This window comes from Limanda limanda, chromosome 1, assembly GCF_963576545.1.
Source record: "Limanda limanda chromosome 1, fLimLim1.1, whole genome shotgun sequence".
Lineage (NCBI taxonomy): Eukaryota > Metazoa > Chordata > Actinopteri > Pleuronectiformes > Pleuronectidae > Limanda > Limanda limanda.
Genome location: NC_083636.1, coordinates 27,047,267 through 27,330,351, shown reverse-complemented (window position 1 = coordinate 27,330,351; position 283,085 = coordinate 27,047,267). Strand labels below are relative to the sequence as shown.

General features: G+C 40.7%; 2 protein-coding genes across 2 annotated transcripts; both read right to left on the bottom strand.

Annotated features, from left to right (window-relative positions):
* Positions 1–5,563: 5,563 nt before the first annotated feature.
* On the bottom strand, positions 5,564–29,165 carry tnfrsfa (tumor necrosis factor receptor superfamily, member a). The gene is made up of 10 exons (XM_061085425.1): positions 28,885–29,165; positions 17,362–17,533; positions 15,666–15,797; positions 10,417–10,528; positions 9,975–10,108; positions 9,775–9,879; positions 9,646–9,692; positions 8,891–9,169; positions 8,744–8,780; positions 5,564–7,950 (listed from the first exon to the last, which is right to left on the bottom strand). Exons 1-10 carry the CDS (start codon positions 28,915–28,917, stop codon positions 7,649–7,651), a joined length of 1,353 nt encoding a protein of 450 aa, XP_060941408.1. The 5' UTR covers positions 28,918–29,165; the 3' UTR covers positions 5,564–7,648.
* Positions 29,166–45,227: 16,062 nt separating this feature from the next.
* On the bottom strand, positions 45,228–224,636 carry LOC133006326 (netrin receptor UNC5D-like). The gene is made up of 18 exons (XM_061075657.1): positions 224,549–224,636; positions 120,327–120,533; positions 91,677–91,820; positions 91,349–91,452; positions 77,138–77,312; positions 75,938–76,105; positions 71,101–71,265; positions 70,741–70,773; positions 68,042–68,227; positions 65,106–65,255; positions 63,862–64,080; positions 62,996–63,080; positions 56,324–56,495; positions 53,852–54,082; positions 50,509–50,658; positions 48,928–49,092; positions 48,476–48,654; positions 45,228–45,426 (listed from the first exon to the last, which is right to left on the bottom strand). Exons 1-18 carry the CDS (start codon positions 224,634–224,636, stop codon positions 45,228–45,230), a joined length of 2,820 nt encoding a protein of 939 aa, XP_060931640.1.
* Between the last annotated feature and the right edge of the window lie 58,449 nt (positions 224,637–283,085).

The following is a 283,085-nucleotide window of genomic DNA, read 5'->3' as shown; positions in this document are numbered from 1 at the left end:
AGGATGTGGCTGCTGCTGCTGTCCCTGCTTGTCTCTGACCTGTCCCCTAGCAGAGATGGGGACAAGGTCACGGATTATTACAGAAAACTGCTCCTCAATGGACGGCTGACTTCTGGAGGACCAAGGACCCGACCTGAGCGTCGCTGCGTGTGCGTCCATAGAAGCCGTGTGTATGTTCGTGTGCAGCCCAAGCAAAGAGCCGTCCCTTTTTACTTGGCATACGCAGCACATGATGATCACAGGCATAGTTTGACTCATTGGCATTTGACAGAGATAATCCATTGGAGTCATCTTCCAGCGCTGGTATGTCTATTCCTGTCAATATTGGTGTGTAAACGTTTTATTAATGAATCCACTAAATGGCTTTTTGTGTCTACTCATTTGTTGGTCTCCCTTGCCACTGTAATCAATACCCACCACGAGCTGTGACCTATCAACACATCGCTATTTCCATCTTATGACATGCGTCCGTGTAGCTGCTCTGATGCTGGTGTGAATTATCAGCTCACCAGGTGGGACTGCTGCAGTTTGCATGTGTCTCACAAATTCCCTGAGCATGAAGCTGATGATACAAACAGTAACAAGCAGGTTCATTTTCACTACTAATTTCACACTGGTGATAATAACAACATCTGACATGCAGCATATTGTTGCACCTGTTTGGAAGTCAAATTCATTTTCAAGCCGTTTGCAGTCACAGTGACGCTTTCGGCTCGAGCAAAACTTTACTGTGTAACTCCCGCTCCTGTCAGGACCTGTCATGGCAGAATACACACAAAAATGAAACGCAGTGTAATGTTTCTTCATGCTTAAACTGACATGCCGAAATGGAGTTGAGTGCAACCATTGTGGAATGTGAATTAATCCCTTTGAGAAACTGATCTCCTCTCTATTTGCACAGATAGCAATGCTCTGGGTCAACAGTGTGTGTGGAGTGTGTTCATATGCTCAGAGAACTGTGCCCTAATTGTTAAGTCAACTGAGTATGGAGAGAATAAATTATTAAAAAATCTCACTTCCTGCTGTAACAATCTAAAGTCTACAGCCACAAAGCTAAATGCTAACATCGCTTATAATGACAAACAATTCAAACATACAAACATAGAGATGTTAAGCAAGTACCGTGTGTAGTGCTGCCACTGTCGTAGTGTTTTGCATGTTATCATAAGGAGCACTGCACACACAGCACAGCTGATGCTAGTGGAAATGTTATTAGTTTCAATGTTAGCCATTGACCTGATAGTTAAAAGTTGAAGAGATCAGTTCACGCTTAGGAGGAGACAGTTCTTGGCAGAGATGTTTCACTTAAAAAAGAAATGTCAACCTCACGGTGGTATAAGGAGAAAAGCTAATTGAGGGATTCCCAACGCGTAGTAGTCTGCATTTCAGTACTTTATTTAGACAAATATGAAAACACCAACAAAGAGCTGAGTGCACTGCAATAATTAAGAATTGAGCTTGTGAACGATTCCCCTGATCACGTTTCCCTGCAGCCGTTCACCTGTGAATCTCAAATATAGACTGTGTGGCTATATTGAATACCACCTCTACCATGAAGTGTGCAACTGATGTAACAGCCGCAGCATTAACGTAACATACCACCAACATGAATATAACATAAAGCCAATGTCAGAATTGGTTACAACAGTTGTTTTAATACTCATGTATTCGCCTATGGGAGAATAATTTTTCTCTGGTCTTGTCACCTCAGGTCGTTCTCTTCTTCTTGAAGAGGGAAGAAGCGTTCCAGCGATGTTCATTAAAAGCAAAGGCATTCCGACTGTTGGTGATATTTCCATGGATGTAATTAAAGATCGCCCTAATCCGGGGCCAACGTGGCTCCTGTATCATTGCACAGCAGCCTCAGGCCACAATTTACAGTCTTTCTCAAAGGAGAAACCCAAGAGCTGGGCTACGTCTGAGCTTATTTCCTGTTATCCAAAAGACGGTGAAACAAGACCAGCAATGAAAATAAGAAAAATGTCCCGACCCATCGCAGAACCACAAATGAGACACAAAGAGGGCGCACGGCAGCCGACGGACTTTCGAGTTTTAAGGCAGAATGACAGACAACAGTCTTTAAAAGCTTCAGTCGGTCAACATGACATTTTCCAAACTGCCTCTCTGCACTCTGGCAGCTCTTCAGTGAAAAATTCAGATATATCACAGTTAGAGATACAGAGAAGCATGAAGGAGTACAAACACTTCAACTTGGACAAAAGTCTTCAGAAACTACTTTCTTTAAAAGCTGCTGCCGATGATGACGGATTCACCGTTAAGAGGCAGCTCTTGTCAGTCTCCAGCGAGAATAAAGAGTCCAGAAATAGACCGTGGTTTGAGCTCAGGGCCACTCAGGATGATAATGGGGGAGATTTCAATGGGAAAATAATCAAAAAACAAGCGGCAGAGCTTCGCGCTCAGAGGGAGAAAGTAAAGTCGAACGATCGCACACAAATACGGTTGAAAATGAGAACCGGGAGAGATTAGCATACACCTCACAAACAGACTCCACATATAAAATGGGTGATAATGATGTCGATCACAAACCTGTGCCTACTGAGCTTAGAGAAGACGCCTTAATCATGTGGCTCCTTCCAGTCGCTGAGACGCAAACAGAAACAAAAGTCACTCTGAAAGCAGACATTGGATGGAAATCGGTAAATATGCCAATGAAGGAGCCGGCTGACCCCCCGGCCAAGGAAAACTTTAGAACAGAAGGAGATGAATCAACGTGTCAATGCTTGGAAGAAGCTGTTTTGTCATTAGGCATCTATGCAATACATAGAGGAGAGAGAATAGATATGAAACCTGCAGAAAAGGTGTCTGGATATAAAGTCAACCACAGGACAGAAGCCGTCGTACCGTCACCTCCCTCACAAAAAGTGATGGAAACAGAAAAGACAATAACAGAGCACACAGCACAGACAACAACAATAAACACGGAGATGAAACAGACCACTGCAAGGCCAGAAGTCTTCGATCAGAATAGCACAAAGACAACCGATGGGCTGCCGAGTACAGAGGAGACCCCGACGTCTGCGCCAGGTCCAGGGCCCACGCCCAGATTGATCGAATGTAAAACAACCAATGCCGAATCCACGCCTGGAAAGTTATTCCTTGGCCTCAGGATGAGAGAAGACGTTCGAGCAGCGGAGAAAAAAGGAGATATGGTAAACGAGCCAGAAACTGGAAGCGAGGAAAATTATCAAGGAGGAACCTCGTTTTCAAAAACTTTCAAAACAATCTTCAAGCACACGACAAATCTCCCAAAAGTAAGTGAAGTTGTGTTATCAATCTTACAAGATCCTGGTGTAACACAAGTTTACTGTGTCCTCTACAGATAGTCTGGAAACTGCTCAAAACCAGACAATATGCTGAAACCACAACAAGATGCACCATGTTATTTAAACTGCTTTTGGACATGCACTCAACATGTGCATGTCCGAACACATGTTGAGTGCATGTTTTTCTCAAAGATAGAGATTTAAAAAACTTCTGTATCCAGCAATGGGAGAATACAAAAGGAGGTAAAACTGCCAGTGCTGCAAGTAGGATAGCAATTAAGAGAACAACCAGTAGTACAGATTCCTTGAAAGTAAAAATTATGAATTTCCTCTAAATATAAAATGGTGAAGCTTGAAATCTGATGAGAGTTTTCTTCCACAGTCGACAGACAACCCGGTGCCACTCTGCAGAGGTTTAATCCATCGCACCGAGGCCGGGTGGAAACACTGCATGGAGAGATTTACAGCAACGGGATCAAAGACAATTTCCTCAGCGGAACCTACAGCTGAGTTCAGGGGAACAGGAGAACCGGAGATGGAACGTGCATCTGTCAGAGACCAAGATGGTAACTGGATTTATGATGATGAATTTGATCATTTCTATTACTTCGATGGAGTCTTCAGAAGAGTTAAAAATACTCCCCACACCCACCACAAGAGTCAAAGAAGAAGAAAAAGGAGCCATGACAACTCAGAGAATAGAGTCAATCCCTCTGTTAGAGGAAAAAGTGAAAATCTCCTTAGATATATCCAAGGTCTCACTCTGAGGAACAGGCTGAACCACATCCAATGATCAGGCACTGACCATGATGTGCAGAGAGGAACAGACTAAATCCTGAAATCAAAGAGTGAGTAAAGGATTTGAACCTTGTAAAAAATACATCATCAGTTGATCATTGACAGTGCTGATGGAGACTGTAGGTGATCTTTAAGATAACTGCAGGGGAAATCAAAGGCACATGCTGTACGTCCACCAAGGCCAATCCTATAAGTATGTCTAGCTCCTAAATGTTTTTTCTCAACACTTGTTTTTACACCAATATCCACAAATTATTTCCTGAGAAATTGAGATGGAATAGTTTCCCTGGGCCATAACCTTTTGGTACAAATCAGTTCAGCTCTTTGTTGCGTAATCCAAACAAACAAACACAACCTCCTTGACCTTGGCAGAGAGAATGGCACTTAGAGCGCATAGCAGCATCACGACTCAACAGTCCTTTTATAAAACCACATTTCAATCGACTACATCCAGACTTTTATCTGAATCTGCACCAAATAATTGTTTTAATAGATATTAGTTTATGAAAAATGCCTGATTGTATTAAGCTCATTAAATCATTGTCTAAGTCTTAATTGACATTTTTGTTGATTTCTTAGACTCTAAGAAATCAAATAAAAATCATTTTTTTACCCGCAATGTTAAATAAAGTGATACAAAAAAATCCTGAATCTGTCCAATGTAGTATGTTCTTTCTCCACTCATGCCCCCATCCCTCCACAACATTTCGTAGAAATCTGATCAGTAAGCTTTGCTTAAACCAAAAAATTTAAATTAAAAAATAAAACAGACAGGGGTCAAAACATAACCTCTTTGGTTGAGGTAGTAATTGTTCACTAACAATAGCATCACCTACTGGCCAGTATATGAAATACAATGACCTGTTAGACGGTTGAGTCAGCCATGTCACATTATTATCAACTCAACACTAACAGATGAATAACTGGTGAACAAGCTGAGGAAATACAGCTTGTATACAACACAACAGCCCTTTGAGCGCCGCTCTACGACAAAACACAAAATACAAGAAATATTTTTAAGCATCCCTTTGGTTTCACAGAAGAATTCATTCAGTACAAATGAAATGAAGTTATGGATACACAATTAAGTATTTTCTCTATGAAGATATCAATGGGCTTCTGGAAAGCTACTTATGTAGCATTATGTAAAATTAACCTCAAACAGTTTAGGTACCATGATTATTCTTCTAACCCTTTCATAATCGGCAGCTACCATGATTAGACTTGGGTTTTTTTTATTAACTATAGGCTAATTAAATGTAACATATGTATAAAGATCTCCTCATCTCAGATATTTATGTCAATACTAAGTTCAAGAAGTCAAAAAATGTATATAATTTGTGATCCACTTATTTAAAATAATTAAATAGTTTAAGAATTTCAAAATCTGGCTTTTCAAATTAAACAAACTTAATTAATTCTTGATACTTTAAATTTTCTCCAGTGTACAATAACAATGAAAATATAATTTCACACAAAAGTATCTGTACAAAACATTTATTTGAAATTGACATAAAAACAGCTTTTCGTCATATTTGCATAATGTAAATCTGAAATCCATGACAAGCAAACAATAACTAAGGGTGAGGAAATGATTTTAAATGGCTGGACAGAAATGTATTACATGAGGGATGTTGATTGAGCAACTCAGGACTTGCAATGAAATATGTAAAAAACACAGAGTATATATGTAAAAAAAGAGACATACACTCACTGGAACATGCGCTGAAGCCTATTCACTGCCATGCTACTTCCAAAAGGCTGAGAGGAATTTTAAAGAGGAAAAAGGGAGGAGTTAAAAAAGAAGCTTGAAGTGAGAATGTTAGGTGAGGAAGCAGCGTGTGTAGGGTCCCTAAAGATATTGATGCAGGCTGTATTTTCATTGTCTGTCAATAGATGGCAGTGCCAGCACTGTAGAATCACTCTGCAGCAACAATATATAACTCTGTAACTCTTTATACACGAGACGGCAGAAAAGACTGGTTCCAGCTGTCACAACCTGAACTGCACCCACTCTGGTTGGCATTTCTTCAATTACTTCATATCTCACTATATTAATTTTGGTTGATAGAGCCTGTGCATATGTAAATCAATGTGTACATATGCTTTCAGTGAGGATTCAACGCTCTTCAGACATTCTTATGTACACTGGACAGAACCGGGGGAAACACATTTGAGCTTCTTATTGAATCCAGAAAAGTTTTCCTTCATCTTCCACCGAGTCTAAACAATCCGTACCTGCACCTCGAGTCACCGCTGACGTGTGGTCGGACTATTCGGTCAGACGGTTAACTATCGACAGCTGGACTCAACCCGGCGTCATTTCAACCCTTCAAATTTGACACGTTCTACTCTTCAGCATTAAGTAAGATTCCACACTGTTGTGCACGTGCTGTGAACGGAAAGTCATTCGTGAGGGTATGGCACACGCGATATTGACAAATCAACGAGAAACGGCAGTTTGAACAAAATATCAGTCACATCTCGAAAAATGTGATGTCAGTCATTTTTGCCCTGTAGTTAGACATCATTACAACATAAACAGACAGTGTGCTTGTTTTCCAGGGTCGCTTTTGGCAATGGTATAAATAATAAAAGATAGTTATTATTCAATACAATAAATATATCAATAAATAAAAACGACCTCTGAAGTTTTGTAACTTACTTGAAAATATCACTATTGAAAGTTTTTCTAACAGAAACAGCCTTTGTGAAATTCCTTCTCCAACGTTATGTATGAGTAGTAACACTGAACATGTGAAAGGCCGGATGAAGAGATTTCTACTATGTGCCGTGGTTGTACGAAGATTTCTGAATCACTATGCTCTATGAATGAATCATAATTATAGAAAAATGTAACCTAAGTATATTTAGATCATCAAAAGGCATTGAAGAGGTAAGTCTGATGATTAGCAAGACTGCATGTTAACTGTTGGCAGAATAAACGGACAAAATGCTTGTAGTCACAACAAACAAAAAAAAAACATAGCATTATTGTAGTTTTTTTATCCTACATGTGCCAGAGGTCAGTGCATCAGTGAGGCACAGTATAAGTGACATAGTTAATGCCACTTCTACAAACCAGTGTATATGCTTGTCTCCAGGTCGTGTGCTGTGATCTGGGGGGGGGGACCAGAAGAGCGACACACACACACAAACACCCAGAGACTTTCAGTATTTGGCTGCGTGTTGCATTCGCAACAGTCTGGAAACACGCAGCGGTTGGAAATTGACGACTTCAGGATTTTTTTCCTGCTCTTTTTCTGTTTGGGTTGCTGGGTTAGCTATTAGCACAAACCTCCTTCTTCACGGTGTTCATGATAACACGTCGGTGTTTGGCAGATCGTCGACAACCTCGGAGCGCTCATCAGTATGACTCGACCTTCCCCTTTTTGTGTTTTTTTCTTTTCTTTTTAAAACTACTGGCTTCTGAATACATGGCCGGGCCGCCACAAAGAGGTAAGCCTGTTCGTGAGACACAACGTCCGACGACAGCGTCTGTGTGCTTTTTATTTTGTCTTGTATTAAGTCTCTTCTTGACTCGATGTCCGCTGTTGCGTCGGCCTTCAGGGCGTGTCTGCGTGCTTATAGTAGCCTCTCTGCAGCGCCATGGAGGCGATGCTCTCTGCCGAGCGCCGCTGGCCCATGGTCAGCAGAGCGTCTAGCAGGTCGTTGATGTCGGCTTTGAGTCCCTGCCTCTGCATCCAGATCTTCAGTAGTTCATAAACTTTGTCAACAGGGGGGCCGTTTTCCGCGATCCGGATGCTGTTGTCGCTGACTCCGATCGATCGGAAGAACTTGTTGTGGATCCCCACGTCCAGGTGCTCGTCAAACAAATCAAAGCTCTTCTTCAGGGATTTTTCTGACCCTTTAAAAAGAGAGATAAACAGAGAAAGTTAATTGTGAGAATAATAATATAAGTAAACTTTATTCATATAGCATGGTACAAAGATCCTAACAAAAAGTAAAACCAAAAAAAAAATGTAACCAGCCAAGGCAGTTGACTAAAAGGACATTGGCCAAATAAGAGCCAAAGACTAAAGTAAAAATGAATAAAAAATAAATAAATTTTAAATCAAAAGTTTTAATAATAATAATAATAATAATTGCCATGGATTTTAAAAGAAAGACATTTTGAAATGTATTCCATATGCATTTTCTTACAATGGACCTATAGTGGATTGTTAAACTTATAAAAATGAATGTGGCAACAGAGAGCACATTGTCTCTACATACGAATTTGGAAACAATCGGTACATTTCAGTACATTTCCCTTCCGGGGATGTGTAAAAAAATTTTTTTCAAAAGGATCAAACAAATCTGTTAAGCCATGTCTTGTCTAATTTAGCATGAGAAAAAAACAACGGCAAAAAACACTGCATGCTCCAAACCCCTGAAGGATATGGCCTGACCGTCATGAGATTATTAATCTATCAAGCAGCTAATGTGAGATCTTGAGGAGATACTGTTTATTTGACTTCCCTGTGGACTGACATGAACTGCAATAAACTGTGTGGTTTTCTGTGAACAGTGAGCCGCCTTTTTGGGCAAATCAAGTACCACGAAAAATAGCTTCATGAGATGAGCAAAGAACAACCAAATAAATAAGAAATGTCTCTGGAAGTGGAATTGCCCCCCCCCTCGACCAGCAGGAATCTTACCTTGTACTGGCACTAGCTGATGTCGCAGAGGATCGTCCTATAACGAAAAAAATCCAAATATAAATTGGGGAACATGTGAAAATGAAATATGAGACTGGTGCAGAAAGGAACTAAATCTTTCCGGTGCTTCTTATCTTCTCCCCTCACCATGTCTGCAGGGAGCAGTCTGAAGGCAATGGGGCTCTGGTGTGGAGTGCTGCCAGAGGAAGCCGCTGTGGGCAGGGCTGACAGGCTGGTTTGAGACGAGCTGGTTGTGTTAGGGAGGCTGTCCCCTAGTCCCCGGTCCTCGTCCTCCGGCGGAGGGGACTTGGTTATCCCGACCTGGGTCTCCTGCAGCAGGGGCCGAGACTCCGGACGGGACTCCTCACCCTCCAGACCTGCATTCTGATTATTCTGCCTCTCCTCTGCTGTGGCTCCACTCTCGTCCTGCATGGTGGAAAGAGGATGAACATACAGTATCTAGATTATGTCAAATAACAATAATGATGACCTTACAGATCGGCAAAAATGTATCAGGACATCAAAAAAATGTATAAAAAAAACTTAACTTCGTACAGGGCATGATCACACACATTAAATAAGTCTAAAAAGGTGCGTTTCGAGGCAGGAGGTAGGTGGGGAAAGAAAATGTCATGTATATCTAGTGGGAGACTAAGGGCTACACAGATGAAGACTCTATAGAGGATAAACAGACAGGAGAAGGATGGAGGAGGAAGAAGAGAGCTGCAATGATCAATACGGAAGGTGACCAGGGCATTTTCTTGACTTTAGGCTTAGCTTAGAGCTGGGCGTCGTTAGCATAAAAAAAAAAGGAAATGAACAGCAACTTCCCAGATAGTGACTGCTGGCACAAGAACAACAACAATCATTAAGAGGTAAACATGTGAAGTAAGTTATCTTACAATGGGAATCTTCACAATTTCACTGGAATCACACTGGCTCTTTGTGCCTGTTTGACAAAAGAAACATCGCATTAGAGATTCATCCTTATTAAGAGAAACTGCACCACAAAGTACATGTTGTCAACTCACATGGTATTTCACATGAATGTTGCTTGATCACGAACCACCACACAGCCAGTCCGATCAACAATATCAGGATGATGGCCAAGAAAATGTAAGCTATTAAAGGAACCACTGAAAAAAAATAAAAAAAATTAATCAGCACAATTCAAGAAACACCAATCTACAATTTTTAGCAGGAGAAGAGCAGCATGTAACTGTGAAGTCACCTGTGTCGGCTGCGGTGGAAGGGGTCGGAGAGGGAAGGGCTGTGGAGGTTTTGGTCGGGGACGGATCCCGTTTTCGACACAATGAGTTCGAAAAGGGGGTGCACTTCCTCGTCTCCTCCTCCCCTGGTTTACACCTGCAATTTTGTACAAGAATTACTACTTTTAAAGTGATAGTTAAAACATACAAAATGCAGCACGACCTTTGGTGATTCTGATTTCAATTCTGTTGGGATACAAGCTAGTACTTTCAGCCCAAACCAGCATTTATCAATTTATCAAACTTCCAGCTCCCTCTGTAGCTACAAGAGGTTTTTATCATCTCTTTCACACATGCATTAGTAACTCCCAAGACCTGCAAACAAAGTTTGTTGTGCAAAAAATCAGTTCCCCTTTAAGTAAATACTCAAAACAAGTGTCTTAAAGAGAAGTAAACCAGACGTACTTGACACAACGTTTGCAGACTTCACAGGCCTGCTCTGGCACACAGAAGGTCCCCTGTTTGCACTGGCACTTGGTGTCTGCTGTGGTAGTGCACGACGCCGTTACAGTCTGATCTGTGAATAGAGTTGAGAAAGTTGTGAGAGAATGTTGTGAAAGAGCAGACATGTCGTAAATAAGTATAAGAGGGAGGGCCCGGGATGTAAATCTAATCAGATTTAAATAGATCTCCACAAAGACAAACAAAAGGCCACTCTAGAAATGTTTTGAAAGCAAAAAATAAATAAACAATACACAGAAAGATATGGAGCCATGTGATTTGATGAAATTATCTTAAGGGACTGATACATAGATACACAGAGGGCATTATGTGCTTTAAGGAGCATTAACACTGACAGAGAGCCGACTCTCAACCACAACATACCAGCCCCTGCAATTCCTCCTACACAGTAAAATGTAAAGCAGGGTTACACACACATCTGTTATCACACCCAGTTCTATGAGAAGAGTTCAAGAGACGTACAAGTTAACTGGCCAACCTAGAGTGAGTGAGGAGTTCACAACTTCATCTCACTTTATAGAAGCGAGGATGGTGTTTAATAATCACATTCATTAAACTCAAGACCAATCACATAGTGTTGAATAGAACATGGCGGACTTTAAGCTCATTTGGAGGCAGTTTGCCATTAAGAGGTATCGTTTGAAGAAAAACAAAAGGACAAAAAATCCAATTCTGTGTTCCTGAATCTGTCCTCATTTTAATAGCATAATGAGTGAGGGGTATCTGGCACGGTTCATTTATTAAATTGAGAACTCAAAGAAAGTAGCCAGACACAATCAAAATTAATCACAAGCCAATACTCCACCTCCACAGGTCGACCTTTTATAGAGACCTGAGGTTTATGCTCGCCAATTAAGTGATTCCAGCATTAGGTCCATTTCGTAGCAAAACATGAGCACTCTCAGTGACAAAGTTTATAGTAAGTAAAAAGCTCTGCCAAGAAGCTTTTCAGATATTGATTACTAATGAAAATATATGACGAAAAAAGTGTTGTGTTAACTTTTCTACATGCTGAGAATAACTTTGCCAAAGATACAAAGTTCACACTCAGTATTCTGTCCGTAAACACTGTATTTCCGTCATCTGGGAATTAATGAAGAGTTGTAAAGCATTCTGTTAAATGGAAAATATGTGTGTATTTAATGGAGAGACAGTCATTTTGTATCTCTGTGTACATCTGAGGTTGAATATTTTCTTAAGATAAATGATCTCAATAACCACAAAGAGTTTCAATTAAAGTATTGTGTCTCTCCGAAGTGATTTTCTTGTGTCTATATCATAGCTGAAACGCCCTTTGCCACAGGCTTGGTTTTAATGAGTTATTTGATGCAATTAAAGATAGTGTAAAGAATCAGGTTGATAGACAGCTGAGAACAACTGGTGATTGGTCAAGCATGTGTATCGGGAACTCCACACCACAGTCTTAAATACACAGACTCTCTACATCGTCTCACTGTATCTGGAATGTTTTAACTTGACTTTGGTACAATGGGAGGAAGTAGAGCTGCGTCATCCATATTTGTTTGCAATTTGTGGGATTTACACGAAAAAACTAAAGTTTGTCCGACTGACGACGCCATTATTCATCGTTCACCAAATCAGCTCACAGTATTCAGGTCTTGTGATGCATCATGGCTATGAATGTGTTCAGATGAGATGTGCCGTCTGAAAGGGGAATTTCAGCGCTACTCTGTCAAGATGGATGATTGTCACAAACCAGAAGAGTTATGACGTTAAAACCTTCAGGCCGAGCACATGCCCATGGTTGGCTTTAATGAGGTAATACAAATATTGGGCTGGTAGGGAGCGTTCTTATATACACAACTAAGCTTATAGTGTGTTCTATAGGTAATAAATGATTGTCTCAAATGAATTTCATTTTCAATAAATCAGCTAATTATGTTTTTGTTTTTAAGCTACAGTAACGACTATTGCAGACTTTAGAAAGGCAGTTAACAATTGTTATCATGCCAACGGGGACAATGGGTTTGGTTGTTATTATATTAATGACATAATAATCCCAATCAAATTACTAAAACATAAAACCATTTACCGTGGGGCTTGTTTTATTTATTCCAAAAGATAGGGGGCAAAGACTCTGGTGGGACAATTACATTTCTTACATAACAGTTGGCAGTTAGATAAGCACTCAGCCTGCAGCACGACCAGCATCTCAGATATATCACCCAAATATTGGACCATGACAAATAACTACTGATTAAAAGTGAAAATATCAGATGTAAAAATTTGAAAAATGCTCATCGATCGAGTTTCTGAAAATATCTTACAATGATGCTATTGATTTCTGAAACAAATGGTCCCTGTAAGAAAAAATGTCTTAGAAGAGAATTTGCACACAGAGGCAAATTAAAAGTAGTTAAACAAAGCTGATCATGTTAATCAGTCTGTTAATTCAGTCGACTAGAAATCAAGTTGTTGTTTTTCACCCCAGTGGAGCCATTTTACACACTGTTGACCCCGCAGCACTCTCTGCTCCCTTCACGCTGCGCTACAGAAGCTCATTTCAATCTGAGATATGCCGTGTTGGACACACACTGTGACTGGTGCCTGAGGAAAGTGCTATTGTAGGTCAGTTACATATTCATGCTCGGCATTGACTGCAATGTAACACACGGAAGTGAGCAACAAAGCCTTAAAAAGGATGTGAGTCAGGGTAAAAGCAAACCTCCATTTAAAATAACAAACCAGTTGGCAACAAGTCGATATTGAGCTACCAGGACGAAGCTGGTGTCTGAAGACAACACTATACTTTCTTGATTCTGTTATTTTATCACATTGGTAGGTGCGTTGTACAAGTCTGGATGTTATGGGCAGAGACGATGAGGCAGTGAAGCGTCTGTTTAGTCCAAATTGAACATTAACACATTTTTCTGTGTACTTCCTGTCTAATCTAAGCCGTTAATACAGCCCGATTAATCAAAGCTAAAGTCAATAATAGAATGTTCTGATGGAAAACCGCATCACTAATACAATAGTTTCCACAACATTAACTTTAGAGAATGTCCGCACGATCAGGTCCAGACACTTCCCGGAGTTAGGTTTTACGTATGAATAACAGAGCAGAGTTTCTGAATCAGATGCGTTTGGACAAAGATCTCGTTGGAAGTAGGGATCCTGAGTATCTCGAGAGTAGCATAGTAGCATAAAATTCTATTTCAACTTTAGATTGATAGTTGTAAAATGTTGTTGGCCATTCAAATTAATACAGAAATCACAAATAATTGACCATTGACAACAGTGTCAGCCCTTATCCCGAAAAGGTTTCGAAACTCATTGTCTTTCCAAGTTGACATCTTCTGTGTCTTCTGCATGTTTGCCTCCTCCTTTTCATCCAGTGATATTTGAATTACTTTAGTATTTTTCAGTTTTGTGTCTTTCATGTGTTAGAAAACTCATTAACTTGCCCCCTTGCGGAATTCTCTGGTTATAATCCTGCTGTGTTCTCACATGAACTTCCCTGCAGTTCATATGAGGGAGCGGGAAGGAAAACTTCTGGAGACTGTCCGCAACAACTGACTCGGACATTTGTGTTCTCAAATTCAGCTGCTCTGGATAATTTCAGGAGAACATCTGGAGTTCAGAGCATGTCTGAAAGCAGCTCCAGGCAATGCTTTAAAGAGACCGTAAACCGGCTGCATCTGACACCAGACAAGATTCATCCAATCAACAGTAGCCTCGTCAATGTAAGATATTTCATAAAAGGAAATTCACAGGTAACAGCCAATCTGTTTCAAATCTAAGTTTCCTTTGGCATGATCCCTTTAATTTTAACCTATTTCTATGTTGCAAATAAGTTTAAATTAGAGCAAAAACACACAAAGCTCTATTTTTAAAAGTGCAATGAATGAGCACAAAACACACCCTATGTAACACTAGTCTCTTTTCTGTAGCTGCAGCCTTTCATTGGACACAAAGACGCCCAGTGTGGGAGACAATGGGACACAGCCACACCCAGTTCACCCAGGTAGGGCAGACACACACACACACACAAGCAAGTCTCCCGAGACAGGTAACATGCTCACATTCAGTGTATGGAACAAAACAACAAAGGCACGCCCTACTACTCCCTGTAACATCAGAAAATCACATTTTCATAAGTGCCTGTGAAAGACAGGGGGCGCAGACAGTTAGGGGATAACTTTCCAAAACAATATCTTATCTTTGACAAGCTGGATTACAGGAAATTACTTTTATGATTAGTTTTTTAAATTTAGTTTTCCACATTGCTGAAAATGTTAAAGGTTCAGTGTGTAGAATTTAGTGACATCTAGTGGTGAAGTTGAATGTTTAAGCTCCTGCACCTCACCCTCCCCTTCCCAACATGAAAGAGAACCTGTGATAGCCTCCAGTTGTCATAAAAACTTAAAAAGGCGTCTAGTTTGTCCAGACTGAGCTACTGAAAAAAAAACCGGAGAGGACCCGCTCCAGATGTAAATATAAAGTATTGAAGTATAAAGGGCCCATTCTAGGGTAAAGAAAACAACAATTCGTACAATTTAGATAAAACACACTAGTGAAAACATCACTGGGGTTATTTTATCTAAAATTTCTGCCATTAGACCCCTTTCAAAGTCTCGCATACGATACGCGTTGCTGTTTGACTTGTGGGAATGCGTTAAATATTAAATTGATGACATGTTACTATAACTCACATGACAGTACTAGAAATAGCTTCTTCTTAACCGCTCTGAAAAATATGTACTTGCCAGTGGCTGTTCAGCGCAACTGCTGTATTAGAGCAGTGAAGAAGAAGTGATTCCTGAGGACATTTTTAGTTTGTTTTATCTGAATGTGGTATCTGATTGGTACATGTATTTGTGTTCTGCAGATGCCTGACCCAGCACCTTTTGCAGTATCGGAGGCATTTCCAATAATAGTTTCAGGATAAGAAGATCTCTAATTTAGGGTTAAAAAAATAAGGTATATTTAGGGGAGTGTGTGTTATCTGGTGCAAATCAAAATCAAAATCCAGATCTAGGAGATTTAAATGTGGTTTCTCAGGGGATTAGACTTTTTAATCAACTTATTGGAGCACAATGGAGATTTACTATAAGAAAAAAATGAAAAAAGACCAGGTTGTAAAAAACAAACTAGATAGTATATTAACTCTCAATCAAACTTTTTTTTTTCATTTGATCATATGAAAAAAAACAGTCAAAATGAAGAGTTACCTAAACGGCAGTGGGTGCACGGCAGACAGCGGTTCATCCCGTTGGAGTGCTCAGTGTAAGTCTGTCCGTGCTCACAGGGAAGACACATCCCTTGCTCATGGTCTCTCTCACAGGCCTTCTGCACATAGGTTCCTGCAAACAAAACAAGAGATCACTCAGACAACAACTCAAGTGATTAATGGTTACACTGATTTGTACGGCCACATCCTGACGTCACTAATATGATGCATTTCCTGCTAAAACAGGATGTTGAGGCAGGACATGCAGCTTGACATTTACGAGAGTAAAGTGTTATCTTTGCTTAAATTTATTAACAGTTTGACATGAGATTTTCCAGGAAGACGTCCTCATTTCTTGGTGACTGGAGGTATGGAAACGGATTTACTGAGCAACACAGCAATTTGACCTCCTCCAATGGTTGATTCTCCTTCTTTTAATTTCTATACTGAGGTCATGCATGCTGGAAATAAAACAAATTGATTATCATGTGTTTTCAGGAATTATCTGATGCACACATGAAAAATAACAACAACAACAGATTGGCTGCAAAGACGTCTTAGGTTGAGCACAGTGAATATTCTGAAAAGCTTGAAAGGCCCAGAAATGTTGGTATTGGGTACAATTGTTTGGTTCAGGGCTAAAAACTGATTTTCAAAGTTTATCCAGGCCAAAAACATTAGGCATGATTAAATAAAAGATCATACTGATGAACAGAAGGAAACACATTTAATTCCATTAAGTTGTCGCAGTGGTTTTTAAATATGTGTCAAATGTGACCAACTGGCAAGAATGCAGGAAAACAGAATACCAATGTCTCACACACACACTGCTGTTTTTTATGCTCATATTCATTAATTCTAATAATAATAACTTTTAATTGTCTCAATATTATTTTGTACTTTTGTTTCTATGGACATTGACAAGGCCTTAGCTTTTCACTATAAGAAATTAAGTTGATTAAAGTACTTACACTTTCACCAAATCTGTTAAGTCAAAGAGACACAAAACTATGTGATGAAAGTAAACACAAGGTTTTAAACTCCTAATGAATGTGTTCATGCAGAAATTATTCGATAAAGGAGCATGTGTTTTAGAAAAGACATATTAGTTAATAACATTTGGGATTTACGACTGCTGAATGTGTCTGTATGAAGTTTTATTTATAAGGAAAAAAACTGAAAAACAAACCGTGAGTTGATTCAATAAAAAACAGGATTTCTCAGTATTCATAATGGTAAATGTATAATTGCATTAGCCTAGCAGCATCATGCAGTAATTGCATCTTGACTGAATAGGTTAATGGCTTTACCAAATTATTTACATACTAAATAAAGGGTTAGGGTCAATTTTTTCCTTATCTTGGTGCTTCACTCTGCTTTAATGAGTTGGAGATGGAGCAGCTCCTGGACATCGCACATTCTTTACACAATTGCTACAAAACTGGTGTATGATACAGTGTAGGTTATGGGTTTGCTTTGGTTATTGTCAGCTCTTTTAATGCATTGCAACACTAACATCAAACTTTCCAGAAGTGGATTCGAGATCTGAAGGCTGAGTTTGAAGGTGGGTGTGGTTCATTCCGTGTGGACTGAGCGCTCATGTAATAATGTAATAATCCAAGTTGTCATGGGTTCGACCGGCGAGATCCCATCACAGCTGAAGGGGGATTGTACATTGTTCACGTGTTCCTCCTCACCTGCATGGCAGTTGAGGCAGCAGAGTGTCTGGTGGTGGTACTGCTCGTTCTCCACGCAGGTCCTGTGTTGTCGCAGAGTGAGGTTTCTGTATTCTTCGCCGGACCGCTGCGATGCCGGAAGGTCCGCTGAGTGACACACCAGCCCAGCACTGAGGAGTGCTGCCACCAACACCTGAATCATCAAGGTCATGGAGGTGGACAAGAAAAGAAGGGAAGGGGGAAAAAAGACAAAAACTTAGCTTTATCATGTGTATCCACATTATACAGACTCACCCACCCAGACTCATTAGATAAAGGACAGTAAAGAGGAGAATCTATCTTCATAGGAAACCTTGTGTGAGCAATCTACGGCTTAATGTGAACCATCTGATCTGAACATCTGCCGTGGGAAAGCAATTACGGGAGACATGCAGCTGGTCAGAACTGGAGGCAAAACAATCCTGTGTGTGCACGACCAAGAGCTACACAGCAGCTACCTGCAGTGCAACAGGCAGCCTAACTTAATTATTTCATGATCTAGTTTTCTTAAAAGTAAAAGAGTCTGCTTCCTCCATTGTGGGTGTACCATAAAAGGTTTTTGATAAGGTATCTCAGCTAACACCAGCACGGTGCCCATATCAAATGTGATTCCAGAAGCCCCATTCATGTAGCGGATAATAACAGGCCTGTGTAGGTGGGGTACTGAGAAGAATATGGCCGAACACTTTAGTGTGGCCCCCGGGCGCTGGTGTTTATTCACACGCTTTTCACCATGTCAATGTGAGAAGGCCCCATTCATTGGCAAACAACACACTTTAGTGCCTCTACTTCAAATGACCCACATTCTTAAACCCCGGCTCTTTGAATGCCGCGACATGAGACACCGCTACGAAGCGCCTCAAACGCAACGCGACACCTCCTGGGTAAATGAGAGGCCTAGATTTGGAGGTTTTGTCTCTCTCTCTCTCCCCCCTCTCCCCACCTCTAGCAGACCAGGAGAGAAAGAAACAGGTTAGGGTGGAGCGGGCCAGGTTGAGAGGGAGAAAGAGACGGAGGAGGGTCAATAAAAAAGTGAGACAATGTAGACAACGGGCTGAAGATGGGATGTTCTAGTGGGAATACAGAGTCTTAAAAAGACCGTGTGGGAGAATGAGGGAAAGAAAGGCTGGAGAGCACAGAGGCAGACGTAGAGAAAAGAGGGACAGGCCGGGGCCGAGACGAGCTCCTGACGTTAGACTTGGCTCTCTGGAGGGCCGCCATGCCTTGTTGCTCAAAGGAACTTTCCCCTCTCTCGCTCTCTCACTCTCGCTCTCTGCCTTTTCCCTTCACTCTGCTCACGTCAGACTTTCCAAAGACGCTGAAAGGCAGACGTGGAGGGGCAGACAACCGGCAGAGCAGTCACAATCACACCATTTAGATCTATCCAAACATTCTGGGGAGTGGGGAGGCAGAAGAGAGACGGAAAGGGGGAGGGAGATAAAATGAGAGAGGATGGGAGAGGAGAGGACGGTGGGGGGATAACAGCTTGCATGACACAGGGTGAGTCTTTAGACTTGAATACACTGTGTGTGTGACTGCTGGTGGGGTGGGGGGAGTAGAGGGACATGGAACTGGGGAAGGAGTAAGTGGAAGGCCGTGTGAAAAGGCAAAGAGAGAAAAATGTGTACATAAGCACATGTAGCAGTGGAAAGAGAGATGGGGGGAAAAAAGACAAGTGGGAAAGAATGAGCTGCTGCGTTGAAGGTAATCCTACACCTCCACAGAGCAGAAGGAGAAAGTTAGATTTTAATCAGTGCCCCCAAAAAATATTTTTATCCAGGTGTGAGAAGCTAATAAATAACTACAGTCAATCAGAAGTCAAAACTCAAGGGTCTCTTTGACAGTGAACATGCACAGACGGCACGGGGATTACATCATTTCACATCTTTGTTCGTTTCGGCGCCCGTTATTTAAAACATTCCCAGGTGTATCCAATCCCGGTAGCTAACCTGCTATGCTCCGCAATTCAAGGGTGGTGCACAGACGACACAGTTGTGTTTTTAAAAAGGGAAATACAGCTGAAGCTGTGGATTGTCTTATTACATGTTCATCTGACAATCAATTCCCAGATGAAGCTATTTGCTGTTTGGTCTTTAAACTGTAAGAAAATGTTGAATCGTGTTCATCACCTGTCCGAGACGTTGCAATCAAATGTCCAGCCGACAGTCCAAAAACCCAAACATATTCCGTTTACATTGATGTAAAACAGGGACGAGCAGTAATGGTTGGATCTTATACAAATTATTTAAAGGATAGTCAACAGATAGTCAAAATAATTAATGATTGATTTTCTTACTTTTCTATTGACCAACACAAGGCCCTGAAGTGCACTCATGAAACCACATTTCAATTCACCTGTTCCAGATTTTAATTTGGATCTGAACCAAATTGCCCCGGATTTATATATTATAAATATCCCTTAATCTATATACATACATTAATTGTTCTCTGAGAAAACAACAAAAATTGGGGAAAATGCCTTTTCTCGTAGCTTTGATGAAAACAAAATTGCTCGATCCGCACAGATTCCTCCTTGGGATTCCCCAGCGTAGTGAGTAGTTTTTGCATATTCCTGCAAACCAACCAATCAACAAAACTTACAGATGCAGAAAAAACATATCGTCCTTTAAAGAAGGTTTAGATTGAAAAGTAAAAAATACATTTAGTGATGCTGATGGTTTAGGAAATGTTTTATGTGACAGCAGAGATTCTATTCTCTATGTGCTAATATGACAATCCAAAACAAGCTTCCAGTTTTTATTTTGTAATAAACATTGTTAACTTTGTCAGTGGGAATCCTGTTTGTGGTATTTTTTCAGACACAGACTGTTTGGACTCACGGAAAACAAACAAGGCCTTCAACATGTGTTAACACTAATATCCTACGGCTTCTAGACTACATGGGCACAAGTGCTCTGTATACATAAACGCTATGGGCAGCCACAATGTGGCTTAGTTTTACCTCTATAACCGAGCGCGGAGTAAGACTGAGTGACCATAACCTCAGTGTAGAAAGCCCTCCAAACCCACAATTCCTGGAAACCGTCCAAACCTCGGCTGAAGTGGTTCCACTTCACAGCCTTTCTCCATCCTCTGTACAATGAGTGGGCCGGACTGCAGATCATTTGGAGGAACAGTGTCCTATTGTGACGCTTCCAGCCTGCATGTATGATGGGTTAGTGCTGTGCTTGTGTGGATGCAAGTTAAACTAATAAGTCACAATAAAATAATGAGAGACCTCCTGTTTTTCTGACAACAGAAGCTTCCCTCCACTTCCTCCATAAACACCCCACGTTCTTCCAACTGGACGAACGGCCTTGGCACAGAATGCCGTGTATACTGAGAATGCATTTGTGACTAAATGACAGGACATCCTCTCAGTTGACCCAGGTTATCAGTGGGCCATTTAAGGGGGCTGTGATCACTCCATATTCCAGAGGAAATTACACTGACCTCCATTATAGAGAAGTTTTATAAAAAGGGCAGAAACAGAAAATGCAATGAACTCTCACACACAACACAAGACACAGACACGCAAGTGAACCAAGGGAGATTCTTCATTTCATACTGGACAGATGATTTCAATCATAGCCGACTGATAAGGACAGACATGATGTACCACATTATGCTCCTGTATCCGGAGTGGGACCTGAATTTGTATCATGCTTTTCTTATTAGCTGATCTTTTTCTTCCATCAACGGTTGTTGACTAGTGACAGTTACGATATTATACAGCCACACGGAGAGAGAAGAAAACAGCAAGAAAAGAGCTATTGAGAATTTTTTATTCAGAATATCAAAAGACCTGTTTTGACATTCACATATGACTTTTCTCAACTCACTCATGCAGACTACAAAACCAGCTAAAAAGCTGAAACTGCCACTTTGTAGTTTATGCAATTTATCTAATCCAGTTTTTTAATTTAACCTCAAGTGCCCAGTGATATAACAACTTAATCAGTCTATCGGATTAAAGACGGTCAGCAGCTGTAGTGTCTGAGTCCACAAACACGTTAACCAACACTGATAAGTGACCGTTACTATTTTCATTTTCAGGATTCACTAAAGAATTTAGCTATTTTCCCCTGATGATATATCAGCACTGTAGTTCAGAACATGTTTCACTGCAGCTGCTGATTTGCAACGCATCATAAACGACTTTAACATGAAACGTTCACTTCAGCTCAAATGCCAGCAACATGTGCTTTCCTCTGACCTCACCCCAAGTCACGTCTTTATCAAATACCATGGCCTCCCGCAGCCACAAAAGAGAGAGAGAGAGAAACCCTCCTCCACCTCAAAAGTAGAGACAGTACAGCGTTTGTATTACAGCTGCAGAGACTGAGAAGTTCATTTAAAGTCGGAGTTTGTGGAAAAATCTCACAAATCAAGTCCTCTCGGTGTTGAACAATTTTCCAATATTTTCCCTCGCTTAATTTTTTTGTTGCGATTAATTCTCTAATTGTCTTATCTAACTGCATAAATACTATCTAATGTCATGTGTTGTGCTCGAGGCACATGCACAGCTGCAGCTTCCACAACTTACTGGAGCCATCACAAGTTTTCCAAAACCCCTAATTATTCTGTTAACAATATTATTTGGAGCAGGACCAGATTAATCTGCTTCATCTGCTGAAATAATTAGTTATTGTTTTGATCAACTAATCCAATGATTGAGTAACCAACTAATAATTTAAATCAATTTCAACTAGAAGCTTTGTATCTTGTCGATATTTTATATTATTTACCATGAACTACTTTAAACTTCTCAATGGTGGTTTACAGCGCGATACCAAATGGAACAGAAATGCAATACAACAACAGTTGTCCTCTATAATTAGTTTAACAGTGAAGAGACGGATCAGTCAAGATGACGGATAAAGTACAATTTGTCCTAGACGACACTAAATCCAATAAGCAGTGGCATTATTCTGATTCTCTGCGCTGACCTTGACAGGACAGAGAGGACAGTGAACGCACCGCGGGCTCTGCTTTGCAGATAAATCCTGGCCTTCGCTGAGAGCACGGGGAGGTGCCCAGGCGTGACTCTTTAGTGATAAATGAGGCTGACATTTTGTGTTAGATAATGAAGACAAGTACAACCCAGCTCATGTCAAGTGAGACAAGTCTGACACTTCCTACAAGGAAAATCCAGAATTCAGCCAAGTTTGGGTACATTCATCATTATAAAGCTGGATGAAACAAAATGAAGAGAATAACACCCAGTGCCATCTTGAAACAGTCAGACAAGAAAGTACTAACAGTGTGAAATCCGTACTGGTTACACACACACACATACAATAGAGTAGACAATCACACATACAGTGTATGTGTGGGAGCGTGTGAAAAGCGGCAGCCCCCTCCTCTCAGGGAGAACAGGAAGCTTGAGACAATACAGAGGCTTCATGCAGGGTTCAGCTCCAAACTGTTCCCTCCACAGCAGCCGGCCTCAGAGCAGGCCCAGCAACCGATTAGACCCACAACATATCCGCTAGGCTGGATATTTATAACTCGAGGAAGCAGCCGCTCCACGACACAAATTCTTGAGTTTCCTCGGGACGTATGCTTCGCCGATGAGAAGAGCGTGACGCTGTGTCACAAGCAGGTTAGGTAACATTCACCTTCATACCAGAGCAAAGAGTGAAACAACAAAAACAATCTGCAGTGACGACAGTTTCAATGAATTTCCAACTTGTGGGTGACAGGGGGTCAACCACAAGTTGGTGAAATGATTGATTCCATTGCTTTGGTTTGTTCTTTTGATGAGTGAAAGAGAGAGGCCTGCTGAAAGTGTGAAAGCTTGAAGAGTTGTAAACAGGTGCAGCATGACGCACACTGTGAAGTCGAGGTGGTCTCTGTGGTTTCTAAGGGTCGCTCGCTCACGCCTCTACACAACACAATTGTGACGCACATGGTATGCTATTGAGGGATAAGCAAGGACATTGAATTTGAAAGATAGCAACATTCAAAGATTGAATTTCGAGATTTGCGTGCAGGGAGGCTTTTAACTTAGGCTTTTCAAATTCTGATTAGGCCCTTCACGGAGAGGCAGAGTGGCGACTCACAAGACAACTCCAGGAGGGAGAGAATGAAAAGAGCAAGAAAGGGTGACTAATAGATTCAAGTATGTGCAGGAATCCATCCGCTCACTCTAGAGACAATCACATTAGCTCCATTAAAGCTTGTCTTTGTAGAAAGAGTGGAAAAATGTATGTGAAGCGCCGGCAGTTCATAGGCTTCTTTATAAACACATCCCAAGAAAAATGTGGAATATGTGAATGTTGAAGCAGGTCAACAAGGACCATCAATAGCTGGAATTTAAGTTGGATTTATGTCTTTCTAAACAGATGTCCATTCTCTGGACAAAGGTTGAGATTGTTTCTGAGCCTCACCACTGCTGTTATATTCTGGTCATTTATCCAGGAGAGCAGGAAGTCAAAGGAAAGAACGCTGATCCAAACCTTATGTCTTAGACCTTATGTCTGGTCTTTTGTTTATAATTATGAGGTGATCCTAAATGTCAGAGCATCCTACACAGCCATTTTTACATTTTTAAGATACTTAGACTTGCCAAGTCGGAAAGGAGGTCGGTAACTAAGAAAGTTCTTCATTATCAACTGGAATGGCAGTCAGTGGAGTCCATACTTCCACCAAGGCCCAACAGTCCCCTAATGACACCATATTTAAATTAAATAGATCCGACAATTTACAATTGGATGCGCACCAAATTGCACATGATCATAGATAATGTAATAATAAAACATGCCTGATTTGTTTCCATCAAGATCCATGAATCCTTCTAAGAAAATCAATGAAAATGTTGAAAATGTCTTGTCACACAATGTTAAAGGGGACAATATTTATGAAACAGACCCCTGATCTGGATCCGCATCAGCATTTAATTGGTTCCTCCCTGACACATCACATCCTTCCACCAAGTTTCATGGTGATAGTTCCAGTTGCTTTTGTGTGAACTGGCCTACAATCAAACCAACCAACAAACAAACAGGACAGGGGTGAAATCATAACCTCCTTGGCAGAGGTAATTAATCCACTGAATAGTTTAAGATTCAAGAAAATTCATGGAGATGCCATAAAAAAGTTATTTAGTTTGGGATAACATAACATTAGAAAAAAAGTAGTGAATCCTGACTATTGAAAAGCGTCAACAAGACAAATTGATTTTTTCTGATTGAAAAATAATTGAATACATGAATTGATTTTTAAAGTTATTGGTAATTTTGATAATTGACTAATCAATTTCTGAAATCCCCACATTTGGCCGCATGATGGGATTTAAATACTAACTTTTCTACTTATTAGTTTCCCCCTGATTTAGTCTTGTATAGCAGACCTAATTCTACAATGCTGTGGCCGGAGAAAAGCACTCGGTTTATTGTCTCTTTGACCAATCACAATCAATTCTGGCAGCATGGACCCCAGGAAGCAGCGCCGATTCAAAGCAGGATCAGAGAGGAACTTGTTTTGCTGGAACAACTTCATGTAGGTAGGTTTACTGTCATTATTTGGCGAATTTGAATGAAAATGTCTCAATAAAACACTAAAAATGTCAGCTGCGTCCACCTAAATCTTTGCCAAAACTTGCCACAATCATGGATTTAGACTACTTCTCATCATATACAGCACTAAAAGCCCACTTTCCAAAGACATTAAATTCCAGTTTTGTGAGGGAGAAAAAAGCAAGAAAATCATTATGTTGGGATCATAGAATAATTACAAGAAGTATTTTGGTATTTAAATGAAATTATAAATTGATAATCAAAGTCTATTAACAACAATGAATGCCATACATTGGAGTTAAATAGCCAACCCTGGCTTTATTCTCATATCTGCAAATCACTCTCTAACACATTCCTCCCAGTAAGCATTACGCCTGCGTCTTAAACATTGTAAAGAGGTAGAGTCAAAACAGAAATGAGTTCAAGAGAAATAAAAAAACAAAGTTGAGAGTAGTTTTGTACCCTTAGGCAACCAGTGTCTAGCTCTGGTGTAATGTCATCAAAGAGAACTGTATACCTGTGACTCATGTGATCTGACCTATCACATGATTCTGAACACATGGCAGAGTTGCGCGTGTGTGATACAGTTGTTTGCAAATTCCTGATGACATGAGTTAAGTGAGTTCAACTTGATTTGTCCCACGAGAGGAACAGCTACAGTAAGAATTACAAAATATGTGAACATTACATTGAGTTAAACCCTCTCTGCTCACATGTCTGACAATAGGAAGGAGTAGCTCCTCACAAAAATCTCTGCCAGGGTCACCGTCTGACTTGCAGTAAATCCCTACTTATCTCTAGATGGACCTTTCACGTGAGCTCTGACTTGCCTCCACTGGTATGCATTATATGAGCTCACAGCACCTGACCAGGTGGCACTCCCTGAATGAGTCAGTAGGCCTTTGATAACTGCAGACTTATTCACCTTGACGACGTCAAAAGCTGCAACAGGTTACGCAATAACCCTCACCATCAGTAATACAGTATCTCTGCCCTCATGGTTTCCTGTAAAAACTTGAGTGGAAACTTTAACCCGTTTTGGTAAAAAAAAATTAATAAACACTCACTTACATCTAGCTTTTGTCTGAAATGGTAACAGACTCACTCCCGGGTCAAATGACTCTGCAGCGGACACAGGCTTTTATCGGCTCTGGCTCCAATCGACTTTGATGGAAACGTGACACCTGGGTGAACAGGCTCATTTCTTCTTCTTTATATTGTCACTCTAGACACTAATCATGCCCTTTCTCTGTGCAACGTTGCGATGCTATTTGAGCTTCCAGGAGTTGGCGCCTGGAAGCGTGTACTTATTGATTTTTTTAACATATTGGGAACAACGTGCAACAGTGATTTTGTTCCTCTACGATTCATGCAAAACCCAACTCTGGCAAGGTGAAGTGAGAGAGCTTCTCAGTTTTAGGCACGTTTGTGGCCAATCTGGTGGAAACCACAGAAAAAGCTTACTCTTCCACTGGTAGTGGGAAAGAGGTCAGTCACCTTTATTTTGTGGGTTTACCCGCGTTTTAAAAAACTGTTATTTTGTTCATCCTGTAAAGGAGGAAAGGGTCATGCAAATAAAAAAAAAGGCAAACAAGCACCTGGTGTCTGACAGTGAGTGAGTTGCACTGCATTGCATCACTCAGTTTACTGTAGCTTCTCTAAGCCACAGGCTCGGCTGTAAACCGTTCACATGGTCAGAGCAGCGGTCACAGTTTCAGGGAAAGCTACAGAGAGTGGCCCATTTGTTGACAACTACTGTCACAGTGTCCCCAGCGACACAGCTTGGCCTCAGCTTGTCCCAGATGTCAGTCCTGCCCTCGTCTGTGTTGTCCACAGAGAGAGGGGGGAATATTTCCTGTGTGAACCCACACCCAGACCCACAGTAAACTGCAATCACAGATAGTGATCTAGTGTACATTTGCATGGGCATGACAATTCTAAGAAGTAAACTGATGCCATTAATATCGGCATATCTGTGTACTCTAGACAGGAAGTTTACTGGACGGCCAGGCACGTACACTCAAGGCAATTTGAGGGGGGCTGGGGGATTAGAGAGAGGGGCAAAGGGGGAGAGGGCTGGCGGTGGGGGGGGGTGAAGTTTTCCTGGTAGTCCCTTAGCAACAGGGCCTGCTGGCGAGGCCTCCAGAATGTACTGTGGTTTACAGAGGAGATAAACATTGACTTTGCCACCCGGAGAAGTAAATCTGATTTCAGTAACGGAACACTGCACGACTTAAAACACAGTTCCGACAAAGCAGAAAGCAAACAGTAATGCTCCAGGGCACCCCGGCAGAATTTAAATCTACTTTGACTGCAGCATTTACAGTGAGCAGAGCTACAGTATTAACTGTAAGGTATTTCATCACACAAGACATGTGATGAAATACCATGTTAGTTTGAGGACTCCGCTGACCATCTACGAAAAAAGCAAAACTTCCTTCCTTTTGTTGCATCATTAAGAACCCTGATTCTTTTTCTGTGTTTTTTCTCAAACTATGTCAACCATTAAAGGGAAGTGAGAGTCTATCCTAAATTTTTTTATTAGTCCAGAAGAGTATTAATAAATAGTCACACTTCGAGCCCTTACAGTGAGCTTACAGTGTTCCTGGTGTCAGGCTTTGGTGCTGCGCAGCTGGAAAAAACAACAGCAGAGGAATGAAAAGACGTCTCTGTGAAGGCTCCGGAGTGGAATAATGTTGCATGGAAAAACTTTTGCGAGACGGTGGCTTTAATTGACAAACTGGCAAGTAGATTTCTGGGCTTTTCAGGGGTCAAACTGATTACGGCCTCAGACATGTTGCAGAACCCCGTGGTTCTCACACTGCGCGCACAGTGGGATTTAAGTCTTTTTCGGAGCAGAAGTGCCCTCCACATGCAGGCCGGAGCTGCGCCGCACTATTAATAGTGCCTATAAGGGCCCGGCTACAACCGCTGTGACAGACCGAGAGCCATCATACGCTCAATGTCTGCACATTATGACCACATGATGTCCAACACAGATGGTGGCATTAATGGTGGGGTGGGGGGAGGAGGCGGAGGCTGAGTGAATGATACAGCACATGTACTGTACTGAGCACAAGAGAGCAGGGGCAGGAGCCAATGTAGTTCAGGTGAGCGCCGCGTCTGGACCGAAATAACCATCTTCAGTCAACAACATTCAAAGCAACAACAAACACAGTGTTGTCTTCCTGTGTGCGTGTGTGTGTGTGTGTGTGTCTTCCACTGGGGACAATGAACAGGCTTGTTTCATCTACTTGCTAAAGTTCACAGGCCTGGTCGTGATTTCAGCTCCCGTGTCACAGCACAGCGTGCCCACAAATCAGTCCAAGTGTGTGTGTGTGTGTGTTTGGTCAAAGTATTAAATATGCTGTAGGGACCTAAACACAGGCACATTATGAAAACTTGTCTTCCTTAAGGAGACAAAAGGCAAGTCCCCATAATGTGAATCATTACATTAGAGTCAAGACATGTTTTAAAGGTAAAGTTTAGGTTAAGTTTAGGCTTAGGCAAATAGTAAGTATGGTTAAGGTTTGGTATAGGGTTAGGGTTGGTCAAGTAGAAACTCTGGGTAAGGTTAGGCAAGTATAAACTGTAATTAAGGTTAGGTTTGGTTTAGGGTTAGGCAGGTAATACTTATGTTTAAGGTTAGTTTTGGTATTACTTAGGCAAGTAGAAACTCTGGTTAGGGTGAGAATAAGTCGTCAGGAAATCACTGAAAGTCAATGTTATGTCCTCAGAAGTCACGGAGACACGGCTGTGTGTGTGTGTGTGTGTGTGTGTGTGTGTGTGCCTCCATGTTTCCACAGCCTTATCACGACCGTGGTGTGTGTGTGACTTGAAAATCACTGATAGACTAATAAGTGAACGGGACCCGCGGAGCTTCCAGCATAGTTTGACCATTAATGGAGATTCACTAGGTGACACAGACTCATGGACATTCAACAGAGTCCAGGACAGCAAAGAGCCGCTCGTCGTGTTTACTTACAGAAAGTTTCCCGAGCACCGGATCCAAGTTCATCTTTGGAAGCTTCGAGATGAACTCTCGATCCCGCGGAGGTCGCGTTGAAAAGCCGCCACAACCTGAGCGAGTCTGGGAAAAGCAAAAAAAGGAAAAAGAAGCGCTACAGCGAAGTGGAAGGCAGCCGAGCGAGTCCCGCTTTCAACCCGTCCTTCATCCGGAATCCTCCGTGAGTTCCTCTGTTCTCACACCGAACTTTCCCTGCGCTGTCCCGGGAGAAGCTTCGACACAGTCCCACACACAAGTGAACGTTTCTCCACCTCCAGCGCCGCTGACGTCAGAGCGGCCCGCAGCCAATCAACGGGCTCCTTTTGGAACCAAGAAATAAGCAGCGTCCTACAGCGCTAAGATGCAATATTTTAAATAGTTTTAAAATAGTTTTAAAATACTTTCCAGGTATTCTTTTATTACCTAACTACAATTATTCTGAGAGCTTTTTCTTGTTCGATGAGGGTAGCCTCTTCCATAATGCTGTGGACGACTACATCAACTATACCTACTGTATGTTTTGTTTAATAATACACACTCTGACATATAAATAAAGAATGCTGCAGGTCATGCTACTGATAAACACTTGAATGAAAAAGTATCCAAACTAACTTTACAACAAACTTATGTTCAAATGACTTTGGCCAATAAAAAAATAAACAAGGACTTATCCCATAATTAAAATCAGAACCAAACCAATATAGTCTTTCATAAACATATTGGTATCAAAACATATGTTTGCCCATCTCTGCAGATATGAAAACTTATTTAACAGAATAAACAATGAAAAATGTATTCATATTCTTTCACGATGAAAATATGTTTCTTTACTTAAAGACGTATAAATCTTTAACTTATATGTATTTGTTCATATTTTTATTTAATCTATGTAGTTATAGTTGTTTTTTTATATTTTATGTTAAACTGTCAAATATCAAGCCTCAATGTGGTGGTGTCAAGCTCTAATCAAAACATGACATCCAATGCAAACAAGCAAATAGCCACGATTAAATACTACACCTTAAAAACAGCCGCAAACAAACATTTAGTTAATTGTTACACTAAATTACCAGATTTTATATTAAAGAGCATATGAACACATAATTAAATACTTAACTTAAATATTACAAAAATGTAAAATTATCTGTTTGAATATTTGATGAAAGAGCGTGGAGTTTCTGGATTATTATTAATAATAATAATAATACGCCTATAAATAAGATTTGTTATTTGCCTTTCAGAGCACTCAAAGTCCCCTTACATGGCAGCGATAAAAACACAACAAGAATAAACAACGTATCAAAACATCAATAAAATACATAAAATAAACAAAAAGGTAAATGGAAGACAATCCAACTGAATGTGCTGTTTAAAAAGACGAGTTTTTAGATTGGTGTTCACACTGGTAAACGAAATGCTCTGGTTGATGAGCATCAATGGCCCTTACTTGAATTTTGAAGTTTATTACACCATAGATATATACTGAGAAGATTCTTGGTCCAACATCAAATAGTCAAACTAAAAAACTTGAAATACATTGGAAACATTTCTGTCTTATGCCATATAGGAGGGAGCGGATAACAACTCAGGATCACAAGAAGTCATGTTGTGATTGTTATTATTTTCTCAAGGTTGGAGACTGTCATCTTATTCCAGTTTCAGAGACAGGATGGCAAATAGCTGAAAACATAAAACACCCTGACTGAATGAATCTTAATTCTTTAGGTTTCTCATAATATTTAAGGTATCAAAAGATGAATATGTCAGAAGATAAAACAGTGCTTTGTGACCTGTGAACCCAGAATCTGATTCAAATTTAAATCAAATCATATTTTCTTTGTTCGGCCAATATAAAAAAATCACAGTTTGTCTCATTGGGCTTAACAATCTGTACAGGTGGGAAAGACCTAGCTTCACTGTATACAAAGTCCAAAGCCTCAATGTATATATTGTTCTAATAACTAGCTTCACTGTATATAAAGTCCTAAGAACAAGCTCTAATAGATATGAAGCACTAAGAACTAGCTTCACTGTATATACAATATATATATACATATATAGCCTCACTTAAACCAATGCAGTGGTTGTCCTCTAACTGAAGGTATTAATATGTTCAGGGCTCTGAATTCAAGCCTTTATTTAACTACAACTGGTACTTTAATGTCTTCTTCTTTAACCAATGAGGTTTTATGATTCAACTTCATGCTTTGATCACTCATGGCTTACTAACACCATTCACATTAACCAGACTATGGAATGTGTAACTAACTAGTAATAACATACCAGACTAAAGTGCCACAAGTTGAAGTGCCAGTAAATGAATGATCCAGTGGAACTGTTGGACATGAATACCAGCCAACACAGACACTGAGGAGTACTCTCATTTTCGCTGGTGTTTCTCTTTCTGGATTTTAACCCATTGAGAGTGTTTCCACACACAAGTTTTTGCACTTTAAGAACTCATCTGTATATAAAGGGAAGCCAACTCCTCTTTGACAACTATTTGCACTAAGCTACATCAAACAAACATCCTCTCAAATGTGGTTCCTGCTGACAAAATCTTATCTTAAGTGGCTCTGTGGTCTGTCTGTCCGGGGAGGGAAAGGCGGAAGATACTTGGGCGGGACTCCACTAAGACCACGCCAGGGTAATTTACAAAATAAACAAGTAAATAAACATACATGGCAAAACAACCGGTGTAAATAAATCACAGGGCGGCTACTCGGCAGCGGCGTCAACGCAACTGGATTGAGGGACTTCTAGTAACATTTACCATCAATGCTGCCTTGCACATCTCTCATTCCCCATTCCCCTTTCCACTGAAGACACCGTGTTTTGAAACATTACGATGATCAGCTAAATATCTTGTGACCTAAGGCATGATAGTGTTATTACAGAGGGGTAGGGGATGCGAGGGGAGGTTACATTATGATGATTAATGTGTCACTTAGAGTCAAATTGCGTGGGTGAGCTCAACCCTGATGAAAACTGTGTGATCTGATCAAATTGGAGATGCCACTTATTATACAGCGTCTGAAAATAAGAGACGACCTCTGTAGCCTGGCGAAACATCTGAGAAAACAAATTCTGACAGTTCTACCACGGCTCTGCTGTTTGCTCGCAGTCCTCTGCTGAATGTGAGCGGGGCAATCAAACTGGAGTAGAGAGAAAGAGAGAGAGAGAGAGAGTCAGAAAAGCTGTGAGGGTGTTTAAGAGCTGTTTAAGTGATAAATTAAATATATATTAAAGAAATGATTAGACTTAACACCCATCATTTCATCTGGAACAAGAAACTCTCCAGTTGCACAGCAGATGCCTCCCATCCTCTCCTCCTGCCAAAGTCAAACGTGTTTCAATTAAACTATCTAGGAAATCTCTATCTGTATGTTCCACTTGGAACTTGGAACACATCCTGTGCTCCTCCTCCTGAGGTCACTGACTACGTGCTGAAAAACAGGAAGTGTAAGATTGAGTTATTTGCAGGCCTATCCTGAACGAGACTGTATTTATGGCCGCTGGGTTGATGAGTTCAAATAGAAGACTATTAAAACAGATATTGCAGAAAATTCAGCTATTCATCATTTGTACTGAGGGAGAACGTTTGACTTTTCCAGTCAAGGAAGTTTGCTGCTAAATGTTGTGTAGCGCGGGAGGAATTTACATATCCTGTGTGGGAGCAGTGTGAGGGGCCTATGAGTGTGTTTGTATATTTGTGTATGAAGGCGTGTGTCCGCAGCAGATGGCGGTGTGTTGAAGGGCTTTTTTTCACAGAAGTGACCTGCGGAGGAAAAGGGAGAAAAAATTGAAGGAAGGGAAACCTTCCTGAGCGTCGGTGACTTATCGTGTGACGCCTGCTGCATATTGTTTCACTTGCAGTTTAGGAAGAGTGAAAAAAAAACAGACAAGGAGCTTAAAGGGACTCTTACCTTTGTTGCATTTTTACACTTTTTTTGGATAAGGTTAAATTGGTATTAATAAGGTAATGACACTCTAAAATGCAAGACAGACCCACCAGGAGTAAAAACAAACAATTATTTCACTCTCATAATATTTAGTGAAAACTTCAACCAATAAAATTCTTCGGACCGAAGGACCTTATTGGCCGACAGACCTGTCTGTTTGCTGCATGGACATGCAGGTTATCCGTCTGCTTCTTGTGGCGCAAATAAATGGTGCAAATAACCATTGAACTGAAAAATATATATGTGAATGTAAATGTATAGAACTTACCGGTGCTTCTGAATCCGAATCCATTGCTTTGGTAAACAAAAACTCACGTGCGTGCGCGGAGGCAGTAGGTTGTAAGTCTGCTTGTAAATAAAGTTTCTTCAAAAAAACACCGCGGATGGGAACGAGGGGGTGGGGCTTTGGAGGAAGGCGGGATGATTTGAATGTGCTGTAATTCTCAAATGCAACAAAGGTAAGAGTCCCTTTAAAAAGTGTTTGAAATAAGACACAACATGATTTCTTGTTGTTTGGATACACTGCAACACCAAAAAAAGTCCCCCAATCTTGTATTGTTTCACTGCAGCAACTGTTGTGTACTTCCTGTAATTGAGTTTGATTCAATTTTGTTATAGAATTAAAAGAAAATTGCACACCGCTGACTTTATGCCTGTATTCTCAGCAGGAAACAGGACAGATCATTGTTTGAGAAATGGATTCACATTCTAACAGCTGGGATGTGACAAGACGGTGGCCTTGCATCACCTCGACCTTTTCATTTAATGGGCCTGTGCATCAAACTTAGTTTTGAGCTCAACTCATGTAAATCGGTTATCTGTCCTCCAAACAACTGCCTTATCAATTGAATAATGATAATTGCTTATATTTGCTAATGGGGTTAAATATGAACACAGCCTCTCTGGAGACCAGTTTCTGTGAGAACGCAGGATAATAACAAGAACCACAACGTCATCGCAGCCTGTTTACAGCCTGAGGAGAAAGGCCAGTGTAAATGTTGTGCTCAGATGAGAGGCCATAGCCTGACACAGTAGTTGATGATGTTGTTTATGTTTCTTCCGTCTGTGAGGAGGAGCGACATTCATCCAGTGCACCCCTCCTCCTCGCTCTCAAGCATACAGAGTGGAGGGAAATCACAACAACATGATGTGTGTTATAAATCACAAAAACTCCAACAAATAAAGTGAGTTTAAAGCAGCACTAATCAATATTCTTTATCTTAACAAAGGATCACAAACAGTGTGGATTGTAGTAACAAATGCATAGAAAGCTAAAAGGGCACTGAATAGAGCACATACCATTGCTAAGGCCCAACAGTCCCCTTGTGAAACCTTATCTGAATTCACCAGATCCAGATTCTTGTTTGAATCTGCATAAAATTGCGCACATATCAGTCTCCTAAATGTTGCAGATTTCCCATCAAAAGCCATGAATTATTCTCTGAGAAATCAACTTTTTATTTGCTAGGTGTATTGACTTTTTTCCTATCTCACAATATATTCTATTTAAAAAATGTTTTTGTCCTGAAACCGCCCCCTGATCCAGATTCCTCAATACAATTGAATAGGTTCCTTCCTGACCCATAACACATCCCTCCACCGAGTTTGGGGGAAATCCGTTCAGTAGTTAAAGTGTAATCTTCATAATGAGTAATCAAACCAACAAACAAACAAAACCTGAAAGAAAAAAGAACCTCCTTTGCACACAACTCTCGAGTTCTCCCCACACAGCATTCTAGATTCCGTAACTATCTGCTTGGTTCTTCAGCCCACAGTGTTAGGTTTGGATTTGGGTGAGGACCCAAATGCAAGCAAGCAAGGAATCCAGAAAATCTAAAAGAAAAGGCGAGGACAAAATAAACAAACCCTGAACAATAACTAACAATAACTCATCAGAAAACTTTGGAATTCAGATTAGGGAACCCAACAAGACAAACTAGTGAGGAACACAAGATAACACAGGGTTGAGATACAAGTGGACGAGACAAATTAGGGCGAGGTATGTAATCAGGCAGACGTCGAGACACAGATGCGGTGTCAGAGGTAACCAAGAGGAAGTGGACAATAGTAAGACACAGGTGAATCAAGAAGTGAAGGTCAACAGCAGAAAAAGAGACAACATGAGGGATAACAAAAGGTAAATCTACAGAGTCTGGTAACAAGCAGAGATGCAACGTGGAGCGTGATTGTGACATCTGGGTCACTCTAATCTACAAGCAGCTGTTTTTACTGATAATAAAAGAAGAGAGTCTTCGGCCATGCTACTAATTAGGACTTGGGAACAAGGAGGCTTTGAACCAACGTCAGCCTGCCAACAACTACTGACATGATATAATGTATTTCATGTTCACCATCTTAGTTTTGCATGTTATCATGCTAGCACATAATCAGCCCTACTACCTAATTAGCTAGTTCTCGAGAGCCAAATGACAAACAGACAAAATGTATCAGTTTAAGAGCCAGATGTTTCCTTCTGAAGACGATAGAGATCAGAAACAGAGATCAAAGGCAGATGGCCAACACGATCCCGAACGAATGAAACAAGTTTGTCTCTTACTGATTAAATGTTCGCTGACCCCAAGTGGCCTTAAATCATCTACTATCACTGTTTTAACTCAAGACAGATGTATTGTAAAACACAGCAGGGCCCAAATGTCTAAGACCAGTTTCCCATTCACTGTAAATGACAAGAGCTAACTGCCACGCTAGCAGCTCTACGTGTGCTTTGAGATAAATGTGAACATCAACATGCTAGCGGGCTCCTGCTAACGGTCTTGGCTGAAAACAGAGAGAAAAAAACTCTACAAAAACCAGTACAGTTTAAGCAAATCATGTGAGGGTTCAATTAGGTTTGTTTGTCAAGTTAGAATTAATTCCATGAGTTTGTTGACAAAAGTCTTCTGCATCAACTTTAAAATGTAATCCAATTACCAGAAATCCTTTAAACGAATGATTTTTCAAAATAAATCAGAATAGACCTCTTGAAGAGCACCTTTGACAATGACTTCTTAGTACCAATGGTTCCCTGAAGTTGACAAAAGCAGAAGACTGATAGTGTGGCGGCTCCTGGCAAAACATACTGGAAATAGTTTGTCAAGAGTCTCATTGTCAGACCAGGTAAAGCTTCCCTACGCACACAGTCAGAGGAACTGTGTGAAGGACCTGAAGGTGTTTGCTTGTGAGGTGAAAAAAAGGGTTGAACGTGAGGTTGATGAAAGAGAGCGAGCGGCGAGATAAAGGCGTCTTGACTGGTTTGGTCTGGTTGAGGCCAGGCTGCATATTAACACGTTGGACTGCGATCGAGCGAGGAATGCCTGTCTTTGTTGAGACCTTTGCGGTGATGTCATCAGTACTTTCCCTGGCACCACCTGGGCAGGAGTCATGGGAGGAGCCAGGCCGGCTTTTTAAAGCCGGGATCAATGTTGCAATGTGGCCTGATTAGTCACCTGACGCTTGTTTTCTTAAAAGAGTCTTTCCACAAAAGACAGGCCTCAGTCAGCAGTGCCGTGCAGATTAGCTGTCCGGTGAACTGTGTAAACACGGGCAAATCTGTGTGTTTGTGTGAGCAGTGCACAGGAATGTGTGTGGGTGTCGGTGTCAGTGTGCCGTTGTATATACTGTGTGATTTAGGAGAGAAGATGAATAATGAATATATAATAAGACTCACACGCTTAGTTGAAATAAGTAAAAGAAGAGACAGGGAATTATTTGTGTGTTGTTTTCTGTGTGTGTGTGTGTGTAGATAAAGTGAGAAACAGTGTTGAAAGAAGTTGAAGAGGAAGAAAAGTGTGTTGGGGAAAAAGACAGCGAGTGGGAATTAAAGGAGGTCTCGTGGCAGAACCCACAGTGCTGATGTTAGCTGTCTGATCCACTGAGAGACAGTTGGCAGCACACTGTCTACCAGCTCCAAATGTACAGTAATTCAAAGCATGCGACGTGACGCCGTTCCCCCCCGAGCTGGGGCTGCAGTCACAACCCCCTCACCACTCACCCACCCGCCCACGCAGGCACACACACACACACACACACACACACACACACACACACACACACACACACACACACACACACACACACACACACACACACACACACACACACACACACACACACATGCACTGGGGCAATATTCCCTGTAAAAGTAACAAATGCACTCAGCGCTCCATTCCACGTGACACAATCATCCACAGTTCCATAGCAAATTTGAGCTGAAGCTAATCTCACAGCTAAATGGCATGGCGCCTCTTGCAAGAACCAAATCTTCCAAACAACTGAGAGGAATTCAGCGGGCTGGTGTCAGGGGCTTGGCTCCACTGCTGCCAAAGTTTACGAGAAAAAAAAAGAGGTCAACACAGTTAGTTTGCAATTATCGTAATGCACTTACAGTCGGTGGTGTGCAAATAGGATTTATTACCTCAATCAATTAGCGCTTGGCTGCGACATAACTGAGCCTCTGCACAGAGGTGCATTTTGTTCTCAGTATCTTGGAGGATTTTCAAATAAAGTAAAATGCTAAGTTGCCACGGTAACAGCAAAGAAATATATTAAAGATTAAGAGTTTAAAGGTCGAGAGATGAGACAAAAGGAAAACAGTAAACAATCAGTGAAAGGAAAACAAGTTCACAGCTTTTTAGTTCTCATGAGCTTCACATGACTTGCGTTTAGCCCTTCTTTCACCCCCCCTACTCCTCTACCCCCCCATTCCCCCCTTTCTCCCTCTATGCCGAGCAGCCATCCCCCCCACTTCTCTCCTCCCCCACCGTCCTCTCCTTTCCTCTGCCACTTCCCACCCCTCTCTCTCTCTCTCTCTCTCTCTCTCTCTCTCTCTCTCTCTCTCTCTCTCTCTTTCTCTCTCTCTCTCGCTCTCTCTCTCTCTCTCTCTCTCTCTCTCTCTCTCTCTTTCCGCCCCCCTCCTCTCCGTGCAGCACATAGACTTCCTGTGTGTCCTGGCCTGAATGGTATGTGCATGGAGTGGGTGTCTGGGAGGCCTTTCATCCGGCATGGAAAGAAAAGGAGAAGTCAAGAGCGAGGTTGAAAAAAAACTGAAAACACGAGAGTGAGAGAAGAGAGTCATCTTTAATCCATTTGAGTCAGAGCAGTTGTCCAGAGGCAAGCGCAGGGTGGGGCGTGTGGGACTGGGTGAGAGGGCTCTGGTTGTGCCAGGGATGTGTGTGCAGCGTCTAGAGGGGAAGAGAGAGAGAGAGAGAGAGAGAGAGAGAGAGAAAGATAGGGAGGGAGGGGGGTCTACTGAAAGAGCCTGTAACTTACCATGTTTGCCTTTCTGGGAGAGATGACATCCGGCCGGGGCAGGGTTTGCAAGGATGAGTGACCATACTAATCTAGAGCAGGTACAATAGCTAAACATTAACTAAACTATTCATGCTCTACCTTGGGAAAGGTGCTCGGTATAAACTCAGTTTATTATATTTGTCATTTGTTGAATTTTCTGTAACAAAACCTCACTTGTGTTGCACACTGCAGAAGAGCTGGAATCAGAGTCTTGCATTTGGCGGTGTCAGACGAGACGGGGTGGAGCTGGGTTGCTGAGTGCCAGGCCTGACTGGACCCTACCCAAACTGTGAAGGGGCACACATGCAAGTCTGAGTGACTACCTCATGCCATGGAAACAACCCACAGTTGCAGCCCACAGTTGCACAAATGTTCACACACACACACACACACACACACACACACACACACACACACACACACACACACACACACACACACACACACACACACACACACACACACACACACACACACACACACACACACACACACACACACACACACACACACACACACACACACACACACACACACAGAATGTCTAGACATGCCTATAAGATAACCTTCACCCAGAAGAGAGCACACAGTGCCATCTGCTGTTTGAGGTTTAATTGTTGCTAATGTCTTGATAATATCAACCAGTTATTTATGAGGCTGGTGGATTTTTGATCATACATACAATTAAAGGGATAGTTCACCAAAGAATGGAAATGCACTCCCTATCTACTCCCCACTAGGCCGATGGAGGGGTGGGTGAAGTGAATTACCCTGCGTGTGCCCTTGGGCGAGAGTGTGTGGGTTTTTTCCTGTGTGTCCATGAGAAAGTGAACGCGCCTCCGAGGAAGATATCAGAGGACAATAAGTCTTAAGACATGGTGTCAATGAAGCAGTTTGGAGTTGAATATGAACGTCGGAGCTTATGGACACTTGGATGACTCCACAGGAGCAGTATGGAGGCATGTTATGTTTTATTACGTCTGAAGAAGGTTCTGTTAACTTCAATTGTTTTGGATTTGGCTGCAACGCTGTTGTTTTGTGACCTCACACACTTCACCCAACCCTCCATCGGCATAGTGGGGAGTTGATAAGGAGTGCATTTCCAGTTTTCTGTGAACTATCCCTTTAAGTCATGCACAACCAGCACATGGAAGTCTTCTTCATCTCATGTGATGCTGAGACTCAGCTGCATCCATGCATCACACTTAGCACAGTGACACATCTCGTCTTCCTCATTGCGGCACCTTCCTGTTGGATCCTCTCAGCTACATCAGCTTGGCTGGGAAGCCACTGATCTTCTGAGGAGGTTTAAGGCTCGACCTCGGGCCAGTCAAGCACAGTCACGGGATTGTCTTCAGCGTCGTTTTGGTTGTAACCTCAGGGTGTTTATTGTGCTGAGGGTTGAACAGTCGCCCCCGGTCTCAGGTCACACTCTTGAGCAGGTTTAATTCAAGGACCTCTCTGTATTTGGCTGCATTCATCCTTCCCTCTGCTTATATCTGCCTATGTGAAGCATCACAATAGTCACCACCATGCTTCACTGTGGGAAGGCATTCCTCAGGTGCCGAGCGTTGTATGTTGTTCATAAGATATACAGTGTTTGGACGGATTCCCAAAGGATAAAGCTTTTGCCTCATTCACCCAAATAATCTTTTCCCTCACGTTCTCAGTGTCCTTTAAATATAGGAATGTATTGTCGTAGGATAAACTTCTTGAGATGTATTATCTCGTTTTCGAGGGTCCAAAACACAAATGGGGAAACAGGCCAGAAAACTCGATTTTGGCAGCATATCTCCTTTCCGTCCAATCCTTGAGCCAAAAAGTGCATTTCAGGGCCTTAAAAACATACAAATAAATCTACATTTAATTGTCAACTCTATAATCCGGTCCATGAAGTCTTTACAAGGCGGCATAAGTCAAAACGGTTTAGTTCCTTCCTTCACGGCTTTGTTTATGAACACAGACTTGTGCCTTTTTTTAACTAGTGGGTCACAGCCTGCATCCTTCATCGGCTGCGTAGCGCCGCATCAGCAAAACCAAAATGAGACAGTCTGGTCTTCTTATTGCTTCACCAGCTTGTCCCCGCCTCTACAACCATTGCCTAGCAACAGAGCTAAAGTTCTTCGGATGAACAACAAAAACAAAAATGTTGACATGAATAAAGTGTGATTTGATTTGAAGCCACTGTACAAACTCAACTTAAACACATGCAGCATATTTATTTAAATGGGTCCTTGGGTCAAACTCAACCTGTTATTGATGCTGTAGACTTATCATTGACATAAACATTATATTTGATTTATTTCGCTTCGTGTTTGACACTTTTATCAAGCACGACCATGAGTGTAGGGATGTTCCACATGGGAATGGGACCCTTGTGTGCTTATGTTGTTCCATTTGTCCTATTTTAAAGCATCAAATTGCGACCTCGACATGTCCAGGGTACACCTTGCCTCTCGCCCAATGCCAGCCCCCCCGCGACCGTTGAAGGATAAGCGTTGCACATGATAAATTGATGGATGCATGGATACACAGTTTTTTGTACTGCTGGTATCACTGTAGCTTACAGAGCCACGACTGCATGGCTGCAGACTCCTGTTATTTCATGATAAATGCCTCAAGTATTACATTAAAAAAATCTTCAAAATGGAGATTTATGAAAGTGTGAGTCCACACATTACACGTTGGAGACGAGAAGAGGAGTTTATTCAGCAGTTGGCTAGAAGTAGTGAAAGACAATCCTGGTTACACCCACTCACTGCAGAGCACTACGTAAAAAAAGACTAAATATAATCTGGATGGAAAGTGCGACGTATAAACCACAGCGAAAGTGTAAATCATTTGTTTTCACTGCATATTTATTTCAGCACAATACAGTTTGTACAGTTTCAAAATAGCAAACCTTTGAAAAAGAAGAAGAAGTTGACCGTATAAGCGAACGTCACCAGTGATGAGCAGTCACGTTTCACCTTCTTTACACAAACATTCATTTAACACTTCAATCAAATGTTGAGCACAGACAATGTATACGGATGTTTCAAATCAAACATACATCAAAGTGTCTCACAGTATACGCAATTATCTAAAGAATAAAATCATTCTCAACATTTACAGCTGTTTTTTGTATTTCAGTCACACGAGAGAAAGATTAAAAATACAAGTCAATTGCTTCCTGTAAAGAAAAACACCAGAAGTAAAAAAAAGCAACTAAAAATATAGGTTAAAAAATAAAACTTGTGAAATTCGTACTTAAGTGAGCATTGTTTTCTATTTCCTCTAAAGCAATGCAGATCTTCAGATATTAGCGTCAGGAAAAAATAAACATTACGTCACACATCTGAAGAAGCTCAAATAGTAGCACTACTGTAGGCTGGATTTTTCCAAGGACATGTGATAGGGCTGTTGAAAAGTTAAACAACTTTCCTTCTTGTTCTCACTCACACACGCACGTTCACAAGCACACGCACACACACACACACACACACTGAGTAAAGGACGCAGACGGACAGACTGTGCATCCTCAGGTCACAGATGGTCACATCACTTTGAGTCAGATCATTTTCGCTGTATTTCCTGGCATCGGAGACAACAGGTTTAAATGCTTCAGATTTGTTAGGAAACACGTGTGCAGTGAACACAATGTGGGCCCCGTGCACGGCGATGAACTCGACAGCTTGCATATAGCATGTTAATCCAAAAAACATTCTGGCCAGACTTTCTGATGACACAAAACCCCCAGAGGCACAATTAGTTAGAAAACTGTGATTTTTGAGATTCAGAACCCAATAAATCAGTTTCTTCTAAAATCTTGCTTGTATATGTGTGTCTGTGTATCTATATATATGAGTGTGAATGAGATGGCAGGGAATTGACAGATCAGTGAAAATCTGATTTACAAAAGAATAATGTTCAATAAATGCCTGAAAACAACCAGTGTTCAAGGCATTTTAACTGGACGTGTTGGGAACAGAAAACTAAATTTTGGCAGCATATCTAATTTCTGTCCAAGCCTTGAGCCAAAAAGTCCATTTCAGGGCCTTAAAATGAAAATAAAATAATCTACATTTAATTGTCAACTCTATAACCAGGTCCATGAAGTCTTTACGAGGTGGCATAAATCAAAACATCATAAGTGTTTGTTTTATATCTGCATAGCAAAGGTGTGGTTCCTCCCCTGAATGGAAATCACTGTAAATTAGAGAACGGGGTGTAACACCGGTCATATGTGCAGCAGTACGTTATATTTACTATTATGTGGAAAAGATGGCTGCTGTCCACTGGCGCGGAGGTGGTCTGGAGTGATGTGGTGCCACAAAGCCTCGGCTACGCCCGCTCTCTACAGGACGAAATTTCCACCCTGTCTCAGAGTCCACCTCTTTATATGTTAAATGCTAATTTGGTTTCTCAGTAGACCATCAGCTTTCAAACATCTCCCGTAGCATTCTGATCCTCGCTGAGACGCTCAACACGGTGGTTGTCGGGATGAATTTTCCTTTTTCTGAGTTCTCTGTCGACTAGAATAACTTCTAAGTTGTTGAAAGGGGTTTTGATATTTTCCTGCACCGTGCGTGAAGGAGTGAACAGCACTCGTCTGAGTGCTCGCTCCAAGGAGAGTCCCATCCCTGGCTCTCCTTCTGATTAATTCAGTATGTTCACTTTTGTGTTACTCCCACTGCCTGCCTCTAGAAGGTCGGTGCACACAGCTGGAATGAAGTGTTACCTCCCTTTTCTTATGATACTAGGAAACCTGACTGATCCCGTCCAAAGCTCAGACAAATCTGTAAACACATCGAAAAGCATGGAAAAAATGTGATGATACCAGAGATGATTTACCACACAGGGTGATATTGAGGATGCAGGACATAGTCTGTGATGAACGATGATACAGCACAGCAAATCTGGGATTTTACAGAATCGGGGGGGGCATAAAGGGGCCACAATTTACACAGAGGGGCCAATTATATGCCCAGTACCTGATTCATGCAGTGACATTTAAGTCATTCCTTGTTTACTGTTAGCTCAATAGCTTTGAGCAAAGCCACACATGTTTGAATATATTTTTTCATTATTAAATTGTTCCTTGTTTAAGGTCATTGTGAACTTCAAAAATGTGTTGAATTAACAAATGGCCATATTTATTGTTAGTATTGTTAGTAAGTGATTACTGACAAGACAGGGGAACTTCAGTGGTCAATCAGATTCCAGCTGAGTAGGTGAGACTGCTCTTATAGGTTTTATAGATTTAATCAAATTTCAAGGGTTGACACCAACAGACTCTGAGGCACAATGGAAAGAAGCCTCATCAACTCGGTCCATTGGCAGAGCCATCTTAGACTTGAACAGCACGGTTACATCTTTCTGAAAATTGGACTTTGCATGGGTCTCTGTTTCATCTCTTTGCTGAATACAGTTTTTGCTGTAGCTGATTATGGGATGTCGGGCCTTTCAAGTCTTGAATTCATTATGTAGATGAAAAGAGAGAGCCAACACAGAGTTCAACACAAAGTCACTTTATTAAGATTAGGGCGCAGGCTCCTCCTGTATTTTAAGATTTCTTCACCTCTCCCTCCCTCTCCTCTGTCGTCTAACAGCCTCTGCTTGTGAAGTGTCTTCAAACATTATGTCTGAGTATTTGTTCCAAGCTGCGATCCACAATTGGCAGCTCAAGTGAAGCCACACAAAAATTTCACGTCAAGATTTTGATTAAAATATAAAGGGAAACCAATTATCATCTTATTTCCTCCAAAAGAACCTGAAGTTGCCTGTATTTGCCAAATGCAGAACAGAAATGAACAGAACTGAACAGTCAAAGCCATTTAATAGACATGAACTCTGTACGATGTGCAGAGAACTGGGTCCGGACTTTCTCCGGAGTTTGTCTTTCACACATGAACAACACAGCAGGAGATTCTCTGCTCAGACTTGTACACAACACACAGACATCGGTGTTTTTGGTGGTGCAGCAGGCAGAGCAGGATGTAAAATATAAATTCCGCTGTGGAAATCACACGTTTTTATTTCGAGCACTTATCACCAAAACCTCCTCTCGTGTTTATTCATCCTGATATATTTCTTTTCTTTTGTGTTTTTGTTTTGTGTCTGTTACGTGTCAGAAACATCATCAACACCCCCCTCCCCCCTGCTCATGGTGAATCCTGCGGAGGATCTCCTGCATCGGGTCTTTCAAACATACGCAGTTTTTACCAGGGGGCTGGCTGGAGAAACTTGGACATATGCCTTCACACATACAGCTCCTCTAGAGAAGGTCCGGAGATTATCTGGAGTTCAGCGCATGTCTGAAAGCAGCTTGACTTGACTTTGTTGATATGTTATCTGTGTGATCCATGTCAATGTGGGAAACTTTCTAAGGTAATTTCTTATACACATTGTGCCTGTTTATTGTTTGGACAGCATCAGATCCTTTTAAATCCTGACCAGTGGGCACCATCACTATCAGCGTCTCTGACCCTATAGTTTTGATACGATTTAGTTCTTTTTCACCTAACTCCAGCAGTAACAGCGGAGACACAGCGCAGAAAAGAAAACGAAGCAAGAGGAGATCTAGAAAATGAATGACAACATAACGACGTTACACTTAACATTTTGACAGCCCAGAAGACTGCTTGATGGCAGGTGTCAACACATCCGCTCCTGGGAAGGTCATAACACCAGCCTGATTGGCAGTCTGTCTACAACACGCTCCATCCCACAAGGAGAGGTCTCCTCGCACAGATACCCATAATCCTTGAATAGAGGTTATTGAACGAAGTGTCGAGGAGCTGACAGTTTTCAATCACGGACGGGTGTGGGATACTTCCATCCCAATCCAGAAAGTTTTTGTTGGTGCCTCTCTGTAACTCAAACTCTCCCTAACAGTTGATCCACGTTTCCTGTGTGTCTGTGTGTGCCATTTGGTTTAGCAGAAATGTCCATTTAGTAACAGTCCAAAAAACTGAGTTTCCCTGCTTGTCCTCCTTCCTCCTCCACACCTCCGTGTGTGAGCTAACACACCCGATCATCACTGTTCATGCAGTTCAGGTTCATCAGGATCCAACCTGCCGTAGACCTGCCCTACCCAAGTTTCGTGAATCCAGAGTCCCGCTCTTCTCTGCTGCAGCCAAGTGTGGCGGACGTGGGGGACTGGACCTTGCCAATTTCCTCTAGGGCGCTGGCCAGAGAGTCCAGATCCCCCGAGTCCTGGTGCTGAGCTTCCCAGAGACTCAGGATCACAGATGATGGGCTCTCCTGACAAGCAAAGTAGCACAGGTTCCTACACGACAGGATAAAAAAAAAGAACATTAGAGTCGATGACATGGAGAAAATGATGAGAACAAAAGACATGGTACAGTTATTTCACTATAATTCAGTTTCTCTATGTCATGTTCATTCACAATTCTCTATAACTCGCGCTGCCTTTACTAATCAGCTGACAGTTGGGTGTAATCCAATCAGATTTTGCCATGATGTCAATCCGCCAATCATATCATTGCCGCCAAACTTTCAATCTGTTCTCGTCTCTCTCACTGTCAGCTGTCGTCTGAGTGACTCGCCCCCCCCGCGCCGGTCACCCCCAGCCTCCATTCATCTCATTCAGATCCTCAACATTCTCTAGAGCCCATCAGTGTCCTGACCCCAGGGGGTTTCCTATATCATGCAGCCACGCCACTTACAACCGTGATGACATCATAAGGGGTCTTGGTGCCAAATAGACACTCATTTATATTACATCACATTCATCTCTTACTGTATATGACAATACATTTCCAGGTTACTTGTCTTCATCGGCAATATTAATAAATCAAATAAAGCTATCTAATATGATGGGTAAATGTTTGGCTTTCCTTAAATAACGTTTGTTATGATACGCCATTTCAATAGGGAATAGCCAATTCAAATTTATGAAAATTGAATATGCAAAATATGTTTCACTGTTGGACAAAAGATGCTCCTGACTTCACGGACACCTCTGTCCCTCTGGGAACCAGGAAGGTTGTTTCGTGTACGTACACAGCTTGAGGTTCGAACAGACAAACATTCAACAAACACATTCTGCACAGTGAAGGTTAAAAATATAAGTGAAGGATGAATAAGAAATGAATGGAAGAAGTCTTTGATTAAATGTTTTATATCGTGCTTTACCATGCAGAAGTTATATGAAAGAAGGAGCAATAGTTGTTTATTCACCGAAAAATTTGTGTTTAAAAAATATAAATAATATATCGATCAGTTAACCTACTGAGACTTTTGTTTGGTATGTATTTTGAGTTTATCGTAGCTATCTGGGTTTAGTAGGACATGATGAGTATAATAACTAAGCATTGTCTTTGTCTTTTGACACCTGAATATTGCTGTACAGGAACAGATTTGTACATATGGATTTTCCTTGCTCCATAGTGGAAATGTTTGTCACACATACTGGCCTGTGTGAAAGATGAAAATACAAAACTGCGACACGTAAAGATTTGAGTCTAAAACTGTTAATTTTAATTCCTGAACACTGCTGTGCAAAAATGAAATTTCCAACAATGCAACATATTTGATTGTTTTGTAACTGGAACTAAGAAAAGATAAGATTCATCGATCCCACATCAGGGAAATGTATTTGTCACAGCAGCAAAGTTAAAAACAAACAGACAAGAGAGCGAGAAAGTACAAAAGATGCAATAATAAAATATTAACTACAAGGAAATGTCTGATGGTTGACAGTAATGGTCCAATCACATTTAGTAACAGTATTTGGTGAGACCTTTCTGTGCTGTTGTTACTAGTCCTAACCAACAGGGTGCAGTGTTTCCTTACAATGGGCATTTCCTTTCTGGCCCTCCGCTCACTTTTTCTGTTTGGTCCCTCTGTCCCTCCTCAGTGTCCCCACACATTCATAATTACACAAATCAGCTCAAATAGGTAAAAACACATTTTTCCAGGTGTGTTTTCTATTAGGCTGAAAAATATCGAAAAATCCTCTCCCACTCCTCAGTCACCAGTTGTTTGTCTGATTTATCACAGTTTCTTGGTAAACGATTCCCTGGTAAGGCAGAGAGAAGACGCACTGCTTTAAGCACTTGATTATTGACTTCTCCCATCAAGCTCAAATAGAGATCACGCCATCACCAAACAACTAAACTCCTCCGGCAGCCTACGCAAACACTGACCTGGCTCAACCTCTGCAGGGTTTAGTCAGAGGATGGAGCACATGCAGATCTAATGAGGAGCGCAAACATGAATACATTTTCTCGCCAGGGGCCGGCCTGTCAGCGGTCTGAGACCATCCATTTTAGCAAAAACACAGCATCTTCTCCGCAGTTAGCCTGTCTCCCCCCCCCCCCTTCTCTGTGCATGTGTAGATCTATAATGAAATCAGCAATGTGGCGGGTTACTGAAGGCTGCTTGCTGATGGGAGATTAGCGCCGACACGGCCCCGAAATTCCAGATTAAAAATAGTATTCAGAGCGGGAACAGTGTTTAAACAGCGGCGGGAGAGCGGAGAGTGCAGCATTTATTCTTTCCAGTCATTCACTGATTCTGCATCAACACCTGAATAAAACACACGAGCCAAACCAATGTGCACTGCATTCATGACTCAGCAGTAAGCACACACCAACCAGGGTGGGGTAATGTTAGTTTTTTTCCGATTCTGGTGCTAAATCGATACTTTAAAAACAGTTCCTGTGCATAAATGGGGCCAAAAACGATAAATGAAAACAAATGATGGTCAACGATAAGATCAACTTTTATAGTATATGAGTTAAATGTATAAATAAGTACGAAACTCTTAACACATTTACATGACATCACAAAATGAATAAACACATCTACAGTTATTGAACCCTAAATAACAGTGTCGGAGGTTGATACAGTAAAATACTGGTCATTAATCATCTCGCTGCTTTCACATGCACCCGTGTGTCACCAGGTGCTTCATTATGTTTGCAGTGTTCGTCTCTTCCTTCTTCTTTCTCTCAGTTCACTGGCGGATCGTAAACAATGAGGTGCACACGGCTACCAACTCTACCAGCTTTTGGTCCCTCGGCTCTCGGCCATTGCACCGACATTTAGTGCACGTCCAGCTGCCAAAATCATTTTGTTGTCCTGTGGCCCCAAGTTTGAGGAAGCTGCAAGCTAACTGTAGACTGATGTAACGTGCTGCCACCAGACTGCACATTAACTAGGCACGTGATATTTGCATGTTAGCAGGGCAACAACTTCCTTACATAGACACCAGAATCTGTGTGTAGGCACCAACTAGTAGGAACCTTGGAAATTACAGAATGAGAAAGTGATCAATAAGTATGGAGGTCTCACAGTGCTGCTACTCATACCTGTCTATGTGGAGCTTTTGAGCCAAGAGCCGCCAGTCCTTCCCCTTGGCATTAGCGGTGTCAAAGGTGGCACTGATCCGCTGACGGATGGACAGGGGGATTTTAAAGGCCCTTGACCCTGTCTGAGAGGTGATGGTGCAGTCGGACTGAGTGAAGAAGGGAACCACTCCCTTCTCATTCTGGTGGCAAAGACAGAAAGGAAGAACGAGGCGTCAGGGTGATACTGATACTGCAGCTCAAATTCCCTGCACCTCGATATGAAGACAAGGACAAGGACTTATCATGACAATTTGAAATCTATACATGAAAAGTTCCCTGAAAGGCTCATTAAGCAGCTCCTTAAATCAAATCAAGAGTTATTCAGTCCAATAAAATAACCTATTAACAAGCCGCACGACTGCTCGCGCACCGAGAACTATCACAGGCCGTCTCCACGAGTGCTGCACACTCACCTCCACCACAGACGTGTAGACCTGGAGGATCTGCTCCTCGCCTTTCACCTGTCGCACGCTGATCTTGCAGGAGAGCTGAGACGTGGAGTGGCTGTATCGCTCCAAAGAGAAGGCACACTGCAGGGGACGCTGGTTACTGGCCCACACCTGAGAAAAGGAGAACTCCTGCAGGGCGACGAGAGAAAGAAAGAGAGAGAGAGAGAGAGGGGGGGGGACGAACAGGGAGAGGGATGAAAGCATTAGACGGAGGAGACAACAAGCTCATTAAATCCCTGCTAAAGACGTTCGTTATTTGAATCCTGCTTCGCCGCCCACTTTGCTGTGTACATGATTAATTAAGAGCGAATGAGTGGCCTCTTTAGCCAATCAATGATCTCGCCTAATCAAGCGGTTTCCGCGTCGGAGGGAACACCAGCAGCCGTTAGAGCCCTTTGGGACGGAAACATATCGTGTTCTGGAAGAAGTCATTTGTGCATAAATTTAATGAATTTCATGTTATTTTAGCCGCTGCTGCTCTGGAAAATGAGTGTGGTTCATTTTACATGCAATCCTTACATCTATATATATATATATAACAGACCCACATTATTAGCTACAATAGGCTGTGCACTGATATAAATAATCTGAGGATTATTTTTGGTGTAAGTAAAACCCACAGATTTAAAGTCAAACTCTCCAAGGCATATTTTCCACATAGCTTGTTATGTCTTTTTTCCATATTCTGATAACATAGGAGCTTGGAAATGCCAATCTGTTGGATCAGGAGCTGTAATGTGATTATGGAACTGGGGCAGAGCTGACTTCAGTTACCCAGTTTGCACTCCATCTCCAGATTTCCAAATGTGACAACTGAGAAACTCCAAAAAAGTAACAGAGCCTCGGAACGAGCGGAATCGGAAAGGGGACAATTTGGACTTCCATTTACTAACTACTGCGTGACCCGCACTCTGCCGCAGCGAGCGTGGGTCAAAAACACTGTTTTACAGCTGAATCCCCCCCTCTTCTCATCCATCAGGCAGGAGGACGGTGGCATTGAAAGAGGCTCCTTCCAGCGAGAGCAGTGTTTGAAAGAAAGCCTATAGTCATCCTCCCTGTAGGACCCTCGCACCGTGGCTCTCCCCCTCCAGAAGAAAACCTTGTTGGTATTCGGTAAGGCATACGGTGGGTTAATTCTCCTAATAGGATGCCACTGGGGGGATAAACATCACAGGGCAGAACATGCAGCATGTAGACCCCTAGTAAGATAACTAGAAGATGTGCATGTGTGTGCTTGCCTGGCAGTCATAATTAAATTTGTATGGGCGTGTGTGGGGGTGAGATAGCTAGTCTTAGTGATATCATGCTGTGTCCTTGCTGCTGTCCTCTGGCTTTGATACGACCAAGTCAGAGACGGGGAAACTGGTGGAGGAGACAGGATGTAAAAGAGGAGGCAGAGAAGATGAAGGTGCACCGCTGTGTGATCCCCGACCAAGCGGTGCTCGGTTTAAATGAGAACGGAGATGCGCGTGCAGTCAACCCGCGTGCTGCTTTCTGTTGCTTTACTCAAAACGACAAAAAAACTCACAGCAAGGAGTCGCCTACCTGGCAGGTGGTGAAAGGTTTGATGCTCCAGAGTAACTGTGGGACGTCCTGGATGGAAACCTGGAGGCTGAAAGAGTTCCCCCTGAACAGCATAATTTTCGGCTCCTCCAGCAGTCGCCCGCCCCTGCTGCGCTCACCCACCGCCACCTCCTGAGAGAGAAAGGTGTCCGTGGATTTTTTGGTAGGACCCGGGAGGGGTAAGGGAAGCAGAGAAAAAGGGGAGATGGTAAATGTTATACGGATGATATAGACTCATTGTACCAGGCTGGAACTACAACAAACAAGCAGTTCATGTAGAACAAACTGTTTCTATTGATTCATTCACCATCAACCACAGACGACAGAAGAGCTGAACAGGCTTTAAATTAAATAAAGAATATAAAAAATATGTAAAAAATAAAAAAGCAATAAAGTATTGGACAGAAATCAATGTCTCAAGTAATTTGAGCCTAGATCCCCAACATCTAGAAGCATCAGATTGATCTACCTCAGAGCTTAAAATGCAGCAATTCCATTAGATAACGTGCTGACAGCCCATTGAAAATCTTGAAAACAAACAATAAAATCTTAATGCAGCTAATATCCTTTAATCATTGAAAGTTCTCTTCTCTTTGTCTTCTGTGATAGAATCTCCGTGTATGGGTCCGACTGATGGTGTGGACTAAATTAGCATTTACTGAAGAAGATGCATCCCAGGCTGAAGGAGTTTGTGATGTGACTACCAGAGGCTGGATGTAACAAAGTACATTTACTTTGTAAAAGTACTTAAGTACATTTTTCATGCATCTGTACTTTACATAAGTAGATGATCAGAGCAGGAAGGTAACATTAGACCCCGCCTCCTTTAATATATGTTCTTTAATGTAAGTAAAAATGTTAAGTGCTTCTGCCACCACTGATTTGATTTTATCAAAAGAATAATTGGCAGATACATTGATAAAGAAAATTGTTTTTAGTTGAGCTGTATTTATTGAGAATGCATAGGCTTAAAAAAGTACATTTTCCTAAAACGAATGTCAGGATTGTCCTCGTATTCCCTCGATTTTTTATCCTGTGAACATGATGTAAAAAAATAAAAGCTGTGTGGTACGCTGCATCTTTAAGGTTTCAAAAAGCGATTGTGATTGGGCCCTAAAAGTTGAGTCATCCCTGTACAGAGTCTCTGCTGCTCACAACAGGAAACCAGCCACACATCAAAAGAGACGGCATGAGCGACAAGCCGACACAGCCAGAGCCTCAAAATAAGATGGGGAGAGCAAATATTGGTTCTACACCAACCCCACACAAGGCATAAACAAAGAAAATCTATCCTTGCTCTGTAGTTTTTGTCTTCCAGCCTCGGGTGTAAATGTTACAGATCTTTGGAGGAGAATAACACAAGCATGTATGTATGTACACGTCAGTATGTACGTGCACAATCGTGTTGGGATCTTCTGTATCTTGGGGATACAGGATCGGGGGCTGTGGGTGTGAGTCCTGAGTGAGTGGTGCTTATCGGTCACACAGCACACAGAGGGGGGAATGCAAAGCTTACAGGCTGGCTCCAGCCTGATCGATTCCTGCTTCAAGCTCACAGGGGAAATTAATTGTCGTATGAAGCACAAACAAAAGCCAACAAAAAAAAGAACAAATGAACAAATAACCACAACTGACTGATGGAGAGCTGAAGTGAATTGGCTCTTGGCAGCTCCATCCAATTTCTCTTTGTTCACTTGCAACTCTACATCTTGACTGAAGGCACAAGTGGAGCAGGACTGTGTTTTTGTGGGAAAACTATCAGCACCACCACTACTAAAAGTGTTTAATTAAGAAAGGAAAAAAAATACTCTTGCAAAAAGTTTCTCCTTTTTTGGCTCCAGAGCGTTTGAACAAAAAGATGCGTGTGTATTAGTGTGTGTGTGTGTGTGTGTGTGTGTGTGTGTGTGTGTGAGTCCACACTATAAGCAGAAGGGCAAACTATTCATCAAACACTGCAGTGGCGCACGGAGATGAAGTGAAACTGCAGCTGAGAATGTTTCTCAGTTATATGTCCTCACATACTTGTCACATGGAAATCAACGCGGAAACACGTTTAATTAGCAGAGAGCAAATTAAATCACACAAAGAAAGGGCAGAGGAGCAACCTCGGAGCATCTGTTGTCTTTGTAATTAAAAGTCCCTGATTGTCTCCAAGTCATCAAGCATCTCCCAATGGCGATGTTAGTGAACAGGCAAATCTTCAGTGGAGCACGAAAACACTCAGGCAGCAGCAGCTCTTCACCAGCAACGCTGACCAATCACTTTGTGTTCCTACATATATAGAACTCCGTTGGGAAAATGTACATTTTCGCCTCATTAGTGGTTGTTTCTCTCATATTCTGCAGGGATCTGACTACAGAGCTGCCGGATCCAGGCGACAACTCTTATTTATTATTATTTTTATTAAATTAACTGCTGCTGCTATCATTAATAACAGCTTTACATCTATAATTATCACTCTTACCATTTTCATTATAAAACCAGTGAGACAGAGCTTAATTATGATGGTTATACAACTGTTCCTGGTCTCTCTCCTCTCAGTTTGGCTATGTGGTTGATAAAACTGGTGTGCTGTTTTGACCAGCATGTTGGCCCAGACTGAAATATCTCAAAAACTGTTTCATGAATTTACAATTATTTTCATACAGACATTCATTGTTCCAAGATGATACATCCTACTGATTTTACCTTTAAGTTATGTTTTGGTTTAAATGTTTTATTTGATGCTATGAAAACAGGCTGGAACCTCATGATTGACAGCTGAGACTGACTCACGCTTGGTCAAGATTGTGTCTCAGCTGGACGTCAATACCGCAGCTCCACTACAAAAGATGTTGCTCGTAGTTTCATTCGTACAACAGGAAGAAGTGCAGTTGTCTCTGCTACAACCTCACAGATGTGCTAACATGGCTTTAGACCCTTAGGTGTTTTTTTTTACTGTGGAACTTACTAGGTGTGGCTTTATGGGTATGGTGAATAAAGTGGGAATAGAGTTTATTTTTACCCCTCATTGCATATCACTTATGGGACAGTAAGTTTAATTGGATCGAACCTGCGGCTGCTGCAAGGGGACTCAAGCCTCAATATTCAGGGTGCCAGTGCTGCCAGGGGGATTGTATTTCTAAGAATTAAAAAACTTATTTTTGTGCTTTTTATCCTTTTGCATAGATAAGTATGTTCCCCCAAGTGTTAAAAGGTTCAAAGAAAACAAAATCAATGCTTCTGACGATTTAACAAGACGAAACTAAGCAACTAAGTAACATTTTCTTCAAGTGATTCCTGGTTATTTGCCATTACTTTCTACTTTTCCCCTCTTCGCTCGTACCTGAAAAGCATGGGGCGTGTCGTCCACACAGTAAACCCTGAGGGTGAAGCCCAGACTGCTGCTCGTATCCAGACTGCCGAACACAGCCAGCCTCAGCCGCTTGGACACCTCCTGGTTCAGCGGCTCCCCCACCAGGGCGTAGCGGCCTGGATGCTCCAGCAGCACGTGGCACCTCTGGGCCTCCAGCAGACAGTAGCAGGATGTGCTCTCCTCATCCACAGACATCACTTCCTTTGGAGGAAGGGACACAACCGGGGAGACCAGAGTTATTACCAATAGTAGTTGATTTAAGGGTTGAGTGTGAGAGCAGTTCAATAGTAGAACACTGTGTTGCTTATGATCGTTGATTCATGATATTCACAGTTCAATTGGAGTCAAGACTCTGCATGGAAGGACAAACAGGGTTAAATATAAAGCCTATTCAGCCTGTGATATGTGAATATGGCTTCTCTTTCCAAATATGATTACTCCCACAACACACATTTTAATTATATCTATTATAAAATGTGGTAAAACAGAAAAACATACAAATCTAAATGGCTACAGTTAGTAACAAGCCATGAAAGCCTATGGATCCAGGATTTGAAATCTTAAGTGACTAATTTTCTTCGGGATGCTGTGAAGACACTTCATAGTTCTTCATAGGGAAGTTTCTGCAGACCCAGAGCGGATCATGCACAGAACTGAATAGAACGAGGGCCCAATGAATCACCACTGAACAGATGGTGATACAGTTAGACTGACAAAATGAATTAGCAGAGTGCAGTTGGGTCCAGTGGCCAATTGCTCGTCTGCTCGTGCTCCCTAAATCACCATTGAAACAAAACTGTGACCCACAGGTCCCCGCTGCATACGGCCTGGTTGAATGAATATAAAGCAACGCAGTTTAATTTAGTGGCCCACAGCTTCGTAAACCTGCCCCATTAGTGCAGCAGCAGACAGGAAGGATCTCCATGACATAGCTCATCCCCGCCAGGCAGCCACGCTGAAATGATGGAGTCGAACTCTCGCAGTACAAAAGTGCAAGCTTTAATGGAAATGGCACGGAGAGGCAGACGGAGCAAGAGAAGAGGGGAGAGAGTAGGGAAGAGGGGAGGGCAGAGAGGGAGAGAGACCTCCATCTTCCGCTAAATCACTAATTCCAGAGATTGGGGTTTGAGTAACCATCCTTCCTGAGATAAAGGGCTCATTATTTCACAGTGACAGAGATGGGTCACGCCGTTGCATTTTCATGGAGTACATCTCTTTTTTAAGAGTATGTCTGTATCCCTCTGCCTTTCTCCTTCTCCTCCGCTGACTCTTTTTGATATTCTCTCCTTTCCGGTGTCATACAGCCCCCCATCAGTGATGGCTCTTTTGATAGCTCCCCTTTGTGCAGCATGTCTGCTGGCAAATTACATCTGTGCAAATGTCACACAGAGAGGAAGGGCCTGGCTCGAAGAGAGCCACTGGCCTCCCAAGGTCAGGCACACATCGTGGCGCCAGGGTCAGTCTGCCTTAAAGTGGTCCACAACACTTTTTGATGAGGTTACTCTAACATTAAAGGAGCATCCTAGATATGTTTTCGCTGCCAAGATCGAAAAGGAAAAAGGAGAGAGGGCGTTTGGATTGAAGTGAGACAACTGAACAAGTCCTCTGTGAGAGTGCTTTACCGGGCACAGTTGAAGGACTTTGCACAAGTGTTATTTTACTGAAAAGAGATAGATGTGAAAAATCACAAACCTCACAGCAGTAAACACAGATCTAGGATACATTTAGATGAATAGCCCTAAATCGTTTAAAGGTCCCATATTGCAGCTACTCGGTCTCTATTCAGGATTTACTGAGTGAGAGCGGTAACGTTAGATTTCCCTGCGAGCAGCCTCACTCATCTGCTGCATTGAAGTTGTGTGCCATCTTTAAATACCCAGACTATGATATTGATGATGTATTAAATTGTAAATGTTTCAGATATGCTTTTGCTACTATACCAAAAACAAAACGATACAAGCATACGGTAATCTTTTAAGTGTATATGTGAATGGGTTTTCTTGTTATGTAAATTGACCTTCCTATGTTCAACATTTATGAGCAGCTGCAATTCAGAATCCATATATTTATTAAAAGACTGACAATTTAAAATACAATCATAATTAAAGTGGAAAATAAATGAATCTCTCAGTGACTAATGGCCGTCATTTGCATTTGCTCTGACGTTACTTTTGGATGTACGACAGCACGAGGTTGCGCTTGAAAGGATGAATTTTTACACAGGATGATGAATCTGAGCTGGCAACCCTGAAATCGGCTCCGTCTTCGCATGACTACACTGCAGGATGACATTTTTCATTGAAATAAGTCGTCGCAGGTTATCAGATCATATTGATATTCCTGGTGCTGGTGAAAGTTGTGCATTTCCACTTGTGTTAACATTCCGCACGGCCGTTAACACAAAATTTGCACAGCAGCTAAAGTTCAAGAGAAAACACTCACCTCCCACTTGTTGTCCTGCATTTGTCTCTTCAGACGAATGGTCCAATTATCAGCGGCAACCTCCCCACAATGGGCTATGGTCATGGCTATGGGACAGGACAGGTCGAGGCCTGGTGGTCCATACGTGACTGCAGGGCTCAAAAAGATCTCGGGCCCGTCCTCGAACAGAGAACTGCACACAGAGGGAAACCACATATTAACAACAAATATTATCACAAATGTAACGCACACAAACACGTCTATTTTATTTCTCATTTAAATCTTTGTAGGAACACGAGAATAAGACTCTCATGACTAATGAATCACTGCTTAATCAAACATTCAGATAGCAGAGTGTGACCCCTGCCTTTGAACCAAGTAAACTCAAATCCTTGGACACTCATAATGAATCAACCCCTGACTAGCTGACACACACTCACAGATAGAGGAAGATTAAAGCACCAAGACTAATGGACAGTGGGGCTGGGGAGGACAGGCTTTAGCACACAGCGTGTAAGCTTTGTGGGTCGATGGAGCTTATGAAGCCTGCTCCGGCCGGCCCGGTGACAGATTAGCTCAGCCAAGCCGCTCTTGGCCGGGGGCCTAATTTTGGCGGGGAGCCGTGAAGACTGAGAGCAATCGATGGGACCACCATCAGTCACGAATCTGGCCCGGCTGGACACCCCACATCCACGGGACAAGATATAGCTGCTGTTGTCACTGGAGCAGCATGGATATATCTCAGCATCATTAATACAGCTGCAGTGGAGAGCAACCCGGAGACACAGGCCCAGATGTGTCATGAATGTGTGCATGCACCCACACGTATGTAGGAATTTAAAGGAAAACAGAAAGTAAATGACTTAGACGGTGCAGGTATAATTTCACATGGATACATTTCTTATGTTGACACATACTCTGAACCACTTTGACTCCATACAAGTCAACGGCCGTGTCCACAATCCATGCAAATTAATTAACAGGTTTAATTTGTAGTTTGCTCACACTGGAAAAGTGGCAAACTAAGAAGTCACAATGTCAGCATGCACAATAAATATGCTTGGGTTTTGAGTGTGAGGATGATGCACTATTGCACCACAGATACAACAGTGACAAATTCAGTAGATTTTTAATGCCCGACCTATCAGCATTTGTGGTATTATAAAATGTAAGAAAACAAGGATTTTGTAAAAGCAATATACTATTAGGTTTGCAACTTATGCTACGCTCTACTGAGTAACATAGTCATTTGTTCAATGACTTGTTTAGTTTGTCTGTTTGATAGTGAATATTTACCATCACTGTTTTCTAAAGGTAAAATGTAAAATATCTTGTTTTGTCCAACCAAGAACAATACCCAAAGATATTGACAAAATAGAGAGAAACAACAAATTAGCTTGGAGTGAAACAATTGATTATGAAAATAGTTGCCAGAGTATTTTATATTTTACAACTTTAATGACCAGAGAGTAAACACCTCAGCCAAGATCCAACAGTCCCCATGAACTCAAAGAAAATGTTGAAAAATAATATTAAAGAGAAAAAAAATTCCTGGATCCAAAACTTAATTTGATGGATCCGACCCAGCACGCCCCAAAGGTTCATGGGAATTGGTTGAGTAGTTTTTGCATGATCCTGATAACTGACAAATAAAAATAAACAAAGAAATGCAAACTGGGTGAAGGTATTAGTATGTTCTATGCAGCATTCAATTGGGACAGGTTGTGGTTATTAAAGTTGGGGTACTTATTTTTTATTCCAGTAAAATAAACAACAACAATGGAAAATAACTTTATAATTCTATTCTCTCAAAATCTATTCTCTTCTATTCTAAATGCATGACAGTTGTTTGAATTATACAGAGTTGGGGGTTCAAGGGGGGGCTTTCCCATGCAGCGCACTGCGTGGTTGAGGCTGTTTTGTCAGTTTCTGGTGTCGACTGGTGTGCGAGACTCTATTCTTCATTATGCTGCTACCAATCAACACAAAAAAATTAAAAGAGGTTATGATCCGCTGTCTAAAAAGGAAATCGCACTGTGCCCCTGCAGCTGCACTTTCGTGATAATCAGCCCCAGGCTCAGAGGAAACCAAGGTTACCTGCTGCTCAGACTATGCTAATTTGCCACATTGCCCATGAGCAAAGCTTAAAGATGGTTATTTAGCATCTCTGACTGTGCTTGTGAGAACAAAGAAACATGACTCCAGGATGGTGATTAAAGAGTAGGTGGTAGACGCGCGGGATATTAGTTAACGCAGTCTCATATGTGCTCTGCAAAAACTGGCTTCTCTCACTTCTTCACTTTCAAGCATGACTGTCATGGATCTTATTTGCTCAGACCACAATTTAAAATAACATTTTTCGCAAAGCCTCATTGGTGTTTGACAGTCTGTCTCTGAAGCTCTCGCAGCAGTGTTGAGTAAATTGGTAGAGCACTATAAGCTTTCGAGGAAGAACATTTAATATTTTTTGTTAAAAGGACCAGTTCCCCATATCACAAATAAACAAGTTGTACCAAGACATGCAGATCACCAGTGAATGGAATTTCCCAGCAATGAAATACACTCTGTTAGCCTGGATATTATTCAAAGAACACAAATCAATCATTGCTGCACTATAAGGTACCTTCTACTGAAGAAATAGCACCAAAAAAAACTGTTCAAAACCCCTGGTTATAAATTATTAATTGATTATACTTAGACTATCCATACTTTGTGTAAGTGTCTTATGCTAGGCAGGTAGCCAATAAAAAGGGACTTCACCTGAGGACATTTCTGATTCCACACACTTGGTTTTATACAGGTTTTTATATATGCAGAGGTATTCCCCCCCCCCCGGACTTGTAAACAGATTTGAAGTGTAAAATAATGTGAATTCACCTTATTCATATTCCACTCAATATAACCAGTGGAAGGCTTCCGTGAAATACATACATGTGTATAGGCATACATAACATTCTGTCATTTTGGTTTTCAACTTACAGCTGCTCTTTTGCTAAATCCTCCGCCCTACCTGAATATCAATTCACCATGTGCTTTTGTCTTGGAAGGACTGAACCCCCCCACACACATTTAGTGAGTTCAGGATACCCATCGAGAAAACATTGTGACACCGCAGCGCTCTTTAGAATTATTTTACTGTAATGATATAACATGAAACAAGGACTGTATAAGTTTACATCCTCCTCTCAGACCACTGTCTCACTCCACTCACCCAGAGAGTGAGACCTGGGCACTGGTACCAACAAGGTTTTCTAACAATATTAGAACTGATTCAACATAACCATTGAGTACTAAAAACATTTATACAGGTACGAGAAATCCATACTCCCCCCCTCCTCTTAATGTGTGCAAATAGAACCTGAGGTCTTTCAATGGCTGGAAGACCACCGGGAGTTGAAATGGATGAAGCGGTCCCTCAGTTTCTGCTTGTCCAGTAGGTAACATATCATTTTACTTTTTCTGTTTAAGAGGAACAATGGTTCAATATTGTGTTGTTCTATTTTCTAATGTTTTTCATCGCTAATTCCAACTTTCTAAGATTTGCAACAAATCCTTTCGTACTAAGCTTGTACTGCTCCAGGAATTAGAGACCAGACACGTCCTCTGATCAGTCAACAGACTTTCATGTTATACCGGTGATGCAGCTGTGACTGTACATCAGTGTGCGACTTTTTGCTTCTTCTAAGCCAGACACACAATCAGTGTCGTGGTGGATTCTTGACGTTGAAAGTGAGGTTTGAGTGAATACAGAGGGTGTAGTATGTCAACAGTTAATGCCAATCAAGGAATTGTGGTGTCTAATTCCAACTTTTTGAGATCGTTAGTTCAGCTTGGTAATGCATCTGGATTAATGTGGGGGTTATGCCAGTCAAGGGTGGAGCGTGTCTAATTTACATTCAAATAGAAATTCCCTAGAATTGCTAAACCCACCTTTAAAGCCCAGGTGTTCAAAAAGGCTTTCAACCTCTTGTTTTCATTATCCCAAGCTTAATTTTGTACTATTATTTTCTATCCTGGATTTATTTTATTTATTCTCAAATTTCCCTTACTGAATCTAAATCAGTTCATATTATTATTATAATTCATAATCTTTTAATGAGTATTGAATCAGTCAGTCATCTGTGGTGTAAAGGTGTCACTCATTGATGAGCCCACACAGAATTATAACCAGAGTCTACAGTTAACATCAGGTTTTCAATGTCTTTTGATTAAGTGGCTCGATTTAACTATCACAACTTAAAAGGGTGATAACATGCTAATTATGTTTTAACGGCTTGTTGAACAGTCTCCTAGTGGCCAAAACTTAAAGCAGACTTGAAAGCAATTTCAAGGGAAACTTTAAAAGTATCTGAACAAGGTAGACTTGGTCAACTCAGGTAAAACCAAGAGAAAAGAAACAAATAAGGGACAGTAGGTGCCTCCTTGAAAAGAAGACCCAAAAGTTGCCTGCTGAGCACCTTCACTCAACCTTGTGTGAGTCGCATCATTTAGGGCGAATTTGTTACACACTACATCTCTGTCCTTGGACTACCCAGTGTCCCCCACTGAGCTGGGAGAGATCACACACAACAATCTTGTAAAGCCCAGAGGATGGACGAAAGCCCTTGTGAACACCTGAAACTGAGCCGGAGCCGATCGATTCCTTTTCTCCGCAGAGGAAAGCCACGTCTTATGTAGATGGCCGAGGTTTGAATGGGAAGAAAGGATCCAATTTCTCCTCTGGACTCGACGGCTGTCGGAAGATAGGCTTTGACTGACAGCTCAGTGGTGCACGGCTCCTGCAGCTTCTTAAACGACAGCCGGAGAAGTAAACAGCATCAGGCTTATCAGAGCAAAGCAGGAGCCTGCGGGGCAGCAGCTCGGCTGAAATTAAGATACTCTGGGCAGGGGAGTGTACAACCAGCCCGCTTAACTGACCTGCAACCTTTATGCGACCTTTGACCTGTAGCTTCACCCAGATGACCATGGCACCTAAAGAAGTTGACATGACAGATGAATTTCAGATGGCACTTTTAAATGTCCTTTTTGATTCTCTCCTGGACGATGAGATTGAATTTCATCAAGAGGTAGTTAGCCGTGATAGCAAACGTTTTTTAAATAGCACATTTCATTTAAGTTGGAGGCACAAGGTGAATGCAGTAAACGTGAGTTATGACAGAAGTGAAGGCCACAAAAACTATGTGCACAGTGGGAACATAAACATTCAGGTTCAAACACTCAAAATAAATACATGAGAAAAAAAAATTAAATAATGGTTTGAATTACGGGGAAGCTAAGGGGAGGTCAGCTTCCCTGAAAAGGTCATGAGCTCCCCTGAAAGCCTGTAGGGGGAGCTCTGAAACAACCTCCGTGTCTCAGGAGGTCCCTGAGATAAATTATAATTGTGGTGTTTTTCTCTCATTAAAATATTTTTGAACATATATCTTATTTGACTCTAATTTACCCAACACTCTGTGTATTCCTACTGTAATCATCCATGCGTGGTGCTGCTGCCCTCAAACGTTTTGCATATTGTGTGTAGGTGGCACAGACAGATAAGTTGTTTGCTTTTCGTGGTTTGTTTTCACAGGAAAGTGACACCGTGGAGAGAGATGCACATACACAATACCATACTATTGACAGCAGTGCCACACACTTCCATTTGTGCATTTGTGTGTCATATTTCTGCCAACATAAAATAGGGCTCTCCTGAAAGCCATTAAGTAATTCCAACCCTAAGAATAATTAAGAGTAGCGGGCGACAAGTAGAACTTAAGACAAGTGAATTAAAACCATTAAAACAGTAAAAAATAAGAAGTGAGTTGAACCCAAGAAAAGGAATTTAAATAGTAATGATGATTACAGGCAGCAAACCAGACTAATGAGAGGTGCTGCTAGAAAGACATGTTGTAAGTTCAGTTTAACAGGACCATCGCACTGGAGCTCTGCAGGTTTTTGTGGAGACCTGGGCAGTAACAAGTCAGTGCTGTTAGGGATATACCTTGGTAAGCAAGGTTTCACGCAGACATGCTGACACACTGATACTGTCGACCATGAATCACTAACATGTCCAAAAATTGATTTCTTGATGTGAGATAGCTTTTGAGGCTCTGCTGCAAAAAAAGGAGTCAGAGGTATTAGACTCCTTTTCAAACTGTTCTTATCTATTCCATTTTCTCCTTGAGTAACAGCTCTGTGGAAATCTTGATTGCTAAGAAAGGAACAGATTCCTGCTGGCTGGCAACAGTCACCCAGCAGACTGCACCACATCCCATCAAACCCAAACCCAAATCGGAATCAACCATCATCATGAGTTGACAAAGCTCTCAAATTTCCCCTCTCTAACCAGTCACGATGGAGGGAGATATTGTCAGTTATGTCTACAAACACAAAACAGGACCACCAGAGTCATCGAGTGCATCTTGCTCTGCTGAGACGGTTGCTTAAGGCAATAATGCAATCTGTCTGCAGCTGCCGATGTGTTTGTGACACATGTCCTCCCCTGTCGTCTCTGCAAGATGAGCACGGGCCCCATGCTGGACAGGAATATGTCTGCATCTGTATTTGTGTATACGTCCATGTATCTGTGTACTCTCCATATGAGAGGCGCATGTTCGGCAGGGAGAGGAGGAGAGATGTGGCAGGTAGGGGGATGTGAGCGGGTTTGAAGATTTAAAAGAGAGCAGTGTCAGAAGCAGACTGAGAATATCTCACCTGCTGTCCTCCTGGTTGATGAACATGTACATTTCCCAGGTAGTGTCTTCTGCGATCCCCCCATGAGGCACCAGCAGACTGATGCCTGCAGAGAAGGAGGTATGCAAAAACTGATCAACACACAGCCAGAGATTCACACAGGATAACCCCCCCCCCTCCACACACACATCTGCTTGGCTGTCAGGTCTCTTTACTGAGGGTGACAGCCAGGGAGAGGTGATGGCCCCAGAAAAAGGTGATGGAAGCAAGTCCCAAAGGCCTTGTGAATCAATGCTGCCAACAGTCTCTTTGTTACAACACACAAACACACAGGCACATACATACGCAAAATATTCTACTGTATGATGAACAATTACTGTCAATCTGCGCTGCAGTAGATAAAGCCCCTCAGGGGACAGGATGATGAATGTAGGCCACGGGACAGCAGCAGCTGAATAATGTGGTAGACTGAGCATCACAGGTTTATTTGGCATAACCTGCTAATGTTTTCTTCACATTATACAGTTGGGTTTTAAAACGTTAAAACGATGCTGCTTAGAATTAATTCATTTTGTCAAACGCTCCCAATTATGTATCACGTGCGGTTATAAACCCTTTGCATGGTCTGCAGATTGGGTTTGTCAGGACCCATCGCCCGGTGAGAGAATGCCACTGCTGTCTAACTTCAGTAAATAATCATGTTACTTGGGCGATCGATGGCATTTTCACATTTTCGCTGCAGAACAACCCTGACAAGGTCAAACAACTTCCAAATGCAATAACAGATGCTCTGTGTCGTCTCTGCTGCTGTTTTTACAGCTTTTACTTTATCGTGGTAGTGATTTCAGGTACATATTGAATGAACATTGCCCGTGCAGCAAGCCCACCTGTGTTCGGAACCACCAGCTGGCCCCCAGTGTGGCCAAACACTGCTGTAGCTTTGTGGAGAGGCCTGCTGGGAGTCAGAGAGACTTGCGGAGTGAAGAGGTTTTTGCTTCTCCTGCCCAGCGTCGTCCCCACTGCAACTCCTCTGTAGTCTGGAGCCAGGCCCCGTGGAAATGTCTGAGGGTGGGACATGACGTGGTACTCTGCCCTCTCTGCCACCCCTGGAGATACAGTGAGACAGCTGTGACTCACAGGTAAACAAACTCAAATCATGGACTTGAGAACTGAGATAGAATACAAGAATATGGCTCAACTGAAAACTCATTAACAGAAAGAAGAGATGGGAAAAATACAGGTTGAAAATACAAAACTAAGCATTTTCTTATTACACATACCACTATGGCAGTACCATAGACTGTATATACAGTAACATATATATATATAGACAACACAACAGCTCCACAAAAGTGAAGCTAAAGCCTCTCTCTCGCCACTTGAGTGTTGGATGCAGCTATAAACCCTGCCTTCCCCATTTTAATGGATGGGACATGGAACAAACACAAAAGTCAAAATACACATTAAATATATTGTTCTCAAAGATGGTTTCTGCTCTTATCACACTGAAGCATGGTTTTAATTAGTTATTTGATGCTATGAAAGCAGGGTTCTATGTTATTTTCCCCTCCCAGACACCGTAGTCTTTTAACATGAATTCAAGGCTACTTTTTACAGAACTGCCTTTTTCCAACGAGTTGGCAGGAAACACTAGAAAGTCTGCCAGAGCATTTCTAACCAATTCAATAAGCTGACAGCGTCTTACTGTGCTGTCAGCAACAGACTCTACACAAATGGAAGGTCACTATCTCAAAGTAAGAAGTCTTCTTTTTTTCTGGCTCTGATTTCAATGATCCGTTGTTTCCAAAATTACCATAAATGGACGAGTTGTAAATCTGCACTGTTGTCGTTGTAAAGTGAACATGGCACAGTAAAGAGCTTGACAGATGAAGCAACAGTAACCAAGCGGGATGTGGCTTAACCAATGGTCAATTTGTGATGCCCTCCAAGGTCATGACTGTTATTTTTCTTTGTATGAGCGCTTTCTTAGAGACTGCCTCGGGATGAAAACAGGTTCAATCCAAAAGGCTTATCCGTCTGACTGCAACTGCAGAGCTGTACACATCTCTGTAAGTCCATAAGTAGCTGACGACCACAGAGACAGGCTTTCATAACAGTTTTATTTTCTGACCTTTGACCTTGAGATCTGGTAACGGGTCAAGGAGCGAGCGCTCGGCCATCAGCTCCTTGTCAATGGAGTCCTGGAAACACATGGGGCTGGTGTAGGTGCGCGACACTGTCAGGTCAGGTTGCAGGGATGAGTTAATCAGCAGGGGGTTTGCTGGAAAACACACAGAGGAGGAGCATATTGTCAATTAGACGTCTTTAAGAAACAATAACATTTCTGGATTGTGACAATCTAAACTAAACTGCCACTAATGACAGCAATTAAAAATTGAAAGCGTATTTCATGACAATTAATCTTTATCCACCTGCTTTAATTGCCTCACCATGGAAACAAGGAGGGTATACCTTACTGTACCAATGTCACAATTAAAAATAAGTGACAGATTGGCTAATGCCAATGGCTGGAGTGATATTCATCAATTTTAATGTCACACTGTTTTAAAAATGACATTGAATTTCAGCATGTATTTATGATACACATGATATGAATATTTACGGTATTCTTCACATCCACATATCCAGCTTCAGGGGTATGCGTGTTGCTGTAGCTATAGCCGGGAGGTTTAGCACTTTTAGTCCCTCAAAGGGACAAAGATTAAAGCTTTCTCCGCCTCATGCTGTGTTATCAAAATGAACTTTATTATGCCCTGCTGAGAGCTGTTGCTGTGGCGACCCGTAATGTCAGCCTTGTCACAAATATGCCTCAATTTGTTGAGCAAACCCCACCACGCTTCCAGGCTGTGATGTTACGGTGTCTGGAGAAAAAGAAGGGACCGCAACTTCTCCATTCGGGTGGAAAAGAAATTAAAACAGTAATAAATTCAATTTTTTTTTCATTGTGGTATCATGAATCATTAATTGAATGTTGTATGTATTGTGGGACAAAACCCAATCCACAAAAGTGACACACTGCCCTGAGGAGGTTCTATTTCCCGTTTTGCTTTACAGCACCAGTAAAGAAGGTCCCAGTAATAACAGATGAGTTAAATTGTGAATTTGTTTATAATGGAAACAGTGTTTTGTTACCATATATCTTTTCAGTGCATGTTTATTGCCTTTGAGCAAACTGATGTTTGCAATAGAGCAATAAATACACACTGTGCTTTCCAGATGAAGCTTTATACTGTATGTTGTTGGACAGTTAGCACACTACAACAAGCCCAGACAGCATCTCCAGAAGGCAAACGAATTGAAAAATTAAAACCTGTCAGTCTGGCCACTAAAGCATTTTAACAATTGATGCAGCTATATCACAACACGAAGAAACGTATGTATAATTCATATATATACATAAATACATACAAGTACAAAACCTGCATGTTCTGGAGTTAAAAGGCTACACCATGATATTAATAATAGTTGCAATAAAACCAGAACCACATCTTGTATATTGTGGTGTCCTGATCCATCCATGCTCATATATGTGCAGGTGGTAATAGGTATGCAAGTGTGTTTTTGTATAAAAGAATTTGAATGTAGGTTGTGAGCTAAAATCAAATTATACTCAACATCCTTGTACGCCACCTGCCACAATGTCATAATGGCATTCCACCTTCCACCATTTAAATGTGATTTGTCTATTGAATATCAAGCCTCAAACTAATGAAACAGCATGATTGCACTTTCAGTCCTAAAGCAATTTCAAAAGATTTAAATAATCAACATAAACTCAGACAATTGATCCTCATGTTGTGAAATCCTGTTGTTGCATGTTTTAATACCATCAAACTGTATTGTATTGTTGCTGCAGCTGCTGTGTTTTAATGTTATGGTTTAAAATGAGCTTATAGCTAACTCTGGTATGCTAAGGACCCGTGTATAGCAAAATAAACTCTTATCATTTTTGATACAATGTTCATATCATACAAGTTAATAAATATATCAATCGTTTCACTGAACAGGCTTGTTATTTTCTGTATTCTTATGGAAAATCATAGTCATTTTTAATGGTAACGGGACTTTTTTTGTGTTTGTGCCTATTTGGTCTATTTTTATACGCCAAATGAACCCATTTGTGCAGAGGTGAGTCTGGTGCAGTAGCTGAGGCTGTATTCATGCAAATTAGGTGGTGCAATTTTGGCCCTCGTTTTCAATTGCTCTTTAACAAACCTCTTGTTGCAAAGTCAAGTGCAGACATTACATATTTAAACGGCTCTAGACGGCGAAGGTTCAAAAACAGACATCCTCAGTACAATTTCATGTTAGATTTAAAATATTGATGTGACAAATCCAAACATGTTTCAAAACATATGTAAGTGGGACGATGCAAGAGTCTGTGTTGAATCACAGGTGATATTACAGAAATAACCGTGGCTGTCATAGCTATCACATAGCCGCAGAAACGATAACTGCATTTCAACTCCACTTTCTAATTTATTGGGTGTGCTGAGTGTAATTATGCACGCGTTAAACAGCATGCATTTCATAATCAATTAATTAAATCATACAAAATGACAGCAGTCTCCAGCAAATTAACATCACAACTTGCTTTTCTACATGCCACACTAGTACACTAATCAGCATACTCTCAATAAAAACAGGAAAATGGAAGACGTCCTCCCTCAGGATGTGTCCTCCATCGGATTATTGGGAGCTGGCATTGTAAATGATTGGCGTCTGATTTTGGAACCAAAGCTTCCATTATTGTCATTTTATTATAGGACAAAACTTTTGCTTCTGAAGGATTGGATGCAGAACTCATCTGAACTCAGTTTTTTCAACTATTTTGTGCAATAAACATATATTTAAAGAGTTTCAAGAGCAATTTATACTTCACACTTAGTGTTGCTTTTAATGTCATTTTCTTTTGTCCCTCATTTAAACGATCCAGTTTGGAAACACTTGTTTGTGTAGTAAACTGTATAGTTTTGGATGTATAATAGGAAGCCTACAGTATGTTGAAGAGTGAGATGTGACATTTTCTCACAAGTCGTGAGTCACCTTGGCGAGAGGTCTTAAAGCTGAAGGACTGAAAGCCCCCGGTGAGGGCGGATGAGTCGATGACGTCAACACCGTACTCGCTCTGGCTTCTTCGATAAAGCGTGACAGCGACGATCAGCAGCACCACCGTCACCACGCCTGCTGCCAGGCCCGAATACAAGGCCACGTCACTGCCGTTCTCCACACCTAGGAGAGTCAAAAATGAGTGAGAGAGAAGCACATTTTCACTGACTTTTTCTCTGTAGCTTTCCAGCTCTGCTTAATAAGGAGGCATTTCCTGCCCACAATAAAATCTGTGTCGCTGCGGCAACACAGCTGAGTTTAAGTCGTGAGAGTCTTTTATAGGAGGGGAGTCTGTTTTAAAGTTTTGTTCCTTTGTTTAAACTTTTGTTTAGCGCCTTTTTTATTTTCAGTTCCATATCTGGCCTGCCTCCTGAAACACAGCTTCATTGTTCCATCCTCTAGTGTTAAAGCAACTAATGAGGAACCTCGGAAGGAAGGCGAGATATAATCAACCCAGCACCTGACTGTCAGTTCAAACACACTGCTTGGCGCTGGTGTTGGAGGAGCTCTGTGTTCCACTGGGATAATGTGACAAAACCAATTCATTAAATTAGCTCATTGGAGATGATTATGCACTATCTGGTCCCGCCAGTGCTGCCGCGTCCGACTCCACACCGAAAAAGAATGAGTGGGAAATAAAGAGGCTGCTAGCTTGTTCTTGAAAGATAATGAGATCTGGGCTGAAACAGGACATGCTGAGAAATCCTCTAAGTAACCTGAAGATCAAATTAGGAGAAATTGCCATAATATGCAAAGCGATATTAACAGCTACAGTAGAGGGTTAATTGAGGGCTGGGGAAGTTTTGGCTGCCTGGCTGGATTATGTTTGCCCGTTTCTGACAGACCAAAAAACACAACTGTGTTAAAGGACAAGTAAGGAGAAACATGCGCCTGTGGCTTGTAGGTAGAAAATTGATTTTTCACTGCACAAACTATGCAGCAGTAATCAACACATAAATGGCCAATTAGCCTACACAGCAATTATGCAAAATAGATGAATATATAGTGGTAAACCACAGGCTGCTTGGACTGAAATGCTGTACTGGATATATGACATATAAGGATATTAATAGAAATGTCATTCTATTACTGGCACAGAAGTAAACCGAGGTAATGATGGTGAAGATTATCATAACAAAACGTGTTATTTTTCTTAAGTTAATCTTAAAGGCAAGTATTTTTTGAGCTGTAAACTAAATGATATGATTGTTTTATGATGATATACAGTGATGCCTCAAAATTGCATTCATTACCAAATTAAAACCTAGTGTTGGCCCTTGCAGGACAAATGCTCTCCCCTAGAGTTAACCATATAAATGAAATCCCTAAACCTCCACAGCCCTTCCATATCATCAGACATCTAGCTTGCACGCACTCACACACTCACTCACTCACTCAACATAAATGAAATTGGATGATTTTAATAGAAATTCATGTTTTTTATTATCCTGCAAAAATACATTCCAACAAATAACTGAAATATTACCTGTATTTCCCACTCATTATTCATGCATGATGAATGTGACCTGAGGGACATCTACAACTACAGCTTGTCTATTTTAAGTCCTGGCAAATTCACAATGAGTCACGTAGAGAGTCGTTTTTCCAGGACAACACCTGTCACATTGATTTGTTTCACTTACACCACAGCTACTTGCTAAGCATTATAATCATTATAATTAAAAAGTATTGTTTATTCTGAGGGTAACATTATTAGAATGATTCCAGGGATGAGCTGCCAGTTGACTGAGGATGCTGTCACACTTAGAGTGCCAGGTTTAGCGTGTTAGGCCTATAAATGAAAATATTGAACTGGCTCTACCCTCATCAGACATGGACTTTATGTTAAGCCCTGTTTAGACCTGGTGTTTAACACCTGTCCTGATAGATCTGATCACTGGTAGACAGGCCTAAGTATATGTGTTCACAACTGGCAATAAAATGCGTCCTTAAATGGATAGTTTATCCAAAACTCAAAATTCATTCATTCAACCTCAACCTATGGCAATGGGGTGTTGGGTGAAGTGTTTGAGTCCACAAAACACTTCTGGAGTCTCAGGGGGTAAACTTTGTTAGAGCAGAATCCAATGCAATTGAAGTCAATGATGAGTCCTTCTTCAGACGTAATAAAACAACAGAAAAAACACAACATAACTCCATACTGCACCTGTGGAGTCATCCAAGTATCCTTAAGCCCCGATATTTATATTGAACTCCAAACGTGGTCATATACAGCAAGTTTGAACCCTAAATATCCTGTGATATCTTCCACCGAGATGCATTCAGTTCTTGTGGACTTTAAGACTTAAGACACGGTAGAAATTAACTTGTTTCGAGTCAGATTAGAATGTCGGGGGTTCCGGACACTTGGATGACACCACACGAGCAGTATAAATGCATGTTATGTTTTATCTGTTGTTTTATTATGTCTGAAGATGGGTCACTAATCAGCTACACTGTAACTCTAAAAGTGTTTTGTGGACTCAAGTACTTCAACAGTGACAAACCTATATTATCCCAATAACATCTATGCTAATGCAGGCGGGTCATTTTGGCCATGCGTGATGTCACATAAGAAGATGGTAAAGTTGTTAAAACAACATAATATAAAAAATGGAAGCTGACGAGAAACTCACCTTGTGGCTTTGCATCATGTAGCAACTTCCCATCTGCAAAGACAGAAATAACAAAACTTGACAGTTTCTCCATGACCATTTTCCTTACTGCATGCATTTGCTCATCAAATTACTATTTACGTATATATTCATGTCTGTACATGATTTGTGTTATATGTTTGGAGGGGAATGAAGGAATGAAGATGCATGAGGTTGCTGGTAATGAGTGTGATCATAATGGCCATCATGATCTAGCCCACACTGCCAGAAATTATGAACAGTAAATCTATTTATAGTCATGCACAAGGGGACTGACATTAATGAGCCTAAACAACGTTTTTCTAATAGTTAACCGTGGAGAGAGGTGCTGATGTTACCCACTCTGTGTGCAGAGGCCTCCGGTGCAGTTGTCTGTCGCCAGCGCTACCCCGTCACACAGCCGTCCTCCGTGTTTGGGCTCCGGGGCCGTACACTCTCTGCTGCGTTGCCTTTCGCAGCTTGAACTACACATTGACCACTCACTCCACTCTCCCCAGCTGCCATCGACTGAGGGATCAGACACAGAAACAAACGTTTATGAATGGACTGAATTTGTTTGCTTTTCTTCTCAAGTCACCAGAGAATCTATATCTCATTTACCCATTTACATGCCCTCACACACACACATCACCAGGAGCAGTTAGAGGATCAAGTCTTCGAACACACTCACTGGAAGAGAGATCTGGACTAAGAGTGACGAAACACATTCAAACAAAAGAATGAAGTTGCAGAAACACTCTTTCCCTAATGACAAAAAACTCACTTTTATAAAAAATATGGAAAACATCAAACACAAGATGATTCATCAGCGGTCTATGAATCTGTGGAGAACACCGTCAAGGTAAGCTCTGCACTATTAGATTTACAAAAAAAATTCCTTCCTCTGGTAGCCAAAATATTCCGCCGCCCTGCTGACTAAGCGGCATAAAGAACAGCCTGCCTCTGCCATACTCCATCAAGTCTCCTTTCCACCTCCTAAAGCTCTCAAAGTTCCCTTCTTCCTGCTAATCTCAACGCAAATGCACCTCTGTTTATTTTCAAACTCAGATGCAGAAAAAGAACCCTCCAGAAAAGGGCTGTTGCTGGCGGAGAGGAGATAATGTTTGCACGGGTGCACTGCCTTCCCCTGATTCCTTTATTTCTAAAGCCCGACTAGCATTCTTCTTTGTACTGGTGTGGTGGTTGAAATCATAAATTTGGTCTCATGTCGAAAAATAAAACACTTGGGCAGAGCAGATCACACAGCTGTTCTGATAACCGGAACTGCCGCTACTCTCAAAACCTGTTTGTTTCTCTCTCTGTTGTTTTCACCCTTCTCTCCATTTCCAATACATTTTCTCCTGATTGGCTGTTTTTTATAGTCTACTGCAGGGGTCTTCAACAATTTTCAGGCCAAGGACCCCCAAACTGGTGGAGAGATGGATCAGAGACCCCGATACTATATATATTGTATAAAATTGTGTTTTATAGTAAACTGGGCCTAGTACCATGTATAAACATAGCTACCCTGGTATTGTGTATTCAATACTAAGCTATTTAAATAATACACAGGTTTATATATTCATATTTTTATTTTAAACATGTGCAAGGTATAGGAGCTGCAGTGTGTGCATTGCTGACTGAAATATAACATCTTCTGCCTCCATTTATCAGTTCGCTACAATATGTTGGATTCATATTAATGTGCATTTAAAGACACCTACATTTGTGTGAAAAAATTGGTTGAAAAAAATATAAAAAATGGTCTAACAACCCAAAAATGTGCGACCCCCCTGCAGTACCTCCGCGGACCCCCCAGGGGTCGCGTACCCCCTGTTGAAGACCTCTGGTCTACTGCATTAGGGATCAGATACAAATCCCTATCACAGTGGAATCATGTGATTCATAAAGGTAAAATGTTATTGGATCAAAGGAAACTACAGTAAACTATACACTCTTGTCTTCAAAAGTGCTCTTAAGCACTTTGAGTGCTCTGGGGAACCTTTTCTTGGTAAAGAGCCTTTTTTTTGCAGTTTATTGTTCTTTGGGGAACTGAATTCAAGAGAAGAGTTCTACAAAACACCTGTAACTCCACTTTTGGTGCTTTGAAGAACATTTTCATGTTATATCACTTTTTTGGAGAGAAGAAGAATGTAATGTCGCCCTCTGGTAAATTCATTCAAATAATGAGATGAAATCATTCATTGTGGTGGAATCTTAGTTAACTGTGATTCAATTTCACACAGAATATAACTATTACCTCATCGCAATGTTTTTTGACTCACATTGTTTGATTGAAGAGCGAACTATGCATTCGCTTGCTATTTAGCGTTAGCCGCATTAGCTACATTAGCTGTGTTAGCTAACATTACCCACTAGCCAGTAGCCACCATTCTTCAGGCTGTTAAAGCGAAGGCCATGACGACACACAATTCAACAAATAATAAAGTATGCTGAATAACCTTGAGTAGTTTAGTGTAAGATTAATTTCACACAATAACTAAATAGTATCACTGATACTATTTAAAGTTAAATTCAACATTCACAATACAGAAGACATGAAGACCACATTGCATCTCAGTCTTGGGTCAGTCAGAGGCCACATATGGGGACACATGCCTAATTAACCAGTTAAATGGGGGGGGGGAGTTGCTCAATTTGGGACAAAATTCTGTTAAGTTTCATGCTTATATACTGTAGGTAATGGTAAGTCTACAGGAAATGAATGCAAGTCTATTGAATGTCTCCAAAAGTTAAATAATGTTGCCTTTGATGTCTGTAAATTAAAACATGTATTAAGGTTATTTCTTTATACAACAAGAAGAACACATTCAATACTAAAGCTAAGACCTTTGAACTGAACAGAGAATTGCCCTTACCCTAACCCCTAGATACAGTAGTTGGCGGTAATGCCAATTGATGTTTGTCGATAAACTGAAGGAATTAGTGAAACAAAACATTTGCAAATCAGATTTCTGAAGGGAGACAAGGACACTTAAAAACTGAAGATGAGTGACAAATTGACACTAATATACGGACTGAAAAGTTCTGTGGAGTGTTTGAACAGGGCGGCAGTCCTAGCAAAACGGAAAGACATCCAGACATTTCTCTCTGAACATGTGGAGGAAATGCTTGAATTCAGCCAGGGTCTCCCTGCAGACCCCGTAGAAGTGGCCTTTCGCTTTGAAGAGCAGTGGGGTATGTCAGCATGTAATTTTGAATTTGATATCAATAGGTAGAAGTGTCTAACTTTAAATAAGCAGTAAACTACCCAATACAAATCAACATTCATTTATTACTTTTGACAATTGGTTACTAAATAGTTTATATATCTTTAAGTTCATATATTAACTTCATTCTTCATATACAGTAGTCGGCAGTTTGGGATGATATTGTTAAGTTGTTACTTTATATCTGTGTAACTCACGAATATACATCATCTTTTCTCAGTCGGTCAATGTGGGTGTCTTAGTTAAGTTGTTAAAATGAGATAATGATATCTATCTATGTATCGCTCATGTCCACAGTTTCTAAAAATGTTTAATTGATTTGTCTAATTCAACAAATGTATTAATGTAACTATTTATTATTTGATTTAATGTATTTTAAATTTTATGTTTGCAGAGAAAAAACATTTTCACGAGATGGGTCACAAGAGAAGTGCTCCAGAGGAAACACCGATACCTGTGGCCGAACATCCACCTACACTCTCCACTCAATCACCTACAGGCAAGAAGAACAAGAAGCCACCTGCCTCCTTCAAACCAAAAGTGAGGAAAATAAAACTCCCACCAAAGAAACCAAGATGTGTCAGTGAAACGAAGAAAATACCTTTGTCATCTGTAGGGCCAACAAAAACAGGATACATACCAAAAGAAGGGTATGTTTACGATCCACAAACGAAGCCTCTGAGAAAAGCCAGGCCGGAAACTCAAACTGAAAAGGCTCTAAAAGACACTTGGAACTTGTTTGGTCACAAACAGAGGGCCAAGGACAGCAGAGCCGACTTGGGGCAAATGGACCCAGATAGCAAGCGTTACTCATCTACGTCTTATCAGTCATGCTTTTGCACTAAGTGCCCTTGCAATCACCATGGACATAATATCAACGTCCGGACATATGCTTTTGGCAACAACTTTCAATCTCAAACTGCCCAGTTTTTGAGAAAAGGCACTGGACCTTTTTTGGTGTCTGAGCAGGTATCAAGCATCAGCGGCTCTGCTGGCAGTAGCTGCCTTTGCTCTCAGGACTCGTATATGGCAAGTGTCATATCACATACAGTGAAATAGTTCAGCATTTCCTCAGGACTGAAGGGGAGCAGCATGTCTGCCAATCCCACAGACAAATATTTCAACAAGTACATTTTGGTCACACCTAGGGCTGTAACGGGACATTAAATGTTGGACTCAACTTCACAAGAAGTAGCACATATTCGCAGATCACAATTTGTCTCATAGGCCTTTAACAAGGTGTGACATCCTCTTCCTTTAACCATACACAAGAGTAAGGGAAAACAAACAAAAAAAAGAACAAAGGAAACAGGGGAAAAAGAACATAGAAACCTCAGGGAGAGCCACATGTGAGGGATCCCTCTCCCAGGACGGACAGAAGTGCAATAGATGCCACGTGTAATGGAGATAGTATCTTCAATGCTCTGAAGAAACTAACCACTTTTGTGTTGGTTCAGATTACAGTTGTACTATAGGTTTACTCACCGGGTGCTCCGGTTCACCTAAATAAAATAATTTAAGGATATTAAAAAGTATTAAGTCTGATTTCATTTATGCTTTCAGTTTCACTGCTGGAGTTTTCATGTTTGCTGGTAGTCTGGTAGGCTTCATAATGTTCTGAACTTTACACAATTAATTTGTGATATTGTTAGCTTTTGTTCAGTTTAGGAGTATTGCACATATATATCCACATTTGTGTGTGTGTGTGTTTGTGTCCCTCAGGAATTGCATTTTCTTCTTCGTCCCCCCTAACAATCAGATGAAATATTTGCCCCTGACATGTACATAGGTATTTCCCGAATGCACTTGAGGTAAATTTGACTTGCCATGGTCACTTACTTTTCAGATTATAAACACAAGTATTAACAGGAAGCTGTGCAGTTGGAGGACTTTTTGGATTCTCCATATTACTGCAACAAAGCTGTGCAGATGCACAAACAACAGCATGAAGACTAAGTCCTTGTTCTTACCTGGACACAGTGTGTTACAGGTGCTTTTCTGCACCGACATGCCCTCGCAAAAGGCTCCCCCGTTGAGCGGAGCTGGGTTAGTGCAAGTGCGGGAACGTTTTTGCACACCACGACCACAGCGAACATTACATGGGGACCAGTCTGTCCATGATGACCACCCTCCGTTCACTGTGTGCGCCCGAGAATGAAGGGAAAGAGATACATGTATAGTAATAGTGCACTCCATTTTGTGGATAACAGTGTATTTACTGTTATGACAAACAGCATCAGGGTGTCTGAGTCACAAGAGTTTCATCAGAGGTGAAAAAAAACAGTCTCTTATACAGAGGATCAATTTTGTCTTTCCATCCATATACTTCTTCCTCTGATTTGTTGCCTGTAATATTGTGGGATGATGAGCTACTCAGCTCATCTGCTGTCACAGGAAAGAGAGAAATACTAGTATTCCACCTACTATTGTACATCTGTCTGGAGCTAAAGGGAAGAGTAAGCCTGTCAGATACTTCATTACCATTATGGAAATTAATGATTGATGCGCCTCTAGAACAGACTGTAATAAAGAATCAGCTATATTTCTACAAAAGATAAATGCCCCTTCGGAACAAATAAAAATAACAGGATGAGAGGTCAGCTGACCGATTACAAGAACACCCCAATTGACAAGGTGAGAAAGGAGGTAGTGCTAGTATGACATTACAATTTCACTTATTCTCCTTTGTCTCAGCAGAGGTCTCTACAGGGCTATAAAGTTGTGTCTGCTGGCTCGCAGGTTTACAAAGCATTTTACACAAGGTGTTTAGTGCTGGCAGATAAAAGCCGGGGCGTTGTGACAGCCCACGTCACTGCCTTGCCATCATTAATAATTGAGTTCTTGTAAATATTGTGCCTGTGTCTCCTTGTCTTTACACAAGAGGGATCACTTGCCCATTACCTGCTCGTTAGACTCTTGAGTGAGAAAAGGCCACATGCTGTGGTTGAGCAGTGCTTTTTATATTAATGACTTTGGGGAATTTACCTGAGGGGCCACTTTGACAGCTAACGTCTGTAGTGAAAGCTGATATTTTCTGATGCAGGTAAGACAGCTGCTTGACATGGTTTTGATCATCTGCAGACCCAAAGCATTCATCTCCCGTGCATTTTTTGGCTGAGACAGAAGCTACCCTTGGATGAATTATTTGTGAATTTTTCTTTCTATCTTACCGTAGACTACAACAGTTGCCGTGGCACTGCGTCTTTTGGCCACAATGTTGCTGGCAACGCAGGTATAGTTTCCGGAATCAGACAGGCGAGCGTCTGAAATTATGAGATTATGGTCGCCTCTTGTATCGGTAACACTGTCAGAGCTTAGAGGCTCTTCGTTTTTTAGCCATTCCACCTGAAAACAGAAAAGTATATGTAAAAGTAGCTGAGCAGATGGACAGTTTTAAAGCAGAGAGATACCCAGGCGAATCAGGCAAGATAAACATTGTGAAATGATAATCAGGTTCAGGTCACATTCGCTAGGCTATCGACTTGATTTTTAACATTGTATGTGCTCGTATGTGAAACCCAAAACAAAACAGTATGCCTGTCATGTTTGGGTTTTGCTTGGTTACTTCTTTTTCTCAGGTTCAGCCAGGTTCGAAAAGGAAATAGTGGTCCAAGCCACACTAATGAAGAAGAATCAGTACTAACTCTGACCATGTATTACCAAATAATGTTTCCATGGTCTGATTGGAAATATTTTGTTTTAAAATAATTTTAAATATTCAGGTTACGATGATTTATTGACATCTGTAGTCGATATCTTTAGTTTTATTTTAGTTATCTCAAGGTACATGCTTTACTAATTGATCAAGAAAAATGATCGTCATTCTTCCTCTTGTTCGATTTCATCTTATCCGTGATTAGTAACAGTTTCCTTTACTACCTATATTATGTCATGATGCAATAAAGACAACATTTTACTTAACAAACATGATAGGCAACATTATTTTTTTAAACACACACCTCATAAGCACTTTTCGGGACCTTAGGCCAAACTGTTGTTTTCTAAAAGTTTCCTTTGATGTTGCTTTAACTATTTCAAATAGGTAAAATACACATATTGCATATCAATTTGTTTTGCTGACATATGACTTTTAGGAAACCCAAGCGTCTGGTATTGCAGTACCACCAGGACCGGTGCACCAACACAGTAGATTGCAGAAATGCACCTTGACTTTGGTTGCTATACGCTGATAAGCTGGACAAAGAAGACACAATTTTTTTATGGCAGCCCGACCCGTTAGAGGTGCAAAGTAATGAAAAGGGAAAGAGAAGTATGGCGGTGGTGCACCTTGTCAATGGTTGCCACCCGCCCATAGACCAAACAGAGGAAGACGAAGACGAATGTGACTATTACCAAGGTATTAGGCTGTAAACATTAATTGCTATCCACATACCTAGAGTGACCCAGATTTGTTATTAGCTATTTATTAGCAGTAAATCGGTAAAATAATACTGTTGACATTTCAGGGAATGTACTGGTTCAGCATTAACTCTGTTCTTCTTTTGTTTCCTCAAATGGTTTGTACATCTAAAACACATTGTCTCTCTTTGTTCAGTTCATTGGTGGTTGGCAACCAGTGTCAAGGTGCATTATCACCATCTACTATATCCCCTTCCTGTTTTCTTTGTTCTTCTTCCAAAGGTCCATCATCAAGGTGTATCACTGCCTTCATAAACACATCAAAGTCGATCCAATCACTTCCCAGCTCAGGGAATGGGACCATCCAAGGAGCACATTAATGCAACATTAGCAAACACCTCACTTGATATTAGTTGGATGGACAAAATAGTATTATGAAGGTTAGTGAAGGGGCACATCTCACTGCAGGGTTAGTAGGACAAGCACAACATGACTGACATCCACTTGGAGAAGGTGACGCAGTAGATAGGTCATATCCTTCACTGGTGCCAATGCTGTGGCTGTGTAGTGAGTGAAAGTAATAAGGAATTACAAAATAAAGGACGCTCTGTTGATGCTTCTCTACTCGCATGACTGGCCCTGTAAATTGCTATTAATGTGCCACTGGCTTGAGCTTTTCATTGAGAGAGACGGGCTGGGGCATGAGGGAGTGGGGTTTGATTTATGGCAGTGTATTTGAGGATTAAAAACTCCGCCCCACTGGGAGCACCATATGTTTGTACTCTAGTGTGTGCGTGTGTGTTTGTGTGGCATGTCCATTTGCCAAGGGAATGCAACAACAGCCAACAAACTCAGAGATTGCTTTGCTCTTTCGAACCACCCTGGATGAAAAAAATTGTAGTGGTAAATCAATAAATCAGGAGTCATGCTGTCACAACCTTTTCTTTTTTTCTCCATTTGATCGCTCAAGAAGTCTTTCATCATGCGCCTTTAATTTGGCCTTTTTCATCATTTGGCTCCACAGCTTTAAAGACAGACCGACCAACCACACTTGGTCTGCATTGGCCGTTCTATCACTTCTTTTCATTATATTTCCCCTTTCACACCTTCAATGTCTAATCAACCCTTGTGTTGCCATCCATGATGTATTATAGTCTCCAGAGCTACTAGCATCAATCCGCTATGCTATGGAGGCAGTCAGTTCCAACCTCACACAGTGAAACAATGCTGCAAATTTTAATTTAATTCACAATATCTTATGTCTTATCACACCTAATGATATATGATACTATTTATTTTAAAGGGCTAGTGCAGTGTCCGTTCAATCTTGTTAGAAATGGGCTGCTTGACTTGTGGTAACGCTGGTTGCAGCTTTCTTTCTGAAACTTCACCTGGGGATCTGTACAAATTGTAAAAGGTCAGTGAGAGTCGTTAACCTTTTTATTGAAAGTTTAGTGAAGCTCTGCTTAGTATAACCCTGAGCTGGAGAATCAAGTGGTGTTGTTCCTGATGTGCACCTGCCTGTTTACTCTTCTTGTGATCAGAAATGTCACTCATGTTGATGAGTCCCAGTCACTGCTGCTGCAGGGCGATGTTTGTTCAGAGGTTATTGATGTTGAATGCATTGCATGTCCCAATCATACCAAATCTGATTCTTCGTTGGGTCAATTCAAGTGTGATGCCAAGTAGTTGAATAATTCTCAAGATTTGCTAACCACAGACAGACAGACAGACAGACAGAGATGTAAATATAAGATAGATCATATTATGGACGTTCACAACAGAATGTCGTTTTATTGCTGTTTCTGCTCAAGTTTAACAAAGTTACATTTTGAGTTATTTTCAAATTTGCAAGCAGATAGATGATAGTGTTAAGATCAAGACGCTGAACTTACTTACACTAGTAAGGGGGTTGCCATTTTATCAGGTTAGAACAATGTTCCCTCAAAAAGTCTCATCTTTGAAATCAAATTAAAATTTTGTACTTGGTTGAAGTAATATCCATCTAGTTCCTATATTCTTTTAAATAAAGTGTAAGGTGTGCTTGTACACAGAGTTTACCCACTCCATCTGACTGCAGCCCTGTCTACTTTCAGTGAAGTAGGGCATTAACCTTGACAAGTAGGAGGTTTGTGCTTTATCACCCTCTCTACACATTCTGCAGCCTCTTCTGGGAAAAGAACGACGGAGGCGAGCTCTGTTGTTTTTACCAGGGTCATACATAGTCCATTATTTGTAATGACTCCACCTCAACGGAGTCTCTAATGTCACCAAGACACACAGCCTTTAGATGTTGTTTTGGTAATGAAGCAAGAGTCGACTTTTTGAACCCACTGACAAGTTGCATTCTAATAAAAGTAACAAATTACATTTGGAGGAAGATTCAAGCTTTAGCTCCTGCAGTCTTATTGCTGTACTACAATCATCACTCTAAATATAATGCAGGCTATTCTTAGTTCACTGCCTGTTTTTATGTGAGAAAAGGTCACTTTGATTACTATGTTATCTCAGATGAACACTTTCCATGTTGCACAGTAAGTTTTATTAACAACAATTATGCACAAATCATTATCTTTATTTCAGTGCATTATGTTATAAGAAATGTAACTATAGTTGGGTAGGAAAAAAAACTAATTAAAACCAAAGAAAAAAGGTTTTACTCCAGGTGGTCCTTAACAAGTGTAATAGATTAGAACCACTGAAGTGAAAATTAACCCCTAAACCATTATTGTCTCCCAGCATGTATTAAAGTGGGATGCATATTTATAGATGTTGCAACAAAATTTTATTTGAAAGGTATCAAGCTTGAACTATTATCTTGTTAAAATCATGGATAATAGTTCAACTCAGGAAAAACTGAGTAAAACTACATGTATGGCCTTAAGCAAAAACCAGAGATGGACTACACTCTTCCATAAACACATTTTTAAAGGAAAAAATCTAGTTTCTATCACAGTTTAGCAAGTAAAACAAATAGCTGGATAAATAAGCAACTGCGGTCTGGTCCTCTGCAGTGATTATATTAATCATTAAAGCAAGGCAGGGAATGTTTCCTCATCTACAATGTTCAACCAGGAGATTAAATCACTGAGGTGCTTCAATTTGTGATTTACAGACCTGTATGAGAAATGCGGTGGACATAATAATGACACCTTACAATAATAATACAATACAACACAATGTTACCTTATTACTCTTGAATTCAATCAAGCGCTATCTGACAAGGTCCAGAGAAAAAAAGCAGAACATTAATAAAATGATAACAGTAGTTTTATTGAGGAGGAATTGAATGGCGTTTCATTATATTGCAAGTGTCCGCTGTCTCCCAGGTTATATATTATACAATACAATAAAAGAATAACTATCAAAGATATCTGTGAAATTAGATGTCTGGAATCAGGGTCAATGAAATTATTATGCTGGTATCTTTTTACAAGGAGAGTGTGCGTAACCTTTTATGTCTGGAACACAGAGCACAGGGAAGTGGGTATGAAAGGAGGGAGAGATACTGAAACTGTGCGGTGGGATGTAATCTTAGCGCCAGTATGGAGTTTGAGTTAATCAAGTATTTTCAATTTGTCTTGTATAAGTTATAAGAGCTGTACATTATAAATTATCAAATACAAACGACGAACTGACATAAATGGAGATAGGTTGATCTAAATTCCTGCATGTTGCATTTTAGTGCGAATATTAATAAACTTTGAATAAATAGCTGACCAGTCAGTGGAGGGAACACACAGTTTTATAACATCACTCTGCACCATAGACGTTTGTAAAAGGCTTTAAAGCAATTAAAAGCAACAACAGCTACAATCAATAGTATTGTTATTAATTATTGGAGTTGGCTCAAAGTTATAAATGAACTTGAAGTTCTGTTGAAGTCTGTTTCAAGTGTGTAGAAAGGAGTAAGAAAAAGCAGATTCTTCCTAAATCAGTATGGATCTTTGGCCCCTGCAGGGTGAGCCATGTTTGTGATTCCAGAAAAATGTAGGTAGTGACAGTAAATTAACTGATGAGGAGGACTCACTAATAACAAGGATTAATTCTGAAGTAGCTACGGAGCATTAACAGTAGAAAGAAGACAGGCAGGTTTGAATAGGCACTGTATTAGTATTAAGAATCACCAACAAATTGGCAAATAAATAGTATAGTGCTTTTTCTGGTGCTCTGCACTGTTCTAATACAATACACCTTTTCATCAGTCGGCTGGATGCTTTTCTACAGCCTACATAATTATTATTTAAAAAATAAACCCTTATTAATTTTTCTTTGCTTTTAGATGTGAAGCACTTAAGTTCCAGGAATTAGACATGCTTCCACCCAGTTTTTTCCAATACTCTTTCCTCTAAATAATAAACCTGTTTCTCACGGCCTGTAGCTCACTGAGTTATACAATGTCAAGAATTGATGTGGTGAAAAATAACTGAATTGGTGGCATGCAATGATTGAATGAATGTCACTTCTAACAGTGGAAAGACCAATGCTTTTACTGACATTGACACTGGCATAGACACTTGTTGCTTTATTTAATGTTTCTCCGACCAATCACGTCACGGTATCCAGTCTGTGCACTTAGGTCAGTATCGGCCCTCATCTTTAGACAGACTCACCCCTTCATCAAAGAGGTCGTTTTTAGTTCATATGACTAAGGCTAGATTTTTAGATTTATTGTGACAGGAGTGTTAGATGATATGTCAACAAATACACTGACACATTGTCATCAGGTGTAGTCGACAAACTACAGAATTTGACAAGTACTGTAGAATCTATGCAAAACAATACTTGTGCATATTAGTATTGATGTACTAGTATTCTGATATTATTCTATAATGTGCTTTTTTCTGAACTCAAAACTTAGTTAACTTAATATTAATCAAAGGAGTCTTGGTCACATTCACAATGTTTTATAGATTAAGACAGTGAACGGAGGAGAGCTGGGTCTTTTCAGTGGCTTAAATTTAGTTTTGCCAGAGTGGTGCAGCCAGACTTAAAAAGCCAACTATTTCTCAATCAATGCTTTTTAGTTGGTATTGATAACAAGTGACTTTGAGTGTTGGAGTATCAGTGACTGTGGCATCGATCTGCCCTTCACTTAGGATTATGCACTCACCCTCTTTGCAAAGCTGTTGAGTTTTTTGCTAGGCGACTGCGAAAAGGCTGCCAGTGCTGGCTCTGTGCCCCTGTTTGATGGATTCCTTTATGTAGATAGCTAATATACTCTTTAATTAGTTTGACTGTATTGTTTTATTCTTTTTTTTAAAGTGTGTTCAGTAAAAAAGTAATGATACATTGTTGCAAAAGTAGAAAGCAATCACATGCGTTTGTGGTGTGTGTCTGCGGATGAGGAGCTGCACAGATTTGAAAAGATTTCTAACTTCAAAATCATTCACGTTCTCTATTCCAACAGAAAGACAACTTGTTTCTATGCACTCTATTAAAAAAACTATGCGAAACTAAAACTATCCAAACATTATAACAAAGACACAAAACTTGATTGTGTGAAGCTTAATCTTATTGGACCTTTCATCAGGAAATGAAACAAAGGGATGTTAAGGGAATATGAGCTCAGTTTGCTGAACGGCAAAGTGATAATTAGAAGGAGAAAGGTGTCATTTCATTAAAAATTGTCTTTTCCTATGGAACCGACCAAACATAATTGTCTCTGTGATTGCAGGAGTAGAATATGTTGGGACTGAGGTCCCAGTGATCTGACTTATAACAAAGAGTCGTAAAACTTGGGGAATCACTTCAGGAGACCCCTTACATTTAAAAATCCAGCATGGGGCCCTTATCTCCATGTGGCAGCAGGTCACTTCCTGGGTCCCCCACTGTAAGCCCGCCCCTGGGGGCCAAATCCTGACAACTCAATTGGCTGGAGGGCCACACTGACCCCTGACCCCTCCTCCCAGGGGGGAGTCACCTGGAACATGACTTAAAAAGGCTGTGCTCCCAGAAACCTTTCTCTTTCCTCCGATGCTGACGTTCCCATCAGGCCCTTTCGGGTCTGCCCAGAGGTTCCAGCAAACTTAACGAGGGAACTACTTTTCTCTTAACTGCTCTTTTTCACTCCAGCACTGACGTTCCAGTTAGGCCTCCTCAGGTCTGACCAGAGGTTCCCGTTGCTTAAGGAGGCAATAAGATGTTTGTTTCAATTCATTTCATTCATTTATTCTTTTATCTTAGTCGACGTTTTTATTTTGAAAAGGACTTTTCCTGTTTTAACTTGGAAAGATCAAACAGGAAATTGCTCGCTGGACGATCTCAAACTGTTTCATTTTCCCCACGGACTTTACTTTTGTTTTTCCAACGATCTACAAACGGCTTCAAACCAGCCGTCCCCTGCAGAAGCGCGACGTTCATCCCGCTGAGGAGTAAGAGGCAATCCACTCCGTTCCTGTAAAACAGCACGTTCTCCGCTGTTACAGAAGAAGACGAAGTTTCATTCCGTCAAGACAGCAGGAATAATTCGCTTCCTTTTCCGGTCCAGCGGCTGAGCTCCGGAGCTCCGCTCGTGAGAGAGACCACGTGATTCACTGGCCCCCGACACATTCGCGCCGAGGCGCAGACACACCGCGAGGGTGGTACAGTAAGAGACTTGATTATCTGGGCAGATGTTAGTTTAATACGTAGCGTATTGATTTAATACTTGAGTGTATTTTGTTGATGGAACCTCCGTGTTCCATTGTTTTAGCCGGCCACTACTCCGAGCCGCTACTTCCGGTTTCCGGTTTGATGGCAATGTTTTTGTGTTACAGTAAATAGGGCCGCGAGAAGCGCCTCCGCCCGCACTGTTAACGTCTGTGTGAGTCTGCAGTGATTTCACCGATCAGAACCTCGGCCCACAACGTTCGCTTGAGGGCTGAGGGGTGAATCACTGTTAATCTATCTCTGGCGTGTTTTTAAGAGCTTCTTTGAACTCTCCTTACATGTTTTCTCTCTCTCTCTCTCTCTCTCTCCTTCTAAACCGACCTATACACACTTCCGATCTGTATTTATAATACAGGTCATGTCACATAGTTAAATCTATGCTTAGAGAGGCTGAACACATCTGGAAACCATTCGGCCCCCAAAGCCAAGCAGAGATAAGAATTCTCTTTGTCTAAAATTTCCTTTGTGTAATTCATGTGACGACCACCAGTGTGCGCTCCGGCCACATGGTGTCATTAACATAGACTCCATCTTGAATAACGCAAGTTAACCCACCATTTTGAGTCTATTATTGCCACGCCTCCGCTCTCTCTCTCCTCCCATCCTGGCTCTAAATTCATAACGGCTCCGCAATCTTGTTTTGTAGTCAATCCGCCATTTTGAGAGTTTTTAGGCCTTGATTCCACGAATCATGATCGGCCGCCATCTTAGATGTGACTGCGTCATCGCCACGCCCCCTTTCTTTTCTCTCGCTCTCTCGCTCTCTCACACACACACACCCACACACACACAGACACTTTGATAGACACAGACAGATACACACACACAGAGACACATAGATGTACCAGAGGTTACATGCGTGTTCTAAATTGTGATAAGCTGCTGTTGTTATCTTTGAAATATGGGAGTTTGTTAAAATGATAAATCATTAAATAACACTAACTTTATTTCACATACACACACATAGACACACATACACAGAGAGACACTTTGACACAGACACACACACACAGAGACAGACATACATAGGTAGACCGCAGGTTTTACATGTATTTTCTGAATTGTGATAAGTGCTGCTGCTGTGTTTATCTTTGAAATATCGGAGCTTGTTAAAATGATAAATCATTGAATAACATTATAACTTTATTTCCCCTTTTTAATAAATACTTTTGTAATTAAAGTATCTGTAGTCTGTGATTATTTGTGCATAAGTGTGTGATTGCAGCTGGATTATGATTGCCTGTGCTCGAACTTAGAAGCCTTCACTGTTTATTAAGTAATCGTTAATATTAAAATATTGACATTATTAATTTGACATTTATCATTATGAGACTGATAATTATAGCTTGACATCGTTGGTCCCTGGAAACCAGGGTGGTGCCCCCTTTCTCAATTATTAATATAGATAGTATTATTCTTAAATTGATAATTTTATTGTTTTTGACTAATTATTTTCATTATTCTTGGTTGATAACCTTATCATTGTTAATTGATAGCTTGTACTTTCTAATTGATAATTCCTATTTTCTCATTAGTGGTTTTATTGTTATTTGATTACTGATCATCTTCAATTAATAATTTAATTATTTTTGATAGATAATTTTTATTATTTTAATAATCATATTTCATGATTATTAATAATTAGCCAACGTCAAGTCTACTCCTATTGCACAACAAATATATTCTTACTGCCTTTGGTGAGTTAAATTTTTTTGGGCCCTAATGTCGGGGAATTCTTACAATGCAAATCAAAATAATCGTCTTGTACTGCGGTTGGTTTTTCAGATTCATGTTTTGGCTTTGATTAATCTCTCTCCCTCCGCCCCTCCTTCACTCTTTTCCTCTGTTCGCTGCAGGAAGTGTGTAAACCCCGAGTGTGATTTGCATACTGCGTTGGACCAAGAGTCTGCCCTTTGGGGGAAAGCGATAGAGAGATGCACATGCTGATGAGAAGGCAGGGACAGGACGGACTCAAATGAGCCTGATAAGCCAGCGCCGGGGGAGGAGAGGAGACGGATTTGCTTAATTGGCAAATTTGTTCCACTTAGATAGCAGCAACCAGTGGTGAACAACACCGCACCTAACCCTGCTGATCAGGCCTCGCGGGCAGTGTGATGGGGTGGGGGGGTTATGTGGTGTCAAGGTCGCGATGTTGACCGTGACACAGCAGCTAAAGTAAAGACCGCGCCGCACGCTGTGTCCCTCTGAACGTCTTCCTTGTAACTTTGTCTTGTTTTGTTACAGTTCAATTTTCTAGCCAGAAGAAGGAGAGCAAATAAAACAAAGTCATGATACGCTGAAAGTAGCATCAACGTTTCAGCAGGGGAGCTGTGTACCACGCAGCAGTTTCATCTCTCTGATAACTTCAAGCTGTTTGAAGATGGTGAGATGAAAGAGCCGACAGGCCTGGTGGACTGTGTGTTTATAAGCAGAAAGGTATCTTAAACTTAACACACGTAAAAAGAAAAAGAATGTTCCTCTCAAGTCATCCCAGTTCCTCCATGCATCACCTATACACCCAACTATTATGACCTGCATTTACAATTATTCGAATAGCAAGTGAAAGCGACAGGAAGACAATTAGAAAGCATTGCAGTAGGTTTTGTTCCATTTGATTCAATTAAGGTTGAGTTTTGAGCGCCCTCCCCCTCTCACTCCTCTCGTGCCTGTAGCCTCTCCGCCTTCCCTCAGCCACGTGTGGCCTTTTCTCAATGCAACAATGACTTTCATGAAATTACATTAAACAAATGAGTCCTCCGAACCTGACAGCATCATTTTCTAGAGGCGGGGGCAGTGAAAACCCTTGTCGTGTCCTTGGTTTATCTCCACGCCGTCTGTGGAAATGTTATGTTTATCACTGAATAATTACATTTTAAGCACTTCAAATGACTTTGGATGAGAGGCCTGATGATTAATTGCACTCGGTAAAGAATACTTGGGCAGTTAATACGGAGCTAATGATTGTAAAAACCATTGAAGATATAGGAGACCTTTTATTCTCTCCACCATTTAACTTCACAAAGCCATTTATTGTCAAACATCTTTTGGGTCGCTTTGTTCCGCTGTGCATTTGCGATTTCCAGGTAGAAATTTGGTGACAGAACGCTAATTGTAATCGTAATCGTGATCCATAACAAGTGACCAATACAAACAGTGAAAGGTAAAAACAGACGACGGGCTAACTGGCCAGCGGTGGGTTTTTCCTTCGTCATATGTTGTTTATCCATGGACTTTAAAACAGAGACGGGTAAAGCTGATGCGACCCAATTAAAAGGCCACCAAAATTAAACGTTGTGTTACTTTAAAATAAAATTGGAGATTTCTCTTGGTTTGAACATTGTTAAAAACATTTTGAATGATATACGAGCACAAGTCAACAAAAGCTATAACATAGGTCTTGTTGTGTTAAGACATATTTATGAAGAACCGTTACATATCATATGTTTAAGAGTTCCTTTGCGGTTTCCTCTCTGTCATTATCGGAGATTGTGCTGTATCCTGTATGTCTTGCCCTCATATTTAAATAGAGAGCGTAATATCAAAAGTGGTCTAAAGTTGACAGCAAACTGGAGGTCATTATAATAACCTGCTGGTCAAAGGACATGCATTATTAAAGGCTCTCAGGGAGCTGTATGTAATAGGGAGGCTCTTGTTTTCCTAAGGCTGTCTCTTGATGCTGCAGAATAGATGAAACATTCATAAAAATGCAAAATATACAATAGAGACATTTTGAAAAGTGACTTCTCACACACATTACATGGGGTAAGGCTCATCCTCTGTCTGTATCTGTGAAGTGTGAAGACCCTATGATCCTTTTTGCTGCTGGAGATCCTCAAGAGACTGATTTCCTTGAGATCGGTATGTCTCTTATTTCCTGATGGCTCTCTTGTTGTTTTCTTAGAGCTGACCTCATTATGAATTCATTATTATAGCCATGCTCTTTCTCCTCCAGTGGGTTTTCATCTGCAGCGCTTCGATTATTTTAGATGCAAATGTTTCAAAGGGGAGGACATGTATGTTTTCCCTTCTTCAGTCAGAGCCAATTATGTGGTAAAATTAACATAACAATGCATGTGTTAACCTGCTCTCTCTGTTTATAGAAAGTGGAGACAACTGAGAAGATTTTGCCATCTCAATGTACTACCCAATAAACTGCAGCAGGCTTAAGCTGTTTTAGTCTGTGGTCTGGTTTACAATGTGCTCAGATTATTGCCGCCATCACTGCAGGGATAGATAATATGGCATTCTCTGATTTTCATTAACATCCTACACAGCAGCCCAGTAAACTCCCGGGTGGCTTAGTTACAGCGAGATGCGGATAAAGTTCTTTCCTCTCTCTCTCTCACTGTTCCCGCTGCCTTTGAGAACACGAGCGGAGCAGCGACATAAGTGGATTTCAAGCTGTAAAGTCGGCTGCACAGTGTTTATGTCTTTACCCGGCGTGCATACTTGGAACACGTTCCAATTTGCATGTTGTCAACTGAAAGTTTTACTGTCACCTTCCAAAAAAATGTACTGTTTGCCTTTTGCCAACATCACGAGTATTAATTTCCATCAGGATCTTCTGCAAATCGCAGTACTATGGAAAATTCAAATAAATGTCATGACCAAAATAAATGTGCCCCGGAATACAAATAGAGTTCAACAGATCTCATTGCATCGTGACCTCAATTCCTTAAATTCCTTAAAACTGTAGCTGAGCTGAGCCTCCTCTCCCAGACAAATTTCACAGTGCTGGTTACAGAAAAAAAGGCTTTAACCTCTCAGCGATGCCTAAAGTCACGAAAAGAGAAAAGTGTAGCCGCCATCTCCAGCTCTGGACATGGGTATTTTTTCTTCCCTCGTGCAAGTCATACTAGAGGGAGCTGGGTTTGTCCCTGCATTATTTACTATAACCATTCTCTTTGTTAGCCGGCGTCGCATTAATTAATTCATGAGGAGGAGTTGCCTATTTGATGACCACAATGCATGGGGGAGACTGGTGGTACACCGATGCTCCATTTGTGTGAGCTGACTCATTCATCATTCATCACACACACACACAAATGGTCATCGCATTTGGCCTATGTTTTGTACATTGCCCTACAAACAAAAGAGTCATAACAACATAAGACACCACAACCAATAATAACACATATAACCAACATCCAGCTGGTTAAACAGATATGCTCATGAAGAGCAATAGGTGGAATTTTAACTTTTTGCAGGGATAGGGTTAGAAAGAGTATGAGAAACTGTCCAGGGGTGACAGCAAAGACAATGGGAACCGGTCCTAAATTTGTGAAAATACAGAATATTATAAATTCCCCCAAAACACTGTAAACCAGCCCTAAAGTTTAATGTTAGCTCTTCAACCACAGTCATTGTTTCATTTCATATCCAATTTACTGGAAAAGAGCCAGACTGGCGGAAAATGGGTCACAGTCCCAGTATTTCTGTTCAGACTGCAGGAAAGAAGTCTGACTCAAAGGATTTAAATTCAATATTTTTTTCTGAAGCGACCAGATTTAAAAATATACGATATATACATATCTGTTTTTACCCATAAACAAAACTAAAAGCATTAGCATCACAAAACATCAATAACGTATTAGACTGTGCATTTAAGGACCTGTCAGTCAACTTTAAGAGCAGCAGCAGCAGCAGGGTTCCGGTCCTGTGCTTTGACATTTGCTGGTTGGGCAACTGTTTTGTTTAAGCAATAGATCACGGACTGTGTCTTTAAGTAAATGCAAAGCTCCAGATACTTGGGCACACAGGCTTTGGTATTGACATATCTTCTTTCTGAGCCTCCACATGAAGGCACACAACATCAGAGCGCAGCACAACACACACATCACTCAGCGGCGCTGTCCGGGAGAGCCTCATTTTAAATTCATAGTAAAAATTAAAATGGTATGTCTTTCAGACACATGCGCGCACACACATGCACACACACGCACACGCACGTACACACACACAACCAGAGAACTCAGAGGAGAGAGGAATGATAGTAAGAATTAAATGAATACATGACATCTTAATAAGTCATAGCCGTACATCCTGTTACACAAGAACAGAGAAAACAGAGAACGTAGTGATGCACATGGAAAGTTATTATGGCCAGTATATGAATGATCACTCTGACTTGAATAAGTCAGAATAAGCCCGACACTCCATAATGAACGGTGTCTTCAGCTCATCAACTGCAGCCCTGGTTTACACTAGACGGGAGAGAAGAGTGCACACGTCTCTTTGATTTGCAGTGGCTGGAGAGAAGCAAAACATTGTGTCACGTAAAGTTATTCTGTCGGTGAAGCAGACAGATGACTGCTCCTCTCCCGGCAACACAGGAGAAAATGTTACTTGTTTGAAGTGTGAGAAGCCCTCACCTCAGCCACAGGCACTCCCTCTGGGGGACGGCAGTGCAACACAATCATGCCGTTCAGAGGCACCTCAGTGCCTTGGGGGTCCTGCTCAAAGTTCTTCCTCAGGTCTGCGGAGGAGAATAAACAGCCTGCATTACAGAACAACCCCAACAGCGCGGAGGAACACATAAGCCCGCGCATTAAAAGTCACATTTGTTTCATGTGTGACCTTTTCTCCACACGCAATCATACGTGGACATAAAGAAGGAAAATCACAATGCCGGTTTGAAGAGAAATAACCTTTTCAGAGACAATAAGGTCATCCTGGTATCAAAATGACAGAGTTGCTTACAGGCGATGCGGACGGCTGCCTTGCGGCTCTTGGAGGTTCCCAGGTGACTCCAGGCGACACACAGGCACCAGTAATCCTCCGGGCCATGGAAGTCCTCCACCTGCTGACGGGACACGTTGATCATCACCTCGCGGATCTTCAGCCCTGCAGACGAGAGGGTTGATGGCTTAGATTAGCTTTCATTTAGATGCTGGGGTGATTAATCAAAGAGATGAAGAATCGCAGGGACAGGATGATGAGTGGAATGTCAATCTGATAAGATTATCAGCAGTAAACAGATCTGCCGTGTGCCGGGAGGAGACACAGGGAGAGACTGCTCAAAACCACAACCTTTCAGGGGTTCGTTGTCAGGGGTCTGTTTCTAAACGGTTCACACACAAAGAGCTGACCATGTCACCCTTAACCCTCAGGAGTCCTAGGCTATTTAGTTGTTGTAGTTTTTTAATGCCGTTGAAATAGCCCTTAAAGTGTTGACTATTCCATTGTGTGGTATCTTTTTTTCCAGCAGAACATTGCCTAAATGACCAGACAACTACATATTTTTCCCCTTCACATAATACTTCAACATAATGGACCCAGAAATACACCAAAAAATATATTGAAATACGTAGCAAGTGTGGTCATAGACATTTGTTTTCTTTATAACAACGCAACCCTCCAGAACAGTTTATGTACTCAGTTATAAAAATAGGTACATCACTGTATTTGCATTCCCAGAGTTTCCAAGTAATGCAAATGAAACATAGAAAAGTTCAAACTGAGACTAAATCAAACGTTTTGCATTTTCATGGTGGGGGGGTCAATTTTTTTGTCCATTTGCTGGAGACACAAAATATCAATCTCTGCCCACTTCTCTCCCTCAGTATGTTCAGCCAGTTGAGCAGAATCAGCACATTCACATATTTTCCCCCATTTCCCAATATGACAAAACATTTCAAAGATATTGAAATAAATGCAACGCCCGCATCCTCTTATCTTGCATACTTTTACTCGCATGTAAAATATGATTTTTTTTTTCATTGGATTTATCTGATCACATCTCAGTTTTTTTACTCTGCATATCAACACCAAACAAAAACTAGTACAGAGTTACAAGAAAGCACTTTGGACTGAAACCTGAACCCAGTGCTCCATTAGGATCCATGTTTGAGATGCAATGTCTTGAACCAGACACTCATGTGATCTGCGACTCCTGAGGGTTAATAGTGGTCTGTTATGCTGGAGTATTGCAGACAGCAATGTGGATTGTTGATTGTATAATGTATCATTTTTATTAAAGCCTAGATATCCTCTTTCAGCATCGAACCATAATCCATTTATAGAGAAGTGACACTAAATGCCTTTCAATGGAGGTAGTAACCGAGAGGAGGGACACATGAGCCACTTCTTTTTTTGAGGGAGAGCGTGAGAACTAATTTCTCTTCTTTGAAAACATATGAAGGGGCTGTAATTTAAAAAGGTTGCAAAACTGTGCAATTAAAAGCGCTGCATCTGGAACACCGATGCTTTCCCTGACAATCAAACCGTCCATTTCTGCAGCGCAACTTTGAGTTAATGTCAGGCAGGTCATTTGTTCATATCTGTATATCGTCTGTGATGCAGACCCATAATGAGTCAGACGTGAGACGAGGGCTTTCTGAGACATCTGATGTGAATTTAAAAGCGGGGTATTTCAATTATGCCAGACTATGCAAAAAAAGATGACAGCCTAGAACCATTAATATATAATAGGGGGGCTTTATTGGGTGTCTAGGAAATTGCAGCTTTCAAGTATCTGATGTGTCTCTTGCACGAAAGAAACCAGAATTTCAGACAGCAAACTTAAACAGATTTATTAAAATGGAAATACACAGTTGTGAACTAGTTATGTTTAGTCTACAATGCTGTGCTTCCTGCAGCATGCAGTTGGATTCAGTTCTGACTGACTGGTGAGGAGTCTAGCATTTAACCTCTGGCTAGTGTCATGTTTTGTTATGTTTTTGCCAGGTGTCCATATCACTCAAAATTTTTAGGAAACTCTGCTGGCCCCATTTCAGTTTGAATACTCCAAGGCCGCAATTTTGCCTGGAAGGACAGAAATAGATAATTTAGGAAACAACGATGCAGCCACCCACATTCACTCCCTCATTGGGTCTTTTCAGTCTCAAAGTATCCTTCCCTTATTTTCCACACTCCTTTGGCGTGACCCTTCTCTGAAAGAAATAGCCGCTCACCTTGTCTACTTTGTAAGGAGCCGCAGATATAATCCTTTATTTTATAACTCTGCAATTGTCTGTATCTGCAGGAGGTGAGCTTTTATTCAATCGATCTGTGACACTTCCTGTGGGCATGTAAATGTCAATCGTTCTAATACAGAGCTAAAAACACTTGTCTGAGCTGAGATCTTTTTTGTTTGTTTTTAATCAGTGTAGCCACTTGGTTTGTTAGTGCGCCTGTGAGTTTGATGTTAGCCTTCATTGAGCTTGTGTTCTTTGACAAGTTGCACCTCCTGGGTTTTAGTTCTGACCCATGCATGTAGAGTTCTGGACTCTTTCTAAAATCCTGTTCACACCTGGATTATAAATGTGTCTTGGATAACCTTCGATTAAGTGTACAGCTCCTACCGGTCCTCTTAAACCTGGCATTAAAATGCATCTCACACTAAATGGATCCAAATTTTCCTGATCAAAAAGTTTGCAAACTGCATAACCATAAATACATACTGTTAAATAGGTATAATAATATTTACTTTAAGTCTAGTTTAAGTTGTACCTGATTTGGCAACACCAATGGTCACTGATGGTTACAACAAAATTGTTTGAAAAAAAACAGAAAACAGTCGTGAGCAAAAATCCAATCTAATAACTCCGGAAATCTCTGTCTGTGTGTATGTGGCTCGCGTATCTTGACAACCGTTCACAGTTGTCATGTGTATTGTTTTTTGCCCGAGGAGGTCTAGCATTAAATTCGGAGCGATTTGGACATGTGATGAGTTCAATATTAATAAACAGGCAACCAGCGCTCTGTAGAAGAGGCGGCTGGGACTCATCAGCATAAGGGCTTGTTTACAACAACTGATTCCCCAGTTCAGGATTCTGCCAACTGAGTCAAGCTTCACTGAACTTTGAATAAACAGGTGAGCACCTCTTCGTGCAGCTTCAGGTTTCTGTGGAGTCTTTACTTACTGCCGCTCAATTCGTGCAGGTCACATTTGCATTTTGAAAGTTTATGTTTAAAATACAGCAAAGTAGAAAGTGGTGAATACGTTTACTGTACAGCCCTACACTTTTAAATAAACAGGTCAGACGATAACAATAATCACCCTTTTCCCTCCATATTTAGCCTTTATGCATTTTTGATGAACAATTGTCATTGCAAACCCACAGTGACAAATACATTGCATTGCCTCTGAGTGCTGTAAAAGCTGTAGCCGTAGCACTTAAAAGCTTTTAATGTGAAGCAGTGGCAGTAGGAAATGATAGGTCTGCATTCACATTTATCATTAAACAAAGCTTTGATACAGGAGAGTGCACAATAAAAGGTGACGCTGATTACAGACGGATAAAATGACGAATAATGTGCATTGTTTCCTGTGAATTCCTAATGCCTATGGGCTATTTGAAAGGAACATTGGAATGATGGACTCTGCCATTCAAATTTAAAACTTCCATATAGAAAGGTAATTATAGAGTGGAAATACATTGAATGGCTTTTGCTAAAAAAAAAAAGTAAAAGCAGAGTTTGATTTCCTGGAAATCTTGAGGGTTTAACTTTAAAGAACCAGTAACAGTAAAGAATGGGAATGAGTTTAAATTCTACCATTTATAGAAAGAAGCTTGTAGACATTTTGTACAATATCCTGAAGGCAGTAAGTTAATAGACATTGTTTTTTAGAAGCGCTAACAAGTTGTGCCTAACTACGCATCTCACAGCAGCTGTTCAGAAATCGCTGTAAAGCTTAGCCTCTTGTGGCTTATTGCTTAATTACGCAGCCCTACACTTGTAGAGGAGTTGTCTCTCCACAGGCTTTTGCCATCACGCCGAACAAGGCAGACAGCAGCTTAGACATGGGCTGGGATTAAATGAAAACTAATAATGTGAAATGAAAGGTTATCAAAGGAGGCCTATTGGAGGAATGTAAAACAGACGTGTTTTCTGAAGACACTGTGATCATCTACAGTGACTGACTGAAATTAGGCCTAATACACATACACACACAGGTTTGCACAGCTGTCCTTATTAGAACTCTGCATAGACTTCCATTCCTTCATCATCAAAACCTTATCCTTAACTTCAACCGTGACAAATTCATGCCTAACCCTAACCTAACCCCAAACTTAACCAGGACCTCAGGAATGACATTTTGCATCATCAGCTCCAATGAGGTCTACTGGTCTTGACAAGGTCAATGGTTGTAACATGTATGTAGTAGGGATGTATAGTTATAAAAATACATTATAAGGATATGAACAATGTAACAGATAAATGTCAATAAAAATATTTGTTCCCCCTGCTCCATTGACCGTCATCTGATTGACACAATGTGCCACTAACATAGGAACTCACTAATCCAACATGATGGGAAACTGAGGAGCTCAAGTTAGTGATGGTTTTACTGCCAAAGAGAGCTTTTCAGATATTTGTCAATGGCTGTATTTTGTTTTCATCCAAATTTCAAATCAGACCATGATTACAGTCAACAAAGCTGAAGGGATTTCAGACTTGTTTTTTTTCTATGTTCACTGTCTGTTTCTTTCCACACTAAATATACAGTTACACAGCTTATTTTGGAACAAGGTTCTTTAGTTATAAGTGGGGATGAAATAAAAATAATGTTAGTTCAGTTGCTATCATGCAATTATTCAAGTTATATATTCTTTAATATCATGTTATTTTGTGTGCAGCTAGAATGGTATATATACTAGGAATATGCGGAGTATGGACAGAATAATTTCACACAGAGCATGAAGCAATGTTGGTTCATGGTAAGCCCCACTCACTTACAACTTTCTACACATCCACAGGTTGTCATTGGTCATTTCTGATGTGTTGGTGGGCTTCATGGGGGCAGGACTTGAACTCATCTAATATGATTCTGTCAGAGGACAGATGCCAGGAGCTGTAGAGGAAGATGAGGGGACAGCAGTGAGCTGCTGTTGTGTTGTTTGGCGTTTCTCTGTCTAAATTCTATTTGTTAACATATGCAAAATTAAACCAATGCCAAGATCAAGTCATGGTTGGCTGCACATTTATATTCGCTCTTTTGGCAGATGCATTTATTCACAGCCACCCGCACTAGGGAGATGTTATTGAAAATACTATGCTCTGATAGCATTTGGTAGCTTGTTCCACCATGGGGAACTACAAACAACAACAGTCTGACTCCCTTGTGTGCAGCAATGGCAACGCCAGACCATGTTCATTGGGGGAGTGTCTGAAATGAATGGTGGCTGCATTATTGAATAGCAGATGGGTCCAGACCCAGAAGTTGCTTGAAAGTGAATTGAGCAGCAACGGTGAGCCAGTGTAGATAAAGGTAGTAGCTCGTGCTTCAATGATGGATGAATTTTCTACTCTTCAGCCCAATAACATTATTTAAACTCAATTCCGTGTCACTCCCTGAACACTCCCTTAACAAATTAAATTAAAAGCATTAATTCCCAGACTTTCCACACCACCGCAGATACGCCACAAACACGCTCACTCCCTTCACAGCTCTTCTAGACTGCTGCTTCATTGTCCCTCAATCCTTCCCCGAACTTTTTACACGGACAGATTAAAGCTATAATCAGTTGATCATCAGAATTTACTGAGCAGAACCAGAGATAAAAATGTCACTCTAAATGTCAACGCTGTATTTTATGCCCCCCCTTCAGCTCCAGTGTGAAAAGACATGTTTGTAGTTTGTGGGCAGTGTACCAGGAAACATTCAAACATTCCCAGAGATCTTTGGGGGCTGGTTTAGAAGGCAAAATTTAAGGCAGGTTTGGTAAGTTAGTTCCGAAACACTTTCTTATCGTGTATGTTGAAATCCGCTTCAAGTCCCGATAGCCATCAATAAATAAAGTCGTCTGAAAAGACCATGCAAACTTTAATAAACACAATTATTTTTTCATCAGTCCGAAGGAAATGATTGGTTGGCCTCCCTACCTGCCTGTGTGCACCCTGCCCCTGCTCCCACTGCCTGAGCCTTCACAAGTCAGGGAGACATAAACCACTGAAGCAGAGACGTTAGTCAGAGGAGTCGGGAGTTAACGAGTCACAGAAAAGTCGGCCTCTGGCAGTTGTCAAAGCACTGAGTGTTCACATGTTTTTCGCGGCGTAGCTTTGATGAGAGGACTGAAAGGAAGAAGGGAGATGCATCATTAAATATATTTTTAAAGTGTAGCCTGCTCTTTCAAGGTTTTCCACGACTACCAACCCTAGCTTTAATGAGTTTTCGCTTGAAACGAATTACACTGACTAAAAGGTGAGATTATTTGATGGAAGCACAGTGATTGGGTTTTTATTCAGAGCATCAGTCTTAAAATTTATTTTAACTCTGAATAATTTCACTCCTGGACTCTGGAGACTGTCATTGTATCTATTGTAATGAAGGTCCTATGACCTCAAGGAAATACTTATATTAACCCAAAACCTAACCACATTATTTGGGAGCCCAAACAAAACACAACAAAACCGACACCTGTCTGTTTATTACCATTACTATGACAACAAAGATTTGCTATCCTTGTGTGAGGAAGAGACAAGTAACCTATGGACAGTGTTGGGGAGTAACGGAATACATGTAACGGCGTTACGTATTTAGAATACAAATTATGAGTAACTGTATTCCGTTACAGTTACAAATTAAATAGATGGTATTCAGAATACAGTTACATTGTTGAAATCAGTGGATTACATGACGGTACTTCTCTGTTTCACTCTCTCGTAAATCCACCGGCGACAAAGCCCCCAGGAAGCAGCTGGAGACCAGGGCTGCCGTAAGAGCCCCGGGCCCCCGGCGGCGTGAAGAAGCCTCACCGCTACCGGCTCGGGACCGTTACAGGCCCGGGACCGTGGCTCTGAGAGAGTTCCGTCGCTACCAGAAATCTACGGAGCTGCTGATCCGCAAGCTGCCCTTCCAGCGCCTGGTGAGAGAAGACCGACCTGCGCTCCCAGAGCTCCGCTGTCATGGCTCTGCAGGAGACCAGCGAGGCACGCCGGGTATTGCACCGGACGCTAAAGCGCCGGGCAGCGCTAATAACATCACCCGTTGACCCAGTAGTATAAAAGCCTATGGTCACTTGTTGCTCCAACATTAACTGCAACAGCGTCCCAATTTAATGTCATCCATCTTCAAGAACTTCTCCGCTGTTTGCTCCGTTCAATGCGGGTGTGGAGGGTAAATTACGTATTCTCCGCCCCCCTCTCTTTTTATCTTTATGACTGCTTGTGTGTCTGTAGTGGATGGTCAGAAGGGGGCATTTAATAATGTGATTGGTCAAATTGGTCAAATTAAAACTCCAGGACAACAGAAGGGGAATACAAACTATTGGATGCATACTTTATCATTTATATCATATAAAATGTCATCAATATCGTTTAAAACATTTTTCAGTGTGTTTCCTGGAGCGATACGCTCGCGTCAAGCGCCAACAAAAATAGACTCGACGCCGAAACGATCGCTGCACGGCGCGAGGCAGCCTTGGCGCAGGGGGGGGGTTCAGCCTCCGGTGGGACCGGCACAGAGGTGGGAGTGGATGGGAGCCGGACATCCAGCGGGCCCGCAGCATCGAGAGAGAGTTTAAACTGCTGCTGCTCCACTGACTATAACAACGCCGCAATCATACACTTAAAAAATGCAATACAAACCGGAAGTATTCCAAGTATTCAGAATACGTTACTCAGATTAGTTAATGTAATGGAATACGTTTCAGATTACATTTTTGGGCATGTATTCTGTATTCTGTAACGGAATACGTTTTGAAAGTATCCTTCCCAACACTGCCTATGGATGACAAAGGTAAAGACAACAATTCAGTGCTCCTTGGCAAATTATTCTACTTGTCTCTGAAACTCTTTTATAACAATGATCTCAATTATTCCAGAAGATGCTCCCTTCACTAAGTGTTTTGATCATGGTGGTGGAGAATGCTGTTTAACACGTCCGTTCAAAGTCTCCCATAGGTGTTCAACTGGGTTGAGGCTGACTGTGAAGGCCATAGCATACAATTATATCATTTATTTATCATTTTTATACTCATCGAATATTTCAGTGTCCTCTCGTAGCCCATGAATGGAGGCACTGTCATCCTGTTTCTCCTGTAATGTTTCATGAATTCCCTGTAATTTGTCACTCAATTAATAAACTCTAATTTAGGATATTGGGTATTGGGACAGCAGACTAAAGCACTATGAAGATTAAGGACTGGGTTTAGGTTTCTTCACAATCTGAACTCCTCTTCCTCATTAACAATGAGGAAAACAGCAAGAAGAAAAACAGAAAAGAGAAACTAATGAATATAACAACAGTCGGCTGTTGCTGATGCAATGTTTTATGCTAAAAGCTGACAAGCTCACAAAGGGTGGAGGAAGCTCAGCGCTGCAGAGTCACTCAAAACTGCAAAATTGTTTTTCTGGCACACAGTAAGAATGTTTGTGAGCACTAAATAAAACAGCATAAGAAAACAAAAAGTGATGCTTCCCATGCCAGCCCATTTCATAACAAATAATTTCAATATTTTTAAAGTGTAACTTCATCCCAGTTGTGAGCCTCACTCCACCCACTGATCAAACTGGGCAGGAGATTAAGGGGCAATGGAGACAGGGCTGGTTTCGCAGTGTAACAGTTGTGACTTTTCCAGGCCATTTAAAATGGAGAGTGACACAGCATCGTAAGGAACCTCTGTCATGTAGGGCTTTTTAGAAGTGGAGGACTTTTCCCCTCCAGAATCCTCTGATGTGGGCATTAGTGTGAGGGAGGAACATGGGGATCCACGACCACATCAGGTAAAACTGTTGGCTCCAGCTCAGCTATACTCAAAGGTGGAGCTCTATGGGGCAATGCAAGTGCGAGAGAGGGAGGGGGCAGACAGGTAACTTAACTTTAGTAAGAGAGCTAATGTTAGCGAACACTCAAATAAGTTGTAAAGCTGCAACACAAAATGTCAAATAAATCAAGAGTGACACACTGCTAACCCTCCAGTAATGTCCTTTACACGTGTGTGTGCGTGTGCGTGTGTGTGTGTGTGTGTGTGTGGGGGCACTGCAGCTGCCTGTCTCCCTAAGAGAGCTTGTGCTGCAGAGAGGTGCCAAAGGTAACGCTACGCTACTGGAATAAGACCAGACCACAGTTTGTCCATAAACATCAGGGTGTCAACTTCAATCTCATAATGAAGAGACGTCCTAAACATTATACTCTGTGAGCATTGGCCCTGCCATGTCCAAGCCGGTTTGAAAAAGTATAGGCAGAGTTATGAGCTATGTTCAACTCGTAAAAACTGCCAATTTTATATTTGGCAGAAAATGTGATATTAAAACCACCATTAATGTGTTTCACTACAGTACAGTCCTATTATTCAGTTTACAGCTCAAAAGAACACGTGCAGTATCTCTTTAAATGTCTTTACACACTCTTATTAAAATAGGTTTAAAATGCTAATAAATGCACTCCCACAGTGAAGGGTGCCTGCTATGTGTTTGAGTGAAGGCCATGGTGTTCCTGCTGAAGGCCTGATAAACAAAGGGGAGAAATCAGAGAGACACTCAGCTTCCTGCACACTAGGCAGAGATCATAGAGCTTAGTCTCCTTTCCAAGTATCCTGAGATGACTCCCAGTGACTGTGTGTAGGAGAAATCATCCAATAACCATTCAGTCATGTTGATGACATGCGGCCACTTCTCTGCATTCAGGAATACAAACATCCATTAAGCTGCTTCCACGGGCCCCTCTGTTTCTTCCCTTTGTGCTGCGCTCCCACTGCTTTCCCTTCAGGCTCATGCCAGCGGCTGTTGACAAAACGCCACGAAGCCCTGACAACAGACCTCAAGGTGGAGCAGTTTTCACTTTCCATTTCAATCATGCCCCTTAATCTGCCTCTAATGTAGCCTCTATAAAAGAGTCAGGAAGATATATAACAAAGCCGATGCTCACTTATCATCCCATGCTGTTCTCCTTTTCTCCTTCGTTCTCCGTCTCAATTTTTTTTGGCCTGTCTGCCACCGGGCCGTGTGGTGTGATTTCTCCCAGCTTTGGTCCATTGTTTCACCTTGGCTGGGTCTACGAAAAGGCCCCGAGGGATCCAGGCAGGGCCAGCTACAAGTGGCTCCCGATCAGCTCAGCAGAACTCGACTTGTCCGGCTCAGCTCAAAACGGGCAAAGGAGGCCTCTGTCGCTCTTAACACTGCGGTGACGGAGGGATTTTCGGAAGTGGGTTCATCTCAGGGATCCTTGTGAGGCAGCTGTGTGCGTCGTGGTGGTTGAGGTGGATGGATACAGCTTGAAGAGATTGTCTGTCTGATGTGAATCCAGCTTTAGGGAAATGTTCGTGTGATGTGACATTGCGGCATGCAGCTCAGCATGTGGAGGCTGCGGGGGCTGGCTGGGGGCCAGTCACAGACGTACGCTGCTAGACAAGCGGAACATGCTCCCAGCAACATCTTCAGTCTGGTCCCAGCTGTGTGTGTCATACTTAATCCTGGAACCAAAGGGACGCGTTACCTCATGCATGACAAAAATCTTGATAATTCAGCCATTAAAACGCTATGAGTCCTTATTTGTGTCATTCCCCAGTCGCCTTATTTATGTTTATCCAAAAACTACATGTCTGCTTATTTGGAGCCAGTTTTGCATACACAAGTAGTTTTCGCCGTGTGAGCCGCTACATTCGTTTCCCTTCCAGTTCTCTAACTAACAGTTTGTGACACGGGGCGTTTGAGGCATCTCACTTTCCCCTCACCAGTCGCCACCTCTCTTTCTTTGTCCTGGAGTTCCGGGTTGATGCTATCATCTAGGATCATAATACACAACACTGGAGTCGGTCTTTGACAGAGCATCATCAGGAATAGAAATGCATACCTCCCCTATCCACCCTTCATTCATGCGCTTTCCCTCAACCGCTATCTTTTCATCTCTGAATCTGCAAGAGCTGCTATCCTCTCCTTTGAGACAACCAAAGCGGTATCCGTTTTCAGCCTCTCTTCCACTCTCCCATCGCCCCTCTCCGTTTCCAGTGTCTTCTTTCTCCCTTATCCCCTCTTTCTCTTATCTCTCCATCAGGGTATCATCCTTTCAGCTCTATGGGCACGGATATCCTTCTGTCCCACCTTCCTCTCTCCTCTTCTTTCACGCCGTCCTTCAACTATCTCTTGAGTTCTATCACTCATTTCCATCTCTTACAGCATTTCAACCAAGGCAAAAATAAAGCCGTCTTCCGTGATAGGTCACAGTGTGCTGCAATGGACTCTGTCATTTGTTTACGGCAACCGTCCTTCTTTGATTTTGACTTTGGATTTTTAGGAAAGCTCAAACTTCCGATTTAGAGTCTGTAAGGACTCGATACTGCTCCCTTAAATCATTCTAAGGAGTTTATCAGTGTGAGCCGTTTTCCTGAAGGGAGGTTAAAATCTGGGTTGCAATGATTACATGGAATATCCAGCTGAGCCTTGTCTGCCTGTGGTTTATCAAATGGCTTAGCAATGGCAAAGGGATAAGGAAATAAACACTGTTGCACTGAATTTGAAGATACACTGTGTGCAGCAATAATCATGTTGTCCAGGAAAGTAGCAAAATCCAGAGTTGAGCATGAAAGATTATCTTCACTCTGAATTTGCAGAGAAATATCCGGTATCATGAGTTTAGGTGTGTGGCAAAATGTTGTTAAATGGATTTAGGATGTTTAAACTTTCTGTGTTATTTAGCACGTCTCATTTGTTCTTTCTATACAATGATGCAGTTCACAGTAAGTCTGAGGATAAAATTTGAGGTGTTGTCTTGCATTAAGCTGGAAAACCCTTCCCACTCAAAGGAAGTGCATACTTGGACTTGGAAATGTTGAAAAGAACATTTGTGTTTATATGAGATGACCTTGCATAAGGTTTGCAAAAGAAAACTAGCATCCGACAAGTGGTGCCTGCATACCTTCATGCATCCATTACGTTGGCATGGTTGTGAAGCAATACATCCACTAGAGGGCAGCTCCCCACACTTTCCGGTGGTTGCTCTATTTCATCCATATCCGTAAACTTTCAAAAGACGTTCACAAACAGAAATGAACGGAGGGTACATACTGTGTCCGCATATGATTCAACGTTGAGCATAGATGAGCCTTAAGATGTGTGCAAAGCTTTATATACTTTAAGTGATGATGACTCCATATAATTGATTAAATTTCCAACCTAACTTAAAAAAATGTAGACTGCAGCTACAAGCCTCCCACTTGCCTTGTAATCTCCATTACGGCAGCAGCTTTAACACAGGCAACTGAACGGAACAAACCGGCATATTGCAGTGTGTGATTCGGCACAGCATCTGTAACACTTTTCTGTGTCTTGTTGACTTAGATGTCGATCTGGCACTGCGACTACTTTAGCTGCAGACACAAAGTCAGTACAACAGTGCCTCCCTCTACAGGTGGAAAAAAGCAACAATCCAAGCCTTGATCAGGCTGTGGAAAAGGCTAGAAAGCACAAAAATGTGGGAAAACTTTAGCTGAGAATGAGAAAGGTAATTGCAAGGTGAAGATGAACCTAAATAAATTCCCCTCAGGTGTTCGCACGCATCGCTGACTTTATTCCATCAAAACTGCTCAAACCTTATAATGATCCTGAACCCTCAATGAACCTGCAACAAATTACCCCAGAAGTAGGAGTAACGCATAAAAAAAACACACTCAAAAACTTTGGTTTTGATAGATTATCCAGTAGTACCAGGGCAAGAAGCACCAATACTGATACCAATACTACTATTTATTACCATTTAAATATTTTAATGCTCTAAATGTGTCAAGAGAATGAGATTTCAGCTACTTTATTCACCGTGAAGAAGGGCAGGTCTCTGGACTGAAGAAAGTGATGGCTGCACACATTCACTCAACAGAAAAGAGAGTGATAGGAGTGCAGGCACCTTGAGGATTATTAATATGTCCATAATGCAGACAGCCTTTTTTTCTACTGATCCTACCCTTTACTTCTCAACTCACACATATTGCTATTGGAGGTATCGATACTTAAGTAATCAATCTGTAAAGTTGAACTCTTTTATTTTTTAGATTGTCATTCTTTGTAAGAATCTTCTTCCGTCACCTCAAGCAGTGGTTCTGTGAATAACAATCATAATACCCAAAAATATAAAGTATGGAGAACTGAACATTTGAAGGACATAAATAGTAATATAAATGACCAGACTACCACAACTCCTGTATCACACAAATACAACAACACGCTTATAAAGAAGATAACCTAACTATTTCACTATTGATATAGACGGCCCACTGCGTGTTGGAGTTTTTTTGTTCTTTTCGGTCAGGCCTCCACACTCCTTCAGTTTAACTTAACCTCGTAACACTGGTGTGGCACCCTCCCTGTATGTTGAGGTAACTGGGATGAGCCAAGTAAACTTCTGAAGTTGTGGACATAACACAGACAGAGACTAAACCATGCAAGTCCTGACCTTTCTTGACTTCATTCTGTAAAGTCATCAATTAGTTTTCATATAATTACACTGATCAAAGATGGACTAATTATAATTTTTGAATTAGTAGGCTACTGTTGCTGAGATGCAACAGATTCCCCTCAGGCTCTCAGAAGTCCTGAGGTCAATTTACCCTTATTCTACTTGACTGCCAATGTTGCGGCATTTCTTAACCTGCCACCGACCTCAAGAGACTGATTTTCATCAAGACGATAAGGATAAAGGTGATGTCTGCACTCAGCAGATTAAGAAACAGACGTTTGGACTCACGGACAAGTGGTTAAAATGTTTTTGTTCTCTGTTGTCAGAGGCCACTGCAGTCGTTCATTTCAATATTATGTCTTGACTCTGCTCAGCTGTAAATCGAGCTTAAGTAAGTTATGGGAAAGTAAATAATAAATGGACTGAATTTAGTTATTTTCTGTCTTAACGACCACTCAAAGCACTTTCACACTACAAGTCACATGCTCACTTTCACACACTCAAACAGTGCTTCCATTTATAGGGACGTTCTATCAAACATCCCACTCTCTCACTGCCCACGCAGCCATCCGGGACAATTCCGGGTTCCGCCTCTTGCCAGAGGACAGACATGTGGACTAAATGAGCAGGGATCAAAACACCAACCTTCTGACTATTGGATGAGATGCTCCAGCCCTGAGCCACCCCGGTATGATGCCTTTGTTGTCTTACATATTAATATATTTAACATATTTGTTTTGCTAGAGAACCGACAGTCAGATTTTTATTGCAGCACAAAGGCAACACTTTGATGTGTTGTTGGTATGGAAATATCCAAAGTGTTGTTTTTTGGAGAAAAGTGACTCACTGTTAGTTTTGGGGCAGCTTCGCTCAGCTGGTATGATGGTGATCCTGTTACTCTGTAAATTCTCATTCATACTTCATTCAAGAGTTCAAGCAAGATTATCATAACGGCTGCACACGCAGCCAGTGTTGCTGCGCCACCGATCTGCTTCGTCTCCCAAACGTCTGTTGTTCACATATGGAGCAGTTCAGCTGAGAGCCTGCAGCGGAACTGCTCTGATATGATTACTCTATTTGCTCGAAGAAAAGTAGCCTATGCACTCAATTAAATAACAGGACTGTACTGCATGAAGCCATCTATACTTGGGTCAAGCAATAATAACAAATAAAATAAAATGAAAACCTAGTTAAATCAAATGAATGGATTCAGTCAACATAAACGCTACAGTTCTTTTACTTTGACACATATTTATGTTTGTGATACAATCGGCGCATCGACATTAAAACTGACGTGAAAGATGATTTTCTATGCAAAGGCAGCATAAAGGAGCCTTAATGAGTTCATACTAAATCCTTTGGAGGAAATGTACAATGTTTCAAGGATTACGAAATAACACTTATACTGAAAATATAAAAGCCTTGTACTTTAAATAGCTTATTCAAACACCTACAACCATTTGAATGCATTGGGACAGATGTGATCAATCTCCAGCCTCCAATATTAAAAGTAGTGTACTGGGCAGAGCCATGACACACAGTGATTCACTGTGTTTACATTGATTAAATCCAGTGTAAACAGAAGCTGTGTGCTGCAGAATAACAGACTGACACGCACACATCAAACTGGTCAGTTAGATTTTTGCCTTTCTGCCAATTTATGTGAAATGCTGTGGATTCACCAGACACAAACTGTTCACAGTGGAAAACACAGAGACAATTAAAGTTACCACTCATTTTTGCTCTCCCTCTCTGTCTCTCTTCCTTTCATTTCTCTCATCCATAAACAGCGGATTAACAGCAGGGAATATTCCCATATGTTATGGCCTCCTTTTTTGTCTGACTAAATTGGCATCCCCATTTTTAATTCTTCAAATGTTTGATTTTTGCTGTTATCTAATGAGTTAGAGCAAAATTGCAAATGTAATTTCTCATTGATCCAATCATATTACATAAATGTCTTGAACAATCTATTACTCTATAATGTATTTCTGGTGGGACTGCACAAATCTTATTAAAGAGTAGAGTGGTGGGCACAGGTTATGTGCAGTAGTTCAGGGAAAAATATCACTGGGCGATATCAACATATCACAACATGACATCAACTCCAGCTCTGCAATTTCAGGAGCTCCACAATTTGTCTTTTAATGCTGCTCCCTTTGGCTTTAGATGCAAATTTGCTGTGCCTTATTATATTCACGTCAACAAACTCTGCATCATCCCAAAATAATTTTCCTACTTTGAGATACTCTGTCCTCTCTTCTTAGAGAGCTATGTTCAAAAAGGTATGAGAACAGTAATGAAGAGACACTGAATGTTAATCACTGCAGCTCAGCGTCTCATTGTGTGGCTTTGTTCTTACCTCAGTGTTTCTTAATCCTGATTATTCCATCAGAAGGTTCTTACTGTCGCCCCACAACACTCAAGTGGGCTTCTTGTGAGCAGTGTTGCCACAGTTACTTTGAAAAAGTAACTTAGTTACTTTACAGACTAATTGATTTTAAAAGTAATTTAGTTACTTTACAGACTACTTGATTTTAAAAGTAACTAAGTTAGATTACTAGTTACTTTCTTAGTTACATTCCGCAGCTGCCGACAACACCCCCGCCGGCTCAATATAAAAATGACAACCGGTTTTGCCAACACTCACTTTATTAGAAGTGCATTTTTAACAGTAATGTACACAACAACAACGTATAATGTATCTCCTGACATTTTAAGTTGAACTTAAAAACTATTTCCTGAAAAAATACATGTTTTTATAAAAATAAAATAAAGACAGTCTTTCTTGACTTCACTTAACATAAATACTTGTTTTTATAAAAAATAAAAGAATGACAATCTTTCTTGACCTGACATATTTAACTGTTAACACTGTAATGGAAAAACTTACTACTTATGATCTACATTGTTTATAAATGTAACTTTTCAACATGTTTTATGAACATTGTACCTGTTGTTCACAGCATTAGAGAAGCAAGGAGTGGTTTTACAAAAAGCTGTTCTGTGAGGCAGCCCGGCATTGATAGTAGAAGGGATCTTGTTTATTATGGCACGAAACGAGGGCGATTCAACCTAATTGTCGCATAGGCTACATGACCTCACTCCCAGAGACGCAAGAAGAAAATCAAATATATTGTAACGGACTGGGTTTATGTTTATGTTTGGATTTGACATATGTTCAGTAAAACACTGTTTTGAAGGAGCGTTCCGATATCCTGAGGGTCTGTGAAGGGGTCGAGGTGGGACATGTGACTGTTTGGACCAATAGGATGGCGTTGTTGGGGATGTCAGGCCCTCATTGGCTGCTTGTGTTGGGGATGGGGGGGCAATGAGGAAGTGAAGTGTTGTTTATGTGAGCGAGTGACGGAGTAAGAGCGAGAAGTGCACATGTTCGTGTAGATGATAATAAGAGGAACAAAAAGTAGACAAAATAGTAACGCACAGTGACTTGGAGGAGTAACTTTAATCTGATTACTGGTTTGGAAATAGTAACGCGTTAAGATTACTCGTTACTGAAAAAAGGGGTCAGATTAGAGTAACGCGTTACTAAGTAGCGCGTTACCGGCATCACTGCTTGTGAGTCACATTTTTTTAATGAAAGATCGATAATCTGTGCATTTAAAGGTTCAGTGTGTAGAATTTAGTGCACTCTGGTGTTGAACTTGCATGTTACAGCTGAATACCCCTCGGATTTTTCATTTAAAAACCTTAGGCATAGAATACTAGAACTCTACACACTCACTTAGACTGAGACTATAGGCCAAAGGTTACAAAACACACAGAGGACCTGAACTATGGGTTTGAGGTTCGAGGTCTATGTGACCCACAAAGGCCACATCCCTTGTGTGTCGTTAAGACCACGTCCTCCTCTGGCTGCCCCTGAATTTGGACACAGCTACTGTCTTCACTGGACACGGCGCTCACTACACACCACCCTTCCGCTCTTAACAAAAGCTGTAAATTCTCAATAATGTAGTCAGCCCTCACACGACTTCCAACCCGCTTGAAAATAGTCAGAGAAAATAGACTAATAAACGATAAAAGTAAAAGCCTCAAGCAAATCTCAAACAAAGTGAGAGAAATGGTTTTGATTTCCAACATTTGGTGTCCTCTTTTATCTCACGAAACGATCCTTTATTGACAGAGGCAAAGTGTTTCAGGTTGACGGCACACGATTGCTGAGTTAATGGTTTGGATAGCACAACAGTGTAAATATTCATGATAAGTATAAATGGGCATTCATTAGAGACTCTATCACAAACACCATATCCTGCAGCGATACATGTCAACAGTGTCTGGTTCAAATCTTCTGAAAAGAAATGGTTCTGTTTACTCTTTGTCCTCTTGAACTCTTGAATAAGCACATACACACAAAACTGTAAAAAAGTCATGAAAAGGTATACAAAGAAAGAAAAAGGATGATTATCTTGTCCCAGAGGACAACGATTATATTTAAACTACTAAACACCACAACGAGAACACAGTAGCTTAATTGTAGCAGGAAATACATAAACCACAGTCAAGAAAACCCCCATTCTTCCAACATCTGACACTGTAGTGGATGCTGTCTCCTGGAATTGACAGGAGTTAAATTACATGCACAGTGGCCTTCTGCTCAAAATACATGTAGCTCTGCCTACAACCAAGTGTATTTGACATTTCTGGAGAGTGCTCTCATTTTCTCCAATGTTAAATTGTAAGAAGACGAAAGATAAATGCAGCTCACGCTCGCTCATTGTCACGGAAAGTTGAGCTGTCAGGATTAGCTCACGGAGAAAACGAGTTGTAGGTATGAAATATTTAGCCATTACATGGTTTTTACCAGGTTACACATCTCACATAGAGATACGCAACACGAATCATACCATATATTGTTCTTATGCTCAACGCAACAGCAGCTGAAGCTATGGTTGTAATGGATAATTTATACTTTCCTTTGCTACATTTTCTCTCCTTGTCTGCCACTCTGTCTGCCGAGAGGCACATTCAAAGACTGAATCTGGGAAAAACAACACAAATGTATCTCCCTGGCTGAGTTAGCTGCCTCTGGACAGACACAGTATCTGTCCTCTGCCTCTAACCCCATGGTCAAACAATGTTAGGGCATGTGTTGTCGAGTCTGTCTGCATTTAATTCAAAGCTTACTGCTTTAATAGCTCCAGCCCCCTGCTCACCGCAGGACCCAGGGGCCATTCCACCACCTGAGTCCGACTATAATAGCTTGTACTGAGATACAGATGTTCAACTGCCTCCTACAGATGAAGCTGCATAGCCAGAAGTGTCTCACATGAGGTGAGATGTTCATTTTGCTAACGTGCAGCATGTCGGCTAACCTCTGCCTCCACAGTAACAGACACCCTATTTAAACTTTGCGCTAAAATGCACTTTCAGAGATCGGATTGCAGTCGGGTAGTGCTCGACCACATGAAAGTACAGGTGTAAGTGCACCCAAGATGCATTGGGGATGGATAGTGATTCGATCGGCCAAACCACCTGGAGGTGGTCAGCGAGACATTGTGACCACATCGACCACTCAGTGTAAATGCATGGCCTTGTCAATCCACATGAACGTAATCGTGCCCGACTGTGACCGAGCAGCAAGCAGCCATTAGCCAGTAAAAACATGAGGCAATACTCCCCATGGTCTATAAACCCTTTTCATTCCTAATTATTTTAAATATTTAAATATATTCAAGTTTATAATGAGATTTTTTCTAAAAATGTAGCCTTTTACCACAATTCACATAGGAGCACGTCTCAGGTGCGTCAAATGCAATGCTTCTCAGTTGATGATCATCATTTTGATATCATACCAGTGACTGTCCACAGCTCACAGGAGTAGTCTGTAATGTCTATCTGTAGAAAACGACACAGTGTCACAGTCTGCTCATCGCCTGTCTGCTGGTATTTTTCCACTCCTCTGTCTCTGCTCCACTCTACCTGTTAGCCACGCCCCCTCATCAGGCCAACTCTCCACACCTGTGACAGCCCTGGCTGCATATAAGCCTGCTCCTGTCTCTGCTTCAGTGCCAGATTGTCTTGCGTAAATGCCTGACCTCCAGCATTTCTCTCTCCGGCCTGCTACCTGTTATCTGCCTGCTACCTGCCTGCTACCTGCTCCGGCCTGCTACCTCTTATCTGCCTGCTACCTGCCTGCTACCTGCTCCGGCCTGCTACCTGCTATCTGCCTGCTATCTGCCTGCTACCTGCTTGCTACCTGCTTGCTACCTGCTCCGGCCTGCTACACAGCTCACCACTGAACCTGTCTGCATCTAGGTAATCCTCCTGCTGTGGACCTTGCCTCCACTCAGCAACACCAGACTCACTCCTTGCCAGATCTCGCTGAAGATCACTGGGAACAAAGACTTTTCACCCTGCCACTGTTAAGAACTGTTTAAGACTGCAGTGAAAAATAAAGTTCATTACCAATTAAGATCTCGTCTGCCTGTGCTGCATTTGGGTCCTCACCATACCCGTGACACACAGAGATGAAAACAGCAACTGAATGGCAGTTTTGTCTGGTGCACGCTCTTATTTCCTCTGTGTGTGTGTGATGCTCTCTTTCTTTGAACAAGGGTAAACACACAGAGCTGGCAGCAGCAGCAGCACCGCAGTAAGCATATGGTCCCTGCGTGGACAACACATGTGCATCAGCGTTACAGCCGTCAGGTTCTGCAAACACTCGTTTTCACACGCAGGTGGCCCGAGGTACGACGGCCAAGCTGCAGATTGAGCACATTTACAAAATAAATAAAAATACACATTCAAAAAGTGATTACAACTAAAAGTATTGTTTTTTTTCTTCATCTCCTGAATTTCAACCCTACTCCTCAGTTTTCAATCATCAATGTTATTAAAGACATTTTTAGTTGGAGTGAGGATTAATCACAATGAATCGAAACAGTAACAGCTTCATGGACGCTACCTTCTTCTCCTGTTCTGCCTCTTTTTGTAGTTTGGAAACAAAGAAGAGGAGGACGTGACATGAGCAATCAGATCTTTATTGGATCTCAACGTGGACCCTGGAACAACATTCATACCAGGTGTAAATCTGGATGTGATATATTTCAGAGCAAGGTGTAAATGGAGTCATAAATACTGTTAGTGACGGATAGATCGGAAACACTCAAGACCTTAACCAGTCAGCACATTAACATGCAGGGCATCCTTCTAGGGTTTGCTCTCACACAGAAAACAGTAGGTGCATTCGAGCTTGGACCTTTTTGGTTGGGTGCAAGTGGAAAGAGAGTAAAGGGGAAGAAAAAAGGAGAGTGAGCAAGTGTGCCAATAACTAAGAACCATTTAAAGCGAAGCTGCCATTTCAGCCTATAATCTTTACCTTTAAAAGGGAGGGTTATGGGGAATCAGTTGGAATACATCCAATATTAGGGAGACATTCAGTCCAACTCACCCATGCTGAAGTGAAGTTTAGAGATCTCCAAATTCAATCTTTGAACTATGGCCACGATTTATGAACCAGTTCCTGCAACAGATGTGGAGATACTCCCCTGTACAAGTGTAATATCTGATGAACCCTCGATGAATAGTCAGGGAGTTATCAAAATCATTTAGTTTATTCCTCCGAGAGACACATTTAAAAGCCACACATCCCATTACATTTCGAACAAAGTGACTGATACCAACACCTACTTACCATGTTTCATGATAATCTGTCCAGCAGTGTTAGTACAATCTTGCTAACTAACAGACAAACAAACAAAAAGAAAACATAACCTCCCCGCAGAGTTTATAAATGTTGAATGTAGACAGGAGGCTGACATTCTGACAACTGCATGTGTGAATACTGAAAATAAATAATTCAGTAGATGTGCAAACAAACCAGTGTCTCTTGAATGTGATGAATGGCATTGAACTGCTTGACTCCATGTTAAGGTAGCTGGCATCTTTTATTCTGTTTTTTTAACCGAAGCAACACTGAGTGGGATTTTAGCATTCTCTTTGAGAATATGCTTTTCTGAAAATGAATCAAATAATGGAGGAAAAAAAGCACATGACGAACCTTTTAGCATAATTTCACTAAAATGTGAGTTTTGAATTACTCTTGTTTGACAATGCCTCCCGACTATTATTTTTCCCATTTTACTTTCAAAAGCTATTACAATTTACCTGAACAAAACAAATAAACACATAATAGAGTAACATCTAAAAGCAAAAGCTGTCAATAACATGACTATTTTATTTTCGATTGAAATGAGGCTGAGAAACGTGCCACGTTTTAAAAGGACGTCCCCGCCGTGTGATGAGCAATGATAGTTTCAACATTTGTATTTAATTACCACGCTTTAAGAGGGAGGCTGTTGGAGTGTGCAGTCTTATCCAAGTGTGGGCTGTGAGAGATGGCCAGGTCTAGTGTTCTTAAGAATTAAAAGATAGTGGCTTTCATTCAGGGACATTTTGTTCTCCACTTATTTTCATTTTGTGGCATCACCCACTAACAGCTTTAAGATATTTTATCGTCTTAGTTTCTCCTCCAGGCTGCTCCATTAATTTCCAGGTTGCTCCCTCTTGTGTCTGATCATAAGATGGATTTAAAGAGTAAGAGACAAAATATCCTCTTGAACTAATGACTATTTAAACACTAAAGAGAAGTTTTGAATACAGGGCTGTGAAGGTAACTAACTCAGAAGGAACTACAAGGACACTCAGTAGAGTGTGTACCTCCACCACCAACAGTCCCCTAATGAAGCCACATTTGAAATCACCAGATCTAGATTTTTATATCGATTCACTCATGAAGATCCCTGCGTTAAAAAATGCCAGAATTTTTCATCAAGATCCACGAATTACTCTAAGAAATCAAGGAAAATGTTAAAAACAGAGCCTCATATCTCAGTGTTGAAGCAAGTGAATATAAATTTGTCCCCTGATGCAAATCAACACCAAAGTTGAATGTTTTTTTCCCTGACACATACTACATGGTTCCAGCTAATTTGATCCTTCTAACTAGGACTAAGACACAAAACAAAGGCAGATGAAAACATAAGCTTCGTGGTGGAGGTAAAGATTGAAATACTCACTTTAGTCTCAGCATTTGTAATCACTTTTGAGACATTGCCTTAGGTTTAGTTTATTGAAAATCAACTGCAGTGTGCAACATATAACAGCTAACAGATTTCTAACATGCCCTTACATGTAAACAAGTGTAAATCTAAAAGACATTGCAGACCTGACACCACTATGAGACGCAAGAAAACACTATAACCTACTGGGCTAGGGTAATAAAATGTACTGTGCTCATTCTAACTGTATTACAGTGAAGATACAATTAAGAGGAAACCTGCAGTAACTGATGTTTATTGTCTGCTGTTCAGTGCGACGCAGCAGAATACAGTGACATTCAAGAACTTTTCTGCAGAAAACAGCTGCCGACTTTAGAAAACCACACAGAGCAGTGACAGTGACTCAAGCAGAGTAAAGCTGTGGGCTGCAAAAGTAAAACCATAAACTGAGAGATGCTCTTCACATCCAAGTAGCTGAAAGGAAATTCAGGATCAGGTGATCATTTTTTGTGGGTTTGTGATTATGCTCTTTTCACATATGACTGATTGTTATTACAAATATATTGATTAAATCAACTAAAACTACTTTACTAAGGTTAAAAAAGATTATGATAATGGCTACATGACATATTGCTAATACAAAGCAACAATGTATGCAGTATATCTACTAGAAAAGTAAAACTAATTTATATTATTTGCAGGAAGATGAAATCGTGATTAGTCTCCCGACCATTTTTTTCACGCCTTCATTAAATTTAAATGTTGTTACATCCCTGTTACCTCACCTTTGAGATCTGGTGCTATAACATCCAGTGTGGTGACAGACAGGAAACAGCTCTCAGAATAGAAAAGATAAAACTTACTCAAAACTAAAACAAAAACTTCTAAGAAACCCTCATGTTCCCTTGCTATGGGTATGTTTTCAGTTTTACATAACAAAGATTTTTTTTAAATGAATTTACTTCTAAATTCTATATCTGTGATGTTCCAACATTTTAAATACAATCATAGTGTATTATAACATCTTCCAACATATTGCAGATAAGAGGAAACATGCTGACTCAGTTCTGGTCCAGACAGAGCTTTCTACTATCTGAGATACCAGCTAATGTGAATTTTAAGATGTTCTCCTTTCCAGCTTTTCCTCTCTCTCCCTCAGTCCTTTACCTTCTGTGCCTTACCTCCATCTCGTCTGTCCCAGTAGAGACAGATATGGACGGTGATAAGCAGGGCTATGAGTCCAGACTAGAGGCAGCAGAAATTCCCTGAGGTCCACCGTCAACTGAGTCGAGGGTGATGCTGATGACTGTGACACATCAACGCAGTCACACTAATAGCAGCCAAAGTAGACTAAAACATGTATTATTATTATTATTATTATAATCAAGTGCCTAAATATTAGTGTAGCAAATTTTTTTTTTTCTGCACCCACCAATTCAAAGATTCTCGGTAATCCAGGTCATGGTTTACTGAAGAAGGGTCAGATCGAGGGCAACTTGACGTGTCATCTCTCATCCAAGAATCGTCCTCTGTTCTGACTGACTTATTTGTTGGATAAGTGCCCTCGGTTGTTGTAATGACAAGAAAATCCAGGAGCACTAAAGAACAAAGTGACATTCATGGCCTTGACAACAACCCCACAGAGGTTAAATACCTGGGTCTTGTCGATGTAGATACTGGCTTTTTGGTTCCGATAGGCAGTGATGGAAACACGACACCCTTATGAAAGAGCTTTTTTCTTCCTCCTCTTTTTTTGACAGACGCTTACAATGCACATTACTCTGGTGCGATGATCTGACGCACATTGAACTTGAAAAAGCCCTTTGTGTGTTTGTGTACTGTTTTTTACATCTTGGGAGCAAGATGCAACAGCCACTTTGTTCTTGTTATTGTGCAAGAATCAACACTTACAGCGAGCTTTCCGATTCACTGGGGGGAGAAAATAAAGGCAAACGCCTCTTCTAGCAGTTGGAAAGGAGTTAATTGCCTTTTTTCTTCTGCATGAACCACCACATTAACTACTTTTCAATGAAAAGTGAAACATCTTCCAGAATGTACAACCAAGTTTAGTTGCCCTTAATTCAATCTATATAAGACAATAAAAAACATCTAATTTTAAAATAATCAGACGAGCACCTTAATTGTCTAACTTTCCTCCCACTTTTTACAGTGTATCTTTGAGAATCATCTGTGTGAATTAAAGTTCAAATATGTTATAGGGAAAATTTAAAGAATAATTCACTCTTTTATTTCTGCTACATTTGCTGCATAAACACAAGTGAACTATTGCGATATTAGTGCCCCATTGTTGAGATGATGAAATAAAAACGGGGGCCTTTGGACATAAAAAGGAAAAAACACTGGTATGAATGGTTTCATTTTGAAGTTAAAACAACAACTGCGTTTCTGCATGTTGCATCAGTAAGAGACACCATTTGCAGTTCAAAGTCAAATCCTAAAATTGAACAAGTTGGTGCCTTTCATGGTCTAACAGTTGTCATTTCAGTTTAGATCAAATGTGACACGCAGTGTGCGCTCGGGACGAGAGGCAAATATTATTCACAGGGTTGGACGTGGCCGTGGGCGTTGTCATAAAGCCCCATTTGGGAAGTTCACTCTGAAGACTTCAGATCTCACTAACGGAGACATGAATGCTATCCTTATAACCTAAAGTGACAGGGCAGAGGCTCGACGGCTGCAGACTTTAGCTGAGGTTGCAGAGTGTGTATGTTTGTACGTCATGGGAGTGAACAGTCTACCTATATACATCAGAGCCAGATCCATATTGTGATCCTGGTGGCAGCTGATCGTTATAATAAAAACTAGATTGTTTCGATATAAAATCAGCCTACTCTCAGAGGGGGAAAGTAACTGTGTTATTCATTCTATAGTTATTTCAGAACATTGCCCTGTTTCTGTTAGCCTTTATTTTATCTCTAAAGTAAATAAAACCAAATTGAGGCTGAATAAATCCATCTTGAGAGATGAAGTATTTATCTCATCAATAAAGACTTAAATAAATGAATATTTTACTCTAAATAAGAATCCAGTAGCCTTAAATCTGACGGTATGGGAAAGCATATAAAAGGGGATGGATAATTAGTTACTTAACTGTTAGAAATAAGGAGAAAAAAAGGGAAAACTCTCTAAAAGAAGAACTCAAGAACACTGAAAAGGGAAAACAAAGTAAAGTAATAAAACTGCATTTGCTTTGTTTGAACATTGAAGAAATTAGTCTGGCGATAGGGCAGGTAAAATGATGGCTGAAGAATGTTTTGGCCCCACTTCTTTTAATGTAGTCCCATGACGTTATAATGTCTCAATCAATGCCTGCCAGCATGAGAACCGCTGTTATATCAACAATACCAAAACCAGGTAAAGATTCAGTGCAAATTAATTATTATAGGCCTGTCTGCCTGCTTAACAATGATTACAAGCTATTTACTAAAATACTGACAATGGGTCTTGAAAAACTGAAAAATTTAAGAGGCCGTTAAGCCCCACACTACATGAGAAGGCGGTTTCATACGATACATAGGGCTGCATCATTTCAGCATCCAGCGGTCATACAATCGCTCGTTGCTGAAAAAGCATTTGATAGGATCGAACGGCCTTATTCACTTCATACCTTGGAAAGATATGGCCTTGGACCTGTATGCAGTGGGTTAGAGAGCACTTCTTTCAAATCACTTGCCTGTGTCCTCCCCCCTTTGAATTAACAAGATCAGCAAGACAAGGACGTCCTGTGTTTTGAATAATATTTATTTTGACATTGGAACCTCTTGCCTGTGCCATCAGAGCAAACCAGAAATAAGTGGTATTCACTTGTGTGGGTATGACTTTAAAACACATTCATTTGCAGATGACATGTTGTTAACTATTTTAAACCCAGAAACATCAGTACCACACCTATTCAGGCTGTTAAATGAGTTTGGAAATATTTCAGCATCACCCCTAAACTGCATGACTTCTCCAATACATCTTGGCACAACTCAGACAGTTTGGAAGAAAGAGGGAGTGAAATATCTGAGTATTAATAAAACATCCAAAATCAACAAGATGTTTGAAATGAATGGACCTACATTGGGTAAAACTATAAGGGAGGAACTGACCAGATGGGGAGCCCTGCCACTGTCTTTGTTGAAAGAGCAGAGATAATCCCAATTCATGTTTTTGCCAGATTGTCTTTTATGTTGTCTTCTGTCCCACTTCAATTTCCTGAATATTGGTTCAAAACAATTACCAAGTTTTTTTTAAGTTTCTTTGGGAAAAAAAACAAAACAAGAATTGGTCCCAATTCCAACTTTAACGACAAATACCCTCATGCTCCGGGCAAACCACGGATAGTATGAGGTCAGTAGCTGGATTTGGCTGGAAGAGAAAATTGTTGCAAACAGTAAAACACAAATATCCCTCACCTCATTATGGTGCTGTCTGAAAGTCAACAAAAGTAGCAATCCAATCTATAGTGTAAAGCCTATTGTTCACTGGGGGTGGAAAGACTTTTATTAATAAGGAATGTAAAAGGCAGAATTTTAAATATTTGGTACAAATCATTGAGCAGGAGATAATGATGTTATTAAATGAGATTAAAGCTTTATTCAACCTTAATGATCTGTATTTTCTGCAGCATTTATCTATATTGCTGAAATGTATATCACAGGGTACCATCCTGGCCACAGATAAAGATACAGATCATAAATTAAAATAGATTGTAACAAATAGAGGTACATTATGCAAACTTTATAAAGTTTTATCACTCTCCTTTTGCAACAAAATTAATCAAACCAAATCCCAATGGGAACATGATCTGGGGAAACACCTACCACTGGAAAAATGGGACACCGTGATCTTTCAAAGTGTGTTGGATAAAAACTTATACAGTTGAAGGTTTTATAATGAACAAAAATAATCCAACAGAAACTGAACAAAATGAATCCTAATATGCCGAATTTATGTTGGCACGGTTGTGGTAAATTGATACGTATGTTGTGGTACTGCCCAGAAATAATGACATTCTGGGAGGGAGTTAAAAACATGTTGAGCTCTATAATAAATGATAATGTATCTGTATATCCCAGAAGTATGTTTGTTAGGAAATAAAAGGGATGGAATTAAATCTGCAGTTACACAGCGTTTGATAATGTTGGCTTTTCCTATCTCTAAAGGATCATACTTATGAACTGGAAAGTGAGAGAACCTAATTGTTTTTGTTTAAATAACTGGCTGAAGAACTTCATAGAGCTGGTAATCACGGAAGATGCAGCCTCGGCCACGCAGCAGCATTACAGAGACAATGAATTACAAGGGGCCGGTGAAACTTACAAAAGAATACATCACTAAGAGACATTTAGTTTAGGGCTGTTTTATTTCGATAATAAATAGAATAGATATAAAGCCCTGTAGACAGAGCAAATAAGCACTGTTATGAAGGACTGATTGATGCATTTTACTACAAGCAAGTAACTATGTTTTATTTTACTGTATATATTTTGTCCGTAATCTCTGACGTACTGTCTTTGTATTACATAGGCGTGATATTTTTATCTTTTATTTGTAAAGATGAAATAGAAGAGAGGGAGACTCAAGCGCAGAGAAGAGGCGCAGCGGAAATGTCCGTGACAAGCACTAACAACATATAGAATACTTAATTTTATACACTGTACACATTTCCGCCCGGAGTTTTTCATGCTCACAATCTTTTGTTGCCTTAACCTGTTGTATTTGTTTCAACACAAGTGCCTGTTGTTTTATTTGAGTTGAGAATGTGTGTACTTTTACCACATCTGCCTACTCACATTTACTAACATTACTGGATATACACCAATCGTTACTACTGTCATAACTCCCTTCATCTGTCCGACAATTTCTTTTGTCTAAATACGCTCAACAATGTTGTAAATATCGTTATTATCTTGATGTGACCTGTTATAAACGATCTGTGAATATGGGCCATACCAATCAAATTATATGTGATTGCAGCGTGTGTCATACCTGTGCCCAGGTCGGTGTGCTCCTGAGACATGTGCTGGCTCTGGTGCACCCATTCACCGTTGCACTTGAAGAATATTTGGAGAGCGGGCCGAGCTTGACACTGGAGCTTGATGGGGTAGCTCTTGACGATGTAAGCGTCAACAGGCTCCTCCAGGAAGCGGGGCAGCGTCCCGGCCTGGCCATGCTGCAGGGATTCACCTCGGGCACCTGAGAAATATATTGAGATCAATTAATGACTTTTTAAAGAGAACATAAATGATAAAAAAACAGCAGAAAAATAAAATGCTATTGGTAGTATTGTCACCAACTCAACAAACGTAGCTCTATTTCGCCAAAGCTTTCACCACCTACACAATCACAAACAGACTCAACTAGCAGCCGTTCTTCCTTCCAGAGATGTCTCCCTCAAACAAATCATTGAGGAGACCAGTGCAAGAAATAAGAAGAGAACATCCCCTCCTTCCCACAGTCCATTCTCCACACCAACATTATCATACAATAGTTTGTATAGAACACTTCAATAACAAAGTCTTTAATATTTTAAGTACTCAATGATGTACACAATGCTACGAGGCATTAGAAATGTTGGCAACATTTTATTTAACTGACCTGCAAAGAAATATTAAGGATGTCGAAAAAAAGAAAAGAAACTCTGGTTAAAATTATAAATAATTTACGTAATTTCATACAGCTGAAGGCAGGAACACAGGGAATTTGACCCACACACAAACACCTTAAGGCAGCCAAATGTGGTGGAATGTAATAAAACTGGCTTAAAGGTGGAGGGGAGGATAAACTCAGGCAGCTAGGTAACCAATCACAGGTAACCCAAACATGGCTGATCGGTATAGGCAGCGAAAAACCCAAGGAGATATCCAGGAGCACGAGGGTAACACCATCTGACAAAATACCCAATATTCACTAATCCCCTACTTCGCTGTGTACAAAGGATAAAACTATAAAACTATGTCTGGTTATCACGCCGCTTCATCAATAGAAGTAACTCCCACAAGTAAAAGAAACGAAGAGCGATGCAGACAGTCTGTGGTTCTGTGAGAACGTTGCTCCTACGTGTCAGGTTGGTTATGTTCAACTCCAGCAGATAATAAAGGTTTATCATTTCCTCTGATGAGAATGTATAGCCTTCATAACTATACTCATGGGAGTGGGTAAAAGGATTCTGTGGGTCTCTGAACACCCTTGTCCTCCTCAGAGACGCTCTAACAATCCACACAGAGCTCCACGGGATGCTTTTTATTTTTCTCCACAGGATCGTCTCAGAACGGTGACGTTGTGTTTCAAAGGTATTAATTGGCCAGTGGGTGGAGATTTGATCTGCTTCGGAGAAAAATACAGATTTTATGAACTAGCTGAGCAGTCGGACAGAAGCTGAAATAAGTCTTTATGTTGTTGCAATTCTACAAAAGCAATAAGTATGTTTTTTGACAACCAGTGTGTATTAGAGATGAGACACAGCAGGATAAGTGCTCGTTAAACATGTCCTGAATCTATAGGGCTCCTTCCTTTAACTGTAACCCAAATGTGAGAAGACGCTAGCGAGTATGTCGCCACTTTTCAATCTGAGGAAATTTTTTAGCTAAAGTCCAACCTACTTCAGTCTACTCACCCCATCCCTGGACACATTGTAACAGCGGAAATTGTGAATAGGCTTAGTTTCTTTCCCTATGTTGGCTGAGAGTAGCACACCTTTCTGAGCGCAGATGCGTGTAAATGAGCGACTTCTTATATTCATATATTTCATATATTAAGTCACATATAAGTTATTATTCTAATCAAGTTTAAATCAAAAAAGAAAGTAGATGGTATAAATGAGTGGAATTTATACCACACTGAACAAAATAAAGAAATCTGAGAGTGCTGTGGCAGATCTTCAGCAGTCCTCCTTGTTTGCACTCTCTAAAGACAGGTGATCACAGACGCATTATCAGCCATTACTCCCTTCCTCCGAGCCCGTCTCAGGTGTGTTCCAATCGGAGCACGCTTCGATACATCTGAGGCCCCGTAAGTGTAATTACACTCTGACTAATCCCCAAGTTTGGTGGAACCTCTTTAATGCAAGTGTGGAGGGTTTAGTGAAGCAAACTGTCCCGCACCCGCCTCTCCCGATCCAACCACATGTTTCTCCACAGTGATGGGAATACCTCTGAAAACCCCATCAGGATTAGAGAAGCCACTCTCCCTTTCTCCCCCTCCCTCTCCTGAGCTAATCTAATCCTCCTACCGCTCCTGCCGGATGTCTCCTGATTGAGGGAAATAGATAAAAGACTCCGTGTGATTCTCTGGCTGTGAAAATCACAGCACTCGCTCACTGTTCTCCCCTCCGTGCGACACAACCACATTCTCCTCCTCGTTCCTGGAACCACGGCTGAACAAAGAGACATGCCTTTAATTCCAAAATGACTAGCCCCGGGGCAAGCTTTTTCTTGTACAGAATGCTCCAATTTGTTTTGCGCATGGAGCATTGACATGCTGTGTTGTGTTTGGATAGATGCAAAACATAGACGCGCGTGCGCATCCAGACAATGATGGATGGGAACATGAATGCGCAAACACACAGCTGTCAAAAAAAGCCAGCCTCCCACACAATTATTCATTTCTTAATAGATCAGGCATTATACTAATGCGTATGCCAACATGGGTGTAAATATTAACTGCAAATATCAACATCAGTAAGCTTTAGTAAAGGATTACAGGCCTTATTTCAGAGGTAGTTGTCTTTTCACGTTTCATTTTTTATTTAGCAAGTGGGAAAGCACTGCAGCAGACAGATTAGGAGAGACACAGGAGAGGAAGCTCTGGTGTGATTTAACCTCAGGCTGGTGGTGGGACACGCGACCCTGGGGGGGTAGTGCAAGCACTTAACTATCTTAGCATCGTCTTTGCTCCTGAAATTGCTGAATATAGATCACAAAGTGCATCGCTGAACATATATACTATAGGTTGGCCCCTCCGGCGCTGCACCTCATATTACAAACACATGGCATTGAGATGTTTTGAGAATCTTAGGCGACATCCACACTACTACATTTACAACTCTGCTACAGATGCGCCATTTCGTCCACACTTGGACGTTCTAGAGTCGCTAAAATAAAAGATATTGGAAAGCGCCATTTTATTTTGAAAACTCCATGGCTGCCTTTTAGTCTGCACGGGCGGAAATGGAGATGTTTGGAAACAATGATGTAGACAACCACAACGGCTTGCTTGGTTCTTTTCGGCCATGACTTCGCTGATTCGTCAGGCTCCTATCACATGACCCCCTTTCGAAAGAAAACAGCATTAGCATTGGCCACCAGTGTAGAACGCAGCCAGGATATATAATTACAAGCATTGCTGATCTTTTTGTCTTTGCTAACAGCTGTATACAATGATTCAATGTGTAGGAGACCAGCTAGTTTCTGTTTGTATATTTAGCAAATGCTTCTTGTGTACACCGGCATGTACAGGCCAAGTATACGTGAGTGGTCACCTGTTAATATGGACGGGGATTAAAACTGTGGTGTGGACAGATATCATTTTAATTTGAAAACACTGTTTTCAAATGAAAACGTGGCCCTAGGATGTCGTCTAACATCCTCGTCTCATCTACATCTTGTTGCCTGTGCAGGGCTGTAACTGGTTCATCCGCATGTTATAGGACAAACCTGAGACCAACATCTTTCGTATAAAATGATTCACCTCTGTCATTCAGGGTGACTGCTATGCCTTGTGCTTCATGGTTTCCACAGTGATCTACAACCAATGCTCCAGCCTGGCAATAACACATAAGGGGCACAGACACATCGAGCCCAGTCTGAGAGGAAAACAAGATATCACTGCCAAAGGGCTGAATGATGGCTCTATCACACTCCCTCTCTCTTTCTTTCGGTCTCTCTTTCTCTCTCCGTCTCCCACACAAAACAAACTTTTGTCCTGGAAAACACAGGGGCTCTGCTAATACTACATCCACTGTGAGAAAATTTCCTCAAGTGCAGCAAACGCTCCATCTATTCACATGCAAATTTAAAAGCAATGGGTAAGTGCAGTCTCTTATGTCAGCTCATTGTATTCATAGCTTTTAGTAAAAATCTAAAAGAAATGAGGGGGAAAGAGCCCCTAGCTGGCTGGTCTAATTTAGTAAAACCCAGGCTACCTCACACAGAGGAAGACGACTGCTGCTCCAGCACACTCACACTGATTTGGAGAGACTGGAGGCAGCAGCCGGGCTGATGTTTGCCAAATTCTCCTCCACATTTGGCAAACAGCAACCTTGTTTCCTGGCAGAGAAACTGCTGCCGTGTTTCCATCTCAAACACCAGCTGATCCGAAAGATAGTCAACTTCTTGAGACATGCATCGCTGAGTATCGGGGTCAAAGATAAGTCAAAGCAACGGCCTCCCTAGAAACACGGGGCCCTAAAAGGCAGGAGTTCTCTGCCCGCTGCCATTTTGTTCCTTACATAAGCACCCAGAGGTGTTTGTACACCAACCCACATGTCATGAAATTTGCAGATGACATGGAACATCTTGCCCGCCTCAGAGCTCAGACTCAAGATTCTGGAGTTCATCCAGTGATGCAACAACTCCTGCTTGGATCACAATACCACAAAACATGGAAATGCTGGTGGAATCAGAAGACAACAAGATGTACAAAGTGTCACATGCATGCAAAGCAAGTGAAGACACAGAGTGCAACAGTTTCTCGGGTAGTGTCTTTGAAAATGAGCTGAGCTTGAAGTCAAACACTATAATAAAGAACCAACAAAGACTATTTGAGTCTAAACTGGAACTTTGCGAGTGATTGCACTGAATACATATTGTGTCCTCATGCATTGTAACCTAGTTGCAACACAACATGATGTAACTTATTGGTTGAAGAACTGCTGTTTTAAAGCCTCAAGTTTGGCGTGTTGTACAGCAGCATACTTGTGGGTCCAGTATGAGAGCTTGAGGAAACTGCACACCCGCCTACTCCTGCATTGAATGCACTTGATATAAATTACAATGTATCCATGCTCCAATGCGTAAGGCCCTTTATTGTCTATTTTACACCAAACGGGACCATATTTACAGAATGAAAATCGTGCTGTATTGAAGACTAAATAAATAATAATCATCGGGGCAGTACTGATGTTATTAATCAATTGAGAAATAGAGTAATTTAATTAGACTTAAACTTGCAGCCAGTGAAGTCATCCTCTGTTGGTCATTTGAGTGAATACAGGCTTTTCTCTCTGGACTCTGAGACTATGTCCTGATTTATTTAAAGTCTAAACTTGTAACCCCTACCCATCCCCTACACTGACTCTGATCGACTCCCATATGGTGAGAGCTTCAATTCCTGATTGCAGGAGGACCCTCTTTGTGCAAGTGGCTGTTGCCCTCTGAACCTGAACCCTTTGTCTCCGCTGAACAACTGGAAGTAATTATAATACCTCTTCAACACGCAAACCGCTTGTATGACATGGGACACAGGTTCAATCTGAGGGCCTTCGATAATTTGTGCAAAGCAGTTGGTGTTGGGTGAATACGGGTCCCTCTTTCAGCAGTACCTGGTTCACAAGTTTATTTTTTCCCCTTTGGAACAGCAACTTTTTGATCATGTTCAGAGCTGCATTTATGGCACAGAACACTAAACCTTTATGTTGTTATATGTTTAATATCTTTATCCCACTGTCGCAGCAACAGGGCTACGAGATACCTTCCTGCAGAGCGCATTAAAACCTGGTCGTTGGCAGGTTTGTGTAAATCTGATAATTTGTATTGACACATTTAAAAGAAACATGAGATATGATGGATGTGAACGACCTTGCGAGCTCAGTAAACACAATACCACCGCTATCGACGCTTTGCTGGTTCTTAAAACAAGATTACTCATTTGTGTCCCTTTTGTGCCAGACATATCAATTGCGCCTCATGAAAGGCATTCATTGAACAAGACTGAATATAAATGGCCACCTTCACAATGTCACCAGTGATCTCTGATTTCAAACCCCAACAGGTGAGAGGCAACAAACAACTAATATCCCACTAACAGTGAATGCAAATTACACAAACCGAGAGCAAAATGGAGACTTGGCCGCGTCTGTTTGTGTTCCCTTGAACGAAAGGAAGCAGAAGAGCGAGTGGAGGAGAATATATGGCTTTAATAAAATGCAACGCTGCCTTAATGTGTTATCCAATAATCAGAGGCTCGAAGCCGAAAGCACTTTGCGGTAACATCTCATTTTCAGAATTATTCTAACATACGAGGAACAAGGGCATCCTCCAGAAGTGCTGCAGTTTTACATTATTACCAGAAGAAGTCTTACATCTCCAGTGCAGTTTTACTAAGAAGGGGGGGGGGGGAAGTGGGCAGAGGCACAAGGAAGTTTTTCATCTGCTTTAACTCATTAGAAAATGTTCTGTATTTTCAGATGGAAGCAGCTGCTTTGCCAAGAATTACTCAATTAATCTAGTAATTCATTATTCGCTTATTACTTTTGAGTCAGTGGGATGATAATTTTTTAATTACTTCACCATGTTGACATTTCAGTTAATAAGGTGCACGGTTAGTTTCCGAAACGGGGACACTTTCCGGTATGCATCTTTGCCCACTTGTCGACATGGACTTACAGGCTAATGTGTAAATACATTAATAAATACAGCTTGGCAATGGTCAACGCTGGATAATTATCTAAGCCCGGTGTGAGGTGTCTTCATAGGCAGCGTTGACGCAGATCCGTGCAGCAGATGGACGGTCGAGACTGAGGATCAGAGGTGAGGCTAGCAGAGGAGACGGGGGTGGTGGGAGATTGGTGAAGCAGATGATAGGTGGGTGTTGACGATAGTGAGAAGCACAGGGGGAGCATCTGTTCAGATCATCAGAGTGCACGGCAGAAAAAGCAAAAAAAATATGTTTCTTTATTTTTTATTTAAGAAATGCTTATAAACCTGCGAAAAAGAAAGACACTTCTTGCTACTCAGCCAACTTTGGCCCACTGGAGGATCTCAACCTTTGCCATGCGCACAGCCCCCACACCCTCTTCCTCTTGCTCTGCAGAGATACAGGTGCACCACAGGGAAAAGATAGACAGGCAACGATGGGATTTCTTGATCTCCCGGCACAACAGCAAATGGGTTGAGAAATGCAGTAACACGTGAAAAGCCTGATTGTGTTCAGTGTTTTTCTGACACTACCCATGATTGAACCACATCAAAACACATCAGCCTACAGCTAGAGGTGGCCCTCTGACAAGCTGACAGGAAATGAACTGCTCAGCAACCATGCCTTATTCACACCAGCTGGAAGCACACGGGTGCTGCTCGCAAAATTTGACTTCGCTGTCTAGTTGAAGTGCGGCGACGTTGCCATGATAGTCTCGCATCTTGCTCAAACTGAAGAAGGATTAAACTCAAGGTGGTACCCAGGCAAACACCATATTTTATACCATTATTTAAAATCACCCCAATGTTTCTCCCTCCCTGTACTCGAGCGAGTCTCACAGCAGAAACGCTCGCAGCTCAAAAAATAAATTACAATAACTTAATTTGCACCGGGAGTCACACAAGCAATGTATTTCTGCTGTGCCTCTCTGTCTCTTAAAAACAGCGTGGCCTCAACAGAAAGAGATACCAGAGCGCTTTGTTCAAATATTGATGCAAACCTCTCATCTGTCATTTCAGGACACACACACACACAGACACACACACACACACCGAACAGTGGGCTTTCATAACTAAAGCACTCCGAGGCAAAGGCAGTTTTCTTTACACACAGATGCTGTCCAATCAAAAGAAGAACAGGCGAATGTTTCATTTTTTGTTCTGATGGACTATTTCACACTCAGACGACCACGTTTTTCAGACTATCACACTACCTGACGCTCAGACTCAAAGCATGATGCAAGTGTTTTAGTTAGTTTCAGACAGATATATAATTTTGCGATCCAGCTCCATCATTTTTAAAGAGCAAATGCCCTTCTGTTGAAATGAGGTGTGGCAGGTGAATTGGTGGCATACGGAAAGCGTCCGAGCTTGTAATGGATCTGAAGACAGAAACGCAGTATTTGACTGTTATCCTAGGGGGGAGAACTATAAAGATGTTAAGGTGGGCACATGACGGAGCAGCTCACTTTCTTACTACCTGGCAAATCCACCATTACAATGGCAATCCACTGAGGAACAAGCAAACTGGCTTTTACAGGGCTTGGCCATTCAATGCACGTTAAGCCCCAAACGCAGCCATGATTAACTGATAGACTAGGTAAAACCCTTTTTGAACCATTCTCTCTGAGCAATGACCTTTTATCTAATCAAAGGATAGAAATGTCTTTACAAGTCTAGTTTCCCTTTCTCTCTTCAGTAATGGCTGGTTTCAAATTGACTCTCACACATGGGAGCATCTCTGTATGAGCAAACTCTTATCTGCTGCACAGCAGTCTCACCGAGGCAGTGGGGGGTTGTGGTAGTGGGGGAGCCTTGCTTAAGGACACCTGGGTTCGGAGCGGAAGGACAAACACTTGCCATAAACCGCTCTGTCAATATTTATCCTGCATGTGGGAGCAGGGGCACAGTGAGAGTATTGGTGGGATGCAAACAACATCATAGATTATTACATCAACTGACATTACCACACTTTTGGGATCACTGGTGGGAAGTATATTTTTTATGTATCTGTACTTTACTTAAGTAGATACTCTGCAAATATCAGTATTTTCTACTCTACTTTATTTTATAGCATTGCGTTAAATGGTCACATAGTTTTTTTAACCAATCAATAATGATTAGGATAATTAGTTTAATGATCAAATCAGAGTGGGGAAGTAACGTTAGACCCCCTCCTGCAGCAGCATCACCGATCAACAAACCTCCGAATTGGATTTGGAAAACGCAGTGACTCGGACAATTATAGCTCAGGCAATGCAGCTTGTTGTTGTCTGTACTTTTCTTGTAGTAAACTAAAAATACAGTGAAGACTATAACTGACGTAGAGGACTGTTGGATTACAGAAGAGATTACCACGTACTTTTACTCCTAATACTTTTGGTATCTTTCAAAGCAACTTCTACTTTTAAGTACTTTTACTTCGGTACATTTTAGTAGTACTTCCTCCACTACTGCCACATGCTCATCAGCAGTTACCTTAGAATGTCTAGACTTTTTTTGTCATGGGTTTGGTCTCTGAGGCAACACCTGCTTCAGGTTTAAAACAAAACAGTGAAGGTGCAGTGAAGATGTACAATACATATTAAATTTGCTCAGTTTTACATATTTCTGATAGGGAGCGGTTTATGGCAATTTTAGGAACTTTAGGTACTTTGGTGTGGCAACTGTGGTGTGGATTTGCTGTTTTGTTATCTCCTTACTTACTTCAGATTCATAGTGTTTTTCTGTTTCCAAAAATTTAAGCGGAATATATATTTTTGTTATGAAAACATTTTTATGAAAACAAGTATGTATATTTAAACATGTGCACAAACCAGCGTGTGTGTGTGTACAGTCTGTGCGAATGTGTGTCAACCACAAACACCCAGGTGGTATTTGTGTCTTCATCAGTGTTGTGACAGCTTGCCAGCCTGGTTTTGGCAGCAGGGAGATAGTGCTTCCCTCAGCTCTCCCAGTAATCAAAGAGTAAACATGCTGAAGCAAAAGTGGGTTACCTGGATGTCAAACTGACAGAAAGTCTCCGATCTCTACTCTATCAACTGCGTCTGCTTACGATTTGACTCATACACATTAATGTTAGGAGGGAAACAAAGCTTAAAATAAATGCTTTTGTATTCAGAACGTCAAAGAATTCACAAGATAACTTTTTCCTCCTTCAAAGAAATGAGGAGTGTTGACTAAATATATGACAAATAAGGTTTAGACTCGTGTATCAGAACAGAGAGCAGGGATAATCCGAGAACTTGTGCCTCCGCTTCAACTTGTGCCTCCGCTTTCAGCGACTGGGCATCAATGTCAATAGAAGTACACAGTTATGTCCGATTATGTGAAAGTTTTCCTGAACCTTTTCTTTTAAACTTTTATTAAAATAAGACATGACTGCTTCTATTACAACGTATTTCACTCCAGAATTAGAAGAAATATTTTTTAAAAGGTTTTCAGATTTATGACTCAAGCAAGTAACATAACATCTCACGCTTACATTATATTTGCATCCAACTCGACATAGATGTGGCATTCACACATATTACTAGGTAGAGTATTTACGCAAAAAAGAATGAGGATGATAGTTTTTCTTAACCTCATATTTTCCACAGCATTGTGTCAGAGTGAAAACCTTTCCAGAGCCGAAATAACTCTCAAACTCACTGTTACGATAAAATTAGCACCAGACAACACAGATTTATTGTCTCTGATTCTACACAGCATCAAATGAGTGAAACAGATATAAATTACAATATTGTTAATCTGCTACCGATTGAGGAATTTAGCTCACATACCCAAAGGTTTTAGTTCTCAAACCGTGTTTTAATGTTTCTATTCTCTTAGTTATTTACTCGATATAAACTAGTACAGTACCCAAACAGCCAGGGTAGATTGTCCACTGGTGATGCTGGTTGCAGCTTTCTTTATGAAACTGTAAAAATGACTTGCAGTAATTGAGCCGCAGGAAGTAGAGACCGACTATGGGATTCAGTCACTTGTGAACGCCCTGTTGTCCTAATCGCCAACGTCACATGGATGAGTCCAAGCCACTGCTGCTACAAAGTGCTGTTCACCTTTTTATTCAGAATGTATTAATATTTAACGTATCACGTGTCCATATCGCACCACAGTAAACAATGTAGTCCCTTGGGCCCTTAACAATCCACAGTGCAAGGGTGAAGCCTGATAGATTAACGTTTGTTGAGATGCTTTCCACTCACAGAGACGCACAGGTTTCTGGAGTTATTAGGTAGGTACACGACCAGATATATAGCACACATCATGCATGTTGTAGTTTGGCTACTCTTTAATCTGTGGTTTGTTAGTTAGGTAGAACTTCTCATGGTAACCTAACTACAATGCTGACAATGTAAACAGCCGGTATGCAGTCGGCTAGCCGTGTGGCCTGTGCAGGTAGCTTGCTATAACTAGGCGGTGTGACCAGTCTAAAGTATCATACTTCATAACTTTAAAGTGGAGTAAGATATACATTGGTAACAAAGTTATCCCTTAAGAAAGTGTAGCTAAAAATTGTAAGAATATAAGCCAATTACCAACATTTATCTTGCAACTGTAACAAAATCTGAAGCATTGTATTTGTTTACACTGTTACTATTATGTCACCTTAGAATGTGCTGAAAAAGCATTAAACCTACAATCTTGGTATTTTTCCTGAAATTAAATTATCCCGTGTAATCACATTGTACTTTTAGTAGTTCAAATTAACCTGTAGTTCTGATTGGCAACAGAAGCCATCGTCCCTGTACTCCTTTGCAGTACTGATACACAGGAAGCTAAGAATGTGTGTACTCATTACAACAGTAACAACATCAATGTCTATAATTATATCTCATTAATATCTTCCTCACTGTTTTCTGTTCACTTTCCTACAGTCACAGCAGAGCTGTATCAAATTACTGCGAGTGCAAACAGAGCATTTCTTGCAACTGCTTGTTCACATTAGAATCATTCAACTGGTGAAAGGTTGTGACGCAATCACGGAACACTCAGTATTTTTGTCAGAGCCGAGGTTGATGCCAACAGCGAATGTTCATCAAAAATGCAGAAAACAAGACATTTTCTGTTTTTTTCTTATTTTTTTGCGGATCAGTTATGAATAATGCAGGGAGTAATGAAGCAGTAGGCATGAAGCAGGAGGCAGCAGCTAACGTGAGCTGTGACATGAGGAGTGGCAAGAGACCGACTGTACACCATTGAGTTCAGTGAGAGAAACAACTCTTAATGCTCTGCTTGTTGTGTGGAAAACCACGTATGCAATATGTAGCATGAAATCTGTTGAGTACAGAGAAATGTCTTTGCTCGAATAACATGAGCGTGTTCACCACAATGCCCCCAACATTAGGTACCAGTAGTTTTATATCTTACATCTTGTTACAACCAGCAATCAAGGATTAAATCAATATGTGGCGGCCAGTAGCGATGCTGTGGCAAGCTCTAGATTAAAACTTTAAATTCTGACTACTGATAAAACACTATGATTATGTGTACAGTGCAAATTAATGCTTTGGTCTGTGTTTGCATGTTTCATGGAGGGATCCAAAGGTGGGGCCAGGGGGGTACTGATTTGAATGGCCCTTGAAGTGCCCCTGACCCGTCAGTAGTCATTTCCTTTTAATGAAATAGACCCTAACTAACAATTCTAACAATCAATATGACATTCTGGTAATCATTTATAAGCTGTTTTAAAGTACATAATGTGTTTGAACAGGGAAGAATTTTTTAAAATAAATTCAATGAAGTGTTCGGGTTCGGCTTAGGCATTGCTCAAAGGTATACAGCTAACGGTCAACAAGCAATTGCTTAAATGTGCACATCACTGAATTGCGCATGGATGCTTGACATATTATTGGCCCTTGTGTGTACATTCTGGCCACTTTATGGACCCTGATTAAAAAAAGAATGTAGATCTGCCTCTGGCTTCGTTTTTTTGTTAGCAGGATTACACAAAATCTACTCAATCGATTTCCAAGAATTTCTTGTGGAGGGGCGGGGCATGACCCAAGAGCCCATTCAATTTGGTGGGGATCCAGATCAGTAGGCAGAACCAGGATCCAGAATCAGGCAGGTTTAAGGGACTCATGTTAATGAGTGTGCGCAATTCGGTTCAGATGAAAATAAAAATCCTGATGTAGTGAATTTTTATGTGGGTTCACAAGGGGATTGTTGAACACTTGTGGAGGTACGCGCTCCACTGAGTGCCATTCTAGCTTAGGGTGTAGTTGCTCTTTAATTTGTCACCACACTAAGAATTCCTTTTCTACATGGGCAAGGTCTTTACCCCAGAAACATTTATCACCACTCAAAGGAGACTTCTAAAAAAATCTTAGTGTAACCATCTAGACCTAAGGGCAAGGATAAGATTATTCTTACGTGTTCTCCTGCAGCTCACCACTTGAATTAGTTTAATCATCTGCACCTCTGTGGAGTGTGTCTCATAACTGATACCCTGCAGACCACACCACCATGTGAATGTTTTGAGTGGGTCCCTATTGCATGACCAATCAAGTGTCAGCTTTTGAGAAACGATGCAGACATGGAGTGCCTTCACAAACATGTTCTATGCAGCACCATTTATATTATGTAATCTACCAGCATTCACGCCTCTGCCTTGGCTCCGGTGTCCTTTAGAAAGCCGTCCTCCGTTGACTGACAGTGATCTTAGACAAAGGAAGATAATTGCTTGCTTACTCTTTTCTGATATAGCCTTTGATCCATTTAGTCTGTTCTGACATAAAAGGGACAGTGACATAATCAAAGTCATTGTGTGGCAAACACAGTCTTGGCTGCAATCACACTGGCAACCTGACAGCTCACTCTCATGTGAGTGTACTTGGTAAAAGGGGCTTGATAAATAAGTTAAACCCGAGAAAAAAATAAATGCTCCACTTTTTTCACACATTTCTCCCCCCGCCTCTTCCACAGAAATTTAACACCAAAAATGAAAGTGGGATTTTATTATTGAATGAATTTATGAATAAATCACTGCTGTGTGGCCACATTGGGAAAAATAAAACCCAAGTTTATTTTAAAGAGTGCTGTTTTGTCAGTTTATTAAATGTTTGACAGGGGAAAACGAAAGACAATTAAAAAAAGGTTAATATCCTGCAAATGACTGGTTGCACAGCTCCTGTTATTAATGTCATTAATCATCTCTCATTATGTACAAGGTGATAATCCTGAGGATTTGTATCTAGTCTTGACTGCATGTCACTCGTTCCATTCTGTTTAATGTCAAATTTGCTTTCACAAAAATTCAAATTTCCTAGTGGGCACAGCAGAAGACATGTTTCTAAAAGCCTTTCTAGAAGTTTGAGAGGTTTATCAACAGCATAAATGGCTGGTGACACAGATTGGTGCTATAGCTGGCAGTAAAAACATATTAAGTGTGTGAGTTGTCTATATACCAGCAATTTGAGCTTCTGATATATGTTATTTCAGAGGAATTAAGTGCCACTTTGCCACTGAGACTCAGCAGCCCCCTGAAATTACATGTAGACAATCACAAGCACATTTACCTCAGTGCAGTCGTTCCAGAGTTTTATATCAACTTATGAAAAACTGTAACTTACTTTTAGATAATATCTGAATAGTATAATTTACTGAGTCATATTTCATATGGGCTCAGTAAATATAGATTTATTTCTGCCTAAAGATACAAAATGTAACTTGGTTGACTTAGGGTCTCACAATCAAACGTCGTGAAGCTGTGCGGGATCATCTGACTTGCTGTCTTCACCACCATAGTGGATGAAAATCTATCTAAGGCGTTCATTATGTTCTCGTAATAGATAATATATTAAAATTGTAATCACGCTGCGCAGCAAAGGGCAATGGATAATCATGATCAGTTATGATCGACCAATGCAAACAGTGGAACGGAAAAACAATCGTGTGGCTAGAAGTGTGTTTTTCATTCATCTTACATTGTTTGCTCCAGAAGTTATAGAAGAGACAGGGAAAGTTACGGGTAAAGCAGATATGAAGCAAATAAAAGGCAAACGAAATGAAAAGTCCTTTTACCTTGAATAAAGTTGGGGATTTCTCTGGGTTTGAACAGTGTAAGAAACATTTTGAATTATGAAATCAACAAATGAAGTCAACAAAAAATACAACATAGGTCTAGTCATTTTAAAACATTCTGATGAATACTCTTAAAATCATAAGGTATTGTATTTAAATGTATCATCTAACAAAGGCAGTATAAAAATGCAGTTATTACATTAGCACTGCACTCGCTATCATCAAGCCATTGTAGCCCGCTGCCTATTATTTGAGGTTGCATTATCACTCCAGGGTTTAAAGAGGAAGCTTAAGAGGGTGCACTCAATAAATTGAATTCATCATCTACTTTTTCAGTTGGCATTTTCCAAAGCACTTCATTTAAACTGATCATGTGAAAGGCACTTTACGCATGAAGATCAGTTAAGGCAGCACGGGCAGCACCACTTAGGCCGTGGATACTTCTGTAGCTCGGCTTTCCTTGAGTCTGAAATGATTTCTCAGAAGTCCCAGCTTGGGCTTGGCTTCAAATTTCTTTAACATAAAGTTGCTTTACAAAGCAGGTTTGTCAACAGCATGAGTGATATCAGAAGTGTAGGATCCAGTGTTTTGGGGATTGAGGGACCCCACGCTCTTCAATTCTGAAAATCTCTATCTTTATTGCTATGACTTTTGGGCCAGACTCGTACTTAGGCTGTTTACATGGAAATGTCAGCTGGTTGGTCCTTCACTTTAGGCCATTTTGAAATATCACGACATCCTCTGGCTGGACTGCCATGAAATTTTTTTCACGTGTTACTGGTCCCCTGAGGATGAAGGCGACAGCTTTTGTGATCCCCTGAATATTTTTCTTTGACTGTTTTGGTTTTAGGGAAACAACATTCAGATTAAGATTCTGGTGAGACTTTTATCTAGTGCTATCAAAAAGTTTTTACATATCTAATGGAAGTTCTCTGGATTTCTATAGACTCCCACCAGATGTGCAGAGCATCACACTACCATATGAGGAGTCAACATCTGTGGTTCTGAGAAAATATCTCCACAGCTTGATTTCTCTCTTTTTCTATAACTATATATTTAGACATCTGATCTTCTTATATGCATCTTTTCAGATGCTCGAGGATGTAGTGAATGTATTAATTTGTTTGCATAGAGTTTAATCATGTGACTATCTGCATTGATCATGTGAGTACTTGGTATAAAACATCTTGAGGAAGGTCACTTTGTTCCTGCCCTGATGAAGGCCTTAACGGCTGAAACGTATCGTTGATATGATTCATAACCATTACAGGCTTTTTAACTGACCAGCATCTCTGAGCGCCTCTCATTTATTCTCCACAACCATTGAAAATGTATTTTCTGCTTTTTTCACTGGCACCATCATCCACTCCAAATATAATTGTAAAATATCTGCAAGATGGATGACATTCGCGTCAGCCTCAACTGTGTGTTTATTGCTGATTAGCAAATGTTAACATGCTAATATAGAAAAACAAAGATGGTAAACCTGGAAAAAAAGGTCATACCTGCCAAAAACTAAAATGCCGGTGTGCATTGTCAGTGTGAGACTGTGTTATCGTTGCATTGCATTGCTGAGCCATAGTGCAGTCTCTTTAGATCAGTCGCTTGCAATTTTATGGAATCACATTACTAACTAACATCATTCAGTATCAAATCTATACCTCATATCAATCAAATTGTATAAGTATCTATACGTTTAGTAAACTTAACATGCTATTATGTAGAACTGCTTCATAATAATATGCTAGTGTATTCTCTAGGTTTATTTAGTATTTTCTCAGCTCAGGCAGTACATGCTGTCCACTGCATATTGTGTTACTGATGAGTGAGCACATCGTGTCAGCCATCAAACTGGAAAACTCCAGTCAAAACAAAACTCACGGTGAGATGTGCAGTGTAAGAATATATCATTGTTCAACCTGTGACACTGATACACACATTATACTCCACAGTCGAACTCCCAGCTTTACAGTAGAGATTACGAGCTATACGAGGTTTACAGTTCAGCTTCAGGGCTTCATGAAAGCCTCGAACATTTCATCAAAGGCTTATCTTGCATCTAAAAACCCGTCTGTTATACAGGAAAGTGTTAACTTCTGCCAATATCAGTGCAGCTCATTCAGCTACATGAGTTTCACTTTCCTTTTCCCTCTGAAGAATTAAGAGCACGCAGCAGAAAGGATAGTAGACATAAAGCTCCACTATCCAGCAATGACTTATTCATGATATTATTCTTGAATTCATGGGAAAATTGAAAAATATAATACAAGAGGATATGCAATAACACCATGGCTCGTCTCTATTGGGTAGAAGGTAATGGAGGTTTGGACAAAAGTCCATCAGGAAAGCAGTGACCCTCTGACATTTAAAATTAATGACAATCAAACACCAGTGCAGTGCTTTTCCATGTCTCCCAGCCTCCTTGCATGTATCAAAAGGGAAAGATCGCTAATGGCCCCCTGAAAAATGCAAGAAAGTAACTTTATCCTGCAGCTCCTCACTCACCCAGCACTATTCTTTCACCTTTTTTTTCCCACTGAGCCAGTGGTTCAAAGCACAGCATCAGAGACTGGTCTACCCTGCATTTTATGTCCCAGTGGAGGTCTTCAAAGGATACCTTTAACTGCGGAGGTAATGTAATTTGAGTAGATGGCGAATATATGATCCATCCAAGAAGCTCTATGAACAAGCTAAATGGCAGGTGATCAGGATTACATGAATAATAAAGAAGGGAACAAAGTTGAGGTAAAGGTTGTATTTAAAACAGAGAATAAAGTCAGAGCATGCCATCCACAACGTTTTAATAGGACAAGAAATATTAAAAATATCACTAATACAGTGACAGAAGGTTATAAACTATCTGAGGAGCAGCGCGGAGGAAAAGTAACGCTTCACTGTGCAATACATTACTAATGAACAATTTCCCATTTTGCTTCTTAATAAGTTAAGAGTCCCAGTGTGGTGTGCCAGGGAGTCCTAATTCATCTTTAAAGGAACAGAAAAAAAGCAGCAAAACAACAAGAATTGAGATCTTTTCAGGCTGAATACCCTAATTTGTCAAGCTTAGATGGACATGGCAAAAGGATGTTGCCGCAGTCTCTTCGCTGTTGTCATACAAATGATGGCGCATTTCAAATAATCAAGCGCACGTGAGCAAGCGAGCGGGCCATGCTCAGCACCTTGTGGAACATCCTCTGCACAGTGTCCCAGATTCAACCTTACATAACCTGATTATTTGTGCACACCATACAAATACGCCCGTAAGAAGGCACATTCATTGCTCAGTGTCTCAGGTACTGTGTGCTGCTCAGCTGAGCAGGGCCTACGCATTGTGGAGGTTTTGCCATCGCAGCACGAGAATGTGTAAAAAAAACTAAGAAAGGTAGGGCTGAGTAAAGCTAGCACAAAGGCCAAAACGTGACAGTTGTGCCATCAGCTGTCCATATATGGAAGTCATGAGGATTACAGCGATCAGCCACAACATTAAACCTGTAACTGGTTTTAATGTTGTGAACCGCAGAGCCTCAGGCAGACGGCCATCTCTCTCCTCGTTAGGAATCCTATTGGACTTTAATTAACAGGTTAAGACGACTATAAAGCTGCTGCTAGAGCCCACCATCAGAGGCAATAACTTCTCAATTAGAAGACCTGACAGCCAGCAGCTTGAACCCCTCTGTTAAATCCACCGTGTGTCACTCTCTCTGAAACACATTCACACACATACCTCAAGGATGTGTCTGCTCTGTTGCCTTTTGGCAACATCTCAAAACCCCCCAACTGGACTGATATTGGGCTCAGTGGACAGCACAGACAAAGTTGTAATGCATAAGCACGTGTGTGTGCACTTGTACTCATATCTTTGTGAGGATCACTTTCAGCATGAACCTTTCATACTGAGGACATTTTGGGCACTCCTCACATTGTTAAAGGCATGTTGAGGGTTAAGACTTGGTTTTAGATTTAGAATTACAATTAGCTTTAGGGTTAGGGTTAGGCATTTAGTTGTGATGGTTAAGGTCAGGGTAAGAGGTCAGGGAAAACAATATTGCCTCGTTAGTGTTCACACTAAAATAGAAGTATAGGATTGTGTGTACTTGTATCTGTGTGTCTCCATGAATGTGAAGTAGTGGTGGTGCGCTCCTCCTCTGAATAAATCAATGCTTAAGCGATGTCTGGATAATGTCATTCAAGCTTGCAAATCCTACCTCATCACAGATAATACCTAATTCAGAATTCCCGAAAGACAACTAATTTGTAAGAGGCAGCAAAAAATGCAGTCAAACAAGCTTTTGGCCGTGCAACTGGCATCGCAGTTTAGTGGTTCGCAATTGTGCGACCATTGAGTTGTCAGGAATGGAACTATTTTATCCGCTAATGGATTTGAATGAGAAATGGTTTGCTGAAGCTTAGCAATACTTGATCATGATGGAATGTGGCAAAGGCTATCTACGGGTCAAATTGAAGCCTGTTATGATCGCAAACACAGCGGTAAAATGAATGATGCTCTGATTGTACCAGACAATCTATGTAATTGGAAGATGGAGTGCAACGGTGGCATACCGAACAACAGGGAGGTCACAGGAGGTCAAAGTGAGGCGGCCACTCTATCTTATAAAACACATGTTCCTTTTTATGCAGTTTTTTAAGTGTGCACATGTATGCCTGTGTGCATGTGCATCAGTGCATAATGTGCAGCAGAGTAACTGTGAGTGGAAAGTGTGTCAGCAAAAGAGTAAATACTTGTCTGCACACGTTTCTCCATTAATTAATGTATTTACCAAACACCCAGGATTATGACTAATCCTGGGCATCGACTGATCCCACAATGCAGTGTGAGCAGGATAAAATGTCAATGCGATAATTCGTATTGAATCTGATACATGGACATGTTGTGTTCATTGTAATTTAAGATGATTTGAAGACATTTGTGCAGCAGACAAATGTCTCATCTTCCCTGTCTCATCAGGAAAGATGAGACAGGGAGTGTTGAGTAATACAGAAATCAGGATGGACGAAGGATCAATATCCGTTTCTCTCCGCTCTACATAAACATCAGACCACAGCTTAATCCTTGTGTTTCATTAGAATCTATCACATTTATTCAACCACACATTATTCACATAGTTAACCAGCCCTGTGTCATATGACAGTAATTAGAATATTCATTAGATAAAAGTCTTCTCCGCTGAATCAATGGTATTTGAGCCAAAGGGATCTCTGCAGATATGAGTCACAATCCATTCGATGCAAAGTATCCAATTGCATGAGCTGTTTGACTTCTCCAGCCCGGGTATAAATCAATAGACCAACCCCTCTAGTGGATTTTGCTGCTTGTTAGCAGACCTGAAACAGTTGTCCTATCCTGTGTCTTGTGATGCTCTATTTCGTCCAGTGTTTCAACCCACTTTTGGGTTCATTGCTGGATTATCAGTGTGGAGTGCTCAGGTGAGCGAACCTAGCTCCCCACACCCACTTAGGCTTTTCAATCTAACTGTGACACGGTCAAATCAGGAGAGCGCACAAGATTAAATCGATGCCTGGCCAGTTGACTGCTTGACGAAGCGTTTTCTTCCAGACCATTTTCCTGGCCGTGCCACCTATCACTCATGGTCCAAACAGTCCTCCTCTATTGTCTCAATCTTCCTCTTCTTCGCCATTCCACGACGGTGCCGGCTGGTCTCGGGAGACAGGAGACACTCGCCTTTGCACAGTTCATAATATCTGTATACCGAGTGGTTCCTTTGCTGACGCTGGTGGAAGGATGACAAACAGAGGTGACATAGCAACACAATCTCTGCTGAGGAAAAAATCTAATTTACAGTTTGCCCTGGAGGTCAGCCTGACGGACCGGGTCCAAACATCTATCAGATAAATTGGCTTTAGGGTGACTCCAATCCACTTACCAGGCCTACCTTCTGCCTCCTTCCTTGCCGGGTAAGTGACTACATTTTGCAACAGTTGAAAAAGACAGGACACACTTTCTTTTAAGGTTCAAGACATTAAAGTATAAACAATTGTGGCATGTATGAACAGATACATGCATATCATAAGCCTCTGGGCATACTAAACCATTTGAAAGAGAAGCTTGAAGGAATGATTGGTTCAATAGGTTCTCATGCTGCATGTAAAGATGGATGACGCGTCTGCACTGCCTTCTACTATCCAGAAAAGAGACATACGCTGCCATCTTGCATGTTTGGAGCCAGAGTCTGAGCAGTAGCAATTAGGGGTGATGGAGTGATGGTACCAAAGTCTCACAGAAACACAGGCTTGATCAATCTTATGAATAATTAAAACCAAGCTTGAAAAGATAGCACTTGAAGATACATCAGTGTAACAGGAACTACCTAAATGCTACCATCTCACGCTGATGACATCATTTGGAGAGTCTGTGCAGTGGTGATTGTGGAGGAGAGCAATGGTATCACATACCCTTTAATTTTCATACTATTATAGTCATTACGATAAAGGCCACATTATTATTTCTCTATTCTCAATTTGATCTGTACTTAAGTCTAGTTTTGCTCTTTTCCCATCCACTAACATGGAGGAGGCAATATTTTGGACTAGTTCTGTAGCCAGTCACCAGATCGAGACAATATAACATCACGTGTGGGAAGCAGGCACGTCCTCCGTCTTCAACTACTGTCGATGCTAAGTAGATATACAGTGCTCAATATATTAGGGATGCCCTGATCAACAAGCCTGACATCATGATCATGTTGATCCTGATTAGAACTTTGCATCTTGCCTCTTTATATTTCTGCTGGAAAAGTCGTCTCTGAACAGTGGATTGTGATACCCTAGCCTGCCCCCAGTGGAGGTTGGTGGTGATGTTATCAACTATTGTTTAAGGGTTTTTCTTCACAGCTCTTTCTACGTTTGGTCCATCAACTACCCTTGTTCACCTTGGCCGACCTGTTCGATGTGTATTCCTCGTACACGAGTAGTGTCTCTCTTTCTCAGGACATTCCGAATTGTTGTATCAGCGATGCCCAATGCTTGTGCAAGGGCTCTGATCGATTTTCCCTCTTTTCTCAGCATCAAAATCTCCTCTCTCGCATCTCTCCGGACCACATGTTGTTTTTTCCTTTTGTACAACAAACGCTGTATTCACGGGTGAAACCCAAGCCCGAAACCAAGAGAGACAATCAAAGCTGTTTAATGTTTAAACACTCAATCGAAAAAGCAAATATTTAACAACAAACAAGTCAAATGCTCTTATATTTTTGCTCACTTGAAGAATCAAAGAGGCTGGGTTCTGTGTTGTTTAACTTATCAAATGTAGATACCAAACAATAAAAGCTCGATTCTGAACTCTTGTCTCATATTCGTCTTTTCATCTTTAAATATTTTATATTCTCTCTGTTCTGTGTGATGTTTTAAGTCCACAGGTGTCCGCGGCTCGCTTTAGCCAACACCCTCATCTCATTGATGCTCTTGTAAATACCTCTGTATCTCTTCGCTGTATTCTCTACCTCTGTTAAGAGATATGAAGCTCATACCACACATGCCTGCGAACACTGTACCCTTGATGTAGCAGCAGACTTATAGTCAAAACTGAGTTGGACATGTTCAAGGAAATATTGGTTATTTTGCTGTTGGCTGTTTAGTTTCTGATGAGAATCTATTGAGCAGCATGTTCTTGAAATCCTCATATCAGCATCAGCAGGTAGAATGTTGGCGTTTTCAAATGCAGGACATACATGAAGCATGTCTTTGAGTATCAAATTTTTTTCTCAGTCTTTTGAATAGACAATAGGAGAGCAGAGTTCCCTACACTGAATGGCATAGACACACAGAGTATGTCATATCAGGGTTGGCCTGATTGCCGGTGGCTGACAGTCATCTTCATTGACAACGCTGAGCCCAGCATCCGGCATCGTGACCCCCTCCAGCCGAAAGCATCACCACCAGTTCCGTTCTAAAAAAACCTGAAATCCTGCACATGTCAGTCAGAGATGTGCAGTCATAACTGACATAAGTTTGGCTCAAAGTCATCTTTAAAGAGACACATTTTTACAAAACTGTTGATGATGTATAAGACGAATAGGAAATCCTAAGGACATTGCCCATCTTTCTATCTGATGAATCTCTGTCCGTCTGTTTGTTGCTCACGTATCTCGAAAACTGTTCATCTTGTCGTTCATTGTTCATGCTCGGCTCGGCCCAAGGAAGTACAGTGTCTAATTTGCAGCAATTTGGATACGCGATAAATGCAAAATTAAACTTTCAATAAACAAGCAAACAGCTGCAGCTGGGACTCATCTCCATAAGTTATGTTGTCAATCATGAAAACAGTGTGTTCATGACAGCAGCAACGACAACTGGTGAGAACAGGTGAGCAGCTCTTTGTGTAGCAGCGGTGGTGCAGCTTCAGGGTTCTGTGGACTGAGTCCAGCAGTCGATGTTTAATTACTGCAGGTCACTTTTACAGTTTCATAAAGCTGCAGCCTGTATCACCTCAGACAAAACAAACAGCCCATTACTAACAGCCAGGGTTAGAACAGGCACTGCACTAGTATCTATGATTCTAACCAATACCAGATTCCTTTATTTCCTGTAATATTATTAATGAGGCAATATGTAATCATATTTAGGAGTATTCCATGCGGATATTTCATCAGAAGTACAAACTCCTTCCAATACATGTTTTATGCTGTGAAGACATTAGAAAGTAGGGATATGGACTGTGACAGGGCACTAAAAAATAAACACTACAAGGTGTTTCTTGCATGGTTTTTTTTACCCGAAGACATACGCCTATAGTTTCACGCACTCGTTCTTTTAATTAAAATAAATGTTTGTTTCTAAATGTAATACTTATTTCGTATGCAGACTGTAATGGGTTCTTTCTCAGCCCATGTCACATCGTTCCATCAAGTTTAATGGATTTCTCCTCTGTAGTTTTTGTGTGATCCTGCAGATAAACAAACCAACCAAACTTACAAAGAATAAACAGAAATGGGTGAAAGGTAAACCTGCTTGCGGAGTTAACTATAGTTCGTCCATTTGGCTCCAGACACAGCAGCACACACAGCTACAAGCTTCAGTTTGTTTGCTTCTGACCAAGGAGACAGATTATTAGTTTTAGTCTGCTTTGTGTTTGCACTTACACTCAAACCAGGAGGAGACTTACACGGAGTCAAATAGATTTGGAGGTGACTCATTGATTGGACGGTTGTGCTGACAGTCACATGAGGAAAATCTGGTGTCCAGGTGTCAAATTTGGGCGCCTGACAGCACTTTGGATCTTCTCTGAGACAAAAAATTTCAATTAATAATCCTGGCAGCCACTGGTCAAAAAACAACGAACCTTGTGCCATAATCTTAAATAGGTTTACAGCGTTTCAGCACTTTTATAGACAAGCTCAACAAACCTTTTATGATTGATAAAGCAAAAATCTCGAAACTTGGTTACCAAATATACCTGCTGCTTATCTTAGATCTTGTTTAGACAGCTCACTATGAGCAGATTATTTAAATATCAGTTAGGCTTTTAAATTACAAAAAAAAAAAGAAATCACATATCACCAATATAAAACCTTGTGGTTGCTTGAAGTGAATGAGACTATGCTTTGTATTCTCAACAGCCAAAATGAAATAACACAAAACAGGCAATTGCACAAGTGTTTGTTTGAACCGTTGCCTGTTGTACCATGTAGGTAATCATATCATGCAAATACAACAGCAACTTTTCCCCATTTTGCTGATCAGCACAGGATGACACCAAACAACACACACTCACTGGATCCAATTGAGACACTCCTACTTAGGTGAAAATAATAGGAAAGTATTTTCCAACTGATTGTACGCGGTGTCAGCTACACCTTATACGGCATGCGATTTCAGTTCTAATTTAGTAAACTTGTTAGACTCTACTCAGAATATGCAACAACAGCTGACAGCACAAACAAAAAGTGAATACTTATCACTTAAAAAATCTTACATTATTTGCATGACTTATTTCTTGAAATTGCAAAAAATAAGGAGCTCAGGGACTGTGCGGAGGTTATTGCTGTGGGGACTGCTCCAGCTTTATAATTGTTTTCTTTTGAACATAGAGAGGATTATATTTGGACTTTTCATTTTATTCTGAAGTAATTGACAGGTGTAAATTGCTCCTCAGATAATGGTCTAAAAACCAACCGACCAAACTTTGGTCCAACTTAAAGAGGTGGTCTCTGCCAGGATAAAAAACCATGGTTTGCTTCGTTGGCAGTGTGAAAACATGTTTTTGAATAGTTCTGACTTTTGGACCAATTGCATGAAGTTGAGAGAGCATTATACAATAGAAGAGGAAAAAGAAACGGAGGCGGCTCTGATAACTGCTTGTAGTCTTTGATGATATAATGTTTAAATGACCAGTACGTTCTTCTTTTGCTTCAAACGATGCACTTCACAGTAAAAATCACATTCAGCCTTTCACACGTACACATTCATACAGCACCTCCATACGCAGCCCTTTTCTATCACACCATTCATATACTGATGGCACAGCCATCGGGGGCAATCCAAGGTTCCATATCTTGCCCAAGGACACTTCAGAATGCAGACTAATGGAGTATGGTTTGTGGACGACCCTTTATTCCACCTAAGCCACAGCCGTCCACTTGATAATACCGACTGAAATACCATGATGCTATCACATATAATTCCGACACACGTCCGTCAACAAATTAAGAATAGTTGGATGCAGCCGACACAGGTGATGATGACAGCATGTACGCACATCTCATACAAACTTTTGTGTGCTCCCTAAATTACATAGTGGATCCAAAACTAACTAGATCAAATGTTAACAATGTAACAAAGACATGAACCTCAGACTCTCAGGTGAATAAACACACTTAACATGAATGCCCGCATTTCTCAAAAATATACCAACATTGGCCAATAAATCTCACTATAATTAAATTAAAGAGATATTGCACATAACTAGCAAGAAATGTTATATAATCTTCCCATATAAAAGCTCAATTCAATAATTTCTGCTTTTAATAAATATAAGTAGAATTGGGCAAACAACATTAAATCAGCTGCTTGTTTTTTGAATAAAGATTACAAAACTAAATGATTATTACTGCCACTGAATAAATAAACTGAGCAGATGGCAGCTTTGTTGTACGTGTGGCCACCCCCACATCACAAATAATAAGACTAATAACAAAACTAGCCACTCACTTACAGTACAAACAATAAATATGACAATTTGTGATTATTTTCTTCCTACGCTTTACTGAAGTGCAAAATGTGCTTAAACAAGGAACAGTTTCCAGAATATATTCAGTGAGTGCTGTGACTTTGCTTTAAGCAATAGAGCTAACAAGGAAACAAGGAATGACTTAAATGTGCACCTTACTGAATCAGGAATTGTGATGACACACATTTGTCCCCTGTGTAAATTTTGACCCCCAATTTAGAAATCTCCTAGATATGGAAATAAAAGACCTGCTCCTGTTCTCACTAACAAAGTCACATTACCCTCCCTTCAACAAATCCTCCAATCCTGACCTCTGGTTCCCCTCTAATCATTTCATATAAACCCTCTCCACTGCCCGAGAAAAGACCCGTGACAGAGACACCTGAAAACTGCTCAGGACGCACATCTCAGCAGTTATTTGGTTTTCTGCTCCCTCCTGTTCCCACAACAATGAAATGCAGGACAAACCATTGTCACCGCAATACACTCACAGCAGAAATTGTTGGCAGAGAAACACAAGTGAGATGTTTATGTATCGGTGTGACTGGCAATCTGTGTGGGTGTGTGTGTGTGTGTGTGTTTGCCTCACACCTCTATTCGTGGGCGGCTGACTGGATGCTGTGACAGTCGGCAGAATAAGAGAGTGTTTTATGGCATCTCATTGAGACACCCTTGACAGTGACACCTCCTCTATCCTATTCCTGTCGCCAGCTCCTTAGCTCTCTTTCCCCCCTTTCACCACTTTTGAGCTCTATTTCTTTGTCTCCCTCTCTCTCTCTCTCTAAATCATCCCCCCTTTCTCATCTATTCCTATCCATCTCTCTCAATCATCTTCTTCCATATTGCTCTCTATCCCCACAAATCTTTCACTCTACTCGTCTGAGCGCCCTGTCCGCCGTCTCCTCACCGTCTCCTCACCTCATATCCCATTCCCACCTAACCCCCGCCAGCGTCTCTCTTTACATTGGAGCACTTGGGACAGTAATTGTTGTGGCTGGGATTTATACATGAATATGAGGAATCCATTTTTGGAAAAGCTGTAGAGAAAAACATTCTTTGGGATGAGTAAAGGCTCCATTCATTGTGTCTGTCCATTTAAAGAAAGAACACATTTACAAAACCCCATGTGCTGCGAAAAGCAATTCCTGTGAGAAAAATAGCTGTTTCCTTATGTAATTGTATTTTTTAATGTGCAGCAACAGCAAAACAAATCCATAATACTCAAATCAGATGATTTAAAACGAAACACGCAGGAACAAATTTACTTTTTAGGTGATGAATCATATTAAGTGATGAATATTAGGGAAGATTTAATGACATAACAACAACGAGGCTTCAAAACTATTTTTCTCACATTTCTCGCTCCAAGGTTTTCCCTCTTCCTGGTCGTATTTTTTACACGCAGCGTTGGGCTTTGGAGTCCGTCCACTTATTGATCGGCATGGCGACTGGAGGAGGGCGGCTGCCTGTATGGCTTGTCTGACTATAGTGTAATTAAAGCTGAGGGAAAAGGATGTAGGGGATTGATAATGCTGGCTGTACCCTGCTCAGAGTAAAGTATTGGAGGGAAATGCTACAGCTCAGCATGATCAGACCGGGGGCTTTGGGGTGTGTAAGAAGAAGAGTGAGCACTTGAGGTTTTAATGCCACATTTAGTGTCAAGTGGGGGATTCACATTTTTCAAAATGCAAGCAATATTCATGCAGCATTAAACTGCACCGTAAAAGTGAGCTTTAAATAATAGCGAAATCAGATTCGATGCCCTCAGAGTGTCTCCTTTTTCTTTTCAGAAGTGGTGTTAAAGTTTATAAGACCATCTGTTTCAGGACAGGGGAAGCTGAAGCCACTGGAAAGTGCGTGTTTGTTTAATGCCCAACTCCAATTCTCTTTCCTCCCCCTCCCCCCCAAAAGAAACGCCTGTGAAGAGAGACAAAGTGCGGCGGGATGCAGAATAAAATCCCGCTCTGGGATCATGACTATCAAGGAGCAGCGCATGCAGGATTTAGATATGTTGTACTGGCTTAGAAAAAAAAAGAATGCTGACATCACTAAAAGAAGAATGGCGCCGCTATCTTGAGTGTGAGTGAACATTGGGGCGTAATGGCAACGGGAAAATGATAAGAACGACCCTCCATCTGTCACACGACATTAACCCTGACTGCATCTGAGGGTGATTCACTCAGAGACCCTGCTACAGAACGCACTGTGGCGGGCAGATGTCATACTAGAGCAGAGCAAACACACAACAAGCATGCACGTGCACACGCACACACACATAAAATGTACAGTACGTGCACACAGACAGCTGCACACAAGCATACGTTTGCCTTTTTCACGGGTCATTTCGTTTCACTTGATCTCGTGACATGGTGATGATCTCCATTTTGTCATTTTAAATTGTAATTGCCCTGAGTAGCCTGGGACAGTGTCAAAGGGAGGAGGGAGGGAGGAAGGCAGACAGACCAGTGTGGAAAGGGAATGATGGAAAAGTCAAAGAGTCAAAGTAGAGGAAAAAAGCGAGAGAAAAAGTCAAATGCAGAGGAAAAAGATTAGAGCAGCTCAGAGCTAAAGGGAGAAAGGAAAATCCACACCCTATGTTTCTTTTCATTTTCAAAACAGGGAAAAATAGTAATGTTCCATTTTTGTCATGTCCCTCCCACTTGAGAGGTGGAAGATATCTCCCCCGTTTTCATTTGACTTCATTCCCTTACCCCTCTATCACTCACTGACAGAGTACACATAATTATTCCCTGGCTCTAAAGCCTCCCGAACCCAAACACTTCAAGTCCATCAGTTTCCCATCATCATAATTCTCTTGCGAGGCTGTGTCACTGGCCCTATCTTATCCTCTAGGCGACCTGCTGTTTGTACACGCTCTGGGTCAAAGGGGTCACCCGAGTTTTCCATCGACGATGTAAGGGTTCTGTCTATTAAGGGCCCTTCCTATAGATACATATATATTTATATACAGTGTGCTTTAGCTGGCTGGTGACATTAATTAAGACAGCGAGGCAGTGGAAGCCCAGCCCTGTCTCCCATCCCTGGCTTTTAACTAACAGAGAGAGTGTTCAGGGAGCGGTACTTGACCTCACAGGTCAAGTACTGCATGTTATTCTCACACAGGAGCAGCAGATGGAAGCCATCCTTCACTTTGATGACTTCCGTTTGGTGTCTAAGTTGGAAATACAAACATTTTACAGGTAGTAGAAGGCTGGAGATGAAGTTCGCACAGATATGATTTACTGCAGCACAATGTATGATGAATGCCAATTGAAGAATTGAAAACTGGTGTTTAAGAGCAGCCAGATTTACTAAGATTTCAGAGACTGTTTCTCGGAAACAATTTTGAGGCATCCTGCACCAAACACATGCAGTGTGATTACCAAAGAGCCCCAACAGGCTGGAGTTGCAACCCTCGAGCTTTCTTCTTACAGTAACCCCCCCCACACACACACACACATGCATAGTAACACTCTATTACCATGCTCTGTCTGATCTGAGCGATGTTTTGCTCAGAGATGTACAGAAATCCTTTTATCATTATACTATGAGTGTAGTGGAAAAACTGCATCATACAACATCAACATTTTGATATAGGTTATTGAACTGAAACTGTCATGCTCACACACTCACATTAAAGTAAAGCGGAACATCATGGATGCATCATGCCTATTACATTCTCGCTTCTATACCAAATCTGTTGATTTTCCTTGCATCAAAGTTTTCAACTGTTTTGTGTGGAGCCCATTATTTCAGCGTTTAGTTTTCCATCTGTGTTTTCGATCATGGAAAATCCCCGGAGGCAGATTCCTGTTTGTAATGAATACAAAATCGGGGAGATGCAGTTGAGGTGCCTATAGAAGTAGAGAGGCAGCGGAGTCTTAAGTGTCTCCCTGATGATCAATTATGTTAGGTCCAAATCAATACAAGAGTAGAGAAAAATACATCCATGAGTCTTTTGAGGGAAGGGTTAGAAAGATAGTGAATGATGTGTAACAATGAAATATTGAACACAAGCGTGCTATAGTTTATCAATCTGAAATGAATTAAGAAGCTTCTCCTTCTGCCAGAGGCTGCCACTCAGCAGAACAGTCCTTGTTAATTTGGTTAAAGGCTATATTGATATTCATAGCATATTGACATTTTAATAATAGTGCCAATAATATCGTCGGCTAATGTGCTTATTAGTGTTCGACCACACTTCAACTCGCAAATCAAAACCTGACTGAAGTGAGAGAGTGAATTAAAAGCTTATCCATTAACATTTTCACTGTAGCAGTTAGTTCAGATTGCAATCAGACGAGGAATATAGGCCATCATTCACTGGAGGGAGAAGTGCAAAACAAAAAGGTTTTAAGAAAACATTTATGCAAATGTATGCATAATTTCTAATTTCACCACAAAGTGAATTCCTGATGCGCGCCGTACGTGTCGATACAGTTTGTCAGGGAGATGAGAACAGCTTGGTTTCTTGGAAATGTCAGAAAATGGCTTTTAATGCGACAGTGTGTACCGTCTTCTATATATATCACTGCAGATTGCAAGGTTAAAACCCAAAGCTTCAATTATTTTCAGTCTGATTGCAACATTAGTTTAACAACATAAGAGAAGCATTGATTTTAAGTGGGGAAATACATGATCAAGTCATGTTGACGAATGAAATGCTTGTTTTCATTATTAATACTTTTTTATCTCCTAGGCTGCAGTCCAACATGTAATCACGTTGATCCATGCTACCCCCATAGTGGTGATCAAAAGTAGCAGATTTCTACGTGCAGTCAAATCAAATTAGAAGCTTGAGGCAGTTCATTAAGTGCCAGTATTAATGTGTCTGTCTTGTGTGACTAATGAGGCTGCAGATAAACACTTAACAAGGCTTATATTGTGGAGAAGCTTTCCAGCGTTACTCTGACACCAGGTTAGAGGCTGAGCAGGCCTCGGTAAAAATGAGACCATCACGCACAGAACAGGATTAGTGAGTGGGAGGTGTTGCAGTGATTACAGTTCAGCAGCGACCTTGTTTACTGAAGGCGTTTACGTGTGAAATATTGCATTGTTTTCGGCAGAACACATGCAATGAGGTGTACTTCCTTCCGACAAGTCTTTAATCCTTAACCTACAGGTCAGTCGTAGGGCCTGACTGATAGGCAGTAATAAATGTACAATACAACACACAACTGGCAACGATTCCTAATGATTCAAATCTATGAGAAAACAATGTCAGTACCACATCTTTAAATAGTGAACTTACACAATCATAATCACCACACTATGTGGGGGCTGTCACATTTCACTTTATTATATTATAAATAGCTACAAATAAAAAGAAAAACGACTCTATATTGACCATAGGTGTGAATGTAAGACCAAACAGTGTTTTTGTTCCCATGGAGTCACTCTCCTTTTGTCCAATTACCCCCACAACATTTACTGGATAAACTGCATGAATGGCAGGTGGTTGGATGGAAAAACACTCAAAATACAACTAAATATATAGAGCTAAAATGAAGAAACCCTTAAATCTGTCAGGCCCAGTAGACTGTCCCTTACTTCTGATACGGTCCCTAGGAACGTACCACTGGTAAATGCACTAGACCCGTGTGGTCATGGAGTGGTCACAGTTTAATTAGAGTTTGCCACAAAAGCTATACTCTATTAGGTTTAGCTAAGGATCATGGTTCAGATTAAAACAGGTACTTCCTAAGGATTAGAACTTAAACGTCACGGTTAAAAAAACAGTCATGGAAAAATGGGCTACATCCAAGTAAAAAATTAAAGCTACTCTGAATACTATACTTTATACAGCAGTAACATCACCAGATACTCTACAGAGAAAAAGCATCTGAACGCTGAACTAAACCGCCCGGGCTGCGTGCTACAGCAAAAGCTTATCACCAAACAAATGTTTCAGTATGTAAGAAACCCAGTTGTTTATCAGTTATCTCTCATCTACAGCATCACTCGTCCTAGAAGACCGTAATAGATGAAGTCAAGTGATTGTGTTGGAGCCGCAGCACTAACTTATTTCCAATGTGAAAATGCAATATATATAGTCAATTCTCGGACTGCATTTATGTTCAGTAAATAATTATGAATCATGACTTATCGCATTAATGTGCACACTAACTGGAATTGCCATCTTGCAGTTGTTTGTCTATTCGCAAGAAAATATCACCACAATTTCCCCTTCTAGCTAGCACAGGGATTCACTCATACATTTTAAAAAACGAATTTAGAGGAAAGTCCACCATGCATTTCTGAGATATTATGTTCATAAGAATAAGATCGAGGTGGACAGACAGGTAACCCAAAAGCAGATGTTTCCAGCCATGGCTATAACCAGTACAAAACCATGAAAAACCAGACAATTTAACTAATAATATAAAAATACTGCTTGATGCTTGTAAATGTGAAATCCTTCAGAACATATTATTTTGTATCAATAGCTAATTTATGATAATTTCATCTACAATCTGAAGAAATTGTGCTGATATGACGAAATATGTAACGTAAACTGTAGTGAAAAATATTAACATTATAAAATCATGTTATTAGTACCTACTGTTTAAGTGTCTGTGCCTTTGTATGTGTATTCTACATCTGTGCCTGTGTGTGTTTATGATAACTATGTTGAGAGCAATTTTATAGCTTTTGATTCACATTTTGTTCAATTTGTTCTCAATACAGTAACTTGTTGTGGTTTATCTTGCAATGTAAAGCACACTGAGCGTACTCGTTATTATATGTGCTACATGAAGATAAATCTGAGTGGTGGTAAAGTTGACTTTTGTGATTTGTCAATTGTATTTCCACTTGAATCATTTTTGGGATACAATGCAATATCCCACAATGCACCACTGCATCTCGTTTGTATCGATGCTTGAATTTATGTGCTCGAGCATGACAACTGGCCGATCACCCAGCCACCATATTGTGTTGGTAAAACTCATTAAAATGGATCTAAAGTTGTTTCTGTGAAAATTATTACATAATAATGTGTATGTTTAGGAACCTTTGCACAAAAACAACACTTTAACAATGGCTGTCCATGCACAGTACACAGCGCCTGAAGTGAACAAAACCGAGAGAAAAACCACATTGTGAATACATGATTTACACCTTTGAAAAATGCATAATGCCTTGTGTTATTTGCAAGTCTATATTTAACAGAGTCTCATATTTCACGACCAGTACTTTCCCAAACAACCTGAGGCAACAGAAAGTCAAAAGAGAGCAGCAGAATAATTCAGTTAGAAAATATGAGCAGCAGCAGCCCCCTCTCCCCGTTCACACAGAATAAACTTGGCTGTCGACCTTGTTCCTCCCCAGCGCAGCAGCCCACAGGTCCACAACCACAGCCTGGCCGTGGCCAGATTGTCAGGACCAACATATCACGAGAGGCCAACAGGCAAACCTCATAAGTAGCAGAGGTGACATCTGTAAAGTGCCATAATGAGATCTTTTAGTGTGCCAATGAAGTCCTGGAGAAGCTCGCTGAGTGATGCCCACAGCTGGTCATTATCTGCTCCAGTCACCGCAGAATCATAAACAGCTCTTAAAAGAGGTCCTCAAAGCTCAATCAGGTTTCCGCCGCTGTGTCCAAGAGTAGGCTCGATGAAACTCCCATTTATTCATCTTAAGGACTTGGCTATTTCAAGGTCCGAGCCGTGGGTGCTGCTTGAAAGAACATTTGCTTTATTTACAAGGACCTTTACGATGTGCTTCATAATACTGCCGCTGATCCGCCCCGTGACCTGACACGGCTGTACAGACACAGCCTTGAGGACCGCGTCAAAGCCACACAGCATATCTGTATCGTTACAAATTGCAACTCATCTCTGCATGGACCTGTGGTCATCCTTCACCAGGAGCGTCTTTATCTCTCAGGTGCCAAGAATAACAACACCAGGGAGACTTTGGACGGTGACCCACGGGTTGATGGTTGGACTGCTGATGAGGGCCAAGACACCAACAGAATGGAGAAAAAAAGGAGCGAGACTGTGTATGTGTGTGTGTGTGTGTGAGGGAGAGAAAAAGGGAGAGAGTGACAGAGTGATGGAGGAAATACTATTAAAGGTAATGAATGTCAGTCTGTCATTCCCGCTGTGTGATCCAGGTGCCTTTGCCAATTATCCTGGCAGTCACAGGTCTGGTCCTTCTCTCCTTCCCAAAGGGGAAAACCGCAGTTCCAGAGCCGTACGCTGCCCTTGTTATCACATTGGCCAGGGACAGAGGCTTCAACTGGAGATAATCACTTTCCAGATAAAGAGCTGCAATATGTGAACCTGGAAGTGCATAGATCAAGCGGGCTGGTGATGTGGACGCGATGGTCATCATCTCGCACACACCCAAGGTGCTGACAGACGAGAGGAAGGACAAAGAGACGAGCCATCCGTCACTGCTGTTGTTTTCCGAATAATGAACGGGATAAGGCTATAACTCTGAACGCATCTCCCTTGGATAAATTGAGCGATAATTAAAACATGATCCATCCTCTGTAATTTAGTGGAATGTTTCATCAACACAGCATGGAATGCTAATTGCACACAAATTATTCATAAACGTCTGGCCTCCCAGCAATTAAGATTGAAGTAAATTAATACACCTGTACATCAAAAACACTGATGAATATTCTGAGCCTTGGGCCGTGAAAATAAATAAATGATTATGGTTTCACAACATATCGCAAATGAATCTCAAGTGTGCTTTTTTACTTGAAACATGCAACTAAGTGGACTGCTAATGAAGCACAGAAGAGGTGTATGGCATGAGGAAACTAACGTTTAATCACAATACTTCAATGAGCTCTGGAAAAGGGGGGGGGGGGGGGGCATACACAATGTGTCCTCCTTAAGGAAACAACTACTTAAATTAGTAACCACTAAATTAAACTAAAAATCCGGTTATAGTTTTAAGTCACTGCTCCGCAGGAGTCTCATTGGTTAAATATAAATAAATGTGCTAAAGATTTTAAGGGTAGAGAGAGTAAAAAGAAACCCCTTGTGGACGCATATAAAAATTAATTATTATTTAGCATTACACAAACATGCAGTCTTCTTTTACCTACTAATTCCCGAAATCTGTCTTTAGATGGAACGCATATCTCAATAACTTTGCTCGGAAAATCTTATCGGCTTCACACTTGCCAAGTGTATTAAAGGATAAGTGTGTTGAATGTAGTGACATCTAGTGGTGAAGTTGATTGTTGCGGCTGAATACCCCCCACCTCCCCTTCCTAGCATAAAGGAGAACCTAATGGTAGCCTTCAGTTGTCATCAAAACTCGTAAGGTGTTTAAATTGTCCAGTTTGGACCAAAACCCTTGCATCCTCCGTAGAGAGGACCCGCTCCCTATGAAAATATTAGGTATTTAAATATAAAAGGGCCCATTCTAGGGTAAAGAAAAAAACAATTTGTACAATTTAGATGAAAAAACGCTCGTGAAAACATCACTATAATTATTTTATATTCAATTTCTGCCATTAGATCCCTTTCACCTAAATCTTACACACTGGACCTTTAGGCGCAAAGGTCGTGCAGTGTCATATTTGGTGTGATTTAGACATGTGTTACGTTCAATATCGATACTCTTTGAATAAACAGGTGACCAGGACCAGGTAAGTGACAGCTGATTCTCTAATTTAGGGTTCTACGACTGAGTTGAGCTTCATCGACCAGTGAACAAGCAGTCTAACGGTTCTTGGTGAGAACTGCAGTCGTTCTTTACCTACCGTGGCTGAAATACTGCAGGACACTTATACAGTTTGAGAAAGAAAGCTGCAACCAGCATCACCACAGGACAAGCAAACAGGTGTTCATCACTAACTCTGAGAAAAGTCAACTTCCAGCAGAACTTTATTTATCAAAAGAGCGTAAGACCATATGGCTCAAATTGAACCTATTATGATTCTTATTATTCTTATTACTGATCTATATAAGTGATATTATATATTTCATTTCTTATTTGAGACTAGTTTTTTTGTGCTTCACTTGACAATAATACGTTCAAATGTGACATTAAATAATTGAATTAGCAGCCTCAGGGTGGGCATCTATGCTAATAATAACAAACTGCTGGTAAGTCACAGCCAACAATATTTAACTGAAGGTGACTAATGATGCATTTGACAGCTCTGCATTTCAGCCGCTTAAGCAAACGTTAACATTAGTTCCAGTGAGTGACAGCACGAGCAGCTTCACAGCTCTGGATCCTGCAGCTCTCCATTTACAGTCCTAAAGGTGATGAGCTAAAAAATGATGATTGATGCTTAAATGGTCTTTTTCTGAGACACTTACACAACTCGCTTCTGTTCACCCGCTGTGATTTGCTGCTCCGCTACAGAAGCTGCTATAGCTACCTTTCTGTGTGAAGCGATGCACCTGGGAAATACTAACTGCTCTTTTTGTTTCAGAATCCCACAAGCTGAGAAAATAGTTTTATGCAGTGTGCAGGATGTTATTGATGATATGCAAAATGGAGGGAGGGATTTTGAAACGAAATCAGATGACATAGTACTTTACCTTCTTTTTTTATTTTAATAAAACATTTAAGTTCTTAGAAATGATTCTGTGTGATTATTATTCGTGATTTTTACTGTTACATGCTTTAGCAAGCAGTCCATGTCACAAGGGAACCCTTTGTTGTTCTGTTTACCTCTTCAGACAGTGCGTGTACAAACACAGAAAACAACAATAGCATTTTCCTAAAAACTCATTAAAACCTAAAAACCTTTAAAAACCTTTCATTTCTGCATCATAGGCCTCCTACAAAGACATCTGACAGGTGAAACATGTCTTTGTTTTATTTTAAGGTTTTACAGGGTAACATGCTTAAATAATGAAAACAAAGCAATACTCTTGACAGAACCATAAATCACCGATCCTGTCCATGGCCGAACCATGTCAATGTGATATTCATGCTTTTTTGTTTTTAGCAGCATTACAAAAAAACTAAAAGTAAAAAAGATGTTGTATAGGTCAAAAAATAACCTTTATACATTTTGGTGAGAAACTAGATACATGGAGTATAATATAAAAATTGAGAGATGGCTGTTTTTTTTTTTACATTGTCACTGATTTCACACAGCATAATAAATGGATCTTGAAAAAAAAAAAAAAAACCTGATATTTTCAGGAACTGATATCTGAGTGTGTCTAATTTGTTGTGGTTTGATTCCATTAAATGGGACTGTTAGGCCTTGGCGGAGGTATACGCACTCTAGCGAGTGCCGTTCTATTTGGAAGTTTTAAACAGAATGTTTTACAAGAGAAAAGACGAAATGCACCGTTTAGAAAATGCACATCTGGTTACCTTCCCTAGGCTTCAATCAAGAACTTCACTAAGCTTTTAAATGGGAAACTACAGGAGCGTCTCCCAGGCAGTGAATGAAACAGCCCTGAATGTGGCTTCACCAAAAAACTAAAGATTTTGTCTTTAGACCTCATCTTTGTAATATTAGATCACATTTAATCAGGTTCTCCTTTCCGTGTTACAATATTCTTAAATGTTTCTAGTGCCTGTATTTTGAAAATAATTAATTATAGAACTATTAAATCATGTGGGTTATGTGTCAGCCAGTGTGATCACATTAATTAGCGTGTCTGTATTTAAATGCAACTTTTAGGGGGTTGTGCATATGTTATGCTCTTTTTCCACTCTATTATTCACACTGCATAAAGAAATCAATTACTGTGTCATCTTCTCTTTTCCCTGCTCCACCTGTGCAATTAATGTTTTTTTGTTTTGTAGACTATAATTTGTGAAGTGACACATCAAATACAAAAAGAAATCAAAAGCTGATGTGACGGCAGCAAAGCTCGTTCATTGCTGAAGGCGATCGGAGAGCATTTACTCTGCAGACATAATTCACTGTTTTATTGGTAGTGAATGCCCATAATTATAAACAAAGCTAATCTTACAGTTATACAGCAACTTCTATGAATTCAGCTCAATAAGTGAAGCTGGCCTGGAAAATCAGGGAATGTGTGTGTGTGTATAGACACTGCTGGATTTCCCTGTCCTCTCTTTCAATGCTTTCAACTTAGTCGGGAGATAAAGTCACAGCTTTGATCTTCAAACAGTCTGGTTGAGATGAAATTGGATTGCTTATAGTTATTATCGCCACGCAAGAGCAGGAAGTTTAATATATTTTCAACTTTTCTAATCTACCGTCTTTTTAATGTTTCAGTGGCACAGTGTTACAAAGAACCAGAAGGGCTCAATAATTCACTACACAAACCGCACTGCAGACATTTTCTGTAAAATGAATAAATCTTGAATAATGCAAACTAAATCAACAAATAAATTGAGTGTCTACCTCTGGATGTATGAGAAAGTAATAATATTGCCACCGTATTATGTAGCTTTTTAGATTATGAATGTGCTACTCCAGGAACATTACTTACGTCCTCTTCGACGGGTGAATGGTAACTGCTCTGGATGTTAATTAGTCTGAAAAGCTACAGCAAATATGAGGCGGAGGCAAATTAGCATTTAAATAATTTCATTGCTAATGGATAAATCAGAAATCCCCCTGATGCGCGTGTGTGATGTGCTGCCATTCTGTGAGGGGCCTGATGAGATAGAAGACTGGTGTGGTGTGTCAGCCAGGCCGGCTGTGGATCCCCCACTGTGTCCATCTGTGTGTCCGTCCTGCAGGGATCCACATGGGGCCCGCTGATAGCAGAAAGAGGACAACTGCATGTGGCCAAAACATGTGGTCAATACATAAGGGGGAGGGTGCACTGCACAGAAAGGCAGACTGGTGAACAAAGTGCCAGTGGTGCGAGTTAAGAAGTAACAGACCCGAGGCGCTGTTAGATAAGCAGGATAAAAACATGCTACGATCTGTGAGACGATTGGAGACTCGGCCATAGGTGTGAATGTGAGTGTAAATGGTTGTTTGTCTCTTTTCAGACTCTAACTTCTGAAGAGGAACGCACAATGGGGTCCAGACTTTGCCCAACAGTTGCCTTTCACATTTGAAGAAAGAAGCAGGAGATTCTTTGGTCAGACTTGTTAACAAAAACAAAGAAATCTTTGGATTATTCAGGTGAGGGCTGGAGCGTTGACAGAGCAAGCATGGGGAAGTACATACCTTGTAATTCCACTGCTAAAATTATGTGGTTTTGTTCAGAGCACATCGACACCTAACGTCGACAATTTTGTCACATTCTCTCTAAGTTGACATCTTCGTCTGTGTTTTTTTCATCCTGAGATACTTGCATTTGTTTCTTTTTTTCAGTTTCGCATCCGTCACGTGTCTGAAATGTCATCAACAACCCCACTCTTTTGATGTGATTTCCTGAAGTATTCTTAATATTTACTCAGGGGCTGCCAGGAGAAACTCCAGATGGATGCACGGACTGAAGAAATATATAACTATAAGACATGATATAGTATGTTTGGATTTGTTAATCAAAATTAATTTGTAAAAACTTTGATCTAAAGTTGATCTTAAGTTGACCATCAAACAAAAATATTTGCTTACACTGCCTCTCTTTGTTTCTTACAACTTTGTATATTGAAACCTTTGGATTTGAATAAAACAACACATGGTGATATGTACCCTGAGGCATTTTGTTCACACAGACTAAATAACAATTGAAAAAAAATGATAGATCGACAATAACAATGGTCTAACGTTCGTAGCCCTATCAGACAGTTGTAGAGTGACACATGCGACTGCTCTGAGTTGACTTCTGTTACAGTCTCATCTGTTTTGGAGGCATTTCACGATCTGAGCATCAATGTGTTATCACTTTTAAATGATACATTTAGCCTTCATATGCCTAAAATAGCTATAAAATATAGGTCAACAAAAAATTTAACGTGAGCCCGTTTTCTTAACTACGCATATCTTAGTGTGCACTCTTTAATGTAGGAACAAAGTAAAAGATCCATTTCCCAGGAGACCTGATAAAAGCTGCTGTAACCTTCAAAAACTCTCCTCTCAGAGAAATCTAAACCTCCAGTTGCCTCTTTCAGCCTGCTCCTCACTCTCACAGCTGGGGTAGTGCGAGGACAACTCACAGCATCATCAGTGACCTCACATCCCCACGCTGTTCCCGAATCTTTCCTTCCTTGTATTCTTAGAGATGGATCAAAGCGTTTCAGCACCGAACTGTACAGACTCGCACTGAGACGTACTTTCTTTCCAAAAAAAAAAAAAAATCGGCTGATTGTAATTCACGCAGCTGGATGATTATTGCCACGGCCCCACTAGACTCCTTTGAAAAGCCCCCGTGTTCACCACTTGGCAGCATAGTTCTCATCACATGCTCCACTTATTTTGGATATTTCTAATCACTGTGGCAATGGAAGTCAGTGTCAGTAAGTTGACTTTCTATATGGATTTTTTTTAATGCTTCTTATTGACCTTGGATATGGCTGTGTTGCTTTCCAACTTCCATTACAGGCTTTCAAATACCCCGCTGAGGGCCTGTAATTACATTTCTATGCAACTTTAACAGAAAATATATTTTGAATCAGAGATTATCTAGCCATATTCGGATTCAAATTATGTATTTACTCATTTGGGAGAGAGCAAATACTTTTATTATGAACATATCTATAAAATGTTCAAAGACAATGTATTATATGACCTTCCAAAACAATATCCACTTAAATCAATATCATGTATTTGGTTCTGGTTCACTACACAGCTCTTGTTTAAGGTTAAATAAAGATCATGGTTTGGTTAAATACAGAAAAAGTTAACAGTGGACACAAGGATGTCTTTTTTATAAAAATTATTATCAATAAAAATACACCATAAAAAAAACATTGCCAAATCAGAGGTGCCACCTCTGTCCTTGAGTGCTCAGTAATTCACTGAAAGCCTGATGTTATGCAGTAAACATCAAATTAGAGAGACAGGTTTTAAAGAGGACATTTCGAAGAAAGCTTAAAGCCAAGCTACAGCTTGAATCTCACACTGAAGCATAAGAAGACAGAAAATACTAATTTCTCAGGTAAAATGAGCAAAAACAGAGAGAATTCACAGTATAAGACATATAACTATCTAAATACAATTACAGTTGTTTGTTAGTTTTGCCCCGTTAATTATGCCTATTATCTGCTCCATAATTTGGGCAAACTAGTGTTAACTATGTCAGTGTTTGAGTGTGTGTGCTGGCCTGCACATGGAGAGATCTAAAGCTCCCATATTTCACACTCCTCTGATGTCTTTTTTGAAGTTTTGAGATCCATAAGCAGAAAGACTCGTGGGTTAGTCAGTCTATAAGAAGAGAACTTAAAGTGATGTAACCACAGGTAATGGACTGTAGCATAGGATATTTTGCTGGTTTAAAAATAGACTTTGTTTGTAGCCGGTTTGACGCAGCTTAGTGACATCGGATTAGTGAGGGTCAGAATCAACTCGGACAAATAATAATAATAAAAACAGTAAAATGAGTTTTGTCAAACCATACAAACCAATGAGTAATTAACGAGAAATAAATATTTTCAGGAAACACGGCAAAGCAACAATAACAGACCACAACTCAAATCATTTTTTCAAAAGTGTATTCACCCAACATAAACAACAACCAAGGAATATGAAAGTGAAGGTGAGTGTGTATCCCACAGAGTCCAATCTGTGAACGTTCCTTCCAGGCATGGTACCGTCGATGGTCAGTCATTCTGTCAGTTGGGAATACAGCATCGGATTTAACCCAGTCAAGGCCGGAAGCTCCAGAGAAACTCTACAGGAAAATATACAATCCACTGGAATTATCTTCTGACTACGACGTCTGAGATGAGGCATCAAAAAGGTAAAGAGATTATTCTCTCAGACTCTGAACAGTCAGAGACCTGAACAGAAGGTCAAATTCAGTCTGAAATGCTGCTGCTGGATTGGATGTGGAGTTGAATCCAGAGCTGTCGGCCTTTTTCTCCCCCAGAATCATCTGGTGGTGGAAATGCGACAGAAAGTCCAGGTTTATACCCCTTTCCTTGTCTACTACAACCTCTGTGTGGACTGACCCTCCCAGGTTTAAAGTAAAAACAAAGACATGGAAATCAAATTTTTCCACAATATGGGAGCTGTAATGAAGAGGTGAAAATGTTTAAAGGGGTGGGTGGCCTGGCCGTGAGCTGGGTGACGCAGATATGAGTTGTGTACACTGGCAGCAGGTTGCTGCATGGCGCTGCCAAGTCCATCTGGATTCAGCCCCACCACTGTCCAGAGTAATTATTTCTCCCAAGAGTCGCCTCAACCGCTTGCCACACTGCTTTCCATGCAAAGCGTGCCCTCTGGTCTGTGAGAAAACAGCTTCATCTCGGTGAAAGAATGTATTTGGAAGTCACAGCCACTCTCTGTGTGCGCCCATGTAAGCACGTGTGTTTGTTTTTTTGATTTCAGGTTGCTCTGAGTGAACAGAGCCATTCAGCCGTTTGGCCTGCTGTGCAACACTTCATCTCAATTTATAGTGGCAATTAGGATGTTTTTGTTTCCTCTCTTTATGTAACCACCGCAGTTTACAAGGAGTGAAAACTGTGCCCGGCAAAATTAATAACATAAATGCTCAAGTGGTCTTATTAGGCTGTACTAAATTAGTTATGTTTGACTCTTTCCTTTCATGCTCTACTCACTTTTAATGAATATTTCTTTTCCAATATCAAAGAGAGAGCTAACTGCATTTATCTTTAGGGTTAGAGGAGAATCCATCCATCCATCCATCTCTCTGCTTGTTAATTGGGATGTTGCGCTTGACGCAATATCTGGGTCCAAACCTCCAGGTTGCAAGCAAATGGGAATCGCAGAACCAGTTAATATATTTACCGTCACGTCTTTTTTAGTGAGGCATCAATGAGGGTAAAAAAAGGAAGTAAATTCATTTAAGGTTTGTTTTCAAGGCTAGCAAAAGCACACCCGACTCGACTCATTTAAATCAACATTATTTTGATCCTCACACTGTTACTGCTTCAGTGCTGATCGGCTAAGTCTAGCTAGCTAATGTTTGCATACAACTACAAAACCCTAACCTTATTTAGTGTTGTATTTTAATCTATTTCACAATCTGACTTCCACAATTACAGCAAAGGACAAAACACAGCACCTCTCGAACGTAACACAGCTTGGACCTGTAAACCTGGAATCATGCTTAACAACTCAATTCTGCTTGTCCTTCGAGGGGGGTGGAGCCTATCCCAGCTGACATTGGGTGATAGGCGGAGTACACCCTGGACAGGTCGCCAGCAGAGACAAACATCATTCGAATATTTTTAAAAGATATTTTTGGAGCATTTCACACTGAATGGGGAAACCTGAAAAAAAGGGCCAGTTCGGAATCAAACCTGCGGCTGCTGCAGGCGGCCTCCAGCCCCCGTGGAGTTTGGACATTTACAAGTCTCCAATTATTCGAATCCTAACCAGCAGGTCTTTGGACAGTGGGAGGAAGCAGTCCCAGTAAGAACAAACAAACACCACGGAACCGTCTTGCAGTGAGAAGAGAGTAAAATTTCCTCTTTGCAAATCCTAATAGTTCATCATTATAATCATCAACTCTCATCAGAGGTCTGCCCGTGTATTTCGAGCAAAGAGTTGTTCTGACAGGAGATGTGTATGCATTTGCAATGGTAGGTCACCCAGTCCGTTAAAAATGCAAATATAGATGAGCCAGTGACCCAGTGGAGAGCAAACTGTGCACACTCTGTCAGTCATTCTCGCTCTGAAGCCCGCCTCTTCCTCCCTTCTTCTCCCTCTTCTCCACACCCTGAAGCTATTTGCTATCGCTGAAGGAAACGGGGAGTTCCTCTATGCAAATGAGTGCAGTGAGGGAAGTCGCCGCTGCCGCTGTCTCACAGGCCCACTCTCATTATCTCATACATCAATAAAGAGGAGGAATATGTATGAAAGACGAGTGGTCAGAGAGGAAGTCACCACTGAGTACCTCCTGTTGTCTGCAGCGTTCCTGCCAAAAACTTGACAGAGCACTGGGTTGGTGGGATTGTGTGTTGGCAAGGTCTCTCTCTCTCTCCCCCCCCCCCTCTCCCTCTCTCTGAACTGAGGCCAGGGTACTCTTGGGCCTTCTCTGTTGTGCTGCAGGAAAATTGCCAATCCGGCTACTCTGATTGAACACTGAAAGCAGGAGTTTTATAAAGGAGCTGATTTGCTATTCATTACCTCTCACTCACTCCTCTTTCTCCCAAACTCTTCCGTTTTCCACTGGCTCACTGTGCCACACTCTAGCCTCCTTTTTACGGGTCTTTTTCTACCGCGGTCACCCGTACATGCCGCACCCCTTCCCACCCCTGTGCGCACGTATAATCACTGTTGGTTAGTCTGTCGATACTGCAAATAGTGTTATTACCTCCTGGTTTACCGAAGGATCAGCACACACATGCCTAGCTTATCGAGAGAAGCCAGTGCTCAACTTCTCAAACAGGTCTGAATGTGACAAAAGGAAATGGTGCCTCATTGGGACAAATAAACACATGGGGAGTGTACATAGATGGAGAATAAACAGTGCTCCCACGCCGCTCTGTTTGACTGACAATACCTCAAAAGGCAGCAAATTTAAAGACAGTTCAGGAAATGTTCTCTGCGAGATATAAAAAAAAAAAAAATCAGTTTTAGAGATCATCAATCCAGCTGATACTTGAAGAAAAGGTTATAGTTTTTCCTCTGAGCAATAGAAAAAGGGCAAGCTCTCTGCAGGTTTTCTCCAGGTGCTCTACAGGGCGCTACCCAGCTTTTGGATCAGTGTGCTCCAAACCCCACATCCACCCAAGCATGAAAAGAACGAACAATAATAAAAAATTCGATGGACAGATGAGGAAGATACAGCCCTGACAGTAAAACTCAGATTACTGTGGAATGAAGCTTTGTCTCACAGGAGCAAATGTTCCTCAAAACACAAACAGAAATATCAGATATATTTTATATTCTTTAGGAGTAAACACAAAGAATGAGAAACAGATAAGAAACATCACAGGTTATACCAGGTTCCCTAAATTTCAAATCTTCACAGCAGAAGGTGGCACAGTGAAGCTTATCTCTGCATTTTTTCATAATAAGTGGTTCTAGACACTCAGGAAAGTTGTGACTTGTAGAACTGCTGCTGCTGCTGAGTTTAACACACAAACCAGCCAGGATAAGCTTGTACTAAGTCACGATAGCTTTCTCTCTTCTTCTCCGACGAGGAGCTATAAGAAAAGAGCTACTGTTTATTCAGCTTCCTTGATTTCATTCGAACAAATTTATAGAAATTGGGAAATAACAAAGTACTTTGTTAATGTGCTGAAGAAGACTTTACAGCTATCGTTTTAAGTATTTATTCCTCTGATGACTATTTACTTTATGTAGAGCTTTCTACATTTTATTTCTACAGGCTTGTTACTGTCATTTTAATGCAATTGAGGGGAATTATCCGTTTTGTTTTAATTTTGCATTATTGAGCATCGCCTTCCCAACATCAAGAAAGATATTAACCTGACAAGGTCAACAGACAAGATTATTCCTGAAGTAACACGGTGTAAAATATGTATCAAGACGAAACAGACGAGAGGGAGACTCAACTGCAGAGAGAAGTGTCGAAGGTTAATGTCCGTGTCAAGACATTGTCACAGGAAAGTGAAGTATCCAACAACATATGACAGAAGAAAAACATTATCCATCACTGGCCTTAATTAAATGAAGTTTAGACATTGTACATAATTACTCAATAATGCTAACTCACAGCAACAATTAGTAAATTGTTTTTTATTTATATTTGAAGTAAGAGTCGTTTGAATTAAATTGTACCAATAGAACTACATTATCGTGACATGAGTCTAAAATCTATAATCTATAAATGTCCTTCAGAGGGGGAATTATGACTCATACTTTGAGTACTTTTCTACTTTTACGTGAGCAAAGAGGCTGAATCAGTACTTATATTTTAAATAGAGTTGTTGGACTGCATCAAAAGATGTGTGATGATACTTTGCACATGTAAAATAAATCCACTGGAGTTAATTGATTCCATACAAGCGTTTCACCATTTTAAAAGCTTCTGAAATCCGGCCTTCAGATATTATGGAGCAATCTATCCAAGAACTTGTGTTTGCTCCTAAATGGGGAGTAGTGACAAATCCCTGTTGTCAAGAAATCCTGCTATGTCGAGGCTTAATGCTTGGATGTACAGTTCTCCGTGGAACTGCCCTCAATCCAATGTTGCAATTTTTTTTTTCTGGTTTATCTCCCCCGTCCACATAAGTGCTACTGGAGATTCATTCAGACTGATGGATTGACTTTCAGCGTGCCACTTTAGGTTTGTCATCCCTCTTCGGGAAAGCCTCAAGGCCTGAGTCCCTTTGAGCACTGTCCAGAGCACTGAGAGCTTCTGTAGCATGTGTCTGCATGAAGCCACCTCCAGACGGATAGAGGCGCAGCCCGTCAAGATAAATGTCTCTATTTTCTCCACTTCCAGATGAAACACATGAGTTGTTATGCTTTGAGGTTGCAGCCATGATGAACTGAATATGACCACAGTGGACATCACCTCCACCACAATCACAAGCTTCAGAGTAATAAACATAGCATGCCAAAGAGAAGCATGTAATCTTACACAACACTCAATTTAAGTATAATTTTCATCATAATTAGTTTAAGGGTGCAAAAAAAAAAAATGGCTTTAAATTATCTTTTTTGAGACTGAGAATATTCACCTGGTGAAAATAATAAAAATACACTGGAGGAGTCTGTTTTGTGAAATGACCGGCCATGTGTCACATTGTTTCACTTTTCATTTAAGTTTAATGATATTCATGGCTCACTCCTCTGACTCAAATGTAATAATTGACACAAAGGTCGGTGTTCCTGCAACACTCTCCTGAATGTTTTCCAGCTATGTCCAATTCTCAAAACAAACAAAAGCCGGCTAATTGGTCTTGAACAAACACTGTACAGAGCACGTTGTGATCATTTCAGATTGCATATGGGGGCCAAGCTCATTAACATTATAACCTGCAAATCTGTTTTTTTAAATGATTAACTCAGTCGGAATGAGCACTCTGGCCAAATCAATTAACAAAAACTGAGCGTGTTAAAAAGCAATTATATTTTAATGAATTTACTATTATTCCAAGGTTTAAATATGACTAATGAAACCCTGCCAGGTGCTCCCACTCACTAACACTCATTGAAAGTCCAGAGCAACACCATCGAATGACAGGCAGCCACGCCATTGTGGTGCATGTCTCTTTCTGGGAAGGGAAACCTCCAATAGCTGCACCGTGTGCATGCGTGCACGCGCGTGCCTGTGTGCGTGCGTGCGTGCGTGCGTGCGTGCGTGTGTGTGAATAATAACATATATTTTTTTCAAACTTGGGATTATTACATGGGAAGTTATCGCCAGATGATTAACCTTTGGAGCTGTTCAAGCAAAGGTCCAAGGTCAACAAAATTATGGTCTGAAAAACACACACACCAAGATATCTCTGCAAATAGGGAGAGGATTTAAAACTTCTATCTAAACAATATTCCCCATTTTATGATGCCATATGATAAGTGACATCATGAAGTCAGAAAACTGTGAATGTGAATAGCCTGTTATGAAACTGCACTTATATTAACAAGTAAACATTTTTGGGGGACTTGGACCATGCTATTGTACCCTCAGAAATATCAGTCTCCTACACATGCCTGACTTTTTTTCATCAAAACCTGTTTGAGCCACCCCCTGATCAACAAATGTACAGGGGTGAGAACATAACCTCTTTGGCAGAGGTACAAATGCTTTTATTTGAGGTATCTCTGAATTGTATTCAGTTTTACGCACAATCTAAAACTTATAGAGGTCCAAAAAAAATTCTAAGATCATAAAGTAGGAATGGCAATGCCATGGTTTCACTACACAGTCAGAAAATGACGTTATATAATGTAATAATGCATTAGGTTTTGTACCAATACAAATAGAGACCTGATCCACAGCCTATTTAGAGCAGATCATTTGCCAGACATATGGTATTAACAATGTCATTATGGAATTATTACAATATGAAAAAGTCTGAGAATTTACAGCCCACGCAGAGTGTGCTGCCCCTCTGCTGATTTTGATTTTAATGCTGTTCAGGCTAAATAAAACTCATCCTCTTTAGCACACAATTTAACACAACTCTCATCATGGTACTTAATTATTTAATTTGACTCTATAGCTGCAAATCTGCCCCATATTGCAGCACACCCCCTGAGTCCCCTTCTGCTATCCAAAAGCGGCACTCAACTAAAATAAGGAAAAATTGTGGGTCACGTTAACAAACTTGTTCCTCTATTTTAAAACAAATAGCACCTTCCCTCCGTGCCCTGAATTGCATCGCTGCCTCAGAAAGAGCTGTCAGAGGCACACAATCTTCAAGCTGTGGAGAAGTAACTGCTCTGCAAAACTTAGAAAGAGATCTTAAAGCGGAAGTCAAGGCTGTGTGAGCAATAGATCCTAAACCCTTCCCAGCTGACAAGTCCACTAGATGAATTTTCATACATTTTCGAAATGTGGTCTCTTTTCACCAACAAGAGTAGACTCTCTAAAAAGTACTTGTTTACTCATTCAATCCCATCTCCTCCGACTCTCTCAGAAATGTCACATCTCGAATGAAACCTTCCTCCTCTGCTCTACCCACAACACTTCTCCAAAAGCTATTTCATTTAGTCCAAATATCCTCTATGGCTTTAGTTTCACATCAATTAGTGGCTTTGATGAAGCCTCTTTTTACATGATTATTGATCCGAGTGTTGAATGGGCCAATGTTGCCGAAGTTATTTTATACATCTGTACTCCGTTCGAGACTGTCCATCACTGCTTTCTGCTGGAGGGTCTTGAATAGTGTGTTACATCTATGTTCAACGATTTTATTTGTGTGTAGTAATTTATGGTCATTTTAGCCATTGGTAATTTTAGTTCCTCCCCTGTGAGTTTGTCCAGTGGGGCACTGAAAGGTTCTCTTCTTCGACCCGTTTTCTTTTTCCATTTATGTGCTGGGCCCCGCGGCAGATCATTCACAGTCGTGGCATCAATTGTCATTATCATGCAAATGGAACACGGCTATTTCTGTCTGTTGATAGAAATGAAAAAAAGCAGAATGACTCACAAAAAAAAAACTTTTTGTGGACTTAAAAAACTGCATTAAATGTAATTTCTTGCAGTTAAACGCTGACGATCGTGAAGGAACGATTTGAGGACCAGATGTTGCTGGAGAGCCCGTTAGCCCTGATGTCACCTTGAGGCTCCTCTGAGGGGATGACAAGGTGTGTGCGGGTTCATGACAGCATTGTGAGAGCTGAGAGCATCACAACGGAGGGTGAGTGACCGCCCTCTATTTCGACCCATGCTGAATGATTTAGCTAAGGAAGTTAAAACCCTCCCCCCCTTCACTATCAAACCTCACAAAACAGCTTCTTTGCCATATTGTGTTTTTATTTGTCCAAGAAACTTAAGCATATTTACACTTATTCGAGCCCTTTCCCTTTTAAATAAAACCGCGTATGTGGCGGTTTAAAAAAGGTTATTGGGGCGGCTGTGGCTGAGGGTTTGAGCGCTCGTCCTTCAACAAGAAGGTCAGCGGCTCGATTCCAGTCTTCCCCGTCTACATGCTTAGTGGCCTTGGGCAAGATATTGAACCCTGAATGGCCCCTCATAGAGAAAAGTGCTGCCCGTAGATGCACTTTATTAATGTGTGTGTGACTGGGTGAATGGCAAAAACTGCACCGTAAAGCGCTTTGAGTGGTCATCAGGACTAGGAAAGCTCTGTATAAATAAAGACCATTTACCATTTATTTAAATTAACTTTATTAGTAACTAAAGGGGCACTCAGAGTACATCCATCCCCCAAATCGAATGCCCCATTTTTCCATTGCAAAGCAGTGTTTCCCATAAATAACCTATAGACTGTGGCTGCCCACAACTTAATTTGTCCTGCCTCAGTTTGCATAATGAACACGTTCTTTATTTACATTTTTTATATCGATATTTTTTAATCCCATAACATGATAAATTTCTAACTTGGTGTTTTGATCCGTTGATGCATTTTATAGATGTGTGCAGAGCTATTTGCGGCACAATTAGCTGCATGTTAGCTTGCACAATCATCTATAAAGTTGTTACCATCCATACAGTCAGACTGCATAGTTTCAACTGCAATTGTGTGCATACCCACAGCTGGCATTCAATGCAGCTCTCCCTCATGCAAGATTTTTTTTTTCGTCTGTCATTTGGAATCTGTTCCACGTAAGAGGGATGTTGTGTGTGTGCTGGTGCTACCACCATCGAATGAATTCTTTCCGCAGAGAAAGTGAAAGAAAATTCCTGGATCTGCCCTTTTATTCCGACACGCTCCAAAATTTAACGGGTTCTTTCCAGACCCAAAGCGAATCCTTCCAACAAGATTCATGGTAATTCCTACAGTCGATTTTTGCATTATCCGTCTAAAAATATATAACCTCCCTGGCAGAGGTCATTCACGTCCATTCAGTCTTCAAGGATCTATCCATTGTCAGTGTTTTCTTTAACTTTCTAGACAATTTCTTTACTCTGTTGTGTGATACAAAAGGTTAACTCCAGACAGCAGAGGTCAATATATTTAATAATATAACATGTTGACAACCTTTCAAAAATCTCTGCTGCTACTCCAACAAAACACAGCAAAAAAAATAAAGAAACCCTTTTTTCCATGTGCATTTGGATCTATACACTAATCTGTACACTATGTGCATGCGCTTGTGGGTGTGCAATAAAATAGCCATGACGAAATTGATATCATATGAAATCTCTAGAAAAACGGCAAAGGTGAATTACGATACCCAGAAGGCCTTCTGCTCCCATTCCCCCTGTATCATACGCATCACAGACCCATTGAATTAAAATTCAATAAGATCCAGGCTGTTTCCCAGACCGTCCTGCACCAGTGAGCTGTGATATCACCCCTACTCTCCGATCAGACACCGGTCCCACTCTCTCACTGCTGTTTCAACCAATTAAAATGGATACAAAATTACTGCTGATCTCCAATGTGAAATACTCATAACTGATTAATGTGTAGAGCGATGCAAAGAATGATATTTTTGAATGATAAATGTACACATTTATTTCCAAATTAGCATATTTTTTTCAGCTATTCCACATCTGTGGTATTTAATGAACATTCAATTAAAAAAACAATATCAAGAGGTTAAGGCATGTAAATCCTTTTGATTTACAGAGCTTTGAATTTGGCCTCTTCTCCTGGTCTTTACCCCACACTCACATCATTTTAAATGGGATCCAGTCAATGACTTTGTTCCAGGCTCTCATTATGCAGGCAGCAGCGATATGCACTCTTTGTCCCATGAAAACTATTAGATTAATTAATGGCTGAACATATTTCCTTCTCCCCTCCATCCTTGCCGTCCGCCTCCAATGCCCATTCTCTGCTCAGTGAACTGATTCATTATCTCTATCACGACAGGCCTCTTCTCCTTTCCCCCCCCTCAGAATAAGACTTGCAGCTAATTCTGATTGACTTGATAGATTTGTACAATTCAAACGCCGGCAGCTTGATGAGGGCGAGGTATAATAAAAAGGGGAAAGAAAAGTGTAGAGAAGAGACCGACTTTTCAAACCCATCTTTGCCTGCGGAAAACATTTCATTCAAGGAGCTTCTACTTGTCATTTTTTACCCCCAGATATCACCCAGCGAGCAATTACAGAGAATGTTCAGCCAGCGATGCATCATCCAATCCTGCTTACTGATGGTTGGGGAAAAACAGGAGTGTTTACTGAGGGGGGGGAGACGCCATTTACCATGGTAAATATGTGCATCCTGGGCCGGTGAAGGGTTGATGGTTTTGCGGCAGCGTGACATCTGATATACGGCTGCATGCAGGCAGAGAGGGCCGATCAAGGCCGCCACCATCACTCAACCAGATAATCTCTTCCCCCTGGTAAAAACAAATGATGGTGGCTAGCTAGCTCCAATAGCAAGTCTCATATCTTCATCCTGCTCATTTGCTGTGGCGCTATTCTCACTCTCTTGTTTTAGCTATTGCAGAGTTGTGCCTTGCCCATTATTATTGCATAATGTTATAGCATGTTAAATATTCCTCTGAATGCATTGCCTAATTTTAAACCAACTCTAATGTGTGCAACCTGCTATCATCGAGCGCAGTGGATGCATATGTGTGTGTGTGTGCCTGTGTGTGTGCCTGGGTGTATGGAGGTTATCAGAGCTATTTTATGCTTACCTCCTTTAGAATGTTTAAACTGTGCCACAGACACACGGGTGTCAAAGAAGGTGAGACAGTGATTTAGGTGGAGGCGCCTCCAAAAGCAGAAAAACACGAGGCGGTCAACACTAGCTCCCTGGGGCAATTTATAAGCCTCTGTTATGGTTGGGAAATGAGAACAGAGGAGTAAATTGCTTTACGGTACGTCCGAGGATAAGAAAGCCTCACATCCTGTTGAACCAAGCCAAAGCCTGCTCCTCTGCTTGGGTAAACAGGGTCGGAGAAGCCGGGCAGATTGAGATGGATTGGACAAAGCTGATCCCTGACCAGGGCAGCGAGATATTCTTTCTCAAATACAGAGCATGTTGGTGGCTTTGATATTCATGAGGTTGTTTTGAGATGGCAGTTGAGTCAGATGGTATCTGAGACATGGCAGAGGTGTGACGTGTGCTTGTCAAATGGCGTGACACCGGAACTTTCAACTTTGGAAATGCAAAAGATGAAAACGAAAGAGAGAAAGGGCAAGGAAGTGAAGGCACAGAGGGAGAGGTAGTGTTCATTCGATAGATGTTTCAAATACAGGTGAAATGATTCTTCAATCTGAATCAGTATGTCAATTTCATTAAGCAACAATATAATGTATTGTTTCATACTTCTGTATTGTTGACGTACCCATGTTTTAAATTGTCAGACATAGGGTTTGCTTTGTGTTTGATGACACTGGTATTTTAAATACATGTTTTAATGGTCTGACACTACTACTGTAGTAACCTAGTGCTTGCAGCCCTGCACTTGAGTAGCCCTATATAGGTTTTGAGAAACGTGGAAATATCATGGTATTGGTATAGACTACTACATTTTTGGTATGTTGACATCCCTGGTCTGCTTGTCACAGTGACCATTACTGCTTCCACAGCAAGAAGCTGTGCACATGCTCCTTCTCCCCTTCATATCTAGCAGGCAGAAAAAATGATAAAATAGAGTCTGGATATATTTTATATTTCAGAGAAAAGACAGTTCAGCAGCATTTGATAAAACACAGTGTGCAGTATGCAAACAGTGCCAGTATGAGATAGGATCGTCGGAGACTACCACATATCTCGTTGCACATCTTAAGAAGAAACGCAGAATTGACCCAAAGCTGCTAGCAACTTTGAAGATGCCATGTCTGCTATTTCTCTGACCAGAATTTCCCCCCAAAACTGAACAACAACTCTAAAAGAAAAAAAGGCATCACATTTTTTATTTCATTTGCGAAAAAGCCCTTGTAGTGTTGTCGAGAACAAACTGATTGGGCCCCTGAATCGTATCGAATATGTTGTGACAGATTTTCAAATTTCTGCAAATATCATATTGTATCATGATAAAACTGCAGATCTACATCCTTAGTTACAAACATGGATAGAGGACATATATACAAATTAACTGACTCACATGCTGCAACCAGTCAAACTTAGTTGCCGCAGTTCGTGGATCATACGTAAACCAGGTAGGAAAACGCAGGCTTCCCTGAATCGAGCTGTCACGTAACATACTCGTTAGAGCCTACATAATGAGGGCGCATGTGTTTGCAGGATGCCATGTCCATGGGATGTAATGAGCCAGAGTTAAGGAAAAATACAGGAACACAGGGGAACAAGAAATGAAACTGAGAAAGAGGAACAGTGAGGGAGGGACGAGGATAGACTCCCAAGTCTGCCGCTGGCTGGGGTTTTCATGTAATCTAAACAACCATGGGACCGCAAAGTAACTTTGATCAGAAATATTTTCTACAGTCCATTTGGAGCTCGAAGTCCGTTATGCGGTGGGTGGGTGGGTGTGTGAGTGTGAGTGTGTTTCCCTGTAATGTAATGTGGAGGACATAAGCAGGTCACACAGACACATGCCTCATTCCACTTGCAGCAGACCCAAAGGATTAATTTAACGAGCTGTCTGACGCTTGTCCTATGCGGCCCTCGTTAAGACCATCATGCAGAATCTCCATTTGACTGCTGCCTGCCGTGACTAATTTACTTATTTTGCAGGCCTAAGCAGTACTGAAAGCTCTCATATTTCATATTTATCTCTTTTTGGAGCAATGTCAGGAAACTTCAGCGAGCGTCGGGCAATGCATCTTCCCTTGGATGAGAGAGAAGCAAAGGGGAGGGATACTTCCCAAACTGCACTGGAAGTTCAGCTTATACAACACACAAGGTTTGTCGAGATATATTAACACATTCAGACCGAAGGCGCTGAATAAAAACGCACTTTAATGTTAGCATTGTTAGCAACAATCTAGCAGTCACCCAGAGCTGACAGAAAATGTTCACAAAAGCATTTGATCGTCTAAACATTTATTCGTCATCGTAAGTCATTGCCTTTTCCCTAATTTTCATGAAAAGTCAAAAATATAACAAAAAATAAAGCCCTTTTTCCTACTCAAACATGTGTCTTACCGACTGAGCCTTGGTCAGCGGGAACATCGCCTGGGTCCGAATCTTATTCAGTGACATTGTTTCCGTCAATGAAACACGGGCCTACTCATCTTCAATATCCTCCCTCACCTTGATTGTCAGCCAAAGGAAAGGCAACGTAAGATATTGTTTTCCTTTCTCTGGAGTATTTCAGGGAATAACAATGTATTGCGTTCGTAACATCTCTTGAAAACTATGACATCATATAAAATGCAAACATATCTTGGTCACATATGCTCAAATAAAACATTTGGTTCTGTGGTGAAGCAAATCGCAGTTTGGCTTCACGTGGAATTCAACTTTGGTGAAGCCGCACTTTTCAATTCGCATTTGTGTACGTGTAACCGTGCCCTCTTCTGGCTTTAAAGGGAAAAACGTGCACACATCACACCCGGTCTTATAAGGAATATACGCAAGCATATGTTCCATCAGGTCTAAATAGGTTCAAGAGAGAAGAAAAAGATGAAATGACTCTTTCGACTTTTTTATTATCATTTGGAGGCATAATACTCTTTATATCTGATCTGATCCCACCAGTCATAATATACCCTGACAGTTAAGTCCTCATCTCCTTTGTTTTGTTTTGTTTTTTAAAATCTCCATCTTATTTTATCAAGATTAAACAGGTCTCAAGCCCTTCTTCCAGCCCAGGGACAGTAATGACTACATCAATCAGGCTTTACCCTGTACTGGACTAATACCCACACAAATTGACTTGTTTGTTTCTCCATTGTCATCTCATAGCAGCCTCCTCATTCTACTAGTTCTGGCAGAGCATATACATTTGGAAGTGTCAAGACACACAGAGCTCTCCAGGGCATTAAGTCATGCTTTTAAAAGATATCTTATTGACTTAAGTGCAGTTTCATTTGTCTGCTAAATTGGGGAAGGTTGGTATTAACAAAGGAATGAAGTGTTGCACTTTCGCATTTAAACTCATTTGAGTGTGAAACTTTAGCGACTTGTCTTTGTTAACAGGTGAATAAAAAAGAGCCACACACACACTCACGTGTACACACAAACACACACACCACTTCCAGTGCCACACCTTCCCTCTCCCACACGTACAAATGCAAACGAAATGCCCAAGACCGCTGTGCGTTACACTGCGGCACTGCTCCACGGTGTCAATGGCCCGATACATCTGTGTTAGCTGGTGGCAAATGATAAGAATGAATCTGACACTGCCTTTTATTAGATCACTATTGTGTCTGAGAACATAAAATCTGACAAGTAAATGGAAAAACATGGATCATGTCTGAGGAAAAATCAATAATAAGGATGTAGCGGCCAGTGTTGTGTGGATGCAGTGGGCTTTGTGCCTATTCTCTGCTGACACATTATCGCTACCCATTTCTTAATGCTTTAATAGAGCCGTGATCCAACATGTATAAAACATGTGACACGCACATCCACAGAAACGGCTCTCAAACACAAACTAAAATCCATTTGTACCTCTGCCCCTTTCTCTGGTTAGAGGCGTGCTGATGGATTGACAGACCAATTGGATGTAAGCCATACTGTACTGCCTAAAGCACACACATACGACTTTGTCCAGTTGCGAGGCAATCAAAACAGTGTGAGCAGTGAGGGCAAGGGTGCCATCTGCACACCCACTCACACTGTGAACTGACTTTAAGAGAAACAGAAGAGGGTGAAGAAAAGAGTGGGCTGGAACAGTGATTATGGGGTCCAAGCTTTACTATGAAGGTGGTGGAGCTATGAAGAGAGAAAATGTAGATGAGGAGACGAGCGGCACATGACAGACGACTCGACGAAAGAACAATAGCTCCACAGAGGAGAAAAAATTGGTTCGAGCGAGGCGGGTTTGTGGTGGGGGGGAGGCAAAAGTGATAATAGAGGAGTGCTGACGTGTATGACGAGCTGCATTCTTCACATCCATTTAAATAATGTTCCACTCCTGGTTTGCTCCACCGTGAATGTCCAGCCAAAGCTGAATTATTCAAATGAAGTCAGTAATGTCTAAGAAAAATCCTTTATTTTTTTTCTTCCAGCTACCATTTGCTTCAACTGCTACTGTAATAGTCAGTATTTATTACAAACAACATGCCAACTGGCAAACACAGGAAAATACTGCTCTGTTGTTGCTGTCATCATTGGTTGTTATTTTCTGTTTATCTAGTATGTGTGTGTGTGTGTGTGTTTGTGTTTGTGTGCGTACCTTTGCCCGAGCACTGAACAGCGTTGGCAACAGAATTAGACAGAAAGTGAAAGGGCTTTTGTTTGCAGTATTACTGCGGTTTGCTCCCAGGGGCAAGGACAATACCATCATCACTAAGGTATTTTCTTTGTCTCTGAGAGTTTTTTTGTTTTTCAGGAGCTCCCGTCTGTTCCTCTCAGTCAGCTGGACAGCTCTTCCAGCAAAACGAGCCGTGCAGCATTCAATCCAGCACAGCGCTGTTGTTTCGGTGATGCCGGCTGCCAGTCGGTGCTACTTGTTGTTCCAGCTTCCTGTGCCGACACCAGAGCCAGTAATAGGACAGAGAAATGCAAACGTAATGCCAAGCGTGTAGCGTTTTTATCAGACAAGCCCAACTGTTAGCATATTGAAATAAATATCATGACAGTGGCATCGCTTCCTTTGACGATAGCGGCAAGTCCCTCAGTTTTGCTACTGCCTCTTGTTCCAGAGTAGGTGAGAGGTTCTGTATCAGAACCATGTGGGCAAGCTGAATAAAGTTTGGAATAGAGACAACACTGACTGTCTTTGTAAAATGTACACATCATCAAGGATTTTCTGTGTGGTACTTCAACTGTTTCCACTTCCTCCCACTATGCAGCAATGAAGCCAAAATATCCTGGACATGAACACTGCCATCTCTCACTGAAAACTTCATTAATTGCCCAATTACGAGTCAGCCTCAGCTGTCAATATCAAACAAAATAGCTCTGGAACATCAGGGTCATAAGAACTAGCTTAGATTTTTTAAAGTGTATTTTGACCATGTCACATCCACTGAAAAAAGGGTGGGATTTATGAAGTATACAGCAGCTAGCTTCACTTTTGGGGTACTGTCATGATGAACATCTTTATATGGTCATCGTCACAATATCACGATTCTTTGCTGTTCTGGCTCCTAAATGGTGGAACGAGCTCCCCATTGACATCAAGTCGCTTTGGATAAAAGCGTCAGCAAAATAAAATGTAATGTAATGTAATATGTCTATGGTGAGGCAATCTCCCATCGGCTATTTTCTGACTTGAATTAGCCTCTAGGGGACACAGACAATTTTTCTGGGCTACCAGTTAAGACAACGGTTTAGGTTGTTATACAGCTGTCTGCATATGAAAACAGATACATTTAAAAAGCCTATGCAATTTCGGAATTGTGCACTTGCGGGTAAAAAAGGCCTGCTCAAACGTGATTGGTCAAACTAGAAACTGAAACCAGAAAGCTTTCAGTCCCAAATGCTTGTCCCTCGCCTACAGATACTGCAAATTCACATGTAGAATTTGTTTATAGAGATGAATGGTGTGGTAATGTTTGGACAGACAGAAGTAGAGAGACCTATTGTATTGCTGTTGTCTTTCCCTTTTAAATATTTTAAAATGGTTTGACTGGTGCCAATTCTGGTGCTAATCTCTTCATCTTTCCCATGACGTAGAAATCAAACAGTCTCATTCACATGCAGAGGTACTGCATTGGCTATTTTCTGTATCCGAGTATCACTGCTTCAATCTTCTCACTGTGCCCCCTCGTCGTGATCTCATACACAGCGCTGTTGCACAGCCCCTCTTGCCTCGAAGTGTTTTTCCCCCATCTGTTTGTGAGTGTTGATGTCAACCAAATGTGAGCTACTCTTTGTCGCTTTTACCTCTCCGCCTCTTGCCTTTCAGCCCACTTTCCCTCTCCTCTCCCGCTGTCTTTAAGCCCTGTGGAGTGTGACTGCTGGCTCCTGTGATTGCGGCGAGTGTCCCCTCGGACTAAAGCAGACACTGCCTTTGCTCCAGGAGGGGAAGCTCATTTAGTCTTTTCACTCATCAGGGAGCAGTGGTCCGTCCTATATGTGTGTGTGTGTGTTAGTGTGCGTGTGTGTGTGTGTGTGCTTGCGTGCGTGTATGCCTTTGTCTGAGCGCATATGATAGATGGGTTTTGGAGGCAGTTAAAAGCAAGGAAAGATTAGTGCAGACAGATTATACACAGGTGGTACACCAGTCATTTTCATTCTTGTTGGCATCCTGCTCATGAGGAAGAGAACATGTCAGTTTAAAAGACTCTGCGTGTAAGTGAGAAATGTAAACTAGAAAGACGGCGACTGGAAAGAGACTAGCAAAGGATGGTAAAGGATTGCTCTACCCAGCGTGTTGACAGTGAGCCTGACAGTTCATTAATCCAACCAAATCCCCCCAAAGTTACTCAAGTGTGGATTCTATTTTCAAATTTCCTATTAGTTCCTCTTTGTGGATTAGGCACTGCAGTTCACGAGTGAATGCCCAGCCTCAGCCCTGGCCCAGCTCATATAATTGGCTTGTAATGGATTTGAGGTCGCCTTTGCATCAGTGATATGGACAGATCTGAAGCAAAATGGCTGCTCTCCAGACTGCTCTCACACACAGCCCACGATGAGGACTCTGTATAATCCCTTTCTTTGCCGCACATGGTCATTTCTATTTCTGTGTGTAGCTGCGGCATCCGTGGCTCGAGGACTGTGGCGGGGGAACGTGACACGGCTGAAGATGAAACATGTCAGGTGTCATGCAGCCTTAGGGGCCCTGTCACCAGCGAGACCCCTGATTCATATTCTGAAACTGCGCCCCCATCTCTAACCCGTTTGCCCTCTGTGTTTCCACCTTTCTCTCTTCCATTTTATTTTGTTTATTATCTTCCTTTACTATTAATTTCAATTATTACAGCATTAAGATACTTATTGCAATGTATAAACCAAAATACAAATAAAAAATTGTGACATATGAATGTCTTGCACCGTGAAATCTCTACAACAGATGTTATTATGCAAAGTAGGATAAATTACTTTTACAGTCTCAATAACATATTAAATAAAGATAAAAGTGACAATAAAATGTATTGAAGTTTAATGGAAATTCTAACTAGATTTGAAATGAATCAAAACAAATTAATGTTGATAATTGAAACCAGAATAAAATAATTATTTTGAAAACACTGGAAGGTGACAAACAGCGATTATTGACTGTCATTATATCAGAGCTTAATCTTGTATATTTAGGAAAGTAATGACATATTTACCAATGAGGAAACAAGTGATAAAGTATTGATTAAATTACGGTTACTAATATCTGGCAGCAATGTATCATTTTTACCGTAATGCTTAACACAACATTGACATTAGCTCTGATTTGATTATGATATGCTACTGCTCATGAGGAAATTATTCATAAAGTTAAGTACAAAGTTTTGAAGGCTGACACCATAATTTCAGATTTATCTGCCACACCATTTATTACCGAGGGGATAATTAAAGCATCTTTCATGTAAACAGATTTATGCCCACTTGTATGGAATCGATTTAGGTTAAGGGCATTCCATAGAAAATCAATGTGATAATCAGGCAGAAGTTCATCGTATCCATCACGACGGAGCATCGCAGGTATTTTGACCAGGTACCAGAGACCCTGGAGACTTCACGTTCAGAAAACAGCAGCTTGCTGTTGGACCGGTGATCGCGATGGTCACAGCGAATAAGAATTACTGCTGCCTCCCTGACTCAATCCTCAGCTGCTATAGTGCTGTGGCCTGGGGAGGCTGATGGGGGTTTGTGCGCATGAGGGGGGGTACACTCGCTGAATCATAAACTCTGTATGAAGATTTGCCAGACCTCGGACCACCGCACCCCTGCCTGCCTGCATCTACTCTATTTATTCACCTTTTCCAACTGGTGTGTCAGTTCAGTCAATGTGATGAGGTAAACCACAGGGCTTTGCTATATTTGTGTTACATTTATACAGAGACTATAGAAGGAGAAACGGGAGGGGAGATATAGGAGGGGAATATCTTCCAGCATGCTGTAGAAGGATCCTGTTGCTCAAACGCTTCTTTGAAGGTATGAGCGATTGGACAGTGGATATGAGAAGCCTATAAACTCTGTACCTGAATATGGCGTACTGCCACGTTAACTCACATTGTGTAATTGAATTATTACTATAACTATTATTGCAGTGTTCTGTGAGCTTTGTTAGTTTACTGGCTTGAAGAGCAGAAAGTCACTGGCGTAATTAGAGACACACCCAACTCACTGTGCATTACACACACATCAGTGTAATGGAGGTGCAATTCAAATTAACAAGGTTGCAGCCTGTCATCTCACAGTCGGATGGTTCCAAGCCAATTATCACATCATTATGAACTGGTCAAATAAGTGTGGTTGCTTACTTTCATTTAGGATGCAGCGTCAAAAAAGTACAGCACTTTTTCCTCAGTGTGTACGTGTTAGTACAACTTTTTTGCACAATACAGGCTACATATAGAAGGAATGCTGACTTTTAGACTTAAAACACGGTGTAAATTACCTCATTTCAAGTCGAATATAAATGTCGGGGCTAGCGGACACTTGGATGACATCACACAAGCAGTATATGGAGGCATGTTTTTTCTGTTGATTTATAACGTCTGAAGATAGTTCACTAATCAGCTACACTGTTTTTCCCTGAAACTCCAAAAGTGTTTTGTGGACCCAAAAACTTCTGCCCCCACCATCGGCATAGGGGTGAGTAGATAATGAGTGAATTATAATTTCTGGGTGAACTCCTTTAAATGACGGTGGCTTTTTAAAGAGCACCCTCACTGTGCGTGTCTGTGAATAGTATATTGAGTTTGTAATTAAGATGGGTTTATCCTGATTAACAGCTGGAAGGAGACCTATTGTTGGTTATCAGTTAAATTTCGTAAGTGTCATGTGGCATGTGAGTGCATTAATTATTTTTAATTATCAAATGTAATCCCCTTGCGATCTAAACTGTAACTTCAGCAATGTTACACCATCACGTTTCCACTTTAAATTTTATTCAGCGTTTTTTGTCACCTGCCAAAGTTTTCACTTGAACCTACTATAACACGTCTATAAAATGAAATGGATTTATTGGTCTGGTTGATTGCTGCTTTAAAGATACTCAAGGAGCGAAATAAACACACCTCACTGAGATGTACACTGGCGATAGAGATCTATGCAAATTACAGTGTGTGGTTGACAAAATAAAGATAAGCTAAATCCAACCTTCAAAGTCATGGAATTTAATGAAAACGCTATCTATCTTTGAATAAGCATAGTAGAGTGGTCGTGCAAAGAAAAATGTCTAGTGCAGTTCGTATTTTGTTTGATTAGAGAACAGACTGATGGCTGGTTGAGTGCCATTGCAGTTTCACCAACACGTGTAATGAGGTAGAACATTGCTGTAACTAATTTCTCTTTCCTTTTATGTGCAGGAAATATAAACTGTGCTGGAAAATACACCTGTATATAAAGCAGCCAGTAAAATTAAATAAAATAATTTCTCTTGTGTACAAATTTGTATAAGTGTAATATTCTTTCTTCTGGAAAATCTCTACATTTTTAGCTTCTTAACCTATATAATAAACAGCACATATGTCAGAACATTTTCAATTAGAAATTAGGGTTGATGAGACTGAACCACAGTAAATGTGCTGACAAAAAACCCTGCAGGAAACCCTGGTGTTCTCTTCCTGATATTCTGGGACCTCAATCATGTGACACTGTGTGATTATTATTTTGCTATTTTAAAGTAGGTTTTACTCTTTCACACTTTGTCTTCTTGTTTCTCAGCAGGGATCAACACAATTTCTCTGACTTTAAACTGTTATTTAATTTGATTAGATGTGATGAACAGTATCACCAAACATAATGATGCATGTTTAAGAATAGGCACTGCCTGAGGACTACACAATGTTCCGCCAGTGACAACCTATGACGACCCTTTACCACATTTAAGAGGAGCAACCTGACCCCTAGGGCTCTTTACTATTTGCAGACTGATTGCAACTGAGCAGATCTGGTCACAGCTCTGGATCTTAATGATGTGGTGGATGCCATTGCCCAGAGACAGTGAAGTAAGAACACAAGGTTCAAGGTCAGACAGCTCTTTCTCCAGGTGCTGGAGTAATGGGTACTGCTTGTTTAATGACTAGTGCAACAGTTTGCCTGGATCGATAATCGGGTTGAAGATGGAGAAGAATGCAAGTTTGTCATTCTGTTTTCACTGGTGTCTGCCACTTATTCATGATTTAGATTGAATGTGGGTTTCAGGGTTATGGATTTGGATGGATAATGAACACAAAATCAGGTATTCTAGTAAATTATTCATTGGTCGGCAGATAATAACTTCCTCTGCCAAGGGGGTTATGTTTTCACCTGTCCATTTGTTTGTTGGTTGGTTTGTTGGTAAGCAAGATTGTGCAAAAACCTACTGGACGGATTACCTCAAGAGGATGTGGTAGGGACGACAGGGAAGAACTCATGACATCAAGATTCGAAAAGAAAAAAACGTCTTTAATATTGTGAGATAGTGTAATTTTACAAATTTCTCTTAATTTCTCAGCAAAAAGTTCATGAAGCATACTGAGAAAAAACTATATATATATGCTTAAGAGTGTGCACAATTTGGTGCAAAAATTATTCAAATAAAAATCTGGATTAAATGAATGTAAGTGTAGTTTAGCAAGTGGATTGTTGTGCCTTGGGGATCATGATATGCGTTCCACTGAGAGTTATTCTAGTTATGGTCTTATTTTGCTTTGAAACAAAAAGATGAGTCAAGCTAAATATCCTGCAAGCAGTATTTTTTCACTACACAATTGTGTGTCTGCATTCAAAGGATGTGTGATATTAAATTCTGGCACTGTCAACAGATTTGTGTCTTTGTTTTAGTAACTTTTCTTCATCATTTGTCTGTAAAAAGAAAAGGTCTGACACTGAAAATCCTATGTTTTCTTTTTTTCCAACAGAAAGATCAATGTGTAACAATTTCAGCTCTGTTGAACTTTGTTTGTCAAAGAGGATGAAAATCTGACTTCAGCCCTGTCTGCCAAACAAACTGCATAATTTGAAACTGTCTGACATGAATTTGAACAGAGACATAACAGATCACTGTAGCCAGACAATACATCACTTACATCCTTTATCATTATTTTTTAGTTAAAGCAGGTAACACGTAGAGTTTCTGTATAACTGCTGCACATCGTTGGACAGGAAGTAACTACCCAGAGGTAAGAGGCAATGCATTAGATGTGTGGATCTGTATTGATGAATGCAAATTGAGAAGCAGGGTAGAGGAGATGTAAATACTGATTACAGATGCATAAATAAGCCACTATCAACGTCAATATTACCCTGAAGAATCATTAATATTAACCTAAGGTCAAAGTCTGCTGAGATTTGCATTATTTTAGATCTGGTGTGAAATCTATGTGCAAACCGAAAATTTATTTTGTACTTTGACAATTCATTCATACTACAGACTTGGCACTTATCTCTCTCTTATTTACTTTAGGATTAATGCTCTTGAAAGCAATATTAAGCACTTTGCTGCTTTAACAAAATATATAAGTGCTTTACCATAACAGCTGTCAATCATTCCATGTTCTGATGAAGGAATTTGTAATTAAGACTGTGTTTCACTAAACTCAGACGTGGATTATTACATAAACATCCTTGTCGAAGAAATAAATTATTCTTGTTAAAGCCTCGCACAAGCAATTTGCCACTGCCCTGTTCTCCCTTTTGTCTCAAACAGTTAAGGCAACAAATAATTCTTTACAACATGCACTGTGTGAATGATGCATAAATTCTCTTACGATAAAACACATAATCAACAAGATCTGCACTTAATAGAGCAGACACTTCTGGCTAGGTCTAAAAGTCACCTTAAAATAAATCACCCAAACACCAAATTTGACTCTCATGAATATATCATTTTTTTCATAAAGATTAATGCATCATTAAATCCTGGGGAATTGGTAAAAAAAATAACGTCCTTTCTCAAAATATTAAAGAATGAGAAAAAGTTCCAATCTGAACCCAAAATTGTTTTTTTCTCGGCCCATTCTTTGAGTTCAGTTGAAATCAGTTGAGTTGTTTTTGTGTATTTCTGCTGACAAACAAACAAACAAACCAATCAACAACCAGACAGGGGAAAAATATAATCACCTTGGAGGAGGTAAATAGGCTGATATCTTTAAATAAAAATGTGTATCACTTTCTACAATTTTGAGTTTCATGGAGACTCAGGGCTTGCTGACCATTAAGCCATTTCTATTTGCTGCTTCACTGTAACCTCAGAAGACCAACAGTCTGTCACGGTCTGGTGGTCCAGCATTTATAAGTTTATTTATCCATAAGAATGTGTGTATGACTTTGTGAGTGTGTGCTTGCAAGACCAGTGTGACCAGAGGCAGACCAATCAGAATGGTGGCACTTTGTTTATCCTGGCTCATCTCTCCTTTCTCTTATTGACCCATCACCACGTCCAGTGTGGACTGGCCCTCGCTCCCTGACATTACACAGATAATGGCTTTTCTGGAAAGAGGATTATGCATCTCCACTGAGCTGTAATTATACCAGTAACGTGCCAATTTCCAACCCATTCCTCTAAGGTATTCGTTTCTACAGTTTCAGAAGCATTGTGTTATTAACAGAGAAGTAATTGAGAAAACTTACATTTTTGGTGCAGGTTTTCTATTTTCCATTTCCGGAGCAATCTTCACCCTGATATAAAAGTTTTTAAAAAAGTGTCAAGGAGGACATCAGAGTGATGTGCCTTGAAAACGTTTCATGTTTCTTGTCCTTGTAACCATGGAGATGAAATTATAAAACACCTTGAAGGTCCTTGCTCCAAATATTTCATTTAATCTTTTTTTTTTTTTTAAACGAGGGATATTCAGACTTTGGCAGTATAGTTATAATTCTCCCAAAGTGGCACATGTGATACGTGTCTTTGATCATCCTTTGAAGACAAAATGAATACACGTTGATTGTCACCCACTAAATAAACCAAACGAAAAATAATTAGATGGCGTTTAAGGGGATGGAGGAACATTGCACCAGCACAGTAGTTGACATTGGTTGCCACCTTCTAATAAACCGATCAGAAGAGGAAGAAGAAGTAACATAACCTATCTTAACCATTTTTCAAAAACTTTGTTACTTCAGCTGAGCAAAACCATAATGACATGCAAAACTGCTCCCTGCATGTCTCTGAATCCCTAATTACTGCCTGCACACGCTGCTGCTTTGGATGGCATCAATTTAGATTCCATTATGTTCCCTGCTTGCCAGTCCCAGTGGTGGCGCTAATGCAGTCCTGCCAACCTGCGCCAGTTGTAAATGAGGACGGAGCATTATGATGAATGGCCCATTTGCTAGCAACTACATTAAACCAACATTAACCAACACTGTCCGACCCCCCCCCCCCCCAAAAAAGAAAATACACACACATTAACACATGCACGATAAACTTATTTAATTGATCAGTTATTCATGGTAGGAGTTATAGTTGTCATTTGAACTTTTTCATGATAAATCAAATATGTGGGATGGTTGCCTCCGTTATCACATTCCACCCCCATTTTTTCCCACCTATAAAAAAAAAACTCACTTTATTTGCACTTACGCCTCCATTCTTTGTTCCTGTCTCTACCATTTTATCACCTTTTTCTCCACCTCTTCTCCTTACTTAAGAAGAGTGTGCACTTAAAGGGTTAATGACTAACTCATTCCCTCCGCAGGTTTTTGCGGTGGTTATTACCATATGATTATTAGTGATGGACAATTGGCCTCAAAGATGTTTCATTATGAAAGAGCTTGCTGGGATCTCATTAGCACTCTCAGTCTAAGGGCTGCTGCTCGAGCCCTCTCTGCCCAGGGGAATTACATTTCGATCACCGGGGCTGGAGTTAACAAGGCAACATTAAAGGAACGTGAAGGTGCAACAGGCAAAAAGAGACAAATTAGTAACCTCCATAAGGGTCAGAGTTGCTCTATTCGTATAAATAAATAATAAGAACCACGCAGGATCTGAAAAGAAATTACGCCATCTACAGTGTAGCCTGCTTTACCTGCACAATCATCTATGGCGAGGACTGCGACCCCTCGTGCTGTAGGCATTTGTTTTTCTTTTCGTCTGACAGGAGCATCCATCAAAAAATGTAATTTCATTTATTTTCAGCTGTTGATAAAGTTGCTGACTTGTGCCAGTCCTTCCCGTAGGATCAATAGCTGTTTATACAAATAGTGTTGGGAAGCAAAATACACCCATCGCGTTGTTGGAGGTGACTCTCTCCAAGGGCAGCTGCAGCAGTTTACTGCGGCGGCCTCGTGGTCGGCCGTGTTGGCTCTGTTCTATTGACACACTTACAGTACTTTAACCACATACAGTAAAGCCTGAAGAACTGGGTGGGCTTACAGCAGATGGATTTAAAAACACACTGACTACTACATGATACAATACTTTGTACTAGGACTTGGCAATATGGAAAATTCTTTGCATATCAGTCAATCTCCGGTATCCAAAACACCTTTCATTCACTTGCTGGAAAGATGGAGGCGAAGGTTAGATGGTATAAAAGGTATTGAAAATACACTGGAATGAATGTTGCTTAAATTTGCATTTGGACTATACTGCAATACCCAACCATTAAACCACTGACAAAACGCTTCTACTTCCTACCACTCTACAAAAATTAAACCAAAATACCATGGTCGCAGGCACTGCCAGGTTGCACCAGTGACATCATTTGGAGCCAGTCTGTGCAGTAGTGAGCAGAGGGTGAAGCCAGTGTATCAAGATCCTGCCGATTTACATGAGCGACCAATCGTAACTCAATCGTGACATTACACCCTGTTATTATAGCATCAAATAACAAATAAAACCAAAGTTAACACGTATATCAGTGTGAAAGGAACTACCCAGTGGGTTTAAGGGGTAATAACCCATACTGCGCCCAGCCACCACCGCGCTCAAGATGTTTTGATTTCACTTTCGGGAGCTGTCGTCCGTCTTTATATACAGTCATTGCACACAACCACGGTCCCGCCAGTGCACAGCAAGACCCCTGGGCAGGCAAGGTTCATGTAATCTTACAGGACAGTGGCCAGGTGCTCCAGCTTACAATCTCTCCTCGTCAGCTCCACCCAAAGGAAGCGCAGCAGCACAACAAAGCAAAGAGGGCTTAGGGCCATCTGACGAGGTTGTACACATGACGTCACTCTGCTTATCTGCCATGCCTCCGCGGCCTCCCCCGGGTGGCAAGCCAGCAGATGAGTCGACAGATTTGTTGTTGTTGTTGTAGTTTAAACTGCAGCTTTGTAGAGTCCAAAAAACAACCTTATCTTTTTTATTACTTTAGCATCTCCAGCGTCAAACCCAAAATAATTCAACACTCTGCCTCTCATAAGCTTTGGTGTTGGGATTGCCCAGTCAGCACGGATTGGCTCGCTAGTGTCCTCCAATTTCGTAGCAAACAAAATAACTTCAATAGCATGATAGGTCACATGATGCCCTAGTTCAAGCTGACAGTGACAACTACTTCAACAGTGCTGCACACAATGGAGAAGGACACCTACCATACCAGTGCTTTCCCTTTCAGAGGAATATATTTTTCAGCTTCAGGAAAAACAAATTCAGTGTAGTATATATAGCTGCTGTCCATGCTGCAAACTGTTCTGTGATGGAAATTTAAGGCCATAACACCCAGCGCTCTTGGAGGCTAATTACTTCTGGCATTCTGGCAACATTTCAAGCTGTAACACCTAATTGACTGTAGTTAGTGCTGCACTAAAGTCACAACAAAACATCAGAAATCAAAGTGCAGAACACTCCTCTCCCACACGTCGGCAACCGAAGGGAAAATACAACTTCTGCAACCCAAACTTAAGACTTTGCCATCTTTTGTTCTGAATTAAGTCACCTTAATCCTTGCTCTTTGGAAGGCGCTTTAAATACCAGCTATATGCTGCATTAGTCAAAACAGGGTGAGGAGACAAACAGAACAAACAGGGGGGTGGTGGTTGGAGACGAGAGATAGCAAGTACAGAGATAGCAAGTACACTGAGAAGGTGAAAGTGATGAGGAAAATAAATTAAAACGGTGTGAGCAAACAAAAGCAAATATATAGTTGTAAGTTACTGTGAGACAATATTGAGCTGCACTTTCAAAGCTCTTTACGTACTGCAGAAACTGTGCGGTGGAGTGTAACGCACCTTAGAAGACGGCAGAGGTGACATGTTATCACAGGGGTGAGACCATAGACTGTATGTAGGGTGGACGATATGACAGCCCACCCCCCAACAGGGAGGCCAATGTGTCTTGGTAGCTACTTGGTGGTTGGCTGCACAGTAGGTCATAAAACTCATCTTCTCCATGTTCCCTCTAAGGGAGATGGACCAACTTTAAATGTCAAACATGTTCTCTGCCATTTTAGGGAATTATATCACACTGATTTATGTCAGTGTTTATTTTTTGTTTAAGTTTTCTTTCAATAAGTTATATGAGCCTACAAAACCGAGGTAAAACTTCACGATTGACAGCTGAGACTGACTTGTGATAGGTTGAGCAAATGTATTGACCTCAATACTGTGGCCCCATCCCCCGCTTGCAGACTCTGACTCCTAATGTGCAAGATGGCAGCATTTGTGTATCAGATATGTTGGATTATGGATAGTGGGCAATGTATAACCGATCTTTATTTACAGATTATGGGTGAGACCAAGGCCTGGTGTGAATGATGACAATTTCTTCACCTTTAAAACAGTGTTGTGTTGGATGGTTGGAGTATTATGTTGACGCATCTCTCACTCGTCTCCAACAACCATCTCCGGATTGTGATTGGGAGTTTGATGCTCACAGTTGAAGTCACAGTTATGTGATTATGTTTTAAAAGGATGTCAGGTCTTTTTTGGGGGGGTGATAATATTTCACTGAATTATTAATAACTCTATTTGTAATCGTCGATGTATTGTTTACACTGTTAACATCACCTTACGCTCTGAGATCTTGCATTTGTCACATTTAATGATTCATTTAAAATTTTAGAAAAGCCACATTAATTATGAAAACAGTCATTAGTTGCAGTCCCACTAGTGTATCCATCATGCACACGTTGCACAAACTGTTAAAATATAATTCCATAGGTTATCTAGTCCTTTCAGTGTTTTTGAGCTTTCAGAACAGTGGTCTGGCAATCTTCTTAAAAGAAAAAATAACCTCCCACACATTTTCTCTGAAATGTTTTCCAGTTAAGCAGATAGAAAACAATTCCACCTGCATGAGAACTCTGTGGCCGCCTCTCCCACCTTTACCACAACACCACCCCCTCCTCCTCCTTTCACGTTTTCACAGTTCAAGCACATCAGCAGGCTGCTGAGACACAACCCTGGGGTTTGCGCTTTTCCACTCAATATTTCCTCATCAGAAAGAAGTGGCAGACCAACAGGAGTGAAGATAGAGAGCAACGACAGAAAGTCAGACATTAATGCCTGGCTGCCTCATGCGCTATAGGCTACATCTTCAACCCCAACGAGCCAAAGAGCTCAGGAACGCAGCAGTTCACATAATCAGTAAGCGTTGTTGTCCACAGCCGAGCTCCTGCATCTCTGTAATGTGCTCCTGCAGGAAATGTGATTAATTAATAGCATTGATTGAGTGGTGATTCAAATTTGCACCTTCCCAAGGTCAGTACTCGCAGTTGATACGATAGGAATTGGCAAGCAATGCACTTCTGAAACACTGGAGATTCTCTGCTGACTAAATAGACTGCAGTGGTATGGTGGAAACATGGAGAGAGGAGTGGTACTGATAATGGCAGAAAATGCCAGGAAGCAAAGAACATTGTCGCAATGAGAGAACACACAGTACAAAGCTGGCAAACACAGAGTGACACAGCAGAAGCTGACGAAGAACACATGATGTACTCACATAAAAGGAGAGAGGACAGGAACACCTATTATATGCAGTTTGATCGGATGCTATTACCACCAATCAGTTCACGATCCTCTTGATTCAACAAGAGTCCTTGAGTGAGAACTTGTATGCCCCACTGCTGGGCAAACCGTTCACGAAACATTAAGGCACTTTTTTATTTATTTAATTATTCTGCATATTCCCTTTCACAAGAAAGGAATGCGAAGCCTGGGGATACGTGGGGAGCAGCTTCAGTCTTTGATGAGGACAAAGCATAGAAGGAAAGGGAACTGAACAGATGGGGACAAAAGACGATAGAAAATAATAAAAACTCAAACTCGATGTCTAGAGAATTATTGGAGCGCTCCTCCGCGACTTTCAGAAAGTGCTTGTTCTTGTTTTTTTGTTTTTTTTAGCCTTCTCCAAATTCCTCTTCAAAACCAAAGTACTGCTGTAGTGTATTGACTGTGCAAAAATAAACCGGACCTCTTTTTTCCCCTGAATCTGTCATTTAAATTTCATAATGGTCATTGCTTGTTCTACCTTTATCACCTTCACCACGGAGGTGAGGTTTTCATCTGAATTTGTTTGGATTATGCACAAACTACTGGATGGCTCACCACAAAACTTAATACCTTCTTGTTACATTTATCAGATATATAAACCATGTACAAAGAGATTTTCTGCATAATGTTACTTAGAATATCTATTCTCGCATCTAGTTGAAAGGAATATTTGTTGCTGTACAGTAACTGAATAAATTCCATCCCTCTAAAAACGTAATCATAATGCTGATCTGCAATAAATTTGATCTTTTCATAGATAATAACACTGTTAATAACAATGTCTGTTTTATTTAGGATCGCTGCATAATTTCTCAGGATTTATCACATTCCTAGCAATATGAAAAATAACCTTTCTCTCAATGTTAAAGTGAAGAAAATGTCTGTATCCGAACCAGTTCTTTCCTGCTGCAACTTTCCACCAAGACCCATGGCTATCTGTCGAAATGTTTTCAATATATTTTTAGCTAAATTAACAGAACTGTTATAGTGAGGCTTTTACATACTACACACTGTACAGTTCTACTAGATTCATTCTAACCTCTTTTTTATTGCTACACATTCTCCACGATGAGCCTTATACAACGGCTGTCGTTAACTTTACTTCCCAATTCAACCACCACTGACGGCAGAAGCAACTTTATGGGATGCTTATAATTATCACTGTAATGATTACTGTACAGGCTGCAGCATGTGATGTGTGTGCGTAGATGTCTGCTCCGTCCAGTCCAGGGAGATGGCGGCCCACTTTCAGTAACTGATGAGAGTGGGAAAATAGAACGCTTGATTACCCCCGACACTGCTGGAGCAGCGCTGCTACCAATGAAGGTTACGAGACCCCATACGCGAGTGGTCAAATATAGAAGGACGGGCTGATGATCTAGTTTTCAAGTCCTTGTCTTACCTCTGTGGCGACGAGGCTTATGATTAATTATATATATGGCTGGGTGATCGTGCTCAAATGAGCCCCTGCGACGTCCATCACTGCTCCCATCAGCCTCGTCAGAACCTACATCGTTAGCACCAGGGTCATCAATACATTGAATTATTATCACTGCTGTCAGGCGTCAATATTGTCACTGTCTACATCATTATCACCGTCCCAAGCCCAGAATGCTAGTTTCCATTTGACACCCCTCACCTGACTCCACTAAATCAGAGAATCAGTGCCAACTATTTTCTCTCAGTGCTTTAATATTCAAACAAGCTCGCCAGACACACAGTGAAGGCCTTAGCAGCTCCGAACAAAACACTCCCTGGAGGACGGAGTACTGATGGTTTCTCCTCTGTGTAATGAATAAAAAGCACAGAGTGCTACAGCTGCTTCCCCGGCCAGTAAAACCATCGAAGAATCCCTTTGCTCTTTCCTCCCCCCCCCCCCCCCACCCCCTCCTCCTCTCCTCCGCTGCCATTGCAGACTCTTAAAAAGACGTGGGCGCCAACGCATACATTTTATAACTAACAACACCTGTCCAACTCCGCAACAATGACAATGCATCAACCAAATGAAATTCAGCCACAATTGGAAACATTGCCTTTGTCCTCTGAAGCATAAAGGCTCCTGCCAATGACAAGTCAACAAACAATATGCAAACACAAACATACAGTTCAGTCTCCCGACCTGGAACACATGAACACATAATAAAGCACACACAGACAGTGTGCACACACACGCACACAAACATTAAATGACTAGAAGAACCTTTTCATCCCTGTCTTCTGAAGTAATGAGGAAGAGGTTGGACAGTGTTTTTTGGGCCTTGAGCTCTAACTGCTGTTTGCTCTTTGATACTGAAATGTAATTAAGTTTTGATGGTCTGCCTTCCTTCTTTTCAATAAAGGATGTGAGAGAAACAGACTCAAATGCGTGCGTTTCATGTGTTTTCCTTCGGTACCGACACCCCAATTAGCAAGAAACGTCGTATAAAACCTCAAACACCTGAGCTTTAAATTCTCCCCAACAGACCTGCCTTTGCTTTCTGCAGATTTCCCTCTAAACACTTTGATATCCATCATCTCTCCTAAACTTAGGATGTAACTCAAACTGCATTAAAGCCACAACACTTCGTTCCCTCTTTAGCTTCAGAAAAGTGCCACACTCCCTCTGTGTGTTGTTTCTGTTCTGTTGTTGTGCGGCGGTGCAATGCAGCGACAGAGGTAAAGTCACAAAGAAGTCTCTGCCTTTAAACTGAGTGAAGTGCTCGCTGCGTATTGCTCGTTGTTTTCCAACATGTTAATGATGTTCTCCTGAATATTGTTTTGAAAATACAGCAAAACTTCTGGGAATTAATTTAACAGATAACGACGCAGATTTACAGTCGCTCTGAATCGTTTTCTGTATCACTCCAGTGAAGATTTTAACGCTGCTCCGGTGGCAGTAAATGTGTAGTTTAGAGTATAAGGAGGTTTCTAATCACTCCTTCATGCATCAGGTAGGATAAACTGCTTGCCAAGGCTGTTAGTTCTGTGTGAATAATTTATGCATGTTGTGGGTTACATCCGTGAACAAAGAAACATTCATCCCAATGAAAAAGACTGAATGATACATTTTTAATCTACGCATCGTTTCCAGTGGATGAAGAGTTTAGACATGGGGAAATGTGCAGTGTGCCTTTATCGCCACCTGGGTTTGGTCCGGATTGTGTGCTAATGCGAGGGGTTTGCAGATCCAGTCTTAAACCTCCCAAATTGCTTCCAGACTTATCTTTGGATCCTCTGACAATATCAAACTTTTTTTATATGTAGCAGTTAAAATCTGGAGGATTATGAGAGTCCCGGAGCAGCTGACGACGTTGCTAGCCTGTGAGGCTCGAGTCAGCACACGACTGATGACAGATTAAAACTGACAACGGAAATATCACCACCTGCATTAAACATGTGTCCCTAAATATTTCCTCATCCCCTGGTTTAGCCTCCTGCTTTTGTTTTCTCATGCTGCAAAGCATTAGTAATGCTATGGCAAACTATTGCATAACTATTTTGTTTACACCTCTTTCTCTGTTGGATCTCGTGAGGTGGTGCAATTTTCCCTGACTGCATATGTTAGAATATGGATGTTGGCTCTACTGATTGTTTTTGTATACGCCTACATACAATGTTGGCTTAATTGAGCCTTTGAGCACAACTGTGCCCAAATACAGCCTCACAAAGCAGATTGCATGGCTGTTGATAAAAACTAAGACGAAATTAAATTGTCTGCCATGAAAAAAACAAGTTACTCAAAATACAAAAGTCAAAGCCGTTAAATCAATTCATAAAACTTTTCAGCTGCCGTGCAGTGGGTACTAGGATAACATCTGCACTGGTTCAGGAGTTGTGACCTACGTGGGCGACGGAATTTATTTTAAAGCAGGTTTTCGTGCTTATACATATCGGAGTCGGACTGGTAGATGGAGGAGTGGGTGGTCATGATGATGAAAGGCCATGACACTCCCACAGGCACGTGGATAACAAGACGGCATTAGGAAGTAGGCATGCACATAATGCCAAAATCCACATCTCCATCCATTGATGTAGAGTTTATGATGTTTACCGCGGAAAGGAAATGAGTGAACCTCAGGGGTTGGGATCAAGGAAGGCTAATGCGATGTGCAGCTCAAATCAGATAACTGACTTGACATTTAAGATTTGGTCGTAAAGCACAAGTTTTCTTTTTAGTCTATTTTCAATAGATGCAGTATTATTAAAGAAATTACTAGGTATTGTGGGGTCCATAATACCGTTATTAAAAGAAACAATTGTATCAAGTAACAGCTCAAAATTAAAGCTTAAATCTTAAAAAAAAGTTGAAGATCAGATATCTTAAAATGGGATGTTCTTGTTGGCTGTCAGCAGAAACCACAGTCTGGGTTTTATTGGGAACCCTCCAGGCTGATACGATTACTGAAATATGAAATTAAAGCAGTATTTCTCCATCATACAGTGCGTCTGCTATGATCAGCATTTCATCAGACTTAAAACATGAAGGGCTTGTTAAGCAGCCTCATAGACCCGACAGTTTAAACGCAGCATCCCATGTGTATGTAGTAAAAATAAGCAGATTTGACCAAATTAGTTTTTGACCGATTGAGTTTTTGTTGAGTGAGTGCAAAATAATCACTGCAGGCCTGTGTTTCCCGAGGCTGAACACTTTCTTGTTGTTGTAATTAATCACTTAAGTGAACTCTAAGAGATTTTTCGGGGCATAACTAATGGTTGCACAACAGGGTTATTGAATTCTCATTTCCCTTATTCTGATAGACTGTAATTACAGCATATTCCAATTCATCTACCAGAAAAGCAACAAAATAACAGGGGTTATCCACAGTTAAGTATTTGATTGTTGCTCCTGGCATCTTTTCAGGTTTTGAAGGAGCAGCTGCTGAATCACTGAGCAAACCTGCTGCGCCTGAAGACAGGACTGTTTGACAGGCGGAAACCATATCTTCAAGACAGGGAGTTACAAATAGAAGAAAAATAAACAGTACAGTAAAAAGGTGCGTGTTTGGACATTCCATAATCTACCCAAAAAGTAATACTTTAATAGCACTTATCCTACTGATGATTATAACAATACATTTTGGTTATTAATAATACTGAGGTTATTGTACACTGAATTAATTATTGCGTTACCCACAGTGCATCTCCCCAGCACTAATCCTAAAAAGCAAAAATCACCAATTTTTGGTGCAATCTTGCAGCAAAAAGTTTATTCTCTTTTCCTCCTTGTCTTCTCTCTAGATAATTTCAGTCAAATCATGAATATAACACGGCCTCATTTTAAATCAAATCGAGATTTAGAGTTTTTGGAACCTTGTTGGACAAAAGAAAATGAGAATTTCCTTGGTGAAACAAATGTGAACCTCCAGGGTCTACGATTAGCACAACCTCAAACCCAATGCGAAGAAAATAGATGAGGTCGGTTTCCATGGGGGATTGCTCAAATATGCCTCCTTGACTAAACTTTCAACATGTTTAGTAGTTCTTTGACTGACCCTGATTTTCCACTGATGCAATATCTCAACGATGAAGTAAGTTTTGGCACAGAGAGTGTTTCTGGTTCTGGTAATGGTACCTCGCCACAGCAAACAAGGAAAAAAATCGAATCAATCTTTAGTGATGGGGAGGCCGATGACAGTATCGACATCTCCTCTTCCTTCCGCTAAGAAGCCTTCCAGAAGTATTCCGATTACAAACACTGCCATCTTGCAAATTTGGAGCCAGAGGTCATGTCTGAATCCCCCACTCACTAACCTTTCCTTGCTTCACTGTATAGTGACTACTATATAGAGGACTACATAGTGAGCTCATCTGGAAAATAAAAAAAAAACGTTTGCACACTATTGCGCCTTTTTCAAATTATTTAATTCCAGAACTTCAGCTTCTCTATGCACTCTACAGTTTGCACGAATGGTGTATACACTTCTCTGTTGCTGAGGCAATATGCTGGTTCTTTCAACAAACCACCCGAGTTGAATTTATATATTCAATAGTCAAATTTTGTATCATACTTCAAATAGTTAGCTTTGAAAACAAATATTAATTCATTAATTTAAAATATTTTAAATCTACACATCATTTAGTACTGCCATCGACTTCTGCACAGTCACAAAACGACTAATCTTCTCATCCACAGGAACCTTGTACAGTTCAATGGCAACTTAAAAAAAAGTTTTGGGCTGTAATTTTTGTTCAAGTTACTACTGGCAGATAGAGCACAAAGTTAATAGTGTCACTCTGTCAGCCTGTGGCTCTTTTCCTTTCTTCTTCCAGCGCCGCTTTCATCACTGAAGCATTTTCTGCTTTAGCTCAAACTGTCGCCAAAATTACAAATGGAACAATGATGCTAAAAACAACTTATGAAACGCAGGCTAGCCTCATTATATCCCACTGTAAGGAAGAAGACTGAGAATTAATTAGATCCAAGATATGTTAATTGCTATCCAGACACAGACATTCTTGTACTTAAACAATGTCATTATCAGGATGTAACATACATAGCGGTAGGAGATTGTCCCAATACTCTGGCTCAACTTCACCACTCTTTACAAAAACTATTCCTACACATGCTGTTCCAAAACTGCCAATACTAATTCACTTCACGACAAGATGTTATTTGTGAAAAACACTGCAGGTCTCCAGAAATCTTGGCAAACTTCTATGTGTTTAAAGTTGGCCTTTAACATTTTGCTATTTCAAAACAAAACAGTTTGTTGAACGTCTGCTGTTGTTGACCTATGTGTTTATTAATAAAATTACATATGACCAGGAATCATGCCTTCCAAATCTTTGAACCTTCACACTTCTGAAGACAATAAAACATATTTTAAGATCTTATAAAGAGTTCACATGTGGGCTGTGATAGGGGTTAAGTATGAGACCTCTACAGGTGAAGGACTGTACTGTTTCTAGGTGCTGGTATAGATATATAAATATTTATTTTTAGAGGACAAACACCAGTAATAATGGGTTTTATAAATAAATAAATCGTAAGACATGAATCACAAGCACATCACAAAATAAAAAGTTACATTTGGGACTAAATTGGCAACTCTGGGTTTTCAGACCTAGGTAGAGACCTAACACGTGAGGAGTTCATCTCAGGATGGATCCTGTTCTCAACTTAACACAGTAACACTGTGTTGATTTGTGATAGTTTTCAAGTAAGTCAAGGCCTGGCATTTAATTGTGAAGAGCAGTGGTGCTCAAAACGTCAACAGGGTTTGGACACAATAAATAAGTGAAAATTAGAGCCCTGCAGTGTGTGAACTGTGTTTTTATTTATTAGCAAATTTTTTGGCTCAGCCTTTGCACCTTTTCTGGCTTGCATGCGCCTGCATATTTCTAGTTTGTAACATCAAATTATTCATACACTTATTCATAACTGATTTTGAATAAATAATTCTAACCACATTCTCGCATCTGGAGTTAATCAATCCAGTATTTTCAAAACTGCAAGATAGTGTGTATCTCAGGACATAGAGAAACTATTTAGTTATTCATTTTGCAGCTGTAATTGTAAGAGTACAAAAAAAGTAAGTGAATTGACACACTCCATCTTCGGGAACCCACCTCTGAGTCTTGTGGGAAACCCAAATTTATGATCTATTCAGAGTCAGTGCAATTACTCAGTGTGACTTCTCTCTCTTTATCGTTACTTGAGCTCACAGAAACTTAGTTTTACAGGCCTTTTCCTATTCAACTTTATGATTAGAGATATAAAGAGAGTCTTATTCAGCATTTTTAAATACCACAGGACTACTGATAGAGCCAGAATATTAATGAACATAAATAAAGGTGAAAATCCCTGTATTCAAGTACAGAAATGACCAAGCACCTACTTCAACGTTCCAGTTCTATTTCCACAAAGCTGCCAGCATCCAATCACTGTTAAGTTCCAGTCTTTACATGTTCCAATATCAGCTATAACCAATAAACAAGACTTCAAACAACAAGAATTAGTTGCTCTGCTGTGTAGGTGTACTGCTCTTTGCTCTCTGCATCTCTTCAAAAGGTAGGATGAAAACAGAAGCGCTCAAATTAAGACAAAGTGCAAGCCAGTCTAGAGAGGAGAGCTGAGAACTCTGACACTCGAGTTTTAAAAAAAGGAACAGCTCGAGAGAAGCAGGCAGAGCGAACGAGCTGAGAGGTGCAGAGGGCTAGGAGTGAAATGCCACCAGGACAGAGCCCTTACTCATCCTTGCAACAGTGAGACAAGCAGTGGTTGGAAAAACTGGAGGATAAGAGAGCGAGCGAGCTGAGGAGGGCACCTCGTGGTCTCCCACACCCAACAGCTAGCAGTGGGAAGCGGGGTTGCGTGTGGTTGGTCCAGGGGGACTCTCAAGCAGAGGTCGGATCAATGTTTGCCCTTAGCGCAAATCAGAGCCTGACAACTCCCATTGGCGTTGGCATTTCTGAGCGAACAGTATCTTTCAACCTTCACACAAGTGAACAACATCAAAAGTATCTGAACTCGAAAGCTTTGTTGTAAACGAGAATCTGAAGAGAATAATTAAAGCACAGGTAAAGAATGCTAAGGGAATTCAGCTGCTGAGACACAATGATATAAAAGTACAGAAGCAAACACACATCAAAATAATTTAACAAATATCATGTCATATAATTATATTGTTTTTAGCTTGTGTCATTTACCACTTATCAATAGCATTCATTTCAACCATATACCTTTACACTAGTAGTACGTAATGCACTAATCTCTGTCAAGGAGATTGCGTTTTAATCTGTATCTTTTTCTTAGCAGGATACGCAAAAACTCCATAATGGATTACCACCAAACGATACAAAATTACTCATGGATCTTGATTTTTTTTAGATAAGACAAGTTCTGAGGACTGATATTTGAGTATGTGCAGTTTGGTGCAGGTACAAATCTGGATAAAGTGAATTTAAAAGTGCTGCCATCCTTGTTGCAGTGTTAGAAAGTGAGATGCTGGTGGTCAAACAATCAGTTTGTGTAATTTGTTGACGAACGGCTTCAAATTTAATTCAGGTTAAATAACAGTACATATTGTAGTAACCAGCCAGCATCAGTTTGATTTACCCCCCAAACAACAGAGCACGCATTGGAAGAGTACAAGAGAATACCTTATTTATTTTGGTGCCTGCAAGGACACTTTTGCACTTCGCATAAGAAACTGCTACGACACAGGTATTGATGGCCTCCTCTTGTCACAAAAGGAAATAAATCATTTACTCAACAAACATAAGAACCATTCCTGTAATTCTCTGATGTGGAAGTAAATGTGCTGAAATTACAGAATGTTTTCTGGGAATAGACGACTATCAGTAAAATGACAAACACAACAGGATTCAATCTGTCGGGCGCAGTCAATCACAAAGCAATACCCAAGCGCACATTTCCACAAACAAGACATTTTGGCACATTGTGTCTCTTGCTAGTAATGCACATCCATTAAGATCACATATCAGTGAATTACTTATTATAAAGGTTTGTGAATATGGGAAACAAAACAAATACAAATGTTTTTCATGACAATTTAAACAAGACGTGAAAAGTATATTTATTTATTTGGTGTAAAGTTGGTCAGTTTATTATTTATAGAAACACAGATATACCAGCATTACTGGTGAGAAATTGCATGAGTTAAAGGGAAATACCGATGATATTTAGCGCACGCTCGTTGACTGTCAAGGCTGTAAAATGTAAATCATCTGGGTCTTTTCCAGAGTCACAACTCGTATCAGAATATATACAGGTGTTAGCCTTTTGGGGTCACATGAATCAGCACTCACTATAACTGCTGAACTAAAAAAGAAAAAAAAATGCCAGGTATAAATTGAGCCATTGTTCGGTGGATCGACTGAACATAATTGCCTTTCTATATGGTACAAGACATAATAGGACGTCTGTAAAGGTTGACAGAATCCAGTACACCTTGTGGGAAGAAAACATGCCAGGTGGTATTTTAGGCCCAATTACCCATATGTTTGGGACAAGTGACCTTTCCACGCTGCTGCACCGTCTGAATGTCCAGGTAGCAACACCTACCAGCCATCAAAAACGGTTTATTGAAGTGTTTATTCTTAGCCTTTCCCCAAAGGTTAGCCTGAGCCCTCACACTCACTACCCATCAGCTTTCTAATGTGTCACACAGTTGCATCGGCCCACGATGAAATCAGAGCGAGCAGATGGCTGATGAGCCAGATTCGTAATTTCATCATTCTCTTTTTATCTGGGATAAAATATTAGTGGGCTCTCATCCGTTCGCGGCATAGTTATGTTCCCACTTTCCTTCACTTCTATTCCAACAAGACTTTAGAGCCGCATTTAAATCTGAGGTGGTTCATCAGGGTTTCAGAGGCAATTCCCCAGCAATGGGACACTCATCCTAAATCTGAACCATGCTACTTTTCATCAAAGAGCATATTGTCTCCTGTGGCCAGTAAATAACACCGATAGGAAACTGTCACAAGAGAGACAGTCACAATGCAGTGTGGCATTAGTTTCACTCTTAGCATGTTGACAAATACTCTATAACACGCACTGCTTGGTCCAGTCAGTGTTTGTAAAATCATGACCAAAGCCGAACTGCAATAATTAAAGTGGTTAGATATCACTCTCTCCACCAGCTGGGGCAACACAGCCACAAGAAAACACTTACACAACTCCAACTTACTCTTAACAAGAACAACCCGCTGTTTTACTCTTTCCATTACTACTATGCGTAGTATGCTACGTTTCAAAATTACTATCTATTACAAAGCAGGCAGAGATAAAACTTGTGAAAAAGATATTATTTTACTGAGATTGTATGAATCACATAGAGAAAATGTCTTGATCAAAACAATACTCCAAATAAAACAAGTTGTTTTTCCATGACCTTTACAGAAGCACATAGAAGTGTTTTGTTATTTGATGCCGCTGTCGGCAGGATGACAGGATGTGTGAGTTTTCCAAAACTGTTACAAATCACAGCTGAAAAATAAACAGCTTGGTATGTCATCACAGTCTAAGTTAACATTAGTACATTTTGGAGTTTAGGAAACCTGCATCAGCTTCATTCTAATGGTGACAATAATAAACATGAGGTTTAAGTTACCAAAAGCTCATATTAATGATTGCAAACAAAACAAAGTCAGTGGACTTCCTTGTTTACTCTGGTCATAGTCTGCATGGCCAATGGAGCAAATTATCTACACACAAATTCCAGTGTTTCTACAATGACCATTTTGTTGATTATTTCTTATTGCTAGTCATGCTTTTGGCCACAATCTTTTTATATTTTGTATCTGTGCAATCTCCCATACTTTATTTACGTTACCTCAATAACAGAGCTGTAGACCAGGTCTCACAAGCTTTATTTTTTATGAGCTTCTTGATCCAAATACTAAAGGTCATGGTTCAATAATATAATGTTAAGAGGATTCATTTATTTATATTATGTAATATATTAAATTTCATTTTTGCAGACTGCCAACCCCAACAGTAACATCTAACACAGAATTCAGGTCCCGCTTTATTTGTTGTGCTCATAAAACGCATATGGAGGAGGAGGAGAGAGGGCTCTTGATCAAAGTCAGCCACTATTACCAAGGTCTTGTTTTTACATGAATGAGGAGGGTCAAAGGGGCAACTGGCTCAGATGTTAGAGACCGGTACACCCACAGCACAGCCCCACACTCCCAGCGCCCCAGGCCTCATTTTAGAAGCACTGGCTAAAGGTTAATTCTCCGCTACCTGCAGAGGAGAAGGGGGGGGGGGGCAAAAAGAAAACAGAGCAGGGGGATCAAAGCTTTTAAGCATGCATTCCTTTGAATTTAAAATTCATATACAGCATGTTGGAAAATTATATCTAATCTAACCTGACTGGCTGTGGCAGAATAAGCACAAAAGAATTTGAACAGTGAGGCACACTCTCTCAAATTAATATTAATGCTCACCCTCGGAATTCTTCAGGACATGCAAACAAACTACTCTGCTCAAAACAAAGAATTAAAAGAGCAACTCCCTGTTTTAACTACTATTGCAATATATGGTTAACTCCAATCAAAGACCATTTATCAATTATACAGCTTTAGGACATGTGTATAAACCAAGTTGTCTCTGATCGGCTGTTTTCCTTTTAATATTTAAGGAATGGGTATTCATCACGAATACTCTTGTGTATTGATACGGAATTAAAGTAATTGTTTATTTCAGAAATTAGGATAATTTCCTTGAGGTCCCTTTTTAATAAAGTTGCTCCATTAGGAACGTCAAAAACATTAGATTGATCTGTTTAATGTCCCTTGCATGCACTGACGGCTCACTTTGAATAACCTGCAATGCATCATCACACAGAGCAGTGTATGTTGGCTCTTCTTTTCCCAGAGGAGTCATTCCTCACCTGCCCACTTGTCGCCCCTGTTCCGTTTTCCCAACCGGACGGTCTTCAGATTGGGCCAGCTGCTTGCACACCTGCTCCTGGTTTCCCTGTAAATTATTGCTGCAGGTTTGTGGCAGTAATCTGTAAGTATGGTTTCGGAAACTGCCTTTTTAAAGTCACATTCATGCTTCTGTGTCAAAGCTACACCGTGGCATTCCATAGTTGTGGGTAGGTATGTGTAAGACACACTGAAGAGTTTCTATGCAGATTTTGAGTGTCCTTCGGTTTTGGGTCTGCTTATTTACAAATTATCTGGCCTCTCTCTTTACTTCAGAACAATGGCAAGTGTTACTAAGGGCAATTATTAATTAATTAATTAGTTAAATGTATTTAATTTGTGACGTGATATTTTTGCTTGCTCCATTCGTCATCTGCTAACATGAATGAAGCAGGGTTTGTGAGCTATACTATAGCCAGCCAGTAGGGGGCATTTAAGATGTTTTAGCTTCAGTTTTGGTAGCTGGCATGTTGTCCATGTGTATTTAGTGATTGGGACATTCATTTAGTGAAATAGATTCATGTTTGTACAGATGCTATTTCTTCAAGGATGGTTTAGAGGTACAACATTTATTGAAACCGTTTTTGTGAATTGGAGTCACTTGATAACTAATCCTGAACAGAGAGCTTGCAGAGACTGAAATGTTAAAGTCTGGCGACACATTCTCTTATTTCTTCTAACAGAGTACCTCCTTCAAGACTGCCAAAGTAGGTGTGGCAAATGATGAAAAAGCTAACTTGATGACCGCCTTGTCTCCGCTTTAAGCTGCTTGAAATCGATGGCATCCCTGCATAAAAGCTCAGTCCTCGATCGAGGAGGTTAAATGAGGAAAGATCCAGATGGTTGAGGAAAAGACTGAGCCACCACCTATGCTTTTTGACTCACTAGCAGCTCTCACCGTCAGCAACATTTGAACGATAACAGCAGGTTTTCAGTTTCACATTACTCTATTTCCACCTGTCTTCAGCAACATCTGCACGAGCGGCAGAGAGCTCAAGGCAGACGTAGTGAGAATAAGGACGTTTTCAGGCAAGTTTTCTCTAATTTATGAGGCGATACATAATTTTGTCAGTGCTAAATAAAACAGCAAAGTGTTATTTACCATTTTATAGCCCTGGCATAAATGATGACTGCATAAAAGTTTGGCAGTTGCTTGTGAAAAAGACAACAATTAATATTTTATTACATTCCTACTCATATTCCCAATCTTTTGTGTTCTTGCACTGTTTCAGTTTTAGGGTGCACTTGATAGCTCTGCCATATTGTGGCAAACTGGCAGCCACATATTGGTCTAAAAACAAACACATCTTTATTTAAAGCTTTGAATTAAAGTCAGACTAATTAGAGCTCTGAATAAATGTGCCATTTAATTTCCCATTGCCTGACATATTTTAATGCATACAAAATATTCCTTATGATAATTTGTGTCAGATATGGTTTTTCCAGCATAAACTTTAAATAACCACTAGACACAAATTGTCCTCCTTTACTGAATAGTCAACTTTTCTGTGTAAAGTGCATGCACTAATAGCAACTAATATTTGCATATTGGATGATAGCAGAGTTCCAAATCAGTTGTGATGTTAGAAAAATCATGCTTGTTTAAGATTTATGGCGACATTTATCTTTTTATCCTTAAGTAAAGGGAATGAGGATCTGAATTTGTGATGGGTCAATGGTTTGCGTTCTGCATACACTGGGTGATTTATTAACATTAATAGCACAAGGTCTAGTTGTCTCTGTTGTATTACAGTCACAAGCAACATAAGCAACTGCACTGCTTTTATGGATCATGAGCCGTTCTTTGAAAGCCACCAAGGATAAATGACAGGAGAATTAAAGAGGAGCAAGTGATACAACACAATGTCAGAGTGTCGGTCAAAGTGGTCATGAATGAAAGAATTCACATTTTCATACAAGCAGTCAGAGTAAAGTGCTTCAAATACAAATGGGTCAAGAATGAGGAATAATCATTTCTATCTTAACTGCATTTTAACATATGTTCATGTAAAAACTCTAAAACACTGAAATCCACTAATTATGAGTCTATAAATACGGTATATAAATAAGGTAAGGTGCTAGCCAGAGTGAAAGCAAAAGAGAAGTTATTTTATAGCAGTAGCACGACAGGTCAGACTGATGACATGAACAACGTCTCTGCCCCCCCTAAAGGTTGGGTTGGTCATTTGTTTTGATGAAATCCTCCTCACATCCACATGGCCATCAATAAATAAAGTTGTCTGAACAAAAAGAAAGCAGGATTGTATTTAAGGACTTGCTGGTGTACCAGTCTGCCAATTACCAACCTGCCTGCCTGTATGCATTCTGCCGTGCTCTCACTGCCTTTGACCAGCGCATACACCACTGAAGCAGAGACAATAGCAAGTAGTTAGCAGGCGAGTCACAGCATTCGTGCGTTTTGGGGTCGTAGCTCTGACGAGAGAGCCGATGGGAGTCAGTGGGATGCATCAGTTGTATAATTTCAAAGTGTAGCTTTCGCTTGCTATCTTTTCCAGGATAACCAATCCTAAAGCTATGAGATCACCAATAATAGCATAAGGTAAATCAGAATTGAGCATTGTGTGGATATATACACCTTGGTCTTTCCACAGTGACTTGGATATTTCCCTATTTTCCCATTTCACACACGCCCATAGACTGAAAGCTTTGCACTTCTGTTAATCACCCGAGTCATTCTGTGATCAGCAGCCTATACCCTGATTAGGTCACCAGTCCATCACATGGCTGACACAGAGACAGACAACCCTTCACACTCACATTATCACCTTAGGGCAAGTCGCCGGGTATCTTATCCTCTAGGTCTCTGGATTGTGAGAAGGGGAAGATACAAACTCCACAGTTCTGGCAAGGTTCAGGGAAGATCAGAACCTTCTTGCTAAGGGACAACAATGCTTATCCCTGCAGCACGGTGCCATCCAATGCATGAGGGCAAGAGACATAAATCAAGAGGAATTGCTGATGATGTAGGATGGAAAGACAATAGCAAAGAGATGCAGGCAAATCAATAGCACAAACAACCACAATTACGTCTTATGAGATCCCATGGCCTCCATAGAGAACACGTTCGACAGTCAACAAATCACATTTACTTACACACACACACACACACACACACACACACACACACACACACACACACACACACACAGGGTCTAAAACTCTTAGATGTAAATAAATCTAAATTATGCAGCGGCGATTGACATGTTGTACGGACATAACGACAACTACAAAAGTCCACAGCTGCAGAGCAGCAATTTATCTTGCCTCAATAATTATGTTAATTTAAGACATAACAAAAGAAGACCTGTGCACTGCAGTACTTTATATTCTTTATTCTGCACTACATTAACACCAACACACACATATCTGTCAATCCCTCTTTCAAACTCGCATGGGATCTCACAAAGGAGCTGCCAGTTATCAAAACAGCATAATGATATAGGCACTATTCCCCGAAGGAGCTAATGGGCTGCTGTAATGAAATGACACAGTGGGAAGAAGAATGGACATGCAAAAATGTGCCCATATTCATCATGGTGAAAAGAAAAGGGAAAAAAAGATAGATGGAAGTAATATGAAACCAGACGTGGAAGTCAAAGCAGCGCTTCTAATATACAAAATGAAACCAGACCTTCCAAATATTCCTTATATAATATATCATATTATATTGAAGTCAGAAACAGCAAATGACAATGTGGAAAAAGATTTGATAGCGATATTAGCTTAAGGCATTGCATTGAGCAAAATGTCTCATCTTGAAAGGTATATTACTCACATCATCAAAACACCTTATTCCTGTATGTTGTTTTCTATTTTTTGTGGAAGATGGTTTGAATAATAAAATATATAAATAGGATCTCGATCCACTAGAATGAGTGCATATCTTCACCAAGGCCCCTAATGAAACAACACAATTCAATAGATCCAGATGATAATTTGGATCCGGACCAAATTGGACACATTTATGGATATCAGTCCCTTGATGTATTGCATTAAGATTCAAATCTGCACCACAAAATTGTGGTTTCCTCCCCAACACATACCACAACCTTCCACCAATTTTCTTGGTCATCCACCCAGTGACAAACCATCAAACAAACGGACAGGGGTGAAAACATAACCTCATTGGTGAAATTGAAAATGCAAGGCCATGGCTATACCACATTGGATGCAGCTTTTCAGATTTGTTTAGAGAACTTACAGACTAATATCACTTGACCTGGCCTAGCAAGACCGCTCCTTGAAAAATAAACATCTGCCATTTCAATATTGTTTTGTCAGTATTAAAGATAACCTTTTCTTTTGTACTTTCCTCTGTATGACAGATCAGTGCTGCGGTGGTAAACTCTTCTTGTGTGCTAGGTCTTGTTTTGAGTCCCAAAAAAATAATCAGACATCACAAGGAGGTGGCCCAGGAAATGACTAAAAAAATGTTTAAGTTGGTGAGAAGAAGGAACAACAGCATTTGTTCTCCAGCAGAACATAATGCTGTTACCCAAGTGCATACATGTAATGTAGTACACCACATCCACCATAGGAACATATACTGACCAGTAATTTAAAGTCTATATAGCGTGTTTGAAGATCTTGGTAAATGATATATGTGGCTATTGATTCCATTAAAGCAATCAGATTACATTATGGATTACCTGAATGCATCATCGAGGGGAAATGCGAAGACATAAGAGCGAGAAGAAACCATTGGAGATGGTTATAACATTATCGGTTTATGCTCCGTCCTGGGAGTGTTGTGCACTTGCTTTGAAAATCCGACCTGCAGTTCCTGTAGGTTATCACACACCTTGTAGGTCAGCGCAGAGGGAGCCAGATGCCAGCCGCATATTCCCTCAGCGTGAGAGCTAAAACAAACACTGTATTCAACGGACGACAAGGACAAAAATCTACACACGTGCACACATTCGCACTGACACTGTACTTAAAGCTCAAGAAGACGGCAAATACTCTAATCCTTTGTGAAGCCTGCTGTGGCCTGTTTTTTTTTTTTTACCATTTATCATGATATCTATTGTATGATGTGCTCACAATTAGCCTCACTATTGTGGCAGTAAATGCAAAATGTGGAACTTTGTTTAGACCTTTAATTTTCCTTGCCAGTTTCAGTTTGACTGTTGACATTCATTGGTTGAGACCAGGGAGACCTGAATTATCGACTGACTATGGATCAGGACTTCTCAAGCCTGCAGCCATTAGCAGAGCCAGAGGTGCAGGCTCCTGCCCTGCCGCTCTGTAATTGGTCCCCTCAGAAGCTCCGGTGCACACAAACCTCACAGCCGCATTGGAACATTATACTGGGGAGAATCCCTGAGTGCAAACCACTTGGCATTGATTAGGTCACTCTATCACTTCAGTTTCTTCTTCACAATTTTTTTCATCTCATTTCTTTTCACCTACAGATTACAATCAGCTGGGGTGGTCTGTGAGCAAACCCTACAAGTCGAGATAAAGCGGAGGAGACAGAGGAGAAAACGGCTGGAACAAATGGGAGATGACTCAGGAGTGCCTACTGGGTAATTGGGTTTTATCCTCTCATTTTATCAGGCCTTGTTTTGGATTACAGCTCTACAACACACACACACACACACACACACACACATACACACAGGGAAAAGAAAACGGATACCTAGACTTTAGCACATCTTCAGATAACTGATTAGAGGTGGGAGAGTGAGAGCGCAGCTGCAGCCTCATTATGATACTCCACTGAAGAAAAGCTTGACCGTTCTCTGTAGAAAATTAGTTTTTGTTTTTTTTCCTCGTCAAATCTAACATCAAGGTATTAGACACAGTCTGTAAGCACAACGCACACAAAAATGTCAACGCGAGACGCTGCTGAACAATAGTGTGTCTTTTCTATTTCCACATTCTAATTCAAGGCATTCTCGTTTCAACCTGACATTTCAATTTCAGAAGCTTCTACAATTCAGTGCTTTGAATATGGGGTTTTGTCAGTACATGTGCATGTTCGGGTTGGAGACAAGCTGACAATTCAAGGCAAAACTCATCCAGCAGGAACTGTAGATCTCCAAGCGTCTTAATACGCAGGGTCTCACACCTTTTCATACAGTGACTTTAGACAAGGAAGTGGTGCTGTTACAATCGTCATTTATGGTAAACATCACATCACTCAGCATTAAATGTTCACTGACTTTACAGGCACTTTATTCAAGGACCTACTTTACATTTTAAAAATGTGGATGTGACAAGTAAAACATGTTTGCTCTGTTTTGTTCTATGCTAGCCGCCCCAGAGAAAACATATTTGGCTGTAAAACTCCAATTTTAGTTGCTTCAGAAACATTTTAATGCCTCTATTCCATCTTACAAACTGATATTTAAATTTCATATATCAATGCCTACAGATCTTAATCATGTAGTGAATGATTGTAAGAGATATATGGCTTCTTTAGCTAACACAGTCTGTAAATAGCTATTAATATCTAAATTCTATCCCCGACTGATCAGAGCTTTTGTGATAAAGAATTGTCGGACCACATTCATCATTTTCTATTCATTGACACCTTAATTGTAACAATTTATGCCATGATAATGGCTATTAAAACGTTTTATCTAATTGAGAATTTAAAGAAGCCTCTCGCAGTTTGGATTTGAGCGAACCTTCACTCAATAAAATTCCTCATTGTTAGAATAACCATAAATGTATAACCAAGGGTAGTGTACAATGTGGTAAGACACATGACCCACCATAAATTGGAAATTCCTGCAGTGATATATATATCACTGCAGGAATTTCCAATTTTTTATTTACCACATGATTTAGGGCATTTCTTATTATTTATTATATTGTTGTAGGTCATTTTTAACTACACAACTACAGTATAGCCAATGTTTCATCTGATATAGACCAACAATGCCTGCTGTACTGCATATTTGCAATTTAATTTTAGAGATAGCTCTGCTGAAAAAGTGCAGTGTGAACAAATAAATTTGTTCATTCATTCATTAAGCCAACAAACGTTTGTGTGGCATATATGGAATGTGCAGAGCTTTCAGCGGACTTTTTAACGCTTACTGTGCAATCGTCGAGTTGCTGCCACTAGTGTTTTCCAAAGTATGCTGTCTAATAAGGAAGTCCCTTGTCGGTGCAATCTATGCAATTCTAAAATGTGTTTAGTCATCATTTACTTGCTAATATTTGGGAAATGCTGAAGATGATTCTCTACTTTCTACTCAACACAACCTCTCAGCAGAAAGCGCTAACTCATATTCATGTGGAGCACGAGGAAGAGGGATTGATACAGACGGATAAGCAATAGTGTGTCCACGCCAACAGTCCCACCTGTCAAAGACTGACTGGCCATCGGGAGCATCAGCAGAAATCCCGCCACATCGGTGGAGAGTCGCAGAGTCCATACAGCTTTTACTATCAACAGCAGGTGAGCAGAACTAAGAACAGCGGCAGTTCCTGATTTCCACAACAGTCAGGGGAGTCTCAGCAGGGAGAAGTCGGTATAACACAGTTTGTATCCCATTCTGTGTGAAACATGGGCACATTTCGGAATCATAATGCTCACATTGTTTTGAAGAGAGCACTAGTACAAAGTATACAGGCAAAACAATTTTCAAATTGTTAACCCATTAACACCTAAGGCGTACTCAAACATACTCTTAAACCTGAGTGTTGTTTGAAAACACTCACCTAAATCCTGAGGGTTTTCTGAGGAGCTGAAAGAGATAACAATATGTTTTATTTCTCAGCCTCTGAAGGATATAGAAATGTGGCTTTTATTGTAAAGCATTTCCTATTCCCCAAACCTCAGAGGATCGAATAAGGCAGACAACCCCGCCCCTTCTTCTTCCTCATCTCACATGTCTCTTACCGTCTGAGGTAGGTCTCTATCTTCATCATTACTTTCATTGTTGTTTTCATCAATGACCCACTGCTGTAATCTGTCTCAACATCGCTCCCCTCGCTCAGATCACCAGCCATTGTCTGAAACACCACTTGAAAAAAACTATTTTTGCAGACTAGGAGCTCTTACAAAAAAGAAAAAACATTCACCACAAAGCATTTTGCCTTTCCTGCGAGCATTTCAGCGAATCACAGTGTCTTGACAACAATGGGGGGAACACACTTGTCGCATTAGTCATAATGAGTTAATCAAAACAATTTTGCTCGAATTAAAAGCTGCTGTGATAAAGTAGGAAGCTGGACTTGATTGAGTAGTCGGCTGTTTGGTCGGCAGCCAACGCTGATGGATATCTCGGCACATACTGTTGTCATTCAAATGAGATTCTTTTGAAAGACCAAATCTGTCTCTTCACATCCTGAACCAGCTGCAGTTATTCCTCTCGGCTAAACGTAGAGGCTGCTTTAAATAATATTGCCTACGAATACCATTCAGGTCCCATGCCAGGAGCAAGTCAGCCACTTCAACAGTGTGGATCTTTAAGGTGTTTTTAACAGTTATTGTACAACAATGGACATCTAGAGCTTGGAGGCAGTGAAAGCTATTCAGACAGATGTAACCAAAAATGGTTGATAAAAATAAAAGGTTTACACCAGCATTAATTACTTAACTCCTAAATAATACATGTTCTGCATGTAGGAGCACTGGCCTTCTATTTCCCTGTATTGTCTTTAGCTCTGTGGCCGAGTTGGTGTAAAGCAGCCAAGATGAAATGAAGTAGAAATGGGCAAAGCTTTTTATTGATTCTGCTGCCTGTGAGGTGAAACAAAAGAAGCCTTTAAATGAATGTAGCCACGTTGATGCACAGAATAGATGTTATCTATCTTAATGACAAAAGGGAGTCCTTGGCTCAAGGGGAACCTCATCAAAGCCACACATGCATAACCTTGCACCATAACTCAGAAAGCATCAGTAAACAAACAACTGTACCTATGGATATACATTTAAATTCAACTGTTCCAAGTCATTAAGCATTGTCAATACACAGGAGAAAAGGACTTTAATACAGTCCTGGAAGAATCTAAATATGTTTTTAATGTCCCTGTTTTTTTTTGTGTAAAACTGCATTCTTAATTCCCATTTAAATGTAAATCAGTTAAACCAACAGAATTTTACATTCATCATTCAAAAGACAGTATATTAAACAAACGTGGCCAACCAGCAGGCAAAGATCACAGGACGGTCAGATTGCTTTAAATACGCCGAGAGGAATCCTAGCATGATGATATGTGATGGAGAATAGATGCTGAAAGAAAAAAATGTGCCGTCTTGTAAACAGTCAACGGCACAGAAAGATCGCTCTCTATGAAAACAATAAAAGCCAAACGTACATGGTGCAAGCCTGACTTCACAGACAAAGAAAAACAGATCCACTGGTGTTACAGAGCCGATGGTCTGAGTGTTCAGGGTTGAGGAAGGGCTGCACTGAGGTGGAGCTGGAGCGTTAGAAAGAGCAGACAAACTCGGCAGGTCTGACTTTAGTGTGAAGTGACATTTTGCCACCGAGCAGCGTCAGGAGGGGGAATACAAGCTGTACCAGAGATATTCGAGAACGGGCAGGACAGCTAACTTGTGTCTGCCGTTAGGGTTGAAGAGGTGAAGGATGAAGGATGAAGGCCGGCAAAGGGCACAAATTGGCAAGTGTTTTCTTAGTTGCTGTTGTGATTCACACTTCTGCCATCGTAGGAGCTATCACCTGCTTGAAACATTGATGTCAGCCCTTGTCTGTTTGCTGCTCTCCTCTCTATGCTCACACAATACAACCGGATTCCCAATAAAGCTGCTCTCATTTACATGTTTTTCTGTTTCTGGTGTCAGACAGTTCCTCATTAAGACCACGTGTTAAAAAACAGTCACTTCCTAGCCATTGACAAGCTGTTTAAGCTCAGCTTTGCTAAAATTCCTGATCTTAGAACACAAGTAATGTAGTCTAACCCATGAACTATGTAAACAAATATAAAACAATAATCTACTATGGCTGGGCTCAATACTTGGTAAATGATTGTTTACTGAGAGATGTGCATCCATACAGCCTAGTATGTCCAGCTAATCCACATGTTTTATTAAATAATGAATCAATACTCAAATGTATTGTATTCTATCTTACATTAATCTGAGTTGTGACTAAATCCTGACTGACACATATGATAATATTAGTCCTATTTTAATATTTAGTTGTGTAAGTAGTGTCATAATGCTCTTATAATGTCTTAGAGACATGAAAACATGTTCGACACACAAGCTGGAGTTTCTAAACACTGTTGCCCCTCGGCGTTTATCAAATGTGATGAATAGTTGTATTTCACCCTTACTTCGGTCAAGTCACAGAACACCGCCCTGGCAAACAAGTCACAGACCGACAAAGAGATTTATTGTCCAGCTCGGTTCACCTCTTGTTGTTATTTGCTGACATCAAACTTAGAAAGAAAAGTTGTTCTTGATTTTTCTCTCTCCTCCTCGCCTTGAGCTGCTTCTATTCAAATTAAAAGCTCTGTCATCTCACAGCGACTTCCTAACATTGCAACGAAAGGTCTCCCACAAACACTTTCAAAAACTCATCGGATGTAGAGGAATATCACAAATGACCTATTTCGGATTCAAAACGGCAATTATTGCGAAAAAAGGGGTTGCATTTGCATCGTTTCAGACGATGTTTTGACCATTTCAGATTGTATTTAAGAAGTCACCTGTAACATTCAAGGTGTTCGCCTTTACATTCAAAATGAATGGTTGTGTTGTCAGCCTCGACTCCAGTGAAGTGTGACCACACTTTTCAACATTCTCTCTCTGCCATTGTCGCCAGGGCTTTTGTGTCTGTGTTTGTGTGTGTGTTTGTGCTTGTGTATTTTTGCAATCATTGTGTCACAGAGATCTGCCCGCCCGCTCAGAGCGCAATCTCTTGTCTGGATCTGTATTACAGCATCATAGACAAATGTCTTAATCAGAAATGTGGTTAGATAAAATGTGCAAGCTGATGTGTATGTCCCAATAAAAAAATAGGAAATCTATTTTTCTAATTTCTCCCGTACTAACAACTGAACCATTACATCGGAGCTTATCAATACAACACAGTCTTTCATAATTTAACCCTGGATATAACAGAATTTCCATAGACATCCCTACAAACGTTTGTGTTTCTAAGCGCCAGCCAACAACTGCAAATCCAGTGCCCGTATCATATATTCTATGCATAAGAAAATAATGTTTATAAAATATTTCTTCTCATGAAGGATGCTTTTGATGGACCATTTTGGGAGGTAAGCAGTCAGTATTAAACTTGTATTCAAGGTATTTCTTAATGTATTTTAGGTTAATTTTCCTTTTCTGCCAATGCTGCAATTTCTTTTGAATTCTTGTTATTTTAGGATTCATGAAATGCAGATTAAAGAAATTGGATCAGTCTTTAATATAGTCTGTATGCCCCGAGTTCACTGTGGTACAAAGTGTGAATGTAAATCATCATTTTTTTCTCCATCCGAGTTCAATTTGGATGGGATTCAGCACAGCACTTCTGAAAGACACTGCCTCTGAATCTTCCCCCTTTTGTCTGCAGGACTGAGGATTTCTTATGAAAAGCTCAGAACGCGTCTTCAAAGGGCAATGGAATTCCACTCTCTGTTTTATTTTATGAATGACAGAGCTTTGTTGGTTTTACAACATACGGTTACACATCACTACAGAGAGGTATTATGTGGGTTTCATATGCCAACAGGGACTCTTAAAGCCCATCCAGCATCTCTGACACCCACAAAAGCACCAAATGGCTGTTGAGGAAAGACAGGGCTGCATGAAATATAGCCGGGCATAGTCCTTTTCTATAGCTCGGGGTGTCATCTGAATTTTTTTTTCTCGATGGAGAGGGAGAGCTGGGGCCTCGCTTGGATTCAGAAAATAGCTTCTAGATATAAGAAATGGGGATAAGCCACCAAAACAGCTCCCCGACCATTAACCAACCTTTCAACAACACTGTGTTCTTGAGAAAGAAACAGGACGAAGACTAAGCAAAAACCAGAGCCAGCTCATGGAATGGGACTGTATTTACGGTCACACATTAATGGCCTCGCACCATTAGACAAGGACAATGTCAACATGGTTGATGACTCATGTATGTACAGCCAAGACAGCATATGTACTATGAAGTACATGCTATGAGGGGTGTATTGGTTCTGAAGCACACTAACAAGGAAATGAATCCTTGTTCACCTCAATGGATTTCTTACGTTGTCTTTTTTTATGTGTATCCAATAAATTTCACATCAGTATTGTCATGTACCGTGGTGTGTGAGTGGTGAAGGGTTTGTGTGTGTATGAGCTGGGTCTGTGTGTGTGAGAATAGAAACTGACAGATCCTTAAAGAGAAAATAACCCAGAAAAATGGGAAGGGAGGTGTTAATGTTGACGTCTAAACTTCTGTTGGATGAACATGTTCACCTCAAACACTGTAGCACACACACTAAAACACACATAAACACTGAGCCCCTGCCTTAATCCAATGCCATTAAATATTTATTTGCTTTTGATTACTCTTGAAATTAATTCATCATGGGGAGCAGCGACAGGTGCTCGCCGTTACTGACAAACTGCTGTGGCAGTTACTGATAATACGAGATACTTAGGTATTCTGCACTGTACCCATGCAATCCGTCTTTCTCTTTCTCTCCCCTCTGCTTTTTTTTTTTTCTTTCTCCCAACGCTCCCCTCTCCCTCGTTCTGCCTCTCCAAGCTCAGCTCTACGTTCTCTTTCAGTCAGGTGCTGGTGAGAAATGACAGCACAACCAAAACATTTGTCAGGGCAACAATCCACTGAAACTAAATTACACCGGAAAAGGAATTGCGGGGGGAGGAGTGACCATCAAGAAAGGATGAAGGTTCGGGGTGTTTATAAAAAGAGAGTGCTTGAGAGGAAACAAAAGTGTTGCACATAGTTACGAGACAGGGAAATACAATAGCCCGAAAGAGGGCGGGAGATTGCTTGGCATCGAAGTGAATGGAGTAACGTTTGACTCTTGCCTTTGTGGTTATGCCCTTGAGTTAGCCAGTGAGGCATCGAATGGCGTATTGTAGATGGGCAGTTATTTTCAAGGCTTTCCTTTCGGTGTTGTGAGAAAACAAATGGCAGCAATGCTAGCTCTTATCGAACAAAAAGCTTCAAGGCTGTGGAGAAGAAGGCGGAGCGGCACGTCTGCAGGAGGCTACATTTGTCACGCCGTCATTCTCCCCACGCTTCACCTTACAAAAGAGATGATGCTGTACTACAGTGCATGCATGAATGTAAACATTCTGTGCAAATGTAAATACATAATCTATAAAGAATGATAAAAGCACAATCACAACGTAGTACATAACTTCGCATAAATGCCCGACCAAATCCAACCACGTTTGGGGCCAATCAGGGCCTCTATTAGCTAGAAACCTTATAAGATGATGATCAGTCTTAAGTTTACTCTACTGCATTTTGTGCACTTGCCTGCTTGTGTTGCACTGTGGGCCTCCTTTACAGCAGTGTAAGCATTTTTGCTCCATACTGTGAAAGTGTAATAAGTGCAATAAATTATTTTGGCACACCGGTTCAAGAGACTGAGTTTGGCTGTCCCGATTGGCAAAACACAAGGAATTGCTGAGCTCCAGGAGCTCTCACCACTAATATTAGGAAAGAGTGGTGTAAAAGCATTCAGTTCGCAGCTTCTCATTTTGAATTACGTTTCACATGAAATTACTAAAATGACAAATATTGCAGACAGGAGGTAATATCAGTTGTCAATATCCTTCCATCATCTATGCTGTTTATCCTGTAATGGACATGGGGGCAGCTGGAGCCAATCCCAGCTGGGCGAGGGGGGGGGGGGGTAAGTCCTATTTAGGTCTGCAGCATATCGCAGGCCCAAGATATAGAGACAAATAATGATTCAGAGTTTTAAAAGTGACATAACCACAAATCTGCATTTCTTTTCACTGTGGGAGAAAGCCGGAGTAAACCCATGTAGACACGGGGAGAACAGTCAAACACAGAAAGGCCTCAGCCAAGCTGGAATTTGAACTAGGAACATTCTTGCTGTGGTGCTCGTGGTAATCACTGTACTACCATGCAACCAACTGTAGAAAAAGGTTGTTGATTCAGACTAAGGCAGATGTTGTTAGGTTTGTGTGCCACTTCCATCTGCAGGCTGCAATTGTTTTTAATTGTAAAGACAAATATGAAGGATCACGTACGCGTGCAAGTCTTGATCGAGACACCCCTGATAAATTCTGACTCTAAACAATATAATGGAAGAAATAACCACATACAGAAATGTATAGAAAAAATTCAACAATACAACAAAGACTAAAATCGACAGCTGAGTAGATGAATCTACTGCTCAAAAACATTAAGGGAACACTTAAGTCACACATTAGATCTTGATGAACGAATTATTCAAGTTGAAAATCCTTACTGATGTACATACTTTAATTTGTTGAGAACAAAATGATAAGATAAGATACGATACATTTATTTGTCCCAAACACACGCACAGACATACTCATGCAAGGAGGGAAATTTAACCTCTGCTTTTAACCCATCTGGTGCAGGACACACAGAGCAGTGGGAAGCCATGGGGAGATCAGATGTTGGGGAGTAAGGTGCCTTGCTCAGGGGAACTAGATAGGGTAGGGAGAATCCTCTTGGATTTTTGGACAGATCAATCCAGGTTCGTCTTTTTTGTTGTCTCTCCGTGGAGTCGAACCAGAGACGAACCAGAGACCTTTTCTGCCCATAGTCCAAGTTTCTGCCACTAGTCCACCGCCTCTCCCATAGTCCACCGCCTCTCCCATATGATGTAACAAGGGTCAATGGAAAACAAAATCATTTGGATGCTCCATTGGATTTATATCAGGGGAACTTGAAGGCCAGTCAATGGCATCAATGCCTTAGTCATCCACAAACTGCCTGAAGACTCTTGCCACATGAGGCCCGGCATTGTCCTGCACCAGCGTAGGGTCTCTGAGGATTTCATCCCGATACCTAACAGCAGTCAAGGTACGTTGGCTATGACATGGAGGTCTGTGCGACCCTCCAAGGATATGCCTCCCCAGACCATCACTGACCCACCGCCAAACCGGGGATGTTGGATGATGTTACAGGCAGCATTACGTTCCCCGCAGCTTGTCCAGATGCTTTCACGCCTGTCACATGTGCTCAGTGTGAACCGGCTCTCATCTGTGAAGAGAACAGAGCGCCAATGGCGGACCTGCCAATTCTGGTGTCAAATGCCAATCGAGCTGCAGAGTTCTAGGCTTTGAGCAGAGGTCCCACAAGAGGTCGCAGAGCCTTCATGCCACCATCCTAGAGTCTGTTTCTGACAGTTTGGTCAGGAACACACACCTGTAGCCCGCTGGAGGTCATTTTGTTGGTGCTCATCCTGTTCCTCCTCGCACAAAGGAGCAGATAGCAGTCCTGTTACAGGGTTGATGCCCTTCTACAGACCTGTCCAGATCTCCTTGTGTAACTGCCGATCTCCTGGTACCTCTTCCATGCTCTTGAGATTGTGCTAGGAGACACAGCAAACCTTCTTGCAACCCCACGTTTGGATGTGCCTTCCTGGAGGAGCTGGACTACCTGGGTAGCCTGATCGGGCTGCAGGTACGGCCTCATGCTACCAGTGGTGACAATGACACCAGCAGAACACAAAACTAAAGAAGATTAAGTCAGGTTTTACTTCTCCATTGCATCTGTTGTCAATTGAATTTGCACCAAAACAGGTGAAACTGATTCATTATCACTTGTGCTTCCTAAAAGGACAGATTGATATCCCTGAAATTTAACTGACTTCCTATTATACTGTGACGATTAAGTGGTCCCTTAATTTTTTGGAGCAGTTATGTTCAGTATAACGGCAATAAAATTGAGCAGAAAGTTACATCAACAGATTTATAATGAAAGCACTGTTGTTTTTTTATGGGAGTAAACAAAAGGATTCTCTTCCAATCAATTCCGCCTCTCTGGAGAATATCATGTACAAAGGCTTATTTACTGACCAGATTCCAAAGCCTCGATATCCCAGAGAAAAAAAAAAACAATGGCTATTTGATTACTCAGAAGCTCTGTCCAACCCAGACACTCACCATCCCTATCTTTGTAATGAGTGTTTGCATATTTTTTTTCTTGAACATCATTCCCCATCATTTTCCCCTGATTTGATCGTAAAGCTTTGTCCTTTCAGTGTAGATGGCGTTTCCTATACCCCTGTTTGGCTGCTGGTGAGCTTAGTTCCCCTTTGAATGTGGAGAAAAAATGATGAGAGGAGGGGGTTGGTGAGTTGGATACAGAAAAGGGCTCCCATTGAATAATGCAAGATAGAAACTGGGCAATGACCACCGTGCAATCTCCTACTGAACAGAAACAACTGTGGAAACCAGCCCGACCGTCCTAGCGAATTCAGCTCATGTGGAATGTCAGTTAAATCAAAGCTGGAGCTTGAGAAAGAGTCTGGCAGTCATTTTTTGGGGGATAAATAAAACATGGCAGAGATGACTCCATTGCCCTTTACCCCCTCCCCCTCTCCTCTCTCTCTGTTTCTCTCTTGAGTTTTTTCACTTACACCGAGCTCAAGCCAGCAGCAGGAGCCACAGTGAGCTGCAGCTCCAAGCCTCAGCCACTGTGAGCTTGTCGAATTTTACGACGCTTAAAGGAAAATTTGTGCAACTGAAATGTACTGGAATTATGTATTGAGTTAGCATTTTGCAGTGTTGCTCTGTCTTGCATTACACTCAGTTTGCAGGAAGGCTCAAGTGTCAGTTATCTTTCCTCAACTTCTGTATGATAGCCTAATGTCAATCAGACGTCAGTACGACAGCCGGCTGCATCCTTGCATTTCGACACAGAGAGTGGCCGTTTGCTTCAGGCTAACCACTTACACGTCTTAACACTGTTGACATGTCAGTGTCACGGAAGGGGTTACATTTATTGATTTCACCCTGATAACCCTTTTATAGCCCATTAGGACCTAACTCATGTTTTAAATCAAGCAATCTATCCCATTAGTTGTTGAAGCATCCAGTCCTAAAAAGGATAAGAATCTGGTGTTATTCTTTTTTTTTATTATTGTTCAAAAACTAACATGTTAATATGTCTCAAACATAATGACCAACTTACCTACTCTGTGTGTAGCTCAGGACAGAGCCAACTTATAAGTTCACTGAGGTTGTAAATCTTAAAAAAGATAGGTCGCAAATATGGTTTCATTTCTAAAAAGGGAAGAGTAATTTACCTTAAAGCTGGGGAGTGTAGTTTTTAGGAAACATTACTCAAGCAATTGCAGAAACTGCATTTGTAAGGAACTATTTTCAACCATGGATTAATGCACATTTGGTGCCCTGGCATGTATAAGCAGCAGGAAGATGGTGTGACTTAAAATTAGAGCTGAATCAATACGTCGATTAATCAGAGAAATTATCAAATATTCTGTTAATTGAGAAATTGTTCAAGTAATTGCTCCTGAGAAAAATCTAAAATCTAGTCTAAATTGTCAATATTCACAGCAATTTCTAGGTTATTTTCTAGACCAAATAGTGAATGTAGCAAAGTCACGAAAAACTGTGTTCATGCTGAAACACTGCAACTCTACCACGCTTCATGTTTTTGTGACATTGTTTGCAGGCTCTTCATTTCCCATTGAACTAAAATCCACATTGACTGGATATGTTTATGATACCAGCATCAGAGCTGCCTCCAATAGAGCTGAAAAGACTGACTCCGCCATGAGTAAGTGCACAAATCTGAATGTTCCCATCAAATACCAATTTTGTTTGCCGGGGAAATCACTTTCCGCTCCAAAACAGCAGTTGTTTTGTGCCGTCTCTGGCAAGTACTGTTTTTAGAGATCAATTTCTGGTATAGTGTAGCGTTAGCCAGAGTTATTGGTTCTATTTCATGCTGGCAAGTCCAACAAGTCAAACTGTGACTGACCCGTTTGACTTGTTGGAAGTTCAACTTATACAGTTAATCTTCTAAACTGCAGCTGCACTGTAACTAGGGTTGCAAAGGGGCGGAAAGTTTCCGGTAAATTTCCGGAAACTTTCCATGGGAAGTTTGGCTCGGGAATTTTGGGAATTTTGAAAAAAAACTACGCAAATTAACCGCTGAGCAATAAAAACATCATTCAAAACTCTATTTTAAAGATGTATGGAATGCAGCACACGCTGCACGTTGAATTTCAACCCTCCACTGTGCATTCTTCCATCACATGCACAGATAATTCCCAGCATCCTGCATACTACAGCAGGGCTATTGAGGCCTGCTGTAGTGTGCAGGACTAGTCAGGTAAGTTTTGATGATATTACTGGAGAAAATATATTAGCATGCTGATTGAGGATTGTTCTTCTGTTCATCTAGCCTATTTCCATTCATTTATCCATCAATTGTAAAATATGTTTACAGTGGTTCCAATTGTTTGGCTAACTATTTATATCTCTGGCATTGCATTAGTGTTTTTTTACAAACTTTTTTCTCATCTTATTCTACAGAACAATGCCACGTGCACTATCTCATGTGTGGAGACATTTCACCTCATCCAATGTAGAAGGAAAGGCTGTGTACATTTGCAAATACTGTGCAAAGACCTATGTTAAGAATGACACAACGATGCAGAAGCATATAGTCAAGTGCCCAAAGTTTCCTCAGGGCTCAAATCAGCCTATGACAAAACAAAATGTTTATATTTATGTCTGTATATGACAAGGTAAATACAGTTAGTATAAATTACCCACAACATTTCCAGTTTATTCCCGTATATTCCCGTTTATTCCCGTTAATTCCCGTATATTCCCGTTAATTCCCGTTAATTCCCGTTAATTCCCATGGAAAGTTTCCAACTTTGAATATTCCCGGAATTTTGCAACCCTAACTGTAACAGCTTTTAAGATTAGGTAATTATGTTTACCTGGATTCATTTATTTGTGGTCTTTTCTTGTTATGACTGTCAAACTGGATAGATAAACTAGCTCTAAGTTATTTGTTCTCTATATCTGTTTTGAAAGGCCTGAGCCGGACAACAATTATTGCAACCATCAACTCCATACAGGGTTGGCAGCTTACAGCTGTTAAAAAACGCTTTATGTAATAATCTCTGATGCGGAACATTTTTTGTGGTTGGCTTAAGTTGAAATAAATTGTCACTTGGCATTTTCTAAAAAACCTGAATAGCTCTATACTTGGACATAAATTTGCTGTCAGAAGCAGCTCGTGGCTTCTTCACCCAGGCAACACAAGTCATGCAGCTCCACTCACATGCGACACACTCTGCTCGCATGTGAACATCTCCAGGCTGTGATGCACTGGCTCACTCCGTCACTGTCGACACTGCCGCCTCGCCGGCCGCGCTGCAAACACCTCTGTTGCATTCACTGCAGCTGCTCAACACTTCGACAGCCCCGTCACCTCCCTGAAAGCACCTGTAGGCGCTGATTCTGGGTTTTTTCTCCTTTAGGGTGAGTTTGTCATCATCAGTTCAGAATCCCTCCACTCCATCAGTGCATTAAGCTTTAAATCGAGCGCTTGCAGGTGAGTGGCGCTCCTTGCCGAGACGTGAAGAATAGATGTGGATTCCTGAATTATAGCTTATCTTGTAATTGACAAATACATTATAATCTGTAGGACAGGCCATACGCATGTGACCAGAATACTGCATTTTTATTACAGCCACGCTCCACAATTTAGCCTCGCCTGCAGATGTTACATTATTTAGTCAGATTTTGAGTGTTGACATCCATATTACTTCAACATAAATATTTATTTAACAGTCAGGCGGAGAGCCATCACAAATGCAGACACCACTTTCAAACCTGGCAGATCTTTTACAACATAGATTTATGCAGCTTATGAAACTGGCACATTTTATTTTCATGCACTCACGACACCATTGTTTTTTACTTCTTCCTTTCTGCCAAGCTTGGGTCGCTGCTTCAGAATATCACGCAACACTTCACATGGAAATGCAGCCACAGTGGAAACGATGCATGTGCAAATACAATGCACAGCCTGTGTATAAAGGTGACGTTCAACCCCTCCTTTCAGATCAACTTTAAAAGACTGACGAAAAAACCCTCCTGGTCCCGCCATGCAAAGTTGCACTGAAGATCTGTCTGCACGATCTAATATTTATGGAATGCTAATTTCCAAGTTGAAGCTAATTTCAAAACTCGGGCTGCAAAAAAAAGAGCCATCTAAAAACCTTGAGGCTAGATAAACTAATTGAATTGCAAATACGTCTTTGTTGTACTGTCATGGGAGCTGAATTGATGTCAACAGGTCAGGACGGATTCACCAGAGGAATGAAAACAATAAGAAATCGCTGACCAAATACAAACATTTTTAGACAGAGAGGTGTTGGTGTCTCTGTATTCTCTCAGGCTCACATCTCAGACTGTCAAATCACAGGCTGTGCATCACCACTGGGGACTGGGGAGGACTGGGATTCAACAGCAGGGCTCATGTTTTGATGATGCTGGCGGTTATGCTCCACAGAACAACCCAATTTGCACATTCACCGGACAATTGAAGGCTTTTGTCGCCAACAAATGTAAAAAAAAATCATAAAAAATGGAATCCACAACTGTCCAAACAACCAATTAAAGTGGGCGCAGAGCTCTTCAGCAATTATCTCCATTCATCACCCAGTATCTTTACTCGAAACAAAAGCTCGGGCCACAGGAGAGAGGGAGAGATGGAGGAGAGGGGGAGCAGCTCTTCCAATTTAACGGTGCCTCCTCAAAACGGGACCATTTCTCATGGAACCCATTCATGCAGCCTAATGAAGGAGGCTCTGCAGAAGGAAGCTGAGGGATTGAGCAGGTGACAAGTAGTCCCGAATGTTGTACATCCATTGCAGCCGTGATACAGACGTACGACCACTTGGCACAGGACAACAGAGCATCCCGCAGGTGATGCGCAGTGATTTGAAATGTTTAATTTGCTCCTTTTAAAAGGTTTTCATATAGTTAAACGACAAAATGTCCCCTGTCAAATTATTTCTCTCAGCTCATAGTGAGCATCAGTCTTGAAGTAATGTCTATCTCGAACAAAACTGGTTTTAAAAGTCGATGCTCATTTAATGGTCAGTAGTTTTGCATGATGACTTATTCCATTATTGTAATTAGCTTAATTTTTTAAAACGTTTAAGGGAAGAAAACAAGAAAAGAACACACAACTCAAAACAATTCCTCCAGCGAAGTGGCGCATTGGAAATAAAAACTTCAGGTGCAGTGTGAAAAAAACGTGTCTTTCTTTTCATTTATGCGAACACAAAACTGCTCAAACATCACTTTTTCACCAGCAGACCCACGCCACCTGTATGTCCCCCCCCACCCGGGAGTGACACGGAACAACAAGCCGCTGCGGAGTGCGTGTGTCCGGGCTTACCTCTGGCCAGCGTGGCCGGGACGAGCGGAGCGAGAAGCACGAGGGTGGCGGCGAAAGTCAAGTAGCATCCCCCCGAAAACTGTCCCATTACTGCGGAGCTCGTCGGCCTCCCCGGCCGCTGTGGGGGGGGCACCGGGACCGGGACCGGGTCGAGACCATCTGCTTGAGGAGGCTCCGCACAAAAACACACTCCTCCGTGTCCGACCAACCGACACCGAGCTCCGGGTGTCGGGGCTCCGGAGGGGAGCCGTCACCTCGAGGTATCGCAGTGCGGAGGTGCGGGAGAGGAGGAGGAGGTGGGAGGAGGAGGAGGAGGACAGAAGGTGAGGAGGCTTCAGCTCCTCTGCGAGGAGCTAGAACTGGGCAGGAGCGCGCGAGCCAACTGCTTTTGGGTCTGAGAGAGAGAGAGAGAGAGAGAGAGAGAGAGAGAGAGAGAGAGAGAGTGAGAGAGAGTGAGAGAGAGACACAGAAAGAGAAATTAAGAGAGAGAGAGTGAGGAGGGGGGGGGGTGGTTGTGTTTTGTAAACCCTGTGGACCTGTTGAGATGTTATAAGGTGTGTGTGTTTATGTCACGTTTCTGGGACTTAAATCGTTTGGTAAAAGATGTGTATTTATATCACATGACATTACAGTTAAGCGCATTCTTGTTCTTGCCCAAGGACACTTCGGCATGCAGATGGGGAAGACTGGGGAATCGAACTGCCGACCTTCTGGTTGGAGGACCAACGCTCTAACAGCCACAGCTGCCCCAAAACCTCTGTATGCACTAATTATGGGGACAAAAATCAAGTCTTATTAATTTTTTAAGGTTTGAATGTTTGATTACGGTTTAGCTTGTGTGTGAGTGCTCCGAGGGGCACGAGCTCTGAGAGGTTTAGGTAAAAGTTAGGTTTTAAGTTAGGTTTAAGTTACGTAAGGGTAAAGGTTAGGTTATATGTTTAGGTTAAGATCAGGTTAAGGTAAGGATTGTTTTTAGGTTAAGGTGAAGATGATAAGGTGTTTGTTAGGCCGTCCACAATGAATGAAGGTCAAGGAAAAACCCTAATAAGGAGTGTGTGTGTGTGTGTCTGCCCGCACAAACTGACCAGATGAAAAGAAATGTCTTAAATGACCATCCTCACTCTCTTCTCCCTCATCCTTTCTCCCCCCCCCCCCTTTTTTTTTAAGTTCACATTTCCAGCCACAGCCAGGCCATGTTTCCTTCAGATGACAATGTGCTCATCCTAATGGTGTCATTCCACAGCATTGCCTTGGAGCTCCTGCTAGTAGGAAATATAGGACAAGTCTGGAAAATGACATTTTAACTAATAAACGCCTGTGCTGCAGTCTGAGCATATGGCCTCTGATTTGTGTCCTTTCGCCAATTAAGCAGCCATTATCTCAGCTGAACTGGACCACTGCTTTCCAAATGTCCTGTCAATTATTTCATTCATCTGAGTGTTAATACTGGAGGGATCCGCCTGTAAGTCATTTGCGAGCAGTAGTGGAAGAAGTACTCAAAATATACAAGTAGCATTTGGATCCGCAAATAAAACTACAGTAGTATTATAAACAAATTGTATCTTAAAAGAAGCTTCTGATTTAATGATCCCTAGGGTTACATGATTACTTATTGTATTGAGAGCCAGACATTGTTACAGAGACCAGGTGTGTTTTAAGGACTTCCGGGGCCTCGGGCAAAAAAACGCACCTGGGGGGCCCTACATCAAACCAAACTTTTTTTAAATGATGAAGCTTTTGGCAGAAGGATAGTGACATAGGGCCCCAATGGGGTGGGGGGGGTTGGTATTCATATTGTGTAGTTGCATAACTGATCACAGGATTTAAAGGAGTTCTCACAAAATGTTGGTGTCATCAGCCGTTCTCTGGGGCCCCCTCTTAGTTGGAGCCCAAGGCAATCGCCTGCTTTTCATACCCTCTTGCAACCCATTACAAGCTGCCTCATACATGCAATTAAATCATGTTCTTATTTAGTTTAGCAGCCTATACAAATACTCCATTATTATAAGTCTTGAATTCAAGTTTCACTTCAGTAAAAGTGCAAAAAGTGCGTAGGCTGAGCTGCATAATGTATATATAAGTACCCCCTATATTCAGGAAAATTAGCCTCTTACTTAAAAGTACTGTTATATATAAAAATATATTTGTGAATAATTGTTTCTGGTGCATTATCTTTTAAATTCAAATATAAGAGTTGGCTGAGGAGAAGCTGATTAAAGCCTTTTAGTATACCATTGGGTTGATCCCTGTTCTGTATAACAATGCATTGCATTTATGAATCTCATGGCAGCTTTATAAATATCAAAATCTGTAAAGCAACTTGTAATACTAATATTTACCCTTGGAATAGTAGAAGTAAAAATTGGCACCAATTAAAAATACTTGGGTAGGTTCAATACCTGAGTAAATATACTTTCTACAACTGAGGATATATAGTTGGGTATCAAGGCATTTCGTATTTCATTAAGTACTCATTTGTTTATTTAATTTCTTTTGAAAGCTAACGAGTAATTTATGAAGCAGCTGGTAGATGGAGGAGATGAAGTAAGTGCAGTGAGACATAAAATGTAGTGGGGTGTAAAGAGGTAAAGAGTAAATATTCCTGGTGGAGTAAATGTACTTTTACAGTACATTTCAATTGAATGATTAACTGTTCAGCGCTTACTGATTGAATACTGGGACGAGTCTCACTGTTGTCAGCTGCTATTGAAGTGCATTGACAACCTTCTAATATCCATGTATCCACAGTAAAAGCTATAATATACCATCCACTGTCTGACTATATTTGTGTGTTATGTAAATCACTACAGTTTGACCTTCTCTGACATAATTACCCTATTGACCAGAAATTCAGTTGTTCATTTCCCAGAGTTGCAGCCAGGGGTCAGACTGTCAGGCAAGGTTAACTACCTGATAATATTTAATTATCTTACCATAAACCTTGCATTCAATATTTGGGACAGCCTTAAGGCTATTGAGCTTCCTGACAGACCATGAACAATAGAAACAATCCCTGCAGATTCTCTCCCTTTGTTGAACGGATATATGTGTTTCATTATTTTGAGAACATCAAGACTTGCAAAATGACATATTCACTGGCGGGTAAAGTGTAATCTCTAACCCTTCCATATCTTGCACTGGCTGTTGTTGTAATTACTCCAAGAGATGAAATAAGTGGCAGGAAGAGATTCAGAACCTGTGTTTTATGTGTTTAAGAATGTGATAAAACAGCATCAGACGAGTGATTGCCAATGAAATAGGAGGAAGCAAATGCCCCTTGGCAGCTCTATAGTGCTTCACACCGTGTTACACCGTCCCCTCGTGGGAATCAGCAAGTGATCCATCACGGGACATTATGCTGTGGCTCATATAAGTGCGGGACTACTAAAATGGCAGCTTTTGTAATCAAGCCATAGGACTAAAAAACAAATTGTCTGGCACTTGAAAAGGGCAGTCGCTGTATAGCCCTGAAATAACTGTCATTGCAATTCAGAGCAATAAAAAGATCATCACAACAACGATAAAATAAGCAGACAAATAAATAAATAAATATACAGCACAATTTTCTGTGAGGACAAGGAGGAAGGATGTTTTCACCCTGGTAATATGTATTAGCTGGATCCATATTGCACAAAGCAGGGGGACGTAAATAGTAAAAATGGCTGTAATGAGTTATTTTAACCTCTAAATATATTTATGAATAATGTTGGCATGTGTAGTGTGCTGGGTTGTCCAACTGCACTAATGCAGAACAGTAGCCAACGGAAGTTTAGTTTTTATAATGATTTTTTTTTTTTTAATATGAAATAACTTCACATTTCTGTCAACTTTCATGGCAGAAAACATGTCATGTGCAGAAAAACCCTCATTAAAGAGACTAATGAGCAGAACTCCCTGTACAGAGCCAGTGTTAGCAATCAGGTGCTGGCTGGTCACAGAAAATTACAATTAACCACAGCACTCTGAAATGACCTCACTGTGACTATTAATTAAGATCAAACAATGCATTTTGCCTTTAGCCTTTTTTATTTTTTTTCTCATCAGGATTAAAATGACCTGTCAGCCCCGTTTTCATTTGTTTTAAGTGTTTAAACATTTTTCAATCAATGATTAACATTTTTCCAAAGATTACAATAATATTTGATTTAATTACATTATCAACGAAAAGGGGATTAAGTTGAGCATATACTTCCAACAAGGCCCAATAGTCAGTTCAGATTCAGTAGTATCAGATTTGTATTTGGATCTGCACGAAATAGCAGTCCCCTATATGACGCATTTATATTTTTCATCAGGAACAACAACGACAATGTTGAAAAATGCAATTTTAAGAAAGTGAAAACAAGTTCTGGATCTGCTCCAAAATGTATTTCTCTACTTCTTGACCCAAACTGCAAGTTTTCTTTTTTTAGAAATCCGTCCAGTAGTTTTTGCATAATCTTGCTTGGTAAAAACATGATCTCAACATAACCTCCTTGGGAAAATAAAACAAATATAAACAAAAACAAAAGTTACAAGAATTACACAATTTAACAAACTAAGAAGACAAATAAAACTGACTGAATTTGTTTTTAAATATCTGTTCTTCACACACAACTAAATGGAAATGTTGTGTACCGGGGATATAGTGACCCATCAATCCCTAAGCGTAATGCTTCCATTAGAAAGGGTGTCATGGATTAAACCATTATGAGGTCGGCTATTACAAAGAGAAAAACCATGGGCTGACTGCCGCTCTCCGATTCATCCGCAATGAAAGAGTACGCTTCAATCCAAGAGGGGGTAATTTGATTAACCAGCTCTCAAGAAGCATTTTGGATTTATGAACTGAACACAATTGAACCTTATGGACTTAATGAAACACAGGATTTGAGTTACTTCATATGATGTCAAAAAATTAAGTTATATCTCTCTCCAGGTAATTCGGGGCCCTGAGGGAGAGATGAGCTACTTGGTCCCTTTCCATTTAGTGGCCGGTCGGTCTTTCTTAAGAGGAAATGTGGCTCCTTCTGTCCGTCAGCTGTGTTTCAGCTGTGTTTTATTATTGAGGTAAAGCTAGTGGTGTAATATTATTGTTATGTTTATTTTATGAAAAATATATCATAGTACCTTTCTGAATATGGGTGATATCTTACCCTCAAGTTTATTGTTTGTTCAGACACCTCTGCCTGTCTTGGAGTAAAAACAAGTCGAGATGATGTAAAATCAAAAGACTGGGAATTGCTCATAATCTCTTAAATGTCATAGATGAAGAACAATATTCAGGTACAAAATGTTGTTCTGTTGTCATGGTGTTGTTTAGGGGAAGTTTTCAATAAATCTCCTCACTTGTCTTCTGCTGGATTTGTCGATAGCTTGTTCAATAAGTGTCTGGCCACATATCGTCTAAAATGTTGAGGCAACCACAACAACAATTTCATCTGGCATATTAATAAAGCCGAGTTTTGATTTGTTTGCTTTGTTTAATGACATTGTGATGATTTTTTTATATGGATTTTTGTGTCTGTATGTCGGCCTTGTGATGGAACAGTGACATGTCCAGGGTATATCTCTACATCTTGCCCACATTTCAGGTGCCCCCCCCCCCCCAAAAAAAATAGCAATAATTGCTGTATCTATTCATAACAGCCGTTACAAAATGCTACACGAAAAGGGCAAACAAAAATTTGAAAACCAAACAATAAAGACAATTATAACGGCTCAAATCAAAGACAGCAGATGAAATAAGGAAACATCATTGAAAAGAAACGGCAAAATAATAAAAGTACTAGCAAAGAACAATCAAGTAAGAACAACCGAAAAATAAGGTATTTAAGGATAAGTGGCTAGATGAATGAATGTCTTTTGGAAAATATATTTATTTATTCAAAAATCATTATTTATTACACAGATGAAATAAATAAATAAAAGTCACAGTGAAGGCTTTTCAGTGCATGATGGTTATTTTTGTCCTGATTTGACACAGGTGAGGAAGTAAGCATGGTTTGAGCCTTCTAATATATGAAGAACATAAATTGGATGCGTGGAAATAATATAGATGTAAATAAAGTGACATGCTCTCTTTTCTGCTGCCAGCAATACATTCTTGCTTTTGTTCAACTGAGAGAGGGAAATACCAGAGCCTGAGTCTGTTCATGAAAACTATTCTAATGGAAATCTGCAAAACAAGCTGATTCTCATGCAAATCTTTTTTTAAAGAACACAGAAAAATAAAGTTTAGCAGCCTCGGCTCACAACACCAATGAATGACAAGCACAGGTAATCCACCTTATTCTGTGTAATGAATTTGGTGTGTACGGGGGACTCTCTCTGTACATTGCCATTGTGTGTATGTTTTCAGATCATTTGCAGTCATCTCACAGATTTGCAGAGCTTCCACCAAGGAAATGTCATTTACTCGGTCAGCTTAATCTGCCGTATGAGAAAGGTATTGTTTTTTAATCCACGCAGTGTTATGCTGAGTTTGCTCGTCTTCTGCGGCATCATCCCTTATACTTAACAATCACAGTGACACACAGAGTCAGACTTATGGCAAGTGAAGGTGAAAGGTAAATTGATGATTGTTTGCCCACCAGGGGGACTGTAGAGTGATGTTTCAAACACCACCGCCAAAGAGGTTATGTTTTCATCTAGGTCTGTTTGTTGGCTTATTTTTTGGATTAGACAAAAGCTGATTTACACCAAAGTTGGCCTGGAAATAACGCATTCAATTTTGGTGGAGATGCAGAACCATGTTTTGATAATTTTCTCTCAATAAGTTTTATCAAAAATCATTTAGATTATTAAACCCCTTCAATTTTTCCTTTACATTTCTTCTACAAGAACTAGACAATCATTTGAAATGTGCACTTTACTAAGTGCCATTCATTAATTTACCTTATCTGTACTTATCCAACTATATTTCCGGTTCCTCTAAAGCAGCTTGGTCAACACTTGTTGGTCATAATTATTTCTATTAATATATGGATGGAATGTGACCTGAGTGTTGCTCATTTTCTAACCATTTTCAGCTCTGTATCCATTTTCTTGTGTCCATATTACATCTAAAGCCAATGTGCAGTGATGAGGCTTGAAATAATAATAAGCTATTTATATATTTCAATAGAGCTGTAAAAAAGTACTTCACAAATATTCCAATTAAAAAGCTCAAATACCAGAAGCAAATTCTAAAAAACAAAATAAATCTAAAATTAAAGAAAGAAAATACAATAATACAACATAATTTAAAATAAATTAATGTTGGATTTAATGTGGATTGATAGGTGTGTAACACATCTGATTCCAGGAAACTGGAGTGTCAGGCAGACCTGTGATTATTGCCGACATTGCTAGTAACTGTTGTGCAATAGGAGTAGACTTGACGTTGGCTAATTATTAATAATCATGAAATATGATTATTAAAATAATAAAAATTATCTATCAAAAATAATTAAATTATTAATTGAAGATGATCAGTAATCAAATAACAATAAAACCACTAATGAGAAAATAGGAATTATCAATTAGAAAGTACAAGCTATCAATTAACAATGATAAGGTTATCAACCAAGAATAATGAAAATAATTAGTCAAAAACAATAAAATTATCAATTTAAGAATAATACTATCTATATTAATAATTGAGAAAGGGGGGCACCACCCTGGTTTCCAGGGACCAACGATGTCAAGCTATAATTATCAGTCTCATAATGATAAATGTCAAATTAATAATGTCAATATTTTAATATTAACGATTACTTAATAAACAGTGAAGGCTTCTAAGTTCGAGCACAGGCAATCATAATCCAGCTGCAATCACATACTTATGCACAAATAATCACAGACTACAGATACTTTAATTACAAAAGTATTTATTAAAAAGGGGAAATAAAGTTATAATGTTATTCAATGATTTATCATTTTAACAAGCTCCGATATTTCAAAGATAAACACAGCAGCAGCACTTATCACAATTCAGAAAATACATGTAAAACCTGCGGTCTACCTATGTATGTCTGTCTCTGTGTGTGTGTGTCTGTGTCAAAGTGTCTCTCTGTGTGTGTGTGTCTATGTGTGTGTATGTGAAATAAAGTTAGTGTTATTTAATGATTTATCATTTTAACAAACTCCCATATTTCAAAGATAACAACAGCAGCTTATCACAATTTAGAACACGCATGTAACCTCTGGTCCATCTATGTGTCTCTGTGTGTGTGTATCTGTCTGTGTCTATCAATGTGTGTGTGTGTGTGTGTGTGTGTGTGTGTGTGTGTTTGTGTGTGTGTGTGTGTGTGTGTGTGTGTGCGAGAGAGAGAGAAAAAGAAGGGGCGTGGCGATGACGCAGTGACGTAGTGACATCACATCTAAGATGGAGGCCGATCATGATTCGTGGAATCAAGGCCTAAAAACTCTCAAAATGGCGGATTGACTACAAAACAAGATGGCGGAGCCGTTATGAATTTAGAGCCAGAATAGGAGGAGAGAGGGAGAGAAGGCGTGGCAATAATAGACTCAAGATGGTGGTTTAACTTAACGTTATCCAAAATGGAGAATATGTTAATGACACCATGTGGCCGGAGCGCACACTGGTGGTCGTCACATGAATTACACAAAGGAAATTTTAGACAAAGAGAATTCTTATCTCTGCTTGGCTTTGGGGGCCGAATGGTTTCCAGATGTGTTCAGCCTCTCTAAGCATAGATTTAACTATGTGACATGACCTGTGTTATAAATACAGATCGGAAGTGTGTATAGGTCGGTTTAGAAGGAGAGAGAGAGAGAGAGAGAGAGAAAACATGTAAGGAGAGTTCAAAGAAGCTCTTAAAAACACGCCAGAGATAGATTAACAGTGATTCACCCCTCAGCCCTCAAGCGAACGTTGTGGGCCGAGGTTCTGATCGGTGAAATCACTGCAGACTCACACAGACGTTAACAGTGCGGGCGGAGGCGCTTCTCGCGGCCCTATTTACTGTAACACAAAAACATTGCCATCAAACCGGAAACCGGAAGTGGCTGGCTCGGAGTAGTGGCCGGCTAAAACAATGGAACACGGAGGTTCCACCAACAAAATACACTCAAGTATTAAATCAACACGCTACATATTAAAACTAACATCTGCCCAGACAACATAAGCCTCTCTTACCGTAACCATGGTTTCGTGGGGTGCATGCGCCTTGGCGCGAATCTCCCAGAGGTTCAGTGAATCGCTTGAAGTCTCTCAGGCGGGCTCTCGTGAGCACCGCAGCTGGGCCGGAGCCGATCCGTCGTGCTCCGTGGCGAGATGAGGTTTCGTCTTCTTCTGCAGCAGCGGAGCTCGTGGTCACTCACAGGAACGTGCGGCTGCTTGTAGCCGTTGTAGATCGTGTGGAGAAAGAATAAAAGTAAAGTCCGTGTGGAAAAGGAAACAGTCTGAGATCGTCCAGCGAGCAATTTCCTGTTTGGTCTTTCAAAGTTAAAACAGGAAAAGTACTTTTCAAAATAAAAACGTTGACTAAGATAAAAGAATAAATGATGGTAAAGCCTTGGGAGGCCTAGTGGTAACTTCAGCGTTGGAGTAGAAAATGAGGACAAAGAGTTAGTTGCCTCCTTAAGTTGCTGGGTTAACTGGTGAGACCCCGGGGGGGGGTCTCGTTGTCACATCAGCATCGGAGGAAAAGAAGAAAGGTTTCTGTGAGCTCAGCCTTTTTAAGTCATGTTCCAGGTGACTCCCCCCTGGGAGGAGGGGTCAGGGGTCAGTGTGGCCCTCCAGCCAATTGAGTTGTCAGGATTTGGCCCCCAGGGGCGGGCTTACCGTGGGGGACCCAGGAAGTGACCTGCTGCCACATGGAAATAAGGGCCCCATGCTGGATTTTTAAATGTAAGGGGTCTCCTGAAGCGAGTCTAAGGTTTTACGACTCTTTGTTCTAAGTCAGATCACTGGGCCTTCCCCAACATAACCATGTGATCTTTCCATACCTAAACCAAGTGGTTCGGTTGTCTCACCTTAACCTATCTCTGCCAACGAAGCATAAAGACTGTACACATGGATTAGTCCAAAGGCCACAAAATCTGCACACCAGCACTTCTAAAGGTCACTTATTAAGGCTTTATACTGTATCTCTTTTATTTAATCCGAACAAAAGTATATGAACAATGGCTCGCAATTTCTACTTGAGCTGCTGTGACAGGTGGTGGCTTCATACTGCGTTTACAGTGCAGATAATGAGAATATCGATCTTGTCATCTAACCTTCAGCAAGAAAATTAGTTAGTGTATTTGTAAGTGTTGATTTACCATGCGCAGATATTGCACAGAGCAAGAGTTTAAAAAAGCTCGGCACTGGGTGCTATCCTAGGGTTCTACAGAGGCAGCTCATATTTATCTTCTTGTTTGCAATAAAACTGTCACAGATGCAAACTGTACTGTACGAGCAGGGAGGGTGATGGGATACAGATTTGCAGACTGAAGAGGGTAGCTTTGGTGATAACGTGCAGCAAGAAGTAAAAAACGAAGTCTGCCAATATAAAAAAGGAAGAGAAGAAAACTGCTGCTTTGCAAATCTTTTATGAGGTAGGAAAACGCATTCAACATATTCTCAGGGCTCAGGGATACATAGTGTTTGGGTGAGTAATGCTGAATACAAATGTATAATGAAAACTCCTCAAGGTACTCAGAGTGCATCGCTTGAATAGTAGATTGGAGACAGACAGATACTTATCTGCACTTCCACCGAGCAAAACCTGGTTTTCTGAACCAGCAACACACAAGTCCAACATGCTTGAGGCTCTGCAGCCCCACAATGTGTATTCATTATTGTGGCGGCCTAAACTAAATAATGACCAATTCAGCATTGTTCTTTGTTCTTTCTGTCCCAAGTGGATGTGAAAAAGCTGCAAATGTCGAAAGTAAAATCGATGTAATTGTTTGAATTCAATATGTTAGTACAATAGCAGCAGGCTCAATATTTACATATTGGTCAATAATGGAAGAGCCAGGACGAAAGCATAGCACTTATTGACACATACATATTGAACAAATCACTCATACGGTGCATATTCACCCTCGAGTGGAAGTAATGCAGCAGAGCTAAAATACATTATTTTATGCTTACCTTTCTCCGTGCTTTCTTATAACAACATTCTGACTCTGCAGATGAGCCTGAGCTTTACAGGAGAAGCAATTAATCAATTCACGCTTAGATAAACCCCGGCTCTGCTCGTATCACAGGCGCCGGCACGCACTTACAGAACAAGCTCATTTGGACGTGAACAAGCATCGGTGATTTCATGACCAACGGCAGCGGACGACCACCTCCAGGGAAGTTGTGAAAGGAAGCTCTTACGCGTACATTAACAATAGATGTGGTGGGGAGCTGGTCAATAAAATTAGGCCTTTTCATCTCCCGCAAAAGCAGTGCGACTCCCACCAGGTCGTGATGACAGTCCCGTAATGGAAAAGGAGATTCGACACCAGCTTCTCCTCAGAGGTAGATCATGTTCTTGTGTAGGAGGTGCAGAGCCATCCCATACACAAATATATTACACCATAAATGTGAGTACATGCCCCCAATATGATTATACAACACCCAAATGTATTACCAGGGCGTATTCTGTTACATGGCTGATATACTTTCTTAGTACTTGAGTGACTTAGATAATTGAAAAACTTCAGTGGAGTCCAGAAGTGATCTGATCTGATGTTTCTCTCTCAGGGGCATCATTTGTAAAACTTACGACTTTTATGTTCACTAAACTGACAGTAGATTAGTCATTTGTCTAATGTAAGAAATCTGCAGTCTGATTGATGGTGTCCAGATGTTTAACTTAGAGGACTGTAATCTGTATGAATAATATCAGTATGAACATGTACAGATAGTGAAGGGTCTGGAAACTAATTTAGGTTTTTGGTTTGGTTTTCAACAATGGTACATTATCTGTAAGCCTTCGCACATCAAAGGTGAAGTGAATAAACCGCACTAAACAGTGAATGGTTCAGATGCAGATGTTGACTCACCTGACAATTCACACTAAACGTGATGCAAGGATGCAAACAAGATCATAGCTTTTAAGATAATTTAATTTGCCAAAGGTCCAGCTGTTTGTTTGTAAACAGTCCCAGCTATTTGTGCGTAAACAGTTCCAGCAGTTTTTTCGTAAACAGTCCGAGCGGTGGACATTTTAAAGACAAAAATGACAAATATAAGAAATCAAACTACAAATAAACCTTATATCAGACTGGAAAGAGGAGGAAGTTGTTCTTCTTCTATTACTAATGCTTCAAAATGTGACATTGTCAACAAGACGCATTGTGATTAGATGTGTAGAAGTTAGAAGAAAACCTTAGCAAAATGGTGGTCTGAAAAAATAAAAGCCGCAATGGCACTCAGAGAAATTTCGTTACGGATTTGCATTGACTACAAACACGTTCAAAAAATATTCATAATGTGCAAATTAAAAACGTGTCTAGTGTGCTAAGGCCTTCAGTCTGTGAAAAGCGAATTAATCACTGCAACAATTAGAAAACACAGGGTTATTTTTTTTCACTGTGCACACCAGTATCCTGGTTAAGGTCCTGTAACTATTCAGATTATACTGTTGACATGAAACAGGAGAAACAATCTGAACTCTACTACCAATCTGCTGCATTCTGTCTCTAAGTCTGATCACCAGTTATGATCATCATTAAGGTGATGAAGGAATCATACACAGCAACATTTAAATATCACAATACTTAGGACGCTGAGATTACTACAGCGATAATATTCAGTTATCTCAGAATAGGGATTAATAATGGTAAATATAAGTGATTTAAAATGTGGTTTTCTATCACATTCACTAATTTACACACACTTTCACAAGGCTTCTATATGTAACGCTTCTCTATCACACATCCTATTCACACACCGTCTGCCGAGCCGTGATGTGAAATTCAGGGCTCAGTATCTTGCCCAAGGACGATTGGAAGACCTGGGTTCAAACTGCTGACCTTTTGACCTTTTTCCCTAGTGGACGACCCGCTCTACTTCCTGAACCACAGCTGGGCAATTTATAAACAGACTGGCTGTTAAAAAGTTAACTTTTCTCATTCATTTCCATCGTACTACTGGCAATCCAAACAGTGCACAAAGGCTGTGATGTCGTTATCACAGTAGGAGTGCTTGTTGCCTCTCATGCTCCCAGCGGCTGTGCTCTGTGTGGCCTTGCTGGCCTGCACGTGGCTAGATACTGGAGAGCAGGTGACAGCGGACACTGTGAAGAGTTTCTAGTGGTTGACGGTCAAGATGGGGCATGTGTACCCATCGCTGTGGGGACAAGATGCACCGAGGTCGAGGTCTGTATTTATATAGAGCTTTTCTGGTCTTGATGACCACTTAAGACCTTTACAGTAAAGTTCACCCATCCACCCACTCACACACACATTCGTACATTTCTCTGTCACACATCGGAGCCCTTATACCTTTTATTTTACATTCTTCCCCCAAAACACGTGATCTGGGATGTGTTTATATTCACAGCATATTTTAAGGGTATATTTCTAAAGGGTATTGCACCTTTTTGCAATCACCACTTTAAGGGATGCAGCAAACAGGTTAGGAGCGACAGCAAACATGGCATTATCCGTTTAGTTATCAGATTTCATAACCTTAAAGCTAGGGTTAGTAATCCTTGAAAAGCAAGCAAGAGCAGGCTACACTATGAAAACATGCAACCGATGCATCCCACCCCCTCCAATCGGCCCTCTCATCAAAGCTACACCCCCAAAAAATATGAAGGTGCACTGACTGACTGCTGGATGCCGACTTTACTGTGACTCCCTCCATAGTATCGGACTATGGCCTCTGCTTCAGTGGTGTGTGTCTCTCTGTTTGACGACTCCAGTCATTTGCAGTGACAGCACAAGCAGGGTGCATGCAGACAAGTTCATCAACCAATGTTTTAATTTGGACCAAATTACAAAAAATGTTGATGCATGAAAAGATTTCAACTAATAAGATGAAAATAGTTTCACAAACAACTTACCAACCTTACTTTTAAATAGGTGTGGAAAATAAAACAATATCAATAATTATTACAAAATAATTGCCATAAATAGCAATATAACCAATGCCCAAAATATGTCAATAAATTGCTTATGCATTGTGTTAGCACAGTGAGGAGGTATAACATAAAATAGATTTGGATTCTATTCCAGTGAATGCTGCTGCAGGAGGCGGGGTCCAATGTCACCTGCATGCTCTGATTGGATCAGTGAATAAATTCCCCTTTTCGTTATTGGTTACTTTAAAAAATACAGATATCTGCTGATAAATGTAGTGGAGTAAAAGGACCCCAAAATAAATCTACTTAAATAAAGTATAGATACATAAATACTAGATATACTTTGTTACATCCAACCTTTGGCTTTAACTGATGATAATAGATTTTATTCCTGCTTTTTAAAGCAGGTATTGTCACAGCCAATGTAAATGTTCTGCAGCATTAACAGCTCTCACATGTCTGTTTATGCTAAAAGGTGAGCAACAGGGGGAGGGAGAGAGAGAGAGACCAATCCCATTTTGATGGGAGCACAGTAGGTTATCTGTGACCGCTGTGCCCTTATGAACACAACGCTATTATGCTGAAGATGTGATAGAAACACCATAAAGCAACATGTCCTTGCTTCTCTCTGTGGTGCTCAGCCGGTCTTCAGGCGGAAGCATGTCGAGCAAAATCTCAGGTAGCATACACACATAGGCATCGTGTGGGAGGTGTTACTGAAAGGTAGTGCTGCTTTTTTCTTGCAGTTGATAAGCTCCAAATGCAAACTAGCTTAGTCTTGTAACGCTAATGGAGATTATGCAACATCTGTGACTTAGTCAAACATTCACTTGCATGCTGTTTGTCTGAGCGAGAAGTGAAATTACAGTGATTCAGGTGCAAAGACACAAAGAAACAGCAGAAACCACCTGCAAATAGCTGTTACTCAACATGTATCCTAACTTTAATTGTGTTCTTTGTTCTGGTAATGTACTGCATATTTATTGTCAAGTTATAAAATGGAATGAGTCACTGGTTTTAGATGTGTTTTCATTTAGATAAATAGTTACATTTTCTTACAATATACTCCATGTACCCTCTTTGTGGTTGCTTTGTGTTTTGTCTAAACAGCAGTAAATATGTGTGCGGTCCTGCCAGCAAGCTGTGAAAGAAGGGGAAAGATGGACCGGGGGCAAACCATTTCAGGTCCTGTGGTGAGTGAGGTAACCATAGCAACACCTTGAGAAGACAGACACTGTTGTTTCTGCTATACAGCATTGAATTCTGATTGACACGTTCTATGCAATGATTTAAAATAAAAGAATTAAATAAATAAAATTACACTGACAAAGTTGATCCGTTTTGTCTCACATTTTCAGAACACATTTTCGATTGAACGCAGGATAAGACTCATTTGCCTTTATGTATGGAAATGTCCATTTCAAATGATGTAACCATCACAGCCCACATACATATGCCTCCTTTACATTGTTGTGCAAAACATTTGCTGATCAGTAGTGCTGAGTCAGGAGTCTTCATCAAAACTAAATTGTGGTTGAGGAGGTTTTGATTATGTTTCTCTAAAGAAAGAGGCAGAAGTTGCTGCGTTGTAAACTGTGACTGAGTGAAGGAACATTACATAAAAGTCCGGCCACGGAAATATTTATTTAACTTATTATTAAACTTTTGGCTACACAGCCCTCCATGATTCGGGTGGTACTACTCCATTTCGTCTGTTTTGTCCGTTTCCATGACCTTTCAGAAGTTATGCACAAATACAGACACATTTAACACGAAGTACGTCCACAAGGCTCTGTCAGTCTCTGTAAACATATGTGCAATACGGCATAAATGAGCCTTTGGTCTCAAGCCTATAAAACAGTGCGATGGAGAAGAGGCAGACAAGAGGTGCAAATCATTAGATTCAAAGAGCGTTTTAGTTGCAGAAGTCCTCCGACATTGATCTGTAAACTGAAAGTACAGTGATTTAAGCTGCCCATAATTAGTGGTGCAAGAGAAGAATATAATTTTAAACTTGATTATTTGATGTTTCTTTCCCAAATTCATTCTAAGAGTTGTAGTTCACTTAAACCTCAAACTATTCATGTTCAGAAACTTCTACCTTTGATTTCTTCTCTTTTTTACATCAAATTAACAGATTTTTTTTTCTAATGTAGTTGTCAAACCTTTATACTAAGTATGCTAATGTTATGAGAACATTAAATGGGCGGCAGAGGAGATACAGAGGGTCGTCCCCTAACCATAAGGTTGATGGTTTATCACCGGCACCGAGTGTCCTTGGGCAAGATACTGTGTCGTAAATTGCCCCTGAGGGCTGTGCTGGCAGTATATGAATGGTGGTTGATTTTTAAAAAAGCACTGTATGTGTAAATGTGATTTAAACTGTGAAGCGTTTTGAGTGGTCAATAAATAAAGAAATAATTCAAATCAATTTTTATTGTAATTTTGTCTTCTAATACCTGCATGTGTGGCATGGAATTACCATTGTGAAATTATTAGTGCTTTTGTCAAATAAGCATAAAGTATTCTGCATTCTGCTTTATTTCCATGTTTAGGTTTGTTCAATTATCTTTGTTTTCGTCCGAACATCGCCAGAAGACGTTCCTTTTGTTCTCCTCCTGAGTCAAATGAGTCAAATCAGAAACAGAATGTCCGTCCTTGTGTAGTCTTGCACATTGCCTCTCGAATACATCTGCTCAGACCTTGAGGAGATGGCGCAGCCTGCAAACAAGTGTCTAGTTACACGTCAGCTTCAAGGTCTGTGATGCATGTGCACAAGCAGCAGAGGCGTGTATTATACATGTGCGAGATTCTCTGTGTGTGTGGTGTCTTAATGGAAGCTGGACACACTAGGTACAACACAAAGAGCCACTGTGGTGTGTTAGAGTGTCTGAGAGCCATCTCGGGGACAGGGCTAGGGGCCACTCTTTTTTCCGTTGATGCTTGGGGATTCTCCACACACAAGGACAAAGAGGGATGAAGCCACTCTGAAGGTCTTTCTCTTGCCCTCACTCGCCCTCCATCCACCTTCAGCTGGGTGATGGCTTCAGGACCAGGCCGAATTCATATGCTGGTGTGTGACAGTTTTAAAGTTAACAGTTTGCTCTCGATTGCAAATTGTCTTCCCTCTCACAAACATGATGCCAAATGCTGAAAAAAAGGGCCAAGAAAGAAATACTTGCACTAATCAAGGGAATCAATTAATTAAAGGGATAGTTCACAGAAAAACGAAAATTCACTCATTATCCACGCATGCTGATGGAGGGATGGGTGAAGGGTTTGAGTCCTGAAAGTTATGCTGTTTCAAGTCGAATATGAATATCAGGGCTTGTAGACACTTGGAGGACAGCATGCTGTTTACCCCTGCGACTCCTTAAATGTTTTTCAGGACTCAAACACTTCACCCACCCCTTCACCGGCATAGTGTTGAGTAGATAACGAGTACATTTTCATATTTCCGTAAACTATCCCTTTAAGAATCCACAGCACTATATTGTAATTAAAGAAAAATACCCCTCTAATAGAATCAGAGCTTATAGTTGCGTTGTCAAACACGTTATTGTTCCTCTAGAAGACGTAACATCACTATAAAAAAACAAAGAAGCAGACCTTCGAGACCAACTCTCAGGCACAAATTTCTGTTGCCGATGGTTTGAGGCTTTTCGAAGCACAAGGACACAGGGATGTATTCTGTGTGAAGGTTTCTCGCTCCCCTGCTCATCGGCTATATGTGAGTGCGAGCACTAAAGTAGCAAATCATTATAATAAATATGGTTATATAAAGCACTATTTAACCGCTAAGAGATTGCGGCTTTACTTTTTATAAGTGATTCAAGGTAAATGGATGTCTGGTTTTTAAATAGATCACCTGGAGAAATGAAAGCAACAGTAAAATGGGATATGTACACCATATTTGTTCCTTTAATTACAGCAACGTTATACTTTGATATAGTTTTTCCATTACAGAAGTATTGGTTAAGGATTAAGGGCTGGTTGTACAAAATGTGAACTAAAACCTCATCCAGAAACAATTTGTGTTTTCTTGTATCAACTTCTGTAATATAATTATTCTGTGTGTTATCTCATAACATTTTTTATAGTTATAATATAAAGGATACTTTGCATGCATTGGTTCCTTATTTGGAGACTTGTTATTTGAGCAAAAGGAAATTGGGGTAATTTGTTCTTAATGCTGATCACCTCATGTACCCATGTCTTGTTTATTCCCATAGACTGTATATAAAGATGGATGATGTACCACTTCATCCAGCATTTTAACAAAAACATCCTGAGTATGAATACTGCCATCTATCCCATTTTTATATAGCATAAAAAAACTAATTAAAACCAAGCTAGAAAAATGAACACTTCTATAAATAAGATAAATATCAGTGAGAAAAGAACTACCTCAAATGTAAGAAAGCATCTATGAGAAAAATGTATTTAACATGTTAGCAGCTGTCATCCATCCTCATCAAGAATTTTTGAATAATCAATTTAGAAATTATTTATGGACATACACAACCAGATTGATGTGTCCAATTTTGAAGAATTCTCTGATTTAATTGACTGATAAGATACTTCATTAAACTGGATCAAAAATATAATTACCACACAGGAGTCTTGCTCATGGCGGTCTCATACGGACTGATATTTAATTATACATGGTGTTATATAATCTGTCGACAAACATGTTCTCTTATGGCATCATCATATCATCTTATGTATCATCATATCAGCTTTAAATAAGAGTAGTGAAATCATTTATTTGTTCATATCATAATTTTTTGCATCATTATTTCGCTGACTGAACAAAAATAAAAAACTACAACTAAAGTTTACAAGTTTTCCTCCTTTTCATCTATCTGAGAAAACACAACTTCACGGCCATAGCAAAACATACCACATCCACTCTGTGCAATAACGCTGCTCACGCCAGAATCCGATCGAAAACATTTCCACTCAAGTCCATCTGAGAAGATACTGCACGTCTTGTGTTTTATGGAAATCAAATGTCAAAATTGACTAACTGGATTCCCTCAAAGCCTCGTCAGTAATCTTGCCCAGAAGCTTCTGACATTAATGCAAAGGTGAGAACAAACTGTCTGGTGTGATTGGTGCAATGTCGCCCCCCCGGGGTTAAGGAGCCTGCCAATCAGCGATCCTGCAACACAGATAGGATTCGGATCTGGATTTACTCCGTCGATTGCGTCAGGAAGCAGAGTCGAAAGTCAGTATAGCAATAAACACACTTGCAAGTGTAAATCAGTGGTAGTATGAAAGTCTTTGTATATTCATATATTCACTGTAAATAAGTGCAAATGAACAGAACATGCCCACATATGTGAATGTGTGATTAAAGATGCAGGTCAAGCATAGATTGCCATAACTGACATATATAAACTGCCTTAGGAAAATGTCAGAGTACATGTGTTGGCTCACTTGGGGCAATTAAAGTACAACCTGAACTCAAATAAATGATACAAATGAAATGGTGTGAATCTTTTCAGAATGCATAATATGACGAATTAAGCTCATGAATAAAAACATGCACATGTGTTAGAAAAAAAGTGATCGCCTCATTTCTCAAAAGACCAAGAAGAGAGAACTACATGTATCTGCTAAATATAATATTTTTTTATCATGTTCTTCAGCATTGATGTACAATATGTGGAATTTGTTAAAGTAACACAGTGTTATCAAACTGGGCTCATTGCCAGCTAGACCACTGGCAGTGAGCGTCTTAAAACAGAAGAAATCGATCTCACAACATAGTTCAGATCATGTATCAAATCCTCTGAGACCAATTATGTTTTTTTGCCTGTACGCAACTCTCGATGGGCTTCATTTACTAATGAAGCACAAATCTGGGATTCATCAATATGTTTACTTAAATTTGTTCGTACTCTGGGCACAAATTTAGAACTTCCTCAGACCATGTGTACGCACAAATGATGAAGGCTGTGCTAGAAAATGTAAACACACCCTTTTAACTAAATGCATGATATATTAAAACTTCCTTTATTTAAAGAAAAAAAGTAGATAGAGAGAAATAATTTAATTTATTAATGAATTGACCAAATGGATAAAAAAAACTATTAAATTGATGCCCTTTCATCCTCATCATCTCTATAAAAAGCTCCTGAATTCATATTTATGTTTATGGATAAATGGAGCGTCGCTTCTTCTGCAACAATGAAGTTAAAACACTGTGTTGTGTCATAATCTGCAGGAGGAACTCTTCTGTCTGCAGGAGGGGTGTGTGTGTGTGAGTGTGTGTGTGTGTGTGTGTGTGTGTGTGTGTGTGTGTGTGTGTGTGTGTGTGTGTGTGTGTGTGTGCGTGCTTGTATCTGTCCCCCTAATCACATGTATTCAGTTATTAATTGACTGTGCGTGTCACGTAAAGTCTTGAGTTGTGTAGCAGGTTTAAACATGTGTATCACAAACTCTGGAGGGAATCAAACCAACACAAAGGAAAACTCATCATTGGTAAATGAGGCCCAAAAATAATTGTGTGAGCAGATTACAGGATTGTTATGTTCGCACATTGACAACATTTCTGCTTTTGAAATGAAAGATTTAAGAAGATAGACCAAAAAACCCTTGTTATTCATTTTTTACTTGTTCTTTACACTTGTCAGTCAAACATTTATTTTCCTGTGATCTAAGAAATATCGATTCCCTACTTGAAGGACGTATATTGCAGCAATCAGTTATGATGAGAAAAGGTGCAGAGAGAATGACTAACAGTATTGATGTAAATATGGATGAGACATGCAAACATCTTCTCCCTGCTCCTCTTCTTTTGATGCCAAACAAACCAGGCCACATTGTCAGTTTTCCTGTCTTATTGATCATACTGTAAGATCCTTGCTGTACAAAAGGCCTGCACATCAACAATAGCAACGTAACAGGTTTGCCAGGTCTGAATTGAGCTGCTTTTGAATTGTTGCTGCAGGTAGAAATTTTCTTCTTCAAGATAAACAGGTGCCTGGGTTGAGAAAGCAGGAGGCAGGATCGGATAGGCCTTTGATTCCGGGGCGGAAATCTCATGTTTTTCTGTCGGTTCTTATCTCCAAAAGCTCTTGAATCTCTTTTTCTTTGCCTGCACCTTCTACATGTATGGCACCTCTCTTTCCTGGGATAATTGTATTAAAAACATGCAATTTATTTATATAGGTATGAAAAATGTAGCAATTTTAACTTAAGTATATGATTTTAAGAAACAAAATGATTCGCTCACTGTGGATTCCCCTTTTCATTATTCTGCTGTCCGCAAATCAATCAGACATTTTATTGGACCCCAGAGAATTTCTAGAGCAACATACTGCCCCTCCTAAAAATATCAGGAGAAGGTGCTGTGTCCAGTGTATGTCTGAAAGCAGCAGTAGAATGTTTTCCAGGCAGCGGCGGTGAAGTTTAATGGGTTGTTATCATTGGAAAATATTCAATATCAAAACCCCTTTGGCCACAGTTTTTTGGAGGCCTGCAACTTTTGATCGGTTACCCTCCTCTGAGTGAGTCTGCAAATGCTTTGGAACAAAAGTGGTGGAAAAAGTAGGGAAAGTACAATGCAAGGTCTTAAATCAACACTCGACAGCTCAGGTGTTTTGCTTGTCTGCCGCTGTGAATAGGACCTCGGGGAGACGGAATGACACCCTTTACCCTCCTTCCACCATCGACCTTGAGCGGTAGAAAAACCCGAGTAGGGATTGGGACTGGCTTCCCCCCAAACCTGAACAGTCACCTGTCCTCCCCAATCAGTCAGCCCTTCTCTCCTAAAGCAAGGGCAAAGAACCGAGTGAAAACTTAAAGGTGTAAAACACAGGTGTCAGGGTAAAGCAAAAAGGGAAGCTGATCTTGCCAAAAACTCCGGAGGTTAAAAGGAGGCATCTGCCCTTGTTGTATAATTCATCCCTGGAGAGATAAATGTAAAGACATTTGTTCCCGGACACATGCCGAGATATGAAATAATGGCTCGGTTGGCCCTCTGTGACAGTGAGGGATAAATATGAGAGAGGAGTATTTGGTTATGCAGAGATGTACATTAGGCAGGAGTATCAGCGCTGCAGTAGGTCGGCTCTGACGTCATTTAAATCTACATGTGCTCCTCGATTATCTGTCTGCCAACTGGCCCGGCCCCATGCGTCCGTCCACTGTGTGAATCCACATCTGCCAGCACCCGCATAAAAACATCATTTCTCAGTCAGAGGGCTACGACCCGCCACACACATTATTTTTAGCCCTTTGAATAATCTCTGCAACTTGTCACAATACTAATTTATACCAGATTAAATTGATTCCTGCTGTTTTTCTAAGTGAAAACCAGATACATTTTTTAAGAGAATACTGTTTGGGAGAAAAGTGGCGCCTCCCTGTCATGTTAGATTTTTACATAGGCTGTATATCAAGATGGATGACATGACTGCTCCCCAAAAGTGGAGCCTAAGCATCTCAATCATAAATCCTGCCTTCTCCATGTTAGTGGATGGGACATCGACCAAACTAAGTAGTCAGAGTGCAAATACAAATTGTCAAAGAGGGTTTTCCATTCTGTCAATTAGTTATTTGAGGCTATAGAAATGATGAGTGATGTGACGACTGACTCATGATTGGTCGAGCATGTGTATCAGCAGGACCTAAATACCACAGCTCCATGTGCTAGTCGCTACTCTGAGTCCAGCCCCAAATGCGCAAGATGGCAGTGTTCGTATCGGGGATGTTTTTGCTTAATTTCTGGGTGGCCGAGGAAGTGGAGTCACATCATCCATCTTTATATATACAGTCGTATTTAGCCTATCAGACACCAAGTGGCCATGTGGAGGGACGGATCTACAGATGCCAAGGAATCACATAAAGAATCCTCTAGATACAGATACATGTAGTAGTACACTGTATATATAGTGAACACACTCAACACTGTATTGCACATTTGAAAAATCTGATCACAACCAAATGTCCACCGGCTGCTTCCCTCACTTAACTTAACAATGTTACTAATACTTTGTTTGTGCCCGCTGTGTCATGTGACATGGGAAGTACATGCCCAATGACTCCAGTAACATCTCTTCCTTCCCATGCTGACATGTTCTGAAATTAAAAAAGGCGTGAAAAAGTAAACACCTTTTCCCCTGCAACCTTTGGGGTGTTTGGAGTGCACCATGCAGGTACTGATTGGATGCTTCATGTTGCCTATACTTGTCACTGTGAACACAGAGCAAACTGACTCACTTGTTTCTTCTCTTCAATGAATACAAAAATGGAATAAGATGACTTAAGAAGTATGCTGAATAAAATTAAAATGCCTCCTCTCTTCTTTGACTGACATCAGCTGCTGTGATAACTCTCGGAGTTCTTTTATTTTTCCCAGAATCGTCCCGTTTTATCTCGCTAATGTCATCAAGATAAGTTTCTGCACACGGTCACATTTGGTTTGATCAACCTGCTTCAAGCTGAGCACCTGTATGTTTAATTCATGGAGTTTGGTAAATCACTCCAAAGTCTTTTATTTTTTGACTGGTTAATACAAAATCAGCGGCGCCACATTTACTCAGCAGACTGGAAACATGCGAAAACAAAGGGCCATCTCCTCATATGAAAGCCTCATCACAGTCATATGTGTCAGAGCCTCAAATTAGCAGCTGGAATGACGCAGGTGACACATTATTTCTTATTTCACTGTGTTATTTTGCCTTTATTAGAAATAATTTAGAGTAGACAGGTGATTGGAGACGTTCACAATTTTTTTTTAAAAAGCCAGTCTTTGAGGAGAAAATGACTTCCGATAAAAACTCATAATTAAGTCTGACACCACTCCTCTCTGTCAAAGAAGTGTTTATATATAAATAAACCAAGCACATTAGAATACTAACTACTGAATAAAGCATCTAACAGTATAACAAACGATTCTCCTAAAGCAAAGTTACTATATTTTGTGATTTTTTTCCTGAAACCTGGCACGTGGAATCAACTTGCATCACTGTGCATTATTTAGATGTATCTGCCAGGTACTTGAACATGTACAAACCTTTTCAGATTTATCAATATTTATGTGCGTTCATTGTATTGGATGGAGAGTTGAGACTGGACAGATTTCCAGATTTGTTGTAGGATTGCATGTTTGTTTAATGAGGTTTTTCACCAAAAATATATATCACTATGTCTATATTCATTTTGGGCTTCACTAACTTTATTCAAACTGTCAATTACAATAACATCAGGTCTGAAATAACATTACTGTGGCATTACTACCACACTGTTGGTATTAGGAGGTCGTAGTCAGCCAGTTGCTTCCTCTGATACAAAGCGACTCACTGGATAGAAGCTGCTTTGATAGTGGAACCATTTAGGCTGTGACTGAGGTGAAATGTGTTCTCAGAATTGCTTTTTAAGGGCAGGTTAATTTTAGTTTAAATTGCAATGATACAATAATAGCTCTGACATTTTTAAACCTTTAAATCTTTTGTCTCTCATCTCCCATGATGTGAAACAGTTGCAAACAGTTACTGGAAATACATTTCCAACCACCATTACAGCACAACATTAAATTGCTTATTGCAGAATGTTTTGCTCAGTGCAAGCAGATATGGAGCTAAAACCATCAGAAATGGCTTCATACATTTATCTTGGATAAAAAAAGGTACAACTGCGGTCTCATGATGACCTCTGAGGATGTAGACGTTATTTGATTTACCTCAAATATAAATGTAGTTTCCAGTTCAAAAGCTGAATTTCACGACTGAGAAATCACAACTAGGAATCACAAATGCTACACAAAGTCTAAAATATTCTGTACGTTCTACAGTGTTAAATGTTTAAATATCAAAAACAATTCACTTTTAATCACAGGTCAATATATTGGTTGGCAAAATGACGAAATCATTATGACATGCCAATAATAAGATGCATTGATAATGCAACTGTCAAATGGGACTGGGAGACCTGATGATGATCAATTAATTTGATGGACATATGTGTTGTACAGCTATTAAAATCAATGCTATAGAAGAACATGTGTAATTAAACCAAAAGCACAACAGTTTGACCACTGGGTTTTAGGCACATATTTGTGCGCCCCCTATCAATCATTCAATCAGTCGTGCAATATGAAATTCAGTTTCTCTCTAATCCCTGGAGCTCAAATATAAGTACACAGACATTAGTATGCAGCAAACTCTATAAAGTACTAAAAAAAAAAAAAAGAAAAGAAATGCAGCATGTCAAGTTTGATCAACATCCAAAGCATTCTACAAATTTTACTTTTTGCATTAGACTAAAGCTTTAAATCCCATAATGTGTAGGTGACCTTTTATCTAGCAATAGTACAGGTCCTGAACATACATTATTCCAAACTGGATTCAAACTGCCTTAGTTGCTGGTGTGACAAACCCTATTAATTGCAATACTTCTGACTGCCATCGGGTGTTATACGTGGGATACTTTTCTTGCACCACCATAACTTTAAATACAAACGATCTTCCTGTGTAAAATCAAACATCCTTCGTGTACGGCTACATAATCTTTCAGCATAACAAGAACTCCAAAAAACATTTCCAACATTGAAGTAAGCACAAACAGAGATAGACTGATACACTGGTGTCATATCTCTCCCTTATTAAGAAATAATGAGGCAAACACAATAACCTTACGAGAGCCTAACATGACAATCAGCCGGAGTGATGGATGAACTCGACTGTGGAGGAAGTGCGCGGTTTAAATGCATTCTCCACCGGCCGAGGCTATTTGCTCTGACATTCACTCGGTTATGCAGCCAGTCACTAAAGAGAGCTGAGGCTGAAATCAATCCATTAGATCCATCCATCATCTCAGTATCTCAGTGGGAGACAAAAACTGATGGATCTGTTCACATCGACTGGTTCCTTCTCAGAAAGTGGGGCTTGCTGCGGTGTCTTACATTTGCTCTGGAGTGTATAGAGTAAATATGTGTGTCTGTGTGTGTGTGAGAGAAAAAAGAGCACATTTACTTTTAATTGTTTGAAATAAATGTTTTCTTCCATCAGCTAGTTGTCCACTTCATTAGCCCTGGCATGAAATGACAGTAGCATAAATGTCTGAATATGTATTATAAGACTGATGCAGTTTACCTGAAAGCAGTGAAAGCAGAGCAGAGAGCAAGAGACCCAATCATTCATCTTGTTGACAGTGAGGATGTGAACACTGACAGATCCTGTTAGGCTTTTTTTTTCTTCCTCCAGTGAGTAATGCATTTGTCAGGTCGAATCAAAACGATAATGTGATCTGTGAATGAGGTTAAAAAGACTCAATCTGTTTCTAAGATGGATTCACTTACACAATATTTCAATGCATTAATATTTACAGAGTTGTCTGATGTATTCAATAGCTATGGAATGTATTGACATGCTGTGCTATTCGGCGTATAATGCGTCAAGGTTATTAAACATCTGAGGGAAATTGCAATGGGGGTAACACCTTATGTGGTGGGACTTCCTCACATCTTAATGCGGAGGAAGAGAAAGAAAATATCACAGTTTTCTCTTTGCTTTCATCTTGTTGTCAAGTCACAAATATGCAATGCTAATAAGCTTAAAGTTGGCATCACACACATTTAATGACAGTACTAATGAAAGGTTAAATATACCAGATGAGGAATTAACCCTGTAGCTGCTCATTAACAGCAGCGTTTTTTGTGAATATATATAAAGCTGCCAAAGTATATCTATGAAGGGCTGAACGTTTGTAAGTATATGTTGTATTACTGAGTAACATCCCAAGCAACCAATTAAGAAAGAAAATCAATACTTTACAGAGAATTATTCCAATCAAATATTTGTGCATCTGTTAAAATCAACATACTGTAGCTAAGGATAAACTGGTGAAGGGTGTTTCATAGCTGCATGCTCCTCAGGTCAGACTTTCAGTTTGACAGTGTTTCCATGTCTGTGAGCACAGCAAAAAACTTACATTGTTAGAGGAAGTTCTCAGTAAAAAAATAACAGTGAGTGTTTTGAGTATTTGCTCCCCACTTATTCCTCATCACCCTCTGTATTTGTAGTCCTACACAGATCAATATTTACCAGCCACCACGGACTCTCTACTTTTTACCTGTTTAAGAATTTTTACTGTTGTTAATACATAAAGCTGGAGTCTGTAGAGTGTATCCACAAAGGCCATATATAAAGATAATATGACAGCTCCCCAAAGAGGAAACCACAGCATCTCCATCTCCACCTGCTGGCTAACTACAGTACAGGTCATAAATCCTCTTTTCTCCATGTTAGTTGATGGGACACAGAACAAACTAAAAAGAAAAAACACGGTGTTTTGTCTTTGTCTTTGCCTGGTAGTTCTTATCGCACTGACTGAGTACAAATGATACTTTTTAATGGAAAGTTTTAATTAATTATTTAATACCGTAAAAATGGGATGAAACGTCAAGATCGACAGCTGTCTCACGATTGGCCCAGCACATTGATACCGTGGCTCCTCCCCCGTAAAGTGGTTTCCACACGGGTTTTATGATTCACGGCCGTCCTTTCTCAGTAGGAAAACAGTATGACAGTTGTCCAACTTACCCAGCTCATGACAGGCCTGTAGTTTGCAGTAGCTCGATGCACCACAAAGATGAAGCATTCTATTCAAATCGATACGATTTCTGCTAGTAAAAGGTGCCACAAGTGAATCTAATGCAGTTGAGAGTTACATGTGCTTACTGAGCCACGGTCAATGGTGTGTGGCTCAACTCTGATTATGCACAAAGGGGACAAAAACCTAAAATAGCAGAACTCAGGGGGGGACTCGAGTGTCTGCTTTGAAATATGTTGTGCTTTGTACTGCCATGGCATCCCAATTACTAAAGGTCCAGCAAGGGAAAAGGATAAATAAGAAGCCACTGTCCCAGCACGTCACAACATTAACATCACAAAATACAAAACAAGTCATTTAACCTTTAAAATCGTATTTTCAACGATCAGTTCATTATGAGATGCTTTTGTTCACTGAAAGAGGTTTCTTGGGTTCAGAAGGAGGGTCCGCAGCGGCGGAGGCTCTATCAAGGTAATAAAGTAAAACTCCTCAGCAGGTAAGCTCAGTGCTCGACAGGATTGTGAAAATGAATGACCATTTTATTAATTATCGAGGGACCACGACGGACAAGATGAATCGCAAAAGTCTGGCAATGAATCAAGTATTTTGCTGCAGTGCAGACAACGACTGTGGTGGCTGCAGCATCTTTACATTGCAGAAAATTGCCTGTGATGGTGATGAGCTGCATATAGTTACAGTATTTACTGGAGAAGGATGACCTTGTCTCATCAAGGATGTGTGAACATGCTGTTAGGAAGAGACGGGGAAGGAAAGTAAGCGTTTGCAATATGCGAGCGTCTGTTAGTGCTCGGGTCTGATGCTAATCAGATATTATAGCTTCTAACCATAAAGCTTCACCTTTCAGAAACGTCTACCTCACCCTCGCATCCAAAGATCAAATGTAGCTATTTATATTAAGAATCACAGGTGCAAGAAACGGCGAGAGAAATTAAATTAAATGTGGGATTTTTTCACTGGTTTCCAATCCTTTTAATTTCCCCTCTCTTTTCATAGATGTGCTGCGAAAGTATGTGACCTTCTCACTGTTTGCTGCGTGATTTTTAAGAAAACTAGCGGAGTCTCAGACTCGTGATAAAACAGCTGTTACCAGTAGGAGGGGTAAGCTGAGCCAGAGAAGTCGAGCCCAGGCTTTGAAGGCTCTGAAGGAAGGATAAGGATCCGTTGGCAATGAGGACGCCACCTTTTGCCACTGCATATCTAACTCTCATCAGTCTTTGCATGGCAGCAGCTGCAGAGGAGAGATTGACTCAGCTCACTCCCGACTGATGTGTTTGAAAACTCATTGGGCCACCAGACAAGTCATCATGATTCTCAGTTATGACTTTAACCAAATGAACATTAAAACAAATAATGAGGTCTACATATTCCAATGTTATATTGAAACTTCAATAAATTATTCCTTTATCCGACTTCAGACGAAAAAAACTGGTTGAATCAGATCAAGCCCATGAGCATTAGTCATCGAGGCATCCTGTGACTAATGGTGGTGGTTTTGAAAAATGCAGCATGCCACCACAGTGTTGCACACCTTCACGGTATGAAGGAAAGTCCCGTCCCCCCCCCCCCCCGTGTGCCAGAAGAATGTAATTCTGAGGATGCACATTGTACGCTGGGTAATGCCTTTCACCTCTTCTGGGAAAAGGCTGCAACTGTGTAATGTTACTCTGTGGAGGTGTTTAATAAAAGAACCAGAAAATGTACGATGTCTCACATCGTCTCTGAGACTGTGGAATAATCTATATGTCTCACGTGCACATATAACGATATACCTATTCATTAGCAGTATATGCAGAGCTACTGTATCATGTTTTATATTGTAGACCTGGTTGTTGCATTTAAGTACTTCATTAAAAGATCTGTGGAGATGGTTTGGAGCTACACTTGTGTCAGATCATGTCATTCAGCAAATGAGTGACATGATACTGTAAACTGTGCAATACTTGATATGAACTGCCACAGTATGAGTAATTCTTAGGAATGTCCCTGGCACTAAGGCACTAAACACAGGTTTATTGGGAGTTTCTGGGTGAACAGAATCTCCGGTAGCAGAAAAAATTAATCAGAGCCTGATTGATTTATCATTTATCCGCTAAAATCAGCCGATACGAAACATTGGTATAAATGCGTTTACATTTGCAGATATAGGCTGATTATTTTACAGAATAAAAAATGCAGATAAGAGACTTTATATTTAATAAAAGTTTGTGTTTCTTTCCTTTATTCTTTCCTTTCTATTTTTCAATCTATATGTTTTGGTTGTTTTTGTGTTTCTTTTCATTCATGATGATGGTTAAACTGTAGAATATCAAGCATCAATTCCATTTATTTGCCATAAGGTTCGATAACGACATCTGTGGAATCGTTGCCAAATGTTTTACAACACACTGATATCGGCCAATATATTGGAATCCAATTTTTTTGAACACCCCCCATATCAGTATCAGCCTCAAGAGATCCATTGTGGTTGAGCTCTAGTGGCTTTACGTTCACATAACAGTTTTGTCAGCAAGTTTGTAGAGATATAGATAACAGTATATTTACAATGACAATGACAGTAATACTGCACGTTCAGCAGATTGGATTAAGAGTTTACTTACTTTGTGTTTATCAGTTTCAGTATTGGCAGCTGAGACATCCACTCAGCTGGTAGTTTATGAACGGCACCTGGCGGAAACAGATGCAGTCTAATACAACGGTCCTTCAGTAATGTTCAGTTTTCATTGAAACTGTTTTGGAAAGATATTGATTCGGCTGTATGGTCATTGTGGAGTGTGTTTTTGCTGCTGTTGAAGTGTTTCATATTAAAGAGAGTAGTTGAGACACCACTCATGCCGTTTCCGCACAAACTGAACATTATAGCTGTCTGATGTAGGTTGGACTAATTGCAGGACTGTAATAGTTTATCATAGCTAGTGTATTGATGATAAATGTTGCACACAATAACATGATATTTGCAGCTACACTTGTATCTATATTGTCCTGCAGGTCTGTATAGGAGAGGTGTTGTTACAGTAAAACAGGTTTGTGCAACATCTCTGTTGTTCCTGAAGCAATTTTATATAAGATATTAATTTGGTGCGGCTGACTTTGACTGTCATTGTTTTAATTGGATTTAATACTTTGTCGGGAAACAAGACTTTAGCCAAAAAATATGTAATTGGTGCTTCAACAAGCTAAATTATATATCTCCTTGCTGGCATTATTTACAATCTGCTTCTAAAACCTGTTCTGCATCCATCTAATATCTATACTGCTTATCCTTTGAAGCTGGTAGAAGGGCTATAGCCATTCCAGCTGACATTGGGTGAGAGGCAGTGTCCGCCCTGGACCGATCACCAGCCTGCCACAAGGCAGACGTAGATAAACAACCATTCGCACACAGTCACACCTACTGGCAATTTAGAGTCACCAGTTAACCCAACCTGAGCATGTCTGTGGGAGGAAGACAGAGTATCTCATTTCTTTGTTTCCTCTTCCCTCCTCTATAGAGTTTCTATACTCATGCACCAAGCTGTCAGTATATCACAGCAGGGAGATCACTGACTTTGTTTTACACTATATGTTATTAATAAATTACACATGGACATGAGGCAGTGTCGTATCACATGAACCACAAAAGATTAAATCTAAATATCTGTCAACTGTACTGAAGAAGACGTTCTATCTCACCCATATATTCTAATTGACGACATTACTGCTCCCCGGAAGAGAAGCCAAAAGCATCGTGATCAACCCCTGGTGGCAGGCGGCAGTATAGGTCATAAATCCCAGTAGATAACCCCATTGTAGTGGAGGGTGATGGATATTTTAGCTTCATTTCTGGCGAGTTGGATGAAGTGAAGATAATGCCGTCCATCTTTATATACAATCTATGACCTCCCCTGCAACAGTCAGATTATTGCAACATCCTTAAGGTTGGAGGCTTTACCTATACATCTACTGCTTTCGCCCTTTAAGGATATTTGGATATACTGTTTGGAGGAGCTGGAAAACAAACCAGTGCTTTTCATTCATGAAGCAAACACTTTACCATTCCACTGACACTGTACAGTAATGCTCATCAAGCCACTATTGCGCCTTTATTGTAGACAACCTAAAAGAGAAGCCAGGAAAGGAGGAAGAGAGATGTGCAACAAAGGTGCCTGTGCAGACACAAACTGGGGATGCTGAGTTTCATGGTTTGGGGATTTACTGAGTCATGGGAATGCCTGAGACATCGTTTGTAGCTGTAGAAACTTGGAAGCTTCCCTTCTTCATATGATAAGATAAGCTGTTGTTTGGTCAGCCATTGGCTACCAGAAGTTTCAGCAGCCACTGGCAATCTTCAGGTCTATGTATTCCTAAACTTAATTGCCTTACAAATAGCCAAGTTATTTCTATACCTTTACCACGGATTTGTTTTAACCTTCATGGGCAGGAAAGAGATTTGTACTTCCCACTCGTTTTGCAGTCGTGCAACAGTAAATCTGCATGCCTTAGGGGGCAATTACAGGTTTTTAAGACTTTAATTGTAAACCGAAAACACTCCTTGGTGCTCTGTCTGCACCGTCTCTAATCACAACCTTTACTCCCTGCCATCACCTTCCGTAATCAGACAAACCCGGCAGGTTTCATTGGGAAAAGAGCAAAGCACAAAACACCAAAGGGTTCTCCAGTGAAACATCTGTTGAGACGGTTTGGAGCTTTGCTTTCTCAGATTATGTCGCTTGCAATTACTGCAAATTGCATCAGTGTTCTTATGTGCATTGCTTAATATGAATTGCCTCACTGCCACCGTGCCTGTAAGACTTACAACGGTTAATGGCAGTAAGGCAGTAAACACAGGCATGGCATGCTCGGGTGCTGATGGGTAATGCTACATACTTTCAGGCGGCAGAGGTGCTTCTAGAGAGGTGATAAAAGATAAAGATAACTATAATAGTGATCTCCGTTGTTGTAATTCTGATTCGATTCAAAATCAATTATTATAAAAGCTGATGCAAGCGAAGCTTTTCAAACATCTCTGCATGATTTTACAGTGTTAATAACATATTTTTTTTTTTTATTGTCTATAATTGGCTTCTGAGACTCTCACCCTGCAAAGCGTTTGTCAAATCACCTTAGCAACCTTAACACAACCTTTGGATTTCTCTGCACCGTTTTAAAAGCGTACATTTATACTATTTATAAAGGGACTGAATTTCAATTAGGTGATCTACAGTGCCTGGGTGCTGCTCTTGGTTCATGCTGGGTCACTGCCATGGCTAACTTGAACATTTAATGGAACAAAGTTCTTGTTAAGGAAAAATGCGTTACCTGCTATGACAAGTCAAAACCCTGCTGACGAAAAACGAATGTTGAAGCATTGTGCCAATCTCTGTAAATTACAGTTTTTCAATACCAAAAAGACATACACAAAAAAAGTAACAAACTGTTTTCTGCTAGGGAGTCTTGGTGGTTAAACAGTGGTCAGCAGTATTGCAGAACAGCGAGACGTTTTCCGAATAGATTGGACTGAGCTTGTTCTCCCCGTGTTTACAAGGATTTTTCTCTGGGTTCCCCAGCCTCCTCCCACAGTCCTAACACATGCAGACTTTTGGTGTGAATGTGAACATGAACGGTTGTTTGTCTCTGTATGTTGGCTCTGTGATTGACTGGTGACCTGTCAGGGCTGTACCTTGCCTCTCACCCAGTTACCCCTGCGACCCTCAAAGGACAAGCAGAGTTGACAGTAATAATAAGATATATATGTGGTGATGATTCCCCCTTTTTTATATTCCAATTATAGGGTGAACACAGGCAGTTGTAAACCAAAGCATAAGGTTCCACCCATGACATTCAGGCAAGTTACAGGGTAACTAAAGGGTATAGGGGCTGTAAACAAAAGTGTTACCATAGTGTAATTGGAATCCAGTAGTTAGATAATGAGTATAAATTCCTCTCAAGCTTGAAGATTATTGCTGAGTAGCTCATACATACTCTAATAATTGAATAGGTACCCAGTAGTTGTAAAATAACTGCAGTTTAAGTTCTTTGTAGAAGCCAGAATTGTTACCCTCCCATTTCAAACAGCACATCTTGTTTCCCAGTACCTACATGTATGTATTGGTATCTACTCTGCTTTAACTCCAGACTAATTACAGTGTACGTCTTAAGCGTTACCAAGTATAATTTCAAGGAGACTTGATTGAACAGCAATCCATTTGTGTGTATGACAGGGTGACCTCATTATCCAAGTGTGTCCCTTTGTTGTCCTGAAATCCCACTTGCTGTGTTAATGGATACTTGAGCCTGCTGTCAAGTGGTGGAAAAACATCACACGGGCTGGCTCCTGATGAAGTGCGAGTACTGGGCCAGGCCTTTGGTTTAAATGTTTCAGCACCATGGAGAGAGACACTCACACACATAAGCAATCTGATTCTTTCTGTTATGGATCCAAACGCAGTAATGATAGTCATATATTTATCACATCTTCTCCATGAGCCATAGGTTTATCAACTGTGTTTTATATCAGAGCCTCAGCAGCAAAGGTTTCCCTGCTGCTGCTGCAATGACTCCCGCCCCCCCACCCCCCCAGTTTGCTTCTTCTTGTTCCACAGCGCTGCTTTAACCAATCCAGTTTGCCACCGCGCCTGAATTGGTTTAATTAAATCCAGGGGCCTTAACACTGTCATGAATTTCAAAGAGTGCAAGGATCCGTGTATGCACATGGTGAAAACCTTCACCACCTTGGTCCTGCCAACTGAACGTTTCATCGTCATTACTTGATATTCATGCAGCACACACCACGGCTTCTAAAATTGAATCTCATATTCCTTAATATTCCTGTGTTCATCCGCATGCATATTAATCACAGAATTTAAATCACGGGAACTGATTTGTCTCTAATGGACTGTACAACGCATCTTTATCAGTTGTCTTAATTCCCTTTCTCCTCTCAGGTGCTTAAGCTGACATGAGACTACATAATTAATTCACTTAGTGTATAGAAGAATAGGCAATCGGTCAACGTGAGCCACACAGTAAGATTAATACAAGCTTTTTATATTGATGATTGCCGGCGGAATATTAGATACATTAATGAAATTGTTCATAAGCAGTGAGAGAGCTACAGTATCATAAATGACCGCAGCACTAGGGGGTGCATATATTATTTCTATAATTCTGGTCTTCAAAACATCAGGGGGCAATATATATACTGTATATATATGCACTGTATTGAAACCTAAGCCTCACTTAATGCCAGTAGCAGCATGCTTCCTGTGTAGCCCACTATACACTGGATGCCTGGATCCTGTGCAAATTTCATCCCTCCCTTTTCTGATAGTAGGGAGGGCAAGACCGAGAAAATGAGTGTATTACTGCTGAGCTGATGCTTAGCGATGCCTAACACTAATTACATTTTTGCTTCTGTTTTAATGGAGTTTACATAAAGTCATGTGGCAACCATGTGGGAAGCAGCTGTACCTTGTTTTCATTAGATTGATCAGTGATGCGGAAAACAGCAGCAGTATTTTTGTTTATAAAAGCACTATATTGTGTTGCATGAGGGCAGAGATTGTTCATCGCCTGCCTGTAATGTTTGAGCTGCTGGTGACTTTCATGTAGTTCTATCAAATCAGGCCGAGAGAGAACAAGCACAGTGTGATGTATTGGTTTTCCACTGTGATAAACATGAATGTTTTTATGAAAAATCTTTGCTCTGCAGGAGGTCCGCGTGCATCTCAGGGTTTCAAGCTAGGAGAAGCACGTGTCAACTGCATGATGTGAAGCTGCTCTCCTAAGAATTCAGCCTTTGAAGTCTCTAATTAACCTACCTCCAGTCTTTGATCAGTAATTTTCACCGGCACTCACTGAGTCTTTGTATGACAAATATCGACAGCCTGTGTTTTAGAAAGCAAGGCCAAGGCCATACTCTCTGCTATTAGCCTGCTTTTGCTGCCTCATTTTGCATAAAATGATTAATGAGTTTTTGTTACAGCCTATTCAACATTTTAAACTATGGTCCTTGAAAAAAGATGCATTTTATTTATCCAGTTTAAAAAAACAGTACGTGTATTTAAGATAAAAAAAACAGCTGTGGACTTAATCAGACTATAGGGGACAAATTCAGTCCAGTTAATAAATTAATTAACACTGCAGTGACTTCATTGAGAAGTCATTATGAAAGGACATTATTATAATATCGTTATTGTTACTTTTGCATAATTTGGTTCTGATATATATTGCCCCTCCCATGGCGGTCAAATAAAAGCTTTACTGCTAATTCTGACATTCAGTGAAGATGCATTTGTGGGATGAAAGGGTAAATGGATTTGGGAGAAGTAGCTTAAAATTGGGCAAAAGAACCTGAGGCTAAAGTTCATATTTAAACATAGTTTGAGAGAAGGTTATGGCTCCGGGTGTGTCATCAAACCATGATTTCTGCCCTTCACAAAAATATCGTAAACACAAACTCCACCACTCGGTACTACAGTCATTTCACATGTTTTAAGCAATTACTCCTTAACCTGTTCAAGTTACATTACATTACATTACATTACATGTCATTTAGCTGACGCTTTTGTCCAAAGCGACTTACATCTTTAGTACACTCACCATTTATGAGGGGCCTTTTAGGGGTTCAGTATCTTGCCAAGGACACTTCGGCATGCAGATGGGGAAGAGTGGAATTTGAACCGGCAAATTTTATTTACATCAACTGGACTATATTGAGGCAACGGGTTCAATTCTTTCCTTCTAGTTTCGTGTGTGGGTGGGTCTGTTATCAAAGTGTAAGTTTATCTTCTTTATCCTACATCAACAACACATTGCTGAGCACATTTTACATCTATACCTTTGCCTTATATTTATTTAATGTGTATATGATTTGGCATGAAATACTTCTTTTAAATATAACAGAAATGATTTACTTTAACAGAGATATAGTGTACGTTTTTCTGCGTCTTTTTATTAACCGATGCTATCAGTTACAACCCTTCACAAAGCCAAGCCCCATGTTTATTAATCGACAGTCGTCTCATCTTGTAGCCAATGAAGCCTGTTTCACCAAATATTTGATGGGATCTGCCAAGTGACTGCTGAAAGAGAATGTGAGATATCCGGACCGCATATTGTTTTGGTGCATTGGAGGAAAAATCACAGGAGAAATTGAGAAACTCAAAAACGCTTGCTTGTTACTCTACACACACACACACATACACACACACACACACACACACACACACACACACACATTCTTGTACTTCTAACTGAGCAAATGTATTTGACGGCCCCTTACTTTTAAGAAAAGATAGAGAAGTTAAATATACAGTTTTTATATTTAAAAATGTTGCTTTGACAAATATTCTGAAAAGTTGTACTCCTTGAGCACCATATTGTTTTTAAAAGTAATATTACTGTAATGAAAAAAAAAGACTTAGTTGTTTATAGGATACATAGCTATGAGATAATCTAAATGATTGTAATAGTTATTTTCTCTGGCTGGGAAATTTACATTTTTATAAAGTTTGGGCATTTGAACAGGTTGAGATCTGCATGACTGAAGTCCCCTGCTACGAGGATCAGGCCGTCTGGGTGAGCCAAGCTGTTAATTGATGACGTCATGCAGCTTTTCAAGCCTTACCTGAGCCTTAGCTTGTGTGGGATACTGCCATAATGGTTATTATTTGGAATTCCCTTGGAAGAAAGAAGGGTCTGCCCCCTACGTGAGGAGCTCTAGGTCGTGGTAGCAGACTGGCTGCTAGGAAGATATGAGGTCGAGTGTGATCCATATGGGGCTCAGTGAATTTTGATATCCAAAACCCAGAAGCACTCAGAGTGAAGTTTTGGGAAAGGGGTTTGTTTGTGACCGTACGGCAGCAGTTGTCAATACCTGAGCATCAAAACTAATCCCGTGGCTTAGGGTTGTCTTCTCCACCAACAGAGTGCGTCCTGAGGGGTTGACTCTGGGTTGAGCCTCCACACTGCCTCTTGCCGTCTGATGGCGAGCGTTCACCAACTGTTGGATATTAAAAGTAAACAAACAGGGTTTGATTAAAAATGCTTACTGTAACTTTACTAGACTCACTATTTTACACAAGAAATTACAGTTAGACTCCGGCATGTATCTCAGCTGCTATGTAATACAAACATACGGTGATGTATGTATAGTTTATGCTTGGGGGCTGCGCTCCATGTGTCCACCCACTGGTGTGATATGTGGTATTTGCATCCTCTTTTGATGTGTACACAGTATAGTGTTGATGTTAGTCATTAATAAAATATAACACCATCTGCTCGGTGCCTGTGCCAGAGCTCTGCACAGGAGATCTGTCTACTCCAGTACTGTTATGATGGACAGCTACTCAATAATCCACCTCGAAATAAGAGCAGGCGGCCGGCACCAGGAGGTGCTCTCGCTCATTGTGAGCGCTACCGTGACACATTACGCTGCCGCAGGATGTTAGCTGATCCTAATACGATCAATAGAGTCATGGGAGCAGGCCTCTAACTTCCACTTCTGGTCTGCTAGGTTTGACGTAGTCTTCAATTAATCAACCCAGCAGTTAATTGATTGGTCGTAACATGCTAAACAGACTGGCTGACAGTGGTTTAGAGAGGGATGTGGGGGGTGATTCATTTGGAGAACTCTCTGATTTTAAGTGCAGATATCTCTCCATCAGCGGAGGCTTTGCAACAGTAATTATTTTGAAATCACCTTATAACTGGTGTGTTTAATTTAATTAAATGTGTTAATTCACCTCAAAATCTGGACTAACAGAAAGGAACTATCTATAAAGAACAATGGAAACAAAGCAACTGTTTGTATCTGTCTTATCTCTGTCTTATGAGGCAGAAAAGCAAGTTTTGGTGCAAAATGTCAATGCTTTTTGCTTTCACAACCAAGTTTTTACTTGACAGTTTAAAATCAATATTGTACAGTGTAAAAATGCCCCATTTGTTTTTTATATACTATCTTGGGATTAAAGAGTATTTACTGCATGGTTTTAAATGCAGCATGTAAACAACTTACTCACATGGAAATAAGTCTCACCTAAAGCTGGAAGTAAATTACAAAAGAAATACTAATTCACATTTTCCTGGTTGCAATGTTTAAAGCGTTTATCACTACAATTAAATCTTGCCTCTTGTCACAGGTTGTTTTTTTCCATCTTGCTCACTTCTCACTGATGCATTGCTACCTTCAAATGAATAACAAAGTCATGTGATCACCTGTGCACTTAATGCATGGCCTTGTACAGCAGCACATCAGCCGTTTGCTTGTTGTTGATTTGCACCTTCCTCACGTTTGACCTTGGGTGGATGGGCCGGTTGTGATACCAAGATGAATTCGTTTCAGGCAACCTGGGATGAAATTCATCTTTTGAATCGGACCCATGAATGCACAAAAATCTCCCACCACTGTTGCTTTTGTGTGTAAGGCACAGCTGCAATTCTGTTCACTTTACCAAGAACATTACAGCAAAGCTTTAAGCTATACAGGAGTATTCATGAGCGCCTGTATAGCTGTTTTTTCTTGCACTTTTGAGGACACACAGCATATCGTGGTGTGATTCATCACCGCTGAACATGCGCACAAGCCGACTCACTGAAAAACAATAGTCTGTAGCTGAATTTAGCCCCATTTAGAAACCCTGGGTTAGATTTCTGGTAGTCAAGTTTAGCAAGTAGAAAAAAAACTCCAATCAGATTCAAAATACTGATCTGCAGCGTGTGGGAGGGCAACAGGAAAATATGGAGGCTCTTCTGAAAGCTTTATTCTCCTAATTGAACCCATTGTTCTCTATTTTGAATAAATATGAGAATGTGCAAAGTTACTCTTCAATATTTGTACTCAAGCGCCAGGAGGGGAGATGTGTCATGAGATCACCTGAACCGCTCATACACAGCTCACCGATTGGCCCAAATTCCAGCTGCTGGGTAAATGGATCGTTTTCAGACCAAAAACCTGTGGCGCATATAATACTACAGAGACTTGAGTAACTGACATAATGTTTAAAAATATAATGACTCATAAATAATTCTTTTAATTTATGAGTCATTATATTTTGAACATTCTGAACAATGAAGCACTTTTATTTTTTTCGGGGGTTTCCAAATGCAGTTTGCTGTTTGACACACATTTGTATAGCTGCATGCTCCAAGCTGTAATGAATAATAAATTTGCAAAAATCTCATCACATCATTCATGTGTGGTTAAAAACTGAATTTTAGATGCAAATTTTAAGATGCACGTTTGCTATGTTTTAATATAAAGAACAGTTTACTCTTCAAAGTTAAGGTTGCTTAAAAAAAAAATGTATTTATTCTGATCTGCACAAAGCTCAGAACAGAGTTTGACGTAGGAAGTAATCAGGCAAAAAGAATCTCATCATGAACACCATTGGGTTACATAATCCATAATTCCACTCGGATTACATGTATTTGGAGCTTGACCCATGATTAAAGTAAACCATGTTCACATGGTTATACAGGTGTGAAGGTTTGTGAAGCACGTTTATGAGGATTCGGGTTGGCAAATTGTCTGTGTGCATTTGAAAAGTCCATTTTGCTTAGGATCCTTCCGAACTGAGTGAAATGACCAGGAAGTATTTCAACTGCCGCCATACTAAGATAGCTTTGAATTTTTTAAATGATAAGGAGAGGAGGATCAATGCTTCTGAACTTATCTCCTTTAGGAAATATTGGACCATCCACTATGAATGAGAAAGAATGCCGGCCCAGACTTCTCTGCGGAAGCAACAGTTAAAGCGGCACAACCCCATAACTGCACCTGGACAAACTCACGTGAATAACAAAAACAGTATAGCTGTTTTATTCTCCTGACACAATCCAGAACTGATGTGACTCCTCAAATGACTGCAGATTTCTTCTCTGTCACCTCTTTCATAATATATATATTCAACATAATGAATTTATAGCTGTTAGTCCATTTTTATTTTATTTCAACAATTTAGTCTTGTTAGTTTTATCTTCATTTTCAATTAAACGTGTTTTGTTGTTATTTCCTGTGAGAAATGAAAACATTTTTTTTTTGTTTTAAACAGGAAACTTTATTATAACTGCCTCCCTGCACACAGCCTGGAGCACAGAGTACCATCCATTTTGTGAGTATATTCTGTTATAAATAAAGTTGCTTCTAAAGAAAAACGGCAAGTGTAAGTAGAGTCAGATTTTCTCTGCCCCGTGGTTCTCCTTTCCTAACTCCTCACGGCTTCTCCTTCATACCTTTCCTTGACCCTGTGATGTATTCCATCGGGGTCAAGAAGAAGTGGTTAGGAAAGGAGATTATTTGGACTTTCTAAAACAACCTCCGAGTACGTTGCTGCCGATATTCTCTGGAGTTTCTCCTGCCAGCCCGATGGTAAAAACCCTGGATAATGAGCCCATGTGAGAACACAGTAGGAGATTAACCGGAGGATTCACAAATGTATAACATGCAGCAGATGCAAAAGAGGAGCCATACAGGTAGGAGAAATATTTCTACTGAGAAAGACAACAAGATTCAAGATGCCTGTGTGGCTGTGCTACCAACATTCTGACACATAAGGCCAATCATAATCTGTTTCGTCTCTCTGCTAAGGTATTACACTCACATTCAAGGTAACAATCAATAATATTTCCTCAGTGGACGGGGTGACTATGAAAAGAAATGTCAAAACAGAGGCACATAAAGTGTATTTAATGGTCACATCATCCACGTCCAGTGTTGGGGAGTAACGGAATACATGTAACGGCGTTACGTATTTAGAATACAAATTATGAGTAACTGTATTCCGTTACAGTTACAAATTAAATAGATGGTATTCAGAATACAGTTACATTGTTGAAATCAGTGGATTACATGACGGTACTTCTCTGTTTCACGAGTTTAATCACTGTCTCGTAAATCCACCGGAGGCAAAGCCCCCAGGAAGCAGCTGGAGACCAGGGCTGCCGTATGAGCGCCCGGGATCCCGGCGGCGTGAAGAAGCCTCACCGCGACCGGCTCGGGACCGAGGCTCTGAGAGAGTTCCGTCGCTACCAGAAATCTACGGAGCTGCTGATCCGCAAGCTGCCCTTCCTGCGCCTGATGAGAGAAGACCGACCTGCGCTCCCAGAGCTCTGCTGTCATGGCTCTGCAGGAGGCCAGCGAGGCACGCCGGGTTCACACCGGACGCTGAAGCGACGCTAAAATAATATCACCCGTTGACCCAGTAGTATAAAAGCATATAGTCACTTCTTGCTCCAACATTAACTGCAACAGCGTCCCAATTTAATGTCATCCATCTTCAAGAACTTCTCCGCTGTTTGCTCCATTCAATGTCGGGTGTGGAGGGTAAATTACGTATTCTCCGCCCCCCCCCTCTCTTTTTATCTTTATGACTGCTTGTGTGTCTGTATGGAGGGGCAGAGGGGGGCATTTAATAATGTGATCGGTCAAATTGGTAAATTTAAAACTCCAGGACAACAGAAGGGGAATACAAACTATGGGATGCATGCTTATAAATCATATAAAATATGTCATCAATATCGTTTAAAATCATTTTTCAGTGTGTTTCCTGGAGCGATACGCTCGCGTCAAGCTCAAACTAAAATAGACTCGACGCCGAAACGATCGTAGCACGGCGCGAGGCAGCCTTGGCACAGGGGGGGGTCCTTCAGCCTCTGGTGGGACCGGCACAGAGGTGGGAGTGGATGGGAGCCGGACATCCAGCGGCCCGCAGCATCGGTGGAGAGAGAGTTTAAACTGCTGCTGCTCCCCTGACTATAAAAACGCCGCAATCATACACTTAAAAAATGCAATACAAACCGGAAGTATTCCAAGTATTCAGAATACGTTACTCAGATAAGTTAATGTAATGGAATACGTTACAGATTACATTTTTGTGCATGTATTCTGTATTCTGTAACGGAATACGTTTTCAAAGTATCCTTCCCAACACTGTCCACGTCTCCATGTCAAACAGACTAGAGGAGATGGTGACTACTTTTTTGTCCTCCCTCTCGTCTGCATCCTTCCCTCCGGTCTTTATTTCAGGCTAATGGCACATGGAGGTTAAGGATCATTAGTCCGCTCCCTGGACTATAGCTACACCTATTATAATGCTACACCATAGCTTTCTTCAGTGGGCCAACCCTACTTTATCACTGCTTACCCAAGACCTTTCCCAGAAGGTCAGGCTTTTCTAATGACTCGTGACTTGAGTCATGAGGAGGAGAGGAAAAGTGAATGGGGGAAAATTGCCTTTAGAGAGAGGCAGAAAAGACGGAGCAAAAATTAGAAGCATGGAAGGGAAGGAAAAAAGGAAGAGGGCAAAGAAAAGGTTAGTGTTGGTGGGGAAAGATATATTGAAGTGACAATAATGAGTCTAATCTTGACACTAGTGGACAAGTTAGAGTATTTAGAGGTCATTGTCAAGTTGGTTGATTTACTCAGGAGGGCACACGGAGGAACATTTTAATTAATCATAGACTTAATCTTTATTTTGGCTTGATTGCATTGGACACCGCACATCTAGATTTCATGATTACACAGCCGCAGACTCAATTTTGGTGAATGAACAGAGACTGAACTATGCACATTTTGCTCTCATCCGAACAATGATTATCTTGACAGGGGATGGGAGTATTGAGTTAGACTTAATGTAAAATGTACATTACCTTCCTATTATTCTCGGGTAATGATATGATTTAGATTTTCCCCATTTTGCCGGGAGATGGAGCAGATATCCGAGTCACCTATACGCAGCTGTGAATACCTACAAGCTGAGAAATATTAATTTACAAGCTGTTGATTTTGCTCTGTTTGTAAATCCTTCACCTTGATTAAAAATGGATAAACTGCGATTCAGTCGAATTCCCCTTTAATGAGCCTCACTGATTAATGACCAAGGAAAATAAAAAACAAAAAGTGCAAATATCTTTGAATTATTTATACCTTTCTAACTGACGTGTGGAAAACTAAAGGTATCCAGAGATGGACAGAGGGCAGCTTTTTAAATTTTGCAATACATTTTAGGAGGAATTGTTGATGGGCACAAGAAATCACAATTGCTGGAAAATTAAATTTTACAAAAATATGAATCTGGCCAAACTGATTGCAAAACTGCACAGTTCCAAAGTTGGATTTTTCTTGGCATGTGGTGAGCTGAACATTCAATTTAACTGTTATCAGCTTCGGCTTATTTGCCAGTCCCAGTTTGTGGAATACCCACCTACTGAGATACACCAGGGTTTGCTCTTTCTGCTCCGTTGGCTGAATATTTTTCAGCACATGCAACACACAGGGGGTCCAGGATGCAGCAGTGTCACGACTCAGTTTGACGACCAGCAAAGTGATTTCACAGCATCTACTGCACCTATTAAATCAGCATCGGTTCACCTTAAATTGTCAGCAAGTAAGCAGCATGACGCAACCCTGTTTTTCATTATTTTGTTCGTCAAAGACCTATTATACGGATAGAGAGTAATATTCACTTTGACCTTACAGAACTGTATTCACATTAGGCACACAAAAAGTATAGGATTATGAAATATTGTATATAATATATAACATGTGTTGTAAGTGAGGGGGGAGATTTACCATTTATCCCAGGATCGACATTCTTAAACTATTGGACTATGCTTGCTTACTGTTTGTTTAGAAGATCTGTTAAGTAGATATGGGGCCTAGTTCAACTGCCTGTTTGCGTGAGGGTAAATATCAAAAAGTGTGAAGCAATGTTTGCTTAGAGAATTGCCATTTCAAGGTAAGGTCAAGTTAAAATGGCTTCATCTGTCAGAGGGCTCAGGAGATTTATGAAGAAATTTGATTTCAGCTTCACTGCAAAAGTGAATATGTTCTTTGTTTTGCTGGCTCGGTAAAGTTATTTTAATAATTATTTAAATGAATGAAGTTGCACTTTTATTAAATGGCAGATGATTTGCAGAAAGTTGGTGCTGATGTTTCAACCGTTCAAAACCAGTTCCGAGGAAACAGATGGTTCACCCAAAAATGAAAATGCACTCATTATCTACTCACCACTGTGCTGATGGAGGAGTGGGGGAAGTGTTTGTGTCCACAAAACACGTTTTGTGTTGCAACCAAATCCAATCAAATTAAAGACATTAGTGAACTATCTTCAGATGTAAAAAAACAACAAAAAAAACAACAACATGCCTCCACAACGCTCCTGTGGTGTATGAACATTCATATTCGACTCTAAACGAGGTCATTTACACCGTGTGGGGCATAGGGGGGAGAAGATAAAGAGTGAATTTCCATTTCTGGGTGAACTATCCCTTTAAGGCGTTAATGATAGATCATAGGTTCAATTAACATCAGCACTGGTTTTCAATAATGCTCAACAATTTTTGGTGCATCTCATTTCAAAAAACTTTCTCAAGCAAAATTGAAATATACAAACAAATAATTGAAGCCCTGTTTTTCATGCTTGAGGCCCTGTGTGTAGAAAAAATATATAAAACTGTTTAAGGTTGTTGGAAATGTTGTGAAAAGTAAGGAGGAGGGAGTGGAGGTGAGCAATGGGGAGCCTACAGAGAGGAGCATGTCGGAGAGGGGGAGATGGAGAGGGAGCAGCAGAGGCAGGTGTGGAGAAGGAAGCCGCCATAATTATTTGACCAGAATTGTAAAAGTTAACCAAAGTTTGAATCGAAAAAAAAATCCCTGTAACAGGCAGTGTTAACTTTTTATACCGAACACTTTAAGATATGAGAAGTTTTGGAAAGTTTTGATATAAATACAACTTTAAGTGTAATGTGGGTATGGAGAAAATTGTATAACTGTGAGTAAAAGCAGCTCTTTTGTGTTAAAAGGAGTCACTCTAGGCCATTCTGGCATCTGATCAATATGCGTCCTGAACGACTTCTCGCGAGGTCATTCTGGACATGTCCAACACGAAGGCAACCTCGGGGCAGGGCCGGGGGCACTGGAGGGAATACATATCCCATCAGGGCTGGGAACACCTGGGGATATACTTGAAGGAACAGAAGGACGTGACTGGAGAGAAGGACGTCTGCTTTTTTTTCTTTCTGTTTAGCTTGCAGTCACCGCGACACAGGCCCAGATAAGTGGTGTGAAATGAATGGATAGAAGGATGGATTGAAAAAAGAAAGAATATCTCTTACATAGAAAATAAGTAATGTCAGCCAGCTTTCCGGGTTAGCTTATCAACCAGGAGGCAGTGGACCACAATGTTTCAGAACCTCTGCATTTGGGTAAACAGTGCAGAAATGGCTGAACCAATGGAAGACAGATAAACAAAGGAAAAGGTATATGGGAGAAGATAGTGTCATTGTCAGAATATTGCCTTCACAGGTACAGGACACAATGTGGTGATAATGTCAGCCCATGATTGGAAAATAATTGCTTGGTAATGACTTTCAGTTTTCCCCTGAAATATCACCCGATGCCTCTGTTCTGTATAATAACATGTAAATGTGAAGTCTTATTGAAATAATAGGAAGGAAGCATCAGAAACGTTTTTGTTTTGTTTTGCAATGATGCTATTGTTCTGACTCAAATTATTTTGTGTATTTTGCAGTTGGGGATGATTATCATCAAAACAAAAGAGAGCATTTTATATGCTAGTGCAAATGGAAATAGAAATGTATATTTGTCACAGGTTTAGAATGCAGGTGCCAGTCAGGATTATATGTGTCAAGTAAAAGAAAATAAATCAATTCACTATTGTTTACCTTTTTCAAATCAACTAAATCAACTGATCTTCAGACTAACATGAATTAACTGAAACTCGGTCTCAGTTTTGAGCTGCACTGTCATTTACGCCGGCTGAACGGTCACTTATTAGATTAGATTCGGCTTTATGCAGAATACAAGTGCAACGCTAGTGAAATGCAGTTTGTATCTAACCAAAGGTGCAAGGCCAGTATTATTTACAGATAATTGCAGGAAAGTGAGTACTACAGCATAAGTGATGCTATAATTTACAATATTTACAGACAGGAGAATTGCCATGTACAGATATATAAAGGTGAGTAGTTTAACCACATACAAATGAAAGGTTGATGGTGGGTAACTGAGTGCCACAGAGCTGTTGGCCAGTTTATCACCCACTAGAGTATTTTATTGTAATTAATGAACTTTTATTTTGGAATGATAAAACATGTCTAACTCGTTTGAAAACAAAAACCATGTTAGAGGTTCTATATCCAACATTCAGAAGTCCTTACCTACTGACACATGCGTCTGTGGTGTCAACTGTTAAAGTCGGGGTTGGTTCGAAATAAAGCTCTCACCAAGTTCTTTACGTGGAAATCAGCTCACATCAAGAACCTCAGGGAATTTTTCATTCTCAAAGTTATGTTAAAATCTCGACACAAGTTGGTAATAAAATAGTGGTTCCCAAATGTAAATGGATTTTATATAGTACATTTAAATGAATTTGACTTTGCCTTACATCGTGCTGAGGATAAAGTCCTAAACTCCCAGACAAAGGTTCGGTGCATAGTAAGAAATCTAAAACCAAACTTGTTTTTATATACACTATATATAAGACATAAAAACCACAGTGTTATCTGTCATATTACTCACTACTCCAATAATGGTAGTGAATAATTTACACAAACATACTTTCAGTCCTCCAATGGTGTCAATAGGTACGGAGGAGGTATAACACTGTAATATTTTTGTTGTATTTTTATGATATTTGTATGCATCACTATTCTTTCCATCCAAACTCATGTCGGACTTCCCCAGCAGCACTGTAGGCAGTTCTGTGTCTCACAGGACCACATCAGCGCAGACGTTATTTTGTTTTTGGTCCGATTCTCGATCTACTTATTTGTTTTCCTTCCCTCAGCCAGAGGGAAATGAAATGCACCCAATATGCCACACCCAGGAACGGATACGAAAAACAATTCTGCAGAGTCCAATACATGTGAGGAGGGCCCCCAGCTCACAAAAGCATCAAATCCAAATATAAAACGCAACAGGGAAACGTGGGAAAAGCAATAGCACAGCTCAAACGCTCGCATAACATCAAAATATAGAAAAAAAGCTGAAAAGCTGATAAAAATGACTGATGTATTTTTTATTTATGATTTTACTTAAGAAAAGCAAGCAGAAGGACTTTTTCAAAAATGTGACCGTGTGACGAAGGTAAGAAAACTTTGGAACAAAAACTATGTAGCCTTGTAACACCCTGTCTGCCCTTGTGATGCACGCGCCAACAAAGAAGCTGCTGAAAGGATTTGTGTGAGCGAAACGCATCATCTGTGCACCGCTTTTGGCAGAAAGCTGATTAAAGAGTGAATGAGGAAGTTGATTCCCCCCCACAGTGGACCAACAATGTGCAGGATAATCAGGCGCGGCTCCTATCCATGCAGGTTAATTAGGGTTAAATGATAATTAGGACAACATTAAAAAGGCAAACAACCGCAGCGGACCCTTAATCCGCGCAATGCTGTGCTGCTGCGGGCGGGTTTGTTTGTTTGCGTTTGCAGGGAAAAGTGTTCTGTGCATCCAATACGTTTGGCCTGTCTATGCTTTTTTATTGTGTGACGTGTTTACATGTATGGATTTGTCAATAAGGAGGTATCCATCTGTTTTTTTGTGCGTTTTCTTTTCAGCCTATACAATCCGTCTTCGTGGAGCCATGACCTGGGACCTCATTTTGAGCGCCGGTAAACAAATGTTGGTGTTTGTAACTTTGCCGAGATGGCAGATGGAAGATGGAATGTGATGGTCTGAGTGTAATTCTCACTAAGGCCCTCACTAAAATAATGAACAGATGTTTCTAAAAATACATTTAACTCAAAGCCAAGGTTAAAATACCTCAGCAACAGCAAAGTTATCAACGAGGAACATTAATATCTAAAGTGTTTTTTTTTACAACATCCACGCCACGTTGTATTAATCGCTGCAGTGCTGAAGTGCTTAGGAGAAGTTCAACATAGCGAAAAACTGAATTATGACTAATACCCAGAATGCTTTGCTGCATAACTGATGGGATGCAAATGTGTCAGGGTTGACCTGGAACATCCTCTTTGTCCCTTCTCTAATGCAACAATTTCCTCCCATTTTTATGCTCACAAATGTGACACCGGGATGTTGTAGTGACAAATTAGAATTGATTGGAGTCTTGGCTAAAATGTCTCAGGTTGTGACCCCTGAAGCTCAAAAGCATTTTTCCATATTTATATTCTGCACCTCTCCGCTCCTACCTGGCTGCCAAGGTCTTTGAGTAGGATGGAATCAATCTACCCTACTGTGACTTCTCAGTTGTCTTTAGTTAATAACTAAATTTTGTGATTAGAGTACTATTATTAAAATAATCATATTATTATTTGATACTGCAGTTGCTTCTTACCAAGGTCTCAGGTTTATATGAGCAAGAGCTCCCCTTCACCCACAGAGTGATCACTACCATAATGCAACCCAATATTTTATATATAATAATCATTGAGGTATTAGCATAGAGGTCAATGGATAATATTTTAACAAACTGATAAAGTTCTTATTTGTAGATGAAGTACAGCCATCAAATTCTTGTTATTACTTTTCTAAGTCATTATGTCTCTCTTTCATTGCTGTTAATAAAGGCCTGTGGCCCCGACAAGAATAGTAGAGGTGGTTGTGGTTTGTAATCCTCCTCAGCATCTCCAAATCTCTAGGGCTGGCACTGAACTCCTTCCCTCTGCAGCACACAGATGTACACAAGGTAAATTTATCAGCACAAAACACCCTCGGCATGCCGACTGAAAGCGCCGGCTTAGCATCGATAGTACGGCTGTAAAGTAGCAGTGAGCATTTTATTCCACCTTATTTTTATTTTATTCCTTTCTTGGAAGGTTATATCTGGGGGCCTCGTGTGATCTGACTGCAGCCAGACTGAGTAATGCCTGAGCTGTGATAAGGGCTTGGATAAGCATAATGATGTTTGGAGGTGTGAAGTTTTTGCTCCCTTTAAATGGAGATGGTGATTCTCTCCTTATACCTGGGTGCTTATTTAGAGCTCAGACTATGGCCAGGAATTTCAATGGAGGTTCTTACTCAGTGAAAGGTTTTTTTTCCTGTGTGTGTGTGTGTCAGTGTGCGTGCCTGTGTGTGACTTGCATTCTTTGCCGGTTTTACCACCCCACTGGACAAACTCCCTCCTGATGAGTGTCACCAGGCGTTGTGTCGTTCCTTGCTGAGTTGAAGGGTCACAATTTATATCTGCTTAACCAGTCAGCTGGCTAGATATAGTTTTGAGTGTAGCAGTATAGAATATAGCAGCTTCTCTTGTCTTGATGACAACTCAAAGCGCTTTACAGGACATGTTTTGCCAGTCACCCATTCACACACCGGACAGAGTATCTATGTGCAGCCCTTTCTCTATCATAGATCTATCATCCATTGCCACCACAGCTGTCATTGGAAATTTGGGGTTCAGTATCTGCCGATCTTTTGGTTGGCGGATGCTGTGCTCTACCCCTGAGGCAGCCGCCCTGTCTGTGTGTCATAATGGCAAACTGTGTTCCTGTGACACCAGCCACAGAGGCTGTTGTAATACTTTGGCAGGTGCTTGTCTGTCCGGACAAATTTTGTCACTATAATGGTGCCTGACATTCGGCAAAGATACAGATACATTGGTGGTAGAGTTGACCCAAATCGTTTCTGTATTTCAGTTATAGTTATTTGCATCAATTCTAAGACAAGTTCGGTAAGACAATATATGGAACATCGTGCAATGAGTCTACACGTTGGCGTTCTGACCCATGAGTACTGAAGTAAGCATTACTACATTAGAACCAGCTGGGACAGTGATATTGAGATGTTTGGCGGGAGGACATGTCTCCCTGTGTCTCTATCTTCATCTCCCTGTTCATCCATCAGCAGAATATATCACTGCTATAACTTCACAACTGTGCAAAATATACGAAACATTCACAGGTGGCATGGTGTGTAGTTTTAATCAAACTACTAACAGGGCTCTAAGGATGGCAGTGGCCAGACTGGAAAAGGTTTCAGTTTGCACCATAAATACGGTGGGTTCCCAGGGTTTTTGATTCCTAATGACTTCAGTGATCATCAGGTCAAATTAAAAAAACAGCTAAAACTTTGGTTACTGTTCAATAATTGCAAACCTTTAATGACATTCTGATCGGCCTCCTCAGTCATGTTGCAAATGTTAACACACCAAAGCAAGATGGTGAACGTGTTACCTGCTTAACGGCACATTAACATTGTCAATTTGAGCGTGTTAGGATGCTAATGTTCTCATTTTGCTCAAAACACCGCTGTGGCTAATTAAAAGCGAGAGCTGCTGACACGGCTGTGGATCTTCTACCATTGTTGCTGGATAATAAGTGTACAACATAAAACACGGTGCATACCTTTGAGAGAATGAGGTCACTGCAAAATGGCAGAATGCATCTCGTGAAGTTTATCTATGAGGAAAATTGAGTGACCAAATAAAAACATATTGACTGAAGTAGTGTGCAATTGCCAAATGTGGAGCTTCTCTCAATTTTGTCAATGCAGTGCCACCCAATTTCATGTTGGATTACATCTCAGCGCCTGCAGGCTGAGAGAGAATGGTGTTCAGCAGAGGTCGATGTAGAAGCTGTGGCTGTAATTTGGTTAGTAAAGCAGCAACACTGGTTGTGAGAGTGATTTACTGCCACCACTCTATTAGAGGCTATGTGATATGGTAAGTGCAGAGTATTGTGTCGTGACATACCGCAAGTTGTCTACATAAATCCACTGTGCCTTTATTGGCATTTTTTTACAAGGCGTTATAACTAACATTTATCAGACATTTATAACGTCTCCGCTGAGCAAAGCATTAAATGGCATCCGATGAAGCAATAATGAGAAAACCACGCCTGCAGCAGCACCACAGGTTATTTCCAATGTTATTCTCTTTAAGTGCATCCTTTTTGAGTGCATTGTAGAAAGTCCTGCCGCAGCTTGTAAAACCATCATTTCCATTGTTTTCCTGGCGACTGAGACGAGACCACACCCCCCTCGACTGAGTGACTGAGGTCTTATCCTAACTAATACTGAAGTGGGCGTGGTTTCATCTAAACCAAGGTGAGAAAAAAAAATACAAGCACCCTGAAGCCAGAGATCACTTGACATTGATAAAACATCTGGAGCAAATGAAAGAGGGAAAAGGGAGGGGGTGAGGCAACAGAGGCAATTTTTATTGTTGCAAAGAAAAACACAATTACCGAGGGAGGAGGGCTGAAGAACAGCTGAGTGATGTGCATGAGTGAGAATGTTTGGCCACTCTGTATCGACTGAGGTTGTGGTCCCACCTCGCGGAAAACATATTGACCTCTTTCACAGCGAAGGACTGCGGGTGGCAGCCATTTCACACCCATACAGTGTTATGCTTGTCAATTCCACTTTGGTGGCACAATCATGCTAAATGGTCCTCGATCCATTATTCAATTTGCCTCACTGCATGTCAGGCTGGGAACATGAAAGTGCGCACGTCACTTGGCATTTTGCACACTAAGGATCACCGGCGTCGGAGGTGGGTTCAGTAAAAATTGCTCAAATGATGAAAATAAATCCCTGCTCCAGCACTTGGGGTGTCAGATACAATGCATACAAAGCAGCAGAGGTGTGGATATTGAGGTGTGGGTGCACATGTGTTACGACCTCAGCAACAAAATACACACGGTAATAACTCACTAGGATAAATAGAGTGTCAAATTTAATGGACTTGTGTTACATAATAAGACACTGCTAAATTATACACTATTGTTGTATGGAATCAAATGCTTTATATTAATATTTAGTTTTATCCAAACATCTGATGCCTCTGTGCACACATACACACACACACACACACACACAAACACACACACACACACACACACACACACACACACACACACACACACACACACACACACACTCACACACACACACACACACACACACACACACACACACACTGTACTAGACATCTATACTTTTGGTTATTGAAGATGTATAGTCTCTTAGATGGTCTCTGTTTGGACCTTTGGTCACTTGTCATTCGTCCCTGTCAACATTTTGCGTTACATGACTTGAGAAGTAAATTGGAGTCAGACAAGGTGCAATAGGTTGCTGAGAAGCAGTTTAGCAGCTGGCAAGGGTACATCCTGTCCCTCAGGTTTCTCGGACAGGACCAATTAAATTCATTTCGACAAAGAAAATGTCAACCTCTGTTACCACTTCATGTAATCTCCAATTTAGGACCGTCCCTAGTACGGGGGTCACAGTTCTCCTGGTGGAGACTAGATGTTTCCGGAGACACTTTTCTAGATATGCCATCACCACCCCTCCCCCCAAAAATACTTTTTTTTTTGTTCATGACCAGATTGTCACAATCTCTGAGAACATTCTGGCATTAACAGGCTCTTAACTAAATTAGACCACAGGTCAAACTGCCTGCATTTGCTGTCGGAATCGCTTTGCTTTGATGGCCCTCATTCAGAGAATCCACTCAGAGCGCATTGAACGGCCTTGAGTATTGATTGAATTAGACAAAGAACCCTCATGAGGAGAAAAAAAGACAGAATGCAATCATATTCCCATTAGCGCCAGGCTGGATGGGAGAAGCATGCGCTGGTCTTTTCTTCTGCAGCTTCTCTTATTCAACATCAATTACGGTTCATTTCACACATTCGGTGCGCTCACTTTTCACTTTTGCCTACACTCTGCACCATTCTCAACCCTGCTTATCAGGTCCCCCACCCTCCACCTGAATCCTTTTAGTTACACACTAGATAAGGTTTCAGTTGATGGTCAGAAGATGATTTGGCTGTTTGAATTTGATCTCCACTGTGAACATACATCAAAAGATTGCAAGGGGAAAAAACAGCCACTGAAGAGGACCCCGGTGAGAAAGACTTTGTGTAACATGGAAGTAGAGAGAGAATTCTTCCTTTCATTCTGCCACTGGCACCTAAAGCTTTTGTCTCTGGGCAACTGTCTGGCTGTGTTTATGTCACCGTCACGTACATTTCACTTCAGCTTCCATCTTCGCGTGTGACTCATATTCCAAATGTTGCAGCAAAGCCAACCTTAACAATGAATTATAGCCAAAAGAAAAAAAAACATCAGATGGGCAAATGCAAGTCGGAATTTGAACCATCTGAAAAGCAATTTGTAGTCATAATCCATAAGTGAGCAGCTTGCATCAAAGATGAACTTTGTTTCTCAGTTTTACTCTATAGCTCTGGCAGCAGCATCAGACAAAGGGGAACTCCAGTTTCACATCAAAGTGGGAATGCAAGTCATGGGGTGTACCGCTGCATATGTGAAAACAGTTTAAGCCTTTTGTGGCTTCAAAGCAAGCAGAGCAAAATCAAATGATTGGTTCAAGTCAGGCGACATTAGCTGCTTTTACTTTAACAAACTGGAGTCTTTGACTGACTTGTAAGAGCTTGAGTTGTGTTATGGATAATGCAGGCGGCAGGTTGTGTATGCACTCAACAAAGAGAGACATCTCTTGCCCTCCTGCGTAACTTATTTATAGGATGAAGGTATCTTAAAAAGAAAAACTAAAATATGATTTATTGTTCTTCTACATGTGGTGTTCCTGATCGCATGGGTGTTACTAGGAAACTGGAAATCCAAAAGGTGTGGAGCAGATCAAAATGTATATTTAGAAATTCCGGCCGCACTTGACCATGCTGAGCCTTCAACAAGGACACACAATTAAATAAAGTACAATACCAATCCGACCGCTCATTGTGTGACAAAAGAGAGGGAGGGCAGAGGGAAGAGTGTTACATGCAGACTTGGAGTTAGTCCTAAATTACTTTTTTCATCATTACTTCCACCAAGGAGGTTATGTTCACTGCTGTGTTTGTTTCTTTCACAGTTACTTAGCAACATTAAACAATCTACAGGGCAGATTGGTGGAACGATGTTGTTCAGGTCAGAGAAGTTACCATTACATTTTGTTGCGGATCTGTATCAGGGGGAAAAATCTGGAATCTTTCTTTCACTTTTCTTTCACAACATGCAAGACACAACATTATGCAACATTTTCCTCGAGCTTGGCGAAAAGATGAATGGATCTTGATGGGAAAAAAAATCTGGCATATGAAGGGCACTATATCTATGAGTGTTTGCAATTTGGTGCAGCTTGATTGAGTTTAAAGCACATGTTAGGCCTTGGTCTTAAAATAACACCTTCAGGCTGTCCTTCATCACCGTGCTCTAACTACTTAAGCACAGTACTCATGGCACATGGCACTTCTGGCTTACCATGATAATGAACCTAGCGCACTACCTGTCTTCAAAGGCTTCAGTAATCATGGTTACGTAGGCGGCAGACACACACACGGCTGTTTTAGCTGATGTTAATGTCACATTCAGAGGCTGAAAACCTTCCTGGAAACACCTGTCGTCTGATGGACCACTGCCTTATCGTGATGGTAATTTAGTGAAAACCAACTGGCATCTACAACCCCTCCGCAGAAACTAGAAGAAGCTCAACATCTTCAAAATAGCTTTTGTGTGTGCGTCTTCCATTTTTTCCCCAAGTTTTATGTTCATTATCATAGCCATGTTGCTTTCCATCTCGGGAATGAAACATCTGCTGTTTGGGCTTTTTGTTAAACTGACAATTATCCACTCAACACTGTTGTGTACAAACATTTTTCATACTAATCCTTTCCCCCCCATCGTCTTACAGTCATACTTCCTCGGAGTCTTTTGGTGCTTTATTTTAACAGGATGCCAAAATGTCAGTAATATAATACATATGTGAGTTTTATTGTTTTATTTTGCTTTTAAATTGAACCATTTGGCAGAGATCCACAACTTAAACAGCTCTGATGGTTTGTATGACATTTTTTATGGTAAACAACAGCATGATTTGCAGCAGACTAATGACTGAGGGCTCCATTACAGTAAACTAGAAAAGGAATAAGCGTGGAAGGACAGACCTGCAATTAGATCATCACTTTACGGCACTCAAGAAATGAGAAAGAAAGAAAAACTAATTAGCAATGTGTCTCATTTTCATTTTATGTTCTGCAAGCAGATGCCACTAATGTTTTTAGCGAGCGATGGGTTAGAAAAAGCAAAATTGTTTCCATGTTAATGTAGCTGTGTGTTTTTGAAGACAAGCTAGATGTGTCAAGTGAACCCAATGTAATCATAGAGGAATAGTACAACCAGCCCTTTGTAGGTGACAGTGTAATCTTGGGGAAAAAGAGTGTGACGTAAGTGAGTAAAGCGACTAGTTGACTTGTAACAAATAAAACATCTGATTTGGAGCAACAACAAAAAAAGCAAAAGGTAAAAAACTCTGTGCAGAATTATTTCAGGAGCGATATAACTATGCATCCCATAAACCATTGCGAATGGTCACTTTCCAAGACCTCAAGGGTGATTTCCCTTGAATTTAACCTTGTTGGTCAAAACCAGGGAGAGCAGTCCAACAGGCAACATAACAAATCCAAAATGGAGTACGCAGGAATCCAAAGAGAACATCCGAATGTTTAACCAATTAGGGAGCAGTCCAAACAGGTAAACACGGGGAGGAAGATAACAGAAACACGCACCGAACATCACTGCCGCAGAAGAAAAAGAGGAAACACAAGGTGGGTTTAAATACACTGAAAACTAATCACTAATGAGACCCAGGTACAACAGGAAACTGGAGGGAAAACACACTAAGAAAGGAAGTCAAGCACACAACCAGTGTTGGGGAGTAACGGAATACATGTAACAGCGTTACGTATTTAGAATACAAATTATGAGTAACTGTATTCCGTTACAGTTACAAATTAAATAGATGGTATTCAGAATACAGTTACATTGTTGAAATCAGTGGATTACATGACGGTACTTCTCGAGTTTATTCACTCTCTCGTAAATCCACCGGCGGCAAAGCCCCCAGGAAGCAGCTGGAGACTAGGGCTGCCGTAAGAGCGCCCGGGCCCCCGGCGGCGTGAAGGAGCCTCACCGCTACCAGCTCGGGACCGTTACAGGCCCGGGACCGAGGCTCTGAGAGAGTTCCGTCGCTACCAGAAATCTACGGAGCTGCTGATCCGCAAGCTGCCCTTCCAGCACCTGGTGAGAGAAGACCGACCTGCGCTTCCAGAGCTCCGCTGTCATGGCTCTGCAGGAGACCAACGAGGCACGCCGGGTTCACACCGGACGCTGAAGCGCCGTGAAGCGCTGATAATATCACCCGTTGACCCAGTAGCATATGGTCACTTGTTTCTCCAACATTAACTGCAACAGCGTCCCAATTTAATTTCATCCATCTTCAAGAGCTTCTCCGCTGTTTGCTCCGTTCAATGTCGGGTGTCGAGGGTAAATTACGTATTCTCCGCCCCCCCCCCCCCCCCCCCCTCTCTTTTTATTTTTATGACTGCTTGTGTGTCTGTATGGATGGTCAGAGGGGGGCATTTAATAATGTGATCGGTAAAATTGGTAAAATTAAAACTCCAGGACAACAGAAGGGGAATACAAACTATGGGATGCATACTTTATCATATAATATTTACATTGTAAAAATGATGTCTGTGTGAGAACAGCATTTAAAAAAAAAATTAAGTCCAAAATATTTATATTTTCATAAGCTTTTCCTGGTTTATGGCAGATATACTGCCATAAACGTATACTGCCATATGATGCATACTTTATCATTTATATCATATAATATGTCATCAATATCGTTTAAAATCATTTTTCAGTGTGTTTCATGGAGCGATACGCTCGCGTCAAGCGCAAAAAATAGACTCGACGCCGAAACGATCGCTGCACGGCACGAGGCAGCCTTGGCGCAGGGGGGGGTTCAGCCTCCGGTAGGACCCGCACAGAGATGGGAGAGGATGGGAGCCGGACATCCAGCTGGCACGCCGCATCTTGCGGAGAGAGAGTTTAAACTGCTGCTGCTCCACTGACTATAACAACGCCGCAATCATACACTTAAAAAATGCAATACAAACCGGAAGTATTCCAAGTATTCAGAATACGTTACTCAGATTAGTTAATGTAATGGAATACGTTACAGATTACATTTTTGGGCATGTATTCTGTATTCTGTAACGGAATACGTTTTGAAAGTATCCTTCCCAACACTGCACACAACATACAAATGGGAAGAGTGATTTCAAAATAAAAGAGGAAGTCCACAGCAAAGGTTCATACAGGGAGCTAAGCATGATGCTTTGGTGATAATTTTGAGTGTGAGTACATCAGACGGAGGTCACCAGCAACAACACAAGCCAAACAAACAGCCTGTTGTAACAGCCACTGTGCACGTATAATTAATACAAGTGGTTAACAGGTTACCTGCTGTATGCTGGCGAATGTGCTGATTTATACTTCAGATTTCACTTGATAACACCTCTGCACACAAAAATAGATCCATCACATATGATTGGGTTGTATCATGTGTTATGATAAATGAAGGTCTGTGAAACACTGTGTCTGGTTATTCCATGCATCCAGGCAGGACTGTAAATTAAAACCCCTCTGTGATGTAAAGGAAGCTTTTCAGACACAGCCTGAAGACAGTTCCTTCGCTGCAATCACCTTGGAACGCAGGAACACCATCACATTTCATCTTGTGCTTTTGTCACCCCCAGGACAATGTTCATTGTTGACGATGTTGTTGCTGTTAGCTGAAACAACAGTTAAAGTTAAACACTGTTGCCACTCGAGTTTTATCACTCAATTTACCATGACGGATCATTTTAAATCATAGGGACTTAAAAACCGACACAGGAGACATAATAACGTCTTCACCTTGTTTTAAAGACGCCTCAGGTAAAAAAGTGACTCATCTCAGCACCCACTGCTCACGCACCCCCCTTCAGACAAACTCTCAGAGCTGAGAGCTCTATCACCTCCTGCTGGGCCTCATACCGCAGCCTAATTTCTCACTAGGCGAAAGCTTATAACGGATCCTCATATTTGCTGAGGTCGGTTTCACACAACTGAGAGATTTTTATTTGCACCCCTCTCTGTTTGGTCACGGTAATAGCTTCTGCCGCTGCACAGAATTGGAACCTTGGTGAATAGT

Excerpts from the sequence above, each read along its gene's own strand:
- tnfrsfa (XM_061085425.1), bottom strand. The coding sequence starts at position 28,917 with ATGAACTTGGATCCGGTGCTCGGGAAACTTTCT. Across the intron at positions 10,529-15,665 it reads GTGCACCCACTGCCGTTTAG|ATCAGACTGTAACGGCGTCG; the intron begins GTAACTCTTCAT and ends CTCTATTCACAG. Across the intron at positions 8,781-8,890 it reads GACTGCTCCCTGCAGACATG|GACGATCCTCTGCGACATCA; the intron begins GTGAGGGGAGAA and ends TTTTCGTTATAG.
- LOC133006326 (XM_061075657.1), bottom strand. The coding sequence starts at position 224,636 with ATGGGACAGTTTTCGGGGGGATGCTACTTGACTTTCGCCGCCACCCTC. Across the intron at positions 77,313-91,348 it reads AGGGAGTGCCTGTGGCTGAG|GTGGAATGGCTAAAAAACGA; the intron begins GTGAGGGCTTCT and ends TTCTGTTTTCAG. Across the intron at positions 64,081-65,105 it reads ACCAGATCTCAAGGTCAAAG|GGGTGGCAGAGAGGGCAGAG; the intron begins GTCAGAAAATAA and ends CTGTATCTCCAG.